The sequence below is a fragment of the Clarias gariepinus genome, chromosome 26 (genome assembly GCF_024256425.1).
Source record: "Clarias gariepinus isolate MV-2021 ecotype Netherlands chromosome 26, CGAR_prim_01v2, whole genome shotgun sequence".
Classification (NCBI taxonomy): Eukaryota; Metazoa; Chordata; class Actinopteri; order Siluriformes; family Clariidae; genus Clarias; species Clarias gariepinus.
Window position 1 is genome coordinate 3,808,166 of NC_071125.1, and position 270,634 is coordinate 4,078,799.

Sequence of the window (270,634 nt, forward strand, 5' to 3'; positions counted from 1 at the left end):
TTTTGGAGGATTTGTGTCCTTGAATTTGAACCTACAACCTTCTAGCATAGAGTCAATGTGTTGCCATGTGTGCTTAAGTGTGTGTTATTGTGCTTTCATGTGTTCTATAACTGTCACTGTTACCACATGTTGATGTGTCACAATAGGTCAGTGTGTTACAATGTGTCAGGACAACATATCAGTGTTACTGTAGATGGCAACATTCTGACACAGTGTCAGTGTCACAGTGCTACCATGTGTAACTGTCAGTGCTGCCAAATGCTAGTGTGTTCCAATGTGTCAGCGCGTTACTGTGTGTAACTGTGTGTTACACTGTATCGGTGTTATTATCTCTTAGTGCTATCCTGTATTGATGTCATTCTGTGTCAGTCTGATACCCTAAATGTTTTTGTATATCAATGAATTAACATGTATCTTTGTGTGCATTAATAACATTATTAACTTAACATGTGAGTCAGTGTTTAAGCCTGTGTCAGTGTGTTACCCTCCATCAATGTTGTGTGTTAGTGGGTTATCATGTGTCAAAGTCATTGTGTTTCAGCGCATTATCACGTGTCAAAGTCATTGTGTTTCAGTGCATTATCACGTGTCAAAGTCATTGTGTTTCAGCGCATTATCACGTGTCAAAGGCATTGTGTTTCAGCACAATATCACGTGTCAAAGTCATTGTGTTTCAGCGCATTATCACGTGTCAAAGTCATTGTGTTTCAGTGCATTATCACGTGTCAAAGTCATTGTGTTTCAGCGCATAATCACGTGTCAAAGTCATTGTGTTTCAGCGCATTATCACGTGTCAAAGTCATTGTGTTTCAGCGCAATATCACGTGTCAAAGTCATTGTGTTTCAGCGCATTATCACGTGTCAAAGTCATTGTGTTTCAGTGCATTATCACGTGTCAAAGTCATTGTGTTTCAGTGCATTATCACGTGTCAAAGTCATTGTGTTTCAGTGCATTATCACGTGTCAAAGTTATTGTGTTTCAGTGCATTATCACGTGTCATAGTCATTGTGTTTCAGTGCATTATCACGTGTCAAAGTCATTGTGTTTCAGTGCATTATCACGTGTCAAAGTTATTGTGTTTCAGTGCATTATAACGTCTCAAAGTCATTGTGTTTCAGTGCATTATCACGTGTCAAAGTCATTGTGTTTCAGCGCAATATCACGTGTCAAAGTCATTGTGTTTCAGCGCATTATCACGTGTCAAAGTCATTGTGTTTCAGTGCATTATCACGTGTTAAAGTTATTGTGTTTCAGTGCATTATAACGTCTCAAAGTCATTGTGTTTCAGTGCATTATCACGTGTCAAAGTCATTGTGTTTCAGCGCAATATCACGTGTCAAAGTCATTGTGTTTCAGTGCATTATAACGTGTCAAAGTCATTGTGTTTCAGTGCATTATTGTGTCAGTGTTACCAAGTATCACTGTTGTGTGTCAGTGTGTTACCCAGTACCAATGTCATTGAGTTACAGTGTATCATCGTGTGTCAGTGTGTTACTCAGCATCACTGTCATTGAGTTTCAGTGTAGCATTGTGGGTCAGTGCGTTACCTTGTATCAATGTCATTGTGTTTCATTGTATTATTGTGTTAGTGTGTTGCCCTGTATTAATGCCATTGTGTTCCAGTGGATTATTGTTAGTGTTACCCAGTATCACTGTTGTGTGTCAGTGTGTTATCCAGTAGCAATGTCATTATTTCAGTGTATTATTGTGTGTTAGTGTGTTACTCAGTACCAATGTCATTGTGTTTCAGTCTATTATTATATTATATAATGTATTAGCATGTTAGCCGAATTTAATGTTTTTGTGTATCAGCGTGTAACCCTGTAACAATGTTATTGTCTGTCAGTGGTTTTGTTTGTCTGCATTTACAGTATTATTCACATTGTGCGTCTGTGTCAGCATTTTTCAGCGTGATACTGTGTGTCAGTCTTTGTGAGTCAGCATGTTAGCCCCGTGTCAGCCCCCGTTACCTGTCAGTGTGTTATTGTATGTCAGTATGTCACCCTGTATCAATGTCATAACCTGTATTATTGTGTCAGTGTGTTACCCTGTATAAGTGTCATTGTGCGTCACTGTGTTATTGTATGTCAGTGTGTCACCCTGTATTAATGTCATCATGTACTAATGTGTCAGTGCCATTGTACAGCAAGTCAGTGTATTACTGTTGAGTCACGGTGTTACCCTGTATCAATGTCATTGTGGTTCAGTGTGTTACCCTGTATCAGTGTTGTGTATCTGCATGCTAACCTCTATCAATGTTGTTGTGTGTCAGTATTGTTGTCAGTACAGTGTCAGTGTTCTCCTATTGTCCTTTAACCCCTGTGTGTCAGCATTACAGTGTGATGGCGTGTACCCGTGTGTAATCTACAGTATGTGTCGGCATGTTCCCATGTGTCCCTGTGACTCCAACATATCATCACGTCCTCATGTCTCCAAGTGTGTCAGTGTGTTCTTCTGTAACCGCGTGTACTTGGCTCCAGTTTACGTATTAAAGGTGTATTTCCGTGTATTCCCAGTTCTTTTCCAGCCCACACGTGTTAAGTGTGCCAGCCTTTTGTATCAGCAATTTTTCTTTTTTCCCCGGTTCACTCCTAAACCCCCGTGTGTGGAATTTTTCCTGCCTTGTATTTTCAGGGTTATTCAAACAGCGGCCCGAGCAACACCTCGGCACAGGTGTAGGCAGGTGAACAGCGGCGCGCGTTCGTCTCCCAGCTGCAGCGTTCAGCCGGGGTTCAGCGAGAGGTCACAGCACCTGCATCTCTTTACACCTCCTCTCCCCAAAGACGGGCTCATTAACACGGCATTAACGCCAGACGCTTATTTATCCTGTCACGTGCTCGCAATTGGAAACAAACAGAAGCGAGAATGTAATGGAAAGGAGCGGGGAGGCGGGAGTTCACGTGGAAAAAAAAAAAAAAAGGTCAGGAGAGACATCTTATATAATAAACTAAAAATAATGAAATAAAGAAACATAATAGGAAAAGTAGGACATCTCAATCCTAAGATGTTATATCAATGTATACGGACAAAATTAAAGATGGAGTGCAATTTATATTCGTTCTGTTTACTTGAAAAAAAGAAAGAGAGCGGGGTTCGATTTTTATGTATCGGTTCCATTAATGCAAAGATTCTGGGGTGCAATACAAACAGTTTAATTGTGTCATTAACAATCAAGAACCACTCCTAGTTAGAACAGTTTTCGCTCGAGGAAGAAATCCGAGAAACACTTATAAAACAGTCAGTCGTAACAAAATAACCGGAGTTCTCCTTGCGATAAACTCATAAAAAAAACAAACGCTCCTTTTTATACAGAATATTTTATACAGGAATAGCTTTGAGTTGTATCGTTAACCAAAGGAAGACACATCGCAAACATCGAATTCCACACAAATTGCATGTTTTTTTTTTTTTAAAGTTTTTTTTTTTTTTATCTCTAAGGTGGTCTATAGGTTAATCGATCTCCTAAGCTTATTTGCATGAGAGGAAAAATTGCATACAACATTTAAATCGTGAAGCTCGTAGCATGAGTCGCTTGACGTACAGCACTGTTGTTTTTCTTTTTTTTTCTTTCTGTTTTTTTTTCTTAAAGCACATTGTCCATTTAAAACGTTTAAGACACTTTTTCGATTTTACCTGCCCGTCAAACTTACATTTATAAATAGTCAAATAAAGAAAAACGGGCTGTGACAGAAATGACGGAATTACATCACAGGAATAATAATAAAAATAATAATAATAATAAAATACGGCGTGGACTGCAAATAAATAAGGTGGGATGATGAGGAATAAGTTGTGATTCACATTTTTTTTTTCTTTTCAACCTGTGTGAAAATCCTGAAAATTACAGTGACAAAGGTTTCGCAAAATAATCTAACATCGGCAGTGCCATATAGTACAAGGCATTTGTTGGCATAGTTTCTTTAAGACTGTATATATCTTTTTACAGTTAATATATATCTATATATTTATATATATATATTTATATTTCTTCCAAACAAATTAGATTGAACATCTCATCCAGTCTGCCTGCAGGTCTTAGGGGCGCCAGATCCTGCGTGATCCTTTGTTTCGAAAAGAAAACGCTGTGCTGTCCGACAGTTTGTCACCGTTTAAGGCCCCTGTTTTTTTATTTCATTATATTATCAGTTGCATTAAAATAAAACAAAATAAATCCAGTTAACACCACGTACGTAAACATCAATCAAAGTCAATCAAACTTCGACTGAGACGAATTTTTCTTTTCAAATCAGTAGTTTGGAAGTTCAGTGTAAAAACAACATACATCAAGTGCAGTCAGCAAACATCCACAGCAACAGAGTTAAGAGTTTGTTTTTGTTTTTTTTTTGTTTGTTTTTTTTTTACATTTTTTTGTTTCATTGTGCAGGTTATTTAATGATGCGGAAATCTTTACAATGGAATAATAATAATACAAGGCTTTTACAAAAAGGTAATACTTCGGTATTACGCAGTCCCGGGTTGAGATTCTTACAGTTCTACCGCTGGAGGAGATCAGAGTCTGAGCTCGAGGTTTATTCTTTCACTTCCTGTTCGGCCTGACACTGTCCCTCGGGGCCGACGTGCTCCTCGATCTTGATGGTGAAGATGCTAGTAGTCTGCGTGCTCTCGTCCAGCTCTTTAAGCAGCTCGCCTTCTTTGAAGTCCATCATGCCTACCTTGTCCTGCTCGTTGGCTGCGGGTAGGGCGATTCCCGATGCCGCTTCTTTGGGCCGCACGCAGAAACGCTGGTTCTGGAAGAACTTGATGATTGTATCCCGGGGCAGGTCGAGCTGGGCGGAGAGCGTGTGCACGGCCTCGTCGTCCGGGTACGGCCCTACGTCCTGCACGAAGCTCTGGAGGATTCCTAGCGCTTCGATGGAGATCCGGGAGCCGGTGCGACCTTTAGCCTGACGCGATTCGTCCTCTGCCTCGGCGGGCGCCGCGGTGGAGGGCTGACGAGGCGGAAGGCGGGGTCCTGTTTGCTGCTGAGGCTGAGGCTGCTGGGAAACTAGCGGCTGTGACGGGTGGGGTAGCGCCAACGCAGGCTGGAGCTGGGCTGCAGGTAGAGGGTGGCTCTGAGGCTGAAATCAGACAGAAATAATATTAAGCTTCTGCAAGTTGATCGCATTGTAGCTACACCTACAGTTCGGTTTATCATCTACACCTGCGTACAGGTCACCTTGTAGGTGGATAATCACCCACTCGACCATCTGTAACATCTGCACGACGTGACAGCAGACCGGCGGGGGATTATTGATATTATTTAGGATCACTGTTTAGATAATGTGTGGTGCAGTGCTACACTTAAAACACACCGCTAAAAAAAACACAAAGTGTACCCATAACATTAAAATAACCGAATTAAAAAAAGTATTTATAGACGGCACTGATCAAATTACCAGTATCGATACTGGGTTGATACCAGGGAAAAAATGTTGGCTCAGACAAAATAGATCAGATATCGCATCCTGTAACAACAAGCAAAGACAGGAATTGGATTTTGGAAAAGAAGAGGACGGGTTTTGATAGATTTTTATTATGTTATGAGTTTAATTATGAATTGCTTTACCTAAAAACATATGAAAGCTTATCCATATCAGCTTTCAGATTAAAAAAAAAAAAAAAATGTGGTGCTGTCATCTCTTATTGCTTTATACACTCACTGGCCACTTTATTAGGTACACCTGTTTAATTAACTGCTCTTCAACACAAATATCTCATCCGCCAATCACATGAAAGCAACTCAGAGCGTTTACCGTAGATATGTTGACATGTACGATTGAATCGATCTACTGATGTTGAATCCGAGCATCAGGATGGGGAAGAAAGGAAGAAAAAAATGATTCAAGTGACATTGGTTGTTGGTGCCAGACACCAGATGGGCTGGTCTGAGCTACTGGGATTTTCATGCATAACCGGCTCTAGGGGTTTTAGAGGAAATATCCAGTGCACATCAGCAGTTCTCTGGGCAAAAAATGCCTTGTTTATGCCAGAGGTCAGAGAAGAATGGCCGGACTGGTTCGAGCTGATAGGAAGGCAACAGTAACTCAAATAGCATCATGTCACAACCGAAACCGGGTAAAACTCCAGTCAGTTAAGAACAGGAAAATAAGGCTATAATTCGCATTAAACAACTGAAGATTGCAATGTCGAAGCTGCGACGTTCGGACGTGAGTGTCAGAATCCGGCTCCATCCTGCGTGTATAAATCTTTTCGGCTGCTGGTGGTGTCGAGGATATTTCCTCGGCACACTTCGGGCCCCTTAGTACCAACTCAGCATCATGTTAATACCACAGCCTGCCTGAGTATTGTTGCTGACAATGTTCGTCCCCCCTTTATGACCGCTGTATAACACGCCATGTCACAAAGTTCAAATCATATCAAACTGGTCTCTTGAACATGACAATGAGTTCACTGGACTTAAACGGCCTCCAGAGTCTCCAGATCTCAATCCAATAGAGCACCTTCGGGATGCGGCGGAACGGGAGACGTGCAGCCGACAAATCTGCAGCGACTGCGTGATGCTATCGTGTCAATACGGATAAAAATCTCTAAGGGACGTTTCAGGCACCTTGTTGAAGGCTAAAAGTGGGACTAGCCTGCTGTACCTAATAAAGCGGCCGGTGAGTGCATAAAGTACGAATTCTGCATTTTCCTCGAACACTGTGCTCTTTCTGAATAGAAGAAGTATTAAACAGTGTGAGGTTAGTGTTGGTTACTAAGAGGCAAAAAACTGCAAACTGGATGAGCACACGTTTTTTTTTTCTGTCATTTACGTCATTCCTGCTTAATACAGTAGCTGTCAGTCTAGGCAAGTATTTGTTCTTTATAACGTATGTAATAAAGATTTTACAACATAAAGAAGGAAATGGACCGGTGCTGGACTCGGAGTCCGGCTTGTCATCGAGCGCATTGTTCAGAGCAGGTCAGAATCAGGCTACGCAACCTTTCTGTCAATGTAATCAGATCTAGGAAATTTTTCTTTTACCTTTATCTCTTTCATCAGCCTATTAGCACGAAGGCCTTTTTACATGCAAAAATGCTCACACAAAATTCTGCGTGGCTGTTGATTGCTTATCAAGCACTATTCAAAAAGCTGGGCCTTCACACAACAAGAGGAGGAAAAAAGAAAAAAGAAAAAAAAAAAGGCCAGATCTGCAAAGATTCAATCATGTGGCTGGCTGGGAGGGATTGACATAGTGTGCATGTGTTTGTGTGTGTTTGTGTGTGTGTGTGTGGTTGGAAAGCCACACGTTAGGGTGAGAGACATGACACATTGGCTTTGAAATGCAGCATTGTTCTAGGTTGTGGCCACTAAAGGGGCAACTGTCGCTTAACAGCGTTTACAATAAACTGTTTTTATTTCCTTCTTGGGAAAAAACCCGAACTCGGAGTAGAGTTTTAGGGCACGAACATTCTGAGATAATATTAAAGAAACAATGTGGCCGCATTCGTGGTTCTGTTTTACTGGCCGGAAGGTTGCAAGTTCAAATTCCATGACTTCTGCTAAGGTTGTTTGGAATTAAGCCGTGCCATAGTATTATGTTTTTTTAATTTTATATGTTTTTTTATATATATATATATATATAAAAAAAAGTTCAATGAAACTAAGCACTGATTTTCTTCTGTCATTTCTCTTTTTTTTTATAAATAGGTCACTTTATTGTTTAATAACATTACTCAGTATATATATATATATATATATATATATATATATATATATATATATAAAAGCACACTAAATGCCATTTACCTATTTTCTTCGTCTTCCTGCTTGTCATGTTCTGCGTCACACTTTGCTCTTTAATCTACACCTGATCTACACCACATCCTACCAGATCATGGCAGAGGTTGAAGGAAGTTCAGCCATTTTTTTTTCTCCATACTGTTTTTTTTTTTTTTTTTTGTTCTTATTGTCAACACTTAACAATAGAAACTTTCAGCAACTTTCTTACTGGTTCATAAGCTGCTTCAGTGCTCACTTTACACACTGTGAAAAAAGGCGAACAAAAGAAATAAAACTTGCTAGTGATGCAATAATATCACTGAGTTACAGATAAAAATACCACGACACGTCCAGGAGGACGCTTTTAGTTTTAGATTTACTCCGAGCGGTTTAATGACGTTAAAGAGTGAAAATCTGTACAAAGTGAAAGAATAACTCAAAACAGTCTGGCCTTTTACTTGAAAGGCTCATTTCACGAGAATTGCCTCAAGGCCACCTGCATCCTTACATCTTGTTTACTTGTATGAAAAAAAAAAATGATTTATTCACTATAACTCACTTGGACTGGATTTCTGCTCAAAATAGCACATGATACATGATGGAGAACGTGACAAAGTGATCGTTTTGGTGATTTTTTTTCTTTTTCAACATTTCAGAAGAACACAAACACTAACACTAAATTTTGCTTTTAAAATGTCCTGAAAGTTAAAATCTACATGATTCTATTGTTTTAATCTCAATCGTTCAACTCAAAAATAAATAAACACTACTATGTTACGGATGAAGAAATAATTGTATTTAAAATTTGAATGCAAAATGAGATAAATCCATTAGTCAAGAAGTATCGCTATCTACAGTAATTTGAATATTTTCTGCATGCTTTCTGCGAGTCACAAGGTTGGTTAAAAGCACACAAATGCCACAACATCATATTTTGCCCCAATTGCTCTGGTTATACAAGTGTGAATTTTGCATGATTTCGCAAAACGCTGTAACTCCCACAGTTTTGCCACAATGGATAAATCAGTCTGCAGTTATGTGTGTAGTTATTTAAGTATGCACTTCAGAATGAATAATATGTTGGTTGAGGCTTTAATAAAAAATACAGCAAACATGAGTCATGCTTTGTGTTTTTGTAGTGAGTCAAACTGAAACTAGTGGCAGCAAATTTGATCAAGGAAAAAAAAAATGTTGAGTTTTGCTGAACACAAAACCTTTTTAATTAGATTGATGAAGATGAGGACTGTTGAAGATCTGAGAGCTACGGGTTATGCTTTGCTTAAAGCCTGGAAGATTAAAGCTTTTTTTATTTTATTATTATTTTTTTTTTTAAAAAAAAGGTTATATAGACAACCTTATGTGTGTAAGAAGATAATTTGCCCAAATGAGTAAAAGTGCAATGAAATATAAGGTGTTTATGGAGTTATATATTAACACATACTCTATATATTTATATTTAGACTACTTTGCAAAGAAATGCTTTTAAGCAAAAACACCTTCTAACATATGGACACTCCCTGACTACCTGATGGTTCGACAGTTTTCGACTTTGCGATGGTGTGAAAGTGATACGCGTTCAATAGAAACCATGCACGAATAAAAAAAAAGATCTTTTTTTCAGGTTCGCGATGGTATACTCTTGCACATCTGTAGGCTAACAGTATGTAAGGCTCATGTTCTAGGTTAAACTGTGAGGTTCACTAGGTCGGGTGTAGAAGTAATACATTTTTAACTTGCTATCTTTTGATGCAGCCTGGTTGTAAGTTTAAGGGCAAAAGCTACGACATCCAGGAGCAGTAAATGGTAAAAAACGTGTGTGCAGTTTTCTAAGGAGGCTACCTGAAAGGTTTCCTGAGAATCGGCCACAGTTCTACCGAAAACTCATAGTCGCAATCACTTGCTTTTTTTTTTTTTTTTTGCAAACAAAGTCAGCAGTTTTCATTACGGGGTTTTCTTATTTTGCTTTTTTATTCGGCTGAAAGTGTTTGGTTATATAATATGTAACAATTCTTTCTTCCTTTAGTGACAGACACATTTTTCTCTATCATAAATGTTTTATACTGTTTGGAATTCAAAACAGCTATATTAAATGTGTTGACCAAATTGTGTCCAAGTCAACGAATAAACATATATAGTGTATATACCGTTTGCACCTAAGATGCCAAAGGCTCTTGCACAGATCTGTATATAGGTCACATGCACTATGTAGGGCATCGCGTACTGTTGGGTCCAAACCTCTCAAGCAACTACTCCAAAAACAATAACATAATTACTCGAGCTGAAACAATTACAGTTTTATAAGGACGCACTGATCCCATTTTGTCAATTATTTAAAAAACATTTTTCTTTTCTTAAATAACTATACTGGCCCCTTTTTTTTTTCTTTGAAAAAAAAAAAAAATAGATCTTGGAAAATACATCCAAATGACTTTTGATATGTGTGTGTGAGAGAGAGTGTGTGTATACCTGCAGTGGCTCAGTGGGCATGTGCAGCAGGTGAGTGGGTCTCTCAGGGTGGTGTTGCTGCCCTCCGTTGCTCTCCTGCTCGTAGATGGCGTCCCTCTCCGACTGCGAGAGGCTCAGAAAGCGCCGGATCATGGACAGGTTCTCCCACAGTGTGCGGTTCTCCGGGGACGGGTCCTCCTTCCAGCGCAGCAGCTCGCACAGCCAACCCTGCTCACACACACACACACATGCAGAAACACATACGTATGAACTCAGGGTCACATTAACACCTCGACACACACCTTGCAGTATGTGGAAACACTTTGACTAGATTTCATATAGAATTTAGATCTATAATATACAATATATGAAAATGTTTTTATTATGGATGAACCAGTATGTGTGTGAGAGAGTGTGTGTGTGAAAGCCTGTACGATCTTTATTTTCAGACGGTATCTGCATAATATAATATTATATGTTAAGGGTTCCAGAATGTATAATTCTTTAAAGTTTATTTGAAAAAAAAAGAAAAAATGTTTTATTTCACTTCTATTTTTTCTTCATTAACTTTTATATTATATTATATTATATTATATTATATTATATTATATTATATTATATTATATTATATTATATTATATTATATTATATTATATTTTTAAGTGTGTTGAGGGTTTTGTTTCTGTTTTTTTTTTCTTCTTTTTATCTAATTATTTATTTATTTGCTGCTTTGTTTCTCCGTGTATTCATTTAAGAAAAATAAACAATTAAAATAAAATCAGTATATTTTAAGTAGAGTATTGATTAATTAGTCTTTTTTAGAATTATTTTAATCAAAAACATGTTAAGTACAGTATTAATTTATTTTATTGAATCAGTTTTTTACATAACATTAAATCCATATTTATTTATTTAGTTTTGAATTTTATTTATATTCACATTTACAACGATAAACAATTCTATTTATTAATTCGATCATTCATGTAATAACGTCATCCTTTAGCTTGAAATCAATTTACTTTAATATTACTATTATTCGTCTATTAGCCGTTCTCTTACAGTTGCTAATGGACCTAAATTATGCTCTAAATATTTGTTAGAAAGCACGATTTCAGTCGCTGGCCATCTTTTCCACTGGCCTGTGATCAGATCAGCCATCTTAAACTGTGCATCACTGTGCAGAACCACACACACACACACACACACACACACTGCACAGAAGGTGTTCCTCTCCACCACTGCACAGAAAGCAACAGAAGGGGTGGAGAGATGTGTGTGTGTGTGTGTGTGTGTGTGTGTGTGTTGCACTGTGTCCTGGCAGCGTTACAAAAATGACACTGTAATCTCCAGACCAGTGTGCGGCAGCACCTTTCATTTCCACAGGATTACCTAGCACTCAGTCCCACACACACACACACTCACACACACTCACACACACACTCAGAGGTTGGAGCCAGAGCCGGAGCCACACAGGCGCGCTGCACGGCTGAGATAACTCAGCACTTCTGTTGTCCCCGGTTCCAACTCCTCCCAAAGCCACATCAAACCCGAGAGAGCGAGAGACACAGCGATAGAGAGAGAGAGAGAGAGAGAGCGAGAGACATAAAGACTGTAAATCCCACACTGTTTCTCTGCCACCTTTTTATTAAGATGCCACACACTAGCATAGCAAACACACACTGATGTCTCTGCGTCGTTTCTGCCGACACACGGGTGCAATCAATCAGAACCACTAAACCCCTTCATAAAATACTGCTACATGCAGGAAGCCCAGATCAAAATACCCCTCTCCATCAAACGATACCATTACACACACACACACACACACACACTCACACACACAGTTCAAAAGAAATCAAACTGTGTCAATAATCTAGCCAGCATGTTCTTCCACATGTAGGAAACATGACATGTGAAGACCGGGCCTCATCGATTCGAGCGGCTCTGCGGGGTTTACACACTCCAACGTCTGCTTGTGTTTGTCCAATTGCATTTCTTCCACTGCCTTACCAAACACAGAGAGCGTGAGAGGCGCATGCTGTGTGTGTGTGTGTGTGCTCGTCTTTTTTGCCTACAAATTTTTTTTTCTACTTTTGCTCCAGATATGGATCCTGTTTTTTTTTTTTGTTTGTTTGTTTTTTTAACCACTAGGTTGTTTAAATCGTTCTACATGGCGGCCGTATCACAGACAGGGTTTATTTAGAATTTGTTCTCAGAGACTTTCACAGGGGAAAAACCAGTCAGGAACATTTCGAGCTTCATACAATGTTACAAATAGAATGGGTAAGTGGGTAACTCTACAGCTATAGGTGATGCTACAGAAAACATTGTAGCTACTGTAGTGATAACATTACAGATAATGTAAGTCTCTAGGTACTTAAGTAATGTTACAGATACTTTGGGCAACTCACTAGCTACAGGGAATGTGACATGTTACATGGATAACGCTAGCTAAAGATAAAATTACAGGTCACAAAGGTAACTTTCTAACTATAGGTAATGTTACAGATTACAAAGGTAACTCTAGCTACAGGTAATGTTACAGAGTACAAAGGTAACTTTCTAACTATAGGTAATGTTACAGATTACAAAGGTAACTCTAGCTACAGGTAATGTTACAGATTACAAAGGTAACTCTAGCTACAGGTAATGTTACAGAGTACAAAGGTAACTTTCTAACTATAGGTAATGTTACAGATTACAAAGGTAACTCTAGCTACAGGTAATGTTACAGATTACAAAGGTAACTCTAGCTACAGGTAATGTTACAGAGTACAAAGGTAACTTTCTAACTATAGGTAATGTTACAGATTACAAAGGTAACTTTCTAACTACAGGTAATGTTACAAATTACAAAAGTAACTCTAGCTACAGGTTTTGTTACAAATGATGTACATAACTTTGTACTTTTTAACATGGATAACTTTCTAAATTACAGGTAATGTTCCAGATTACAAAGGTAACGTTCGAGCTACAGTACAGGTAATGTTACAGATTACAAAAGTAACTCTAGCTACAGGGAATGTTACAGATTAGATTAGATGGGTAACTTTAGCTACTGGTCATGTTAAAAGTTACACATATAACTCTACCTAGAGGTAATGTTTCAGATTATATATGTAACATTTCCTGCTACAGATAATGTAACAGATTTATATAGGTAACCCCTTTCCTACAGGAACTGTTACAGATTACAAAAGTAACTCTACCTAGAAGTAATGTTACATTACCAAGTTAACTCTTGCTACAGGTGATGTTAAAAGTTGATAACTCTACTTAGAGGTAATCTTTCAGATTGTATAAAAAACCTTTTAGCTACAGGTAATGTTACAGATTACAAAGGTAACTTTCTAACTACAAGTAATGTTAAAGATTATGTACATTAATTTCTAGGTACAGGTAATGATCCAGATAACAAAGGTAACTTTTGAGCTACAGTACAGGTAATGTTACAGATTACAAAAGTAACTCTAGCTACAGGTTTTGTTACAAATGATGTACATAACTTTGTACTTTTTAACATGGATAACTTTCTAAATTACAGGTAATGTTACAGATTACAAAAGTAACTCTAGCTACAGGTGATGTTACAGATTAGATGGGTAACTCTAGCTACAGGTGATGTTAAAAGTAACACAGATAACTCTACTTATAGGTAATCTTTCAGATTGTATAAATAACCTTTTAGCTACAGGTAATGTTACTGATTACAAAAGTAACTCTAGCTACAGGTAATGTTTCAGATTAGATGGGTAACTTTAGCTACTGGTCATGTTAAAAGTTACACAGATAACTCTACCTAGAGGTAATGTTCCAGATTATATACAGTATGTAATAGATAATGTAACAGATTTATATAGGCAACTCTAGTTATGTCACAGGTTTATATAGGTAACCTGTTTCCTACAGGAACTGTTACAGATTACAAAAGTAACTCTACCTAGAGGTAATGTTACATTGCAAAGGTAACTTTAGTTACAGGCAAAGTCACATTAACTCTCTAGCTAAAGATAACATTACACATTATGTAGGTAACTCTAGCTACAGTTAATGTTTACATCGGTAACTTTAGCAATAAGTAATGTTACAGATATTGCATGGAACTGTCTAGCAAAATGTGATGCGAAAGATAACATGGATAACTTTCTAAGCTACAGGTAATGTTACAGATTAGATGGGTAACTCTAACTACAGTTAACTTTACAGATTACAAAGATAACTTTATGGTAACGTTTTAGATATGAATGGAACTGTCTAGCTAGAGGTAACACTACAGATTATAGCGTTACAGATTACACAGATAACTCTACTTAGAAGTGATGTTACTGATTACATAGGTAACTCCAGTTACAGGTAAAATTTGAGATAAGGTAGGTAACTGTTTAGCTACAGATGATGTTCTAGATAACGAAGGTTTATGCTTTATGCCATCAAGGATATATAAGCGTAGTATATTATGAGAATGTAGACACAGAATAGTATCTAAATACAAATTTAGGGAAAACAATAGATATGGACAATAATATATTAAAAAGATCCGCTCTTTACTGACATTTGCTGCTACTTCACAAACTAGATGAAGTTTCCTATTTTTAACAAGTCTAAAGCTGCCTCACAGACCTGAGTCCCTGGTCCTATCCACCTGTCTGGAAGGTTTTCCCATGTTAGTGCAGGTTTTTCAGTAGGTGGATTGGCTATGCTAAATTAGCCCTGGTTACGCAGGAGTATTTGAACATGTGTGTGTGTGTGTGTGTAGTCTGATTTGTAATTGTATTCTGGGACGGGCTCAGGATTTTTTTTTTCATTCCTTTAAAATTCAAATGAGACACGGGTTCAATGCTGCACCCATCACATGACCGGCTCTGACATTTATTATTGTAATCGTTTGACACTTACGTCTCTGAATCGATGATGTGTCCGGTATTATAGTGGTTTAACGATATACCTAAAGAGTGTACGTGTATTACTTAGGGAGACTGTTTAGTATGATGTCATACGTTTGTTATGTTGGTCGTGACATTTCCTGTTTGCCTTTGAATTTTGTCAAATTAAGTAACGGTAGCTGATTTGATGGAAACTTTAATTCAGAACAGTGGCAAAATTTAGGAACCTAAATGCAAACAAAGTCCATGGTGTAGCCAGGGTATTAATTGTAGATTCTAATAAAAAAAATTATATACATATATATATATATATATATATATATATATATATATATATATATATATATATATATACACACACACACATATATATATCAAAATATAATGGCTGATTTTCATGCGCGAGATTAGGCAGCTATGCGATGAAAAAGAGAAAGAGAATGCAAAACGTTGTGTGTGTGTGTGTGTGTATGTGGGTAGTCACATGTTGGCAATAACTGGTGCACAGGGCTTCTGTGTAAGCGAACAGCACTGTATTCACCTCCGATCAGCACGCTGATAAACATAACACCTTTATATTATCTCATTTAGCATATGGCGTTAGCAGTGTGGTGTTAGCGGTGTCACAGTGAGAGCCGTGTCCTCCGTAACCCTGTTGAGACTTCCATAAGTCGGGAAAAAGCTGCGCCGCATGGCTGATATGGGGAAAAAAGAAGAGAGAGAGAAAGAGAGCAGAGATTCCTAAAAGATGTTATTATAACGCCGCTAATCCAGGCGCATTACGACGTCATTCCTTTTTTTTTTTCCCGCTCAGAGTAATCCACTGTTATGGCCTACTTCTTCTGTGCTGATAGAGGAAGGAGAAAGAAGAGACAAACATTATGATGTGAAGCAGAGGGGCTACAGACAAAGCGTTATTATCCCGACCAACACACACACACACACACACACACACACACACACACCTCCTCTTCTCCTCCTCCTTCTATTTCCAGCCCCCCCTGTTTCCCTACGCTGGCACGGGCCCAGCTCTGGCACGCAGCACTGTGCAGAGAAATCCGAAGGCCAGCACCGGGCGCCTGAACCTGTACAGCCACACGTTTATGTACGTGATGCGAACCTCGGCCGTGAACGCGTCCCATCTGAGAAATTTAAACGGTGTCACGCAGCATGTGTGGGGGGAGAAAAAAGAAACGCAGGTCGACAGTGAACGAGGACGCAGAGCCTTGTTGTGTGTTTGGCAGAAAAAGAGGGCAGGGAAGCCTAAAAAAAAAAAAAAACCTTTTTTTTTTTTAGCCACATGAGCACATAAAAGCTGCACCGCAGAAAAGGACTACAAGTCCCAGAATGCAGTGGTCCATAATGAGTCGGTAATGAGGGGGTTATTTAAGTGAATGAGGCCAGAGAAATAGAGAGAGAGAGAGAGACAGAATAAGAAAAAGAAGCAGAGAGACAGTGAAATGAAAGTGAGACATACGGATCGAGATGATGAATTGGAAATTATAAAATAATAAGTGTATAACAAACCATGACAGTATAAATAAATGTTTTAACCAAAAATAAATAAATAAATCTAAATTCCTGAATATGAATTATTAACTGAATATTTACAACCCGTCTGCCAATCTTGGTGAAATCATCCACGGGTCAAAACTAACCATGTTAATAATAATAAAAAAAAAAACAATACTTTATTAAATTGCATCTAATTTTATCTCATAAACTAATAAATCTCTACGTCGTCTTGTACTCGTCACATATTTCATACTGCTTTATCGATCGGATTTTCCTGAAAATGTTTTTTCTTCCTTTTCTGCACCAGTGTCATATCATATTACTGAAGTTGAAATCATTATAAACGCTCTGCGTTATGAAAACAGGAGTGTAAACTGTAAAAGCTCGACTTTCGACAGCCCAAGTCAGATAGTCACAGTCTTTTCAAACAGCCTCTCTTGTTCTTCTGCAAAACTTCCTGCAACAGCAGCGATTCATTCCACAAATCTGCTCATTTCTTCTGAAGGCCCACAAAAGAAAGAAAAGGAGACGGGGAGGATGTTACACGTGACCGAAGATTCGGATGCAACTCGTACGAGCAGAGAGAGAGAGAGAGAGAGAGAGAAACTCATGAAGCGCCTCCGAGTCGTGCTAGTCCATCAATTATAAGCGCCTGATTGAGATTTAATTCAAAGCTGGAGTTTAATTGCTAATATCAGTGCGTAATTAAGCAGATAAATCACCGAGATCTTATTGCATTATAGATTAAAATTGCATAAAACCTGCAAATTGTATATGTCAGCTAAATCAGCATCCTTAATTGGCAGACAGGTTTGCCTTTGAAAAAAAGAAGAAAAAAACAGACGAAGCATTCAAAAAGAATAAAAAAGCTTAGTTAGTACACTTGGACTTTCGACTGATACTTCTTGTTGCTCGACTCCTGTGAGCATGTGACTACATCAGCTGACGGATCTCAGCCAATAGGGAGGGACTGAATCCTGATCCAATTAAAAATGGCCGAGTTGTTACAGGAGCAGCAGGCGAGATGATGAGAGAGGAAGAATTTAAACGGGTGGATGAAGGAAGAGGGAGAAGGAGCGCGTGTCCGCCGCTCGTACCTCATACGCGTATGAGCGGCGCGCTGGGCGGACACGTGAGGCGCCGGGAGCGAGCGGTGAAATTGAAATATTTCTCGGCGTGTGTCACAGGCATGGCGAGCGGTAATTATGACAGATCTGATTAAGCGGGCGAGGCAGGGGCCGGCTCCGGGCTGCAGGTGCGACCTTGCGCATTCCTGCGTGTGTAAATAAAATTAATTACAAGCGAGGGGGTGCGCGGCGCGTGACATCGCCACGCACCGAGAGTCACACGGAGTGGGGGTGGGACTGGTGATTGGGGGGAGGAGGAGGGGGGGGGGGTTCTAATGGAATATTTTCCCGGAGTCTAATAATACAGTTGGTATTGACTTGGGGTAATTAGGGGGATCATTAAAGCCGCTTTTCCCGGCGTATTTGCCTGCCTGATCAGATTAGGAGGAATGGGCCTCGGAACGAGGCCTGTGTGGTCTGACGAGGAAGGGCTCGAGATCAGGAAGCGACATATCTGCTGTGAAACGGGGCTTGAGACAACTGGTGTTCCTATAGTCAGTGAATTATCTCCTGTATAATAAAGCGGGCCAAGTATTGAGAAAAATAAAACAGACAAAAAGGAGAGTGGCATGTGATGGAAGACGGTATAAAGTCATATAAAGTAATAAAGAGGAGGGATTCAAAGAGCTGAACACGGTGCAGAGAGAAAGAATGATGTAAAAACACAGAGAGAGAGAGAAGAAAGGGAACAATCTCTGAGCAAGTGAGGCTGTTGCCAGAGGTGAAGGTGAGCTCTGGATGGTGAGAGAAATCCTAAAAAAAACTGCTACATTCTCTATCTGTTCTGCAATAAGAGAGAGAGAGAGAGAAAAAACAGCTTCATTGCAAGGCGAGGCTTTGCCTTTTTGGGCCATAATTCAGCCCTAAATCAATTATTCAGACATCTGGGGCCTCCAGTTCAAGAAAATTGCGTCTTTAATAATAGAGGGAACCGCAGCCGTTTCCCAGGCAACCTAATAACCAGGCAGCCAGATAAATAAATAAATCAATTAATAAAGAGGCGCGGGCGCGCTCCCCCTCTCCGTTCCCATCTGCCTGCTTCTGCTTCCCTCCATCCCCCACGGGAAGAGGATGAATTCATAATGGTAAACAAACCACTTCTCAAAATGCAGCCGCCACACTACGCCAAATAATGAAGGAAATAATGCAGGGATATATATGTATATATGTATATACATAATACACACACACACACACAATCTTTTTTTCCCTATAGGAATGAATAATAATGCTTTCTTAGACAGCATGCAATGCAGATCTAAAAAGTCAAAGATAAGCTAAACACAGGACTTGAGGCTGAAGATGTTCGGCGATCCCGTAAGCCCCGCCCATGAGAGCAGGAAAAGGATGCATGTGCAGATACGGTATGTGTGGACAATATGAGCAAAAGAGAAAGCAGAGATCCTATAACTTTATATAATATCTTATAAACTTAAAAAGATGTCGTCAGTTTGGTCCTTTCGTGCGTCTTTTTTTGGCTCAGTTCGCTCACTGTCTGTGCTAAAACCCTGCGACTGACGGTTCCTCTTCGGGAAAAGGCTCCAAGTATTGTAGATCTTAGGAAGAAAGCGAGCTTGCTTAAGCAGACGGGATCTTCAAGGAACCTAGTGTCTTTCATCTGGATGCTTGAGGAAAAATCATCCATGACTGCAACTGTAGCGAAAAATCATCACCCCGATCCTAACCAAACAGCCCCTCCTGCAGAAAGGCTCAGCCATGTCTCCTGAAGAAAGTCCAGGTCTGATTTCTCAAAGCTTTTAAAGTATACAGGATGGATATGATAACGATTATGATCGAGTCCTACTGGAAGAGGAGAAGAAAACAAGAAGGTTTGATAACCTCCTTTAAGAACCTGGAGAAACAACAACACTAGCTACTGTAGGTACACCAGAACTACTCTTTATTGTCTGCTCCATCAATCATGGTCTGAGGCACGAGCTTGAGATGAGTTCCTGAAGAGAGCAGACGCCAACCAACAAGGATTGGATTTTAAACTTGTTTGCACGAGAGCACGATTTGGATCTCGAGCAGTGATCTCAGGTACAGTACATCTAACACTTTGACACATTCTGCGTTTTTCTTTGCAGCCTACAGTGTCGCTTCTCTAGAGAGTGGTGAACCGGGCCCTTGGTGACAGATGGCACACCCTCTGCAATCCCCCAACCCACACACACACACACACACACAGACACACACAGACACAGATATGCGAACACGCACACATAAGAGCCCCACACCTGCCCCCCTGTACTGCAGCAACGCACCATATCCCTGACATTCTGTCTCATTAGAGCACTGCTAATTACCCCTGCCTCTTCCAGGAGAGGAACAGAAAGCGCGAGAAGGGTCATTCTGACGGAATGGGACTCAGATCTGAAGATACTTCTCATCCAAGAACAGAGACTGCACTTGTTCCCACTTGAGCTCGGAGATATGCAAGGAATTAAACGCTTCGCAGCAAGTTAATATTTATTTATTTTTTCCCCCCTTTTGTTCCTCCTAAACCACGCTGATTATTTTATTCTTTAAAGAGCGACACGTGGCTTTTTTATCCGTTTATCGTTACCTTTAATGTTGCGGAGCGTTCTCGGAATAAGTTAACGCTTCCATTAAAGCAGCTTCGGCAGCTGTTCCCTCGCCAGCCGCGATTTGTTCCCTATCTGTTACAAAGCGCTCGCACTGGAGACTCCTTCCAAATATCCTCACAGAAACCATGATACTCGTCAATACCTTCTGACCAATCGGATTCGGGAGTTCGACACGAATGCCACGCTATAACAGCGAAACAACCAGCCTGATCCAGGACATGGTAGCCCTTGTGCGTTCTGTAGATGTTACGCGTGCGCTAATCCGTAAGAGAACTGAGCAAAATGGTGCAGCGGGAAACCGGGAGCGTGAAGCGGCACCAGACAGAGGGGCTGCGTGGAGCCGAGCCCAGAGAGAGGGACGGTGTGGCACGCGTTCAACACCCATCCCCCCACCACACACACACACACACACACACACACACACAAACGGACATGACTATGTTGACACGATATTATCCATAGACACAAAAAATGACATCCATGCATCGATTTTATTTCTGTAATAATAAACAAAATCACTTTTGATTATGAGAGAAATTTGGGATTGGGGATTTTTTCTTTTTTTTTTATAGATCAGATAGAATTCACACGAACATGAGCCCAAAGTCAAATGTTCTCTCACACTCACACACACTTGTACTTGTTCTGAAGTGAGATTTACAGCTCCCGTGTCTCTTTCCTCGTCTCTGTGCTCTGCGATTCGAGTAAATCGTACGCCATCGCCTTTTTTTTTAAAACTCCATCCTCCGTACTCGGAGACCCCACAGGCCCTTTTTCGGCCCGATAACGAAGGTATAAAAAAAAAAGACCGACAACCTCCCATCCCCCATGTTTTACAAACACACGCCGCTTTGACTGACCGCCATGACGTGAGTTACCGCCACCAGAGATACCGATACCAGCTCTGGCTGGACGTTAAGCCTGTGAGCCTGATGGAGGGATGGAGGGATAGAAGGAAAGCAGGATGGATGGAAGTAGCAAAGGAAGGGAGGGTGGTGGTGGTGGTGGTGGTGCTGCTGGTTGGAAGGGGGGGAGGGAGGGAGGGAGGGGGGGGGGGGGGACGACCAGCTGCCCAGGGAGCGCACATTACGAGATGGAGCCGGAGATAAGTGCTCTCCCCGGCCCCTTTTTCAGCTGCGTAATTAGCACAGTTCTTATCTGCCGCTTAATTCACATTCACACCAGCCATGAATGGGGAGTGCAGGCGCATGCAAAGAGGGGGGGGGGACGAGCGAATGCATGCACGCACATCCACACAGTCACACTTATACACATATACACATAATCACTCATAGACACACACACATATATATATATATACATATATATATATATACACTACACACACTTACAGACGTATTCTGCCTCGTTTTCTTAATAACACGACCACACACCCTGTATATTCTCTTTAAGATCTTTCTCTCTCTTTCCTTTTCTCTCTCTAACAGGCATATCCATTCCTCTCCAGTGACTACTTTCTCCTGGTGCTTATACATGAAATAAAACACTCTTTCTAAAGACGTTATAGAAAACTAATCAACGTCGAAGAACTGGAGTTCCTGTTAATATATTAAAGTTGATTCTTTTCCAATACCTTAAAGTGTTTTATTCCTGTTTTACGCCCGCAGGAGTTTGTCACTTACTCTGCATTTTTCTGTTTTTATTATTTATTTACAGAAGAACATGTTGCACATTTTTCTCCCTTTATCACTAAATCTCTGACAACAAGTTAGCTCGTGTTATCGCAGTCATTCCCCCATAATCAGTTCGACGTTGTTAAACAGAAGTTTTATCGATCCATCTTCTTTCGGGAGTTTGGTTTCATGGAAAGTCGGCGAAACAAATTCCTGTGAATCAGCTGTTACCATAGAAACCATGACGTATCCCATTAACGAGTACGTGAATATAAAGTACAGAAATAGTTATCGAAAATGACTCGATGCTGCCTTACCAATCAGAAAGCGCTATATATTTACTGTATGTAGAAACGACTATATAACAGACCGCAACCGAACTGCGTTATTTTTTTGTTGTTGTTGTTTTTTTTCCTCCCATAATTCCCAAAAAGCGAGATGTTCTCAGGAAAAAAAACACGCTGCCTGGGTTACTCTTTCTGCGCCATGCTGCCCCTCCCTTCATTTCTCAGCTTTGAACTCCCCTGAACAAAAACAGTGGTTTGTGCATCAAACTGTAATTTGGTAAAAGAAAGGTATCTGGCACTGTGATCAGCGCAATCAGCGGGAAAAAAAAGGGGGCCTCCGATATTTCCAGATAATTTAGGGCTTTTCATTCATTTTTTATTTTTTTCTCCCCTTCTTTCGGCATCAAACGCGATCCTGCGAAATCTTCGACTTGCGCACGCAGATATTCCAAACCTTTAATAACGGGGCTCGGCTGCCGTTTCTTTAATTAGTTTTAATAGAGAGAATCAGGCGGTAATTTGGTACACACAAGCCTGTATTCAGCTGTAGCTTGTTCTCTGGGTGAGATAATGGCGTGGGCTTAGCACAGACGGGACAATATAAACACGTTTGTTTAACGTTGAAACATCGTCTGCTGTTCGCGAGGCCACAATAAAGCCTGCGCCATTATGGCTGTAAATTACCAGGCTGTGTTTTGGGGTGAGCGTGATTCTCGTGAGTCTTTTCTTTCATCTCACTTGCTAAGGAGACGCTCTTAAGCCTCTTTGTAGTTGCAGGATGATGTTGATGTTCGTTTTTTGTGAGACGTTTCGAGTCAAAACTGACCTCTGAGAAGTCGGTCCTGCTTTGGACGGTTGAAGCTTATGTGTGCCACATACCCTGAGTCTTACCGGTGTGTGCAATGGACTAGCAATGTGTGTAATTACTGTCCACACGGAACTCAGCTCTAAAGTATACAATAACAAAACTACTTCTATAGCAACGGTATTAAACGATCCCAGCTCCATCCATTCAAATCAACACGGCTGACTTGGAAACCTTTCAATCGACAATAGCGAAGGCAGTCAGTGCAAAAAAATCTGAATGTCTGACCAACTGGTGGCGGGGTTACACGGAAAAGTGTTTTCTTTTAATGATGAATTATTTAGCTTAGCATATCAATGCTACCAATATTAACATAAACGTGTGCTTGTTTCTTTTACACAAATCAGATCATCACCCAAAAACATTTTGTACGAATTCTTCAAACCCTTGTTATAGTTTAATGACACAATAACATCCGACTAACGTTGGACCGTCAACACCCAGGCCGTGTATGGCGTTCACACGATAATACTTGAAGCGTGAAGGTGCGGTGTTAAAGCGGCTCGGCTATTCCGTACCTGGCTCTTGGAAGCGGCGACCTTGGCGAACATGGCCTGTGACACTTTGGCCCTCTTCATCTCCTGCTGGATCTCGTCGTAGATGGACGAGCTGATGTTGAGGACGGAGCTCTCCTGCTTGCCGTTCCACTCGGAGGCCAAGGGCAGGGGCTTCACCTGGGAGGGGAGCCGGGACGCCTTCTCAATCCAGCATAGAGGGGGGCGGAGGGTTAGTTACATTTCCAACAAGTGCATCATACGATCAAGAACCGTCAGTAGTAAAGAGTACAAATCTAATGATGCCAGGCAAATCCTGGATTACATGTTCCTGAAATACCATGCAGGAACAAATCAAGGTAAGTGGACTTTAAATAATTCTAATAAACTTAATAAAGACTTTTTTTGTCCTAATTTGGGACATTTATAAAAAATAGGATAACAAGAAGCCAATTTGCTTTGATTTACTCCTGCTAAATATTTCATATTGCATTTTATAGCTTCGTAGACTGAGTTCATTTGCATGTTCAATATTTAAAAATAAATAAATAAATAGATAGATAAATAAATAAATAATCCAGATTATTTTAATTTTATCCCAAATACAGTTAATTAGGCAAGACATATGGCAAGACAACTGGGAAGAAAAGAAAAAAGAAATGAAGTGTTGCTTTAAAAAGAAAAGAAATAAACACTATAACATCATTATAAATTAAATGATTATTAAAAATTAGGCATGAATTATTATTATTTTTTTTTATCAAGACATCAATATTATATTATAGAAAATGTATCGTCCAGCCTCATTATAGCCTCAGGAAATAAAAATGTCCTTTCATGCCCAAATTATTCCATGCACAGAAATTAATATTTCCTACATGTATTTTTTTCCTCTCCAATCCAGTGTGTGTGTGTGTGTGTGTGTGTTTAATGTGTGAATTGAAAGAGTACTCACAGGAGATATTCCAACAGGAATCCTAGGGTTCCAGTCCTCCGGTCTGATGTTGTTACATTCTTCTCTTCTGGGCTGCACACACACACACACACACACACACACACACATATTTAAATGCATTTAACTCCTCCGGACCGTGCGACTTTAATCAAAACTAATCTAATATTCACGACACTCTACATTTAAAATGAAGAGCCACCCTTCCTGATTAATCGGCTTAATGTCTCTTTAGAGGACAAGGACTCTGCTGAACATTATCACCACTCCTATCTTTTAAATGCGCTCGCTTGTTTGAAGACTTTCGTAATGTAAATCGAGGTTGAGCCATGTCTTTCGATCGTGTGATAGCATCGGTGGCAGAAACTTGCACGGACTCGCTTAGCATGATCATCTATTAAAATACACTGTACATGGGCGTTTTAATGATAGTTTCAAAAACAAACAAACAAAAAAAAAACAGCCAAAGCATTCGCCTTGGTGATATGAAAGGACTGAGTCGCTGATGTGTACGCGTCAGGTTGGTATGCCTTACTACGGGTACGCTCTTGGCACACGGAACCTCGACAGCCGGAGAGATAACTGGTAGCACATCAGGCAATATGTTTGAGACATACTGTTTGCAGCGCCGTAAACACATGGGTGTGTGTGTGTGTGTACAATATATGCCATGCTTTTTTTTCTTTCTTTTTTTTTTTCCAAGAATGATTAAACATCAGATTTTCTGTTACGCATTCACATTTCATATAGTGGACATACCTAAAACAACAACATGACTCATAAACACAGTAGAACGTCTCTAAAAGTAGGCTGTGCAGGATCTCACATGCCTGATGAACCAAATAAACAAGAGTAACGGCTGAACTAACCGAGTCGGAGTAGCAGCTGATTCTGGGATCTGAACTGGAAAGCAGCATCTGGTTCACTCCTACACTCTGGTTTGAGCACACACATTCACACAAACACACACACACATACACATACACACTTGAGCAAACACCAATGGCGTCCCAGCCTCTGCTACTGTGCAAAATCTCAGTGTTGAATGAGCAGGAGAGGGGAGAGGGGGGGGGGGGGGGGGGATTTTGTCCTGAATTTAAAAAGAAAAATGGGTTTGGTTGTGTCCACTACGCACATTTAAGTGCACTAAGAGTATGTAGTATGTAGTGAGGTTGTTTTGACACGTCGCTAGTACTAGTACTACCGTATATACAGTGCGGTGTATATAAATATGGCAAATTTAATGCCAAACTGCAAAGAGCATTTCTATAGTGATAGGATGACTTTAAGCTGGATCGAAAGGAATTTGTTCTTTTGACTTTTTTCATTTTAACAAGAAATCTATTCACAAAACTTCTTAAGCCTAAAAGTTGCTCCTAGGGATAAAATTCTTAGAAAATTCCTAGAATTATGACATTTTCTTAGTTTCCCCTTGAATTTAGGACTAAATCTTAGTAAAAAATGAAAAATGATTCACGAAACATCTTACATAACATCCTAAGGTAAAGAGTAGAGAGGAGGACTGTTGGGAGGCTGAAGAGTTGAAGGACAAAATGGTGGAAAGAAGAAATATTCTCCAAACACTGAACGTGAAGCTAAAAGTAAACACTGCCCTTCTGTCCAATTTGTTTTTCTTGTTGTTTTACTTCCTTCCATCTCTCCTGGATTGTTGACTACAAACCATCCAAAAGTACAACTTTAAATAAACTGTCCTGTGATCATGTAAACTGGTAAAACCTGAGCCATTTTGCTCCCATCAATCTAAAATGGATCACAAGTCATAAAATCAGTTTAGTAAATAAATGTAAGAACTTTAATATAGTAACTCCTGTATGGAAATTGGTTGCTTCAATTTTCAACATGTGGCTGTTTGAATTAACTTTAAGATATTAGACCACACCCCCTGACTAAGATGTACTTTGTGTACTCTCCTAACTCAGAGTTGGTCTGAAAAGTCTCCTAAAGTCTAAGATTTTCAGCTAGAACTTTTTAAGCTAAGATAGGAGCTCTCGGAGAGAATTCTAAGAAGCTTTGTGAATACGGGCCCTGGTTTTCTGTTTGGTAAACGTACTGTATAACGACTCTCGCTATGAGAGCTGACCAGCTACCTACAAATATAGTAAAGTATAACTGGTGCAAGGTTTGTTTTTTTATCTTCAGATTATGTCGTCAAGTACAATGCTGCACAATTACGCACATAAAAATCAAAATCTTAATATGGGCCTGTGCAATTATTTAATCGCAAATGTGTGCAATTTATTACAGATGATATAGTCGGGTATTTATATAGAGTTTGTCAATACGTATATAATTTTGGGTTGATGAAAAAATATTCTTCTGAATAAAAAAACTTTGTCTTATTTTTGGTTAGCATAAATAAATACAATTGAATATAAAATCTGACATATAATAGTTGCAAAATTTTGCAGTTTAAACTGTTTTTTTTTATCAAATTGTACAGCTCTAATAGTATTTAACATGGTCTTGTGCTTTGTTAAACTAAAAGCACTTCAGTCGGCTATTGAAACGTATGTCTGGGTCCTGGGAAGTTTTTCATATATCTATGTTTTCTAAGAAGAATTATGACAGATGGATCCACCTATACACGGCACCGTATACAGTACCGCCGACTGCTGAGTCATCAGTGCTGTGCGGCTTGAGCTCGCCACGATTAAATGAATGTGAGTGAAATTTCCAACAGTGAGAAAAAAACATTAAATAGTGAAAAACTTGTAATGACTGTTTTATCTCTGTGCTACATCAAGAGATTATTCTTGCACAAATCAGACTAGTTACCTGGACAGGGCGTGTCGGAGGTGTGTTAATAAGCGGCGCGGGACCCATGGAGGATGCCGCCGTTAAACTCCTCTCCCTCTCTTCCTGATAAATACGGTCTCTTTCAGCCTCGGGTAACTGCAGGAAGTTCTGCATGGCCCTCAGGTTCACCAGCAGGGACTGAGACGCCGTTTTGGGGTCTTCCTCTTTTCTCAGGATCTCCGACAGTAATCCCTGCGCGAGACAGCGACCGAAGATTAACTCTCAGAAAAAAAAAGCGCCATTGGGCTCGGGGTTAAACACTCCAGCACGTGTACTGCAAACAATTAGTTGGAAACGTTACGTAATTTAATACGACTGTTATGAACCGTGCTGCGCTCCATCACTTCCCTACTCTTTTTCTGGAAGCTCTACAGACTCAGACGCTGTGATGTACCACAAGCAGTGTTCATTAAACAGCTGTCAAAGAGTCTACGATAAATATTACAAGAGCTCTGTGGAAGGAAGAAAAGGCACCTCCCTTCAAAATCTCGTATAGTGGAGAATAATAACCGAGGCTGACAGTTTGCGTGAAAAAAAGAGAGAGAAAAAAACATGACTTTATGTTCACGCTCCACAATTTCCAGTTGATTCTTATCACTTTCACGCGACTTCAAAGCTTCATGGAGCTGTAATGAACTTTTCCCCGAGCTATGCAGAACATCTTCCTGACATTATCTCTGATGCAGGTGCAAGGGGAAACAAAAAAAATCAGTGACCAGGTGCAGGCTCCCCGTGCACTGCTGGAGAGCCAGGTTAGGAGCGGACATATCATACACATTTAAACTTTTTTTTTGTTTATGTAAAAACTCCAGTATGTTTCCCGGTGCCTCGTTTTAGTTTCCTGAGAACATTATTGACTGGACTAAAAAGCTGCACCTAATGTTATGTAAAAAATGTATCTAAAGCTATTTAGCTAGCTAAGTGCTTTAATATAGACCAAGTGATGTTCATGAAATAAAGTCAGTGGGTCTGTGGTGTTTGCATAATGGTGGAACCTACATACTAACGTTCTAATATTCGGGGGTCCAAGCACCAAAGCCTGATCTAATGTGTTCTATTGGTAGAAACTATTATTTAAATATTTATAATGATGTCCATGAAATAAACTTTTTTGTTATTAAAGTTTTTTTATTGTAAGCCAGACGTAGTGTTTTTTGTCATTTGTAAAAATTCAAATACATTTCTAGTGTGTCTATACAAAATTACAAATAAAAAACATTTAAACAACAAACATTTTGTCCATTTTTTCCATTTGTGTATTGTTCGGAATGTAAACGAGCCAATTAGAAGTTTCCTAGTGTGACCTCACATGAGAAGACCTCCCTCCCCGGCTCGTTGCTCAGTGACTTACTAGCGCAGAAGCTCATTTACATAAACACCAAAGCGGAACATTCGGACGAGGAGTGAAACAGAGAGAGTCTGAGGTATAAAAATACATTATCTGATTATTTGAATACTTAAAAAAAAAATTTAAAATATGGAACCTTAAAAACAAAAAATAAAGCTAAACGATAAATTGAAAACTTTTGTTTTGTGAATGCGAATACAGAGCAGGGTCTTGTTGTTGGGCTAAGAAGCTGATCCACCAGTTTGGCGTACATGGAATTGTTCGGTACCTCATAAAGACTTGATTATATGTTGTCCATATACGCTCCATCTTGAAGCTGGAATTTCTTCCTCAGCACATAGTTTGGTTGAATTAATCAGGCAACACGCATCAGCAAACAACACAATCAATTGTCTTTGCTAGTCATCAAATTATCTATGCTGTTATATCCTTTGAAGACAACCAGCCGTCTCTGCTAAACCTGAGACGCAGGACAGTGAGAGCTAATACGAGTCTCGCTGCAAATCTACGCACGATCTATGCAAATCTATGCATCTCTCATTCCATCTCCGTGACAGCAGTCTAGCCTTGTCTGTTTATTCCCACAACAGCGAGCATGGAGCTTCCATCTCCGAGAGCATTCCATCGCTTGTTACCAGAGAACAGTGATTAGCGTAATATGGCCTACTTGTAGTGACACGCATCAGGCAAACGTGTCATAGCTGATGTGTGGCGCTCCGCTCGTGAGGGAATGATTCAGCGTTCTGGATGTCGAAAAAGCAGTTTCATGGTCGACAAAAGAAACCTGGAATTAACGCGCTTGATACGTCTACGTACTGTACATACGTACGTACGTGTGCGCTGTATCAAACTGAGAGCAGAGAAAAAGTTGCTGGTTTGATTATGAGATGAATATATTTACAGGAATGATCGACAGGAATTTCCAGAGTGTAAATGTGATTCATCGATGTAAATTAGCAAGTTTTTGCAAATCCTTTAAAACCACACGATTCGTCTGTCGGCGAAACTTCCGTTCTCAGAGAACGCCTTCGCAAATAATTCTAGGTTAAAGTTTACAAGGATGAGGACAAAAATTATAAGCCATAATTGTCATGATTAACGACCTGTGACAAAATCCTGTCGGGAAAACCTAATAAGGAGCAAAGAATGACTCGGCAATTATTCAGATAATTCATCTAAAACAGATTCTAGCCAGCTACTGAGGAATAGCCAGCTAGCCAGGTCCATTAGCTAACATTTAGCTTCACTTCATCTTAACCTTTAGCATTTCAATAAAACAATATGAATATCTTTACTGATATCTAAAGTGTCTGAATTTGAAAAGCATGAATTGGGAAAAAACAAGGATATATATATATTTTTTTCATTTTAAGTCTTAATCTTTTGGCATAGCGTGTGCAATCGAATAACAAGCTAATCAAAGCAAACAAGATCCTGAACCTAAAAATAGCAAGCTTTAGGGAAATACTTCCCTCTCAACCATATATGTTGTATATCAGGGATCACCAGGCGCCGCCCGATCCCAAAATTATCACGATATCTAGGTGCTAATTCAATTTGCATTGCCATTCAGTAATTATTACAAATTTAAAAATCCCACTCCTAAACAATTTTTTTTCTCAGTTCCACCATAGACGGAGTCAGCTGTGACTCGTGAGCTTCATAATCAAGACGGTTGTTGTACCTGAGTCCTGTTGAAGGCGACGCGAGCGAACACGGCCTGCGAGATTCCGGCTCTCTTCAGCTCGTCCCTCACCCACTGGTAGATCTCGGAGGAGACTTCTGTATTGGAGGACACCTGCGAATCCATGGGTTTGCTGAGCGCCCGGCTGACTGGCGGGTGGTTCAGGTACTGCTGGTTCAAGGACTGCTGCGCCAGGAGCCTGTTCACGGCATACTGCTGGTTCAGGATCTGCGCCATGACGATCTGTTGGTTGACCAGCTGAGGACTGATGGGGCTGGACACCAGGCCGGGGTGAAGACCGGGAAGCTGGGCACGGCCTGGGGCCTGACCGCTGTGGGCAAGAGGCACCGGGGACGGAGGCTGCTCGGCCGTGCTGCCCGGGATGGGCTGCTGACTGAAGCTTATGTGGTTGGTGCCGGGCGGCGAGAGCTCTGACAAGCCATCCATTTCGGCTGGAAGACACAAAGAAAAAAAGAGCGAGAAGTGTTAAAGCTAATAGTTAAATCTGTTATACAGAATAAAAAAATAATGCATCGTAATCGCTTTATAGCTAAGCTGGTGTGGCATTCATATGTGGAAAAACAAGCTGAAGTTTTCCCTAATAGTCGAGAATGTGAAAAAAAGAAGCACTTCACTTATTAGTTGAAGAGTGATTGGGAAAAAGCAGCTATTGAGACAGACTTTACAAACCGCAAGGAGGACAAGGAGAAGACACGAAGCTGCCTAACGGCTTTTAATGGACAAGTCTGCATTGGTTTGCGTTGATGCTTTAGTTGCTTGTTTCAGCCATGTATTGAATACAGCAAAGCTCCAGAAGGTGGGATAAACCAACTTGGGACTAAAGACATCACCACTTTTGCTAAATACATCTTAACAGCAGTTAAAGCTGCTAATCTGTCCAAGGCACACATGTTGATCGAGTGCCGGACCCACGAGAATCATCAAAAAGAGCTCATGACCTGCAAGTTGGCGGCGTCCCAAATTAGTTTAAAATGTCCATGACCCGATCATGTGAGCAATAACAACAGGCCTCGCGTGTGTGCGGCCAAAGAGCAGAATGCCTGAATCGCCCTTTATTTTCAAGAACGCGAGCTGGCCGGCATGAAATTTTCCGGATAAATATAGCTGGAGGAGGGGCTCGGTGGAGCTGGAGTCTCACGGACCAGCTCCTCGCGCCTGGGCTAGCCTCGACATGACCGGGAGAATGAGGCATCTATTTGGTACTGTTGATGGTATTTACTGTTATAAATATCTCAGCCCTTTTTAATTGACGTGCGCGAGCCCGCAAAACAACGGGCTGGAAAATCCGAAAATGAAAAGGTCTGTTGTGAGAGTGGAGGTTTATGCGCGAGGCCATGGCGTCACGGCTCCTTCAGACGTTCGGGGCAAATTAGTTTAAAAGGATTTGTTTAAATCAGGAGAAATTAAAGAGGTTTCGACGCCTACGCGTATAGATGCGAGGCAAAATTCAGGCAAATCTTTTCAAAGATTTATTTTATTTTAATTTTTTTAGGGGAAGAAAAGTGCATTACGGCAACTTGTCAAAATTTCAATGAGAGATCAACAACAGATTAAAAGCATGGAATCTGTCCAGATACCTAGACAATAATCACAGGAACACAAGCTCGGGTCTTTAGTGACGGCAAACACAAAGGGAGCCACTGCTGTTCCTTTCAGTACGGGCGAAAAAAAAGTGAGGGGGCTCAATAATAATCAAAGGCTCCTGATAATCCCCCTCATTCCGGCAGTCTGATGTTACGGTGCGCCTTTGCGTTCGCGTTTGCATTCTCAAAGTGCTGGGGGCAAACACACACACACACACACATACGCACATCATACACACACAAATCACACACATATAATATGTAAATGCAAATTGACAGGAAGGAGCAAAATGTTTGAAGGCCCTGCTGAAGGAGACACAGAACGAGAGTTCCTTCTGTGGAATCTGGCGCTCAGTGAGTTGGGATTAGCGGTACAATAGTAGAGGGAATGTGGGAGAAAGAGAGAGAGAGAGAGAGAGAGAGAGAGAGAGAGAAAGAGGGGGGGACCCTGAGAGAGGCCCAAGAGAACAGCAGGACTCCATCTCACTTCATTGCTGCGCAGTCGGACATCTTTCACACACACACACACACACACACACACACACACACACACACATCCCCCACACTCGACACAACCTTAAAGAGCCCTGGCTCACACTGCTCTCATCTAAACCGAATCTCAAAAACAACTCTGTGACCGCGCACGCTAGTTCTGCTAATTGTGGCACCCCGGGTTAAACGTATCGCGTGCCTCCCGAGCATCATTATGGCACGCTGAGCGCCGCTCGGAGGCACCCGGCATCACGAACCATGATTAAGTCGTAAGGGGAGTGGCCGGCTGTGTCACATGACCTACCTACTGCGGTGGCACGTGGGCTGTCATGGAGGACGCACGTCCCCAGGTAGCCCTCCAGCTGGGAGGGTTGGCGCACAACTGCGCATGTCGGCACACACACACACACAAATATACAGACAAACACACAGGTGTAGAAAGAAATAGAAAGTGTTAGTGTGGAGGCACAAGCACGTGTGCACAAGGGGGGTTGGGGAGGGCAGGCGTTGCATCAAGTGGCCCGGCAGGATATTAAATGTGTCAGTGTGACTCACTTCGAGAGGTGTTTGTGGGGTTTTTGGGGTGTGTAACAAACGATAACTTCAGTTATGCACACGGGATGTGAAACATTAAAAAGTTTTTAAGTTTATCTCGTTAATTGCAAACTTTATGTTAAATCTAATCAAAAAATCTTAATATTAACATCAATATCAATATCAATATGAGTAAATACTAAGTTTTTTTTTTTAAATAACAGTTACAGTTTTAAAAACAATTACAACCTTCAACTGAAAGCAGGTAACTTTAAGGTAAAAATTTATGCAGAATCTTTTTATTGTAAAATGCAAACATTACTGATCTTTTTTGATAATAAGTATCTGTTTTTTTATATTTTGAAAAAAATAATAAATAAAAACATATACAATATACACAATATATAGAAATAAAAAAAAAATTAGCTCAATATTTTTTATCATGATTAGGGAGGGACTTTGTATTGACTTTGTGTATAGTGTACATGTACATTTAGTCATAAAAAAACTGACTAAATACCAGCTGATTTGGAATTTTATACTTAATCTAAAAATTTTAATTGTATTTAAACATTTAAAATTTAAATCTTTCAAACTTAAAAAAAAAATGGTTTTCTTTTTCAATAATACATATTTTTTTTTAATATAAATAGAAAAAAAAAGACTTTGGCTAATGGAATTTTTTACATTGCAGTTAAAATAAAATACATAATATTTTATTTAAGGGTTCCCACGCTTGGGAGTGCTCTGAGATCACGACAGGCTTTGCTATATTAAAAACAAACCAAAAAAACAATTGTCCATTATGTTTTGAGGGTAATTAATGCTTGTTAATTTATTTGTATATTTGGCTTATGTATTTATTTATCTGTTAAAACTTTCAGAAATACAGAAATTTTAAACTATAGAACTTTAGAACTACAGAAATGTAGAACTATACACATTTACAACTATAGAATTGGACAAGTTTAGAAATTTAGAACTATAGAAATTTAAAACTAGAAAACTTTAGCACTACTGTGTGAATATTTAGAACTTTAAAACTGTAGAAATAAAAAAAAATGAAAAATTACAGACATTTAGAATTATAAAACTTTAGAATTACTGAGCTCACTACTAGTTCAGTAGTTCTACACTTAAAAACTTTGTAACTACAGAAACTATAGAACTACAGAAATTTAGAACTAAATTTAGAAATTTAGAACTATAGATATTTAGAAATTTATAACTACAGATATTTTTTCTGTATTTTTTTCAAGGTGCATATGTAGACTATTTTTTTTATTATTATTTACACTACATGCTAATTCCTAGGTAAAACATACCATATGCACAAAAAAAAGTTTAATAGGCAACTTAAAATCAGTCACCTCAGAGATGAGCAAAAGTATATTTTAGTCCCTTTTTATTCCTTCAAATTTGATTAAGGCTGCCATGTACAATTTCCAGGACTGTGTCATGGTAGCAAACAAAAGAAGTTTAAATAGCATCCAATTTGCTGTCATCGATCTCCACAAATACATGCTTAATTATTTCCAGTCTTAATCAACTGGCATCATACCGTAACCCATCGAGCCCTTTATCATGAGTGCCAATTCTGTTTAATGCCAAAATATTCAACAGAGTGGGTACAGTACGACACTCTCATGCTGAGATGTTCATCTTCAAGTTGTGTTTCGTCTCTCAAACCTCCCCATCTGACACAATGTTTTTTAAGGTAATAAAAACAAATGAAAAAGATAATATTTTACCATCAATATACTATAATAATTCAACACGTGCTGTAAATGTAGTAGCCGTATCCGATGTAGCCATGCCGAGTATTAACCTGGTAAACTGTGGACTTTGTTTTGTGTAATTGTTGTAATAAATTGGTATTTTTATTTCCAGGACGTCATTATTACCATTGTAACGTAACATATAAAGTGTAGGTTAAATAATGTGTTAGAGTTAAAAAAAATAATAATAAAAAGGGGGACATGAATGGCAGATGTAATGAGACAGAGTAACAACACGCGTAACACGACGCTGCGGACGTTCGGCTTACCCATCATATCTTTTGTCTTCTTGAAATGTTTATACCAACGCCCAAATTCCTGACACTTCGCCGCAGACACATTTGCATAGTAAGTGCTGTTCACGATGGAAGATATCATGCTCTGCAGAAAGAGAGAGAGAGAGAGAGAGAGAGAGAGGTGGGGAGGGGTGGACATGGTGTTAAGTTTCCGTTTGGTTTAAAGTGTAACACCTTACCGTTTTCAACATGACACTGTTTAACACGCGCTACATTTGACTTTATATCTGCACTGGCTCTTTTTTTTTTTTTTTTTGGAGCACGATATTTGCATAAAAGTTTGTCGTGGTTTAAAAAAGAAACCATATTTCTAAACATGACAGCTCAGGAGAAATGAATCATGTCCGCCATTTGGTCTAAAAATGAAAATGCGAGGAACGATATTTTAAAAATGCTAGTTAACTTCAGTACAGAATCACAATCAATCAACTCTTGCTGTGCATATAACCACCACAACCACGGTGGATTGTTTTCCTACACCGACACACCCTGAAAACTTTCACACCCCATCAATTTTCCAATGCTTAAAATATATATATGTATATATATAAAAAAAAAAAACTAAAATCGACTATACTCTATGTAAACGTTTATAGCTACGTTTAAAGTTCCATTAATCTCACTTACGTTATAGCAGCTATAAACAGCCGTTCCCTCACCAGCTTTGCCTTTTTCTCTCTCCTGAAGATAATACAACAAAAAAATAAAGCAGTTATATGACTAAAAAAAAAAAAAAAAAAAAACGCAAATTTTAAAACCCTGATGACGCTGCAGACTCTTTAATAAGTTGTTACTACAGAAACAATGGCGTATTAATACAAGCGCATTAATATATTAATAACTCCAGGAATGAAAGTTGCTTATAAGTAAAAACAAAACAAAAGACAACCAAAAAACAACCAATCAGAATCGAGCGTTCGAGACCACTTTGATACAATGTGATATAACGTAGCACTGATTATCAACATGTCTGTTTAAAACACATGGAATTTCTTCTCAGAGGTTAAGAGGCAGCCTGCCAGGTAAGACGAGCTTGAGGAGTGAGATAAAAAAAAAAAAAAAAAGAAAGAAAAAAAAACAACCACGGCAGCCTTGTATGCAGGAAGATTTACTATCCAGATAGCTGAACAGATGACGCTTTGGGGATTTCTTGTCTGCGCTAATGCGAGTCGCACTGGCAAGCTGCTTTAAAAGCCAGTGTCGGTTCGAGAGGCCACACAGCGAGAGCTTCTCCTCTCACCCGTTGTTCAGTGGTGTTCCTTTTCATTCTGACGCATTCCTTACAAATTCTGTTTCATTAAGCCGCAACACTTAACACCTTAATGGCCCCGGGCTCAGTCCCACACACAGATATGAGAAGCTGCCCTGATTGTTATAAATATTCAAAGGACGAAACCATCTGTTTTGAAATTACAGGTCTAGCGACTTTATCATTGCGTATAATACGAGCGCCCAGGGACAGTCACGCCTCTTCCTTCGCGGACCATCGACTCGATCTGCTCTTACGCCGCAGGTTTTTAGGAACGCGGCGCGGTCATGGGGCAGGGGTCATCGCGAGACGCTAATCGCACAAATTTAGTCTGTTATGAACCCGGAAAAAAAATAATAATACTCCGGATGTTCTCCGAGCTGAAGTGTGGCACATGAACAGCAGAAAAACGGGGCAGGATGGCGGTGTAACGGCTCAGTAAAGACCGAGGCTGCTGTGTATGCTCGAGAAGGACGATTAACCTTTATTGCTAGTGTGCGCACAGCTGGGGAGATGAAGAGAACGAGGAAAAGGTGCAGTCGAAAAATAAAAAGGAGAGTCTCCTCCTTCTCCTCCTCCACTTTAACTTATCAGATGCTCTTATATTTTTCGAAACGAAGACGGCAAATTCCTGCGGCGCTGATAACGAATGAAGCCAGAAAGGGAGGGGCCGGAATGAAGATTTATGCGTCGACTGATTGAAAAAGGTGTGCAAATAATTACGCTAAAAATGCGTCGAATCTTTCATTCGGCTGACAGCCGGGCCTGTTGTGTGGGCCGCTGTGACGCATCCATCTCTCCCCTCCCTTTGCAGCCCTCTGCTTTTGACACAGATGTTAGAATAAATGCCGTTCATTAATCACGCTTCTTGTGCACCCGAGCACGTGGCCACTGAGCGCGTGGCTGACGCGGAGCTGGGCTGCACTGGCGCTCGGGTTGAGAGTGACCTTCGTCCGCAGGTAATTGGGAAAAGGCCGAGGCCCTTTAAATGATAAGCATCTTCAGGCGTTATCAGCCAGGACAGGAAGACTCGCTAGGGCGCTATCGCGCTCAGCGATCTGCTTGGAACGAAAATATGTGGCGTCCTGCTCTGCCGCTTTCTGCCGTCTCTCTTTTTCGCTTTCTTTCTGCCGTTTCCTTTTGTTTTGTGTAGGAGGCCTCGGTTCTCCTTTTCCCACCACGTCTTAATTACAGCTTCTTCAACACCAATAGAAGTGGGGTTGGAATACCTGCATGCTGACGGCAGGCTCGCTCACGCACGATTAAATGACGCTTAGAATCGTGTTGAAAAAGTCTCGATGTGCGGAGCTGACCTAAAGGTGGGACATTCATCTCGCATCTAATCATCTTCGAACAACCTGGATACTCGAAACATTCTCGAGCTTTCCTTTCTTTCTCAATGGAGTCTCAGGCATTCGAAGGCCAGACGCATTGAGAAAAAGAAAAGGAAAAAAAAAAAAGAGTATGGCTGCTGGGGAATAAAATCGAGACGCTCGACAACACGGTGGACAAAGGCGCTCTTTTTAAGCCTCTCGCTCCCCCGGCTCCAGCACCGCTTAATTCTCCAGATACTCTGTTTGTTAACCTTCCTCGTTGTGTGCGAGGATTAACATCCTGAATATCAAGGACAAGTTAATCCTATAAAAGTTGCCAATCATGTGCCGTAAATATGCTGAGCTCTGGTGGATCAGCCGCTGAGGTTCCGCGCAAGGAGGTTGTGAGCTCGAATCTCACACTTGAGAAGCACTTTTGGGTAAGGCTGTTAAGGAAATTTAAAAACGTGAAACCTTCCAACAAAATCTGATGTTTTTAGTTGAAGACGTCTAAACAAGAACAGAAACCTTTTACCTACACTCTTGTAAATTCCTTATAGCTTCATATAGCAGAAACATTCGCCACTACGATATAGAGAACAGTCAGAGCTTACGGAAAACAATTTTACACCCCCCCAAAAAAAAAAAAAAAAACTTTTTTGATTTAATTTCAAAACATATAATCAGTGATCTTGAGAATTCCTAATCTTCATTTCTATTCTAACAAAATACTTTCATTAAACAGCTTGCGACCGTGCTAGATTTTTACCGCGGGAAAGAAATGCAATTTGCATGTTCGTTATGTCTTGTATATCAACACACAAAGAGGAACCATGTGGCTTCATGACGTCATCTCGTGACATCATCTGCTTCGAGATCTCCGACTCTCAACAATGTCTTTCTATGTGCATGTACATCAGTGGTCTGGCGCTGGTTTTAGAAACGAGCCGCGGCAGTTAGATTTACCGCTCCCCCAGCCGCCTGCCGCTATCTAATCCGTCTGCACGGTTTTATTAGATACGTTTAATATCGGTGCGCTCACCAGGACAAATTCCTGACAACAAAGCTGGACAATAAAGCGCATCGGTAAATGAATCGTTCTTGATTAGTGGCGCGGAATCGACCGGCTCTGTCAGGTGTGGAGTCGAAGTTAAAATATCTGGCAACCAAAAGAGGGATGCTAGAAAGCAGACTTCAAAAGAAAAGAAAAAAAAAACAGAAACATAAATCCTGGGTGTGAGGTTTCACCAGAGAAATTGGTGAATGTTTGGCAGAGTACCACATCTAGGTTTGAGTGTGCGTGCATGTGTAAGTGTGTGTGTGTGTGTGTGTGTGTGTGTGTGTGTGTGTGTGTGTGGGCACCCTGGCTGACTGCACGCAGGCTGTAATTCATGCTGAAGTGTCAGTCACTCAGACGTGGAGGAAATGAGTGATTTGAGACTTAGATGTTCCCCTTAAGATAGGCTTCGAAAACCGGACATTGTCACCACAAACACACCCAAACACACGAGCTCGCTCACACACTCACACACTCACACAAACGATCAGGTAGGAAAAGAATTGCTCTCTCAGCTGATAAAAACACCTCTCTCCGTTATAAACCGTTTCAACGTCGGTTCGCTTCCTACAGAAGATGAGGAGTGAAGGGCGAATGTGGTACTTATTGAAACTTAATAATAAAAAAAGACGAGTGCAACCCTTCTGCCCTGAACGTGCAACAAAGACTCTTCCTGTCTCTTCCGCTATTGTTTTTCCCTAACAATCACTTGCATTCATCATGACTGTAACTGGCCCAGAAGGCGGGGCTGTGTGAGAGGGCCGTACGGTTTACCGTGATTTCTAAACTTAAAGACGCAGTTTCTTGCCCCGTAGCTGTTGCTGCGACTTACAGAACTGGGATTCTTTTAAACTCCACAGCGCTCACGAAAAAAAATCTCTGTTCTGATTGGTCGGAGAGTGTTAAGTATTAACGAGGAAACGACTGCTTATAGCTGCGGGTCATAACAAAAGCGAATCGTTTTGAAGCGTTTACCGAAATCGAAAGGGATAAAAATTCAAAAAAAAAAATTTAAGTGCATCCACTTATTTAATTCCATGCTTGTGTTTGCTTGAGCTGACAGCTGAGCGTTTAGATGTCAAACACCTCAATACAGCAGCTTTTGATCTGAATCTCTCTTAATCTTAAATTCAGTTCTATTTGAAGAAGCCAAGATTATATATACATACAGAGTCAGCCAAAAAAATATATTCACACTTTAGAAAAAGAAAAATAGTATGATGTATATTATCATGTTGTTGTTGTTATTATTATTATTATTATTATTATTATTATTATTATTAAATGAAGGCATATATCAATGTATAACATCGAGCAATAAATTTATTATTAAAATATTTATACAAGTTTTTCTTTTCCTGGTGTGTGTATAAATTTTTTTGACCCGTATATACGCTATTAGTCATAAGTTTGGACCCCCCATAAATCCAAACTTGTGTCCAAACTTTTGACTGGTACTGTAGATTTTATATCACTATCAAAAACAACACTAAAAGTGCCATCTGTGACTTTTTTTTCATGTTTTTCCACCTGTTTTAATTATATCAGATTATATGAAAAGCTACCACATGTACACTAATCGCTGTCAAGTTCAAGAAATTCTAATTTGATTTGTCACGTACACAACATACACAGTATGATATGTAGCAAAATGCTAAATGACTGTCCGTGACCTACAAATACAAACAAAAAAAGTTAACACTACAAATAAAAATATTGCACTAGAAAATATGATTAAACTAAAGATAAAATTTGCAATAAAAATAAAAATGACGCTGGACACAATTCAAATAGAATTAAGACAGAAATTTAGTATAGTATAGTAAAGATGGGAATCACTAGGGATCACCTGATACGATATTATCACCATACCTGGGTGCGAATCGCGGTCACCATTTAAAAATATTATGTTTGTTTAGAATTTTTTTACAATTATAAACAAACGTAGTAACTTAGCAATGTGTAAATAGTTTAGAGTGCACCACCTGAAGAATTATAGAGGACTGGTAACATTTTTACCACCTCAACTGCAAACATCAGGCAATATATTCAACAAAATAAAAAACTGTAGTCAGTGTAGCCAGACATGAATTGCCACATAAATTGAGAATCGAGATACATCACTAAATCGATTATTTCCGTCATCTCTAATGTACAGATTTAAACAGTACAGATTTAAAATATTTGCAGGATGGAAATTCGCTCCGCCCCCAAACCTCCCAGCTGAAGGCCAACCTTTAAAAAAGGGGTGGAGTCATGTTTGGGGTCTGTCTGATGTTGCATTGTTGAAGGTGTCAAAGTCATCAAAAAAAATAAATCTTTTCAGTGGTTTCTGTAATTTTTCAAAACATATTTTCAGACGTATAATTAGTAGATTTTTTTTAAAGATTCCTTAAAAACTAAATAACAAGCAACATAATTTAATTGATCTTTGTTCCTCCTGTGCTGTCGAGCACATCGGTTACCGGGTTCCTTCTTCGCTAAAATACACTCAAACCTTCTCCTTCCTTATCCGGGTTTTGGAACAGTGGACTGATTCTGCATGGGCATAAAGTTAACGGCGGGACTCGAACCCCTGACCTTCCGATAAGGAACCCGGAGCCTTGACTCCATAGAGTTCCAACCAGTTCAGTTGTTTTCTTAACATTTTCCCCCAAGATAAAAACTAGCTCCGCCTTTAGCTACAGCACAGTTTTAATACCGTTTTGTTTTAAAAAATGGGCGGAGTCAGCTTATGATGCAAGGCAAGAGCTGACTATTTTCTCTACGATCATAACCGCAGGACTAATAATTGCAGACTCGGGCTTTAAAACCCGAGTTTTAAATGATATGAAACACGAGACGAAAGACATCGAGGTGAGCAGGAATCACGAGCTCTAGCCGAATGGAAATTCGAGTCTCAACCAAGCAAGAAATTAGAAACTGCGTACGATATGGTGAGCGTTTTATTATTATCATAATAATAACGATAATAATAACTGATCTTCCACGCTGCGTCTGGATGCTTGCCACGAAATGTGCCGCGGGGCCGGAGAGAAGGAGATGCTGGAGGGTTCCTGTACCTGTGATAAAGGACATTCTTTAGCCAGAGAGCTCTGGTTCATGTCTTTGAGTAACTCCTTGAGGGCGTTTCGCACCGTCGAGTGGGTCCACTGCTCGGGAGGCAAGTCTTCCAGTTTAGGACAACTGCATGGAGGGACAGATGGAGGTAGAGAGAGAAAGAGAGAGAGTGATTCAGGGTGGCTGAAAGAAACAAAGAGAGTCATAAAGAGAGGGAGAGAGAAGGAGAGAGAAAGAGAGAGTGAGAGAGAACAGGCCTGCTGCAAGCACCCCTCCAAGACAGACAGATTTCATTTGGCGCATCAAGCAGATGCATCTGGAGATTGCTGTCCCTCTCTCTCTCTCTCTCGCTCTGTCTCTCTTTCTCTCTCTCCTGATTGTTCTGATTAGTTAATTACTTTATACAACACATCTGCTGTATTGATGCATGAATTATACATCAGCTGCATGTGGCGACTAATATTTCACGTTACTTCTACCTTTGCGGCTCGCCCTGCCTGCTCAACATATCCGTCCTGTTAGAGCTGCGAAATAAAGGAAATACATTCCGGGGTATGATAGAAAACAAACCGTGTGGGAAAAAAAAAAAAAAACACCTAAAAAAAAAAAAAAAAACGCTACATGCATACGGTTAATAAAAACGAGCTTCTCTGCCAGGGATGATTGGCGACGTCGCAGCTGTGCTATATGCATCTTTTATAACGCCTATTGAATGGGATTGAAAACAATATTAGGCGAGAGTGCGGCATGAAGGACGCCGCCGAGCCCCGTCGAAAAACCAACCCTTTCATTACGGCCCGTGTACGCCGGTGTGAAGCTAGAGGCGAGCTTTGTATGTGGGTCTTTATATACGCTGCCTGCGGATGTAAATATACTTACAAACACAAACACGCGTATACACACACAGGCGCACGCATTTACACACACGCGCAGTAAAGCGGAATAGCAGCAGGAGGACCTTAACGTGCTGAGCAGCCGCAGACCCTCTGGGGAGGAGAGCGAGAAAGAGGGGGCGAGAGAACGAGAGAGACGAGCAGAGCCGAGCGACAGACAAGCGCAGACGGCTTGAACTAGCATGCTAGAAATAAACGCAACCTTCTGCGTCCTAGCCAAAAAAACAAACAAAAAAAAAAAACCCGACAAAGTGCTCGCGCTGAGGGATTATGGGTAGAGCGCTAAATTCCCGGGCCGCACCTGTGCAGCTGGATCTTCAGCGTGATGACGTGGTAGACGTCCTGGAGCATGTCGGCGACGGTAGCGTCGGGGGCGTCGGTCACGTACGACAAGGGAACGGGGTTCCACTTGCCTACCTGAATCATACCTGCAAATGAATAAATAGAAAAACACACAACCGTTACAGATAAACAAACACTCACACACACACACACTGAACTCAAATTCGCATGACTAATCTGACAAGAAAAATCCGGCACTAAGGAAAAAGCTAAGTTCTGAGATAATTGATGTCAAATCTTCCGGTAATTATAAATAATGGTTAACCAAAGGAACCTGTCTGGCAAACGATTTGTTCTCGTAAACAATTTGCTCTCATTAGCAGGCTGTCATATTTTTTTTATTTATTTATTTATTTATTTCGTTTTGTGTTTCGTTTCGCTTCCAACCAACACGTACAGTAAAAGGTGCTACATCACACGATCTATTTATATGCGGCTTAGGAAGTGTACATGAGTTTCCACGCTGCTGCCTAACACGTCGGTTTAAATGTTTCGCAAAAACACTGGATAATGTGGGTAGCTTTTATTTACTGCTAGCTAGGCTGTCAGCTTCCACACCTGAGAAGAAGAAGGAGAAGAAGAAGACGGGCGGTTGCGCTACCCACGCTGGTGACGGATGTTAACTGCGAAGGAGGTGGTTTTCCCCGAGGAAACCCGGCGTCATGATCAGAGTGGCGTGAACATGAAAGAGTCGGGTCCTGTCAATCACCGCAGAACAAAAATGTGGCCGGGTAAAGACCTGACCCCCAGCCGGTACGGCGAATGGGACAGTAAGTGTTTGGTTGAAAACGTCCCATTGGACTTTTGGTCCGGCTGAGTGAACTATCTTTCAAGTTTCGTGTGGATGTCTCTCTTAGATCAGGTTGTTGTGAAGAAGCTACTGTTCAGGTTATAATCAGATAAAATGAAATCTTTAAATCTTTCTAACAAAAAAAAAAAAAAAAATACGTCCTTGCTTTGCACTCAAGGTATGCCGAGTTTGGAATGCTACGTCTTTTCTCAGCTTCTCTATACAGAAATGTATAGCTTCTGTGTGGCTCAAATGTTTAAGACTGATCGGAAGGTTAGGGGTTCAAGCCCAGCACCACTAAAGGTAATGCCCCCTGAGCATGCCCTTTAACCCGGCCTGCTCCAGGGGTGCTGCATCCTGCTCTGACATCAGCTTCCTAACTGCGACATATAACTAAGTCTGATTATTATATAACCGCTCTATAAGTATAGATACCATGACGAAACTGAAATGTCTTGTATTTACACAGGATGCGCTTTAAAGGCTTTCCGTGCATGCGTTTGCCAAAACAAGAAACATCCTGTATGAGAGGTTATAACAGGTTAAAAGTGTCATGTCTTCACCTTTCGCTTGCGCGGCGGAGCTGTGCGAGTAGCCGAGGGACAGGAGCGCCATCTCGATCAGCTGGTTGAACAGCATGTCCTTCCTGACCAGCACGAACTCGGCGTGCTCTTCCCTGCTGTCGAAGTCGATCGGGTTCTCGTAGTGCTCGACCACGCAGAACACGGGCAGCATGTTACCTGGGAAGCGTGACAACACAGCAGCGAGAGGTACCGTTATTTCGGAGTGCTTCGTTCCTTTTTCCAATGATCAACCTACTTTCTTTAATTTAAACAACAACACACTGTAAATCTTTTCTATGTTATGGAACCCCAAGCATGTTACTGCGACCACAGAAACAATGACGCATCAGGACGAGGACGAAAACCCGCCATGTGCGACTGCGCTACAGTCAGAGCTGCTCTTATAGGAAATGAATCCACACTTTCTGACTGATTGTTATTGTAATACATAAAACCGAGCGCTTTTTACGTTTTTTTTTTTTACCCTATGCAAAATATTATAGCGGGATCGTAAAACGATGTTATAACATCGCAATACTGCACATTTATTCCTGTATATTGTTTAATTGACTCCTGTCAGCTTCTGAAAATCTTCCCAAAATGCTTTGCGGCGCCTCTCGACAAACCATACAGCCTGAAGGCTTATGAGTCTGTGTAAACACTCCTGTGCTGTTAAAGGCAAAAAAAAAAGAAGAAGAAGAAGAAGAAAAAGAACGATTCCCTGTCCAAAGCCGTCATGTGTTTGGGTTTACTCTGCAAATATCACTTAATGCCAGCCAGCTGAAACACTTCGGCGCTGAAATTTGGAGAAACTTGGGCTAATATTAAAGCAGCGCATCGTAACGAAGTTTTTCGGAAGACTAAAAACTTGAAGCCTGAAGCCCGACCTCCCTGAGGATCCAGACGTCCTCTGGCAAACAAGCAACAAATCGGTTAGCGCGCCGATCCCGGAACAATGTGCTGAAGCGTGCGTTTTTAAAAGATAAAGATCTAACAATAAAGAATGCTGTGTAGGTTCGTTTCGGGATCAATCCCAGCTTTGTTTTCCGCCGGCCAACGTTACAGCCCGTGCTAAATATTATCCAGGAGGGGGAACAATGCCCGCAACGGCGGCCAAGTTCAGCCAACTTTTGTCGAAAGAAGTGTTCGTAAATGAGCACGAGGACAATTATGTCACTGGTTATGAGTGCGAATGTGTAGGCGACGCTTCCTCTTGTAGAATTCTCCAATTCTTTTATTCACGCACTCCCCCTTTTATTACGTCATCGTTTCTATAGGAACAGCTAAATCTCCCTACGCTTCTCCGCGGTTAATCTATAATTCGTAAACAGATTTTGTTATTCAAGAAAGGAAAACGTATCAATCGACATATAATTGTTTTACTGATGTCAACAAAAGGAGGAAACAATTATATAATGCTTAAACCGGCTATAACGTGGCATTAGCACAGGAGATCAAGTCCAAGTCCCTTTTTCTCAGATTTTCCACCACATTAAATGTAATTTTGTAAAGAAATAAATAAAAAAGTTATAAAAGTATGAAAGAAAACTTTATAAAATGCTTTACGATAGAATGAACTAAGAAAATTATATTTCCTGTAACAAAAAGCTCTGTTATTTTTTATTTTATTCCCCAAACAAATTATTAAACGTCAAAATTGATAGAAATTCAGGTCAAAGGCTCTGAAGGTTAAAGCAAGTTCTGAAAGATAAGGTTGTTACTTGTCTTGCGGTGTTTCTAACGAATTCAGAGTTAACCATATTTAAGACTTTTCTGTAATATTTAACATGGTCGACATCAATGCTTCAAAATCCGCTCTCAGCCTGTAACACACTGAAGCAATATACGACTAACATCTCTACCAGCTTCCAGACTTTGCTCCCGTGTTACTCAGAAGTGTGACTCTTAGCGACACTCACCCCTCCTGTGCGAGGTCTTGAGCAGGTGTGGCGAGGGCTTGAAGGCCACTCCGGAGAGCTTGGCGCCGGTGCTGCCCAGACGCGAGCGCCCCTGAGGGCTGCCGTTCTGTTCCAGTCTGGCTATCTTGGCCGGAGGACCCTTGGCGTCATTCAAGCCGCCCACCAGCTCGCAGTTCTCCTTCCCCAGGCACGCCTCGCTGAGATGGTCCATCATGACTCAGCCCCACTGCTCACAGTCACCTGGAGATACAACGAGTTTAGAGCATTTGGTTCTGATTGTTCAGGTTTCAGCTCTCTTATACGATTTCATATGTGCGAGTTGTGAGCAATGCTGCAACGGATATGGTTGTGTTTAAGGGTGTGAGTGTGTGTGTGAGACCAAAAATGTATTTAATCACCTGAAAATGATTTTATGATACACGATATTTACCTACTTTTTTTTTTTTTTACTTCCAGGCAGAAAGGTAATGCGTTAAAAAAAATTGTGCAAAGCTAAAACAGTGAGATAAATCAATTGAAGTCGCGGAAGCACTGATCATATTCATAACGCTCAGAAAAGTGTAGTTAATCCACGGATTACGCTGCTAATGTCACTAAACCCGCTCTTACATACAGTCCGGAGGTATATGCCGCGTTTGCTTGTTTCCAAATGACAGCAAATATTAAAAAGCTTTCCCCTTATATGTGTGCATTTAAAAAATACTCTTTTATATAAATGATATTAAAAGTGTAAAATTATTTTTAATTAATAATAAAGTGTACTGAATGACACGAAAGGGGTTTTAGTCACTTCTTTTTGTCTTCCTGTAAATGAAACCAAATATTAAATTTATAAAACAAAAAAAAAAAAAAAATGCAGAAGAGCTGAGTTAGATCAGAGCGTGATCAAGGTTCATCCCTGTATCACTCTTAAATCTTACACTGAAGATATGATGGATTAAGATTTTATTTTTGATAAGACGAGATTCCTTCGCATATATAACTCACATATATATGATCGTCATAGATAAAGCCTTACACACTTTCTCTATATGTCCACCATCACATCCTGACCCACACTTTGTCTGGAAACTCAAAAAACGCTTCGACCCAGACATGCTTTTTTTTTCCTGGACACGTTCTCTTTGATCCTCTCTAACATTTCCTGACATTTATGATTCTTCTTGCTCTTCATCTTGCTTTTTTAGACCATGTATTATGTATGGACCATCCCGCCGCTGAATCCCATGCGGAGAGGGAGAGAGAGGGAGAGCAAACAAGCCAGGGTTTTGGGGTTGTGGTAAAGGTTTTTTTTTTTTGCTGAGGATTCCACCGCTCTGTGCAGCAAAGCTGTTCTAAGAGCAATGCGCAAAAGCATGAGGAAGGAAACTAAAAAAACACAGCGGGGTGATCGGCGAGTACTTTTTAGCAGGTCTTTGCTCTCTTTTTTGCTCTAAGATGAGCTTCAGCAATTATTTGATTGTGTTTTTTTTCTCATATACATATAACGTATATATATTTTTTGCTCTGAAAGTTGAAGGCACGAAGCGTGAAGCGTGACGCTACGTTAGGTGTCAACTTTTTGCATTTCTTAAATAACCCCACCGCAAAATGTGGTGGTAATCAGAGGCACCCAGATGTCTCAAAAAGATTACCTTGATAGAAAACCCACCTCACACAAAAAATTTAAAATAATAATAACAATAAAAGAATAATAAATAAATAAATAAATAAATGCAGGGTTTATTAACAAGCCTGAGCCAAATATTACAAGCCATATATTAAAGCAATAAATTCCAGTGAGCTCATACTGCGCATGAATGCATTAATAACCTACTTCAGGTTTAAAACAACAGCAACACAAAAGGGTGCACACTTCTCCAGGGGTGTGGGTGTGTGTGTTAACAAACTGCATTAGATCTAACACCACTGTATTGTAGGTTGCATAAAATCCTATAGTCTGGTATGTAGCTCCTCTACCTGATGATGTGTTTTCTTTCTTTCTTTTTTTTTTTTTTTTTTGAGGTTATAAATATGCAACAAGGTCATGCATACAATAATGCAAGATATTAAATTAAGTAACAGATCATGAATGCAAAATAAATTTAAGAGCTTGAACTAAACTTTGCACAAGTGCAAACACACACCAATCACCTGAAAAGTGCTTTCATTTCAGAATAAACAAAACAATCATAATATTGATAATAATAATAATCAGCAGCAATAAATCAAGCACCATTATTTGTTGTTACTAGTGTTGAAAAGGCAATGCAGAAGGGATGCAAACACACCTGCGAGTCACCACGTCCAACCTGCAAAGCTCATAAAGGGACAGGAGTTTGGTGAGTCCAAAGGAAAACTTTGCTCTCTCTCTCTCTCCTCTTCCTTTCTTTCTACGAGAATTAATAATCAATCCGCTTCGCACGAGCGCGTCAACACTGACATTGTGTTGAAGAGGAAAATAAATAAAAACAACAAAAACAAAAAAGGATAATAAAAAAAAACAGACACGAAGAAGAGGTTGAAGAAGAAGTTAAAGTGCTGGAATACGAATGGTGTGGAGGAGAGAGAAAGATGGAAAGAAAGAGAAATAGAAAGAGAAAGAGGGAGAGCGGCGCGAGCTTTGTGTGCTCTGCCCCCCGAGTTCAGGCGAGTTTTACGGGCTGCGCGTGCCGGTGCTGCTCGAGCTGCTCGCTACCACCAAGCGACGGAGAGCGCGAGCGCGGCGCCCGGGTGAACGAATTCGGAATCGGAGTGCACGCGGAGGGCATGGCGCGTCACGGAGCCGCAGACAGCCTCGTAAACCGGGAGAGACGACGCGGAACAGCGGGCGGCGCTTCGCCTCTCCTCCTCTCCCCTCTTCCTATCCTCTCTCCTCTCCCTCTCTCTCTCCCCGGTCCGGCTGGAAAAGCGGCGAAGCGGACAAAACCGGAGGCTTCTTCTTCCTCTTCTTCTTCTTGTTTTTTGCATCCGACACCGCGGCGCGTGCGTGCCCGTGCGCGTACAGTATATGTGTGTCTATATTTATATATATATTTATATATGTGCGCGTGTGTGTGTATGTATATGTGTGTGTGTGTGTGTGTGCGCGCGCGCTCGGATATACACTTGCGATTCACTTTCCGGCGTCGAATGAAACAGGCGCGCGCGCTACAGACGCATGACAGCTTCCCCTTTTTTCCGCGAGCTCCCCCCTTTTCGCTCTCTCTCTCTCTCTCTCTCTCTATCTCTCTTTCACGCGCGCGCGCGCTCGCTCGCTCGCTCTCTCTCTCTCTCTCTCACTCCCCATTAAACCCTGAGTTGCATTGACTCATCACTCCCCCCTTCGCTCGGTGCTGCACGCGCTGCTCGCCTTCTTCCTCCTCATGGCAGAAAGAAAATAAACCAAACACACACACTACAATCCCCCCCCCGCCCTCCCCTCGCGTGCTTCCATAAACGGGCCGGGATTTCGCAGGTAAGACGGCTTTACACAGTGTGGGAAATTAAAAAAAGTATTTAAGGAGGGGGAAAAAATCTAAAGATACTAAATCATAATTATATCAATTAATACCGAACAAGGCGCACGATTTCCAGGGCTTGCTTTCGAATCAGCTTTAATGCACGTGAGAGTCGATTTTATATTATTATCATGACTATTATTATTATTATATTAACACCACTGGAGCGCGCGTGCACGCACGCGGGCATACAGGCTCGGGGCGCGTGCACGCGCGCGCGCGCTCCCGAGTGCTAATTGGCCGGACCGCATTCGGATAGAAGGAGTAAAGACATGCAGGTGAATAACGCACACATAAATAAATAAATAAACAAACAAACAAACAAATAAATAAATGGTTATTGAAAGAAGAGAATGAAGGCATGAATGAATGAGGCGAGTGCAGCGGTGCTACCGGGCTCGCTGTTGCAGTTGCTGTTGTAGGCCACTTCTACCCCACACCGTTCCTCCCTGAACATGAGCTAATGACCTATTGTCTGCAGCAGCTGCTGATTTTAATATCCATGCAGTGTGCTGTAGTGTCAACCCTGTAACCCTAAGTTTATCTGCAAATCCGAGCATCACCTTTTGCATGGGAATATTTCCTTATGCAAAAAAAAGAAAGAGGGATAGATATGGAGATAAAGATATAGACATGTGCATGCATGTGAATGTGTGTATCTATCTATCTAAGTATCTATTTGTGTGCGTGTGTATATATATATATATATATATATATAGATAGATAGATAGATAGATAGATAGATAGACAGATAGAAAGAGTGCATCATGTATATTAATATATATGCAAAATACCTGTTATTGTTCTGTTTATTGCAGGCTGTGCAACTTTTCCTGTAATAACACTGTAATTAACACATATTACATACGTCATCTTACATTATCTCCCTTGTGAAAGTTCCATTATTGCTAAACTAATATTGCTGTTTTGAAGACAAAAAAGTTTAGCTGTACTATGCAACCTGGCAAGGCAGGAAACTTGTAAGCTTGTAAGCTACGCTGATATTCTGCAAAAGCTGGTCAGTTTCTTATGAAATCGCAATCAGTAAACCGCAGTGCTGGTGTGAAGTGTGAAGAGCGACGCGCTAAACGCAGAAGAGCAGCTCTCGCTTGCGTGATGTAACAATTCCTAGCCACAGTTCTTCTCTCTCCCTCTTTCTCTTTATCTCTTTCTCTCTCTCTCTTTCTCTCTTGTGCTTGACCTTTTTCGCTGCTGAAAATAAGAGGCCTTTCCGGCGCTGACAAATATGCACGGAGCTCACGCTGGCTCTCTGGGGATGCCAGAGCTCTTGTAAAGACCGCCGCGTGGGTGGTGTAGCCGAACTAGCTCACAGAGAGAGAAAGAGAGAGAGAGAGAAAGAAAAAGAGAGAGAGAAAGTAGCAGCAGCAACAACACCAGCTAGGTGGTAGAGTAAACATTCAGAGCCAGTCAGGCTACCAGGCCACGGTGCAAAGAGGCCCAGAGGAACCCGAGCAAGGGATCATCATTAGCACCAGACAACCTTTCTAATTCCTAGCGTTTTCTCCCCGAGACGTCGTTTTAACATTTTGCAAAAGCAAACAGACTCGACTTAAAAGCTCATCTCTCTCTCTCTCTCTCTCTCTCAGCATCCTTTAAGCTCTTTTTCTCCAAGCTGTCAGTTTCATTTGCTCGGACGTCATATGCAGGATGTAAAGTCATGATTTAACGCTCCTGCAATTGTGTGCATTAAGCATATTTTATACATACTCCAAGAATGTTTTTTTTTTTCTTTTTCTCTTCCCTGAGAACCAAATGCATGCAAGATAGGAAAGAAAAACAGCAAGAGGAGATCAATCATGTTTCGCGAAATAGATTTCTTTAGTAGGGTAAAAAAAAAGAATGATCTAATTTTTGGTTTGTACTGTATAGAGTATACGTGCGCATTTTGTGTGGGTAAATGTAAAAGTTGCAGAATTTTCCAGACGTTACGACGGTTATAAAATTTTCTTTTGAGTGACGCAGACTTGTAACAAGGTGTAATACATTAAATCCTTAAAAAGTTAAAGTGTTGTGGATGTAGTGTCCTGCAATATGTAGCACTCAACACAATCCCTGTTGTTGAATGCAGATTTTTATGTATCATAGACAGTACTGTGCAAACGTTTGTGTGTATTTTTTAGTACAAACTTTATTATTGAGTCGGTACAAAAAAAATGTCATTATTCATTATTCCATCACAAAAAAATTAAAAGTTAAAAAGAAAGCTGCTTATTAAATCAGCGAGCGCTTTTTAGGCGAGAAAAAACAAAAACAAAATGGAAGCTTTCAGATTTTGCATGTAAGAAAGAAGCAGGTGCGACAGTTAGAGTCAGATTTTGTTTAATTCTTTTAGTTTTTTTTTTTTTGACATTTGTGCTCCACAGCATTTCTTTGCATGTGATAGACCATGATATTTGCACCATACTGTATGTCTTGTGGTGGGAAAAACCAGTCATTTCAAACAGACACTCTGAGACATGTTGTTCATTCATATCTTCCTCTAATCTCTCATATATACTGTAAGCGAAGCCCATGAGGGGACTTTAAAGGGGACGGCGGCCATCTTGAAATGCACCATGGACGCTTTAACGTCCGCCGTGGCCGCCTGAGAGAGCGGCTCTGCCAAGAGGGACCCGGCTTTGCCAACAGGTGCTGACAATGCCAAGCACTCTGGCACTCACACACACACATCAGCAGTGCCCTTTCTAACATCCGGGAAGGGCACAGAGCCTCAGGTTTTTGATTTGATCAGGTAAGATTATTATGAAACATTCGATTATGTGTTAGATGGTGTAAAAATGTCGCGACAGGGCCGAAGGAGGCAAGTACTGCGGTTGTCACCTGGGTGCAGAAGGTTTTTGGTGTCGTTTCAGGGTTCTTGTAGACGCGGTCTGTGTTTACAGGAAGCTCAGCCTGACGTGGACGTGAAAATTTCCAATTTGTTTTTCTCGTTGCCTACCTCATTAGATTTTTTTTGTGCGTTTACAAGTAGCGTTAGCGATGGTGTTGTTTAGCCTAAGCCCGAAATGAAATAAGAAATCTCAGGTGGTTAATGCAAGCACTGTGCACTAGGTCGTATAACGTGTAACGTCATCAGGGAAAGTTCTAAATCTTCCCCGAAAGTTTGACAAAATGCGCCTCAGTGACGGAAAGCATTTCTTTTTTTTTTTCCCTTTCCTTTTTTTTTCACTCCTCTCCTCCAGACCCTGCTCTCACCAACGCTCTCCCGATCGCAACACGGCGTGGGCGTTGTTTTGTCTTGGCGGCCGCCGGTTCTGCGACGGTAGCTGTGCATTAACGTGATTATTGAAGCTCGCGTTATAAATCAGGGCCAAGTGGATCTTGGCAGTTTGATAATGCAGCCAGCATGGGGTAGAGTCATCACTGCCCACTTCGCTCGCTCACTCGCTCTCTTACTCGCTCGGGGAGAGGACTCAACACGCCGCCGCTGCCGAAGGGAAAAAGAAATGTTTGAAAAAACGAAAAAGGCAGCTCGCGACGCTGTTCAGCTTCCTTCACGACGTGCTATCAGTTAGGTTATTAATACCAGGATTAGGATTTGGTTAAGCGCGACATGTTGTGTGTAAGATGTTTGAGGGAATCACACAGATGCATTACGTGAAATCTCAGGTATGGAGTTGTGTAATGATAAAAGATGTTAATTAGGCTGTATGCAGTACATCGAGAATGGAGTTGGAGCTCAGTCTCTCTGTTTCTCCTTCTGAGTGTGTGTGTGTCTTAGATGTCTCTTTTCAAACACATTCCCTGGTTAAGCCTGTGATGAGATGTGTACTGTAAAAAATCCCCCTGTGGCTTTTTACGGCCTAAACATGTGCCAGTATATATGTGTGTGTGTGTGTATGTGTGTGTGTGGTGAGTAGGTTAAGGCAGAGCACTGTCCCGAGGTCTGGCCGCAGCGGTGATGTCTCCATGCCTGAATATCTTAACCACAAAAAAAAAAAAAAACAGCACACTGTCCTTCCCCTGTGAGAATAAAGGCAAAGGTATAAAATCTCCCCCCTCCTCCTCCTGCTCGGCACGCGGTGAGAGACGGGAAAGAGCGAGAGAGAAGATGACGGCCTTGTTTATTCTTCCTGCCTTTATCAAATTACCAAACGAATTAGTCAGAGAACGATCGTCCAGCGCCACACTCCAGCCCTCGGAAATGACTTTCCTGTCACTGCTGCGGTCGGCTATCACATGCTCGCATCGTTAGGCGTCTAATTCCTGCCTCGTGGATCGCGACACATCTACGATTAATAGAGGAAAGCAGACAAGGCTGCGTCTGTGTGTGTGTGTGTGTTAAAGTGCAAGAAGCGTAAACTCTCAGGCCTTAGTGTTTTTATCAACACTACCTTCTTTTGTCATTCTTTTTTTCCACTCATCAAAGCAGATAAGATCTGAATTAGCTAATCTGAGTCTCTCTCTCTCTCTCTCTCTAAATCTGCCTTCCAGTGTGTGTGTGTGTGTGTGAGTGTGTGAGCGAGTGAGTGTCTGCTGTAAAAGCCAATATTGTTCTAAATTGTTTCTTTGGAGTACGTGGGTGGGTATTAACAACCTGATCTTTTTCAGCACGCGCATCCGTCACTCCTTTTCCTTTCTGACGCTACACCAGAACAAAGGATCTGAGAAAACCTACACAGATCGCATAACGACAAGCATAAAAAGAAATAATATGTAAATAAGAGACAACTGTACAAGCAGGACTAAATTTAGGTTACAAGGAGTTGAGGGTTCTCACAGAGCCGAGCGTGCGCTCCAAATTCTATTAGGGACGCTGCTGTGTGCCGTGATAACGTCGCCGCTCGGATTTCGCACACGCTCCGTCGAGTCAGACCATGGCGAAATCGACATGACGCAGGTTGGTTGCTGGGTTTTTTTTTTTTTTTTTGGTTTGTTTTGTTTTTTTTTGCTGTCCCGGACCGAGCCATTCTGCATATGAAAAGGGATGTGGATTTCAAAAGAGAAGCCGTGGCTCCAAAAAAAAAAAAAAAAACCCAAGCTGGAGACAAGTTCTGGCAAGGAGGAAAGTTGGGAACCGCACGCCCGAGAAGCCGCGCACATGAAAACGCGCCCCGTGTCTGTAATTGCCAGGTTTTTTTTTTTTTTTACATTTTTGACTCCGAGCCCAGGAATGCACCAACAATCTCTATTAAGACACCATTCATTATTATCTCCCTCTCCCCCCCCCAACCTGTCATCATAATGTCTGAACCGTTATTAAGTCTCATCTATATTAAGAAATGTATGAGTGCAGTTTTGAGTCGAAGAAGGGAAAAAAAAAGCACACACACAAAAAAAAAAAGTGGAATCTGTAAACAGCCACAACAGTCGAGAAAAAAGAGAGAGACAGGCACCTAACTGGCGACAGCCTAATAAACACATGCGCTGGCAGCTAAACAGGTATTTACCGAGGCTCTGACCGCAAGTATAATTTCACTCGGTGCTGAGGTGTTATTTCGCTCCAGCGTTCATTATGGGTTTTTTTTTTTTGATGCCTTCACAAGCCCTGAACACGTAGACCAACCGGGACGACTGCGAGGGGGAAATTTCTGCGCTCTTGACACTAAACCGAGGCCTGTTTGACACTTTTATGTCAATTTGTAAAACGACAAATCGGGTGTGACGGGACAGAAATAATTCATCGACGATGGGCCGCGTTGATTATGCTCAGAGGTGCTTTCTCAACCCGCTGAAGCGACGTGCAGGTTAATTGGTCTCAGAGGGTCGGAGAGTAAATGTTGTTCCTCTTTCCTTTTTTTTTCTCCTCTCCCCCTCTCTCTCTGTCTCTCATTTCTCTCTCGTTCCTCGTGCTAAGATGTCTCGACCCCGAGCTCTTGTCCTTAAATGGGAGTGTGCCACAAAAATAAATAAAAACCAAAAGCTCGTCTCTGAAGTGTTCCTGACTTCCTGCGGATACTAGCGAGGCTTTGACTTGCACTACTTTCACTTCACTTCTCAGTGACCTACATGTGCCCCAAGCATGCACACACATCCTGCTGGCCGAAGCCTTAATAATACTAATAATAGTAATAATATTATTAATAATACAACTCAAATGAAAAATACTCAACAGTATAAACAAATATCAGCGCTTGACTAAAATCATCCTGTTTCAGGCCTTGAACAGAATCGCGACAGTTTATCCAGACTTTAGGGGCGAAGCCTGAATCTGTAACACACACTCTCCGCCGTTCGAGCCTCCTTCATTAGAACAAGCCTTTTAACAAGTGACTCAATGAGATGGCTACCTCGTTGAGTCACTGCACCGATTACATGGCGAGTGTGAAAACAAGGTTAAGTTGCTCAGATAAAAAGCCTTAACCTTGTGATGGAGCCCAGCCAGCCAGCCAGCCAGCCAGTTTCACATGAACAAATATAATAGACACGGGCTCGCGAAAGAGCAGTTGAGGGGAATTAACGTTCAGAATAAGAGTCTTTGATCTTAAACCCGCATTTACAAGAACTGGCAGTGAGAGTGACAGGAAAAGCACTGTGGCTCTGTTCTGCGAAATAGTGACCAGATAAGCCACAATCATTACAAGAGAGCGCTGCAAAGGAGAGCAAAATACTCCTCAGAGCAACTGCTATAAAAAGACAAAGAAAAGATGTCAAAGGCTAAGCTGTAAGACTGAGGTGAAGTGACATGAGCCACAAGTCCTGCTCTCGTCGCTACGAGGAAGGATGTGTGCTCGATTTAGTTTGACGCGCAAGAGACTGATCTATGAACAGCCCACATGTTCAGATGTTTATTGTTATTACGTAAAAAAAAAAAAAAAAAAAAGTGTGTGTGTGACAAGACGAACTTCGGTTATTAAAACTTTGTAGTCTAAAAGGCAAAGTTACTGCATGAGCTGTAAGTGCTGTAAAAGAGCCTGTAGCAGGACTGAAAGTGTGAGTGTCTCAGAGTGTGTGTGAGTGTGAGAAGCACAGCAAGGAGCTTAAGTCATGACAGTCATTTCCAGTCCAACATCAAAATCATGAGATCTCTTATCACACTTTTCACAATCCAGAATCAAGTCAAACCATGCTTTTTTTCTTGCTCTCTTTTTTTGTTAGGTTTTTTTTTCACAGAAGCAGTGCATTTTGGAAAATCACATGGTTTTTGATGCCTGAGCGTGATTAGATCTAATTTAGAGTGAATAAAGATCTTGTTAACAAGCAGGACGGTGCATCTGGATGCTGACAGTCCCAAAAGTGATTCAGGTTTCTGAGACAAAAATAGCCTGCTGTCTCTGTGCTGGGCTAAACCTTGGATTAAAAAAAATAAATAAATAAAAAAAAATGACAAGACGTTCACCTTAAAAAATAGGGAATGTCGCCTTTATGCATATATGTGCAAATACTCATCAATCACAAAAAGTGTAGGCGCAAGTTATTGAAATGATGAGTGATTATTGTGAATATGGATAGGTTGGATAGGATGCTTCATTTTCATCCTTGGTTATAAGAATTAGAAAATGCTTTAACATTTTAGCACAAGCTTTAAAAAAAAAAGTGTGGAACAATTTGTTTGTGTTATTTACAGTAGTGCTTATTTGGTATTATTGTTGGTATTAGTATTATTATTAACGCGTGCCATCTGCGTAATCTTGTGCGCATTGGGATTCTTTAGAGATTTCTTTTAAAAAGATGACAGCAAACTAGTTGTAAATGATCAATGAAGTAATAAACCATGTGATGTTGCTGAGAAAGAATAATAATCATAATAATAATAACAATAATAATAATAAAGAAGAGAGAAACCCATACCTTTAGTCAGCGATCCCTGGTGAGCCGCGCGTTTCCCATCCAAAGTTGAGAAAGAGCTCTGAGAGACCTGGAGGGATCCGGAGTCACAGAAAGATGTCAAACACTCTCACACTCTCTCCCTCTCACACACACACACTCTCTCACACACTCAGACTTAAACACAGACGCGTTGTTGGAGTCGGGAGCGCACGGCGCGACGCAGAGAGAGAGAGAGAGAGAGAAAGCGCACGGCGCAACGCGAAGCCGGGATGGAGCTGTGAGGCGGAGGACGGGACCGTATGAGAGAGATTAAGTGAAAGAGAGAGAGAGAGAGAGAGTGAGAGGAGGAGGAGGTGGTGGTGGATGAGGGAGGCAGGTAAACGGATCCGCCCCTTGTTGCCTCTCGGATGATTCGCCAAGCGAGTTTTGGGGCTCGCACCCTCTCCTGATTCTCCTCTTCTCTTCACTTCTCTTCTCTCATACTCAGTTTTCTCTCCAGGGGAAAAAAAAAGCATCATTCACACCCCTCCTTCCTTCCTTCCTTCCTTCTTTCTATCTCTCCCTTTATCTTTTACACATTCTGAGAAATGAAGAAAAAAAAATTAAAAGCCTGCAATCAACAACTTTCACACTGTCCCATATGGACATGAAAGGAAAAAATGTACATTTATTTATTTATTTATTGATATGTGTATATTTATTTTCACACAGCATGACAGATGTGAGATACAGTACGAGTTGCTCTCCAAAGCAGGTAAATGTGATAAATGTCACGTTTTATATATAATAGAAAAAAAAACGTGTATGGTCTTTGAGTTAATATAAAATTATTATTATTATTATTATTATTATTATTATTATTATTATTAATGCGCACTATTGTGATCCTCCCAATTCATGACTTTCTACAGGTTTATCATTTAACGCATTCCAGATGTTCTATTTTCTTTCATTCCTTTTGATCTCATTTAAAAAAAATACTGTTGGAATAATTTGGAAAAAAAAAATTCTACCGTTTTTTTTTTATTATTATTTAAATAAACGGTCGTGATATTTAATACACTTGATGTAAAGGATCTGTTTAAACACGCTTTTGGAGACAAACCAACCCGACAATGGTTAAACTCAATCATTGGTCATATTTGTGGCGGGAAAAAAAAAAAAAAAAAACGAACATCACTTAGGACGCTATAGGAAGTTTGATTTTAGGATTTGAACGCAATTAAGAGTCTGATGTGAGCTGATTAGAAATGATGCAGCGGTGTTTGGTGTAAAGCTGCGACACCTTGGAGCCGTTTCCTGTGCGCCACGCCGCCGCAGCGCGACTTTAAAGCAGAGGCATTCCGATTTCTCAAGGCAAATCAACTCGTGGAGAGAAATCTTGGAGATCACGCTGCACCTGAGGATGAGATGACTTCGTGGTGGATGGATATAAATGCGCAATTACGCATGGAGAAAAATATATATATAAAATACTAATAATTGAAAGCAGAAATATATATATGTGTATGTTTGCTGTCTGTACTGCAGCATGACGGGCTGCTTGTTTGTTTGTTTTTCTTCCCATATTGTGCATGATTTTCCATCATCGTATATATTTTAAAATGTAATTCTAAATTTAAATGTTTTATATCTAATTTTTTTTCAGTGAAATGTTCCTGTTTTCTTTATGCATCATTTGCACTGCACATGCAAGCAGCAATGGCGTTTTCCTTTAACTCTGAAAAGCAGAACAACACCGTGGCAGGATCATCTCTGAGCAATTCTACCATGCACAAACATTTCCTCTATGTTCAGTCTTCTTCTTCCTTTCCATAATTACGCCCCACTGTCGCTTCATTCTTTCTTCTTCTTCGCCTTCTTATAAATTAGCTTCAATATTTCTAGACATCTTCAGAACAAATCATTCAATAGACATGAATAAATATTCACCTTCACCCTCATCATGATTGTTTTAAAAGTATTGGATTGCAGGGTGTTAATGATGTCTGAGACAAGTGAGACAAGAGATGATTTGAATCAGCTGGACGTGATATGAGTCAAAGCTATTGCACTTGTTGCTCTTGATCTATGAATAAAATAGTATAATATAAACTTAATTTAATTCAGTTTAATTAAGCAGGCTAGGTAAAAAATTTAAAAAATGCAATACACGGTCTTTAAGTGCATGTTATGTTTATTTAGCAGGCTTGTATAAGAGCGATCGCTGATGTGAAGTGATTTGAGCCACTGTTTTGTACAGTGGTGTAAGGTAAGAGCCAAGAGGGTCTCTGGAGAGTTTTTTTTTTTTTTCTAATCAATTTCCAGTAACTGTAGCATGGGCTTTCGCAACCTAAAGGCTTGGGTTCATCCTGCGGAAACAAACTGTATATGAAGGTGAGAAACATGCCCGCCAAATAACAATGCAAGAAACTGTCCAGCTATCTAGGTCACTACTTGTTTTTTCTTCTTCTTCTTTTTTTACTCCTTTTTTTCAATTTAATGATGACATAAATTTTTTTTTCTTTTTGGAAATATCGCACGCGTATTTGGTTTCACAACGCATTGCGATAAATATCTTCATGCTAATCGTGCTCTGATAATTAATGCATATCTGACGGCGTGTCGTTAGTTGTTCTCGTCAAGTCGCAGTCGTTTCTCAGAAAAAGTCGTGGTTTTGGGGCTCCACAAAAGCCAACGAGGTTTCATTCGGCGTGGGCTGTTTTTTTTCTCGATTTGCATGAATCACTGCGTTGTGTTAATTTCAGTTCATGTGTCAAGGTGTGAGTGCTAATAATAAAGAAGGAAAGGAAGGAGGTCAGTTAGTTTAAAGTAAAAAAAAGAAGTTAGGCACAACAAGATCCATGTTAGCTTTGAGCTTTGCTGGGTTTGGATCGTTGTGTGTTGAGTTGGAGGTGCGATTCCGGTTGTAGCCACAAGAGGGCGGCGTGTGAGCGTTTACATAAGGGGCTCTCAAAGTGGGGTCTTGGAGGTACAGTTAAGGGGGAATGTGGGGACCTGGGGTTTTGTCTGTTTTTTCCCTACCTTAATTCAGTTTATTACTGCTGCAGCATTGAAACTACAAGTTGTGTTAATTAATTAATATTTTCAGAAATATCTAAAAATCTTTGGCTTGCTAGCTTTACTATATATTTTTATTACTATATATCTTTATTAAAATAATGTGTTAAATTTAAAGTTAAATTTAAAGTTTTTTTTTTATTTGCTCATTAAAAAAAATGCTACACATTACTAGCTAAAACATATAATTAATGTACTAACTGATCACTGATCAAACAGGTTTAATTTAAAGCAAATAATAATAATAATAATAATAATAATAATAATAATAATGTTTGAATAGCATCAGTGAACATCTTCTGTACTTAAACTACTGTACTTATTTAAATAACCAGCCACATATTTTAAAAAAAATAATAATAATCTGCACTGTGGGGTCTCTGGGGTTTTTTTTTATGTTTTTTTTTTTTTTTTACAGTTAAAGGTCACAGACTGCAGAAAGTTTCCTAACCCCCTCATGTACACCAGAATTTCTAAGGTTTCTTTTGTTTGTTTGTTTTGTCTGAGACATTTTACATATCCTGTTGTCTTACTTGAATCCTTAATTAAAAACAAATACTGGTTAAACTGGAAACCCAAGATACAGAGCTTTTTCATGTTCAAAATACAAAGCTTCATGGGGGAAAAATAAATTTTCAGTTTAATAGATAGGTAAATAAATAAACACATAGATAGATGGATAGATGGATACGGCATGATTAGATGTGGATAAGGAAGTGCAAGTGCGTAGTGTTAATATATTTTATAGTAATTATTACTAATATTACTAATTATTTGTATTATTAAATTATTTTTTATGCACAAATTACTAAAATAGTTCCACATGCTGCTCCTGATTAATTCATTAAAAGTATTAATTTATATTGTTGCAGTTTTGCAGTTTAATTAATATTTAATTTACTTTAATGTGTTATTTTTAATTGATATATATATATATATACACTACACACTTCCTTATCTACATATAATTATGCAATATCTATTAATTTATATCTCATATATATAATTCTTTATTTATTTTAAACTTACATTGAAGGTGGCTTTAGAATTTATTTATTTGTTTATTTATTTATTTCTCATCAGGACCCTTTTTATATTGTGTAAAGCTGCTTTGCGACAATATTAATTGTTAAAAGTGCTATACAAATAAATTTGAATAAAAATTCTAAAATTGAATTAAATCGAATTGAATATTATTCGCCATCGCTCATCTTACAGCTTGGTAGAATATCTGATCTGAGAACATGTGGTGAAACCTGGAATTTTGTAACAACTCACACTACTCAAAATCTTAATGTCAGGGTTATGTTCGTGGTTAACCCTCATATGACATGGTTTATGTGAAATCGAACAAAAATTCTACTCAGAGAACTCAAAAAAAGGAAAAAAAGCTCAAGAAGGGAAACTCCGGTCTTGGTGGCATCCCAGACTCTTCAACTGGGATTTTAATAAAAGTCTGTTAGGTCGGCCAATTTTAGCGTGGCTTTCAGGAAAGACGTGTATTTGTAATGTTTACCTTCAATGTGCATTAAACCTCAGGTTTAGTTTAACTATAAACTGTTATATATGAATACAGAATAAATTCATGCATTATTATAATAATAATAATTATTATTATTATTATTATTAATGCTATCATTGCCCTTATTATTACTATTGCCATATTCTGATCTAATAAACTCTATTTAACAATAACACACTGGAGATAAACAGGCAGTGAGAGCGAGAGAGCATTAGCAACACGAGAGTGACGCATCTTGTTGTTGTTGTTGTAGTATTTGAGTAGTCCGTTGTGGGTGTCAAAGTGCTCGTGTGGGTGTCTGAGACAGGAAGTATGCTTAATCATGTCGACAGCGTTGCACTTTCCCCGATGCAAATGACACGTGCACCGGGAGCAAAACAGCTAAGTTTGTGGAAACCAATAGCGGTGAAGAACGGAGGGCAAAACCAGATCCATGGCACCGAGGCATAACTTTCATCCCAGACTTTTTTCTTTTTTTTTCTTTTCTTTTTTTTTTTTTTGATCTCCTGGCAACGAGAGCAGATTAAAAAGAGAAAAAGCACCCTGAAATTAATGTTTACAATGTAGAGCAACGAGACACAACTCTACTTGTTCTCATCAAGCTGGGCCTGTTTTAATTACAGGCCTTATTTACAATATTGGGCAATTTGTCTAAAAAAGGGAGCCTCTGGCGATGAGCTGGGCATGGCGTGTATTAATGGAATGCGTATTTACGATCTGGTTATGAATTAGTGCGTGAGTTATTGCATGTGTGTAAGTGTGTGTGTGTGTGCCTACACACTCCCAGCATACTCATAAAGAGTCAAACCAAAGTTTGTCACTGGCCACAGGTTGTGTGTGAATCATTTTATGCAGGGCTTCCTTTCCCTCTCTCTCTCTCTCTCTCTCTCTCTTCCTTGCACGCTCTCTTGTCTTCACGCTCTCCTATCTCCTGGCCCATACCCCCCACAGGTATATTCGTGCTAACAGAGAGGCCTTTGAGTACGTTCCGGTGTATTAAGCACACTCGCTGTCCAGCCGAGGCGCCATTAATCCTCCTTTATCATCTCCCCGAGGAGCCGGCGCTTTGTTAGAGAGCGAATAAAGTGACCCTGAGAGCGTTCCGCGAAAAGAGACGGCCATCACCGTGCGTGCCGAGTGCGCCTGAAAAATGTATTTATCAAGTCTGGGCCGACTGCGAGCTTGACAATTACACACTTTGGAGCCCTCAGGCTTCAGAGCGCAAGCACTTTGGCTAATTAGAGCAGAGCGGAGCGGAGAGAGAGAGATGCCACCCAAGTTCTGCCTCGAGAGGATGTTGACGGAGGAATGTGTTTTCAATGAAGAAGAGGATCGAAAATTGTTTTGTAAAAGCAGCTCTTTTTTTTGTTGCTGTTGCAATATTTATTTATTTAGTTTTTTTATGTATATATAATGATATAATGATTAGAGATGTAAAAATATCAATATAATTTTAAATAAATTATATACAGTATATACAGTAGGGTTCAGGATTGTGCAGTTCAGAGTGACATATCCTTTCTTTTCAGCCTTAAATAGGCAATATGATCAACTGAATTTTATTTCATTTTAACCGACTAACCAAAAAACATGACTCAGCAAAAAATAAAAAAATGGGTCACATGGGCAGCTTATTCACATGATCCCGTGTTCTTATGGATGTTTTCGCTTGTTTTAATGACCAAAATACAAAAGGTAATAATATGTCCATTATAAGTGTAATTCTTGTTTTTGCGCCATCACTGACATATTTCGGTCATGTGAAAATATACGTTATAAAAGTGATGATTTTTTTTCAAGGCTTTCATATAGGCATATATATATATATAGACCAAGTAGGTCAATGGTGACCATTGTATTCATTCCCATTACCTGCAGCCAACATTCACACACTACAGGCAATTTGGAAATGCCAATCAACTTAATGTGCATGTCTTCGGACTGTTGGAGGAAACTGGAGAACCTGGAGAAAACCCACCAAGCCTGAGGAGAACATTCAAACTCTGTGCATACAGACTGGCACACGAATCGAACCCAGGTCCTGGAGGTGTAAGGCATCATTGCTAACCACTAAGCCACCCTGCCGCAATACACACACACACACACACACACACACACAGTATATTTATTTATTTATTTACTTACTGTTGATCTTCATTGGCTGATGCTTTCTTGCCGGCACAGATTTGTGCCGCTTGGGTTTTGAAGGATTTATTTAAAAAAGGGAAAAAAAAGGAAACTTTTAATAAGGAAGCCGTCTTATTCTTAAAATGAAATAAAGATGCTGTTTACATACGCTAAGCAGATTTGCACGTGAAAACCACAACACAGCTATCAGATTTCAGTCTGTCTGACCAGAAAAGGTATTTGATTTACACGTGTAACTGCGTGTGGTTAAAACACGATCAGATACAAGATGCATGAAAAGTGCAGCTGGAAACATCCAGACGTCCGTCTTCTATCATGCTTAAAAAAACAAAACAAACAAACAAACAAAAAAAAAAAACACAGTAATAACGGATATGCAGACTTAGCTATTAGGGCAGAAAGAATCGCCGCGTTTGAAGCCTGGGTGCTTGCGATCCCCTTTCAAATCACTGACATGCGCCTTGACACAATGTTCGAATCGTAGCAAGACATGATATTTTCTCAAAGTCCATTACACCCGTCGCTTAATTAAATGTGCAGATGTGATTAGACAGATCTGAAGTCGAGTGTGATAAGGATTCCTCCGCGAGAGGACTCTGTCTCGCCCGGCTGGCCGTCATTAACAGATCCTGCTAAAAAGGGCTTCGGCACTACAGAAGAGGGGGGAAGCAATAATAATAATAATAGGTATTGCAACATATCGAAATAACTCTTTCAATGTAAGCCTCTTAGTCATGTAATGTGTGTGTGTGTTTTTTTAATTAATTATCAGAAAACCCTCTGTAACTAATGCGCACGCCGTCCCCACCCTAACAAAGTTCCTTTCATCCTTTTTTTTTTCATTCCACAGGGATTTTCCTGACTCTTTTCCACCTTCCCTTTTTATTGAGCTTATACTAGATTTATGACCTGATCCAAACAGATCCTAGATAAAGGGTAGTCACAGATAATGAAAGCGCCCTAAAACCGCAGAATAATTCCTAAAATTCCAGCACTGGGTTTCAACAAACCAGTGAGAAAATTGCCTGCCATTAAAACACACACACACACACACAAACACATAAATGCAAGATCTATAAGCATGGACGAATCACGCAGACTCGTCTTTCTGTCTCTTACAAAAAAGAAAAAATTAGAAATACTTTAGCGAGGATAGACGTGTACACAGTATTTTTACCCTTTGTTGAGAAACCAAGTTCAGCTGTTCTGGATAATTACACAGAAAGGTAACCATGGCAACATCTGTAGGCATCAGGGCACACCTGTGTTAGTCAAGTTTGGAGGAGGAAGACGAGGAGGATGGAGAGGAAAGAGCTTCATTAAGTCCATCAAAATACTTAAGCGTAGCGTTTAAGGCCTGACTCGGTAATTAACAATTGTCCAAGAAAAGCGCTTTAAAAGAAAAAAAAAAAAGAGAGAACAAATGAGACGTCTCTGTCTGGGTTGACAGCGGAGCGTCTCGGAACGTTCGAAATGTACGTTTCACTTTGTTCCACAGCGCATCCTCGAGCATCTTAGAGATTTTTCCTGTTGCTCAGGACAAGAAAAAGAAGTGACCCGGCGTGGTCCGATTTCTCTAGTGCCCACTTAAGACTGAAGCGGCAATTTTTTTGGGGGGTTTTAAAAAAAATGTAACGAGAATGAGAAAGAGGAACCAATATTTTTACAGTAGTGGGTAATTAGTGGGCTTCTCTTCAAATTCATCTGGGTGAAATTTTTAAAGTGAGGACGAGTAGCCCTTGGAAAAGTGCGGCAGCGGTGGAGGAGGGCTCTTCTTTCTGGGAAATTGGAACGTATGCACGCTTAAATATTGTGTCAAAACGGAACACGCTTAAATATTGTGTCAAATCGAATTAGCTATCCGAGTCATGATGACTAAGGTTTGCTTAGTCATGGGTTGCGTTATTGTTAGTATTTGCACTGATTATGTGTTGTGTGTATATTCCTTAGTAATGCTTTTGGGAAACTTTTGATAATGATATGAATAATGTTCAGCCTTTATTCGTCACAAATACATTAATGCACAGTGAAATTTTTTATTCTTTGGTTTGCAAATCCCAGCTTCTAGTTAGTGGGCTGGGGTGAGCCATTTTACGGCACCCCTGGAGCAGACAGTGTTAAGGGCCTTGCTCAAGGACTCCATGGCAGCAACTGACGGATCTACTGTAGGGCTCGAACCGCCGAGCCTCTGATCAGTAACTCAAAGCCATACCATACCGCGCCAGCACCGCCTCTCACCGAGCCACCACTGGTCAGGTTGAAAGATTAGATTGGGTTGAGGAGTTAGGTTGGATTTTTTTTTTGCATATTCCAGCTCTGAAGATGGGATCGGAGTGTATGGTCCGCAAGAATACAGCGCCCCTCTATAGGATCAGGTAGGGTCCATGCTCAAGGGCCCAACAGTATTGGTGCTGTGGCTTGAACCGTTGATCCTTCAGATCAGCCACCCTCAAGCTCAACCATCTGAGCCACCACTACCCTGAGTGCAGACACTCTTGGAAAAAAATAAAACAGATTGCTTATTTTACATGAAAGCTGGAACAGAAATGGAAATCTTTTGTTGTCGTGTTCTTTATACCACCTTCATGCTGAGCCATAATTTCAAAACGATTTTTCCATAATGCCTGAAATGACAGGGAACTTAACCTGGCACTGGTCTGCTGTAAAAAAAAAAAAAAAAAAAAAAGTAGGCGTAGATCTGAGTACAGAAAGAAATTCCACGGGTTTCAATTATGCTGTCTGGTTAAAGACTTCGTCCCACCTCCCTCACTCCGAACCATTAATCCTCTCATATTCCATGTTGCTTTTGACAAGTGCACTCCACCGAAAGCGACGGGGTAGCTCCTCTTTTTCCGACGCAGAGCGCGAGCCCCTGTTCTGTTTCTCCTTCTCCACAGGACAGTGACAGAAGTCAGTACCGCGCTGGACAACTTCATCACCGTCGGTACTAGTAGCGCGAGCAGCTTCGAAGCTCTTTCTTTAGCGTCTGACAGGTGGGCACTGCGCCCTCTGAGGCTACGAGGCCCAGCCTTCTCGAGGACTCGCCAGATCATCAGTCATTTCACTGTCGTTAGCTGGTAATGATTTGATTATTTTGCAGATGCACCGGGGTATAAATCTCTTTCAGAAGCATTTCCTTCACATATTAATCAAAAGCGATAGAGCGGAGCAGCCAGAGATTGAGAGAAACGAACGATCCTTCCTCGTTCAGAATACGCCGTAATGGTTTTGAACAACGTTTGGAGATGGAAAAACTTTTTCTTTTTTTTTTTCTCTCTTTTTTTATCAAGGCTTGAAGTTGTTGAAGAATGTGATACGAGACGGGAAATTGTGCCGCCATGAGTTTCAGGAGGCAGGAAAACTTTTTGCAAAGTTCATGTGTACAGTATATCAGCTCACAAAAATGACAAATGAGGCGCAAAGTGGGCAGTTGGACCAGTTTGTAACCTATAGATTAGTCGTTAGTCAAATATGTCTAAAACACAATAACATCTACAGTATCAACAGCTTCAGATCCAAAATCTGTCACTTTATGCTCATTAAAGGACATACATATGGCGAGCCTGGCCCTGGTTAAGGGACATAAAACTTTCACTTTCTGACAGTAAAGCTGCATTCACTGAGCCTTTTATGTTTCCTCTGTATTTATCTGCATGGTATGAAACATGAATCTGGGCTCCACCTCCACAAAACATTCCTTTCATGTGTCCCAGAATGCACCGTGACGCAAAATAGCCCTTCTGTGAATGCGTATCGAACCCGGCCACCGCTCCGGGAGCCATCCTGCCGATGCCAGGCGCTCTGCATTGGCCGAGGTTCCCGTGAGGATATAGGGAGGAGGGGGTGTTTTTTTTTTTTTAAACGTCTCGACAGGCCAGCAAGCCTCGAGGCTCCTGAGCCCTGAGAATCGTAGCGAATTGTGGGCACCTTGGCAGCAGTTCGCTGTTCGCCTTAGGTCTGTCACAGCTCAAAGAGACAGTCGGCGCTTTCCCAGATACTCAGCGGGCAGAGCCCAGGAATGCCGGGGAAAGCGTTTCTTTCGGGTTCATCTGGACCGGTGTCGATAAGCAGTGGTGGGCATCTCCTCTGCGTATCGCTGCCTCGCACCCCTGTGACGACTCGAGTGCCACGGGCTGGGGCATCGGAGGCGGAGTTCCTGGATACCGCCACTGGACACCGCCATACCAGCACAGCATGGCATTCATCTAGCGCTATTCCTCACCACGCTCAATGCCCTCGGCTCTCGGCAGCGCCTGGTGCCAAACGCTGACTTGAACCGCGCTATCGAGTAAAACACAAGGTCTGAATTTGGTGCGCTTTAATGTTTTCACAGGTTGTGCAGTCTCTTTATTGTGCATCTGTGCGTGTATTCATTCATATAATAAACAGTGGCTCAGATTTTTTTAGTGCAATTTCAAATCAACTGGAAATGATTTCTGATATATGAATAAGCATTTAACATTTTCACTTACAGTACTTGTTGTTTTCGTGCTCACAGACTTCGTCACCTCCAGTGACATATTTAGCAAATGATAAATGTTCCATATGTGATATCACCTGTGCACACGACGTCAACTGTTTCAAGTACAAAATCTCTTCCACCTTTTAAAGTAAAGTAGGAAATACCCTGAAATCTATAAGGGGAGGGGCACTACAACCACAAAGAGAAGTGTGGCAAAACTACAGATAAGGTCAAATACTTCCTGTCAATACATGATTCTTATAAACGAGTGGTTTAAGGTAAAGGTTAACAAGGGCAGCTATTTTGTCTCATGAGAGCCTGATTCCCAGAATTTAACATTTTCCATCATTACTACTGAGTCATATACAAAACGATGACAATAAGTAATTAAACACATGTAAAAAAAATAATAATAAAAAATACACGCTAACAACACGATTTAACGTCACAATGAAATGTCTTCACATAAACGCTGTAATGGTAAAAAACAAAACAAACAAAAAAAACACGACAGCGATTTCTTCTGGAACAATTTTGAGCGGTGCTTTATGAGTCTTAAGGAAGATTTTATTTAATGTTGTTGAAACAAGATTTTATTCATACAGAGTCGGTCCAAAACATGTATACACACTTCAGGAAAAGAAATTCTTTTAATATTTTAGGACCAAATTTATTCCTATACGTTATATATTGACACAGTATATAATAGTATTATGATAATAATAATAATAATACTGTAATTTTATTAATATTATATTAATATAATATACATCATACTATTTTTCTTTTTCTGAAGTGTGTATACATTTATTTGGCTGACTTCTAGCTGAATATATATATATATATATATTGCATTTGCGAAACCTATTAAGCATGATGAATGCCCGTCCCAGGAAATCGAGACCAAACCTTACTTCTGCTGCTTCTTTATTTAGAGTCACCAGCCTCAGAAATCACCAACTAACAACCAGCACCTCGGATTAGATACGTTATAAAGGATTTACAGAGCAGAAGTATCAGATACATCTCAATATCACCTGTTCAAAAAGAATTATTGCAGGTGTTCAAGTCAAACCAGGACTTTTGATTGTGCAGAATAACCGAACGCAGTTACGAGAGTAAAACCTCCCTGTATTTCTCTATATAATCCCCTGCTACACTAATGCACTTATCCCTAGTGCTTGGATACCACCAGAGTTTTCTCAGTACACCGGATTTATTATCAAACTGCCTGCATTATGTTTGGAACCCTGGCCCCCCAGGAACTCCTTCAATGGCCCAAACATGTGGAAATGTCTTGGAGCGAGAATGACTGAAGCTCATTACCGAAGTATTCTGTAAATGTCAATCAGTTTTATGCTTGCAATCACCAGAAGTGTTTTCACAAGTCCCGGTTTGAACACTCCTTGCATGTTTTTTTCTTTTTCTTTCCATCATAAAAATCTAATACTTTGTGATTAAGGTTTACCTTTTGTTTACAATTAGTTGAGGCATTAAAGTATGTAACAAACTAATAATAAAAAAAAGTGGTTGAATTTATAATATACCGTTATAAGAATGTTTTCGTACAATGCACTGCTGCTTACATCAGCTTTAAGGGGATATATTAGGACTTAAACAAAGACATTCACAAGCCAGCAAGTGCTATTGTTGAAATGTTTCCATGATCGTGTCAATTCAGCTACTGAAAATGAAAGTCTCACTTCTGCTGAGGTTTTTCAGGAAGGCACTGCAGCACTAACATCCTCTAGCAGTGTTGTGTCTTAATCGTAGTGGAAAAAAAAAAAAAAAAACAGGCGTGACTGACTTCAGGTAAGCTGTAGGAGGATAGAAACGCGAGCCGCCACATCACAGGGCAAAAACATCAGACATGTTTCAATACAGTGAGACTGGTGAGTAATATTTACACTGCAGGACTCATTGTAGTGGTACGAAAATTCGATATGACACCAAGAGGATTCCCCTGATTACAGTAAATTAATCGTGGCTGTACGTTCTCACGTTTTTCAGCCTGCTGTGGGAATCGGGTGCGACGACAAGGTCTTGTCAGACACTCGGTTTCAGGAACTGTGATTCAGTGTTTTGCTTATATGTTATTTTTTTGTTTTTTGTTTTTTGGGACAGTGGATTGTTGTCCGGCGACGACGTCTGCATTTCCGAGTGGAAACTCTGAAGAGTACTGATCGTCAGGTATCCGTGACGTCGGCTGTGCTTGACGCTCACACTGATATTCCGATCGTCATTCCTAATGCTGAAAAAGTTAATCCAATACGCAAATTTTTGATTTTTTTCCGATCATGGGTAAACAACACAAGCAACACAGTAAACCCCATGTTCCTTTATTTAGCCTGCACTAACACAAATTAGGGTGTCAAAAAAGTGGAGTGTTCCTGAAAATGACAGCAATATCAAATTCATGACCGCCAAAACATAAAAAAATACGTACTGTCTATATTTAGCTTTAAAAATAAAAAGATCGTTCAATAATCATCCTTGCTCTACTTGAGCCTTGAAAATAATCACTACTTCTACTATAAGAGTCAACAAGCAGTTAAAAGTATTTAAGCATGAATATTCGAGCTAACCACACAGACACGAATAGGAAGTGTTTATTCATTTCAGTGAAATATCAACAGTCTGTTCTGAACCTCGACGTGGCTGAAACAAACCAACCCTGTTCTTGAGAAAGTGACACAGTCGTACAGTATGGTGAAAAATAATACACATGTGGCATTTCTCTAAGAGTGATCCTTCCACATTTTAATGTGGAAGTCATATTAGGGGCAGAAGAGTAACACGTTTAATGACGTACTGTTTTAGGAAAAATAATCAACAACACAGTAATGTAGCTGGTAATGCAGCCTGGTGGGAAGTTTCTTTTTTTTTTTCCTTTTTTTTTCTTTTTTTTGTATAACAGAAGGGGCCAAAGTGGTTTATTCCCTTGTGTTGAAATTTCTCATGAATAAAGGCATAAAACCGGTTGACATTTACACAAGACTTCAAGAACATTACCGTCATGAGACTCTTAGCTGCGGTAAACCATTCCATTTTAAAGAACTCCATACAGTACGTTCGGGCCGAGGTGGCTCGGAGCCCACCGCAGTCATTCCTGTGAACATTCCATTAATGGAACGCCTGATCCTTGCAGGACAGACGCAACTGTCTGTGAGAAGTGTACACACAATCTATCACCAGCACATTACAGGAAATCAGCTGGAAGTTATTGCCGCGTCCCCCCACGGTATGCAGTCCTGATCTTGCCCCGAAAAATTTCCATGGACATGTTTTGGCCATTAAAGCAGTTCCTGGGAGGCCAGGGTTTCAGACATGAAGCAGGCAGTCCGATTATGGCTTTGGTGTACTTAGAAAACTTTCTACCTTGATGGAATCTAAGAACTAGTGGAACGTTGGCTTAAGTGCATTAGTGCCATTACCACATGTTTAAGGAGTTCCTGGGAGGCCAGGGTTTTAGATGTGAAGCCGGCAGTCCGATCATGTATCTCTACCTTGATGGTGTCCAAGAACTAGTGGAACGTTGGGATAAGTGCATTAGAGATATTTCCATGTTTAAGGAGTTCCTGGGAGGCCAGGGTTTCAGATGTGAAGCAGGCAGTCTGATAATGTATTTCAATCTGGATGGTATCCAAGAGCTACTAAAACATTGAGATTAGGTGTAGCAGGGGATTATATAGAGAAACTAAGTGATTTTTTTTACTCTCATAAACGTTGTCTGTGCAATCAAAAAATCCCGGTTTGACACGAACATTCTGTCATATTTACAAATCTGTTTATGTGTACGGTACGTTATTATACACTGATTCATGTTTTAGTTAGAACTAACCCCCCCCCTCCCTTAAAAAAAAAAAAATACTGTTATAAAACATTCATCAATACTAATCAGATTAAAGAATTCAATATTCTTATCAGCCTCTACGCTTCAACACATCACTACTATGTAGATAAACTTATATTTCCGTGGTCTTTGTTAAGTGTGGTTTGGTATTGGTCTAATGTCGGTCGGGGAGTCTGATGCACGCTAGATGAGTTACGCAAACTTGAAAGTTCAATCTTGGTGATACTGTATGTTGTTGCTGATAAACAAGTCATGTTTGCACATACTGAGCATCAAAGGTAAACCGTCGATTCAGAGCGATAGTCTGCAGAATTTCCATTTAACTATTTCACTCCGTGTTAATACGAGGCACGTTCACGTCAAACCGGGACTTTTGATTGTGTCGGATAATGGAACAGTTACGAGCATAATAAAAACTACCTTTTGTTTCTCTGTGGAATCCCCAGGAGTTCTGTGGAAGTCAGCATTTTGGCAGTGACGTCGATGTGAAGTAGGCAGTCTGATACGGCTCCAAGGAAAACGTTCTACCTCGATGGTATCCGGGAGTCAGTGATACTCTGGAAAAAGTGCAGAGTGTAGTGTGGACAGGAAATATACAGAAAAATAAAAAGGGATTTTTTTTTACTCTTGCGCAATAAAAAAAAGAAAAGGAAACGTCCCGGTTTGATTTGAACAGCCCCTGGTGCATACGTGTTAAAAACTACAGTGTATTAAGAAGTTGATTCTAATAATCTTTTCCACTGGTGATATTTAACTACACAAGGCTCGCACTCAAGTAAGACCTTATGATACAGTACCTTTAATATACAGTAGAGTGTAAAATGGCTTGAATGTATCCACAGTGTCTGATGCGTTTTTTTCCCCTCCTCTCTAGAGTACAATTTTTATCATTTTTCTTTTTTTTTTTTCCCGAATCGTTTTTTAGTAGCTTCCACGCTTCCTGAAAGTAAAAGTGACCAATTATTCATCCTCTCCTTGTTCAGAACAGCCACCAGGGAGGAGCAATTACACATTCCCACTGCAAACATGGCAGGTCTAATAAGGCACGCAAGTAGAGAAAGAATCAATTAAAGCGTCTCGGACCCTCGGTGGACGCGGCCCTGCTTGTACAACACAGAGAGTTCAATGCCTGCCCGCGGGCCGTGTTCAATTTTACCAAACGAGGGGAAGCAGCTTGTGCAATTTGTCATGTATAACGCTGCCTAATACACTCCACATCTTGTTTTTGTTTAGCTTTTTTCTTTTCTCTTTTTTTTTTTTACCCCTTTCTCAAAAATGTGCAGTCTGAATTCGTTCTCAGCACACGTCAGTCTGTTAGGGTGAACGAGAAAGCTGCGAGCGATTTTAAGAAAAGTCTTCGTTTCTTGGTTCAAAGATGAGTAAGAGCAGTTCAGAGGGTTCCTGCAAATGAGAAAGACGGAGGAGGAAAAATGCAGGTTGCTTTGCAAAACCCGAAAGTAACATGAATCAGCGGCGATACCTAAATATAACGTTAGGCCTCGTCCAATTTCACTGCAATTTTCACTTGTTTTTTTGTTTGTTTTTTGTTTTTGTTTTTTAATTGAAACGATATGAAGGAATCCGGGAACGTTCGGCGAGGAACCAGGAAAGCTCTTCTGTCAGCTGAGGGAGTGTCGTGCCTAATTGGACGGGTTTGTTTTTGCCATCTTTCGCATGCTCAGAGAGCCTAGGAGTGACAAACTTACCGGCGGAGAATTCCACACGGAGTGGTAACGTTACGCCGCGTAAACTCCCCTGCTTTCATGTAAAACGGTGTAGCGGCGTCAAACGTGCGAGTAGGAACAGGGAGGAAGTGCGCACGCGGTGTGAAAGCAGAGCAAGCCAAGGAAAAGTTTGCTCGTCTCAGTTGTGCCGGAGACATTTAACAACAATTCGTACGTGGAACTGCGGAAAGGTGCATATCTTTGAATTTGACTTCGATTAAAAAAGTTTAATGCAAATGTCAGTGAGATGATAAAACATACACCAAAACATATATATATATATATATATTAGTAATAAAACGATGCAGTTTATCGTAGGATTTTGATGCTTTTCCCTCTGTCTCTCTCTCTCTCTCTCTCTCTCTCTCCAGTTATTAACCTGAGAATAAAATTATTATCTGCAGCTCAAAAGCTGATGTTAATTACTCCTAAGCCTAAAACCTAACATGGCGCATTTCAATCATTCTGTTGTTCGCTGAGAAAGAAAGAACGAAAGAAAAAACCTCAAGAAGCGTTTCTAATAAACCACCGAGAGGATGGACAGAGGCATCTAAATAAAAGCTTTTGCACATTTTCATCAAACATGCATTTGTTTAGAAGACATACCGCCGTCTGAATGCGATACGTTCAATTAGCGAGCGACTATTAATTTGCTGCTAATATCACAGCGCGCCCTGGTTTTTAATTGAGCAGCCTGTGGAACCATGTGCTTCGGAGAGGAGGTGGCGCAAGAGAGCGTGCGCGCTCATTTAGGCAGCCGAGCTCTCCACCTGGGTTTCTTCCACGTCCGGGGTCAAAGGCCCGGCAAATCTGTGTCATAATTATTGACAGGCAGATGGTATAGAATCATTTATGATAATGCAATCACAACAAACTCGGGAAAGAGGCGCCGCGTTCGGTCCAATCCGGAAGCCGCTCATCAGGACGTGCGTTCGCAGGGTGAATTCAGGATGATGAAAAACCAAACCTCGCTGCCTTTCTCGGCGGCCCGTGTTCACCGCTGAGCATTCGCGATGTGAAAACAGGGGCATCTTTGTCACAGCTGAGCTTTAAGATGCCTAATATCAGATGCTATAATAAGTCCGATCCATTTATAGTTATTGTCTGCAGCTGTAAGACTCTCCATATCTGTCTCTTGAAATGCATCAGGAATTATAGCAGATTCCAAAAACATGCATTAACTCCCTCCTTAGGTACTGCTGCTTTTTTTTTTCCCCCCCTTTTTGCTCGAGCGCTAAAATATCGCAGTGGAACACGGCTGTTCGGAACGCATCAACCTGGCAGCCGGACGAGAACAGCGCCGGCGCCGGGAAGAAAGCATGCGTGTTATCAAGCGCGCACATGCGGCCCGTGTAAAGATTAAGCCGTATTCATCCCTGGCTGCCTCCACTCCCTGCCTTAGTCCATCATGAGATATGGCACCGATTCAGCCGAGCGCACAGGAAAGGTGCCACCGATTTCACACGCTCCCCCAAATTGAGATCCTGACGTGTAGTCTCCCTCTTATTAACCATCAACCCCCTAAAAAAATATTTGAAAAAACTACCCAGAAAGCCCTTAATACATACACACACCATCAGAAAAAACAAAAACAACAACGCTTCCAGGCTGCGATGACAACTTTTCATGTTCTCAAGAATGATAATCCATGGTTCATTTCTTCCAGGGAAGCTCGGAGAGATTGTGTTTCTGTCGTCTTACTCGATAAATTAGTGGCACCAGGTGACACATCGGACTCGGGGAAGAGACTCTGGGGTGCCCTGGGTGTTTAAAACCTCAAAACGTTCCTGCAGCTCGCTCGCACAAAGAGTGCAGAAAGTCATTGTTGGTAATAGTCATCCTAGGCAGGACAATGGACAGCGGGGCAAGACAAAGACACTTCACCACTGGGAGACGCTATTAGTCGGCGTGAGACGTCTTCTGGGACCCAAACTGGTACACGGAGCCAAGCTTAACAGGAACGATATGGTATCATTTGTACACAAAAAAAAAAACAGGGACGCGATCTAAAATGTCCTGTTCTTCGCTCGTTCGCACCTCGAGTTCATAAATATTAAAAACGCACGCGTTGCTGAAACATGTTGTTACTGGAGGGGCTTTTGCACCAGCTCCGACACATGGTTCAGTGCATTTCAATTTGAGCGTTCTGGAGAAAAAGTGACAAAACATGCCAGTGAAACTGGCACAAAACAGTACTGGATTTGTTTGTAATTCTTATGTACGGAACATTTATGTGTGCCTCACTGCAGGCCTCGCAAACACGTCCGTATCTAACTGCTTTACCTGTAAGGTCTGATCTTCAAATCTGCACAAAGTCACATTCAAGAGTTTTTGGAAAATGGGACGCTTTTGTAAATGGACGAGGTTGTGACGTAGCTTAGAGATATAATTTCAATGAGGACGGCACCACAGCGGGACAGACATATCGTTTTCTCTTTTTCCACCTGAGTGTCAGTCATGTGGAATCCATCGATAAGAAGAAAAATAATTAATCATTTAATCGTTATCACGTTTTAGACAAATTCTTTGGAACAAACAAAAACCCTGAGCTTTAGTGGCTACTTAGATTGAAGTAGAGTTTTTTAAATGAATTAATTAATTTTTTTAATGCAAAAAAAAAAAGTTTTTTATGGGGTGCAAACACTGACAAATTATATAAGGCACAAAATAGCTGACAACAAAATATTAATACAAATTATAAAATAATGAAGGTTGTACTTGGTTTCATCACCGTTTCAAATTCTACATTCAAACAACATTTTTTACTTTCTAAAAAAATAAAAAATACAAATTTTTGTTTAATGTAATAAACAAAAAAAAATAGTAGTGAAGTCGAAATTAAAAAGATCCGATAATATAACTCATGTATCACCACACTGTCACCAAAATCCATTTTTATCAATTCATTTTTAATTCGTATTTATTTGCATTTGAGGTGGTAAAAAAAAATGCTGCAGTCCCCTTATGGTCCTACAGGTGGCGCACTCTAAACTATTCACATAACACAGTGTCGTCAGTAAATTAATTGTGTAGAATTTGTGTAGAAACTAAATAATAATTTTAATAATTTTAATAATTTTAATTGCATTAAGATATTTATAAAATCACCATATCTACAGAATTGGGATACAAATAGAATCGGTATCTAGGTATCGCGATGATATCGTATCGGGTGGTCCCTGGTGATTCCCGTCCTTATTTAATGCATTTTAGTAATAAAAAAAAAATGCTACTAATAATTTTTTTGATACTGCATTTGTTTTAAAAGCTCAACGTTTAAATTATGTTTTTTTAATTGTTTAAATGTATGTATGTATATAATTATCACATGGACACAGTATTAAGGAATTCTCCTCTCTTCTCTCTCTTGTCTAATCCACATTTATATACTTCACTACACTCAGAATCATAGATTATACACATCTTGTCTCGATATAATCGATCCAACTTTAAATAAAGCTGCAATCGTCTGTTTTGTTTAGTTTTTTATAATGAAAATGACTTAAAAAGTACATTTTAGAGCATATCATCTCCATGCTGTATGGTTTGTTATATTCGATATATATTTATATATAATTAATCTCCGTATGGTAATTGGTGCATGTCCTTCCTGACGTGCGTCACATTAGGAAGTTAACAACCGCGCTCGGGTCGCTGTAAACACACGGGTGAAGCCAGGTGACTCCTAATGATTCGCACAGACTGTCCAGGTTTCTTTGTGTACGTGGAAAGAAGAAGACAGTTAATACACCCACCTACAGTATATAAAACAAATATTGTTTTTTGTTTTTCTGCTTTTTTTTTTTTTCAGCTGGCTCCAAGACGCCGCCGCAGAAGGCCTGTGAAAAGCGGCTTGTGCGTCTGCCTTTCCTGAAGTGTGTGTGAAGGTGGACTAAAATTTAATTACAGCCTCAGAAATGCGTTTGGCATACGTTTCAAGGTGCAACACAAGCCCAGAAATGGCAAACAGGACTGGCAGAGACACACAGCGGCGGCTGGAGCTGCTCAGTAATCCGCAGAGAGAGAAAGAGAGAAAGAGAGAGAGAGAGAAACCAAATTACTGTAACGCATGCTCTCTCGGCCTGCATCTGTTTGTTCTGACATATTTACAAAAAGAGAAAAAGGAAAAAACAACAACGCACATCTGTTCGACAAATATTTCAAATAAAGTCTTCCCTTTATTTTTGTCTGTTTTTTTTTTTTTAAGAACTGAAAACCAGAGAGCTCCAAAACACATATGTTTAATCCTGTCTGTTTATGGGATTTAATGAAGTCATTTTATTTCTAATAAAAATGAATCCTTTTTTTTTTTCCTGTGGAATCATTTCATCCGGTAACTTCTTTCACAGTGTTGTTATTAAAATGAATTAGCTTCTGCTGCCGAGACAGATATAGACACAGATTAGCTTCTGTTGAGCAAAACTGTTTTTATCACACGTTCGGTGTAAAAAATCACACGCGCTGTCATGTTCCTGTGCTTAAAGCACACCTGAGCCAGATGTGCACCTTCTTTCATACCGACCGTGATGTCGGATCACAAAGGCACCTCGTGAAGGGGGTAAGGGCACGAGCGCGTGCCTCCTGTACCCTTTCTCACACATCAGAGCGTGGCCTAGATTCAGAGGACGCCGCATTGCATCTACCTAGCAGATGTAATCTCGACGCGGAGGCTGCCTGTTCTTCGGCGCTGCAGCAGCAGGACCACACAGAAGAGCGCTGCGAGATTACATCTCCTCACCCACGCGTCCCCGGTGCCAACCCTGCTGAGCCCCTAAAAAACTCGGGAGCAGAGCTAAAGGGGCTTTGGCTCAGGCTCAGCTAGGAGTGTTGTGCTGCATGTCAGAAGCTATTATTAAACTAAGGCATATACAGGAAACGCACTACACGCATGCAGGTCTCTTGACCTATATCACACATGTGCGGATGCCACAAAACAGATGCTTCTGGTACTCGTCTTTTGTTTTACCTGTTCCTAGTTCGCTTTGTTTCTCTTAAACGACGGCGTTCGTCCCCGAACCTGAGCCGGCATCAAACACGAAAGTATTTAAAATAGAATGAAAAGAAAGACTGATACAGGAAGGCGAAATCCATCCTGTTTAAAACCTTGCGAAAAAGTCTCCCATCTCTTTCGATCGAAAGTAAATCGTTAAAAGGTCCGGATAACAAGCAAACCCGTAAGATTACCAGTCGGCATAAGGTTTTTATTATTTTATATATTTTTTTTCAGATTTACCTCCCCAGAGCATTATAGACGAGGTATAGACGGGCGCTAGTGGGAGGGCGTATTGTCTGCCGTGGCCGTGTGTTATGGGATTGAGCTCAAGTTTCCTTTGTGTGGCGATTTTTGTTCAAGGATTATGTTCTTTGAGAGAGTTGTGCACAAGGTGGAGGCGGCGATGAGCGAGATGTGCGATGTCTTTGTTCTGAGCACACGGAGACAACGAGAAGAACTAAAAGAGGAAAAGCAAAGGGGAAGAATTTCGAAGAACTTCACAGACCAATTAGGCAGCGTGGAGTGAAGTACAGTAGTAGTAGTACGAGCTTAGAGAGATGAAAAACATACAGAGAAGAAATAGAGCGAGAGAGAGAGAGAAACAGCACAGCTGGATGATACGACCATAAAATATTATTCATTATAACTTCACCATACACTTTTTACTTGTTTATCCTTCTTCGATGTATAGCTCTTGACCCTATATAAAGCTTTTATGATATTTATGATTTCAGGATATACTTGACTACCGTGCATCCTCAGTCACCCCAACTAAAAAAAAATTAACAACAAAAGAAAGAAAGAAGCAATGCAAAAAGAAGAAAAACAGAGCCGGATGAATAAAAGTGAAAAGTGGATGTTGCTTTTTTTTTCTTTTTTTTTAGTTTTATTTTTGTTTGTTTCACACACGAGTGAAGAGGCAAGACAGAAAAGAAATGCATTTGTAAGAGCAAAAGAGAAAGACAGAATGACAGAAAGGCAAAAAAAAAGTGAGAAGTAAGAATGAAGAAGCGAAAATGAGAAAGTAGAAGAGAAATAATAACGAGGGCGTAGAAGCAAGAAAGAGACAAAAAAGGAGCGTGGGAAAGAAGAGAAAATACTGTCATGGAGAGAAAGAGACCGTGTGGAGAAACGCTGAAAGGAAGGTGGAGCGAGTGGCTCAGGGGTCGCACCTCCGATGTCGGTGTCAATGAGCTCGGCGTCGGGTCTTGTAACCAGCCGTGTAACAATTTAAAATCAATTTAGGCTCCCGAGAAGCAGCTGATCTCCAAGCACTCATAGACCATGACGGCTCGCTCTCTCGCCGCCTAAATCGTCCCTAATCAACGCTGTGCGTGTGTGAATACACAGGCTTTACAGTAAGTAGTGACAGAGGAAAGGCCTTTCTGGGAAAAACTTTCTGGGAAAGTTGGCATTTTTGCAGCGTGCACACACGTGAACGGTGCCAATCCGGGACTCTATACATCCATCAAAGCCTGGCGCGCTGCTGTTAGGTGTTTCCAAGTTGTGCAAAGCAGCACATGGTGCATTTGCATAGGATAACCGACATATAGCGGATCATTTGCATGCCGGAAAGTACACTTGAGTCACCGTAATTACACGTGACACCAATTACTCTGTTACTTTGTATTAAATTATAATGAAAAATTCCACTGGAGAATTGGAGCCTAATTGCATCTTAATTTGCATAATTTTGCATATTAATCACATCTCTGATGAATAATAAATTTCAGCAGATTTTTTAATTTATGCATGGATGAAAAAAAACACAATTTGAAAAAAAAAAAAAAGAAGAAGAAATATTTTCCTGGGGGAAAAAAATTTTAAACTATTACTTCGAGCATTTGCACTAATTTTTCTCATTAGCTACTGTTTTAAAAAGTTAGAGCTGAGATATCAGAGATATCTAAATTTGTTCAAGTGTGTATAATGTGTGTGTGCGCGCGCATGCACTATAGTTGGATAAACCGTTTAAAATAAAATCTTAAAAGGTCTATTTTAGGAGAAAACACATCAAGCAAGCGGACCGGCTACGCGAGCGACAGGATTAAGATTTCTTTTTTTTTTGCTCACGGAATTCATTTGCTTTATTTCGTGCTGATAACAGGCCTGTTGACTACATTTGTATGATTAGCAAAGAAGAGCGTAAGGAGAGGAAAAAAAAAAAAAAAAGGCTTGCCAAATTTGAGGAGGAGGATATCGAATGAAAAATATGGCCCAAAAACTAATTAATTGAAGAATGAAATTTGTGCAGCACTCGTCTCTATTATTCATTTCCGTTCAACCCACAGCTGTAAAGGCATTTCGGACTGATGGAAATAATTACTGTAATATATCTTAAAAGGGTTTCAATAGCAGGGCTCGGTTTCAATAATCAAGAGCCTGCTGCTAATTATTTATCCAATCTTTGACCACATTGTGATAGTAGTGTCACTGAAACACAAAAGCTATAAACAGCAAACACAACGAAACCAGTGTGATTGCAACATTATAACCTCAAACAACCATTAAGTAGAACATGCGGCTTAATACGCGTTTCCTGGCGCTGTATTGGTTAGCCAATGGAATTAAATTAGCCTTTGTGGTAAATATTAATGGCTTTACAATTGGTGTGGACTTTTTAAGCATGGTTTCTCGAGTGCATTGCTGTTCTGGTACAATGGCATAAAACCAATTATGCTGGGAAAGTGTGTGTGTGTATATATATATATATATATATATATATATATATATATATATATTATCTTTGTCTTGAATTAGTTTTATATGTTTATTTATTAAATAGCTTAAAAGCAGCCATTTTGAATTTGGGCCCTCAGCAAATTGACTTTTAGTACTGTCTAGTTTAAATATACACCAGCTAATGCTAACCGCTTCTTAAAAATATCCATTAAAAGGCAAATGTCTGGGCTGTAACTGTGGAACTACATGCGTAGCCATGTGCTGTGAATTTGCTTAATGATAAAACAACTAATTTAAAGCAAATGAATAAGGTGTGGCACGCTCCTAATTATGTACAAAAACGAACACTTAATGAAAATCTTTTTTAGCTATATTGTAAAATCTGAACACTAAAATAAAGCTTACTGAATTTACTTAATTCAACTTAATTGTTGAACATTAACCTGATTGTCCCTGAATAAGCCTTAAGTATCAAGCTCAAGCCCAGGTCACTAGCATTGTTAGAAAGCAACATTTCCCTCTTTTTGGTGTTGTTTGCTATTACATCACGCTCAGTTTGTTTATTTTACTTTTAATATTACAGTCTTTCTTCATCAACATTCACTGAAAACTGAAATACGCAACTACAAACTTGTTTGAATTCAAAAAGTAAAGGCAACTTTATAGAAGCTCGATGAGAAACTTCAATTAGAACTTTGCTAACACCTAGCTAGCAACAGGCACCTAGAGAGAACTAGCGTATTCAGGATTTTCCTTTGCATAAACTGTCAATAATTTCTGCCAAACAAAAATAAAAAGTACGTAAGCAAGAAATACATCTGGAAGTTAATTCTGTTACCTTATATCATGTTAACATCTATGGAGTATTAGAAAGTAAAAATAAACTAGCTAATGCGAATGTCTCTGTAAACAAACACAATAAAAATACTTAACTTAAAAATAACTTTAAAAAAGTTCTCTATTAAAAATGTAAGCAAATAATAAATAATTTTTATAGGTAACCTAATTATATTATTTGTTTTTAGTATCATGCTAACGTTTACTGTAACTAGCAACCAACAGCTAACAATTTTTATTAATAATAATACAGAAAGTTAAATCTGTCATTTACTTTATGTATTTTTATTAGTTTTTAGTATCATCATGTCAACATCTACAGCAGCTAGATATAGGGAACGGAATGAAATTAGCTAAGTCTCTAAAGAAAAAGAATGACAACTATGATATGGAGTGCTAATACGCTTCCTACAAAGATACTATATAAGAATACATTTAATTGTGTTACTTCTGTTCTTTTTTTTATCAGTATCATTAGTCTCATGCTAACATAATGTATAACATATAAAAGATAGTTATTAAATATATACTAGCTACAGAAAAAAAAGATAATCACCAGGAAGTAAAAATAAACTAGCTTATGTGTATGCATCTTTGAACAAACACAACAAAAACCCTATACTTTAAAATAAAATGTCCAGTTTATCGTTAAAAATCTAAATAAATAAGATAGGTAGCCCAATCTTATTATTTGTTTTTAGTATCATGCTAACATTTACTGCTTAACTAGCAACTAGTGCAGCTAGCAGCTAGTGTTTGTGTAGCTGCCTTTTGCTAGTTTTTTAAATAAAAATATATATAGTACAGAAAGTTAATTTATTCATTTATTGTTTGTATTTTTATTAGTTTTATAAGTCAACATCTACAGCAGCTAAAAATAGGGAAATTAACAAAATTAGCTTAGTTTGTGAAGAAAAAGAATGACATCTATGATATGGCATGCCAATACGTTTCCTACAAAATTATATAAGAATATTTCTAATCGTGTATCATTGGTTCCATGCTAACATATACCATATAAAAGATTACCATAGTTATTAAATATGTACTAGCTACTGAACAAAAAAATTCATTAGTGTCATGCTAACAGGCAGCTAAAATAAACTTGCTAATGAATGGTTCTTTGAGGAAGGAAATAAAACTATGATATACACTGAAACGCTTTCTATGCTACAGAAAGCAATTTTTTTTTTCAAACAAAAAGATATAAATGTTAAACAATATTAGTTAACTTTATTGGTATAATGATTAACATGCTGGAGGTGTTGATATCTTTAGATTCAGAGGTGCTAATTAAGCTAGCGTTCAAAAATAGTTTTGAACAAAAGTGACCGTTATTTCCAGAGCACTCAGGGGGCGGGGCTTACAGCACGTGCGCAGCAGTGATAGGTTAATTGTTAATGACTCATTAATGTTAACCTTTGATGGCAAAACGAGAAAAATAGAGTGCACGTGCAGCAGGCAGCAGAAGCACGTGACTTGTAATCACCAGGAGGAGTGTGAAGGGGGTGTTGATGTTTTATTCTGATGATCGAATGTAAGACAATGACAGTTTTTGCACCTGTGTGGTGAAAGAAATTTGCCTGTCATTTCCCTTTTCATCCCCAGATGCTTATTTTTTTCATGCATATCATTTAACATTATCATTAATGCATGCAAGGCAGCGCTGTAGCGTAGAGATTAGAACTGTTGGATGCCACCTACAAGGTCGAGGGTTCGATTCCCGAATCGGGGTCTGTGTGTGTGGAGGTTGCATGTTCTCCTCAACCTATGTGGGTTCCCTCTCGGTACTCTGGTTTCCTCCCACAGTCTAAAGACATGCAAATTAGGATAGGTGGCAATCCCAAATTGCCCTGAATCAGTGTGTGTGTATGATGTATTGGCCCCCCATCCAATGTGTACCATGCCTTGTTCTTACTGGGATAGACTTTCAGGCCCTCGCCACCCTGTATACAGGTTAAAGTAGTATAGACGATGAGTAAGTGATTAATGCATGTGGAAAAAATATATATAATGTCATAGTTTATTATTTTTCTTTTTTATTTTAGGCTGGTACACAACGTTAAGTGATTGTGTTTTGGTAATAAACTAAATATTACTTTAATTCAGTAATTAATCAATCAATAATAAAGATATTCTGGTTTATTTTAAGCAAATGAGAGCTAAGATATTGTGAGATTTTATTAATTTCTGTGGCTGGACAGTTACAATGTTTTTATTAATATGAAGTTCTTTTTAATGAAGCAGTGTATGTGAAACCCTGGCAAAGAATTAACTCGTTTAAATGGTGAAGTGAAACTTTTCAGCAGATGCACCAGCACTACTGAACTGAAAGCCTGGAAATCCTGAGAAATGCAGGCTTTTGGCTCCACCTAGTGGAGAAAACAAAGTATAGCAAACATCCAGATATTGTTTACGGCTCGTGAGCTTCCGCCAAGTTTCCGGGAAGTGACGTAATTGCAGGGCAAAACAAACAACATATCAGATATAACCAAAAGAACATAATGCAAAGGGATCACACTGTGGTTAGAGTTATTCAGAGTTAAATATTTGTTGTTAAAAAAAAAAAGTTGGGTATTATAAAACCTGACTAGAGGATATTAAAAATATTTAAAACAACAACAACAACAACAACAATAATAATAATAATAATAATACTTGCTACCCTTCCACCAGACATTTACATTTTTTTGCCAAGTTTTAATTCAACTGTTCTAAGGTTTTTAATGCAATTTTATCAGCGACTTGATATGTATGATATGACTTGATATTAATGTACAGAGTAATTGTAAATTTACAGATATGTCTAAATATAAATTTATTCCACATATGTACATTTAGACATATCTGTAAATTTATAATTGCTCTGTACATTAATTTATCCATCTGTGCTCACTTTACACTGTTTATATACGTATATATATTTTCCCTGTAAATCCTATTCATCCATAGCCTTTATATATGAAGATAGATAGATAGATAGATAGATAGATAGATAGAGTCTTATAGATCTGTATATATGTTTATATTGCACTGCTTGCATTTCTGGTTAGATGCAATTTCGTTGCCTTGTAACTATGTTCAATGACAATAAAGTTAAATTAAATCTAATTATATGCGCTTTTGTTAAATATTAATACACTTTTGCCTTGGTTTAATCCTTTGTTTTTTTCAAATCTTACTTTTACCAGCTTCCAAGCAATAAAACAAGAGTAGAAATCAGCTCTGTGTTTAATGGTAAAAGTAAGAGCATTTACACACACACACACACACACACACACACACACACACACACACGTGACCATAACCCCCAGGATTGGAACTAAACAGCTATGTGACCAAAAGAAAACCAGTTCTATAGAGCAATGGAAAAAGGTCATGTGATCAGATTGACACTATTCCAGCGCGATGGGCGTGTCAGGGTAATGCGATGCAGTGCTTACTGTAGTGTCCACTGTACAAGCCTCTGGAGACAGTGTTATGATCTGGGGTTGATCAGTTGCTCAGGTTTAGACTCAGCAACGTTATGGGGCAATAAAATAAAGTCAGCTGACGACCTGAATGTACTGAATGACCAGGTTATCACATCTATGGAGTTTTTCTTCCCTCAGATTATAAAAGAGATTTTTTGGGAACATGAGGCATGCTTTTCACACAAGAATTTTCACCACATTGCATGCTGTAATCAAAACTAAAGGCGATCGAATGAAAATTTAGAGCTCTATGTATTTGAAAAAAAAATCATAAATATAAAAACTGTTCTCCAACAATTGTGTGGGAACATGTGTCTTTTGCTTCTTTTTATTCATATTTTTACATTAAAAAGATATGTAACTTGACACTGCTGTTAATATTCTAAAATAATTGTTTACGATTAGCAAAATGATCTGCCAACAGATGTAAAAATATAAAATATTAAAACTAGTTGCTTAATGGTTGTATATTAGTGTGATTAAATATGTATACTTGTGTTTATTTTCAGATGTAGTATTTTGACCTTTTTTGTTGTTAATACATTATAAAATAAATCCAGATTTTTTATTTTTTACTTTTAAGAACGGAATATTGAACGATGGGTTCTGCAGACATCTGCATTTCCTCTATGAATAAAATAATAATAAAATGAATCTGATGTATATTATTAGTAATAAGGTGATAAAGTATTGCTTTCTGTGTATGCACTAAAAAACTGTTTCTTCAAATTTGAACAAAGAATACAACTTAACTGAAGCAGAGAACAACTGCTGAAGAACATCATGATATCATTTACGTACTGTATACACACACACGTGCGAGAGGCCTGACGTGAAGTGTTGCTGATTTGATTGCGAGAGACTTGATGATGCTTTCTTCTTTACATTCCATGTTTCTACACGTTTCCTCGTGGACATTTTGACAGTAATGTTCAAAGTTGCGAGCTTGTCTTTTTTTTTCCTTTTTTTTTTTTTTTGCATTAAACACTAAACACGAATTAACAGCCATGATGGCGGCTCAGTCGCATGCAAAGAACATGCGCGGGAATGTGCCAGAAGTGCATCGGAGCACGACTAAAAGACTTAGCTCTACATAATCTGCTGCAGTTTATCACATGACGTGATGTTTTATATGACTTTCCTCAGAATTTATAGCGTTTAAATCACAGCGCCCAAACTTTCTGACTTTTCTCGCGCTTTTTTAATGAAGTGCGCATGCAAACCACTTGACACCACACGACTGACTGATGATGGTCGGCGAGCTGTAGATGAGTTTAAATGTAGTTAATGGGTTTCTGCTCTTATGACAGACATTTGTTTTCTGTGCTCCTCTGACAGATATACAGTTGCTAATAGGTTTGCTCTCAGCTATTTGCACACTTCAGGCTCATGTCTGCAAAATCGCACCATCTGCCACATTAACACTTCGACTTTCTGCACTTTACGCACATGCAAACTGTCACTCGGAGTAAACTTTAAGGAAATTCTTCCTGGATTTGCATGCGTGTGATTTATTTCCCTTTGGATTATATGAATACTCAATGGTCACCGTGCCTTTTGTCACATACAGTGTCAGAAATGCTGAAATATGTGACACAATTTACCTGGCTTCATTTTGTTCTTAATAATAACCAGAGTTAGTATATATCTATATATAAAACCAGGGTTATTAGATATACAACAAAAGCAGCTTCTAAGAAAGAGAAAGAAAAAAAGGCAAAAAAAAAAAACACCTCAAAAGCAACATCTTACTACGACTGAAATGATATATTAAATATAGGTAAATGTATTTCTGATCATACCAAAAATACATAAGAAGCCAATTATAATACAATGCCTATATTAATCCTATTTGTATTTTAAGCATTTCATTTTGGCAAGAAGCCAAAAGTAATTCTTTGATTATAAGAGAAAATATCCTAAATCTAATGAAATGTGTACAGTATATCTAAGATTTCTTAATATAGGAGTACAATAAACCAAATCCAAGAATATTTAACCAATTTCTAGTCATGTTAGGGGTGTTCGAGTCAAACCGGGACTTGTGAGGAACATTTCTAGGGTAGAATCGATTAACATCACAGAAGACTTCAAGCACAGTGCGGTGATGAGACTCTTAACCACAGTAAAACATCTGAATGATGCAAACGTTTTAAAGAAGGCCGTACATCCACGAATAGCGATCCTGTGTGAACTGTACACACAATCATTCACCAACACCACTTGCAAAGTGTTGGCTGGGTGTTATTGTCACATCCCCCGTACAATCCTGACCTCGCTCCAAGCCATTTCCACATGTGTGAGCCATTAAAGGAGTTCCTGGGAGGCCGGGATTTCGGATCATGACTCTTAAAAAATAGAAAATTTTTTACCTTGATGGTGTCCAAGCACTATGGGAGAAGTGCAATAGTGTTGAGGGGGATTATATAGAGAAATAAAGCTACTAAGTTTTTACTCTCACAACTGTGTTCTATTATTCTGCACAATCAAAAGGAAGAATGAAAACGATCTGCCAATGGCGTAAATAAATTCAGAGTTTAAAGGTTCCATATTTTACTTTAAAGTAAAAAAAAATGAAAGTAATGAAAGTTTTGGTCACAAATGCATTAGGCATCCGGTAGTAGATATCCAGTAGATGTGTATGCATGATGATTGATAACCTACAAAGGCACCATTTTTCACTGAGGGAAAAAAAGGTCACGAGCGTGCTTTGCACACATATTTATTCTCATCATTTTATTCTATTAATCCGCTTCTCAGTTACACCGCCTTAAATCCGCGGCTGTGTGAAATTAATGACGCACACACTCGAGGATTTTTGTCCAATGGCGTTATTATTACATGTATGCGGAAATTATTTAGCTTTTTTTTTTATACATTTAGCAGATTAATAAAATAAAAATGCACCCTAATCCATAAGGGTGTAAAATGGGGTATTTACTGCGCATCGGCAGCAGCGTGGCCCTCATTTTCTTGCGGATTGTTCTCTTATTCGATGCTTGCGTGATTAATTCGCTAATAAGGTATTAACATGTTCATTTCTACTGAAATGATCTCCACTCTGGTAATCATATTAAAACCTGTTTGCACACACACATGACGGAAATCCCCACACAAACTCCATTACTGCCGAAAGAAAAATAAATAATCGTAATCCTGCTAACATATTTAAAATAAGTTAATGAATTCTGCTCAGTCTTTTTTTCTTTTTTTTTCAATTCAATTGCTTCAAGACTGGATAAAGAATGAAACGTTATAAAGGGTTTTATATTCAGTAATTAGGATTACATGCATGAAATCATGTAATTGATTTTACAAAGGATGGATTTGAAAAAACAAACAAACAAAAAAATACATTTTAATTAGCCAGAATGATGCATGTATTTTTTTATTTTATTTGTTTAATTATTTTTTAGCAGGCCAACCAGTAAATGCACAAAGTGATGCACAATGCAATTCCACCTTTATTTTATTCTTTGGGTGACGCCGATGAGTTAAAACGAGTACCATGATGTTCATTTCCATCAGATAAAATTTTCTGCCATTTTGAATTTATTTTCAATTAATGTTCCCTGTGTGGAGAAATATATTTTTTTCCAATTAGGTTTGAAACCTGATGTGAATCAGAAAAACATGCACAACAAACTAACCTCTCTGATTTGTGTTTTTGACATTTGGCATTCATTTAAAAATTTTAACCTAAATGTGTGATTGGGTTTTAATGTGTAGCCAAGCACAAAACACATTCAGTGTATATCCATTAAATATGTTTTTTTTTTTTTTTAAACAATTGATGTCTCAATGGGTGCCCTGTGATGGATTGGCGCCCTGTCCAGGGTGTACTGGTTCCCTCCTCGTGCCCTAAGTCTCCTGGGATAGGCTCCAGGCCCCCGCGACCCTAAATACAGGATAAAGCGCTGTAGAAGATGAGTGAGAGAGATGTCGCAATGGATGTTTAGGTTTCTGAATACAGAAAAGCCACTTAGCACTTAATGGTTACTAAAAAAAAGCCAGTGTTGTTTTTTGTATTGTAAATGTGTACATATTGTACCATAGGACTTAGTTCCCACTTTCACGATTTTTGTTATGGATTGCAATAAATTTATACATTTTCATTTTGCTATTTGGCAGCCGCCCTTATCCAGAGCGACTCACATTGACAGTACATTTCATCCCATTATTCACAGTACATACTGTATGAGCAGGTAAGGGTTAAGGGCCTTGCTTAAGGGACCATCAGTGGTAACTTGCTGGTGTGTGATGCTGGGGTTTGAAGCTGGGACTTTCAAATCAGTAGTTCAACACCTTATGCCACTGAGCTTACCCATCGCCCCCTTCCTTATGATGAGCCAGGGTCAGTTACAGTATTTGGTCTTACTCGAGTGTGCCAAAGTGACGGGTAGTGATTCGCAGCTTGCTGACATGATCTTATTTTAACTATAAAAAAATGTGCAGTACAGCTTTTTACGTTCATATACAGTAGTACGCCTTGAAGGTCCTCATATGAGCCTATCTGTGACCTTCTGTATTCAATAATCAGGGTGCCATGTCATGTGAGTTTTAAGCAAGTGCCAGGATGGTATCATTAGTAAGTATTTTTTGATAACTGTGATAGATTGCATGAGTTAAAATCAGTACCATATCTACAAGATAATGAACAGTATGGATAATGACTTTACAGTAAGAACACTTCATGTACCACCCGTAGCACTTCATCAGGTATCGCTGGTCTCTCCGTAGGGATCCGTAGCACGCCGCTGAGCTATTTTTAAATAATCATAGTGATCCATGGGCTTACTGAACCAAACTGTCAGCTTTTAATTATTTTTTTTCTTTAAATCACGCCACCATATTTTGCCTTATCACTTTGTTGCTACATCAGAGCTAATTATGTCAAAGCAGGTCAAAGCTACAGCAAGCCACTTTTGTACTGACCAAAAAAATCGTAAAAATTGCCGAACTGAGTTAAACACTTTAGCAGAGCGATACGTCAAATACCAATATGTAATATTACTACATAATACGAACAAGAATTAGATTAATGTAATATTTTAACTTAGTTAATCATTGCATTCCCATTTCATTTAATTTCAAATATATAAAAGTGAACAAAACACATCGATTTCTAATTTGCCTGAAGGTCACTGAGGACTTTCCGAAAACTCTCCACACACACTTCCCCGGTTGGGTGACTCCGGGAAGCCGAGCTCCAAGCCTCTTCAAACGTCTGATCGGGAATACGTGGGCCGGCGTTCCGGAAAATCTGCTTCATCTGAAACAGGAAAAGGAAATGGATCATGTTGAAACATAAACAGAAATTTAAATGTATTATTATTATTATTATTATTATAACCCTAAGCTCATAGATCAGCCTGATGCTTGGTGTGTGTTAAATATGAAGAGAAGCAACTTTAAAATTACCCACACATTTTGACTGAACATTAAATTTTTATACATTTTTAAAAAATTATTTGATAGTGAATCAATTATTGTTCATAAAATATAATTAAACAGTAGCATTCCACAGCTTTACCATCAACACAAAAGCCAGAATTTGTGAATTTACACAAACGTGCATTTCCAAATTCTTGAAGCTGATTTTGTTACATCACAAATCACTCATATATAAATAATGCTTATGCTTCCTGATTTTATTTTTTTTTACAAAATCTTTTGCCTTGTGCTAACAAATCTCTCCGTTACACCGATTTCCATATGTACTGTATATTTGAGAAGAATAAAGCATTTATGTATCTTATATAATTATGTGTTCACTTAATAACCCCTGTCGTCCCACCTCGTCCTTGGTGCGAGGGCAGAAGAAATGTCTCTCGTGCACCCCGAACAGCGAGTACAGCGTGGGACACAGCAGTTCATACGCTGTGCCCTCTTCACCATAGTTTGTTCGGTCACTGATGCGTTTGATACGCGGGGCAGCTAAATCTGTACGCACTGACGGAACGCCATATATCCGATAATCTGCAGAACACAAAAAAAGAAAAAAGATAAAAACATTATAGACGTGTATCTCTTTTATACATCAGAAACATTGTTACAGTTTTCCGCAGCTGTACTGCATAAGGCTCGGGTTTGTGTGTGTGGGGTTTGCATGCTCTCCCTGTGCTAGAAGGTTTCCTCTGGGTACTCTGGTTTCCTCCCACAGACCAAAGACATGCAGATTAGGCTTATTGGTGTTTCTAAATTAACTGTAGTGTATGAATGTGTGTATGCGTGTGTGCCCTGCAGTAGATTGGCACCGCACCCAGCATGAGCTCCAGGCCTCCCGTGACCCTGTACAGGATAAGTGGTATAGAGAATAAGAGTGTTTTGGGATGAATTTTCTATGTATATCTCAATAATCTACTGTTTTCATGTAATCCTAAATGGTCTTCTCCTGTTATAGCTCAACATATTGTTTGTTTCCGAGATGCTTTTCTGCTCACCTTGCTTGAGAGACATTATTAAAGTTACCAGTCTTGCCATTCCTCTCTCTCAATAACAAGGCTTCTCTGCCTGTAGAACTGCTGCTTACTGCATGTTTTTCCTCCTCTGTGCCATGCTGTGAGTCTGTGTACTGGATATAAAAATCTGTTTTTGAAATACTCGGACAGGGTCACTGGGCACCGACAGCTACGCCACAGTCGAAGACACTGAGGTCACATCTTTCTCCATTCTGATGTCTGATGGCACATGATGGCAGATTTAATAACTGCATGGATGTGCAACTGTCTAGGTGTCCCTAATAAAGTGGCCAGTGAGGTTATCTATTTAAATAGTATAACAATAAAATGTTTATATAACTTAATGATACTAACCATATTAAAGATATATTTATGCATACACACTAAATATTGTAATTTTAAAACTTTTGCACTGTAATGTAATGTAATGTACAGTATGTCTGCCCTTGGAGCCTTATGAGCCTGTTAATTACTAATGTTGCTGGTATACGCTGCACTTGTAAATGTGAGTTAATAATTAACTCAGTTTATCGGTTTACCCGTGACTCTAAACGTTTGACCCGCAGGTTTGAGATGCTGGTTGTAATATGACTCACCATTAGCACCACGCTCACCCACGACACTGCAGTTGACAGACGAAGAGGTGATGAAGCGCCCTGGTTCTGCCCGGGTTCTGCACAGCGTTTTCGGGGTTTTCAGTGTGCTCCCCACCCTTATAGGTTCCAGGTCTTCATTCTTGACCAGAGTTTCACTTTCAGCTGGCACCTCTGTGTCTGCTTCTTGCACCTCAGCTCTCACGCTGACAGCCGGGGCCGTGCTGGGTTTCTGCTCTGAAAGATCGGACGAAAGCTTAAACCCTCAGGTTCTGTTCAGGTCAAAAGAACCTGAATGTTTTGACCTTTAAAAAAACTTAAAATTTTATTGATAAAAGCTGTACTACATATACGCACACATACAGTATACACACTGTATAGCCAAATCTTGCATTCTTTAAAATGAGTTTACCACAAACCAAATATAAGATTATTAATTATATTTTCTACCAAAATTTTATTGTTCTATTGGCAGGGACTTTAGCTTCCTTCAGGAAAGAAATTCCTAAAAACTATTCAAATTATCTGCCAATAGAAAAAAAAATTGTTTGTTTGAAATTTTTGTAAAATCTAATTATTAATAAGCATCATAATTGTAATGCTATAAAATCCTATTTTATGAAAGTGTCGATAAATTTAACTATATTTAAGATATTTTTACTTGTTAAGATACAATTTAACAAATCCCAGTATATCCCTCATCCAAATGGTTGAGATGTCGCTTCATGGTAAAAGTACAAATAAAAATAAGCAAAAATTAATATATGATGCACAACAGCATAAATGATCCTGGGCATTACATCCATTAGGATGCTACAAAAAAAAAAAAAAAGTTGGAAATTAATACTACTTAAAGACACAGTGACATCTAATGTATTTTTAAAGCATTGCATGCCTCAACCGAACAGTAGAAATGGCACAATCAGGGTAAGTTGGATACATATTTTAATAAGCTATAGTGTTTTAAAATGTGCTTTGCCAGAAAGCTGAGCAGAAGATTAAAGGCATAATAAAATATTTATTTTACAGATTTTGAATAGCTTTTAATAGTTTGCAAATAAAAATATTAGGGTTATATCTACATACAGTACAAGATCTCATTGATGATATAATAATAGTGAATCGAGTTTGTCATGTCCAACTTGACAACACAACAAGAGATACCGAACTTCCATCATCTGTCAAATGTACGGTCATCAGCACTCCAATATAATCAGTGCTTCTAATTATGTACTTAGAAGTTTATAGTTATATCTAAACTATAAACTGTATTAACTCTAAAACAGCCATTGATCTCACCTCTTGTTAAAATTCTTTGCTCTGCTCGACTGATTGGCATTTTATCCTTCCAATTAAGGAAATTTGCAAATTCCAGAAAGTTGATTAACCCGTCTTTATCAGTGTCGCAGTAGTCCATGAGGTCATCCAGAATGTCTGTGCTAAGGTCGAGGTTAAACTCGCGGCACACATCCCGCAGGTCTTCTTTATCGATACTTCCCTGGCGTTTCTACACCAGGAACAAAGGAGGATATTCAAGAAAATTGAAACATTAATTATTAAAAGGCAGCAAAGCTGTGCTTAGCTTAAAACCGCAGCATTGGGATAATGCTTAAAAACACCACTAATGCTAATGCGAATGCGAAAGTAAAGCTAGTTAGCAAGTTAGTGATCATTAAAATGCTAGTAACAATGCTAGTTAAGAAATAATGGCAAACGGGGGATGGTTTCAGATTGTAGTATAATCTTAAACATGCAAGTGTGTGTATACGAATAAAGTGGTTATGCTAATAGCTAATAGCAATGAAACTGACATTCTAACACAGTACAACACGAACTTCCATTTTTTACATAATACACTAGAATTTCTATGTATTGTAAGTAATTCTGTTTTTGCTTTTGATGTTTAACATCTGGATGGGTTTCTCTAGCATGCTATATACACTGGACAGTTTCTTAGGCACGTTTGAAGCTCTGCGTAACCAGTAAATTTATAATAATAAGCTTTTGACCTTATCGTAGTGTCTGAATGCTTGCAGCAAAGAGGGGAAGTTGTGGAAGTTGGCCTTCTTCAGGTGCTGTCGTATGACGTTGACCTTAGCTTGACATCTGTCCTGTCCTTTCCTTTGTTCTGAAGGTGGTGTGGCATGCAGGATGTCTGCTGCACCTAGGGGACGCAAGGAATCCATTCCTGATATGGAGAATGCTCTGACAATATCTAGTTCACTCTCTTTAAAACACGAGCATTTTATCTTTTTACTCCAGGTGCCTGAGGGATGGGCTCAACCCAAAGCCCTGGATAAAGACGTCCATTATCTACCCCTCTATTCAAATTCTGTTCAAATTACCAAAGTCATCACGATGGAGCAACACTCCGAATGTGTGATCAGCCGGAACCCTCAAGGTGTCTGCGATTCTAAAACAGATCAAAACAGATTAACGTTTGTCCTTCAACTGAGGATAATGTATGCAGCATCTACAGCAATTAGGACTTACGGGTCATGGACTTTGCCGATTTGCGACTGCGTCCTCTCTCTGAAGTCGTCACATCGCTTCGAGACAAATTTTGCACTGTAGTTCCTTCGGTTTAAGAAGTTTGTTTTTATTTTCTGGTTATTTTTAATATGTCTGGTAAATGCATCATTAGTAAATAGAATATTATATGAATAATAATTACCCATGACTCCTTGTAGAAAAAAAAATGACTGCTATAACAGGTACATCTTATTTGTATACAATATGACAACCTCCATCCATCTAGGAACCTCTGTAGTCCAACTAGGGCTCCTCTTTTAAAACCGTGGTAGGACCTCCGGTCAGTATTCACATGCGCGTTCACACACTACGAGCAATTTTGGAACGCCAATTAGCCTAATCTGCATGTCTTTGGAATGTGGGAGCAAACCAGAGTAATTGGAGGAAACCCACCAAACACAACATGCAAACTCCATGCACACAGACCCTGAGGCGGAAATCGCACCCGGACCCTGGATGTGGAAGACAACAGTGCTAACCACTGAGCGACTGGGCTGCTATATGCAATATTATTATTATTATCATTATTATTATAGTGTAACTGTAATATGACCAACCCTGGTCCTGGACGACCTCGCCCCTACACACTTTCCCTGCTCTACCTTATTCAGTTCTATTCAGTGAAGTCTAATAATCACCTAATTAGTTAAATCAGTCGTGCTGCGAACTGAGAAAACACTAAAATATGCAGAGCAGGGGGTCCTTTAGAAAAAGAGTTAGGAACCACTGACTTATACTTTAAAAAAGAAATTTTATGCAATCATAAAATTTGCACAATTTTCTTTTTACCTCACATGTACCCAATTAGATTTTAAGTTTCTTTGCTTCTCTTTGGTTTTGTAATGCCAATGCTACAACACTCTGTGCAGAATAATCTAAATCAGGCTTACGCTTGTGTATCGCCGAGCCATTGGAGAGACTTTCTGGCATTGTGTCCGTCACTGCGATGTGGAGTGGCCACACCAAACGTGCTGTCCTTTCTGTAGCTCCTCGAGTCGTACTTTCTGTTCACACGCTCACCTGAGATAGCAAGTAAGACGTAAGGGATAAAGTCACTCCAGTCACCAGTTGTGTACCATTACCATTACCATTGCACATATGACGACATGGATATACATCATACTTTTTAACTTACTTACCAACAAAGTAGGAACTGTGTGAACGGATGTATTGCTCATGTCTGCGCTGCGCTTCTTGTTCCACCTGCTCTGCAGTTTTTGGTGGATTGATGATATCGCCAGCATTTAAAGCTGCCCAAATTAAAAGTAATAATAAGAACAGCCAGTGAAATTAGTCATCTTTTTCAATTATTTATTAGTATCCATTTCAATTCTATAACTGTTTTTATTAAATGCCTATCTTAGTAAAAATATACATACTGTATAAATGAAATCTCAAAAACCCAAATCTAAGTTAAAATGCTCAACATCCAGTGATTTTATAACATGTTTATTTCTCTCTTTTATCTCCCTCACTCTATACTGTACTTTTGGTCAGTGGTCACCCAATAGCTGGTTGCAACCAGGCAGAGCGAGAGGTCATCTCACAAGCAGGCCTCAAGCTTTTGCTAGTGCAGGGGTGTCCTACCATTTGGATGATGCTTTTATCCGAAGCAGCTTACAAACGAGACAGATTATGACTTTGAAATTTGAACTCACCACCTTCTAGGACAATGGTGTCAAATCTTATCCAGAATGTGCCAGTGAAAGGTTTCATTCCAACTAAGCAGAAGCCACACCTGATAGTGTGTTGAACGCCAAGACCAACTAATTAAACATTTGTAATCAGGAGTATCTTCTGCTTGGTTGGAATGGTAACCTGCAATGGGCTCATTCTGCATAAGATTTGTGGCATACTGTGGCTTGTGAGACATGTACTCGTTCTGCCTGATTGCTACCAGCTATTGGGTGACCACTGACTAAAAATGGTTGAAAAGGTAATAATAAACCAAACAAAATATTAAATGTTTTTTTGTGGATCTTACAATGAAGTACTTTAACACCAAAAGTTGTTTTTTCAGGATCAAGACCATTTGGAAGTCCAGGACCCATAACTTGAGACCTTCCAAATGGAGCTTTCTGTCTGCTGCCATAAATGGCCTCATTAAGCTCTCGCAGCTTCTCTTGGTAGCGGGTCTTAGGTGGCGGATTGATCACAGATCCAGCCTATAAAAAAAAGCAAAATAATCAGAAACACGTTTAATAAACAAATCATTCTCAGAGCTATTACTGATACAATTAGGGCATATGGAAATATTTACATCGATAGACGTCCTAGTGGTTATTCCATGCACCAGAGTGCCGGCAACATCAGGGTCGTTTGCTTTCCCGAAGAACACACGGATGCTCCCCGGCTCAGGATACGAACTCCTGAGGAACTTCCTAACCACAGGGGGCGTCTCAGGCTACAGAGACACAGATGATTAGGAGTCCGGTTGTTCACAAGGATTTCAAATCACACTACTATTCTGCTCTGTGTCACCTTAAAGAAAAGCTTTTTAGAACATGCGCACAAGGATCTCCCTTTGAGGATTCTCGTGGGGCTGATACAATTCAGAAAAACATTTCTTAACCATGTGTGAAGACATGTAGCCTTCCAACTGAGGGACTGCTACTGACAGTTTGACTGAATGGGGGAAATTCCCCAGCATTTTCTCACTGTGCCTCTTCACACGGATGATGTTGTGAGGTTGGCGTGACTTTGAGGTCTGGAGGTGTGAATTGCCATAAAACCACTAAACATAACTCTGCCAGGAAGAGACCGCAGTGGGTGCACCAAGATGGAAGGACTGTTCACACCAATACCAACTCACAATATTGATTGACGCATCGTTTTAAGTCCGGTAGAGTAACATCAACGTTTTAAAACCACAAAGTGGAATAAATGAGTGGTGAAATGTCACTTCAACACCTTCAGTATCAGCTATGATAACTAAGTAATGCTGCAGTGATATACTGGATGTAGGACTAGATGTGCCTGCGACTTCGTCCTAGTGGAATTTAATAGCACACTCATAAGTGCATTTTAAAAAAATGTACATCATCATCTGTTGAATTTTGGAATGAACTAAAATTTGTATGTGTTACCGTGAAGTGCGGTATATGTATAGCTATACAAACTCTCTGTAGTGATATGGATATAATGATATTAAATATATCTATTTTGTCTTGTATCATATCAAACTTTAGCATGTGCGTTTAACTATTTCCTCATCTACGGCCAGGATGACATGAAGGCTATAAAACCACAAAGCAAGCAAACTATTTAAAACTCACCGCTGGTGTTACTTCCTGCAGACATGCCCCTGCCTTGTCTCCTTGTGGTAGAACTTTCCCTGCCTTTTCCCAGGGAAGAAATACACATACTGTACAGTATGTCACATGGAATTTTAATTGCTTAATATCCTACAGAACATGATCAAGCTTATAAAACACATTATTTCTACCAGGTCACAATAGAAGTTATCCGAAACCTCTCTGATAAAAAATTACCGCTTTAATATTTGGGAAAGTGTCCCTTCGTCTCCAGGCCCTCGTTGTCCTCTCGAAGACCGGCATTGTGTACATGGGTATCCCTGGATAACGCTGACTTTCTTGTTTTTCACTCTGAACGTTTACCTGCTGTTTCTTAGCGACGGATGCAGAAGAAAAGAAGGTCATGAATATTAATAAGGCAGCATGAATAGTAATGAGGATGTTTAGAAAGTGTAGTGTGATTGGCTGACGGCAAAGGCTGCTAAGATAAAGCTCAGGCTATTCAATTGTGAATAAAAAATCCGTGAACATTATTTCTCTCAAATCTTTTTTTTTTTTTGCATGGAATATTTTGTGCGGAATGAAAAAAAATTTATATGTATAATTAAAAATGTAATATGCCAAAGAAATGAATCCAAATATATTACATAAAATGGATATAAAATATACAATTCAATTATTTAATGTACTACTTTTTATTATTGTTTTTAACTGTTTAAAATAAAATGCATTGTGTTTTTTTCTATATTCTTATATTTACAGAACATTTCTGTTAATTAAGTAAACTAGCCTACATTATGCTATACAGTAACCAACAGTTTTATATATTGTATTATTATATTTTTTTTTTACAATGGGCGTTCAAGTCAAACTGGGACTTTCGATTGCACACAGTAACAGAACACAGCTATGAGAGTAAAAAATAATTTTATTTGTCTATATAATCCCCTGCTACATTAATGCAGTTATCCCAGTGTTTCACTAGTGCTGGGATACCATCGAGGTGGAATGTTTTCCCAGTACTGCCTGTTACATGTCTGAAACGCTGGACTCCCAGGAACTCCTTTAATGGCCCAAAAATGTGCGAATGTCATGGACTGCATACATTGCTGCACCAATTAATTTCAGTAATTATCTAAATGTTATACCCCAGAGTAGCGTACATGATGTCCTGTGAGGAGCTGATGTCCCAGTCCAGGATCTATTCCCGGCTTGTTCACAGTGTCACTTAGCTGGACATGAATTACTGCATGTACATTAAAAAAAAGCTTCAAAATACATGAAAAAGCTTTATACTTTTATTATATGGCCAAAGGTCGTTAGACGCCATGTCCTCCTTGAACATCCCTTTCCAGATTTATTCCCCTTAGGGTAAACGATCTCCATTCTTCTGGAAAGGCTTTTTACTAGCTCTTAACGCATGTCTGTGGGGATTTGTGTTTATTCAGCATTAGGGAGGTCAGGGACTGTGATCGAAGCTTTGTGCAGGAGTTTTTTTTTCACTACAAACTTCACAGAGCTAGCCTTGTGCACAAAGGGGCTATCATGCTAATACTGTCATGGGTTGGGCTTCTTAGTTTCATTGAAGAGACCTTGTACTGTACATCTACATCATATAATGACTTTCTATATTATTGTGCACTTAATGTGGACGCATCATACATGTTAAAATCTATACGTCTAAAAAAAATCGATATGTCTTGCTCACACTACCGTATGTGGCCTAAAACATGACATGAGTTTGTGACCACTCATTCATTTCAAAAAATGGTTGTGTTCTCATCCAAGTCATATGATCGCTAATCAGATATGTATCTGATCTAGGGCTACATATGAAAAGCTGCGTCCACATTACCATTAGGGAGTGAAATGTCACTTCAACACCTTTATTGACCCTGTATACGGGTGACGCAGAATAAACGATGAGTGAGAGTGAGTCAGATCTGTGCTACAAGTCACTTCAGGCTGGTAATAGTTTGACTGTGGTGAGCGGGGGTGGTACGGTGGTTTAGTGGTTACGACTGTTGCCTTGCTCCTTTAGGGTCCGGGTTCGATTGCCACCTCTGGTCTGTGTGCATGGGATTTGCATTTTCTCTCTGTGCTTTGTTCATTTTCTCCCACACTCCAAGACATGCAGTTTGGTGTGAGTGTGTGGGATAAAGCGGTATGGACAATGAGCGAGGGTGATGATATGGTCATTCCACAAACTTTTAGTTATCATATATATCAGCAATGTCTAAGAAAAAGCCTATTATACTTTTTGTTCATAATGGGCGGGTCAAAAAAAGTTATAAGCCAATTAAAAAAAAGGCTGAGAGGCTGTGTTTTGATTGGCTGATGGTCTCTACTACGTCACACAGTGTCAGTTCCAGTCATCCGAGCTGTCAGGCAGATCTGCGGGGGAAGTTGCGCAAAAAAAAGGAAAAAGAAAGAAACGAGGAAGGAATTTTACACTTGTTTTCTGTTTCTCGCTATAACGTGATCCTGAAGCGCCGGTGAAACACACTCCTGCTGTTTGGGTTTAGAAACCAGGTACTTCATGCGGTGAGCTCTTTCTTATATGTACGTGTGTGGTGTCATGTTTTTAGCTTCATCATGGCTCAGCTTGGAGCTTTCGCTTTTTTTAACTAGCCGGCAGCTAGTTAGCATGATTAGCATTACTAGCATGTCGTCGCCTAAAAAAAACACAATATTGGGGGCTGTCGCGTATTTTATCTACTTGTATTTAGTTAAACTTTCTGGATGTGAGAGAAAAAAATTCTAGGTGGAATTATTTCTAAATGTCTAACGCGAATTTCGGGCAAAATTTGTCGCCAGGAAGCTTACGCAGCTAGCATTGATGCTAGCTCTTGTTTGCTAGCTAGGAAAGTCAACAAACTGTATTTCATCCAGGTATTCGGGATTATTTTAAATATAAACCCACATCTACGAGTATAAACGCATAATGCTGACACAATGCGCTGTTTTATTTGTTGACAAGTTGACCAGTGTTAGCTAGTTAGCTAGCTCGATAGTTAGCTAGTATGCTAATGATGACATCAAAACAAACGCTGGCCTGAGGAAAACAACGGCGAGCTAGCACTGATATAATCACCACTGAATGTAAATAAACACCTATTGTATGCAAATATATCAGGTGTTTAGTCGTTATATAATGTTATTTTACGTTATATATCCAAAAAAAATAAAATAAAACTACGTAATTATGAGCGCGTGCGTCTTCTATTTGCAACCGAATCTCTCTCTCTCACTTTCTCTCCCACACACACACACACACACACACACACACATCACTGTTTCCATCATAAATAAACTTAACCCTAAATAAACCTTTTTTTTAACCCTAAATAAACCTGACTAGCTGAAGTTGAAGAGCTACTACGTCACCACGGAAGTGACACGTATTTCACCCCTGTTACGTCATTAGAAATCTTCCCATACGAAGCTGAATGACGTCATAAGGCGTTTTAGCTATATTACATGAGACGTCGTGGTTATTATGTGCGTATCACACAATCTGGTAGGTGAAAGGATGATATTATTTTAAAGGCACGAATAAAAATGGAGTTTTACTGGTATACCAAATTACATCTTGTTAGTTGTTGTTTTGGTCCTGATTTATTATTTCTTTCTACATTGTAAAACAACACCATAGGCATCCAAAATATGCTGTAATCTCATTTAAACAATTAGATATTATATATTGAGATGTGTCTGCTATTGATGCTCTGTAAAGCCTTCATAATGACTTTAATCTGAGGTGCTGGTTGGTAATAGGTGATTTCTGAGACCGGTAACTCTAAATGAACTCCTGCCTTTTACAAAAACTGTTCCAGAACAGCTGACCTTTGTTTCTTACAATAACAACTGACTGTTGTTGATGTTAATTATTTAGTGCCCTATGTGTCTTATCGTAGTTTTGATATTTACAGTATTGTTCTACAATGAAAATAGAAAATAGATTGCAAAATAAAAACATTGAATTTGAAGGTTCGTCCAATCTTGCCACAATTACTCTATGTATCATGTAGATATTATTAAAATGATGACTAAAGTGATAGGCCGGTTTGGAACAATGATTGGTTATTCATTGTGATTGATAGTTTAAAACAGTAGTGATGCGTGATTGATTGAAACAGTGATGATCTGAGTGCCTGATTGTTATAAACAGTGATTGGTTGTTTGGAACAGTGGTCATTAGTGATTGGACGTTTTTAACATTTATTGGTTGCTTAAAAAGTTACCTTGCTTGCCACAAGGGTCTTTTTTTCATAAAAAGAAATCCATTAAAATGGTCTAAAATACAAAACTAATTAGTATAAAATATCAAACCTTGGGACCTTCAGATGCAAGCCTTACATACACAACACCTTAGTGTTTTCAGCTGGTGATTTGTCACTAGATCTGTTTTTTACTCTATTTATTTATTTATTTAGTTGCTAAAAGCAGTCTAAAATCTGCCAGAACGAGTGTCAACGTCTCTTTTAAAAGGGTAATTATTGTTATTAATGACTAATTTAGGCTCAGATACACTATTAAAGCATATAGACATATGGTGGATAGACCAGTTCCTCTGGTCCTTATTACTTCTTGTTGGCAAGTAATTAATAACACAATCTGTGTGTCTGTGTGAGTGTCACAGTAGCGCCAGTTTATTAGGTAACAGACAGGGTGTACATGATAGTCAGGTATGCAGCGGGCTCCGAGTACTCAGTAATACATAATATACATACCCCAATCAGTGTTGAAGCCGTCTTTTTTTCTAAGAACCACGATAACATCCTGCAGTATGATATACTATACCAAGATATGAGAATAGCAAAACATTGAGTTGCACTGAGAGTGCCTTTTGTTTTAAAAGTGCACAGAATGCTTCATATTTATTACAATAATCTAATATTTAACAAATGAAAGGAGATAAAATAGGACAGAGTAGATACATAATTAAACAAATGTTCCGTGAGTAATAATGAGTCACATATCTGCAATACTTTAAAAAAATATTTTTAATAAAAAAAACATTGTGATTATTCACAGTTATAAAAATTCTTGAGGAACAGAGACGTTTGAGGATTTAAGATTATGTGAAACAAAATTGACAAACTTATCTAAAAGCAGTATAGTATTAATGTTGACATAAAGCAATAAAACAATTGCTCTTGATTATTGATGTAACTTATGTTATTGATGTAACTTATGTTATAGCTGTGACAACACTGTTATGATCAACTCTAAGCTTCGTCCTCCCTTTTCTTCAGAGTTAAAGAGCTCCAACTCAAGTCCATAACAGGTGACTGGTGACTGGGTCATGGCAGGAAGAGGCGGTGCTACAAGACCTAATGGGCCGAATGCAGCCAGCAACAAAATCTGTCAGTTCAAACTGGTGCTGCTGGGCGAGTCTGCAGTCGGCAAGTCCAGCCTGGTGCTGCGCTTCGTCAAAGGCCAGTTCCATGAGTTTCAGGAGAGCACGATAGGAGGTAAGAGCACTCCTACATGAGAAATGAGGAAGTAACACTTGTTTGTTTTTGAGTCACAGAGGTAAACCTTTCTCTTGAGTACTCTCAGCTTCTGGTTGACGACACACTCATGGAGCAAAATAATAAAAAAAAAAAAACAGGGTCATGGATAGAGGTGTTCGATGCCAAATATGCCTTCTCACCTTTTACACCGAGGCATGCGTGAGAGCTGTGTGCTAGACTGCAAATCCCCATGATCCTTGAACAAACAGGGATGTAGGAGGTGTAACCGGTGTTTAACATATATCAGTTCCTCCATTTTTTTTCTTAAAAGGACCACAGATTCTCTTCTTTTTAACATCAGCCCACAAAGTGAAAATCACTGCTTCCTTTTCCATTTCCTGTTGAAGTGTATTGGCTTTTTCACCAAATGTTACACTGAAATGCTGAAAAGATGTTAAAGACACAAGTGCATTTAAAACACACGAGTGAGTTTTTGTGAAAATGTCACAACATACCAACATGCACAGGCCTCATGTTTTGTACATATTGTATAGTTTTTCTTTGCCTATTTTGCTCAAAATCTTTGCTTAAAATGTCCCTAGTGGTTTTTCAGACACACAAAGTATTTAGTTTTTTTTAATTGAGCCCTATTGTATTTTTTCACTTTTATCCATGCTTTGGTACAGAACGAGCAAGTCACTTCCAGGAGAACTCCAGGTGCCCTTTTTTTTTTTTTTTTTTTACATTAGGGCCCTGGGATCATTTCCAAGAACATTCGACCCCAAAGCCTGATTCATTTTGATCCGTGAGAACTCAAGCGTTTTTGCGCTGTGGCCAAGTCTGATGGAAAACTTTCAGGCAGAGATCGAATCAGATATGAAAGCAAACCATACGTGAAAACGGAAGTGAACCACTGTTTAGAGTGTGACATCATCAATTTTCAAAAATCATCCTCTGACCTACAAAGGCATGGCTGATAAAGTAGGAAGGCACTCAAGAACATTGGTCTTTACATTTTTTTCCCAAAATATCAATATTAGGCGTAGCGTGAAGACCAACGTCCTCATTCTCTTCTTCTCTTTGGCAGCTTACAAACCAACTAGGTGCACACTGCCACTTGCCGAATCGGAGAGTGAAAGTACGCATGGATACGTATGGATAATAATAGTAATAATAATAATAGAAATTTGATTGCTGGCCAGTCTGGGAGTGGGAAGGAAGGAGCAATCATTCCTGAGCATGGTAAAAATCATCCGTGCCTAGTGTGAAAGCGCCGTAGGGCTGTTTGATTGCTGTGAGACAGCAGTACGACTGTTCATTCGACATTCTGATATCCGATATTTTGTGTTGCAGCATGTTGTTTTGTTTTTTTGATATTAGCAAGCTGGTAAATTGAGCCAAATTACAGAACAGCTTTGCTGTGGAATCGTAAGGTACTATGGATATTTGCACCAACAAACAATTATTGACAATAAATGCCGCATGTTATAAACTAGTTAGTAATTTATTTATCGTCCATGCTTGGGTCACCATTTTTTTTTTCCATCTGTCTGCTGTGCTTTTGAATAATGACCACATAACCAGGATGTTTTTGGCTGCACACGTTGACTAGCGAGCATTTTTGTTTGCTTTGTGGTTTGTGTAATTGTGTACCTATACCAAGCCAAGTAAAACAGCTACCTGTGAATTAACTAATAGATATGAACGTAGATAACAGTGCAGGGGTATAAAATGTAGAGGGTATAAATATAAATATAAGCAGTGGGACTGTACTAACTCACATGTCGTTGTTATCTCTAGGTGTAGCAGTGCTTAAACATTGATTTTTGCACCGGAGTGCAATATTGTGCTAAAAAATAAGTTAATAGGATTAACAACAGCGAGCAATAATTTTTCATACTTCCAGTCAGTGCATGCCTAAGAAAAGTTATTATTATTATTAGTTTTTCTTTACTACACATGAGGTGGATAATTATGGAGTACTAGGATTACAATAAGTACCAGTTATACTGTTTTTGAGGCTCAACACCATCAGGTAAATATTTATAAGAAAACACACGATGCTGTCTGTGTGTGGCCTGTAGGTGCTCATATACTGGGAAAATATCCACAGGAATCTGACTCTACCTCTTTTTTAATTTATTATATATTTTTTTCTTCCTCCCCAGCTGCATTCCTGACTCAGACGGTATGTTTGGACGACACGACAGTGAAGTTCGAGATCTGGGACACAGCCGGTCAGGAGCGCTACCACAGTTTGGCTCCGATGTATTACAGAGGGGCGCAGGCAGCCATCGTGGTGTACGACATCACAAATGAAGTGAGTCAGTGCTTGAACATACCTAGAGGTCGTTCCACCCTCCTTTTTTTCCCCCAAAATCACTCACACATCACACTATTATGTAATTGACTGGCTCAGAGGCATAAAGTGCACTCCAGAATGCACAAGTAATGGATAGAAATGTAGCATGATTGTTCAGGAAATACTATCTCATGTCATCTTCTTTTTTCATTTTATTTATTTTTCTTTTTTTGCAGGAATCATTTGCACGTGCAAAGAATTGGGTTAAAGAGCTTCAGCGGCAAGCCAGTCCTAATATTGTAATAGCTCTGGCTGGAAACAAAGCAGATCTTGCCAACAAGAGAGCACTGGACTTTGAGGTTTGAAGTTTTTTTTCCCTCCACTTGCGTACTTACCATAATTTTTGGCTTTATTAATTACACTACCGTTCAAACGTTTGGGATCACTTTCTAACACCATGGTCGTTCCTGATTTTTATTTCTTTCTACACTGTAAAACAATGCTGTAGCCGTCCAAAATATACACTTAACTCCTCTGAACAGTTAATATTGAGATGTATCTGCTACTTCTGCTCTGTAAATCCTTTATAGTGGCTCTAATCTGAGTTTGTTGATTAGTGATTTCTGAGGCAGGTAACTCTAACTTCTCCTCTGCAGCAGAGGTAAGATTTGGTCTTGCTTTTCAGCGAAGGTCTTCATGAGCACCAGTTTCATCATGGATTTGCAAATGTATTGCAAAGACATTAGTGTTCCTGCAAAAACTGATCCAGAATCAGCTGACCTTTATGTCTTAAAATAACATCTGACTGTTGTTTTTGGTCGTGTTACACAATTACCTAATTCCATATGTGTTATTTCATAGTTTTGAAACCCCCAGTATTGTTGGAGAATGTAGAAACTAAATAATTAAACAAAAACAGACATTTGCAAGCGATCCCAAACTTTTGAGCAGGATTGTAATTTTTTTTTCTTCCTTTTGTTAGATTTACCTGTTAGACATACAAATTAGAATTAAAAAAAAAATTTTTTTTTCCTTCCACATAGCTGATTCATCACATAGTTAACACAATATCATTATGACTTTTTTATTAATATTTCACTTTGTTCTAATTAAAAATCTTAATTTAAGCGTACTGTATGGCTAGGATTTGATGACTAAAGTATATACAGGGTGGAATTAAGAGCATCGATTTGTTTAATGTGTATGTACAGTAGTATGATGTTTTTTTTGTACTTGTGCTTGCAGGATGCACAGTCTTACGCAGATGACAACAGTTTGCTTTTCATGGAAACGTCAGCAAAGACGTCAATGAACGTGAACGAGATTTTTATGGCCATCGGTATGTACAGTTATCTGCAGGTTCTTAACAGCACACGCTATCAAATGTGGAATAGCACACCGGGGTGTGTGCTGCAGTGCAGGCAGATCAAATGACTTTGCACTTTCTAGTACTTTTGTAGTTCCATTTCTGCTGTGGAGTACCCATGACAGTTCCTGTTATCACTTGCATTGTTGCAATTATAGTCATTTCCTCACCAGCTTTTTTTTTTTTTTACCTTTCCATTTACGTGATGTTACCAAGAGAAAAAAAAAAAACAATCCCAAAGCTCTTGCTTGATATTACAGAGAAACAAGAAATTGTAAACTTTACTGTTATGAAAGACATTCAGCTCATTTGCTTAAAGCTTATATAATATACTTTCTAAAATTATTAAATAATTGTTAGATGTACACAGATCAGACATAACATTAAAAGCACTAACAGGTGAAGTGAATAACATTGATTATCTTTATATATTGAAACATGTCAACTGAAAAAGTTACTTCTGGCTATAATTGGGGGTGCGTGTGCCTCACGTACCTAAACAATAGTTGGCACAAGACAACATTCTGCTTAAAAAACCCTTAGTCCTGCCATAAAAGCGGTTGTTACTGTGATACCTAACACCTACCAAGAAGTCCAACTATTCCCTAGTGTCAGTGGCCACTTTAGAATAATTTAGGAATAGTTTAAGGAACGTGACAAAGAGTTTGAGATGTTGCCTCGAACTCCAAATTCCCTAGTCTGATCTAGGATCTCTAGGATCCTCCTTGACTATCAGGTCTAATCCATAAATCACCTCCAATTTGCAGCTTCCAACAGGACGTAAAGGATCTGCTGCCAGATACCACAGCACACCTTTAGAGGTCTCATGGGGTTGTATTGGTGACACAAGAATGACCTACAGGATATTAAGCTAGTGATTTTATTTTTATGGCTGATCAGAGTATGTACACTATATTGCCAAAGCATATTCGCTCTTGAGTGACATCCAATTCTTAATCTGTAGGTTGTAATATGTTTTGGTGATGATGTTGTCAGGTCACTGCTCGACTGTGCAGGACAGTCAAGTTCTTCCACACCAAACTCATGTGCATGGTGAAACAAGTAGGGGTCGTCCCCAAACTGTTCCCACAAAGTTGGGAGCATTAAATTTTCCAAAACGTCTTTGGATGCTGAATGCCATATGCTGATGCGTGAAGAGGTTCCTTTCATTGGAAGTAAGGGGCCAAGCCCAGCTCCTGAAAAAACAACCTTACACCAGTTCCGATATGACGATCGGAACCCAGAAGATCTGAAGCTGTTATAGCTGCAAAGGGGCGGGGCCAACATCATATTAAACCCTATGGATTAAGAATTGTTTGTATGTAAGTCAAGTTCATATGCATGTGAAGGCAGGCGAGCGAATACTTTTGGCGATACAGCATAAAAAAAAGAACTGAACCTGCATTAAGCTGCACATGATCAAGATCTATAAATTTTAGGTATGCTTATACTATAGGATCTTTTTTTTTCCTTAACTTTTTTTCTCTCTATTGCAGCGAAGAAACTCCCCAAGAACGAGCCACAGGCGGCCGGAACGAACGCAGGACGAAATCGAGGCGTGGACCTGGCAGAGACAGCGCAGCCTGCCAAAGGGCCATGCTGCAGCAACTAACCACCAAACTCACACATTCTCACCTCCCAACTAACTCTGCATCACTTCTGGACATGGGGCGCATCCTTCCAAACCTCGCTCCCTGTAACTGCTAAAGACTCTGTATAGCTCTGTTTCTAATACTTTTTGTTTTTCCTTTTTTTTTTTTTTTAAAGCAAATATAAGTACTTCAGTATAATGGATGCATGTATCACTACAAAGCCTAAATACACATTTTTAACTTAACACAGGGGGACAGTTAATTAGGTCGAATGAGAAAGAAAGATTGTGAGCTTAATCGTGCGTGTGTGCGTGCGTGCGTGCGTGCGTGTGGTTATAGTGTAGTATTAAGGATGTGGAAGCACAGTAGCATGTCCTGGCTGGGTTTGGTGGCTGTTGGATGCTTGTATTTGCAGCTGAGTTGAGCTGTACGTGCAACTTTCAGTGTGTTTGGGTGCCATAGTGGGGGAAATAAAGAAATCAATCAACTGTGGAGGTCTGACCAGTCGGAAACAAATGATCACCGTAATACATGTGAATGGTGAAAAGAAGCTGATGTATTTTGCATGTTTTGACTGTCGATCTGGTAAAAAAAAAAAAAAAAAAACTTTCCATCTTAAAAAAAAAAAAAAAAGAACTCGATAACTAGTAAAGCATCCAAGAGTTTGTGAATCTACCTACTTGTAATATAGACTCTTTTTTTTTTTTTGGTGTCTAAGCAAAGTTTGTCAATGGGAAGTTAATTCCCAAACATCTTTGCTGACTTTTAGTTAAAATTCAGCTCAGATATATATAAAAAAAAAAATGTAAAATGAAGGTAAAATCAAACCTCTGCTTGTCCAAGCAATTTGTTGTGTAGAGAATGATGATCATTCTACTTAAGCGCTCATGGATGAGTCTAAGAATCCACTTCCACCTTGTCTCTTCTTTGAAACGATTAAAGTATTTGTGGCTGACGGCAGCCTCAGTGAATCTGTTACTGTTGTGTATGGGCAGCCCAGTCTGATCTCATCGTCGGACCTGATTCGATGAACAAATGGGGTAGCGATTGCGTTCTATCCTCCTGTGTGGACTACTGTTGATGGAGTTGGTGTTACTTCCGTTAACACTAAAGAACAGTAGTGAAAGCCTCCGTTCCCTCAGTCTCTCTTTCAGTACACGTCACAAATGATTCTTCATAGCGCATGGCTGACGTGCATTATTGTGATGCAGTTTAGTACAGCTACAAAAACACAAGCTTTGAAGACTCTTTAATGATTTATCTTTGGAATATATTCTGGTCAATGAAGGCATTAGTGCCCAGTAGTAGAAAAATTTCGACGTCAAGGTAGAAACCCGGTATATCTTGCTATCTCCATTTTAAATACTACTATATGAACTGTTTGCCATGATGGACCGTATGTATGCACTTTTTTTTTTGTACAGTTCCCTTTACGTAATAGTTTTCTTTTCACAAATTGGCCAAATAATAATGTCTTGATGGTTGTCTTATTTTTCCTTGTATGTAGTGTTATTAACAAATCAACTTTACATTTAACCCATGGTCTGTCTAGTGCTTCTTTTGAGATGCTAAATGTTTTTTTTTTTTTTTTTTCTATTGAAATACTATCAAGTTGCACAAAGTATAAGTTGTATTTTTAAATAAGTCATTATGAGATGATGCCTACCTGGTGTCTCTGCAGTGTGATCGAGCTGAAATGGACCACAGTGGGCTTGATTAGCAGCGCTGCTAAATTGCCGCAGGTAGCTGAGGTAATATATATTGGCAGCCAGTTGAGAGCCGAAAACGATTGAGTGATGTAACAGCATTAACACTGAGGGACTGACTGTTTTTTTTAAATGTCCAGGTACTAGTTAATATTTCCAATAAAGGGGGTGAATTGTATATTGTTTATGTGGTGTGGATATTTTCTTCGGATCACCTCTCACTTGGATTTGTCTGCTTATTTAAAGTAAAAATGGACAGTGCCGTTGCAACAAAACTAAACAATTCTTTTGATCCGACAACCACAGGGGCTGAGGATACAAGTTTTTCATAGATGCCCTCTGCATGGGCGCAGTCTTCTTTAAAATTGGGCAAACACTTGACGTCTCATTCCACAGATCTTTTTGCTAAGAAGGGGCTTCTCGTATATCTCATGAGGTAGGACTTACAGTAGGAAGGATAGTTTCTCACTTTTAGATACCACTCTAGAGCACATGGATCACATGCCACTGAAGTCCAGACTTTAGAGAAATGGTTTCTTACTTGGACTTGAGGTTGTAGGGCAAAGGGATCACTTGCCATTGGAGGACAGATTATAGGGGGATGTTTTCTAACTGTAGATCTGCCTTTGTAGGGCACAAGCACCGCATGCCACTAAAGGCCAGGCTCCAGAGATATGGTCTCTCTCTTGGAGATACCGTTCTAAGGCACAGGGATCACATGCCGCTGGAGTCGAAGCTCTGGAAGGATGGATTCTCACTTGGAAATGCCATTCTAGAGCATGTGGATCATGTGCCACTTGGGTGATGGTGTTTCTGGTTTTCCCTTTGTGATTCTCAGTTATGACCATGGCCATTTTCTGTTAACTTTTTTTTTTTTTTTTGACATGCAATCAAGATGTTGCTGTCTTCTTGCTGGACGCCTCAATGAGCTGCTTTCCTAGATTGATGTAAATGCTTTCCAGGTGACACTTTCAGAGAAGGGATTGCAAATCTGACAATTTCTTTTTAGTCCAAGAGTATAAAGAGCTATTCATATATACAATACGTATATAGCAAAAGCAAAGCAATTGTGTTGCGGAAGCTCCATACAAGCCCGAGGTCCTGGTGTGTCGCATATGTTCTCGGAAGTTAAGGATAGCAAAAGTGCATCAAAGTTATAATCAAAGAAAATGACACAATCCCCACTTTGTTTTACAAACCGAAGTCCATTAGAAATACTTCAGAAATCAAGTCCAAGCCAAGAACTGGTCCAGTGAACAAAGAGCCTGCTATCCTCCTTCAGAGAAGCCACCATTCATTTCAGACTTCAACAGGCCTGTGATTCAGGCGGGCCATGTTTTCCTTCTGCTTTTGAAGTCCTCAAGTGCCACTTGGATGGTTGTTGGCTGTTTACTCAACTCCCCTTAGCAACTGGTCTCCTTAGCAACTATGACAAATATGGGAACTGGGACAAAAGCTCTGCAGCTGGTTAACCAAAGCCGGCCAAAATCTAGCAGTGCAGACAAATCAAATGCTTTTGAGTGCTTTTAGGCATGATCAAGTATGAAATGCAATATTTCTTCCTTTTTTTTTCTTTCTTTGTCCTCTGTCTATTTTTCCTGTTTGGTGATTTCGGTCAGGTATATATCCAGTTGTAGTTGCATTAAGTTTTGATGGTGTTCAGATCATAACCCAAAACAGTAGTATATTCAGTTCATTTTCATAGGGGGGAGGGGGGGGGGGAGAATTAAGGCAAATGCATCAGCAGTGAAATAATTGAAATGTATAACCTGGACACATTAAAATAGTTTGATGTGTGTTTGTGCATGTTGACCACTAGATGGCAGCCCTAGTTCATGAAGACCTGTCTTGCACCAACTACATACACATCCACTGATTTCTTTTTTTCTGTATCACTTATTCCTTGTAAGGGGTGCAGGAGCAGGGGACCTGGGGTACAAGGCTTCCCCGCCATGGATGGGGTTGAAAATCGCAGGGTACAAGTATATGATGTACCATAACACTCTACTTGTTTCCAGATGCATTATCTATTTATTTATTTTATAATATAATTGTGTCCCATCAGGACTTTTGCATGCACAGGTTCCTCTGAGGGTTTGATTTTGCGTGATTTTGCAGGACAGGTTCGACCCGATTTCCATCATTTGATACACCATCAGGTTGTGCTGGTGATAATTTTGCATCTTTTACCTGATCAGAACAACAAAGTGACGACTTGAATCGTGTCCTCTTATCTGTGAGGATCTGATGAGGCCCGGGCACGCTTCACTTGTCCCACCTGTCACCTGGAGTACCAAGATGATGCGTCACTGACAGTCCCATTAAGGCGATAACTGGGCTGCTGCATTCGTTACTGTCAATCGTCTCTACTCTAGAAGAAGGAAAACCTGTACGGGGATCGTGGTGGTTGTGTGGACCTTTGTGTATTCCTTATACCAGGCAAGATGCAGTGAAATTTACCACACACTGCTATCACATTGCTTGAACTCTCTCATCTCCCCATCTGTATGCTCTGCTCAAACATCTCAACCTCTAAGGCTCTATGTTATACCGCCATCCATGTTCCCAGATTAATGAGAACCAGATCAGAACTGTGGATCCTGAGCCTTGCCTGGAGAACATAGGGTACAAAGCATGGAGACAAATGTCATTTAATCCAGTTCAGTCTTAATTGTAGAGTTCTAGAGTTTTATAGACTTTAGAATAAGCAAAGTAAGGGAAAATCTATTGCCTAAACAATGTGGACTTCGCGGTAATCGTTAAACAGTTGCACTTTTGACCTTATGGCAAAGTTACAGAACGGCTTTGTGTAAAGTCGCTCTATCCCCCTTGACTCTGGCTCCTCAAGGTTTCTACCTCGTGTCATCTCGAGGAGTTCAGCATGGTCGTTAGGGACAACTTTATAAAGCTGGGATATTGAAATTTACATCCAGAATTTTTATTGCTGTAAAGCTCCTATACAATTACAATTAAACTAAATTGAATCATCATTTAAATACAGTTAACCTTAAACTTTATTATAAACCCCTAGTGCTAATAAAAAAAAAAAAGGCGTCATCAAGTTTATTTAAGTGCCTGAAGTATTTATACAGTGTTATATGCAGGCGAATCTGCGTTTCTGTATCTCGTACGTCTACGTACCCTTACTAGATGGTTTATTAGAAACACTTGTAGACGTTCATTCATGCAGTTAAAGGTTACAGGGAGCACAGGTTCACGGAACGTCTAAGTGAATAAAGCACTGCCAGTTTCATTTCTTTAGTATTGTCTTGCAAATTCGCAAAGATCGTCAAAGATTGCACATTCGAGGACACAGTAAACTTACATTATGATAAATCCAATGGTGTACTGAACCACATCGATGTTAGCCTGTGGTACGATGCTGAAAAACAGGATGCTGAAAAACTTCGAGAAGTTTATAAGAAAGATTTTGCTGAGAGATTTCAGTTATTTGATAAAGCTCCAGTGCCAAAAGTTAGAACACCAAATACGTCTGAGCTGATTGAGTACTTCTGAGGTGAAGGGGACGTTTTATTTATTTATCTTCCATACTCCTTATCCTACACCAGGGTTACAGGAAACCTGGAGCCTATCAAAGGAATCTTCGGACACAAGGCGGTGTACACCCTGGACAGGGTGCCAATCCCTTGCTGCACACACCACACACTCATTCACACACTCATTGGTAACACCAGTTAGCCCATTCTGCATGTCTTTGGACTGTTGGAGGAAACTGGAGTACCTGGAGGAAACCCACCAAGCATGGGGAGAAAAGACCTGTGGTGGGAATTGAACCTGGACCCTGGAGGTGCTGTGTTAACCAGTATGACACTGTGAAGCCTTGGGAAGCTTTTAAAACTTTTAGAGGTATCTTTTGGTCATGCTTTTTTGGAAAGGTCTTCATGAGAACCAGTTACATCATGGTGCTTGATGGGTTTTTGCCCATGATCTCGTCTGTATTCATAGAGCAAGTGCTGTATATGAATTCAGATTTAAAATTAAATTCAGGATTTGCACTTTCAGACATATGGGTACCAAACTTCATGACTAGGACCTTGTTGTCTAGGGGGTACTGTCAAGGGTACATCTGTCCTCCACAGAAGAATTAGTGAGGTCAGGCAAGGAAGTCTGAGAGCAGTCAGGGTTTTAGTGCGGGATTTAAGGTCAAGACTCGAAGGTTCTACAACTCCAATCCTAACACTTGGCTATTCTTGTCTTTATAGACCTCGCTTTGTAAACAGAAGCACTGGCATGCTGGAACATACAGATACTTGGAGAAAGCAAAAGACATTCTATACAAATTTTGTGATGGGTGATGCAGAGGTTCCCACGGAGTCCACCTTTAATATTTGTGCATGTGCTGTACTGTTACATAATGATCGAATAAAAAATTTAACTATTGTAAGAAGTATAAATCCTAAACATCTACAGTTGACATAACAACCCCAACCATGATGCAGTTTAGTAGCTTTATTTCTCTTAGTGTATGGTCAGAACCCATACAGGTCTTACTGTACACCAAGAACTTTCAACAAGTGAAAAAAGAATGGGTTTCTTGCATGAAAATACACCTCCGAACCCTGTGCTGGATTAAATGAATTCTAAGAAAGGCTCATTTTTCAGAGGTAATAGATATGAGTGGTCTTAATAATACCGAAGCCCGACTTTAGTTTGCTGAATGCAATGCTACATTACCTCCAAGTCAACCTGAAATTAAATCCTTTTGCGCTGTTATTAATTACCTTCCACTGAGCGTAGTCAATTCCCACCAGACTCGATCCATGACTCCTCTGAGTCAACAGCACAGATCATCTCTATTTTTCTTGCTTAAAAGTAAACTTGGCCTCCCATATTAGCTCTCATAATTGTCTTTGAACACGTCACATACTGTGTGTCATCTTTTGAATAACGACAGCCATTAGCTGCCAGAACAGCAATATTTCAAATCCTTACCGAGACTCCCGTGGAAAAATCCCAGGAGGACCCTTTGTGTCTTATATTCTATACTGTGCTCTACAAAAAGCCTCCATTTAATGGTTATCTTTAAACGGTTAATTGTTTAAATGTTCCTTAAGAGCTCTACTTGGATTCTTTTATACGAAAGTGACGCCTTCTTTTGTCTTCTTTTGTCGGGTTCTACATGAAAACGGACAAACAAAGCCTTTTAGATAATGGTCTCGAGCAATTTTAGGGTCTTTGCAATGTAAGGGATCTATGTAGACTGCTGTAGTAGAAACCATTTACGATGCTATAAAACTTTTAATTAAAGAGGCTTTTGGATCATCAAATGTTCTTAGAAGGTTCTAGATCATCTTTCTACTTACAGGACCAGTCAAAAGTTTCGGAACACATTTATGCTGTATACAGGGTCACAGCAGGGCCTGGAGCCTATCCCAGGAGACTTAGGGCACGAGGCGGAGAACATCCTGAACGGGGTGCCAATTCATCACAGGGTACACACATTCACACACTATGGGTAACACCAAGTATGCCTAAACTGCATTTCTTTGGACTGTGAGAAGATTTGGGATTTGTTTTTGTTTTTAACTATAAAATAACACACATGGCATTAGGTAATTACGTAACAACAACTACAACAGTCAGTTGTTATTTTAAGACACAACGCTCAGCTGTTCTGGACTAGTTCTTGCAAGAACTGTATTGTGTCAAGTGTATTTGCAAAACCCATCAAGCTCCATGATGAACCTGCTCGCATAAAGACCTTTCTTGAAAAGAAAGACCAAAACTTACCTCTTAAGTGCTAGAACAATGTTTTTTTGGTCTGTCGACTGGGGTTCACCAGGGGTTTACCCGGGGATATGAGTGGATTTCTTAGTTAGGTGGTCCCTCAACCACTACTCATCCTCGGTTATACATGTTGCTCTTGTTCATAACAGACTCACTGTCCACAGTCATATTTATTTATCTACCCATCATGTACCCTTATCTGCATTGACTTTCATTCCACCTCAGTCATGCACCACCTATTTTTGCACTGCTGCCATTTTCAATGGCTATAACTCAAAACATAAATTTGCACTAGACTATCCACCAATATTCATCCTCATTCAACCATATTATATATACTGTATGGTGGCGCAGTGATGTGTTTGAGGTTCGGTTCTCACCTCGGGTCTGTGTGCATGGAGTTCGCATGTTCTCCCTATGCTTGGTGGGTTTCCTCCGGATACTCCAGTTTCCTCCCACCATCCAATGACATGCAGATTAAATTACTGAAATGCTGACTCCAATGGGTTCACCTTCTGTTATAGAGCTTTATGTAAAGCCTTTACATAACACTACATATGCTCTTCAGTCCCAATGAGAGAACATGAGATCTAGCACTTTAATACAGTACATGGAGCTATTTCTAAAAGGAAACAAGGAAAAAAACGTCAGATGCCTTTAGGTTACTAGTATGAACATATGATTTTAGGGTCTTTTAATGTGAATTACTCTTGTTCTATCTAGAACCATACAAGTTTTCCTACCAGAAAGGGTTCCAAGTGGAACCTATGAGGCTAAGAGTCTTTATTGATAGTGTAACCATTAAATCATTCATTTCAATTAGTGTAGTTCTCTTAGTTTCATGAAACTTTACCTCATATATTTCCATTGGAGAATCAGAAACATATGTATGCTCAAACCGTTCTAGAGATAATTACCAGTTCTACCTTTCTATAGGGATCCTACAAGGGTTCTTCAATGGTCTCAACCAGAGCAACACAAGACAAACCAAATTGAAAGTGAAAATCTGGTCATTTTTAGATTCTTTCAATTTTGTTCACTCTAATAGAATGTGTCTCTCAAATGGAAGTTCTATGTAAAACCCTATAACAGCGTGCTTTCCTACAAGAACAGGTGCATCTCCGTACGCACTTATGATGGTCCCACCATGCCAACTCTTCCCTAGAGCGCAGAATGACAAGCACCAATTGGGTTCCCGTTTGTACAAGTTCTGCAGGTATTCTGTTGACGTCAGATGTGAGAAGTTTTTCCCGAAGTGTTTGAGTGTTGCAGTCTATGGAGTCACCTTTATAATCAGGTCATTCACATTCCTTCAGCAGATAGTAACTCCCTCCCAAGAGAACTGTGGGGTCAAATTGAGACTGCAACCCTCTGTCAGCATGATCCATGAAATTGCTCCATTTCCTGCAGGAGATTCGTGTGATGCATCGCACGCCGTAGGCTTTCACAGCTCCAGGCTATCTAGCACAGAGAGTGCAATATGAGCAAAGAAAAAGCCAATCCTCCTGTGACAGAATGCTAATTACTAACTAAACTCCTCCTGATCAGAACCTCGGGAATGACCGAACCATCCATCCGTTTACTGGGAGGAATTTCTGCCGGCCTGTGTACTTCCATTACAGTATATGCTGTATATTTTATTTCTTCCCCCCCCCCCCCCTACATTCTCTCCCTCTTTCAAGCACTTGAAAAGAAAGGTTTTCAAGCTCATCCGTTGTAGGTTGCGTTGAGAGAAAATGTGCCGCAATGCACTCTCAAAGATAGAATTCTTTGCACTCAAGTGTGTCATTATGCAGCGCCGAGTCTGAAATGGTGACTAGTTGAGAAAGCTTTTAAAGTCAGAATTAATATAACAGAAGGCTGGAGGAATTTTCCATTGTTCAATTGCATTTCTTACCATTCAGAGGATACAGGTTCGAAATCATTAAGAAGAGATCTTTACACAGCAAATGATCTTTACACATTTTGGTCAATATTTTAGTTCATTTTTGGTCAAAAACTGGAGGAAAAAAAAGCACTGAACATTTTTTTGTTCTTTTTCCCATTGGATTGTCCAAGGTTTAAACAAGACAATTAGATATTCCCCCTAATGTGACATCATATAGGAAGATACAGGTACCCTCCCCCAGCATGTTACTCAGTCCTGTTGTTCTTTTAAGGGGGTGTGGTCTAATCTGTGCTTATTTACATAGACACTAAAATAACACATGAATCAAAAAATTAAAGCAGACTGAGTTTTAGGTCTGTATTATATTTCAACTGGAGCATGAACACACAGAGACCCTTTTTTGTTAACTTAACAAAAATAGTAAAATATGGGACCTTGAAGGGCTAACAATACTGATCAACCTCTCATTTCTCCATTTTCTGCTTCTAAGGAACCAGACTTTCCTGTATTTTTAATATATTTTTGGGGAATAGGTCTCCGGGCTTCCGGGAGGACATTTTTGTCTCTCGCTTTCAGTCCAATCAAACCTGAGAAGATTGAGATGAACGTTTTTTGTTACGTCAGGTGCAGAAGAATCAGGCGCAGATGATGACCTATGATCAGGCCGCTGGGATGTTGGAACAGACGAGGGGGGAAATGAGGTTGCTGCTGAGGGTGTTATATAAACAAAGAATTTTGAAACTGATTGCACTTTCCAGCTTGGTGCATTAAAGCATTTGTTCCCATTTTTTTTAAATTAGTCTAATACAAAGAAATGCTAAAAGAAAATATAAAGACCTTTTTTTTTTTGGCGCAGCACTGTGTGCATATCCTGCAACATAAATCTGAATGACACTGTGCTTGGTGATATTTAGTTGGTTACTAATAAATAGACAACACAGATGGCCATTGTTACTGTATCCCCATGGCGGTTTTTAGACATTGTTTAATACCAGAAAATAAAATAAAAAAATAATAATACTCAACCATAAGGGGTAATGATCAAGTTTCAGTGTTAGCAAGAGAACTTCTCCCCTGGCTTACCTTCTGAATACGAATTAATGGAGACATTTGGTGCAAAAGTTCTAGAATGCAGTAGAGCAGACACACTTGAGCTGATTAGTGATTTATGAGACGACGAGCAGGATTCCAGTGATGGCCAGATCAGCATGAGCTTTGAAGCTTTGGAAGTTGAGTGGGCAGATAAGGAGGTAAGAGAGCCGGACAGTTAAAAAGGGCTTTGAGATTGATTGTAATGAAGCAAGGTTTTATTCTTCCCATCAAGCAGGCAAGTAAGGTAGAAAACCATTAACCAAGAGTTTCATTGGGATGCATCTTTTTTTTATATACGACTAAAGATGATACATGGATTATATACATACAGATCAGAAGGTTGGTGGTTCGAGCCCCAGCTTTGCAAGGTTACCAATGTTGGGCCCTTAAGCAAGGCACTTAACCCTGTTTGCTTCATGGATGCCATAAAATGGCTGATCCTGCGCTCTGACCCCAGCCTACTTTAAAAAAAAAAAAAAAAAAAAAGGGAAGTATATTCAAAGAAAAAAATGATTTAAATCATGCATGGTGGATTTTTTTCATAGGTTGCATTTAGCGGTCGCTGCAGCACTACAAATATACTTTCCATAAGTTGAAGTGAACATTTTCTTGGTTAAGTGTGCATGTCGTATGAGAAGCTTTTTCTTTCGCATCAACAAAGAAGGCGCTGAGGATTTAAGGCCGGAACTGGAAAATCGCGAAAATTGGATTTCTGAGCGCCCAAAACCAGTAGAAGCTCGCTATCTGTAAAAGCTCAGGTCAGAGCTCTTAATTCAATTTGGTCTACCTAAAATGTTGCTTCCTCAGCTGGATAGGATCCAATTCAGAAATGTGTGCATATGTGTGTGTGCTTGTGTGTGTACACTGACAGCTTCCTGGAACTGCAAAAAAAAAAAAGAAAAGAAAAAAAATGAGAGCCCATCCCATATACAGATGTTGGTCATTATTAGTTCATAAATAAGTTATGGCCACATGACGGCGCCAGCAATCCCATTCAGCAACTCCCGCTCTATCTGCTTACCAGACTAACGTCTCGGCTATGCTTGGAGCGTGCACTTGCGAGACTTTCCCCCTCAGTCTCCTTCAGGCAGGGATAAGTCATAGTGGGAAATTTATACAAGACAAGGGAGAGAGTTCAAGTGTAGGTCCGTGGAGGGAACAGCTGAGTTCATTCAACACCTGGAGATTTTGACAACGAGCCTCACACTCGCTCCACTCAGACTCCAGAGACCCAGTGGAGCGTCAGGGTTTTAAAGGGTACACGTGGCATTGTTTTGGCTTGAATTATGGAATGCATGTTTATTATCCTCGCACGTTTCATAATTAGGCAGAATTGATTCGCTGCTCATTTGCTCCTCATTTTCGATGGTTTTTTGTTTTTCTGCACCAGAATAAACAGAGCTGCTCTAATGTGGAAACTGGACACGTGGGGAGAGTTCCTAGCCGTCATTCATCAGTGAGGTTAATCAAAACATGATGTGAGTGTCTGTGTGTGTGTGTGTATGTTAATTTGTATAAAGTATTATTTCAGCATACACAAGTTAGCAAAGTAAGATTTTATTTGAAATCCTGTGTTTTTTTTTTTCACATTTGTTTGATGAGATAGATGAGCTTTACCGTCCTTTTGACCTGTGTAGATTTTTGCATGGGTAGCTTTAAGGGATGTACAAACATGTACACACACACACACACACACTTTACTTAGCAGGTAATAAATCAGCAGTAATTCACTTTTCACTCCATCGTCCATTCACACAACATCAAATGCACGTGCGTACAAATAAATCACAACATACAGGAAGGAATAAACCAGGTTCTACTGATCTAAAGCACTGAAGACATCCACAGAAGGAAGGGCTTAAAGTGCAAACAGCTGAGCAGTAGAACTTATTTTCCCATACTTTCTCCTCTCTCTTCTCATACATAAAAATCTTTTAATATATTTTTTGGACATGACAAAACCCAAAAAAAGAAAACAGAAAAAAGATTCCTCCAACAATAAACCCCTAAATCCATTTCGAGCTTTGAATCAGTGTGTCATATGGTAATGACAATGCATAGTTACCTGGTTTGTCTTTTTCATTATTGCGGTATACTATCACACATCAGATCCGTACCGGATTATTTGTGTGATGATGGACAGAAAAAGGCAATAATCCACACTGGACCGGACCACAATTAAATTAACGCTGAGATGGTGTGTCAGATTTAATCCGAAGTCACAGTTCGGAGGTCAGTAGGGAGCGAACAGTACCGGCGTATGGCTGGTCCTAATAGGCCCAGGTGCAGGGCGAAGAAGTGTTGTGGGGAGAGATTGAGTCTGGAAAAGGGATGGGTTATGGCTGGCACGAAGCGGGAACCCGGCGGCTGCTGCGGCAACGGCTGCCAAGTGAGAGGGTACTATTGCGGCGGTCAGCGTTTGGCCCATGTCCTTACTTAGAGGCAGCTTCACCGGCTGGGTAGAGAGAGAGAGAAAGATTTTTGTTAAATTTAAAGTTTTGTTTGCAATATAAGGCAAGAATAAGGGGGGAAAAAAACGGTCACAGAATTGGCCTTTGTGGCACACCATCAACTTCCATTACTAACCAGTGTTGTTAGTGCCTCCTGAAAAATTCGTCCTAAGAGACATCATTGTCTAATTTGCACATTTAATAAATTGCCATGATCGTTTTCACATCAAATCGTGTTACATAAAGAAAGATTTAAGGAATACTTTAGATCTAAACTCAGATCTAAACAAAGTTGTATTAAGAAATAAAGAAATATTTAAAATTTTTCCGAAAGGAAGAAGTCATCTTTGTGTATTTACTATATAATTAGAATACTGGTAATGGGAATAATGATCTGTGACTGGTTGTTGGGAAACCATAGTAATTTATGATTAATTATTAGGACACAACAGCAATCCATGACTGGTTATTGGGAAACAATGATCATTTGTGATTTGATATTGGGAAACAATGCCAATCTGTGAGTGGCTATTGGGAAAAATTTGGATTTTGTGATTGGGTGTTAGGAATAATGATCTGTGATCGGTTGCTGGAAAACGATGGTAAGCCATGATTGATTATTGGGAACAATGGTAATCAGTGATTGGTTACTGGGAAATAATAATATTCGGTGATTGGCTGCTGGGAAATGATGGTGGTCCATGATTGGTTAATGGGAAATAATGCAATCTGTAACTAGTTACAGTGGTCAGTTATTGGGAAACAATGGTAATCCATGACTGGTTACTGGGAACAAGTCTCTAAAGAGTTACCAGATCTAATGACAAATACACTAAGATGGCAACAAAACATTAACATGCTCTATTTTGCTTTTGTTGAAATGGGAAATTCTTTAATGTTCGAACGTACAAAGTTGTATTTACTAAATAAAGTGACCATTCCAAAGCATCTTTGTGACCATTTGTGCTGCGGGACTAAATCAGGCAATTCTAATATCATTCATGCAAATAAATACAGGTGCATCCCAGTATATATAAATATATATCCCTAATAAACATATAGTCGCTGAAACATAAAAACGTGTTTATGAACCTAAGTGCTGTTTTGTAAATGTCTTCCTGTCAGCAAATAAACAAGCACTTCCATGTTTTATAGCCGCAGTGTTTGTTACTGGGAGTCTTTTGGATCCCCCGTGCTGGTGGGATTAACCGAAATCTGAGTCCATTAGGAAACTATGCTGAAAAACTTCATGGTTAATTTCATTACGTGCATCCTGGTCATTTGGGAACTGTATGTTTTCTAAACTCAGTGCAGAAATACAGTTGGTGTGGCAGAGTGTTAGCAGCTGAGAACACAGTATGCTGGGGAAAAAAAAAAACCTGAGGCCAGAAAGCAACGGATGGCCAAGCACTCCGTTCAGTTTGGGGCTCCAAACTCGTGTTTAATTTCTTCCAATAAATTCATATTAATGTAAATTGGCAGGCGAAATGTTGGCACAATAGTTTCATCGGTTATTAAGTATAAATGATGTCTGTTTGAAAAGTCTGTCTCTCTAGCTAGCAATACTTTAGTCACGTGTGTGCCAAAAATAACAAAATCCCGTAACAGTCAGGATCAACAATTAGTCCTGACACATCAAAACGGTTAATTCATTATAGTAATCTGAACTCCAAAAGGAAACTGCAGTAGAAAATCCAACATAAAGTGTAGTAGTAAGGTGTTCCCCCATTACATGCGTCTTGGCACTGATTCTCTGAGAGACGGAGCAGTCATTTTTCCAGAGGATATTCCTTTATATGATGGTTTGATGATGGTGGTGAAGAACGTGTCTAATAACTAGCTTTGAAATCTCTCACTGGGTTGAGATCTGGTCAGCGTGAAGGCCATAGCATATGATTTTAATGCAAGTCAATGGAAAAAAAAAGGATAGAAAAGGATGGCCTCAGCACTACCAAGCTTCTACAGGAGCTAAGCAGTGACCACTAGATTGATCTTGTAATTGGTGCCAAAACCTTGATGCGTGTTCATAATTAACAGTGCATGCATAACGTCTGTTGTAGTCTTACTGTTTTTCCTGTTTGCTGTTTGGTCTGTCCTTTTGGGGTCTTAGTGTAGGGGCTGTACTTGGGCTTGGCCGGTTTTCCAGCCGCTCTGTCTTTATGGCGCCGGCTGCTGATGTGCTGAAAGTTGAGATATGCACGGTTACTGGGTTTGAGGAACACAGTTTTAGTCGATCAGTCATGGTTTTTCGTGTCTAACGTTTGCCCTGGAGCTACCGTCTTAGCTAATGTAGCTAAGTAATGGAGTAAGTAAAACTGCATCCAGTTCCTTTGTAATGCAGTCAAGCACATTTGCTGATTGCACCTTGGACAGACATACTAGATTTCAGACCAGAAGAAACAATCAGGAAATTAGACGACTAGTACTTTATGTTTAATCATAATACACTTCATTGTGATGCGACACTTAGCGCCAATCCTGCAAGCTACAGTGATGTGCTGCAATAACCTAAAAGTAACAATAATCAGATTTTTTAAAGTCTGAAAAAGTTTTAAAAAAGAAAAAAAAAAAAATTGACAGTACAGGGACGTTTTCTAAAAGGACATGTTGAAGAATCATGGAAGGAGTCTCCAGTTACAGGGCTTTGTAATGAGGTTGGAGCTGAAAGGTCTATTTGTCCAAGTTATAACACTTTCACAAATAATAAAAGTTAGAATAAATGGGAAAAGTACATCATTACTTAACAATTAATATATTATCTAGATCATATGTATTGAATTACTTTACAATGTGCTCTTATAGAAAACTGAATCTTTAGATATTTAACTGTCTCACATTAACCTACTGTATTGTTGATGTTTTATCCCCCATATAACAGCATGCATTAGATCGAGTGTTTTGTTCTTCACTTGTTGTTTCATGCATTCATGGATTAAATTTTGTAAATACAGATGATGCTGTTTTAATAATGAATCAGATTATGTATCCTAATAAAAGGCATTCAAACTTCATTTGGGGTGCTAATCAGAAGGTCAGGGGTTCAAGGCCCTGCTCTGCCAAGTTGGACCCTTAAGCGAGGCCCTTAACATTTCCCGAGCAAGAAAATAATGTTTCTATATAGTAATGTGTCTGTAACAAATAAATGCATATCAAAATCCATATTAATAATCACATATTTTAAACAACTTCTCTAATTTCTCCTTTTCCATCACAGGGATCTTCTGACCTGTTTGAGCTGCGTCTCGGAGTTGACACGGACGTCACATGTTTCACAGTGGAATGTCTTGTTCTGCAGGCCCGTCGATGCAGCACTAGGCGACAGTAGCTTGTTTTTCACCCCTGGCCTGGGGAAGGACTTGATGGAGCCGTTCCCGTTCCGCGCTTCCAGCATGGTCTTGTGCTTTGTGCCTGAGGAACGAATACAAAAACAGCACTGTTGCGTTATATGAAACACTACAGGACCATAAAGATGACATTCAAGAATCAGCTCTGAATTTTTGGAAACGATTCTCTTTTTTTTTCTTTTCATGCATATTGGGACTTTGGCTATTTTGCTGCAGTGCGGTTCTCTCGGTAGAGCTATTGTGCTCAGATGCTACTGTTAGGTGGTGAAATCTCATTGGTGATTTAATACTATAAAGATGTGCGAAGACAGCTGCTGAGTGTTCATGTTATGGACGAATATTTCTACTAGATGACTCCATTCTGGCGCGGATTGTAGCTGTTCGTCTTTACAGAGTATCCTGCTTATCGCCTCGGCAGCAGTCTGGAGAATATTGAGATGGAATATGTTTTCGTGCTTTGCTTTTTACATTACTGTCTTTGTGTCATAACGCACTGAGGAAATCATGACGCGGCTTTTAACCCAAAATAATCAGATACCCTTCAGACAAAAAAGAAACTCTGGAAGTCAAAATAAAAACTCTTTTAATCCTGGATATCTTGCATCAGCTGCATCAATCTTAAACCACTTTCTGTTCACGTCCAAGATATCCTTTCACGCCGAACTTGATTTGCTGTAAATCATCTTATCTTACAGGATGACCTTTGGGATGAAAAGTAGAGAAACCTCTCTTTCTCTCTCTCTCTTACCGCTATTGTGAGCCTCGAGCTGGGACGCTGAGTTGACGGCGACTTTGCAAAGCGAGCAGTAAAGGAGACGCAAGGCTTTCTCCTCCTCCGTCTCCTTCTCGGCTTCGGGGTCCTGGGCTGCTCCAGGAGGGAGGTCCGGACTCTGTCCTTCTGTTGAGGTAAACTCGGCCTCGGGGGAGGCCATGCTGGACCCGCATTTTGCTGGAGATGGAGAAATCGCCGGCTGTAATGGATCAGGGATGGCTTCTGAAAACGGGATAGAGAGCAAGTTCAAGGTTACCTTCCTGAACATCAACAAACCTTTGACGGTTTCAGATTTCGTCTGTTACCTCATTTTGCAGTGTTTTCGAATTGGTACTAGAAGATTTGGGTTGCAGGAACTTTGGTGTACCATTAAAGGAATATAATTAACAATGTGCTGATGTGCTGCTGATGTGGTGTTAATGATGTGTCATTACTACTGCTCTAGCTGAGGAGCTAGAAAATCCTTGACCCATTTGGTAAAAGTCTCTCTGTTAGTGTACATAAGCTGCCTTGAACAGTTCCCATTATTATTTATAACGCTGAAAACACATGGTCACATCATGAACACAGCTGCACACAACTGGCATGCGAACAGCACCACAGCTGAGGTTCCTATCACTTCCCAAGAGAGTGGGCGAAACGCAACTTTTGTTATTTTGTTATTTTAACATTTTTCCAAGTCACATATCGTCCAACTCACGGAATGTATCCAGAGACGCCCGGGACCTTTTAGAAAAAGCTTATAAATTATTGCACGGCGGTGACCAGTGTGTTGGAATGCAAACATGAGGCCTCATCTAGATCACGTTCAGGTTTATTATTCTGAATTTAAATTTGGATAACTGATATACTTGGTCAATCAATTGATCTTACATCACGAATTTCCTCTCTCAGCATGCACTACAGTTAAGCCATTCATGTTTTGTTTGGTTTCACATCATATGCTTTGGATGGAATGCTTTCGTTTCTGTTCTAGTTCGGTCTCTGCCCACCGTCTCCGTCCTTCTCTTGTCATTTGTATATACTTTAAATATCATATACCAAATCTGTTTTCCACTTTACTGTAAAGAAAATGTACCAAACAGCGATTTTTGCCTACAAATACACCCCTTATAATAATAATAATAATCTTATACTGGGTTTATTGTGATCTTATAAGGGCGGCACAGTGGTGTAGTGATTAGCACTGTCGCCTTGCACCTCCAGGGTCCGGGTTCAGGCTCAATTCCCATTTCTGTGTGCATGGAGTTTGCATGTTCTCCCCGTGTTTGGTGGGTTTCCTCCCACAGTCCAAAAACATGCAGATTACGCAAATTGGCATTCTCAAATTGCCCGTAGTGTATGTGTGTGTGCCCTGCTATGGATTGGCACCCTGTCCAGGGTTTACACCGCCTCGTGCCCTAAGTCTCCTGGGATAGGCTCCAGGCCCCCCGCGACCCTTAATACAAGATAAAGCGGTATAGATGGTGAGTGAGTTTCATTATTTACTCGAATTTGCAGAAACACTGTAAGCTATGCAAACAGTAATACACTTTATAAATAAAGTATTCTTGTACATTATAGTATTATGTATTATGTAACACCATGTCATTGTAGATAATTATATAAAGATTGATCTTTTGGTGGAATTATTTTTGGGCGAGATGAAGGTGAGGCCAGACACTTTCATTTTTACCAGGGTTTTTACAAATCAATTCCCTTTAGAAATCTTTAGGCTAAATGCTGAACTCTGTAAATTAACCAAATGCTAATACGGCTGATATTAACTGAAAGTAAACCTCTGACACAGTTACTGTTTTTTTTTTTTTTTTTTTTTTGCATAATGCATCTGTGATTGCTGCCTCAGGCTACGGCAAATTACAAATGCTTTTAACGCATGCTGGGACACGCAGTAGTCTGACCTCTCCAACAACGCTGAAACTGTTCTAATTTACAGAACAAATTTCATATTATAGAGTTATTAAATATGAAACCTTGAATGGCCTTGTTCCCGTTCCAGGGTTATGGGAGGAAATATATGAATAAATGAAAAGTTTGACAGCAAAATGAGATGTGCATTTTGGCAGTATTGAGCTTTTTTTTTTTTTTTTATGAAAAAAAAGCTATAAGTATTACAAGTATATTTTGTGCATGGGTTCACAAGGGTGTCACAAGGGTGTTAGAAATGCCCAGGCACTAAAATCTTATGTCAAATTAGTTTAGGTTATTTCAGTGTGATTTTGCAAAACGCTCTAACTCCACCTGCCACAGTTTTGTCCCGGTGGAGAAATCAGCCTGCAGTTGTGCTCGTGGCCATGTGCAGTTTATCGTCAATAGTAGTGTGGGTTGAGTTTTTAATAACATAAGAATAGAGCAAACTCATGCTTGGATTCTGATATTATAGTGGGTCTCTGGCGGCAATGCGGAACTAGTGTTAGGTTTTGTCACACAAACACTTTTCGATTATAAAGTTGGTTGAAGATTACAAGTAACAATACAAAAACTTTACAGTATCATCAGCCTCTCTTTTTTCTCTCCTCTGCTTTTAAAAATAGCATCTTACCATAGTTACAGATATACAGTAGATATGTGCCGTATAAGGTCCGAGCCGACATCAACCAAGTGGCAGACGCCCTAATTCAGAGCAACTTAGATTTTAACTTCTTTATACATTTGACCAGGTCAGGGTTGAGGATTGAAGGCCTTGCTCAAGAGTCCAACTGTTGAACCTGGAAGCTTCCAAACTGTATTCTAATGCTTTAACCACTGGGCTCCCCCTGACCCCAATATATGTCTGTGGTCCCACAAGGTTATAATAACCCGTAAGAATGTTAGCTATCACGTGCACTATAATGTTAAACTGGTACTTTAGACACAATCCTGGTAAAATGGTTCCATTCCATATAAATATTACCATTATGGTACATGTATAACATATTTTTTTAGTATCCTTGTATGTATTCCATAGTACCATACTACCAACATATATACCAACTTATCAGTTAAAAGTTTGGACACCCCTTCTAACTTCATGGTCTTTTCAAATGTTTACATCTTTCTACACTGTAAACCAACGCTGAAGGCGTCCAAAATATACAATAATCTCCTTTGAACAGTTGATATTGAGTGTCTTCGTGAGAGCCAGTTTCATCACGGTATTTAATGGGTTTTGCAAATACACTTGATAATACTGTTTTTGCACAAACAGTTCCAGAACAGCTGACCTACATGTGTTAAAATAACAACTGACTGTTGTTGCTGTTGTTGTAACTTCATTACCTAATGCCATATGTGTTATTTCATAGTTGTGAAATCGCCAGTATTGTTCTAAAATGTAGAAATGAAATTATTAAACCAAAAAACACTGAATTAGATAGTGTGTCCAAACTTATGACTGGTACTATACAGTATGTACCATGGTCGAACCATTTACCATAGTGTGTTACATAAATTATATCCCATAAAATTTCTAATGGGAACGGAGAATTCTTGATCAATGATCGCAGCGTATACTCAGGCATACCAAAGACGACAGCATAAAGGGCACATCTGATGTCTTTTGCACTTCCTGCTCAATTTTCTTTAATAAGTATTACTTTTAGTAAACATTTAGTGCATCATGGCCCCCAAATGCAGCAAAACCAGTGCTAATGACAGTTCAAAGCTTCTAAAAAAATATACAGTGATTTTCAACAAAAATGTTTTGTTAAAGACAGCAATGTGTCCCTGTGGACAATAATTTGTCACTAATAATGGTAAGAGCTGTCGCCTTGCACCGCCAGGGTCCGGGTTCGATTCCCACTCTGTGTGTGTCTGAAGTTTGCATGTTCTCCCCGTGCTCGGTGGGTTTCCTCTGGGTACTCTGGTTTCCTCCCATAGTTGAAAGATTAGACTAATATTTTAATCCAGTTCATTCCATAAACTCCAATATTTCATCATCAAGTTTTCCCACATTATTGTTTTAACTTCTAAGTTTACACTTCTCCCTGCCTTTCTCTTGATTACGGGATAATCACTCACAGAGCCAGTGCTCTGAAAGCGGTCGTGTCAAATGTCAAGCCTGACGGCGCTGGCCGTCAATATAACCTAATGAGGCTGACAGGGCAATTAATTGCAGCTAAGATAAACCGCCATTGGTTCCTTTCTCCCAGAACGCACTGTAGCGGTGATCGATATCCCGCGAGACCCTGCACACCTTTTGTGCAGACATAACACAGAGGCAGGATCCACTCTCTCCATCTCAGGATTCAATCGATACTGAATTATGTCTTTCTATTTTGGCGAGCCATTAAGTGGCTCTCTTATTTATCTTTCAGCTCTTCTGGGTGATGTTTAAGAGAAGCGGTGCAAGGATGCTCGTCCATATTCGTCATATTCGTGACTAAAAAAATATCAGCATCTGTACACGGATAAATGAGCGACTAACAATAGAAATGTCTTGCAATGGAGGGTGTTTGAACCTGCATGCTTTTTTTTTATGTTACTTTTAAATTAATGTGCTTTAATCACTTCGGGAACGCAAGATAGCTTATGGAATGTGGTTACATTAGTAGAGAACATTACATTACTCATTTAGAAAACTAATGAACTTCAAAGGGGGAACATGTCTTGCTTGGGTGAAGGACGAGAATCGCGCAATTTTTGTACAAACCGATAAAGAATATCGTCCTTGTTCAAGTCAACCCATGCGCAATTTGTTCACCCGAAAGAGTAATCTAAGAAGGCCAAATCAATCTCATAGTATGCATCGCTAACCTTGAGTGTTCCCCCAGCCCAGTTAGTAACACTACCTTAGCCACAGGTGATTAGCTGGACAATTTGTCAGCAGTAACTGGAACTTCTGCTCTGCTGTTAAACCACATCATTGACTCGGACTATAAAAAGCACAGGTGTTCTTGTGCCTCTTCGCTGACTACCGGACACCACATGCTCATTTCTACCCTAAAATACATACTGACTAAGACTCATATGAGATTTGGACTCCAGGAGGCTTGCTAGAACTCAGCGAAAAACCTGTTTTTTCTCCATGGCTTTGTTTCCTGACAGAAAGTAAGACTCGAGTGGGAACAGCTGATGGAGCTCTTTCATCAATGCCAAGGGATTCAGCTAAGAACAAGCATGCAGTCGCAGCACTCTGCAGCCTCTGCTACTGTAGGCTGGGATGGGGTTTACAGCTCTATTACACTACGTACTGTATATTTGACGGACATAGAGTTTGGTATTAAACGGTCACAACGCAAGTTGAGAAAAAACACGTCAGCAAAGCTTTTAGACACTTAATTCAGCAGTTTGGTTATGAAGTTTGGTTAGGAGAAGTCACTAGTCATACTAGTCACAAAGAGGTCAATTTTTACTTAGTGAGGTCAGGCGGGAACAACCCTTTTAAAGGGCCAAAATTCAGTAGAAATAATGTATGTATTTTGACAAGAGAGAAACGATTAGATCAAGTGTTTTTACGTGGCTAATATTTACCTCCATCCATCCGTCTAGGAGCCTCTGTAGTCCAACTAAGGACCGTGGAGGACAATGGTGATTATCATCCGTGGTGGGACCTCCGGCCAACATTCACACATGCACTCACACACTAGAGGCAATTTGAAAACGTCAAATCTGCATGTCTTTGGATTGTGAAAGGAAACTGGAGTGCCCAGAGGAAACCCAACAAGTAAAGGAGGAGAACATGAAAACTTCATGCACACAGATCTAACACGGGAATAGAAACAGAACCCTGGGGTGCAAGGTGACAGTGTTATAAATTGTGCACTAAGCCACCTTGCCAACAATATTTCAGATCCAGTCTTCAGATTCAGCCAGACTTTTCTGGAATGTCATAAACCCCAAGATCAGATCATAATGCTGTGTGAATAATACACAATGGTACACACTTAAAGCATAGACCAGGCATCACTAAATGAGGGCTCGTGGTCTGGATCCCAACCGAGTAACAGTTCTATCTGAGCCTGTGATGCTTTTCTGATAAATGAGAGAAATCAATAAAACCAATCAACGTATTTTGACAGAGTGAGTGGAAGAACCAGAACCAAAAGCATGACATACTGAAGCATAGCAATTGGCTACCACTAAAGTAGGGAGAAAAGTGGGGAAAAATCCAAAAAACTTCAGACCTTGACCTCAAAGAAAATTTCACTGACCGGACCTTTTTTAATTTTACCCCTGGCATAGAACTTGGGTTTTCGTACTTACACAAACGTATTAGAAAAGGCTAGCAATTCTTACTCATAAAAAGTCAGCTGATTGAACAAGTCAGCAGATGAAATGGAGACAGAATCCAGGCAAAATTGCTTCCAATGTTTTTTTTTCCAAATTCCACTGTTCCAATAATTTTTTTTTTATAGTTGACATGAATGACTTGTTGAATGTCTGATCAGGGGATCTCGATCCAGGAACACTACGCTTGCCTAGAATTTCCCTGGTTGCTGTTTTATGGTGTTTTGTGTTCTGTAGTTATGGAGCCCTTTTTGGTTTTTATGACACATAAAGCTTTGTTACGTGTTTCCCTTTACTTTTTTATTTTGGAAAATTTTGGTTTTACCAGCTTTGGAAAAAAAAAAAAAAACTTGACGTTTTGTCAATTGTTTTCTTACGTCTTTTGTTTTCATTTACGCAATTGGAATGTCAATCTGAGCCAACTTTCAGGCCTGGTTTTTCCCCCCCATCAATGTGAGGAGTTAGGTTTCAAGACATTATAATTTGTTGTAGTGAGGCTTATTTGTGAATTATAGTCAAGCATTGTCAGGAATTGTAAATCTGAAATGCAAAAACAAAGAGTCATGGAAATCTAGAACTTCACCTCGTTTTTGTGAAGTTCTATATGAAGAACACATAGACATTGACTATAAAAAGTCTCCGTTTAAAATGCCAGGTTTTAAGCAATTAAGCAACTGCCAGAATTAAGCAATCACATTAATACTTGTTAAATAGAAGTCAGTACACACCTGCCAACATTTAAAGTGCCTTTGATTAACCTCAAATAAAGCTCAGCTGTTCTAGTAGGCTTTTCCTGACATTTTCCTAGTCACATCTTACAGCAAAAGCCAAGTTCTGCAAAGAGCTTCCAAGAAAATCGAAGGGATCCAACTGTTAAAAGGTATCAGTCAGGAGAATGCTGCAAAAGAATTTCCAAGATATAGATATATCATGGAACACAGTGAAGACAGTCATCATCAAGTGGAGAAAATATGGCCCAACAGTGACATTACCAAGAACTGGACGTCCCTCCAAAATTGATGAAAACGTGAGAAGAAAACTGGTCAGGGAGGCTGCAGCAACAACAACGGAGATGCAGGAATTTCTGGCAAGTACTGGCTGTGTAGTACATGTGACAACAATCTGTAGTATTCTTCATATGTCTGGACCATGAGGTAGGGTGAAGAAAAACATCCAAGCCCGGCAAAATTTTTGCAAACACACATTTGAAGTCTCTCAAAAGCATGTGAGAAATGTGTAATGGTCTGATGAAAACAAGGTTAAACTTTTTGTCCATAATTCTAAATAGGTATGTTTGGCGCAAAAATCAATACAGCAACACCAGAACAACAGAACACCATTCCCACAGTGAAGCATGGTGGTGGAGGCATCACCCCAGGTTTGGAGCGTTTTTGGAAAAAAAAGAACACCCTAAAATGTGCTAATGCGATAGACTCCTACCCCAAAAGATGGGTGTTGTAAATACAATTAAAAGGTGCTTCAAGAAGAAAATATTAGTTTAAAAGTGTGCGTATTCAAAATCAATAAACAGTTTTTTCACTTCCATAAAAGATTTGAGTTTATTGTTCAATTAAGCTGTACAGGTTATAAGTCAAAAGGTGGAAAAACAAAAATCCTGGGGGCGATTTGCGTAGAAAAAGAAAAATCCTGGGGGCTTGTTCACGATTTCGAATGTTTTAAATAATTTCAGTCTTAATGTTGGAGGAAAAAAAAAAAGTCAAGAAAGCAGTGTTACATAAATGTTCGACCCGAATTTATCCCAATTATCTACAGCATCCACAGTTCCACAGAAGACAGACTGACACAGACTGACCTAATTAGCTTAAGAAAAAAAAAAAAGAAAAAAGGCATAATCGCAGGTGTTCTTGCATAAGACTGGCTCGACATGAGCTCGCTTCCTCTATAAATCAATTAGCGAGCCATTCTGCCTTTGAAAACAAGTGATTAAGGGCTGCGCGGCGAAGGACGAGGGCAGCTTTGATTCTCTGTCACTCAGACGCTAATCCATAATCCGCAGATCCACACTGACCTGCAACAGCACGGAACGGAAGGGAGAAGGCGAACGAGAGAGTGAAAGAACTCGCTCCTCCTCATTAATGTCCATAATGACTGTGATCAATCTTCCAGTCATCTCGAGAACACACACACACACAGGATGAAGGACGGAGCTAAATGAGACAGTGAGACACACCGGTCCTCTGCCCTGCTTCATTTACAAGTTTATCCTCACTGTCCTTTCTGGGGAAAAAAAAAAGGGGCAAGCTGTCAGTCTCATCGCTTTAATTACAGTACGTCGAATTAAAATCTCCTCTGTCTTCGTTAGTATGCGCGGTACTCCACAATTCCCTCGAGTTCTGATTATGTTTCCTCCGTGATGCTGGATTAATACATTTAATTAAAATGATTAGGGCCCAATATGTGTTGCCGTGAAGACAGGCCCAGGAAGTCCTCCTTCCTTTCAAATAAGTGTCGAAAAAGGAGATTTGATCGCTTTTTTCTATTCCCTTAATTTCTGATGTAGATGTCCGTGTGGGTTTAGATACTTATTTAAGCATGTCTGTTCATACAGCTCACCATAAATTCTAGTGATGGAATGACCAGGGGTTACGCGATACGATATTATCACGGTGCCGATTCCAGTTGTATTGCGATTCTGGGAGCATCACAATTTTATTAATATCACGATTTAATGTCCAAATTTTTTTTCTTAGATTTTGTCCCAATCCTAAGCAAACTTTGCAAATAATTTGCTCCTACCACATGGGACTCAGTGCTGCCTGCTAATCTGTGAATAATTCAGAACACAAGCTGTAGGATTATAGAAGAATAAAAAAACATTCAGATTTTTTTACGTAAAATGCAAAAATATCTAGTTTATGGCGAATATAAAGTTTTGGCGATAAGATCTGTTCTGTAAAAGCCGACGTTAGGCAGCTTGGACGCTGTGCGAACACTAGGGATGGGAATCGAAAACCGGTTCTTGTTGAGAACCGGTTCCCAGTGTTTCAATTCCTCAGAATTCCCTTAACGATTCCAGTGGGCACGAATGACGTCATCACGCACATTGCCTAACTTACGCACATTGCGTAGCTTACGCTCAGTCAATAGTAAGCATGGCGCCTAAGCGGAACAAACGCTCAAAAATCTGGTTGTATTTCACCCACAAACATGAAAATAGGGCAACTTGCAATACTTGCAAGTATTACAATACTAGCGTAGATATTTCCTCAAAGGGAGGAAATACCACTAACATGCTAAAACATTTGCACACACAGCATGCAATAACTATAAAAGAATGTTAAGGGAATCGATAAAGAATCGAATCGTTAAGCAGAATCGAAAATGGAATTGGAATCGTAAAAATCGTATCAATTCCCATCCCTAGCGAACACTATACTGCAGTACAGTAAATTGGGTGCTCAGATGCAGCTTGTGCATCCATGTCTCTTTCTTTATTTCTTTATATACTCCCCTGCTACATTAATCCAGTGCTTCATTAGTGTTGGATATTATGCTGCACAATCAAAGCAGAAAGTTCTCTCAGGACGCCAGAGCTACCTGCTTCACCTCTAAAACCCCGGCCTCCCAGGAACTCCTTTAAAATGGCTTGAAGCGAGGTCAGGGCTGTCAGGAAGGGTGCGTCTTTTCTGCAAGCTGGCGACAAAGTTATCTGCCGCGCGTTCCACTCGCTGAATGTTCACGGGAAGGACTGCAGCGGGCTCCGAGCCACCTCGGCCACGGATCGTCATTCACAGATGTTGTAAGGCATTCTTCAAAACGTTCGCACTGTTCAAATGTTTTACTGCGGCCTCATCACCGTACTGTGCTTAAAAGTCTTCTGTAAATGTCAATCAGATATACGCCTTCTTTCAAGAGAGATTTCTTCTTTACACACAAGTCCGCGTTCACTCAAATGCCCCTCATATATTACAACATTCGTCCAATAAAGGATTCCTTGACCAGAACTGGAACAGAACTGGAGAGCTAAATTTCCTGTCAGAGCTTTGCTTTTGCTGCTGACTGTGCAACATTCATTTGTCTAAAATATTTACCAGATGTACATCTTTGAAGAAAAAGAAGCTGTCAAATGAACTGCACAGTTTCAACACCAAACCCTCCAAATCAGCCAAGACATGTTTGATTACTGGAGCTACAGAAGGAATATATAATCATCAAGATTCAGGCCATACCTCCAAACTCAGTAAGACTGAAACTATGACCATTGCTGTAAAGTTTCAACTTTATTATGCTGCACAATGATGCAAAGAAGCGCAATTTAGACCCCAAATATGTCAAAATTAAATCCAACTATCCATCCATTTTCAGTACTGCTTGTCCGTTGTGGAGTTGTCGGGGTCCTGGGGCTTATCCCAGGGATGACGCCACGTCATCAGAGACTCACACACACACGAAACGCAGTCTGGAAATGACAGGGCATGTCTTTGGACTGTCGGAGGAAACCAGAGTACCCGGAGGAAACCCACAGAGCATGGGGAGAAGATGAAAACTCGGGGGATGAGATTCTAACCCCCAACCCTGGAGGTATAAGGTAAGATATTGTGAACAGAAATGTGGCACTAGGACCAACTTACAACTGTTGAACAACAAGCTGAAAGTTGTCTCACGTGTCTTCGCTCGCTCTCAATCGAAACCCCTTTCTATCTTACTCATTATTCTCCATCTCTCTCTCTCTCTCTCTCTCTCTCACTTTCCCTCTGTATTGTACAGCTGTCAGAGCTGGCGTTGCTCCCTTGACAATCTGCTCTTTAATAGCTAATATCAGGGTACATTTCCTGCGGCACTGGAGTGGAACTGAGGGATGGCGACAGGGCTGTGGGCACATCTCTCTGACACACACTCACATACTCACAGAGAGAGAGAGAGAGAGAGAGAGAGAGAGAGAGGAAGCACAGACGGCTGCTGACTCATCTTCTAATCTATAGCAACAACCTTGCTGTCCTCTGTGCATCGCACTGGAACTGGAAGGCACACACACATACACACACAAACACATATATACACACACACACACACACACACACACACACACATTTTGCTTATACGCACCTTCGCACTCCGTTTATGTGTTTAAAAGTCGGAGCTCCCGCAGCAATAACTGTTTTCGTTTCCTCGGTGAGAAAATAAGAGCGGAGCGTTTGGCTCGGGTTTGAACGAAGTGATCTTAAATAACAACAATAAAAAAGAATCGTATTCTAATCGCATTCGTATTCTTTTAATTAAATGGGTTTTGCACCTGGCGGCTCATTTAGAGAACATCCATAAATTATCTTTATTTCACGCAGATGCGAATGGAAAGGTATTTATATACTTGGCATGGGTACTGCCCATGTTAACATTGTACTCAAACATTTCTACACTTTGTAGTTTATTACACAAAGAAACAACATACTTTCTGACATTGGTCATTGGTAGGTCAGTGATGGGACACTGGTACGTCTTGGGTCGAGGCCGGACATTGGTTCCCTGCCAATACACCAAAACCCAACACAAGTCAGTGCTGGTCCCTAGAGCTGGATGTGCCAAATCAAAATTACACAGAAAACATTTTTTCCCCCCCAAAGGAGAGCAGCAAGAAGAAGAACCTTTTAGAACTTCACAGACTTGGCTCGGAAACACGATCTTCCGATCGTCCAGAGGAAGCAAGTTTGATCCCGACTGATGCCACAGCCATCTGTAGCTGGGAGTCTAGGGAGCAGATTGGCAGTGCTCTCAGGGAGAGAAGAGGCCTGGCATACCCACACTCTCACATCAATCATAGCAACATTAGTGGATCGTGGGTGTCACACGGCCTGACCATGTGAAAGTCTTTGCCCTCCCTGGGTGCCTTAAGGGCTACGACCAAATTAGAGAGCAAATCAGGCAAAACTGCCCTCTAACAAATAAAAAAATATATATTAATATACAATATTAGATATTTCCATCCATCCATGGACCCCTATAGTCCAACTAGGGACTGTGGAGGCCAATGTATTTCTTCCCATTTTGTATGACCGTGGCAGGACCTCCGCTCAACATTTACACTCGCACACATTTGGAAACACCAATTAGCCTGAACTGGATGTCTTTCGATGTGGGAGGAAACCAGAGAACCTGGAGGAAACCCACCAAACATGGGGAGAAGATGCAAACTCCATGCACAACCAAGGCAGGAATCGAACCCAGGACCTGGAGGTGTAAAGGGACGGTGCTAACCACTAAGCCATTATAGGTATTAGATATAAGATGTTTATAGTATTAGACATTTAAAATAATAGTGTCTTTTTTCTTTCCATAATTTTTCTTTTTTTTCCCTTTTTTTGGTCAAACTCATACAGCATGATGTATCTAGTTAAAAAAAAAATAATAATAAATGAAAACATTATGCCATCAAAAAGTGTGTTAAGTGACGATTTATAGCAATTTTTTGTTAGTATTTTTATTTTCATTATCATCTTTATCTAATCTAGTTTAATAAATAGGATAGGGCGGAATAGTGGTGTAGTTGTTAGCACTGTGGCCTTGCACCTCCAGGGTCGGGGTTTGATTTGAGTTTGCATGTTCTCTCCGTGCTTGGTGGGTTCCCTCCAGGTTGTCCGGTTTCCAAACTGATGTTCCCCAAATTGTCTGTAGTGTGTGAATGACAATCGGGCGTCGAGCTAGCAACCCAAACCCTTAAATAACTGCCATAGAACGGACGGCTATATCTCCAGGGTGGGGAGGATCTCTCTTGCACCATGCGCCCGATTTAAGTCCTGTTTTCATGGCTTAATCATTACAAATGGACTATAAAACATTAGTGACCAGCAATGTTTGTCTAAGAATATTTTCCTTATGCCTGTGCTTAAAAGTACTATAAAGGGCATAAACACTGCACTTCGGGTTTGACATGTATACACAAATTTTTGGAAAACACAAGGATGCGTTTTTTTCAGGAGATGGTGCTTGCATCATTATAAAGGAACACGGTCTTGTTGTTTGGTTTGGTTTTGGAGAAGACAGAAGGATTTCAGCCACTGCAGAAAATGAGCCAAGAAACTGTTAAAATGTTTTAGAGCTGATTCACCCAATCACAGTCTGTGCTCATGCATTAAGTTTGACATTTTCATGAGAACTCTTTGTACGGAATCTGCTATAAATGAAACGATTTTAAATATTTAATCAAAGCCTTTGATTTATGCTTGTTTTGCTTTTTTCGTCTCGCCTAAATTTTTACTGCTTTATTTCTCTAAACACGCTGCATGTTTCACGCTGGTAATGACCTACGCTTTCTCTTCCAGAGAACAAAACGTAAACTCAAGGAGGTTTTTCAAAACCATTAAAAAAGATTGGAAAAGGGCTTGAGTACAAGCTGGTGTAGAACTCAGGCCACGTGTAGTGTGCCTCCACAGCGACCCTCTAGTAGTGATCTATAACAGAGAAGAACCTGGAAGGAACTTTAACTGTGCTGCTGTGATGAAAGCAACGTGATTAAGAAGAGGTGTAAAGATCATCGGTCTTCCTCGTTTGCATGGAAGACTATCCATGTGTGCTTCCTGTTATTTAAATAGACAAAACGGCAATACCATTAGTAGCACTTTTTGTTTCTGCACAGGTTCACCTGTTTGATGAACAGTCTACAGGCAGATCAGAATTGTCTCTCGGAGTTCTGTTTAGCCATCGTTTCCTAAGCCAATCGAGTACTGGTGATCCCCAGCCGGAGGTCTAGAGAGAGCTGATTGGCCGAGCTCTCTCAGAGGGGAGGGATGAGAGGTACTCGGTGCTCCCACATTAATCACGGCTCTACAGCCAATCAGGGGTGTCTGTGAGCTCACGCAAGCGGAAGAAGCGGATAGCGCTGTCCTCCGAGTGTGTTACGCCACTCCCGATGGTGCGCGAGAAAAGCAAGGTTGTTATTATTACTATTATGCAAATTACCTCAAAATTGAAAAGGGCGGCGCTGGATGACCCTACACCCAATATCCAATGACCTAGGTCTCGGTCTGTAAGGTCATTTTAGAGAAGAAAAAGAAAAAGAAAAGGCCAACCCGAAACAATAAACCTCCGGCGCTTTGTTCACGCACCGTGAAACCCCCTAAATATAAATGTTAGCCCTGCACCGGTGACCTCTGACCCTGTCTACTCTCTGCTTTTTATTCCTGTCCCTGGCCAAGTGCCAATCTGACTTCAGCTAATTCGCCTTTCTGCCGCCACCGCTATTCATCTCTGTCACCTCTGCGCATTAATATTCATCAGCGACTGGCATTCTGACAAACAAATGTGTGCGCCGCTGAGGCTGGAGAGGAGAGAAGTGGGGGATCATCTGGCTTGAGGCACGCCTGCTTTTCCCTGCCAGCTGTGTGCCATCCTGTACACCGTGCGATTTCGAGCTGTGTGCCCTCTTTTGTTTAGAGCTCTTATTAACAGGAGCGCCAGCGACGACTGCAGGTGATAAATGGAGAGACGCTTTCGCTTCGCATGCTGGGAGAACGGTGTTCAGCATATCAAATATATTACAGAGAAGGGAAGAGAAAGCCAGGAAAAGATAAGACAAGATAGAAGAAACAATAAGAAAAACAAGAAGAGAAGAGAGGAGAAGTGAGGAGAAAATAAGAGATGGGAACAAGAAATGAGAAAAGAGGAGAAAAGATGAGAATGGAAAAGAAGAGAAGAAATGAGATGAGAACAATTAAGAGAGAGGACAAGAGACGAGAAGAAATGAAAAAAGAGGAGAAAAGGACAAGAAAGAGATAATAGATTAAATGAGAAGAGAAGTGATGCAAAGAGAACAGAACGAGAAACAGATAAGTAGGGATGAGAAGGGATACGAAAATAAGAAATAAGATGAGAAGAGAACACAAGAGAAGAACACAAAGGACATGAGTTGAGTAGAGAGGAAAAGGGATGAAATGAGAAGGGAACAGAACAGAAGCGAAACGATGTAAAAAGAAAAGAGAAGGGATGAGAAGGGAAGAGCGAAGAGAGGACAAAAGAGGAGAACATGAGATACAAGAACAACTTAAAAGGAAAAAAGGGGGCGTAAAGTACAGTAATTGTTGGCATACAGTAGGATATGTGGTAGAAGAAGAAGTTGTCTTATTGCCCGCTCATGGAGAGGAACCTGAGGAACTTCAGATGATCCTAACTGATACTCCACTCCTTCACACTTCTGCTGCTGTCTCTCCTCTTCGTCTTCTTCTGATCCAAACTGCATCAGATTAAACTTCCAGTTTGGACTCGAGTTCTGACGAGCAGGATGTTGTTAACGCAAACTAATTTACGACCTCGAGTAGATTTTATCCAGAAACTGCAGCCTAACACCTCTCCCATAAAAAGCGCCATCAAACTGTTGCAGGTGTTCGAGTAGAAATAGACGTCGTCAGAGTACGAGATGGAGCTCTTAAGCCTGAACGGGCAGATCAAAAAAACACAACGCGCAGTAAATTACGGCTCCAGAACCAGTTCCAGACACATGCTGTGTGTTGCAAAGTTCCCGAAAAGTGCTTACGTACACAGTTTCAGTCCAGGGAGCTTAGCGTGATCCAGCTGGGGCACAACGCCAACCTGAGATTTATGAATAAACCCCCGATGTAAAGAGGCCGTCTGGGTACAGTTAAAAAAAATATATGGAATTCGGCATAATTGCATGAAGAAGCTGGTTGGCCCAGTGTGTGAGGAGCGTGTTTATATAGAGAGTATTATTAAATATAGACATTGTTTTACTTAAAATCCTGTTTCTACTGTAACAGCAAATGGAATCGTAAGCCATTTCAAAAAGCACAAAGGATTATGTGGGATTTATCACAAGGAACGCCAACTCTGCCCCACACATTACCACCGAATTACATTACATAAGCACTGGCTTGTGAAGTGTGTCAGGTTTGATTCTAAATAATAGTAAAAAATAGAACAACGACCTAATGACCTCATTAACAAGACCAGATGGGTGTAATTATGATCAGATGATGTCACTATTAAAATGTGTGGTCCTGCACCAGATATAAAGAAAATGAATCATCTATCTAAACAAATCTGGTTTCTTTCCCAAATTTTGGGCAAGAATCAATCAGGGTTTGGTTCTTAAAAAGAAAAAAATTAAAAGAATATGGCGTAACAAGACGCACAGAGAACGAGGCAGTGTGTGAAAATCAGTAATGCTCACCATGACACTAACAGATACCAGGAGATGAAGCAAATGAAGAAAGCGCATAAGGGTGGTAAAAGGCACAATTTCGTCAAAATTGTTTGGGTGATTTCAGTGTAATTTTGCAAAAGTTTTTTGTATTTTGTATTTTTTTGGCAAAAAGCAACAAATCCATTTTCCGCATGGACAAAATCAGCCTGCAGTTGTGTTTATAGTTATTTAAGTATGCGGTTTAATATTGCTAATATGATGATGTATTATAGTCCATGCTCAATGCTGAGCGGTCGGAACAGACGAGAGGGAAAATGAGGTTGCTGCTGAGGTTGTTACGTACATAAACAACCAAATCTTTTAACTGTATCTTTAGGCACTTTGCAGCCCGTCATAGTAAAACATTCCTGTTCCTATTTCTTCAATTAAATGCGATTAAATTTAATTTAATATGAAAAAATGAGGGGGCTCAGCAGTAACCCTACTGGTGGTTTTGCTTGATGATGCTTATTGCTTTGGGATACAAAGTCAAGAAAAATCAATCACACTCTCTAAATCCTCTTTCAAACCACATCGGTTCATCACCACTTTCAACATACAAACATACTATTTTCATTTCCAAGCTGTTGTTGTTTTAAAGATGAAGGAAGGTGGTCTACAATGATGAAAGAAATGCTTCATTATGTAGCAAAATGTCCCTGATGCTAAACTAAAAAAACCCTTCATCTGCTTCCAGCACCTAGACAAAAGAGTGAGATGGAAAAGTCCTTGCAGCTGGATGGATTTCATGCACATGTTCTTTTCGCTACTTATCCAGGAATATTCCATTCAACCCTTTTCGTGGCTTATTTGGTTTACTTTTGTTTTACGACTTCTAAATTATGTCATTTGTCAGTTTGTATTCCAATAAACAATAAAATAATAAAGCCCCAAAACCCTTCCTAGGCTTGTGGCTCCTCCTATGTACATGAGTTTAAATCTCACCCAGCCTATAACGTTTCCTTTTCATTTCAGATTCATTTAAATTTTACACCTTTTTTCATTTGAACACTTATTGCTTAGTCTCGGACCAATCCCTACCTCTGTCATTTACATATTGTTCTTGAACACCATCATTTTATCTTAATTTTATTTATTACTAAGCAGGAGGTCTAATTTGCTTGTTGGCCTTGGATATTGACAAACAAAGTAATAAACGCTAACAAGAAATTAAAACTTACTGCAGAACATTACACAAGGAAATGATCGTGAATAATGGAATCCATTAAAATTAAATAACGCATATGCAGACTTTAATGAATGGTTATAAATAAAGGATATAAAAGCTATAGCCGGTCGTGAAATCCCTTAACCAACCCGTATAATACAATATGAAATGATAAAATATTTATAATATGGTGATAAATTAAAATAACATTCTCGGTTTTAAAAAGAAATAAAATCCACGGACCACCAACGACCCAGAGTCCGGCCCATAATCCTCAAGTGCTTAATCATTTCATCTTTCAACTGTAGGTCACTTTAAATTAAAGCAGTGGATTCATCAGACCAGGCCATCTTTTATTGCTCCAGGGTCAAGTTCTGATTCTCTGTTGCACCCTCTGTTGTAGGAGCTTTCTCCTGGGGGATTGGGACTGAGGTCAGCATAAGCACTCTGACCGGTCTGCAGCTACCCATAAGACCCATAAAACGGCAAGCTGCATGTGTGTTCTGACACCTTTCCATCAGAAAGTCTTACAGTAGCTCTTCTGTGGGATCGGACCAGACGGGCTAGCCTTTACTGACCTCAAGGCATCAGCAAGCCTTGGCTACTCTTGACCCTAAAACCCATTTATCAATTGTTCATCCTTGGGCCACTTTTGGCAGCCATTGGCTTAGTGGTTAGCATTGTTGCTTTGCACCTCTGTTGCCTTGCATCTCTAGGTCCTTGGTTCAATTCCTGCCGCTGGGTCTGTGTGCATGGAGTTTGCATATTCCCTCCGTGCTTGGTGGATTTTCTCTGGGATGTCCTTTTTCCACCCACAGTCCAAAGACAAGCAGATTAAACTAATTAGCATTCCCAACCAGCCCTTAGTGTGTGTGAATGCTTGTGGAAATGTTGTACGGAGGTCACACCATGGTCATAAAATTTGAAGACAATGGTAATCACCACTGGCCACCATTGGACCAGTTGGACTACAGAGGTTCCTAGATGGATGGATGGGCAACTTTAAGTAGGTATGAACAGTGTATACCAGGAACAGGCCTCGAAGAGCTGAGTCAAAATGTCAAAATCACTTAGATCCTTATGGTTGCCCATTTCTTTTCTGCTTGCACCACATCCACTTTGAGAACTGACTGCCTACTTTCAGCCTAACCCTTGACAGGTGCGAATGTTGCACAGTTTGTGTACAGGGTTAGGGCACGGGGAAAGCCATGAAATGGCTGGTACAAACAGGGTTAAGGGACTTGATTAAGAGTTCAACAGTAACTGCTTGGTGGACCCGAAGTTTAAACTGCCAAGCTTCTGATCAGTAACTCAGATCTCTAACCCCTCTTATCACCTGTACATAATCAATAATCAATATTTTTCCTTTTCCCTTGCAGTGGTTTTAATATTAGGTCTTTTAATATTAAGTTATAACATATAAAATTTTCTCTCTTGACATTACCAAGACCAAAAAATGAAGCTGGTTGGAAAAATCATAGTTCTCCATCCTTTCCATAAGGGAAAACTGTTACAAAGTGCTGGAACTGGAGCGTCATTCCAAAAATACTAAACATCTCCTCAAAGCCAACTTCAGTGTCTCAGTGACACCGTGTTGGCGCTCACCATTGAAGTCCCTGTGTAAGATATTACTGTAGAAATGACAGAACGAAACCTTGCTGGAAAACTAATCGACACCTTCTGGTCAATCAGACGCAAATGTTCAACAGATGTGCAGATGTGTTAAAGTTGCTAACTGGCACCAAAATGTGAGGTTTTAATGGATTCTTCATGTCGTTTAAGTGTTGGGAGTTAAAGCAGTGTAGTTTCAATACATATTTGTGTACGGAAAGATCGCTTATTCGCAAAATCTCATGCAATATTTATTATTATTATTAAGTTCTAACCCAAAGGGAACCTGATGGTTAAGGCAGTTATTTGCTTGCAAACATATCAAACTCCTACCTTTTATCTCTGTGGTGCTCAGGGGAGCAGAAGGTGAGAGGTTCTTTTCAGGCTCCTTCCTGTTTTCCCTCATTACCGCAGAGCTTTTCTGCTTGCACTTGGGTACTTCTAGAGATTTAAGCTTCTTGGCATGCTTGGTGCCTTTGTAGTGGGACAGCGCTTGGCTCTGAGAAAGAAACAGAACCAAGATAGAGACAGAAATGGAAAGACAAAAAGTTAGCCATATAAAGTGGTGGTAAAAAAAAAACATCTCAGAACCACAAACCAACTGTAAGAGTCATGGATGGGAAATCTGGACTCGGTCAGATCCTGATCCCATCAAAAGAAACAAACAACTTCGTTTTGCCTAGAGGAACTGAGGAACCGAGGACGACAGGAAACCCTCTCTAAGCTGGGATGTCATTTCAAGTCAGTCCAAATCTGCCTTCAAAAGGTTTCACTAGGCTTTCTCAAACTCGTAAATCTCTCTCGGAATTGTCTGAATGATTTTCAGGTTACAGAAAGGGTCGCATTTGAGTGAATGCTGAAAAAAAAAAAGGGTATAAGGCAAGGGAAGAAAGAAAGTGCAGCTGTGCTGGAGGGGATTGTGTTCACAACGTCTTACTTTCAAATAGTGCATTATAACAAGTCAGCAAAAGCCATATGCACATGGGTTACATTCTAAACCCATAGTGCACATGAGTTACATTCTAAACGCATGTGGAGTTTTGTTCCAGTAGTTACATCAACCGACATAGACAACTCACGTCAAGTAAATATTATCATAATTAGTTTTAGATAGATCCATTATCAGATTATCAGTGTACTCAATACTCTTCAATCTCATTGACTTTACACAACTGCATATACCTATATATCAGCATATATTTATATTTGAGGACATAAGGACAATCAAAATAGATAAAGAAAATGGATTAAGAACTGTCCAACAAGAATGGTGCTGAACCATGAACTTCATGGAATGCTTGGTGAAGTTGTTTTGTAAAAAAATGGACAGAAGGAATCAGAGCTACAGTATGTTTAACAGTGTAAGTAAGAGAATTTCCTCGATGAGAATTCACAGGAATGTACTGTATGTTTGTAAGAAAACCACTTATTAGTGACACTAAATAGAAAAAAAGGCATCAGGTTGCTAGATTGGACTTTGTAGCAATGGAAAAAGGTCATGTGGTCTGCTGAGTCCAGGTTGACCCTACTCCAGAGGGATGGGCGCGTCAGGGGAAGTTGGGAAGCGCATGAAGCGATGCTTCCATCATTCATAGTGGCCACTGTACAAGCCTCTGGAGGTAGTGTTGCTTCAGTGGGTCATGTCTCGGCTCAGCAAGGTTATGTGGCAATAAAAAAATTCAGCTGACGACCTTACTGTTCTGAATCACCAGGTTATCACATATATGGAGTTTTTCTTTCCTTAAGAATTGGGTATATTTCAAAACTCAAATTGTGAAAGGTTGGTTCTGGGGGCAAGGGGAATCATTTTCACACATGACTTAACCACCAAAGTGTGCACCATAATAAAAGGTAAAATAGTAAGTAACTGCAATGAATACAAAGTAATGTGCATTTCCAGAACCATTTTTGCATTTTCCGCCTTGGGAATATTTAGTAATAAATTTATTTATGCATTGTACTTGACACCGTCATGCATAACTCAGGGAATTAAATATAAAATCCAAGGCAGGATCATGCAAAAAAATAATGACATTTTCATTATTAAAAGTCAAGTCCAATTTGTTTTCCTAAATTGATCCTGTTATAGTTTTTTTCCTTTGTTCGTTGTACAAACCTTTAGACAAATACATGAGGTTTATTCCCTATCTACACAGCAAGGACCCAGGATTATTATTAATGCAGTATCACTGGCACTGTCAGTGCCTCCTAACAACAAGTGACATCCGAATTCACCTTTAGAGCCAGGATTATTATGATTCGCTTGGACAGGGACTCAGAGAGAAACAGTCGTCTGCCCTTGTTTACTTGAATGTGTTTGCCCATCCCACTGTCTGTCATTGCCTGCGGTGGAAAATAAGGATAAATAAGACCTCTGTCAGTTCGCTGACAAGCCGAGACAGGAGTGTGAGGAGCGCTCTCCCTTACTGACTGGCATGCGGATGTCTAAACATGCACTCGCATAAATATTTCACTTACTTCTTCTATCTTCTTCTGACAACCAGTATTCACATGGCCTCTAACTATAGTTTAGTTTTTGTATCCTGTTTTATGTTCGATTTCATAAGTGCTTATAAAAACAGTCTGGGTTTTGAACCCGAATGAGTCAATGAACTCCACGGTTCTTGAACTTCACTCGGATGAAACGTTGGAACGACAAATACACAAACCTGAATCTCATTTATTATTACTGTGAGAATTTTATTTTTTTTGCAATTGCTTAAATGTAGTGGTGTGGTTTTTAATCGAGGCAGCACAGTGGTATAATGGTAAGCACTGAGGCCTCGCACCTCCAGGGTTTAGAGTCCGATTGTGCCTCAGGTGGTTCTCCCCAGGTACTTTGGTTACCTCTGACAAATAAGCAGGGTAGGCTAATTGGCATTTCTAAGTTGCTTTTGTGCCCTGTGATGGACTGGCACCCCATACAGGGTGTACCCCGGTTAGTGCCCTGGCATAGGCTCCGGGTCAACCACAACCCTTACAGGATAAGCAGTACAGAGAATGAGTAAGTAAGTGGTTTAATTGCATTTAGGGCTGCAACTAAGGATTATTTTGATAATCGATTAGTTGGCCGATTATGTTTTCGATTAATCGATTAATCGAATAAAACCTAACCGCTTCTTTAATTTGATATTTCGCTTATAACTATTTTTAAAAAAAATCTGGGTATTATTTATGTATAAAAATAAAAATTTTAAAATGCAAAATCCTCATATAGAGTTTAATAATCTTTGATTTTGACATTTTAAACCTTAAATGAAATGTAATATATAATATATACAGTATACATATAGTGTGGCGTGGGCGGGGCGGCGGCTGACGACCAGCATGCCTTGCGGGAATGTCGGTGTGTTCAACGTGATGGGGAAAGGTGTTTGGGTAAGTGGCTTTGGCCCTGTTGTGTTTGAGGGGGTGCCGCTGCGCGAGGCCGAGCGCGCTGAGCCCATAATGGCGGCACATCGCGGCGAAAGAGCCGAGCGACCGCCCGCAGTTCAGTGGCGCTTGGTAGGTGAACCTAGCCGGGGACAGGGCTACCCGTCGCGGCTAGGCCTCGACACCGCTTCCGAGATTCCGCGACAACGCCGAGGCCAGGGACCGCCGGACTACCGCTTCAACGTTCTCAGGCCTGAGGGACAGCGTACACCAGCAGCCGCTAAACTAGTGCCGGGTGGACGGTGGGGGAGCCCCGCGGGGCTTTACATCGACTGTGTGCCGGACGGCGTCTTACTGCGGGCGCTCGTGGACACCGGCTCCACTGTTTCCCACGGGTTGTGGAAATGTGAACCGCTCATCGCCAGACAGAAGGGCCCCACCCAGCGCTCGCGGGCACCGCTGCAAGACTTTTGGGTGGGGGCACCTATGGGGCGAATGGGCGTGGACACTCAGCCAGCTCGGCTCTCCGATGTCATCTACCGGGTGCGGTTGGCAGGGCGGGCACGAGTTTTGCTCCACCGGGACCGTCTTGCGTCTTACCAGCCGCACGCCGGCGAGACATCGAACTCTGTGGAGGCCGGACCGCCTTAGGACTATTCGCGTTCATCCCTCACCTGCCAAAGGACGCCGGCGTTCCCACCGCCAGCGCCGACCGAATGTCGGTGTGTTCACCGTGATGGGGAAAGGTGTTTGGGTAAGTGGCTTCGGCCCTGTTGTGTTTGAGGGGGTGTGTGACGTGTGAAATGTGCTCCAGTTCAAGCTGACGCTGAAATGGATGTAGGCTCCTGAGTGAAGGTGCTGCTCATGCCTTACATGCTGTGTGCTTAATAAAGTACTCCCAGCCATTGCATTGGGTAGCAAATAAGCTCACTCGTCTCTCCACCATCCTTCCCGGCGTAGAAACGCTACAATATATATATATATATATATATATATATATATATATATATATATATATATATATATAGTTTAAAAAATACACTGATATATTCATTGGTTAGGTGTAAACAGCTAAAATAATGTAATTTTGTATAATAAAACTATGTATGCATAAGTAAAACCACAGTAAATTACAAGTTAACTTTGTAGTGGACTATAAAAAAAACTGTAGAAATGCAAAAAGCTAATAGTCACAAATATACTGTTATTTGCATTCGCTGAAAACCACAACAATCACTAAATGTAATATTCTACTGTTATTCGCACCGTGTAATTTAAGCTAATCTAAAGTAGAGCCATTTAACTAATCACTATTGCTCATGAGGTGATTGCGCAATGTGATGTTAGCGAGTAGCACGTGAACAGATCTAGCGCGACTGTCCCGAAGTTAGCAAACAGTTTAAACTAAAAGCACTTCAACTTTTACACGATGGAGATACAGTTTTTACTGACCCTGCTGACGTTTTGCCATCCGTAACACCAACATGTTTTCTTTTTAAGCCCTAATTGCATTACTACATTATATCACTACAACAAAACCTAATATGATCATCCAAACTTGTCATTATCACCTCTTTAGGTCTTCACAACCTATGAGCTGTTGAGTATAATAACATCGTAATTTTAGTCGAACTAAATCCTTTTCCAGGTAATCACTGTTGCCACACATACAGTATCTACAGTAGCTTGTGAAATCTTCTCCATGATGCACTACCAGAATCACTAGCATAAAAATTTATGGCAAACACATTGTGGAATTTTTTTTTTTTTAACCAACACAATGGGAAAAATCTTGGGATTCCCAAGTCATTATGGCCTTTCAATCTGGAGCCTGTCCCAGGGAACTGGAGTCTATCCCAGTGTACAAGGCGAAGTAGATGGTTTGCCAACACATCACTCGGCACAAGCACACACACTCGGACACTCAATCGTAAAGTACGAGCAAACACCAATCAGCCTACACCGCATGTCTTTGGAGTGTGTAGCCGGAGACAACCCACTGAGCACAGAGAAGGCATGCAAACTCCATGCACATAGACGGGAGGCGAGATTCAAACCCCCAACCCTCGACACCATTTTGTTTATGGTTTTTATGTTGTTCGTGTCTACAAATAACTGATTTGTGTTGTGGTTCAAACCCTCTTTGCTAGTAAACTTTGTCTCAGAAACCGCTGCAGACCTCAAACCAAGTTCTGCCTCATGGTTGTTGTAAAATCACCCACCGCACCTTTAATTTCATTCCATCACATACATACGGAGAAAGAAATAAACGTCTGTGAAATGTGAAATGGATGTCCCGGTGTACACAATAAGCTCACACTAAAATGAAAAATGCTCTGAAATCGAGATGGAAGCGATGGACCTTACAGATTTATGCCTTTTGGATTTGCAAGTACGTCTTCTTAGTTGCATATTGTTATGAGAACGCTGATAACGGCGAGACAAACGCGGTGTCATATGCCTCCATCCATCCATTTATAGCAGTCGACTGCGAAGACAGAGCGCGGCGTGATGCGAATAGATGTTTGGTGTAATTTCAACTGCCATCAATCTTTCATTAAGAGACCCATATGGAAGAATTGGCTTCGCTGAAGAAGAGATTCTTCTTCAGCAAGTCTTTATAAAGTTAAATAATGTCATCAATCAATCAAACGAGCGCTACGGCCCCTGAGGATTTGCATTCAGCAACTACCAGACAGCACATTCAAATTCTCTAACCTGATTTCGTGTTGCATTTTTAATCTGATTGGTCAGAAGGTGTTAACTGATTTGCTATATCAGCACAGCTCCGACAGTTTCTGCCAACTATATTTAATTGCGACAGCAGATTTTTTTTTTTTTACATGTCAGCTTTTTAAAAGCAACACCTCACTCATGGGAACATGGGAACTCATAATGAACAGATAAAAACGTGCTCTTATTTAATAAAGAAAAAAACGTTTAATTACAGTTTAGTGAGTTTTACTATAAGAAGGTGTTTACTCACTCACTCATTCTCTATACCGCTTATCCTGGAAGCCTGAAGCGTATCCCATGGGACTCGGGCGCAAGGTCGGGTACATCCTGGATGGGGTCCCAAACCGCGATGGATCGGGACCTTGTCCAGGATGTACCCCACCTCATGGCCCAAGTCCCATAAGATAGTCTTCAAGCTTCCCATGACCGCGTATAGGGAGAAGTGACTATATGTCAAGGTGTATCATACAGTATCACTTCATAGTTGATTATTACTTAACCCACAGCACTGGTAAATTGTCTAATCTGATTGGTCAGAAGGTGTTGATTAATCGATGATAAAAGTGTCCCAGAAAGTTCTCAACTACATCTTCGCTCAGAACATTCTGAATCAATGAATGTCATGAAAGTCAAATATCATTTCCAAATAAATTGAAATGAGACCGTGCCCAACATCTATCCCTGAGCCAAAGCACTCAGGTGCCTATTAAAATTTTGGAAAAATATAAGAGGAGAAAAAAGGTAAAAAAGACGGATTGGGGGTTGAGTGGGGGGGCAGGCTTCCCCGCCGTTGCGCTGCGATTAAAATGCAAAATTTCTTCGAGGCTTTTCCGAGCTGCAATGTCATGAATGATGGAAAAGCAGAACCGACTCTGACAATCCCTGATCAGGCTCTGATAGATATAATAACGCAAATATAATAACTCGGTGAGTCACAATAGATAACGGTCTTAATGGATGATGGAAATGGTGTTTTTCTGGATTAAATACTGAAGTGATGTCTGACAGAAGGAATCGCTCAGGAATTAAAAGTTCTAAAAACAAAAACGCATGCATATACAGTATCTGTGGGAAGTTTGAGTTTTTGCCACGGCGCCGTTTCTCATTTTCAGCAGACCCTGCCTTTTTTGGTAATACCTTCTCTGAAGGAGCGCGCAAACATCAGTGCGTTTTACAGCACCCCTAATAATAGCTTGATGTATGATGTTAAAGCCCGGGGGGAAAAGGTGGAATTAGCTACAATGTGTGTGCTGTGCGCTCATCGGTTATGCATGCCAACCCTGCCAGACTTTTTTCGCATCTATTTATTTGGCAAATGCTTCCATCCAAGGCAGCTAACAGGTTGGATATGATCTGATCCAACTGAGTAGCTGTGAGTTAAAGAAATATCCAGAAAAAAAAAAAAAAATCGTTTCACATATTTTCTCTATTTCCAAGGACATCTGGTTTGCTTCTGTAGTTAACACTGAAGGTATAAGACTAATGGTAAAAAGATCAATTGTCGCCACATTCAGTACCACACAAGACACTGTGGCATAATTTCAACTTTAAACATGAACAAAACTTTAGTGACTTAAGTTAAGTAAGGAATTAAATTACATGGGAACGTGCCGTTGTAAGAAAATAATCAATGACGGACTAACGGTATGCAGCACCAGGCATTGAGAACCTACTTCTAGTACATCATCTCAATTTATTTCAATTTGTTTTTCATCTGCAGTACAGATTACTGTAGTTCCTGTATTCGCTTATGTCATAGCAGCTGTAAACAGCCATTCTCATACAAACCTCTTTTATTCATTTTTCTCACCTAAGCAGCGGTTATACTTTTTTGTTGTTGTTAAAAAACAAATTTTTGTTTAAACTGTTTATTGTCAGACTTAAATTATATGAAGCCATACACGTCCCTGTGAGCGAGCTGTTACTATAGAAACAGGTTTTATCTCAAAGCAATGACATTGGAGACTCATAAACGCTAAACAGATAACGTTGAATGCAGTTCTTACGAGTACATAAATATAAAACTGTGTTTTTTGCACCACCGTTTTAGCATTTTGTAAGATGGGACATTTTCACATGGCCATGGGTATAGCTAAGAAATGAAAGCAATAGAAAAAGCATTTTCTATCCCTAGGGGAATAGATGTACTGTATAGTATATGCGATCACCCATAACATTAAAATCATATTAATGTAAAACCGACCTAGGTTTTGGGTTCCCCTTGTGCCACCAGGGCAGTTGTAGCCCCTTGGGGCATGGCTCGGCTGCGTCTCTGGCTAGTGTGCTGGGGTGACCGGCACCAAAACACTGGCAGCATATCCTTTAAGTGCTGCGGGTCAATGAGTGACGCCCCATGGATCAGACTTGGTTTTCTGGGGAATCCCATGGGAGCTCATTTAAATTGGAACCTGGGTAATTTGAAGATCAGGTAGGTGGCCTTGTGTTTTTTGCCTGGTGGGTCTTGTGTGTGGTGCGCTGTGGTGGGCTTGGCAGTCTTGTGCCATTATATCATAGGCAGCAATAACTTATTTTTGCGTTTTGTTCTGCATTGACGGACCAGACGGACTTGCCTTTGGTCCCCCTGGGTATGGGTGAGCCTTGGGTGCCAATGACCCTGTTATCAAGTTACTGGTATGTTATAATATTAATAATAACAAAAAACCGGTGATATAAAATTGTCTTTACAAAGTACTTATATTTCAATTAGTCCATAAAAAGAGCAAATCTGAGCTACAGTACCTGACAATTCATATGTGTGCCATTAAAAAAAATGAAGAACTTGAAGTATTAAACACGATGCTGTACAATCTGCTGATGCACATTAATACTTCAAATTCACACCTGCTGAATATTTTCCCCCAAAGTACAAAGTCTATCTGCATCTTAGGGCGAGAGAAATCTAATACGGTCACGACAGCCGGACATCATTTTCAAAGTCAGCGCTTACCGTCTGTCCCTGAACTAAAGCACTCAGCAGAGGCCCGTTTCATTTTGGAGGAATGTGAGGAATAAAAATTTTGCTGAGTTCAGACCCCCTTCAAACAAGTGAAGGAAACTATTTTCTTAAACTGTTTGGATGCCATCTTATTCCCATTGGCGCTTCAAGCAGTGGGTTTACTCACAGGTAATAAACTTGTTTGGGGCCATTCCGTTGAGTTAGTATAAGGGCCTGGGGCCTGCCAGGCTTTCAGCCATGTTTACATCCATCTTGAAAACTTAGGCCTGACTTTTTTTTAACGAGGTCTGTACTAAAAGTAATGCATAAGTGGGCAGGTGACATAAGTGGGTGACCTACATATTAACTGATATACAGGAGTTTCTTCAAATTGCATATGTTGGTAGAGTAACTCTTCCTCTATAGCAGCTCTTCTGCCTTCTCTTCCAATATTGAGTTATTCATGAAGGTTAGGTGCAGGCTGTCCAACATCCACAGTAGGCTACAGGATGTTTACAGTGGTGACACCATAGATAAGAGCAATGTGTCCATATGGATGAAGAAGTTTAAAAAGGGGAACCAGTCTTGAAAATAACCAACTCAGTGGGAGACTATCACCAGTGGCATTCTCAAATGCTGGGTTCAAAAGGTTGTGTTCAACAATAGTGCGAACGCATTAAATGTCATGGAGACTATGTTGAGTAATACCTTTTTTTTTTTACAGACAGAGTTACTACCAATGTGTGCAATTTGTACAACCTATGTAGTACCTTTTGGTACTACCCTTGTAAAAAAAAATGCAGTTTTGCCAAGGTTAGCCCGTTTCCACAGGAAAGCCAAAGTTGTAGAACTAAAGTGCAATACACATCCAAAGTACACAGATGATGGGCCAACATCAGATCGGTACATGGGCTGTAATACATTAAAAAATAGTGGAAAAACTGACTGGTCAACCACTGTTCTAGCTGCACCCTCACCGGCATCACCTATCTAATATTGTCTAGCAATGTGCAGCAAGAGGCAGATCTCAAGCAATGCAAGTAGGCAGACATGTCCCATCTTCATTCGCCAAGAACACAGGAGTCCCCAGGGTTGTATATTGGGTCCCCTGCTATACTTACTGTGCACATGACTCACACATCTGGCCACTTCCAAAACCTAGAGAACCGCTGTCAGGCGAACAAACTCCTCCAGAGAAGTTGACACTGGACTTCAGAACAAGGCAGAAGAGAAGCTACCACCCCAACCTCCCCCCCGCCCTTTTAAATCATCAGAGCCCCAGTGGAGAGAGTGAACAGTTTCCGCTTTCTTGGTGTTCAGGTCACGTAGGACCTGTCATGGTCTTGTCACAATAACACCGTGGTAAAGAAGGCCAGTTTTAACTGCCCTCTAAAATGCTAGGGAACATTTAGACCAATATCCTGGTACAGTACTACTATTATATATTAGCATTTTCATTTCACTACAATTACCTCAGCCTGATTTCGCACTGAACATTTTATTTGGCTTTAATGGGGATTAGATTCATGGGTCCCGTTAGATTACTTAGGGATTATATTAGGGATTTTTGAATCCTCTATAACAACACTCGAACCTGATAGATTCAGAGATATCTGCCGTCCATCAGGAACAACACGTTTAATATTATACACCCCTGCAAAATTTGTACTGGATCACTATGATTTACTTCCCTGAAAGCAAGAGCCAAAGAAATATTTTTGTCAAATGTAAAGAATAAAAAAAAAAAACAATGTTACTTGTGAACGAGCAAAAAAATTAAATAAAAGAGCATTGACTCAGGCATTTTGGCCCTTACTGAATGAGAGTCTGGTGGATAGTCTCTTTCTGTGTCTTTGTTACCTGTGAATTAAATCGCAGTTGGCACACGTTGCAGGAGACGTGTTTCCTTTTAGACAAAGGAGAAATGCCAAGTGTGTGATGCAGGACTGCTTTCTGAACCGGGTCCATCTGCAGGAGCAACAGGAAGAGACAGACAGAGACACAGGGAGAGACAGAGAGACAGAAAGAGAGTCTAATTAACATCACAGCAGTGGATAGTCATCCAGCAAAGAGATAAAAATGAGCTCGGGGGTTTCTTGACAGAAAAACAGCTGTGCGGAGTGTGAAAATATATTCGGCTGGAGAACATTACGTGTCCCGGCGCCACCTTATACTGTAGCTGGCTGTGCATTAGTTGCAGTGAGTCGAAAATCTAAATTTTACACCCTGACCCTGATTCAAGATTGTTGTGTAAAACTAAATGTACTAACTTAATAACACCAACAAGAGACAAAAAAAAGTCACTTCTTGTTTATGTTCCTAACTAACTAAGGAAAGCACCAAATTGTTCATAGAAGTTTTAACGTATTTAATATTTAACCTTTTAAGGTTATTTAACAGGGTGGAACGGTGGTGTAGTGGTTGGCACTGTCGCCTTGCACCTCCAGGGTCCGGGTTTGATTCCCGTCTCTGTGTGCATGGAGTTTGCATGTTCTCCCCGTGTGTGCTTTGTGGGTTTCCTGTAGGTACTCTGGTTTCCTCCCACAGCCCAAAGACTTTCAGATATGGCTAATTGTGTGTGTCGTTTTGTGTGTGTGTGCCCTGCGATGGATTGGCACCCTGTCCAGGGTTTACCCAGCCTCATGCCCTTAGTCTCCTGGGATAGGCTCCAGGCCCTACATGACCCTAAATACAGGATAAAGTGGTACAGATGAGAGGTGAAAGGTTATTTGACCTTCTTTAGGTTTTTCTAACAGTGTAAAAGCTTTCTGCATGAAATAGTCATCAGTATAGTAGACCTTTCTGGTTTCTCAGGTAACACGAGAACCTTTATATATGTTTTTCTTTTTAACTTCTTTTATCGTCATAACTTTGAAAGCGCAGGTTACGAACAAGATCCGTTCCAAAGTCTTCTCTTTTTAGGATGCATATGGTTCATATTTAACATCGGTTAGTTAAACGTCTAGCATGGCCCAGCATATGGTCCACATTTTACGTTTTAAATTTCAATATAAAACATTTAAGAAACACTTTCAAACATCTTAAACGTAATAATACAGTACATAATAACAATCATAACTTTTCCAATGACCGATTGCGTTTCATGTCTTTCCAATCTCCTTATTATTCATACTTTTTTTTCAATCATGTTTTGCTACAATCTGTAAATAAATGTGACGACATTCAATGTATTTTCACTTGCTAAGATTACATTTTTTACACTGTACACTTCCCAACATTGAATGGAACTATAAATGGTTAAACAAAGTGGATGGATGAAGAAAAATTATATTGCTGGCAAAGCCAAATGTTATAAGAGCAAATGGACGGAAATACATCAGGATTTGCGGCTCTACAATAGCACACTAAGCAAATAAATACCCAGGAATTTTTTTTTTTTTTTTTTTTGTAATTAAGTAAGAGTACAAATAATAAATTTGTCAAATAAAAGTCAAAGAAGGTCAATTCCTCAAGTATCCCAACCCACACCCACCCCCGGATGACATTAAGTCGCTAAACTCCATCATCAAGTTCACGCATGCAGATTGAAACAGATATTTACAAAGAGGATTCCTGGACTGTGAGATAAGACTTTCACAGTATCATTAGCTTCATAGCTTCAGTCCAAAACTAAAGTGAAGTGAATATCAAATACCAGACATGTCTTGCTTGATCCACTACATTTGGCTTAAAGAGAAAATTAGATGAATTCGATTCGTCATTACGGCATTTCTTTATCCATGTCCCTCGGCTTGTTATTTGATTCTCTTCCGCTCTGGGTAAAAGTGTCTGCTGAATGAATAAATGCGAAACATCATCATGTACTGCAGGCATATTCCATTTCATAAGTAATATAGAATCATTTATTCGTTTCATATCACGTCTCATCCTGAATGAGAGTGCACCTGGCCACTCAGCGAGAGCCGTTCGGGTTTTAATGGGAAACCGAAACACTCCGCAGGTGCCTGTTTGCGGTGATAAGCTTCCGTCGTGCGAGACGAAATGGTGGTGATGTTCTCACTCATTGCTCCCACTGCTGCCAAACTGCAATCGTCCTGCTCGTAATTTTGGCCTCTAACAGCCGTCAGCCTCCTTCTTTAATCTTGTCAGATGCGATCAGTGTGTGGACAGGAGGTCGAGCATGTCCTGTCCTAATGTGAACACGACGGATTTGGGGATTGATCATTTTACAGCGTTAAAGGAATAACCCACCCTGAACAAATCGCATGCTAATATTTAGGTTAAACATAAGCTTTGATGGAATATAAGATCCATGAGCTTTAATGGAATGTACATAAGATCCAATTTAGGGTCGATATAAATGTTTTAAACTTCTTTCAGCTAACCATCAATGCATCATCACCGCTTTTCCGGTGACGGGTTCCAGTCTTAGCCAGGCAACTTGGGGTACAAGGTGCGGTACGTATGTCCTGGGTGGGGTCCATTACAGTGCACAAGTACACACACACATACACCCAATCATAAACTACGGGGAAATATGGAAATTAGCTCACTCCACATGTCTTTGTGCCGGAACTTGGAAAAAAATCCACCAACGGCTTTCTACATCTCCCATAATACCAATCTATTCACCTGCTAAAGCCTTCACTTCTTTTGTTATTTACGCTGTCCAACTTCCAAAAGATGCACTTTACACGCTCCGCCAATGTCAGAGTCAGAGTCCAACGTCTGCACTACTTCTATATTCGTTTTCTCGTTTACATGATTTGAACGTCGCTGGAAAACGGTAAATGAGACGATAAGATATTTCTTTAAAACCCAACTGTTTGCTGCGTTTCAGGTTCAACTCGTCCTTCATCTTCATTTAGTTCCACCTTAAAATCGCACCCTTTAGCACACCAGCTAGAGCGGATACCATGTGGATCACTATCGAATTGATTAATCAGTTTCAGTCGGGGAGCAGCGTTAATAGGATGCTAAAAGCAGCTCATATTGGAACCATATGGCTTTCTGTGGAACGAGCTACAGACTCTTAAAGAAAAAAAGGGTTACATGATATAAGAGCCACATAAATCCCCAGCATGGCTTCAAACGATTCAGAGACAGAATGGTAAATCTGTGGAGGAGCATAAGGAAGCAGCACGGGCCAGACGCATTCTGAGGAACGGGAATTATCTTAAAAAGGGGGGATTAATATAGATGGAGTGAGTAAGAGAAAAAAAAAATAGAGATAAAGAGAAAGGGAGGGAGAAATGGATAGAGTGACTGTGTGAGGAAAAAAAGAAACATCTGTAAGGAGCAAGAGCGTGAGAATGCCTCCTGACGTTTACCCCAAACACGTCGTTTTTCTTCTTTTTTTGCGAGTAAACAGATAAATTCCAATTTGTATCTTGATCGTCGGGATTTTGCTAGCTAGTCTGGTGTACAGTTTTTTTAAGTTTTAAGTCTGTGATAAAGCCAAAGCTAAGAAGCCAACTAGGAAATGTAAAGGCAGCGCAAGCTAGCAACTTTAGTGGCGTAATGGATCGGAGTTGATCTGTGATCTGTATTGATTGGTTCGGCTCATGTGAACCATGGATTAATTGCAAAGTTTATCCATCATAGTGTAAAACAAAATTAAAAAAAGGTTCCTTAAGATATTATATTTGGGCCCATTCATGAACGGAAAAAAAAAAAAAAAGGGGTCCTGCAGACCATGGTTGCCAGATAATACTGAATAAATCCCCCTACTACTGAAAAATTATAATTTTAGTGAGTTAAAATATCTTTAGTCAAATTTATCTCAAATTTTTCAATATTAAATTATCAGCGCCCAAAGACAAGATAATTAAAAAAAAATTATTGTTTGTTTGATTGTTCGCGGTGCAAAAAACTCTCAGCACCTTAGCAAGTAAAATATTCCTAAAGCTAGCCTAATCTATTTATATATATTTTTTTAAATAATCCAATACAAGAATAAAAATCTTATTTCTTGAGAAATGTTACCAAAATTGCAAGCGAACTTGACGGCACGTTGGTTAAGTTAAGTTGGTTAACTTATAGATAGGTTTGGGTAGATTTTTGAGGTTTTGGCTCGAGAATATTTCACTTGTTAAGATGCCATTTTTTGCAGTGCTATTGGCAGTTCATTGGACTTCTTTAAACAAATAAAGGCTTAAAAATGACCTGCAAATGTAACATTTTTCTAGACATAAGCTCAATAATCTGTGCACAGGTTGATATTATAAAAATTTTTTTTTAACCTTTTCTTTCTTTTGTTAGCCCAAAAGATGATCCGATCCTTGACCAAAAATCCTGATACGATCCAAGGCGTGAGATTTGTGATCCAATGCAGCTCGACTATTGCAAACGAGGCTGCATTCTTAATTCCTTATATGGGCGATGGAAAAGTGTAGCGCCCCTTTGCAAAACTAGATAAATCCATCAAATAAATCTTGAGTAAATCAATTAAGAACCTTTGTACTTAAAATTTTAGAGTTGAGCAAAAACTGTGCTTGCACGGGTCCTATCATGTAAACACACAAATGTTGCAGCACAATTTGTAAACTTGAATTGGTTATTCAAATGGGAGCACGCAAATTGATGTCATCCAAAAAAAGCAGAAATCAGACATAAATAAAAAGCAGAAATCATGCCAAGACTGAGCTCTCATGCTCGCACCTGCAATTACATTGAAAAAAAAAATAGCCAGAAGCTCTAGTGTAAATATAACAACGTCAATATGTTCTTTGGTTGGAAAGATCAGCAACCAATCCAACAAAAAGCTGAAATGTTACTGTACATATTTAAGTAACCAGGCGAAATTAGAATGTTAATAAAATTAAACCGTTTTTTTTTTTTTTTGTACTAAATAGAGTGATCCACGGCTGCAAAGAGCTCCAGGAGACCACATTTTAAAAATGCATGAGCTGTAAATATTGCAAATTAAGGTTAAACAAACTTCGTGCGAGCACTAGATGTGCAATTAACTCTTTTTAATAGATGTGAGTAATAAAAGCACCCTGCCTCAGGCATCTCTGAGTTTTTTATTCCTGCCACTGAAAGTGAAGGCCGTCTTTTCAGGTATGAATGAAGCGGAGCTGAAGCACGAGGGACGGCATTAATCAGCGTTAACCTTCTAATGTAACAGAGGTGAATTGCAGAGATAGTTTAAGGTAATATGGCATTAAAAATGTACCGGTGAAAGTCTTGGTTCTTTTTTCTGCAGAGAAATACAGTGATAAGTATTTATTACCCCGCATTTGGTATAAAACAAAAACGCTGACAGATAAACAGCATCCCTGAAGGTTGTATCTTTATAATTAAGAACTGAGAATAATGAAAAGTATCATGATTACCCTTTATAAACAGTTATCCTACGGCTATGCAACACATTCGGTACGTTTTTATGCAAGTTGAGTTATAGTTATAGTAACACTAGGACATTTAATTGGACTACTGTCCTTGTTCCATTATACAAGCACAGCATGGGAACCAATTTAATAGCTGGAGTTGTACATTTGATAGGTGCTTTACACTTTACTTTTTGTACAATTGCTCGCAATCCCTCATGATTGAGGGCCCTTGGTGGTTTAAACGGTTAAAGCTGTGGGTTACTGATTGGAAGGTCAGAGGGTTAAGGCCCCCACTGTTGAGCCCTTGAGCAAGGCCTTTAACCCCATCTGCTCCTGGAGTGCTATATCCTGGCTGACCCGGCGCTCTGACCCCAGCTTCCTAACTGGGATAAGTGGAAAAAACATAATTCCACTGTGCTCCAAGGTACACGTGACAAATAATTGAATCGTGATATACAAAGACAAATGACACCACCTTTAATCTCTATGCCTGACTTCTGGGTCAAAGCCCATCACAAGAGCTGCAGAACACCTAGGCCACTTTCTGTTATATGTTCAAGTAGTTGACCCCTGTACAGTAGTTCCCATTTGAGGTAGTTCAACTTTGATATTAAGAAGTTAGATTTAGTACGATTTCAGTCTGACTACAGTCGCTGAAAATCAAGAAGGTCATGTTCCTAGCGCACCTGCAAATTGTGAAAAACAGAAAATTTTGTATGCGGTCAAAAAATGCCTGTTTTTATAGTTTAAACCCTTAATATGCTCCCAAAACACTTAAATATGATTGCTTTGTTCTCTCTACAGTACTTAAAAATGTATACAATATTATATTTTATATCAGAATTTGTCAAAATTTACATAAATATTTGTTACAAAATTTGTAAATTATATTGGTCTTAATAGTTTAGCACTAAACACATGATTATATTATATATATTATATTATATTATATTATATTATATTATATTATATTATATTATACTTTACATATTATATATGTCACGAAAAAAAGGCATTAAAAATTTGCAGAGTGAAAAAATGTACGAGGCTGCATTCTTAATTCCTTATATGGGCGATGGAAAAGTGTAGCACCACTTTGCAAAACAAGATAAATGTTGTTTATCTTGAATAGCACTTTGCATTTTTATGCAAAATCGGGGTTTGCGTGAGCAATTATTAGTTAGGTTCTAAAAAAAAAAAAATCTGCTGACTTTGCGGGATCGACTTGTTTTGTGCAGACTGACAGTCGATTACCTGTCATTGTTTCCTTCAAATAGCAATTTGCAGAAAACATGAACATCTACTTTTCATTCATAAGTAGTCTCGATCAGATACAGTATAGAACCTTTTAACATGCTTTCTTTCTGATGTGAGTAAGATCCAGTGGAATCAAAAATGTCATTCATCAACAAGAAACTACAATAACAATAGCCACCTCAAAATATTTATCTGCCATTTGCTATTTTCGATGCGGCATGGTGACTTAGGAGTTAGCACTGTTGCCTTGCACCTCCAGGGTAAGGGTTCGAATCTTACCTCTGGCCTGTGCGCTTAAAGTTTGCATGTTGTCCAAAGTGGCTGAGTGGAGTTTCCAACATTGCCCATTGGGTAAATGGACTGTATGCGCTTGTGCCGCCTTGTGATGCCTTGTGCCCTCGGATTTGCCACACTGGACACAAAATGTAGAATCTACGATACTGCTGCATTATAGTGCAGACAAGATTTAAAATGCAGTTATATAGTGTTTTAATCAGCATTACATAATTTGCCATTACATTTTAATTCCCATATAAAGTTCATTTAGATTTGCTTCTAAAAATTTTAAAGAATGTGCCATGAATGTATAAGAACACAGCAGAGAAACTGTACGCTGCTCTATGCACCGCATGTGGTCTACGTGGCATACAGTACATGAAGCTTCAGGTCTATAAATAAAAGCAAACTGTACTGTTTAACAGCAAAATGAGATAACATCAAAAAAAAAAAAATCCAAATAAAACAAGAAGTATTGCAAAATGATACAGAAAATTTTGTGCATGTTTTCTTTATGTCACATGGGTGTAAAAAGCACAAATGGCAAAATGTTTTATCAAAATTGTTTCGGTTATATTTGTGTGATTTTGCAAAACGCTATAACTCCACCTCCCGTAGTTTTATCATAATGTATAAGTCAGGTTTTAAGGTCATGCTTTGATATACAAGGTCATGCTTTGATATACAAGGTCATGTTTTGATAGTGATTTTTTTTATGAGTCAAACAACAAGTAGTTGCATCAAAGTAAAAACATTTTGTTGCACATAACATCTTTTTTTAATGGCAAAGATTGCAGACGAACTATGTAAACAATACAAAAAACTTTAGTTTACAGCATCATCAGCCTCCTTCTCTACCGGTTTAAGCTTTTATTTCGGGACGAGCTCCTAATTGTTTAACCCACACACAGCTGCTGTGGTGCACAGGAAGTATCATTGTTTTTAAAACTTCTAAAATAAAGTCATATAGCTATTTTCAAAGTAAGTCCGAAAATGGCTTTTATCTCGTTTCGCTGTCAAACTTTTCATATTTCTTTTGTGATTTTCAGGCCAAATTGTATTGAAATGTGTTAAAATATAGTTTCATTTAACAGCTTAGACCAGCCTATTAGAGCAAACACAATTTACTTAATGTGCATGCCTACAAAACCAAAAAGGTAAAACAAACTAGTCATCTGCTATTAAATTTAATATAGTGTCACATCTTCTATTATAACTATTAAAGCGGGCCATTAAGAGAAGATAAATATCCATCATCATTAAAGGCTCAGTGGAATTCTAGGGTATTTTTGAAGTTTAACTAAACCATTTCCCCAAGTCTGGACATGGAAATGATTTCCTTTCCTAAATTCTCCTATCTTCAACCATTGCTTTATTGCTACTTCAAAGCTGAACTAAATGAATAGCATGTTTTACAGATCTCCCCTACCGAGGCGCCGTAATGCCGACGCTTTACGACACTGACGCTTCTCAGCAGGACAACTGCGGAAACGCCGTCAATTTGGTTCGCGACTGAAGCCCCGTTCCCCTCTGTCAGACTGCTGGTGAAAAATAATCAGCCTCCCCGCTGATCCCAGTCATCAGAACCGGAGAGCATCTTGACACATGGTTTCTTTATCCAAAGTAAACGAGTCTATCTTTACCAATGTGAACTTTCCTCGACTCTTTAGAAGGATTAGAAGTCTTGTCTCATCTCATCTGGAGTAACGGGGTCGTTCTTTATCCTGTCAGAAAGACGCTGCTGCGCGACAGAGTGGATCAGAAATGACAGGAGAGTTCATCAATCGTCCCGTCCACGGTGAGAAGGGAGGATGGGAGCTGGACAGAAATCAAACTGGAAGTGGACAATGACGGCAAGGACGGGGGCATAATATGTAAATGACAAAACCTGCTACTGTGCCATTCAGCGTGACGCGTCCTCTTAGGCATGTCCCTGATTGCCCCCTAAATGCAAAATAAAAGAAAAAAGAAAAAAATTCAACAAAAACCTTCGGTTCTAGATCTGGATTATTTTCTACACTTTGAAAAGAATTACAAAACTTCTTAAATGGTGTTGCATTTACATAAGACCCAAAGGAAGTAGGTCAACCCCACAAACACTCTGAAGGCTGAATACAGCAGGGTTCAACAACAAGCACACTTATTACTGACCAAAGTGGAATAAATGACCTGTCACATGTAATACAGGCGCTGTGTTTTGTACAGTTCCGTAGCTCGCATGCATGGGATGAAAGCAGCACACCTATTGATTTTGAACAACCAAAATCTGAATTTCAGATCCACAAAGAAGCATTTGCACAGACAGAATGATGAAGAGCATCAGTTCAAGCAGGGCTGCGTGATCACTGAGGTTTAATTCCTGGCAATGTATGTAAAATGGACTATTTATGTTGCGCTTTTAGTGTATTTTATTCCTGATAAACAACAGCAAAATATGCATCAAACCACACTTGGGATAACAATAACAGACAGGCTACAAATTCGATTCCCAGCTTCGGTGCTTTTTTATGCTACACTGTTAACAACAAAGATAAATCAGTGCAATAAATTTGTGAAATCTTTTGCACTGCCCAGCCAAAGAAAATAAATAAAAACCCACAAAGAGTTTAACTTAGATTATATAACAGTGGTCAATTCATGCTTGAAAATGTTTCCTTATGCTCCCAAAACCACATCTTAACAATCTGAGTCCTGGAATATACCCCGTGCCATCAGGGAAGATAAACACCATGGATGTGATAACCTGGTCATTCAGTACATTCAGGTCGTCAGCTGACTTCATTTTATTGCAACATAACGTTGCTGAGTCTAGACCTGAGCTACTCATCAACACCAGGTCATAACACTGTCTCCATGTACACTACGCATGATGGGTGCATCCCTTCATTCGCTTTCCTTCTTACCCTGACACACCCACCGCTCTGGAATAGGGTCAGTCTGGACTAATCAGATCACATGACCTTTATTCATTGCTCCAAAAGTCCAATCTTTATGCTCCCTAGCAAACTAAAGTCTTTTGTCTGATGAGTCTCACGAACAAGTGGTTTTCTTATGGACACACAGCTGTTTAGTCCCAATCCTGTACTATCCTCCCAGGTATTAATTATGTGTTGGTAATTTCTTAACCCACTTTCAGTCATTTCACATCTCCTTAGTTGTTATCGTTGCTTGATGTAGGCCAATAATTTGACCGCCTCCAGTTTGCATGCTCTTCCTGAGCTTGGTGGGTTTCCTCCATGTACTCTGGTTTCCTTGCAGCTCTGTGGTGGATTGGCACCTTCTCCAGGGGACCCTGCCTAATCCCCAAAATATTCTGGTTTCGGCTCTGAGTACACTCGTTCACACTCTAATACTAGGCCAGGAACAGAGACAGGACTAAAGCAAAGCCGTAGGCATGTGGCATAATAAACAAAAGCACACAGGGAACCCGGAAAACAAAACACATGAGCAGCGACCGTCATGCTGGTAACAGTGACATGTGCCAATTAGGGTAATTCATTCCAGTAACCATAAGCAACGCTGAATAAACACAATGGCATTTAGACCCAGACCCCTGCACAGACTATTTTCTGAGACGATGCCCCTTCTCTCTTTCTTAGCACTGTTATTTGAAGTCTAGTGATTTCTTTCCATCTCAACATGGCAACCTTCGACAAGCCTCAATTTTCCTCCGGGTGCCTCTGTACATGAAAGTAGTTCTGTTACGAAGGCTCGTAAACTTCAAAACAACACCTCTCACCCTGCAAACTACCTCTTTATAGCGCTCCCTCAAGCCAAAGACTGATGAACATTTAATGTCATGCCTTTGGTATATGCAGGATCTATACTTTAACCCAGTGGGAACGCAGCAAGAGCATAAAACGCTGGATGTCTGAGAAGCATCGAGGACTGGCTCAGGGAATAAAAAAAGAGTCAATATCATAAAGATGTGTTTGCTTTTTAAGGATTATGTTTTAAGATCTTAGCTTTTCTTCTTTTCCTTTTCCATTTTTAGCTTTTCCTAGAGATGGTAATAATTAATCATCCACTCGTCAAAATGTATCAACTGATAATGTTTGTTTTGAATAATAATTCTCCTTAACTCAAAAATCTATACATTTTTACCCCTCAAAAGAAAGCAGCTGCAGTTCAAAATTCGAAAGGAAGAATGTAGTGACTTTTAACAAATCTGTCTATGTTTTATCCTATTTTTATTTATTTTCAGTTTCTCATATAATGAAGTGCATCAAGGCAACCAAATGTGCAAAAAACAGTGAAGGGTACGGTTCGTGATTTAAAAATGACAACCTCAAACACCTCAAACAATGCATAAGGTTTTCTTTTACAAATCATTAAGTGTTTTTTTTTTACCATCTGCATCTTGAATTAATGATTTGGTAAATTCCATGTATCTTGTTCCTTTTTTTTGTGCCGCTCATTGTTTCACAAAGCAGGTACTGTAGCAGCACCCTGTGCCCTTGCTGTCGAGACAGGGGTCCAAGAGCCCCTCAGGGCGTTGGCTTAGTTGCAGGAGAAAAAGGGGGGGGGGGGGGGGGGACACAACCGTAATCAGTATGAGCCTATCGAGGATGTATTTAAGTTGAGAGGTGAAAAAGTTGTATTTCTAACACTGTATTAGTGTCATTTATTCAACATCTGCCAACGTCATGTAGTCAATGTTGGTCCAACACCATTTCATCAAAGTAGTTCTAACATTTGGGGGGGAAAAAACATCAACAATATCCAAACTTGAAAAAAAAAAAAAAAAAAAAGAAGCAATTTCCCTCTGGGATTAATAAAGTTATTTGAATCTTGAATCTTGAAATATCTGTGGACAATTTTACAGTTTTACCAAGCACTGACACTGGAGACTGCTTCCATATTTGATCCATAACAAAATTTCATCTCAATACATTGTTATATACTGTACCCTTTGTGGGCGATGACAAAGGTCATTGACCAAACACTTATTTTTTCATCAACACCTTCTGACCAATCAGGATTAATAACTATGATTGAACAGCGTTGTAGTATAAAGCCTAATATATAGTAAGGTGTTAAATAATGCAGGTTGGAATTTTGTGTAAATAGCCTGCATACTGTTTTATACTCTTCTAGCTTTACACGTTTACCCTTTCATTTCGTGTTTTTCAAATCTCTTCTTTAATTAGATATTTAATATTCATTGCATAGCAGCAGTTCAATCAAACTACTTTAGACATCCAGCTGCCTTTTACGTAATCGCACTAAAAGCCTAGCAAAAGTTCATCAAGTTCACAAGTTCATATTTCACGAACCAGACGCCAAAGTGTGTTGCAGTCAAAACAAGCGTGTGTTTGTTTTGGCTGGAATTCTAAACGATGATAGCGCAGAAATGGAGAAGTGTATTAGCTGAAATGATATCAGGTGTTAGTGGATGAGATGGAAAAAGGGTCTGGTTAAAATATTGCATTCTTCAATAATGAGCATTAGCCTTTCGATAGAAAAAAAAAACGAAAAAAGATAAAAAGATATACTATATATATATAATCTTTTTTCGCTTTTTTTCTTATATATATAAGTTATACCAAAGGCAGGTATGTGTGTGTGAGGGGGAGGGGTTACATCTTGGCTGGGGGAAAAAAATGACGGGAATATGGAACAGTTTTGAGGATATTTGGCAGAAAATCTCTCTTTTTTTCATTTAAACTGCAGCTTTTGTTTAAAAAATTGAAGCGCAATAAAGGTTTGTACCCGAGGTAAGGTTTAAATCAGATTTAAGTGGGAGGAATAGCATTTATGGGGTAGTGGTTAGCACTGTCGCCTCGCGCCTCCAGGGTCTGGGTTCGATTCCAGCCTCGGGTCTGTGTGCATGGAGTTTGGATGCGCTTGGTGGGTTTCCTCCGGGTACTCCAGTTTCCTCCCACAGTCTAAAAACATGCAGGCTAATTGGTAGTAATTGACCAGAAGTCCTACCACGGTTGTAAAAATAGTAATGAATACAGTGGTCACCATTGGCCTTCATGTAGTTGGACTACAGTGGCTCCTACATGGATGAATCAATGGATAGCAATTATTAGCCATAGAATGTCCTTGAAATGATGGTTATGTGTTTGTGTGTAACAGCGATTGTTCAGCGCTATCAGGTAACTACTTTTCCTCTCTGGACCCCACTACAGTGAGGGAGCACAAAGTCTTAGGGCTGATGGGTAAATGGGCATCTCAGCAGTGGTTCTATTCAGATACTCAGGCTCACTCATGTCTCTTTCCGGACACACACACTCATTCAAACACACAGTGGCGTGTCTGAAAAACCCAGATACCACACACTGGGTCACTCACCCAGCAGCCCCTCTTATGCCATAGAGAAAATGCATTTCTCTGAGCATACCCACCATAGTGGTCTTTTTTTTCCCTTTTTCTTTTAGTTTTCTTTCTTTTCTGTCTCTGCATGATTGCGATAGGATACACTGCCAACCTCTGTCTGTCTCCGCCTTACTCTGAACGCAGTGTGTTCGGTTGCTTCTAAAAGCCCTTTGCAGAAAGAATTCAGCTAGTTTGGTCGAGTGTTAAAAGCCGTCAAGCGCAGGGGAGCGATCCAAGCAGCCAATCTGTGTTCCACCCAGAAACTGATATTCTGTGTCCTGCACTATTACTACACACACACACACACACACACACTGCATAGGGATGGGATCGCCACAAAGAGTTTGTGATGCATGTTTCTTCATTTACACCACCACATTTACATAAACACTGAAACAGCATGTTTAGAGGAGGAGTGAAATAAAGGAAAGAAGCAGTGTGGGCTATCATGGCTGACTGTGCGCTCCGACCCCAGTTGCACTGGTATATGCAAAGAAGGAATTTCTCTGTGCTGTAATGTATATGTGACAAATAAAGGCTCAGCTTAACTTAATCTAATCAGGGAAATCAAACCAAAAGTTATAGCAAACAACCCAAAACTTTTTATTTAGCTCTGATTTATACGTGATCAAATGGGTGTGAAAGTTGCAAAAAAAACTCTTACGGTCTTTTAAGGACAATTTAACCTATTTGAATGGTTACTTCAAAATGGTTCGCACATTATGACCAAGTTAGTGCTGCACAATAAATTGTATAAAAATTTTAAATGGCAATATAGACCTGTTCAACAAATTCATCATAAATTATTACAGGTAATATACACATAGTCGAAAAAAAAATTATGTAGTGTTTGTAACTATTTATTTTTTTGTGCATAACAATAAGAGGTTGTTTGCCAATATATATTTATCATTTGTGCCCTGATTTGCTGTTAACTTGATAAATATGTTCGGTACATTTAATAGTTACATATCGCATATCGTTTATGTGTCACAATTATTGCAAGGTGATTTATGGATCATGCAGCCCTAGGTTAAGTGTCGATCTTTTTTTTTTTTTTTGATCCAAGTCTTTGTACTCGCACTGTATTCCTACAGCTCCGTTCTTTGGCTCAAAACATGCTTCAACCCAGGATTCATGGCGTGCTTGATTCCGTGTCTGCTCCCGGGGTCAATTCATAGTTGAAACACTTTCACTGCAATCATAATCACATATTTATAAAAATTCAAAAGCTGTTCCATTACACCGTTCCTAAAGTACAGGGAAAAAATTCTTACCCATCACACACATACAGTACTAGAGAGAGAGGAGATGGATAATGATCAGGTTTATAAAACACTAAAGTATGCCTTTAACCTGTAACCTTATAGTGAACAACAATACACCGATCAGCCTCTTTTACCACCAGGGCACCTTTGGCCCCTCGGGGGATGACCCAACAAAACCTTTGGGGTATGTTGTGATGACTGGAATCAGGAAGTTAAAGGCAGGTTCTATGGAGTGATGTGTTGTTGGGTGGGGCCTCAGTGGATCAACCTATGGATGCGTAGTCGGAGTGAGATCTGGACGTTGAACTCAGCAACCTTGAACTCTTGAGCAGACTTTGGTGTGCTGGGTGTTCTGATACAGTACCTTTCTATTGTGGCCAGATTCTTTTCTTGTGCTAGATTGGCTTTTCTGTGGGATCGGAATTGATGGACTGGGTTTTTGGTCCCCACAGGCATAGATGGAGACGTAGGTGGCCATGGTTCCGTCACCAGTTTCCTGCTACATAAGTAATAATCAGTGTTATTCAATTTACCCAGTGGTGGTGTTAGTGATGTGGCTGATCGGTGTACATCAACTGAAGGCTGTGTTCGGAACCGCTCTTGAAACACAGACCAATTTGTTTGTTGATTTGCTTTTCGATCTTCAAAAGTAGTCATTAAAGCCCCCAACACATCAGAAATACACAAGGCAAGCTAATCAACAACCCTCCCTGATTCGGTGTGCAACCTGATTAAACACACTCCATGACCTCACAAACCTGACCCTGAATAATGCCCTATAATTTCACGACAATACATTTCTAATTGTGTTAGAGCAGAAATGCCGGCGTTTTGTAACGATGCATATGAACTGTATGTCTGTATCCATTTGCCGAGCTCTTCGTGATTATTCATCCGTGCTGCGCAAATTCCCTCTCCACTTGTCGGCTCTGTGTGAGAATTTCCACGTATAATCATAATCATACTAATCATGCTGCAGCCTCCCACACACACACCCACAACTGAGACATACCGCAGCTTTGAAGTAAGCCCATCTAATAACGCTAGCATGGCTAACAGTTAATGAACACTAATCTGTACCAGTTACCATGATTTCATTTCTGCTGATTATGTAACCCACTTGCATGAGACACCCTACGAGCTCGGAGTCATTAGGAACAATGTAGGGGCCCACATGTGTTCTGTCTTTTAACAAAGTGATGACACTGTATGTGAAATAGAAGAAACCGCTGGTTGTAATGATCCATATAATCACCCTCATATGAAACACTGATGTCTATTTTGCACACTTAACTTAGAACATGATGCATTTTAAAACAAAATGATCTTACCTCTTATTTGTGTGGTTTTCTATTCATTCGTGTTATTTAGAATGATTATATAAAAGTTCACAATAAAGAACCTTTCAGTCCATGATTCTTCTCCAAAATACCTTTCAGAGTCCAGAATTTTTCTGTAAAGAACCTTCAAGTCCATAAATCTTTTCTGAACAACTGTTCGTTCCAGGGTTGTACCCAACAAATATCTTTCATTTGACAATTTCTTCCTAAAGAACCTAGTGTTCCTTTTTTTTTGAGTCCATAATTCATCTCGAAGATATGTTTACTCCATAATTTTTTTTAAAGAATCTTTTATTTCATGATTTGTCTCAGAAGAATTTCCGTCAATAACGCTTTTCAGTCCATTATTCTTCCACTCCATGAGTTGTCTCTTAAGAGCCTTTCAGTTAATGATTCTTGTCTATAGAACCTTTGAGTCCATGAGTCTTTGCTAAAGAACCTCTCACCCAACAATTCTTCTCCAAAACATCTTACTTTCCAGCTCAATAACATTTTAGTCCATTGCTTTTTCCATAAAGAACCTTTCACACAATTATTTTTCTCTAAAAAACCATCAAGTCCATTCTTTTTTCTAAGGAACCATTCAGTCCACAGTTGTTTTTTCTACAAATTAATGGGGCTAAAAATCTACACTAACAAACATTCAAGGCATTCAATATTATTTTCCTAAAGAGGCTTCCAGTCCATGACTTTATTGTAAAGAACCTTTGATTTCCGTGCAAACTTTTGGGTCTACGAATCTACATTAAAGAACATGTTCGTCCATGATTCTTCCCTAAAGAGCCTTGCAGTCCATGACTTTTTCTTGATGAACCTTCCAAGCCATGACAATTCCATTAAGAAATTCCTTTGTGATTGACATTGCTCCAAAGAACCTTTAGAACTGCAATACTACTTCGAATGAAGCCCCAGGTCCATGTTTCTGCCCTAAAGAACATTCCATTTAATGACTTGTGTGTAAAGAACCTTCAATAACATGATTCTTTACTAAAAAAACCTTTCACTCAATAATTCTACTTTAAAACACCTTACACTAAAGTTTCTACCCTAAAGAAAATATCAGTCCATTTCCTTTCCTATATAAAAAAAAAATGTAAGTAAACTGTTTTTCCCCAAAGAACCTTCCAGTCAATAATTTTCCTTTGTTCTTCTTTTACAAATCTTTGGGTCCACGGATTTAAATTTCCATAAATGATTCAGTCCATGGATTTCTTGTAAAGACAGTTTTAGTCCATCCACTCCAATTTGAAATCCTTAATTCATTGACACTTCTCTAAAGGACCTTAAAGCCTAAAATACTTCTTGAATGAACATCAAGGTTTTTTTGTTTCTGCCCTAAAAAACCTTCCAATCCAGGTCTTTTCTTAAGTCTATTACAGTCCACGACTTTATTGTAAAGAACTGACGCTTCTCAAAAGTACTAGTAAGTTCACAAGGCTTTAAGTCTATTATTAGAACAATAACGTCCATGATTCTTCTCTTGAAGACCTTTAAGTCTACAATTGTTCTTTTAAGATCCTTTTGATTTAGGTTTCTACCCTAAAGAACCTTCTGCTCCATGACACTTCCATTGGGAACCATGCAATCAACACTTCTCTAAACAACCTTTCAGTCCACAATACTTTTAGTCCAATATTTATTTCTATTGAACCTTTGCATTCGTGAATCTTCTCTAAAGAATATTTAACTCCATAATTTCCCTATAAATAACCTTTTAGCCAATTTATCTTTCCTAACAAACCCTTTGTGGCCAAAATAGTTCCCTAAAAACATTTTGGCTGTATGTTTTTTTTCCCCAATTACCATAATAAACTGAACACTACCCCCCCACCCCCCAAAAAACCTTTCACTTAGTATTAATATTTGTGGTCGTATTTTTTTCTTTGGCGCATCCATTTATCACAAGGTTCTTAAGGAAACCAAAAATGTTCTTTCTATGACATCACTCTAAAATGTTGGCGCCTTTATGTTTAAGTGCATATTTGCCTTGGAAATATGCTAAAGAAAATATATAGAGGAGTTTTGTCCTGTCTTGGTTTCCACTGCCCAGTTTTCCTTTACATTTTTTAAAACTTTGATGAGCTGTTAGATGGCATAATGACTTCACTAAGATCACAGATGAGGCTATTTGTCTTCGCCAGAACGTCCTTTGGCGCCCGCTGAGCAAGATCGATCATTGTAAAATGAAGAACTGACAAAAAGCCAGTATGATTATACAGCCAAGCTGAAGAACGGAGAACGAAACAGTTACTTTTACCAATTACACTGCCGGCACAATTTCTACATTTATTATATCCGTGTTCATAAAAATGGCAGCTGTTCATAGCAAAGATGGGCCGAAGGGCAGATTACCTCGCTCAACCCTGATGTCGTGGAGTAACTATTGGCTGTATTTCATCGAAAGAAGAATATTCATGCACTATGGGATACGATCAAGCAGTAAGTATTAGTGATTAGCTAGGATGAGCATGGCCTCGGGCTAAGCATTTTAACCATGACACCATACTGGAAATCGTAAATTCTGCGTTTGAAGATGTGAGCCTTTTTTTCCGGTGGGTTGGTGGGGTGTAGTGGCAGGATTTAGGGAGCATTGCTCCGAGACATGCCGCAGGTGCAAAGGCTTGGTTTGGCAGACCAGATGTCACTTGCTCAGATGTCACCACAGTAAATGCACACACATGAAAGCCAGATCTTGCAGAGTGACAGTAGCTGAGCCAAAAATAAAATACTGGGTTTAATTATACACCGTGATATATTAGCAACGTCTGGTATATAACAATCATCATGTAGCTCAACTAGTTTTACATTTCCGCAAGACAGCTAGAAGAGATACGCTGCTTTCATTTGGAACAAAATGAGATTTTCCTGTGATTTCTGGAACAAGTTCAGAAATTTGGAGAAATTTGCCAATGTACTACAACATACTCATCTGTAAGTAGGGTCGGCTCAAAGGTTAGGGCTCTGGGTACTGAACGTCAGTAGTTCTGTACATCTGTACTACTGCCCTTGAGAAAGGCACTTAACCCTTAGTGATCCATGGGTGTTGTATTATGGCGGACACCCTGCTCTAACCTCAGAATTATTAATTATATGCAGGTAAACTGGTGACAAGATCATGGGCAACCAAGAATGACTCGTTTTCCACAGGAAAACCCATTTAGAACAATCCCACAGAAAAGTCAATGCTGGCTGTGATAGAAAGGTACCAGAACACTTAGTGCATCACAGCCTGCCGCGTATAAGGCTTAGCATGCAACGAATTCAAGGTTGTTGATCTGGCCTCCAAACTCCCCAAATCCCCCATTAGATGCCCCAGACCTCCTGACTCTCATCCTCTATACCGTTTTTCTCCTGTATACAGGGTTACGTTGGGCCTGGAGCCTATCCATCACATGGGACACACTCATTCACACAATATGGGCAATTTGGGAAAGACAATTAGTCTAATTTGCATGTCTTTGGACTGTGGGAGAAAACCGGAGTACTTGGAGGAAACCCGCCGAGTAAAGGGAGAACATGCAAACTCCATGCACACAGACCAAGGGCGGGAATCGAACCCAGAACCTGAAGGTGTAAGAGGACAGGGTTGACCACCAAGCTAACCAGCTGGCATGCACCGACCTAACCACGTCCCAAGTCCAACTGACACAAGGGAAACACAAAACCAAGGTGGTTTTAACGTTAACGATTTTAATTGTTAAGGTGATCAGTGTATATGTAACAAACAAAGCCTTCTTTTTTATATAACCTCAAACACCATTAACCCCGAAATCCAAGCATTAAAGAAGCCAGACTATATAATGACTGACAGGAGCATCAGTCATCAATCTTGCTTTCATTCAATGTTTCATGTATAAGTCATTCGAAAAAATACATAAGCTCCTCCCTTTTGATCTACAACTATTTGTGATGCGACAAAATCTCGACGTCCTTTCTTTTTACTTTGTCGAACTCCCCTCTTAAGACAGAAATCCACATTTAGCAGCCTGGACTTATTGTGCAGCCAGTGTTGCTGTGTGATTTGTTGTGAAATTACACCCAAAGGTTGAGTCGCTGAACGATGCCACAATCATCGCCTGCCACCGGTGCCCGCGTCGCTTTCTTTATTAATATGGCGAAAAACAACGCTCCGTATGATTTGCACGGCATGCCCGAGGAAGTGGAAATCATTCCTCCTTTTCCACCGCGCTTTTAGTCTGAGACGTATTTAATGCCGGGGCACGTGAAGGGTTTTAATTAAAACTCGGTGTATTATCGGAGTGCCGTCTCGCACGGTCCGACCGGTGCAAATTGTCCTCATAAAAATCAGCGCTCGCTTTGGGGCTTTAGCTCTGCATTGTATTAGGAAAAGGCCACCGGGAGACACGTCTACATGTGGCTTAGGATGAAATGTCATTCTGGGAGCTAGTAGAAAGTGAGAGAAAAACAGTGCGAGAGAGAGAGAGAGAGAAAGAGAGAGAGAGAGAATATTAGAGTTTGCTGTGTTACTATGATGATATCTAAACCAATAACTCTTCCAAAAATGGGGCTCTGTGTCTGTGTGCATGTCAAATTTGTTATTGTAGAAAGTGGATCTCACACTCTTTCCAGAAATGACATGCATCCAAAAACATGTGTAACCAAACCCATACACACACACACTTTTATTAAAGTTCTTCACACACTCATTTGCATACTACCCAATCCAACTGGAATCATTTAACACCAACAACAGCAAAGCAGTTGGGATTCATCAAACCAGCTTAAAATTTCGGTAATTCGTTAGCAGAAATATGACCATATCTGGCCATGCAGTACGACACCTCTCCTGACTTTGCACACACGGGGAAGCACACACTGCCAGCTAATGTCTGCAAACTGTTAAACACGGTGCATCCCTCTGCCTTGAGGTTCATCCCGTGTGTCCTTAAATGTTTCATTAGGTTTGACGCGTTTCCCCTTTAATCCTTGAAAGAAATTTCCTGGACATCGTTGTGTCGGAATCCTTTGTTCTGAAATACAGCCATGTAGCTTTAGGCATTTTAATTTAAGCATGTTTAGGTTAGCGAGCTAATGCTACCGGATGTCTTCAGAGCAAGTGTAATTACTGCATTCACCAGTCTGTCTCAGAATGTTGGAATGTATAAACAACATGGACACTCAAGTTACTATAAAGATTAGTTGGATTGATATTATTAGAACCTGCATAATAATAATAATAATAATAATATAAATTATATAATAAAACGTGCATTTTCTCAGTCGGGAAATGATTTTTTTTTTAAAGCGGTGATGGTGATGATGCTTCTCACGTTTGTTTCGGAGAACCAAAGGGCAGATATTTCAATCGATGGCCCAGCCCTTTAAGTGGCACCGAAGTAAGCCACCGAAATCTGATTCGGTTCTAGTTTATACCGGTTATATACTGTAGATATGATTTCGGTACCCAACCGTAGTTGTAAATAGTAATTATTTCAGTCTGTTATCTCAAACCAATCTCGCCAATCTACTTTAAACCTCTATTGTAAACCTCTCTGTTTTTTTCCCTCACAGCATCCTGTATTCTCCAGCTCCTGATCTTCACTGTATGGCTAACTGCACGAATGTACATGAGGTGTAAAGATGTTCCTCATAAAGTAGCTAACGAGTACACATTGCAAAAGCTTTTACATCAATGTTTAGTGCTGCTTAGAGTTGAAAGTAAGTTTGTAACAGGATTCGTCTGGTCCTAAACAGCACACTTTTGAATAATAACTAAAACATCCTATTAGTTTTTGATGAATGATTCAAATTAAATCACTCCTCGGTAGCGGAGTCTGACCAGCAGGCCGTCAGCTGAAGCCCGAGGCCCGAGCCGTTCCTCCTGCCGTTCCACTCTGAAGCAATTTTGCGCGGCGCAGCTGGGCGAGAAATCGATAGCTCCCACGGCTGATTGCTCTACACTGGAAATAGAGTTTGTATTGCTTCTCGAAGACAAATGTAGGCTCCAGGCGAGATAAATGGTATTTTTTCTGGAGCAAGGGGGTGGTAGGGAGAAAAAAAAAAAAATCCCTAACTGAAAACTTCTCAACTTCATTCGTTCGAGCTTCTCTTTTTCACCACGTCGTCCCTCCTTAACCTTCATCTTCTATCCTGGTCCGGAATTTAACTCTGAGCTTGATTCCAATCATATTTGTATTACAGAGCGTATTCCCGTTACCTCGGTATAAGAAAATAACAGCAGGACAGGGATAAGATCTCGTGACACATGCTTACTGACTATTGTGTTTGGGTAAACATGTACTGTACACCTGCATTATTCAATCAGACAATCCAAATGTGGCAGTGCATATACAGTGCTGTGATTTTAAATTAAAAAATCATTTCCGTCCATTTATGATTAAGCAAGGGGGGGCAATTACATTTTCACATAGGGCCAGGTAGATTTGGACAGATTTTTTTTTTTTCACTTAATATATTAAATCGTCATTTACATCGTGCATTTTGTATTTACTCAGGTTGTCTTTATGTAATATTAAAATCTCTTCATTTAAGTGTGACAAATATACAATAACAAAAATCAGGAAGGGGCAAATACTTTTTCACGGCACTGTACTCTTTGCAAAATCTTAAGTTAATGTTAAGGTTGAGGTTACACTACATGACTACATAATTTCCGATTCCGTCCTCATCTGCACAAGGTGGCAAACTGGCACGTAGTCTGTAAGTGCACGAGGGGTGCAGACTCGAATCGGCAGGTGTGTGAGGGGGAACAGATTGAGAACAGACTCCTTCTGACTTAAGTCGAGGTATATCAGGCGTGTTCGATTCAGAACGCTGCCGCGTAGCGTACACTGGTCACTGATCCGGCCAGGGAATGAGTACCGCCAATAAACATAAAGGAGGCGGGATCGTGCTTGGGTCCCCATTTATTTATTTATTTATTTATCTATTTACTGTACTTATTCATTCATTCAGTTATTTAATTATTAATGTTTGTTTTCCTTATCTACTTCTTCTATTGATAAGTCGTGTCCTCTTTTATGAACTCTTATCGTGCACAATCATTAACTGTATGATTCGCTGTTTTTTTTTTTGATTCGTCATAAAAAGTCTGAACAGGATTTTGAACAAAGTATTTAGTGTACACTAGTAGGGGGTAAAGATTACATTTAAACCTGCAGCATCATTTCCGAGAACACTTGACCCCAAAATCTGGTTCATTTTGATCAGTGAGAACACAATCGTTCCAGACTCAGGAACCATGCCCAGGTTCTCTTAAAGAGATGATGCAGAGTACAGTTAACTTTTTTAAACCTCTCAAGGTTTCTTCCTATTGCCATTTTAGGGAGTTTTTCCTTGCCATTGTCGCCCTCGGCTTGCTCATCAGGGACTATCTGAGGATTTTGATTCATACACATTCCATACAAACTTAAATAATTCTTTTGATTGTGTAAAGCTGCTTTGCGACAATGACAATTGTTAAAAGTGCTATGCAAATAAAATAGAATTGAATTGAAATTGAATTGTGTTAAATCGGAGCTCACAAATCATATAAGCGCTGCTTGGGCTTGCCTGACACCCCTTAGAATTGTCTCAGAATGGTGCGAAATAGAAAAACCTCCAGAGTTTAAACTTCTCTGGATGGAAGAAAAGTCAAATAACAATGGAGAGACTGGTTTGAGCTAATGGACATCCTACGGTTAACTGAAATATCCACTTTTTAGAGCCGTGGTAGGCAGAAAAGCATGGCAAAACACATTAAACCTTAAGTTTGACAGACTACCACAGCAGAACGCTGCTTCGGATTGCACTCCGGTCAGCCCAGAACCTAAAGTGGACACGTGGTTTATGAAACTGGACAAAAACAAGTAAAGGTCTTTGTGTAAAAAAAATAAATAAAAGCACTGATATGACAGCTTCACATAAGGCGGACGCAGCACCTTGGCACTCAGGAACACCTCTGTTATTACCCACAATCCTGAGTGGCGGTGAGGCGAGCGCTCACACTTACAGCCACAATATTTACCTTACACATCAGATGGAGCAATAACAGTGCATGTCAGTACTTCGGCGGAGACATCGCAATGCTTTACAGAGGTTTTAAAGGGGGCTTTTATTTGGACGTCGGAGGCCTCCGGCGTCGATTTACTCTTCGGAAAGGATAAACTGACCCGCGTTTGCACTTAGTAACGTGCGGAGATGCTCGGTACGCGCATTAGCGGCTATTCCCTGAACAATGCAGAGTCTCGTTACGTCAACACCCGCGAAACAAACCGCTGTCACGTTTGCTCTGATCCTCCTGTTCCTTTACGAGTTAAAACAGGACGAGTGAGAGGCTTAATGTGCCTTGGGGGCAACGACGGTGGACCTGACCTCAGTGCTTCCAAATACACATACACACAGTACAGTAAGTAAGTAAGTAGGACTATGGGCATACGAAGATGCTGAAGACAAAGAAACATGCAACAAAAGCACATCTGTAAGGACATAAGTGAGAGACAAATAAAGCAAAAGAGAGACCTACTGTAAAGAGACAGACAGATTGAGACGAAGAGATACAGACAGCAAGAGAGAGACAGGGTTTTAAGACAGAGTAAGAGACAAACAGAGAAAAAGAAAAATGAAAGGACAGATAGAGAAAGACAGCAGGAAACAGAGAGACTAAGAAAACGAATAGAGAGAAAAAGGTTATTTGAAGACAGACAGACAAAGTGAGACAGTGTCGGCGAGTAAAAGGGTACGGAAAGAAAGAAGCAGAGAGACCTATGAAGACGAAGAGAAAGATTGAAAACACGAAAGATAAAGAGCAGACAGAGTAAAATAATGAAAATAAAGAAGGAGAGAGAAACAAAAGACAGAGTTGAAAAAGAGACATGAAAGGAGAAAAAATAAGGAAAGGAAAGATAGAAGACAGGAAAAGTGATGTGGGAGAAAAAGGGAAGTGAGAGAAAATGTAAATATATAGAAAAAAAGTGAGGAGGACAAAAGGAAGGGAGAGACAGAGAGAGAGAGAGAGAGAGAGAGAGAGAGAGACGTTCTGCTTTGAGTAATGATAAGAGGAGGAAAGAGTGTGATTGTAGTCTGAGTGCTCTGGAACACAACTCAGCTGGCACTGATACAATTTCAGCTCTGTCTCACACTGTGTGTGTGTGTGTGTGTGTGTGTGTGAGCAGACATAACACCACAGTCGAAGCTACATAAAATATTATCATCATCATCAATGTTGCGCTTAATTCGGTGGCTTCATTATAAATTTAAAGAGACATAATTCTTTCTTTATTAATTTATTAGTTAGAATTAATCTCATTTTGGAATGAACTTAAATTGTTACGTGTTGATGTGAAGTGCGCGGAATGAAGGCGTGGGATCGCGTTTATTAAGTAGATTTCAATTGCACGTTTTTAAAAAAATGGACAGCGCCATCTGTTGAATTTTGAGATGAATTAATGATTATTTTCATAATAATTTTTTTTTTATGATATAAGGGGTATTTCCACTTAAATTTCATATTAGCATATCTTCTCTTCCCGTGGGTCAATTGGGATGAAACAAAGCCTATATGTTACCTCAAGCTCGGCCAAATAAACCTTTGAAAACCACATTAAAATTTGTTAAGTAGTTTTTACGGGACGCATGCACAAACAAACAGACAAACAGACTAAAATTCCAAAAAGCATCCTGATGTGTTCTATTACACGTCTTACGTCCCCCTAAATAAATTTTGTTCTTAAATAAATCACTGAAGCGTCTATTTTTCGTGTATTGGCAACAAGACACGACCAGTCAAAGAATGGTGCTGGAATAAATCCTCGTCTTCACTACCACCAACACTTTTCAGTGTTTCAGGTAAGCTCTGCTCCCAGTTTTTTTTACTTTTTGTCTCAATACACACACACACACACACACGTCACTTGTACTGTATGTTTTCCAATGCAACCTGGATTTTATTAATCACGTCGCGAGTTTTTTAAAAAACATTTAGGGCGTCTGGCTCCGACGTGCATCTTTGAGACCGCATGTTATGTTTGTTGTTGGTGGTGCGGTTATTGTGTCTGTACAGGCGGCATGAATTCACACTAGCACACACCTTCCTCAATTCTCCCCACCAGAAATCATGACAAAATCTTGATTTAAAACTACAGAAACAGCTACACAGGACGGCATACTAATGATATCAGTGTGTCTGTGTATGCGCTCGTGTGTGAGACTCACAGAGGCGAACGTGGGCAGCAGGTTGAGGGCGGGGCTCGTCTCCAGCGAGAAGGGAAGGAAGTGCTTCAGGCCCACAGACGAGTGAACCTGTGGGAGGGGAGCTCGAACCAGAGCGGGCACCAAGCCACCCTGACACACACTACCTACAGTACAGAGAGAGAGAAAAAGAGGATAAAATGTATGCAGGTAAAACAAAGAGCGAAGATCTTCTAGAGACGAAAAATCCAGGGACAAACAGATGTTGAGATAAAGAGATAGATGGAATGAAAGAGGGAAAGAATAATAAAGGATAAGGTCAAAAATATAAGGAAACCCGAAATTAAGAACAGGATAAAAGAAAAGACGAAAAGTGTAAAAAAAAAATTAAAAAAAAAGGCAGAAAAAATAAAACCAAATAAGTAAATGGAGTGGGAATGGGAAGAAAGACAGGATGATAATGTAAAAAGAACATCAAATAGAAGCGGCAGAGATAAAGATGGAGAGAAAGGAGGACAGACAGAGAAGAGAGAAAAAAAAAGACACCACCAAGGGAATAAGGAGTAAAGAGAGAAAGAGGAAGACCGGTTGTGATGGAAAGAGAAAAAAGAAACAGACAGAAGATGAGAGTGGGCGAGAGACAATAAGAATGTGAGAGAGAGAGAGAGAGAGAGAGAATAAAAGTGAGAGAGAGAGAGACAATAAAAGTGAGAGAGAGAGACAATAAAAGTGAGAGAGAGAGAGAGAGAGAGGAGGACAGAGTGAAACAAAGAAACAAAGACAGATGAAAAGACACAAATACATTTAAAGAGTTAAAGAAAAAGACAAAATTCTTTGTCAATGTAATAAACATCATAGAGTCACACCAGGACTTTCGAATGCGCAGAATAACAAAATACACTTATGAGAGCAAAACCTCCCTTTATTTCTCTATATAATCCTGTGCTACACTAATGCACTCATCCCAGCGATTCACTAGTGCTTGAATATCATCAAGGTAGAACGTTTTCTCAGACCGCCTGCTTCACATCAAAAATGCTGGCCTCCCAGGAACTCCTTTAATGCCGCAAAAATGTGAAAAAGGCTTAGAGCGAGGTCAGGATCTGGCAATAACTTCCAGCCAGTAATGTGTAAGTGGTGGTGGTGAATGATTGTGTGTATAGTTGCCACAGACACATGCGTCTAATCGGCAACTTGGTGACAAGTTATCCATCGATTTTCCAAAATCAGAAATGTTTACATGAACGACTGCAGAGGCTCTGAGCCGCCTCGGCCAGGAGTTTACCACTGACGGAACATTTTGAAATCATCCCATATCACAATGCATTTTGGCACTTAATCCAATCAGTCACAGTAGGAGCACAATAGAACACAATAGGCCAACTAATTTTAACGTTTTTGTACCAAGATTTTTTTTTTAATGAGCTGCTTAACACCAACTTATTTTCTATTTCACTGGAGTGTGTAACAATAGCCAGGGGACCAACAACTATTAACAGCAGACCACTGGTAAGGTATATTGTAGATGGATGTAACCCAGGTATTTTTATTTGGCAGTCAAACTTTGGTTGGCAAATAGGGAACATTAGTGCTTGTAACAAACCCAGAACACTTCACTATTCCACCTATTAAATTTGCATTAATCATAATTAACAAAGGATTCTAGGCAGCATACAGGTATCTTAAACCAAAATGCTCATATACCAACCTGGGGTATTGGGTCTGTCCATGTGCCATCCAGTACATCGGGCAACAAATACTCCCCACCATATCGTTTCTATGGCAGTACTTAAGGGCTCAGGTTGCCAGCTTGATGCCGATTGTCATTCACACACATAAGGTACACCAATTGGCCTAACCTCCATGTCTTCGGAATGTAGGAGAAAACCAGAGAATCCGGAGGAAACTCGCCAAGCATGAGGAGAACAAGCAAACTCCATGCACAGAGACCTGGGGTGGGAATCGGACCCTTGAGGTGCAAGGCAACAGGGTTAAACCACTAAGCCCTCGCTCACTCCAAAAGCTCCCTTTGCAGTGGTGCCCTTTACTAGGGCAGTGGGAGCTCAAAGGTCTAAGGCACTAAGTAAACGATTGGTTTGATCCCCAGCTCCGCCAGGTTGCCATTGTTGAGCCCTTGAGCAAGGCCCTTAACCCTATCTGCTCCAGAGACGCTGCATCATGGGTGACCCTGCGCTCTGACCCCAGTTACGCTGGGATATGCGAAGAAAGAAATTTACTGTGCTGTAATGTACATGTGACAAATAAAGGCTAAACTTAGGTTAAACTGCAGGTGTGAGAGGCTGGTGCAGGATGAGCCTAACGGATCTTGGGCTCATGGCGTTTTATAAAGGCAAGGTGGGGAGCTCAGCTCGGGGACCAGAATTCATGAGTCCAGAGATCAAGGTTCAGAGTTGTGGGGTGAATGCTAAAGGCAAGGGTGGCATGCGAGAGTGGTGATGCCACATGCCCCAAGGACTTCAAAGGAGGATGGATAAAATACCGCTGTTTGATCCCCGACCAAAGGACTGCGTGAGCGCCCATGGCCCTTTCGTCTTTGCCGAAAGAAAGCCTGCCTGATGCAGCCCCCGAAAAGGAAAAGGCCACTATGTTTGTTGTTAGGGCCCCCATTCCAAGCCTGGGTAAGCCAATGGATGGCCGGATGGGGCCGTAGTTGCGATAGCCGCGTAGAAAAGCCTGTAAGGGCTGCTGCTTACGAAGAGCCACTCTGCCACTCTATAGCCGCCAACCTTCACCAGCCTGAAAACATGAGTGGCATGTGAGCCTTGGCACTTGCCAAAGGCTGGTGAACTGAATATCGACGTTTCACCAGCCTGAGCACGCTACAGAGGCAAGCAAACTGAATACCGCTGTTTTACCAGCCTGGGCATGCTTTAGAGGCGGGTGGGCTGAATACTGCCAGTTTACCAGCCTAAGCAGGTGAGAGCCATGTGAGCAGGGCGACGCCTAGCACCCTGGGGACTTCAAGGGCGGGTGGACTGAATACCGGCGCTTAATTGCTGCATAAGAGAAAGCAGTAAAAAGGCCTGCACGAGCCCCCGCAGCACTTTTACTCCTGGCGAGCATCAGCCTGAGCGATTCAGCCACCGGGTGGAAAAAACTGCAACATTTGCTGCTAAGGCCCCAGGAAAGACTCTGATGTTAGACGTCGCAAGGACTCGCACCTGAGGCCATGCCAATGGATGGTCGCAAGGACTCGCAACTGAGGCCATGCCAATGGATGGCAGGTCAGGGACAGCTAACTGTGAAATCTACGTCGGAGGGCTGACAGGAACCACTGTGCCACTTGGTCACCGCTAACACTCACCAGCCGCAACCCCTCGACCAGCTGGCCACTGCAAATCCACACCCTTACTACTTTTCTCACTTGCTTTCCTTCCTCCCTCCTTAAATCCCTACCATTTTCTATTATTCCTAATTAAAACTATAAATTTTCCGCAAGATCTCACCTCGTGTCTGTGGTGCGCCCCAGGTCAAAGATCTTACACACTCCACACTCTGTGCTCAAGTAGTGTCTTGTTTCATTCAGAATGCCTATAAAAGTAATCCTGAGATACACCTTTTGTTCATTTTCAATAACCAGGGGAGCTCAGGGCACAAGGTGGATGACATTCTAGACGAGCGTCAACTCATTACAGGGCAAAATCACACACACTTACACACCCAATCATGTACAGTACTTCGAGAAATCTGAAGACACCAATAAGCCTCTATGTCTTTGTACTGCGGCAGAAAACGAGAGTAACAAAAACTTTTTGGGGCTCTCAAAAGATTTCTATGGGTGTCTGGGTCAGTGCAAAGTTTTGGCAAGTTATTGCCAGGAGGGATTTGTCCAGTTTGAGTTTTAAGAATTAACCTTATTGAGATTTTTAAGAAGAGCCCGTTCACTGTGCGAAACTGTATTTTTCTGCAGAGCATGCACAACCATCAGTACGACCTTCCCATTCGCTTTACGGCAGCTGGCATCCGCTGCATTTACTGTCTCTCAGTACACTGCTCTCACGGTAGCTAAATAAACAGATGCGGTAGTGCGGGAGGCAACTGTCAGCTACAAGTTAATCGATCGTGGACAGATTCCGGAGAGATTTCTAAAATGGGTGGGCAGTTATCTTTATCAGAAATGAATCTTTGTCTTCATACTGTAGTGCTGCTTACATGGGAAAAAACAGATGAAAGTCCGATGGAACAAGATCAGGACTGTAGGGAGTATGCTTTAATATCTCTAAACTACGTTTTTGAAGAGTTTCGACAGTGTGGGCAAAAGTGTGCGGACTTGCATCGTTGTGCAAGATCACAACACCCTTGGATAGCAAGTTTTGGCTTCAGCTCTTCAATAAGCGTCTCACTGTAATGATAATGTTTCAATACTGGCTCTTGAGAATCCCAGAATCTTTTAAGCACTAATGAATTTTCCAGCTGATGGTTGACTTTTGAACTTGATCGCAGTCGTCGATTGAGGATGTTTTCGTTCCATACTGTCGTTTACTCTCAGGCTCGTAGTGATGGATCCGTGTCTCATCACAAGTAATGATTCTCTTCAAGAAACTTTCACCTTCCTTAGAGAATTTTGGTCCAAATTTTGTTCGCAGATATCCCAACACTCTCTATTCATACAAATCACAAATGGGGCAGCAATTTTTGCTCGCACTGCGGTTACAAATGACCCGATGTAACAAGTTCACACCTGCACAGAAGTGACTGGAGAGGCAGTAACCTTGAACGGAAAGTGCTGATAAGACAGTGCAGCCAACAGAAGTTTTAATATAACTGGAGTGCGGAACATCTTTGACTTACAATCGTACCCAGATACTAAAATTGAGAAGTGAAATAAAGGGACTGTATAAAAAATGCATTATGTGAGAGGTATTTCAGCTGAAGCATTGACACACACTTTGGGGGAGCTGTATTAACTTGTAAAAGAAATAGTAATACATGGGACCTTTAAATGCAATAAAGTTTAGGAATAATCTAAGGAATCATTGCAGTCCATCTCTATTTAACAATACTTCTTTCTTCTTTACCACATAACTAGTTTGTGAGAATAATGCATCCATTTCATGCATCCACCTTGTGCACTTTGCCTTTCTCCTCGGCCTCAATCCGACCCGAGACAGCGAGACACAACATATTTGTGTTTATTTTTGATTCCTCATGTTTGTTTAATGATTATCGTTACCCTTCTTGCTTTAGATACAGGACACACAGTCATAACATTGTCTAACTCTGAAATTCTCCATTTGCACCAGGCACCAGTCAAAATTTGACTTTCTTTTAGACTTTCCTTTATTTCTGAATGTTTAAATACACCACACTGCCTATAAAACGCTCCCTTTATAGTGGTTAGCCATCACAAACGGCTGGTAAATTAAAGAAGTTTCCTTGCTGTGCCAGATTTGTACCCGCTTTTGGCAGGTGGGCGGGTTTTCATTTCAAGCTCTGCTGCCAGTGCTATTAAAAGTGACATGCGGTGCTGGAATCACTGAGAATAGTTATTATTGGATATTAATAGTAATATATATTATTCATACACACTCCAAATGTCTCTCTTGGAATAAAAAAAGTGTTTATAAGTATCAGTTATATGAATAAACTACAAGGGGCGTTCAAGTTAAACCATGGCTTGTGATGATATTTCTCGTGAAGGCGTACAACCTGTGGACATTTGCAGAAGCACAGTATGGCGATTGATGAGACTTTTAGATGCAGTTAAACATTTGAATGGTGCGATCATTTTAAAGAAGCCCGTACATAAGGCCCCCGAGGGGCGCAGTGGTAACAGGTCTGCTCTCTCAGGGGAGGAATGGACGGATGAGAGGCACTCTAGCACGCTTACATCAATTACAGCCCAAGCCAATCCTGTGCTTCTGTGAGCTCATGCAGGCGGAAGGAGTGAATAGCACTATCCTCCGAGGGTGTTACGCAGTTCAAAAAAGCCTTCGCCCTCCCGGGTTGGTAGTTGTAGCCTTGATGGGGAGAGTGCCCTAATGACCGGTAGGAATTAGCTACAACTATACTAGGAAAAAAACTGATAAAAAAAAGAAGGCTGTACATCCATAAATAAGGATCCCGGCCTGGATGGGAGCCCGCTGCAGTGATTTCTTGAAAATCAACAGGTAACTTGTGGCCAACTTGCAGGAAAGACGCATCTGTCTGTGGGAACACATTCACCAACATCACTTGCACATGACTTATTTCCACATCCCCGTACAGTCCTGACCTCGCTCCAAGCCATTTCCACATATTAGCGCTATTGAAGGAGAACCTGGGAGGCCAACAATTCAGAAGTGAAGGAGGCAGTCAACGTACATCTTGTATATTGCAACTAAGATCTTGAAAAAATTCACTCTAACAGATCCGACTATTTTCAACCTTCACCAACGTTGTAACTATACATTAGAAAATTCATTGCTATCTCCGTGTCCTTGTTACTACAGTAAGTGTGAAGCCTCATGAATCATGTTTGAGTGGAAAGGTTATCTTTTCACCCACATTCCATTATTCCAGACTGTAATGTCAGCGTACGGGTAAGAGTGTTCACCAAAATTCCCCTCTTCTTGAATTTTACCCTCTCGTCAGGCTTTGACTGCAGTTTTTCACAGAGTCACCCTGCATGAGTAACAACAGACGCAGAATAACAACGAGAGAATGACTTGTTGCTTGTGAATGTAAACACGAGGTGAGAGACAGGAAGGAAAGAGAGTCATATTCGTATTAGCAGTATTGCAGCATAGTCTAGTAACCTGCATATAAGTCAACGAAGGAAATCAAAGCAATGGGAAAAGGTGAGATGAAGACTAAACACGTCAAGGATGAGGAAATTTATTACAACACACCTTTTCTAAAATCCAGGCGAAGACACAGGAGGAGAGACGAATTGACATTACTCGATGGTATCATCTCATTCGAGTCAGGTGGGGTACTCTAGGGCCCTTTAGTTTTTTTTCTCGCCTTGGACATTTAGATTAGTGTTCGTAAACAAGAATTCTGGCACTCAATAACCAGTATGAGTACATTTCAATAGCAATAACGTCCCGCGCATGATCCATGTGCATTATACTCTAAACAACATGTCATGTGTGTCAGATGGTTCATGACTACAGCTGAAATGAAATGAACAAACCGGAGGCACGGCTATTTATTGCCTGAGATGATTAGCTCTGTAGGTCGGCTGCAGATCCTCTGATCGTGATCAAGATGATAAATAATAAAGACCAAATGCGGCGCAATTTTTTTTTTTTTCGTGTGTGGGAGAGAATTCAGCCACGCAGCGATGTTTAATATTAGGACCAACTGATATCTTTAAATAAATATCACTTTCTTTTATTGATTTCAGTAAAAGTACAAATTCCAGTATCTCCCCTTCATTTTCCCTGATGTTAAGAAAAATGAAGGCGAAATTAATCACAGCTGACAGTTCTCATTACGATACAGACAAAAACAATAATGTTTTTAAATACCATGATGCCAACTGAATATAGTTTGACTGGTTGTGTAGGAAAATACTACAGAGACATAAAAGAAAAAGAATACATTAATTCTACTTTTTAAAAAAGTGTTATTTATATATATATACTGTATATATACTGTATATATATATATATATATATTATATTATATTATATATATATTATTTTTATATATACAATTTTGTTTATTATGTCTGAATAATTATGTACAAAATCATTCAGTATTTCCATATATCACTTAAAAATGTATAAATAAATAACATTACAGGAGAAGATATGCATGGCTGTAAAGAAAGAAATATAGTACAAGACAGACCAGTTGTTAACAAAACACCTAATGTACGCTCCTGGGATTTCCCAGGGAGGAGAGAGTGTGACAAAGTTACCATATAAACTCATATTCTTCAGCAAACTCCTAATTTTAAGCAATGAGTTTTTACTCCAAATATTGACTGTTTATTTTATTACTCTTTATTGCTCTTTATAGAAGTTTCTTTTATGCAAAAATGTGGTCAAAAGCATCTTTTGCTGATGCCATATTTTGGTATGTGCCCAAGACTTTTACACAGTACTATAAGTAAAACAGCTGTTAGGTTTTACTGACCTTGCTGGAGAATATGGTAACTTTGTCACACTCGCTCCTTTATATTTTTATGCAAATCCCAGTTATATATCGAAATACTGAATGATTTTATAACAAATTTGGTACAGCATTAACTATGGTGTCCAAGACTTTTGCACATAGCTGTATATATAGAAAAATCTATATATGACCTGGGTACTTCCAGGTATTTTAAACCCTACGTTTATTCCCTAGGTTTCTATACAATCATGAACGAAATTGAATTCTTGTAATCAATCATAATGTAGAAGACGGATATTCTTATTCTCACACAAGCTTGCTATAAGAAGCTAACTACAAAGTTTGCACCTCTTTTAATTATGTTTTCTTCTCATTTAATTATAATTGTCTTCTCAACAATTAATTATACATAAACATGATTTAGACTGATGCTAAAATTTAACAATTAACAAAAGTTAAGGTAAAATGGGTCAAAAACAGCAATTACTGCATGGCCACCATTCGAAGTATCCTTTAAACTGAACATTTTCGCCCCCTGCAGTTTGTGAACACCTTGTGAAGTGTACTTCCCAGGGTACTTCAGGCCGATCTAAATGCACCTTAGACTTCTGCTGAGATGAAACAATTAACAAAAATTGAGGTAAATGGGCTAAAAACACAACAATTAGAGTCCCAGCGTCATGGTGTACACTTTTAACCAATCACTGATGAGCCTGAATTCTTGTAACCAATCATGACACAGAAGGCGGAATTTCTTAAACTCACACAAATGCTGGCCAACAGTTGCACAATCGTGTTTTGTTAAATCGTTTTGTCATTTACTAAAAAAGGGTGTTCCCGTAAACCACAGACGCTTACAGCATGATTTTTGTGTGTGTGTGCAATAATTACCTGGACGATTCCATGATAACGTCAAAGCAAATTTTTTTATTTGATTACGTCACTTCAGAATAGCTATAGTAGTTAAGTTTTCTTAATAGCTTGTAATGTACTGTTCCGATTGGTAGTTTACTTATAGCTTACCATGAGTAACACGTGACACTATTTTGTCCACTTTTTTACATAGCAATGTGTCATACAGTGTTACTAACTGCAACCGAGCAAGCAAAAGCCCACATGGTACTGTAGATTTCCCTTGGCTAATGGGCTACACTTAAGGTTACAGTGGAACCTTAGATCACAAGCATAATTCGTTCTGGAAGTGGGCTCATATTCCAAAACACTCGTAAATCAAAGCAAATATTCCCATGAAAAATAATGGAAATTTAAATTTTTCGTTCCACAGTCCAAAAAAATAATTAATATAAAATATAAAGTAAAAATAAAACATATTAACATGCATTTTACCTTTAAAGAAAAAAAAATTGTGACATAAGTGTTTCTGTTTATACGCACAATCAGCCTCCCCCTTCTTATCTTACACAGTAAACCTTTCTCCTCTCTTATTTGAATTTCACACAAACACACAAATAAAAGGAAAGTGTGTTGTCGGAAAAATTAGTAAGGTGTAAGTGTGTGTGTGAAGGGGCACGGTGTTAGATTACGCACGTGCACACACATAACAATGGAGAAAATGGATCTTTAACCTTTCTAATGAGACTTTCTTTTGCTTTACACACGCACTTGCCAACACAAAATAAAATATGTTTTACGTGCACACACTTGGTCAGTGTCATAGTAAAAAGTACACGCGTGCATGGATGTTGATTATACCAGTAAGAGACGCGCACTAAGACCCAGCAGTGGAGACAATTATCCACAATTCCACAGCACAGGAAGCACAGAGAGAAAAACCATTGGCTCAGTTGTGATCACATGACGCTCGGCGTCAAAACAAAAAGCGCATGCGTGATACATGATACCTGGTACTCGTAAGCCAAGACTTGCTCGTTTTTCAAGTCAAAATTGATAAATCTTTGCTCGTCTTGTGGAACACTCGCAAACTGTGTTACTCTCAATCCGAGGTTTCACTGTACAGAACACACCTTTGTGAGATTAAATCTCCTCAAGATAACATTTTTATTATAATATATTTCCAGATGCCTCCACTATCCAGTGCACTTCATAACGCAGTGCTTAATGTCAGACGGCGAGACTGATGCCTGCGTCCTTATTAAGTGCACCAGACAAAAGCCGGTGCATTAAGCAGGCCGACGCTGCAGGAGGGACATATAGAGGGAGATGGAAAATAAAAGTCAATGCTTTGGTTTTATTATTTGTAGGAGGGAGAGGCATCGGAGTGGAGAATTATAAAACCACCACCCGAGGTTTGTGTGTCCAGAATTAAAAGCTCGCTGCCTCAGGATAAGCACGTTTCAGATCGTTTTTTCTGAACAACTGAGACCAATAACAACGGGCACTAAAAGCAGCATATATCCTGTATTAAAATCCACCAGTCTGAGATGGATTTAAAACACAACACTTGAAGTCCTGCAAGCTATTAATGATGCGAAATAAAAAGAAAAAAAAGAAAAAGAAAAGGTTGTAAAAAATTAATGGCCTCGGCTTTGTTGGCCAAGCTGCATGCCTACACGCGAGCAGAGAGGCCTGAAACACACCCGTTTCACACCAGGTTCACATGATGCTGCGTCAGGAAACATGTCTTTGGAACACACACCTCGAGTATTCCCGTAGGATATAAAACCAAAAACGAGGCCAGTATTCTTCTCCAGGGAAACGGCACGAGGTTTGGAGCAATTTATTTTAACTTCCATTAATTCTGGACATTGTTGATTAAAACCTCAGGGAACCGAAATCAGCGTTCTAATGATGCTGGCGTGGTCTCATGGAACAGGAAACGGGGTATAAAGTATAAATATGTGTTGAGTTTCCAGCATCAGCATGAGCGTTTTCCAATCAGAAAGGTGCCTAAGATATTCCTTGTTGAAAGCCATGTATAATTGATTATTGTAGATTTTCATTTGGAAAAATTCATTCATTTATTAAAAAAATGTTGAACCCTTAAGGTTTCTTTGCTCGTCCCATTGGCGAAACCCTTATTGGTTCTATGTAAAACCCATGATATAGTCTTTTCTAATCAGAAATGGTTCCTTGTAGAACCTCAATAAACTAAAAACGTTTAATCATCTTTAAGATCTTTAAGAATTATTTTTCTGAAGATTAATTAGTAAATGTTAACTAAAATGGGTTCATTTATGCTCAGTTGAAAGGGAACCCCTTTTTAGTAGCTAAAAACTCTTGAACCCCTTTTCCACCAAAGTGAACCAGATGCTAGTTCACGTCTGGTTCTAGTGTCGGTTCATAGCCGGTGAAATGTGAACCTCCTAAAAACTGGCTTTGTTTTTCCATGGGCTAAAAAGTAAAATTAAGGTATTGTACATGTCCATGTACATCTCTACTTTCCCAGCAATGCTAATGACAAAAGAAAAATGTTAGCGGCAAGCACAACAACAACAATGGCGAACTTCAACATGCCTTTTGGAGAAGTTCTCCTGGCTTTATCATTTGTGCTGCCCATTTGTGCATGCCCCCAGCCCCTGACGTGAGCAGTTCTTTGTGCTAGTCCAGCAAAGCGTTGGTACGGAACCGTTTTGTTTCTGTCTGAGGGCAAATCGAGCACCAGTTAGGTTTCGAGAAGGAAACTAGAAAAATCTAATTACTTAGTGAAAACCTAAAGAACCGTTGAAGACCCCATCTGTCTGTTTGTGTAAGATTGTAGAATTTTTAAAAATTCATAAATGGTTCTTTGAAAGGCTTGCAACAATTTTGGGGGGGCTAAGAACTCATGAGTATCCAATTAACCTTGAAGGAACTACTGAAGAACTATTTCTTTCTAAGACTACAGGTGGGTAAAAAAGTCCACTTTTAGGAAATAGGGTTCCTATGGCTTCTTCCTCTGGGGGAACCCTTGCAGATCCTATAACAGAGTGTAAACTTTTATTTTATTCCTTCATCATCTATACCGCTTATCCTGTACAGGGTTACGTAAGAGCCTGAAGCCTATTCCAGGAGATTTTGGGCGAGGTGTGGTACAACATGGACAGGGTTCTAATCTATCACCTGGCGCACACACCTACACAAACACACTACACACACACACCATTTGGAAATGTCAGTTACACTGTCTTTAGACTGTGAGAGAAAACAGACCCAAGGCTAGAATTGAACCTTTGACCCTGTGGCCTGCTAATCACTACGCCACCGTGCTGCAGTGTGCGATACTTATATGGAATATTTCTGTAAGTGAGACTAGAACACCAGAAATCAAAAGTACAGAGTTCTTTTATAAGCCTTTTACACAAACATACTTTAGATATGGTTTCTAACATTCCCATAATCAACAGGGCGTGCTATATTGGAGAACTGTGTGCGTGTGCGTGTGTGGTTGTGTGTTGCAACCCCTGTTTTATAAACTCCAACATGGCTGTTGGAAGAGAGCCATTTGGATTAAGGGCTGCATGGCTTATTAACTCGAGCAGAAGGCCGGGTCGTTATGGTGGGATTCTGACACCGTGCCCATCGCATGAGCCTGTCTTTTACAACATTGTTTTTTTTTTCCCACCGAGCCATACTGTGGAAAACGTCCGGCCGGCTTTAGCCGCGCAGTAAATCTGCACTTCTATTGCGTGCCTCTCTCAGGACGAGTACACTAAACCCTGAGGAGCTTGTCGCCAAGGAACGAATGCTGTCCAAAAAACACATTTCATCCTGATCAGCTTAACTTCAGGACGTGGCTAATAGCACACTCAGGATTCCCCTGCACTTCGGAGACAGTGGGTTTGAACCTGATCGGTGCTGGTGTTTAAAGTGAGGTGGACGTGGTGTGGCCTGGGTGAGTAATGACGGACCACACAGCCGATGTGCTCATGTGACTAACAACGACTGGAAACTAGGGCAGAGCAATTAGCACGGGTACATTTATATAATGTTTATATAAGTCCTGATAATCTTTAAACAGCTGTGGTTAGCAGCATTATCATGTGTGACTCAGTTTGTAAAACGATGCAGTGCAAGGAATAGATTTTGAAAACACTGCATGGTTGCCATGGTTCCCTTGATAACATTTATGTAGCGTGATATCGTCATGCAAACTACATGGCTAACCATAGGATATATGTAACGTCAATTAGTCTGATGGCTTCTCGCTGTCTTGATGACTTTATGCCAATCAACATGCACAAAGGCTACACTAACAGGAATACAGGCCACGCCTTCTTTATGACAATCGGCAGATTGTCCAACAACAATACGGACCATTTCAGGCAAGTGATACGCTCAGTGGCCACACCTCTTTACTAGAACACGCCTCCTTTACAATAATTAACTGGCTTAGAGGTCACACCTCTTCAGTGGGAAGGATGAAACTACAAAACTGGAAAATAATAATAATAATAAACGCTTTGTTATTTTAAATCAGTGAATCACAAAATCAAAGTCAAATTAAGGAATCGTGACTTGTCTTGCACAAACATCGCCTCATGTTAGAAATGATTTGATAATGTTGCAGGAATTCATAAAAGTGTTTTTCTTTCAAACTGAGTCCCCTCCCTCGTTTCTTATTTAATTTTTTACAGATGATGTGTGCACTCAAACCCCAGTGGGATTGAACCAAATCCAGATGTGATTGCAGAACTCATGGTACCGGAGGGAGGGAGGGAGGGAGGGGCGGGGGAGTTCACGCAGGCTTAACACACACCCTGACTATCTGCCTCTGGGAAACAGACGCTCCATCCATCACTAAAACCCTGCTCACTGTCACAGCTCCTGCCATGACCTTGATGCATTAGTGTAATGTGCGTTTTTGGCTGAGAGAAAGAAAGAAGAAAGCGAGAAAGAAATCCCGCTCTCGCTCAAACTCCCATCTCGTCTCTCTGATGTGCCCATCATAACAAGACGCGATAGGAACGGAGGGACGATCTGCAGGGACGGAGATGTCACCTCCGTAATCGATGCACAGCGATAACCGCGTAGCCTTACCCTTACACGCGTGGAGACTACGCGCGCACTCTGTGGATCCAAGCGGAGCAGGGAAAAACAAGTGTTAGTCTCCCAGCTAGCATTAGCATAACATGACACATTACAGACTTTTAGTAATTGCATTCTGAAGCGCTCTCCATTTTACAAGTCCACGCAATTAAGGTTTTAGGTTTATGTGCTGCTCAAAGAGTTTATCTGAGACTTCAGGATTTTGAATTTTAAAGTAGTAAAACTTGGATTTCTCAATTTTCCTCTATTTTCTAAAATACTTTACAGTGAACTTAACCTTTTAAAATCCCCATCAGAAACTTGGCCTTCTTCAGCTTTTAGTTGTGTTTTAATTTTGATCTCGCTTAGCAATAAGGATGTCATCACAAATAAAGTCTGAGATATACATCCGGTAGATGGGATGCGACCAAACATTTTTTTCCTCCTGATTATTTGATTATTTTGTTTGTCAAAAACATATGTGGAGAAAGCATGAAAATGATTAAGATATGCCTGACCGGTCAAACATGAGCGGGTTAAAAAAGGGTTTCCAGATCGTAAGTTTGAATCCCAGGTAATACCGGAGCCTCTCGCAGCCGGGCGCCTAGAGGGCTCCACGGCCAATCACAGACGTTTGCAAGCTCACGCAAAAAGAGGATATCGTCCCCTACTAGTTTCCAATAAGTGCATTTGATTGGCTAGAAAAATGCACTTGGTCAAAGGGCCAGTTTATTTAAAGCTACAGTTTGAGAGCCCTTTAAGACTCACGTTTACTTTTTACATAATAGGTCCACTTTACATAAATGTACTGTACATGCGCTGTGAAAAACTGGGAAAATTCCTGCACCGCTATAATGTAGAATTGGAAAGGAAACCATTGTTATACACACACACACACACACACCATTAAACACAGGAGTGAAACCTCACATTTTCTCCGCCACACGTGAAATTCGTCCACACGTCTCACTTCATTTTCATTTTTAAAAAATCAGATGTCTAGACATTTCACTGCTTGCTTTTCGCTCATTACAGAACCTGCATTAAACAATCGTGAATACGCAAAACTGGTGCATCTGTGTTACAGGACTTCAAAAGAAGTAAAAAGTGCCTTTTTAGGCTCGCGCTTAAAAGAACCGAATTAAAGAGTCAACTCCTTTCCAAATGAATCAGAGTCCCATCTCCAAAGAATCAGAGTTGACTCCTTTGCAAAAGACGCAAATTTCGAATTTTTTCACTATATAAAATACTATACATTTAAAAACAAAGCAGCAGTGACTCTTACAACCTGACTCAAACTATCTCATTTCAGATTTACACACACACACACACACACGAGAGAGATGAGCACCTTGTAGCTGCCTGCAGGTGTTCACATTACTCCATGCTCTGTGCTTAGTAATCAGAGGAAAACCACAGCTACGTTTAAACACCATTAGCATCAACCACAAAGTCCCACAGGGAACCGGTTCGAACACGCCCTTAGCCCGTGACTGAGCTCCCAGCCCTGAGCGCTGATCCAGATAACCCGACCGTGCCCGCAGCATGAGATCATTTCTGCACGGATCGTTTCTTGTACAGGATTATTTGTAAGAGCCTGCAGGCAATCTTTTTTTTTTTTTTTTTGTTGCTTGTTTTCAACTATAACAGAGATGGGAGGCCTTTCAAGGAACGACCGCATGTTACAAAACACGATTCAACATTTTTTCGTAGAAGTACAGCTGTGTGATGAGTGTGTACTAAAAACATCATGCTCTTTCCTAAATTATCAGGAAGAAAAGAGCGATATGGTTCTTAATATTTAATAATGCATTTAGAGGAACAGGTAGAGGGGAAAGGTAATTCTTGAGGAGATATTTGTATGAAAGAATTTTTTCCCCATGTATGTGATTAATACAGAAAAAATAAATAAATAGGTTTATATGAACTGAGAAAAGAACCAAAAAAAATTCGTGTATTTATATGGAATAAATTTTTCTATGCAAAGTCGGTAAAATTTGTCATAAATGTCATAAAAATTTGCTATTATACATAATCCAAAGCTACAGTATAACTATAATAATTTTCTGAGGACCTTTCCCTAACGTTCTAATAATTTTATTTTTAAGTTGCAGAAACAAGCTTTCTGGGAAACTTCAATGTGCAATGTTTATGGGAAATATTTTAAGGATAAACAATAAAGATGGTGGAAAAAAAATTATTTGTTACAAATCACAAGTTTTTGTGATAAATATTTTTTTTTAACTTTGACATTTATTTTCTTACATTTTTTATTTACATATCTTTGCATTTGAGGCAGTCAAATGTTGCTGTTCCTCTATAATCCTTCAGGTGGCGTGATCTAAAAAATTAGCAAATTATTTAACAGATGCTGAAAAGTTTAATATAGAATCAAGCATCTGGGTATCGTGATATCGTTTCTGGTTATCCCTGATGATTCACATCCTTAATAAATCAATATAACATTAACATCAATAGTAAAATTTTTGAGTTTTATTATCATTACAGAAATATTCAATCTTTGTGATTAAGTCAATGGGTCAGTTTTTAAAAGGTCAAAATGGTTTTACAATTTTTTTACTTCATTTATTTATTATTATTAAACGATATGGGTATATACCACAGCTTTAGCAAAAAGTCCAGCTCACGTCCAACTCCCGGCATGTCTAACTTTTCTTTAGAAATAAAGGTGAAAAAAAGTTATAAAAATGTCATCTGTGATTATTTGCTGTACAGCAGCGGATATTATGTGGAGCATAAGGTGTAGAAATTCTTTTGAATGAGTTGTACTGTATCTAAAATCTAGACACCATATTGTATAACTGACATTAGAAAATGTTACCTGACAAAATGAATTTTATTGTAATAAGTGCCCTTGAACTTCCTTTAAAGTAAAAATACTCCTCTAATTGTTGTCTGTGGTAATCATATATATGCTACAACTAAATTTGAATGTTAAAATTATGAAACACTAAGCAGTTGTCTTGGTGTATGAGCTACACAGAAACATGAGAAAAGGGTTTAAACAAGGTTTAAAAAAAAACTAAATAGGTCGAAAAGGTTAGTAAAAAAAATGGCTATGTAAAAAAATAAGCAGAGCAAAGTGGACAAAAATTAAGGCAAATGAAATATATTAAAATAAAAAGTGTAAAAAAAATTCTTGAAACTGAAGAAAAAACAGCAACCCTAGCCAATCACAGACATCCTTGAGGTGAAGTATGCATAAGAGGGCAGATAGAGCCTTCTCGCAGATTGCGTGGCTCAGCACGAGCAGCGGCTTGATAACGATCACGATCGCTCGACGCATGCTAGATGGCCTGGGGATTGGCAAATGACCAGGGCAGAATTGTGTTATATTTATGCAAATATTGCTCTTATACACACAAGATTATTCGATGTAAAGGACAACAAAGGATCGACCTGAACAACCTTGACAGCGATGATATTTGCAACGTTTCGGACACCACGTAAACAACCATGAGTCTATAACTCCTCCTTAAAACTCTCAGCAAGCCACACCCCCTGAATCTAATGCTCACATGCTCATGTGTTATGGGCTTGCAGGTTTTTATCAGAGATAGGTCTGATACACTGAACAAGTTTGCAATATTGAACAGGAGGCTTTATGACTACAGTAACATGAGGTTAAGAATGAAAGAAGCAATCTTGAGACTCCAGACATGTTTCGGCTGATTGGACTTTTTTTTTTTTTTTAGTTTTTGTCTGTAGACCTTACCTGGTCATCCCTGGCACTTTCATGGCACTTGCACAAAAGTCTTGATATTATCTTGATATTAAAATCAATCAAAATGCATGCATAAAATAATTGATTTTGTGTGTAATAATACAAAAAAAAATATTATTGTTAATAATAATAATAATAATAATAATAATCTGAAGCACCATGCATGCACACACATCTCCAGATGTCTCTGTCCATTAAAGAGTCCTACCTGTCTCTTAGCACTAAAGTGATGGACAGGACTGCGTGTGTGTTCTTACTTACTCAGAAACATGCTGCTCTCCATAATCCTTTAGGCGCGCGGCTCTCCGACTTGGTCGCGTGCTGGAGACGCTGACGGATACTCCATGCTTCTCGATGCGCGTGAGCGTGTAAGAGAGAGCCCGTGCTCTGTAGAAAAGAGCTCGCGCGTGCGCGCGTGTATGTGTGTGGTTTAACCGCTGCACGCGCTGCCACAACACTGTCTTGTCCCTCCTCCGTCAATCTCTCTCTCTCTCGTCCCAGGGTTCCCTGTGTGTGTGTGTGTGTGTGTGTGTGGAGTGCACCTCTCGTCCAAACTCCACTTTTTCTCCTCCTGTCTCACTGTCTCTCTCTCTCTCTCTCTCTCTTTCAGTCTCGTTCTCTCACTCACCCATGTTCTGCATCTGCTGTCCTCGGCTTTATATGTCTCTCTCTCTCTCTCTCTCCATGTGTTCCTTTCTGAACACTCGTCTCCCTCTCTTTGTCTATTTCTCATTTTCTTTTCCATATCTCTCTCTCTTTCTCTCTCCTATTCAATATCTCTTTCTCCACTTTTCTCTTTTAATCTTTTTTTCATTCTTTCTCCTTAAAAATAAAAAATGTAAATTTGAAATTAACTTTGTGTTAGTAAGTTGTTGCCAATGGCAATAAAAGGGACCTGTTTCTCTCCTCCAGTCACTCTTCTTCTTTCAGTCTCTCTCTCTCTCTCTTAGTTCTCTCCCCTGTTCTGGTGTTCCATCTGCTGCTTTATCTCTCTACCTTTCTCTTTCTCTCTCATCACTTTAGTTTTTTTTCTATCTGGGTCTTTATTTTGTTTTGTCTCTCACTTTTTCTGCCTCTCTTCCTATGTGTCTTTTCTCTTCTGCATTTCTACTTTTTATCCAATCTCTCTCTCTCTCTCTCTCTCTCTCTCTCTCTCTCTACGTGTTCCTTTCTGGGTACCCGTCTCTTTCTCTTTCTGTCTGTGCCTTTTTTTGTCATTCAGTTCACTACAGAAGGTCATTATTGGCATGAATGTATACAAAAAATTGCTTCTCCTTCTTATTCACACTCTTTATAATTGTTTTTTTTTATATTAATCAAACTTTTCAAAATTTCCTTTTAAAAAGTAATAAAAAAATTTGTGAAATGAGACGTCTTTGTATTAGCAATTTTTTAATATTTGACAATGGCGATATAAAGGATCTCTCACTCTCTCTCTCTCTGTTTATTCTCGCCGCTACGGCTCTTTTGTTGTCTGTCTTTCATTTTTCTCTCCGAGCTTGTATGTCATGTCTCTGTTTACGACTCCTTCTCTCATCTTCTCCCTTGTTCCCTTGTTCTCTCCCCCCTCCCTTTTTTTCTACTCTTTCCCTATCTTTCCTTTCTTCTTTCTCTGTTGTTCAGGCTTTATCTGTTAGTGCTCATTACCATTTCTTGTTCCTTATCTCTTCACTCTCTCCCTTCCTCCTTATCTCTTTCTCTCTCACTTTTCCTCTATCCTTATTTTTCTCTACACACTTTTCCTCTTATGCCTCATGCACTGGTCTGGCTTTATTTGTATAATGTTTCCATTTTCCTTTTCCACACTCCCCTATCATCTACTCATTCCTTCTTTACTGCTGTGTCTGTCTCTCCTTCTGCCCTGAGTGATACGAGTGTTTACGCCGTCTCGGCCGTCCTTGATTAATTGACAGAAATGGGTTATGTCGATTAATCACAGGAGGAAAGACGCAGGAAGGGAAGCTGAGCTGAATTTGTCAATCGAGCGACGAGACTGTAGATATTAAATAAATCAGAACCGAGGAGAAGATCTGTGTTACAACAACGACAGGAGTTTAAATCTTACATTATTCTCACATTTTTGTAATAAAAGCAAACATCTATGCTATAAGATTAACAGTTGAATAACACTTTAAATAATTCTTTTATCTTCTCTAAGTGCTTTATCCTGGTCAGGCTCTCTGTGGGTGACTGGATACGAGGCAGGAATACACACTGGATGCAATTCACACATACTTATTCTGATTAGTGTTAATTTAGTACATCAGTCTATGTAATTCACATGACAGGATAAGATATTTATTCTAACTTTCTTTCGTGTTTGTGCATCAAACTGTAAATAGGAACTAAGGCTACTTTAACGTTACAAGCCACATGGGTCAATTCCCTTTTTTTTTTGTTGGTCAGATCAGATTTGCATGTATTGGCAGTTCACATTCATATTTAAAAGTGACTTTTATGTAAGTCTAATGCGGTTTAATGTTCTCTAAAAATGTCTTTTAGCAACTTTTGTTCCTATCTGCAGTTAGGCCACGCCGATGCTACATCTTTATCTGGGTTAAAACACATCATAATTGTGCAACCGCTCATCTGTTTTAAACAACGGACACAATATAATTTGGCTTTTTGCTCTGGAAGAAGGATAGCAGTTAGAAAAAAGCCAGATGCAAACAGATCACTTTAGCTGTTTTATCAGCTGTTGCTAGCACTTCTACAAAATCTCTGTGCTGAGGAGTGATGACATCAGCGAGTAACCTACGCATGCTTAGAGGCACCAAGAAAAAATAATAATAAATAAACAGCATGCATTCCGATTTGACGTTTTATATATATAATATCAGATTTGTGTCACGTTAGGGTAAGAAAAAAATATCACTTCAAGCTGGTAATGTAAACGCAGCACAACTGCAGGTAGGATCTGAGTTTGCTAAATGGGGAACCGAAGCAAAATCAGACCACATGCATCACAGCAAAGTCTCCATAATATTTTAGCCAATCAGTTGATCAGATATCTCTCTGCAATGCTGTTACTTATTCACCGAAAAAACTAATAATCTAACTGGATGAGAGCCTATTACTCTATACACTGTGCATGAATAAGAGTGTAAGCGGGTTAGTTTTGCATGCAAAAATGTATCTACAATGCCCCAACAATGCCCCAATGCCTTACAGTATTGAAAAGACATTACATGCATTAATACATTTATACAATTAAGCAGTTTAGTGTTAAAGAGCCTTGCTCAGTGGGGACGAAGGACGACATTTGGTAACTTCCATGAAATAAATACTCTAGACGGGTGAGGAAACATACATGGTATCTTTACTGACCTTGCAAAAACAGAAAAAAGGTTTTAGTTTCCTAAAGAGCATAAAGATTAGACTTTGAAACAATGGACGAAGGTCATGTGGTCTGATGAGTTCAGATTGACCCTATTCCAAAGGAATAAGAGCATCTCGGTAAGGAGGAAACCGCGTGAAGCGATGCACCCACAATGCATGGAGTCCACTGTACAAGCCTATGGAGGCAGTGTTATGATCTGGGGTTGCTTTGGTTGCTCAGATCTAGGTGCAGCAACATTATGTGGCAATAAAATTAAGTAGGATGATAACCTGAATGTACTGAATGATCAGGCCTTGGAAATCATTTCACACATGAACTGGCCACCACACTGCAGGCCATAATTATAATCATCAATTAAAAATGGTGATCAAATTAAATCTTAGAGTGTGCGACTTGCGAGTTTATATGTAGTTCTAAATGTTTACCTTTATACCTTCTTCAGAGAGCCAGATATTATGTACCCCAATAACAAATGTGTGTGCTTCTTATATTTTCAAACACCACCAGCTGCTACTAATGTCAAAAATTTAGATTTGTCACTTGAACACTTCATACCTAATCTGGTTGGAATTCAGCAATTCACTTTGCCTATAAAACCATGGGCCTGTCTCGCACTCATACAAAAAAGTGAGTCCTCACCTTTTCCGTTGTTGCACTTTAAAGCAGTAATGTAGTAACAGATTGAGGTAGGAGGTGTGATCTAAAGTCTGTCAGTGGATTAAGTACACAGCTTAACTGATGTTTTTGACTTTGATTGTTTTTTTTCCTTAACTGGCAGCCATAAGATTTCATTACCTGCTGGCATAATTAGCATTGTAGTTCCAGTAACAAGACACCAAAATTGTCTTGGCAAGGCAAAGGGAAACTTGTGGAAACTTTATGTCACAACTTTAACCTCCATCACATTAACCACAAACCAACAAATCTCTACAACATCGTCAAACACCCCAAATAGGTACTGCAGACTTGTGTGTGCATGCGCGTGCATGTGTGTGTGTGTGTGTGTGTGTGTCCGTCCAGACTCCACTTGACCGCCTGCTTGTCTCCGCTTAGATCTCCTCGATAGCTTCAACATAATACAGCTGAAGGTCAGGAGGAATTGACCGCTACAAAGCTGGCCCACACCTATTGACTGCAAATGAGAGGCTTAGCCAAAGGAGAAGTTGGCTACACAACATGTGCGAGAACGGACACACGCACACACACACCAACAAAGTGACAGATGGAAACAGAAAAGTGCATTTCACCTATGATTGTAATAATAACCAAAAGAGAAAAAAAAATTCTCATCGTCTCTGAGGATTGTGATTTTTGGATGCGTTCGGATCACATTTTCCAATTCAAATCAACAGACACACACGTGGTGATTGACACAATACAGATCTCACATAAACACTAGACACACACTGAACTAAGCCCTATGCTCTAAAACCGCTATTTTGTATGTGATGTTATTTTTGGAACGTTACAGCGTAATCCTCTTAGAACCATTTGAATATTTATTGAAAGTTCCAATAACATTCTTTGTTAGCTAGGTATTTGTTTGAATCCAACTTTTATGATTATGAGTAAATATTCAGCAGGTTCCAAAAAGATCAAGCTGTACCTCTCTGGTAACATTATGAAGCAAATCGCTATTTCAGCAGAGGTTTTTAGAACGTTGCTGGGACATTACTATAGGAACGTTAAATTTCTAAAAATCATAGGATCTACAGTAGTTACTGTTCATTTCATGTTATCGGTTAGCTAAGTATTTGCTTATGATGACAAATATTAGTTTGATTAGTGGATAAAACTGTCGCCTTGCACCTCCAGGGTCCGTGTTCGATTCCTGTCTCAGGTTTGTCTGCATGGAGTTTGCATGTTCTCCATGTGCTTGGTGGGTTTCCTCATGGTGGCTCCCAAATAACAATGTTATATCATTGGTTAAATTGTGATGTTGTGTTGCACTGATTTACAAATCAACACATCTCAGCGACATCATAAAAGAACTGAAGTTTGATCCAGATATTTAGATCAATTCAGTGAGGTGGACCTCCATGATTTGTTACCTACTATAGCCCTAAAGTTGGACATCAAACCAGTCTTGGATGATTGACTCAAATTGAGGTAAAGGGTTCGTGTGATCATAAGTATACTCCTGTTTCCAGTTAACCCTGATTCCTTTAGCGTTTTTCCCACAATCCCCTGCTCCTCCATCACCAGAAGCTCTTTGAGTAAATCTATTCATTCCATATCTGCAGTAGCAGAGGCTCTCGGAGCGGACGGCGCTCCTCTCCTGCTGGCCAAATGTGTTTTTTAACCTTGACTCAGAGGTGTCAGCGCTTAGAAGGTGCATTATTTGTCACCGCGGATAACGTTTAACGCGCCGCCATCCCCGCAGGAGTGCGGCCTGGGAAACTTCATTAATCTTTCTGTCACTTCCACGGCACTTTTCATTAGTTATGGCGGCTATCTGATCAACAGGCTATGACTGCGTGTGTGTGAGCGTGTGTTTGTGTGAGGTTAGGGAAAGATGCACAACTTTTCTACAATGCCTGTGTTTTTATAATGGAATATGCAAAGAGGTAACACACATGCACACTCACACTGACACCTTGATCTTGTCAGGCCTTTTGATTTACTCAGTTCCCCCAGTTTCTCTTCAATCTTTAATGTCAACATGCTGACACACAAAAGCATTTTAATAACTTTAATATCTGAATCCATTTTAAATTGCTTTTATATGTTCCCAATAGAATCAATTTTAGCTGCAGTTCCTCAAACTGATGATGTGGAATGCAAGGCACCAAGGGCAAAAAAAAAAATCATTCCCAACAGCCAATGTACGTCATTTCAGAAATTTTTATAATTGCCTACTTGAAATGAAACATCATATGGTGGATTTTGACTGACCAAGCAACTAACTGTAGCATTAACAGGACCTTAAGTTAATATTAGTTAGCATGCTAATCATAGTTTGTATTGGTAGCTAGTAAGCTACTATTTGAGTCCTAAATTATTCAACAACATCAAATTGTTTATTAAAAATTTGCACCAGTTCATGTTCACTACCAAATCTTTCCCTACTAATAAATTATTTCAATGAACTTAGCTTAAGTTAGCCTACAACTACAAATGCATTCAGTGAATATTATTTAGCATGGACCTACAGTACCTAGTTAGTGGTCTGTGTTCAGCTAGCAAACAGTTTACATTACTCAGTTTTATGTAATAAAAAAAAAAGTATAGTATTATGTAAGAACAGTCTACAACATGTAAGTTTTTACATACACCTACCTTATTAAATAACTTAACTAAGTACAAATTTGGGTCTTGGACAGTGGTTGGTAGAGTTAGCTACTGGTTTGTGTTAGCTAGACATTTAGCTAACAGTTAAAGTTAAGTTCACATAAATAATCCAATAACATTAAAGCCTGAATAATGTTTCAGTTATTTTCACCTGATGGTAACATTAACCTATTTACTGATTAATTTAGCTGACATTACCTAACTACAAGTTGGAGTCTAAGATAGCTACACACTCACCTAAAGGATTATTAGGAACACCATACTAATATGTTTGACCCCCTTTTGCCTTTGGAACTGCCTTAATTCTACGTGGCATTGATTCAACAAGGTGCTGAAAGGATTCTTTAGAAATGTTGGCCCATATTGATAGAATAGCATCTTGCAGTTGATGGAGATTTGTGGGATGCACATCCAGGGCACGAAGCTCCCGTTTCATCACATCCCAAAGATGCTCTATGGGGTTGAGATCTGGTGACTGTGGGGGCCATTTTAGTACAGTGACCTCATTGTCATGTTCAAGAAACCAATTTAAAATGATTCGAGCTTTGTGACATTGTGCATTATCCTGCTGGAAGTAGCCATCAGAGGATGGGTACATGGTGGTCATAAAGGGATGGACATGGTCAGAAACAATGCTCAGGTAGCCCGTGGAATTTAAACGATGCCCAATTGGCACTAAGGGGCCTAAAGTGTGCCAAGAAAACATCCCCCACACCATTACATCACCACCACCACCAGCCTGCACAGTGGTAACAAGGCATGATGAATCCATGTTCTCATTCTGTTTACGCCAAATTCTGACTCTACCATTTGAATGTCTCAACAGAAATCGAGACTCATCAGACCAGGCAACATTTTTCCAGTCTTCAACTGTCCAATTTTGGTGACCTCGTGCAAATTGTAGCCTCTTTTTTCTATTTGTAGTGGAGATGAGTGGTACACGGTGGGGTCTTCTGCTGTTGTAGCCCATCCGCCTCAAGGTTGTGCATGTTGCGGCTTCACAAATGCTTTGCTGCATACCTCGGTTGTAACAAGTGGTTATCTCAGTTAGAGTTGCTTTTCTATCAGGTTGAATCAGTCGGCCCATTCTCCTCTGACCTCTAGCATCAACAAGGCATTTTCGCCCACAGGACTGTCGCATACTGGATGTTTTTCCCTTTTCACACCATTCTTTGTAAACCCTAGAAATGGTTGTGCGTGAAAATCCCAGTAACTGAGCAGATTGTGAAATACTCAGACCGGCCCGTCCGGCACCAACAACCATGCCACGCCTAAAATTGCCTAAATCACCTTTCTTTCCCATTCTGACATTCAGTTTGGAGTTCAGGAGATTGTCTTGACCAGGACCACACCCGTAAATGCATTGAAGCAACTGCCATGTGATTGGTTGATTAGACAATTGCATTAATGAGAAATTAAACAAGTGTTCCTAATAATCCTTTAGGTGAGTATATATATAAAACATAAAATATAAAACTTAAGTAAAAAATAAATAAATGAATTATATACAGTATGTATATAAAAATACTATTATAAATACTGTTAGTTATTGATGTTAACTAACAATAAACGATTGTTTAGCTAGTGATTTATGTTAGTCAGCTAGCAAACAGTTAACATTTGTAAAGTTATGAGAAAATGAGGAAATATTGATGAAATAATTATGTAGCCACAGTAAACTTTTACCTTAAGATAAAGTTGACTACTTCACTAATTAACTTGGTGATACTAGTTAAATGGTGGTACAAATTAGGCTCCAGAGTGGCACAGGAGTAAAGTGCTTACCCTATCATCCAAAGAACGCAAGTTTGGATTTCCGGTAATACTGTAGCCTCTCGCAGCTGGGGGCGAGAGTTGATTGGGCCAAGCTCTATTAGGGGGTAAGGATGGGCGGCAGTTAGCTCTTTCACATTAATCATGGGCATCGGTAAGTTCACTGGTTAACTAGGGACGTTACGCATGCTGGCAAGCCAATAAAAAAACACTAGCTTGTAGTTAGCAGATAGCGCTGTCCTCTGAGTGTGTTGCATCACGTAGCCCGGAGGAAGCATGTGACAGCCTTCACCCTCCCTGCTTGGCATTTGTAGCCTTAATGTGGGAGTTGTAGCCTGATGACAAGTGGTAATTGGCTACGACTAAACTAGGGAGAAAATCTGAAAAATCTAAAAAGGTATTTAATACCATAAATTTCTTTATAGCCGGTACCATGGTATACCTATTTGCTGATATATGTACTATGGTACATGGTTCTACTTGGTGAAGTTTGGTGGCCACTGTGGTTATCCAATAAGCACCATGGTATTCACCAAAGGATTGTGGTACATGCCATTATACTACCATGGTACCCACTAAAGTGTCACAGTAATACTATGGTATATTATTGTATGTAATATAGATTATAATCGTAATCTATGTTTTATACCATAGTAAATTTTTTATGGGCCTTCAAACCGTTACTGCTGAATTTGTTCGGCCACTATCTTTACAGAAGAACCTCATAATTTCTTTCCCCTCTCTCTCTGTTCCACACATATATACATCAAAGCAAGAAGATTATGTTTACTATTGCTTGAAAATAAACAGAAATAAACACAACATCATAGAGAAAAATTCCCCATTCTGTTACGTTGTGGGACATTAGCATGCGAGTTAAAATAAAAAAAAAAAATAAAAAATGGGTGTGTGTGTGCATAAAAACAAAGACCGTGTGTTTTGTTTTTGGAGCGTGTACTAGCCCATATTATGATTATGGTTCACTTGGTATTCAGATTCCCATTTGTTCTAAGTAGTAGTTGTTCCCAAACAAGGTTCATTATCATTCACACATACACTGAACAGCCAGTTTATTAGCTATATTGATCTAGCATCTAATAAACTGGCAACTCAGTGTACACCAAAAGGATAAATAAAGGCAGAACCAGTTTCGGAAAAGGAACTAAAGCACTAGAGTGATTCCAACCAGCGCGGAGAAGAGAAAAGCAATTTTCCAGCTCATGACTCCCCGTGTAACACGCTGCACACCTACTGCCATTAGAAATACTAATTTTCTATAATGCAGCGTCTCACTATTATAATGCCATACTCTGTAAATGTTACCTTTTCCATTTCATATAATTTAATACATCTATTCATTATGCAGCCTTCATTCAACCCTGATGCACTTTTGACATTTTATAACAATTGCACAATTGCTAGATCAGCTGCGTTTTAGACTACATTTTATACTGAGTGCAAATTTAACTATTTAATACTAATACTGTTACAATATTCAATAGTCAAATTTCACTATAGCTATATTAATGAATTACTATATTCACTATCTTAGGAATAGAACATAGGGAACCTACTGTAAGTATTATATTTATTATTATTAAAAACAATTATTATTATTATTTTTAAGTGTATTTAAAAAAAAAAAAAAAAATCCCTTACCATTCTTGTTTTTTTTTATTTGAGAGGAAAAGCCATTTTGGGCAAATTAAACAAAATATTTTAATTGAAAACTACTACATATCCCTTTTTAAAAATAATTTTTATGAACTGCAACAATGTAGGCAATCCATAGCATGTCCTGAAAAGCCACTTCTGTCACAGTATCAGTAAAGCACTACTAGCTTTTCAAATCATTGATGGCCATAAATAGACTAATTGTGTTCAGTAGAATTTAAGAATGGTGAACCCAAGAAAAATGACAAACGCTTTTTTTTTTTGCCATCTTCGTTACCCCAGCATTTATGGACTTCAGGTATGCATCACTTAAAATAAGTGCTGTGCGAACACCATTTTATATAGTTAACAATGCTGTGCGGGTAACTGTAGTGTAACCTTCTGTTTCACATCCAAATAAATACTTCTCTTTCTTCCTCTTGCTCCTGCCATCACTAGAACTGGTTTTGCTGCATTTAGGGAAGCAGTTGTTTTGCTACAATAAAATCGGTAGAGGAGGAACTGATGATACTTGTTTTATTTTTAATGTTGCTAATGATCTTAAATAATCTTTGTAATTAAAACCTTAAAAATTTAAAAATAAAAATTATTCCTTGTTGCTGCCAGTGACTATTATTAAAACCTATTATTATTATTATTATTATTATTATTATTATCATCATCATCATCATCATCATCATCATCATCAACATATCCCTGATATTAATTAAATACTTAAATGAACACAAACACGACTGAAGGGTCATTTTTTCATTATGACAACTGTAGGAGGTACACTGTTATAACTTAAAAAAAATTTGGCAGTTGAAAAAAAGAAAAAAGAACATCATGTTTTATAGTAGCTACGTGGGTAGAACTTGAGTGAAGCAAAACTTTATATATTTCCTCTTTTTAAAGATGCTCATGTTAATATATGCACTTAAAAAATTCCAAATGAGCGACTTGCTTTTGGCCAGTTAGCCAAGGTCAGTTAGTTCCCAATGCTTGGTGTAGTGCAATTTAGCCATAGCGAGTCTATTCTTAGTAAATTACCACCACATCTGAGGTCAATTTTGATGTTCTGAATGGTTTTGTGTTGTTTCTATGGTCACTTTACTTTGACTCTCTTTATATAAAAGACTTAATGGCTTGTGATAGCTAGCTAAATTGTACCGCAGTCATTAGCTGATGCTCGGCGTTGATGTTTCCCAGTCTCCTAGCGACAGTTATGGAGCACTTTTAGTCTGTTTAAAAGATAGGCCTATTACACGTGCAATTTCTAACACATACTATATAGTGTTCCATATATTATCCTTGTCATTTTCACCTACCCTTCCTAATATTTTTAGCCAACATACATCCAGATCTGTGGTCTTTTTGTGTCTGACTACAAAGAAGCTGATTTTCACATGTCTGAGAGTTCACCGGGGTTGATCGCCTCTCAATTGATTACAGAGATAATAACTCAAAAGTAAAGCTACGTCACGTTATGCGCAATCAACTGCAATGGTGCGTCCAAGAGCTTTTAATAAAAACACACTTTGTTTCCCTCTGTGCCACTGGAGATCTTTGATGGATTAAGTTTCTGTTTGTGAAGCTTCTTCCCAAGCACTTTCTTTGCAGCTATCAGTGCGCTAATGCAGCGCAGGCCTGTCAGGCTCCAGCAATCAAACCGCTTTTTCCAGCCTGGGACCTAATGCGCTTTTTCTACGTCTTTCTCTCTGCTTCTCCCTCCCACACACCGAAACACAAACACATTTGCTCCATCTCTCAGTCTCTCACTCACAGTTTTATCTGCTTGAACAGCTTGTAAAGAAAAGCAGTGGTGGGAAAACAGGGATGTTATTGATCCCTGGTCTGAGGCAGATTTCACTTAAAAGGCAGAGTCTATGATTTTATCGCGTTTGAAGCCTGAAGTCTCTGACGTACAGTATAAAAACTGAAAAACCCGGGTCAGGTCAAGTAGTGTACCTTCTCCAGCTTTTAGGTCTGAGGTGTAATCAATCTCTGTTTTGTTGCGATCTAAAGCAGGCAATCTATATGTATCTAATTTACTTAATCCAGTCTACTGGTGTGTTTTCAGTAACTGGGTAATCGATAGCTATACTATTTTTGCATGGTCATTGATTGGTTTCCTCGCCTCTGAGGTTGGAGTTGGTGATTTAGGAATCAATATGCTTAGTGAATATTTGCCATATTGTGAACTGAAAACTAAAGATGGCTGAGAGATTTTAATTGATGCATCTTGATGCATCAAAATTTGATGTGAATACAAAACTTTTTATTTCTAAACATGATAAAGTCAAAATCGTATAGTTCAGAACTTCTATGCATCTCAAAATATTTGTGGATTTTGTGCCTGCAAGCTAATTTTAGTGCAGGAGGTCACTGGTGTTTTTAGTCGGTCCTAGTGAAGGGAGTGAAGGAGGCTTGGCCTCCTTCAGATCCAGTGGATCAAATGTAGCCTTTTTCAGATCCCGTGGCTCAGGTGTGGTCTCATTCCGTTCCAGGCCCCTTTCAGATCTAGTGGAGGTGGTGTGGCCTTTGTCACTTTTTAATAGACAAGGTGTGGCCTCTTTCAGATCCAGTAGAGGAGTTGTGGCCACTTTCAGATCCAGTAGAATCGGTGGTAGCCTTAGTGGAGAAGGTGTGGCCTTTGTCAGTTTCAATGGATCAGGTGTGGCCTAGTTCAGTTCCAGTGGATCAGGTGTGGTCGTTGTGTCTATTCATTTCACTAAAACAGGTGTGGCATCTGTAGTGTTCAGTCAAACAGTATAAGGTGTGGATTATTTTGCTTTGCCCTAGTGAGGAGGTGTGGCCTCTGCATCTGTCAGTCCCAATAAAAAAAATGCATGGTCTCCGTGTTTGCCTTGTGTGTACATCAGTCTTACATAATGAGAAAAATTATTCATGTTCAAATAGATCATATGCAGTAATAGATGGGAAATATTAAAATGGCATACAAATTTTAAGCTGGATCCTCAGTAACAGATGCCCGTGGTGTACTAAAGTACAAATATTTAGAAGCACTACCTAAGTACAGTAGTATGAGACATGCATTGTGTTCCACTTTATGGCTGGACTGAACTGAATCCCAGCTGTGTGAAGACTGCTGCTAACCAACACACACAGCTGGAACATGCCTTTGTCATTAGTCACTGTTACACAAATAGTTGGCTGTGTTTTTTTTTTTTTTTTTGCCGACAGAATCTGTTCTCAACAATCAGCTTGGAGAACTTGAAAATGTGGCCCCATAAATCTCTGTCTTATACAACATTCTAGAGATAATAAGAAGGGACATAATTTTATTCAAAGGGGAAAAAAGGAAAGGAAAAAAAAGAAAGAAAGGAAAATCCAATGGGCACAACAGAGGCAGTCATGCAATAGAAGAACATAAACTAGTGTCTGAAATTTTTTTTTTTTTTCTTTTTTTAAATAGTTTGCTTAAATCCTACTTGTATTAATCTAAGGGCAGTAGAACTTTTATGCAAACACACATTTTGTTAAATAGTTTTTAACGAGAATTTTAGCAAGAGTAATTTGGAAGCGTATCAGCTTTAAATGTGCAGTAATCAGTGATATTATAGTTTATTAGTTTATTTTAAAAGTAGATTATTAAATCCTGCACATAACTGTTCATAACATCACTTTTTACTCGACATTTTGATTTTACTTATGGTGCAGGTTAAACTTTAGCCATATATCCAAGAACTGTAACAGTTCCATAAAATTCCATCCAGCGGTTGATTTAAGACGCGCCCACAGTTTGGCTCATGCGCAGTACGCCGTCAAAACTTCTGTTTTCTAATCTGGCACTTGACCTCTACATTTTGATTTAATTTATGGTGCAGGTTTAACTTCAGGCAAATTTTAGGAGACGCAAATTGGTTTCAGGTCCTTAGATATATGAAACGTTAAAAGATATTACTGAAAGATCAAGTTCTGAACAATGTACAGTACAGACAAAACATCTCATTTGTTTATATACTGTAGATATTGTTTTTTAATTTGAGTTATTGTTATATAATACCATTTTATAAACTTTATATATTTGTATTCAGTAATGGCCCTTAGTGAAATTCAAAGGAAAGTTTTCTTGCAAGGTTTTCTTTTCTGTCTCAGTAGATGGAATTGTTTATTATTATTGTAATCCCACATACACTTCAGATTCGCTGTATAAAGATCAGGGTGAGACATTCAGCAGTACTCCAGTAATCAAATCTAACCCTTAAACCAAGGAATAAAGCCTGTCTAGATGTTAATTGCGTTTTGTTTTTTTTAACCACAACTGATGTGACGGACAGCAAGGCAATGCCAAGTCCCATCTCAGCTGTAGCACACTATTGATTTCTGGCAGCATCTCAGCACAACCAGCTCAATAGGCTTTTGATTTGTAAGACTTTGGAAAAAGAGCTCTGCCGAAGACGTCCTGCCGTATTCCAAGGCCGGACATGTCACCGAGTAAGTGGGATGCTAATTAAAATGACAAAAGTGGTGTGGAGTTGGGCCTCGATGAGTGTTTTGGCTAAACTCAGCCTTCCCGATATTTTCCATAGAGGAGGAAAAACATCAGCTCGGAAAGAAGCAGGACCAAAACATTGACTGTGATGACATTTCTCGGGAGCGGGTGAGAGGTGAAGCTTCAGTGAGATGGAAGAATGCCCCTAAGCCTTATGTTCCGTGGCCCATTTTAAAGTGAAGTCAATGAAAGTGAATTATTGTTATTCAACATGACACTTTCGGGGCTTGGCTCGACCTCTTGGGAAGAAAAAGATCGACCTGTTATTTATTCATTTTCTTTGAAAATCACATTTATTTCAGACATGATGTTTAGGCTTTTTGACCTGAGCCTGACAAGGTGAAATAAAAAGGTATGAAAAATTTCTTGGTGGCTAAATTCAATCCGTTTCTCCATTTCTCCACTCTATTGCTTCATCAGCCATAACATTAAAAACGTTAACATTTAAACCACCTAGGTTTTTAGTTCCCCTTGTACCACTGAGGTGGTTCTGGCCCCTCAGTTTTCCAAAGGGCATCTGTTGGTGTGCTGTGGTGTCTGGCACCAGGTTGGCAGTGGATCCAGTGGAACTGTGAGTTGCGGAGTGGGCCATCCATGTATCGGACTTGTTTGTCTGATGCATCCCAAGAGTGCTTGTTTAGTTTTCGAATGCGGGGTGTTTGGAGGCCACATGCAGGGCAGCTGTGGTGCACTGGTGCCTTTCTTTTATAGTCAATTTTTTTTTTGGCGGATGGTCTGGCCATTGGTCCCAGTAGACATAGGTGAGTCTTGGGTGCCCATTATTCGGGTCATCCGTTTGCTGGTGATTAATGTAGATTTATCACAACCTTTTTTTTCTTGCTGGTACCTGACCCAAGTCAACAAAATATAATATTACATTATAAAAAAGTCCTTTAATAGTTGTTCTGAATTTGAAAAAAGTGAACTTTAGCTGACTCTCAAGAACATGAACAACTAGAGACAGGAGACTTGTGCTTTGCGTAGAATGTTCTTGCCAAGTTAGCTTGTAACAAACTAATTTATAAAGACATCTCAGACTGGCTGCACTTCCAGGATGTAATAAGACCAGTTTATTTCGAGACTTTTACCACTGCGGCTCCAGTCAAATTTACAACCAGACTGGTCAATGATAGCCCTTTTAACTTCATGTAATTCATGCTAGCACTAATTTGATAACAAAATTTGCCAAAAGATAATTTTTTTGGAATTAGACTCTCTGCAAAAAGAAAGCTCAACATACACACAAACAGTCATGGATGGCTAATTACTTTGCATAAACGCTGGTTCTACAGAAAGGTTTTTTTTTTGCACACACACTGTACATAATATTTATTTTACTTTAGTCCAATGAATTACATTCTTGGGTCGGCAAACTAACTACATTGTGTTAAACAAAGACCCCTATTGTACTGTAGGCTAAAGTCTAGTTCAAGGAAAGAAATGAAGTATCACTCTAGAGAAACCTAATCCAATCAAAGCAGGAGTGGCTTCTGAAGTGCTGAGCTGTAATAGGATAATCTTCAGAAGGAGTGATTTTTTTGTTGATCGCTTAAGTTCAGAGGCCTACTAAATATAAATTTGAGACATCAGACATCTCTACCAGGTGGCTTGGTCGCTTAGTGGACAGCACTTAGGCTTAGTTACATCGCAACTTCAGGGTTTGTGTGCACGGAGTGTGTGTTTTTCCCCTTGCTTAATGGGTTCCTTCAGGGTTCTGTAATTTCCTCCAACAGTCCAAAAGACCACTGCACATGACTGCCATTTCAATGAGTTGCCTGTAGACTGGGTGTGTGAGGGTCTGTGCTTGTGCCCTGTGATGGATTGGCACCCCATCCAGCATATACCCCAAGTTCCCTGGGATAAGCTAAGCTCCAACGCCCCAGTGACCCTACACAGGAAAGATGATGGATGGATGGATGGATGGATGGATTTACTACTTAAATCTTTGGGAAAAATCCATTTGACTGTCACTGAATCTTAATTTCATGAATGTACAGTCTGAGCTAGAAAGAAATCATCCTTTGATCCATTACCAGTCTCTTAGCATGTGCAATGCAAAAACTCCATTAGTCCATTTTACATCGGCTGTCCCTCCAGTATATGATACACATAAAAGAGCTAACTTTCCTATTCACACAGTAAAACCACATACAATTTTTTTTCCTTTTTTAAGATAAAATTCCTGTATTTAAAACATTTTTTAAAATGACTCATATTGCAGGAAGACTAGACACAAATTCAAGCATCTGTTACCGAGGAAAAGTTTGAAATGTCAGCGTCTGGATGATGAAGTACAAGAAGACGGCTGTCGCTGCAGGCTCTTTGCTCTCGCGAACACTGCAGCGGCATGTGTCTGGCTGATCAGCATCCGCAATGAGAATTATGCCATGCTAATGTATTAATGTATTCGCTGTGTATTTAGCTCATAGCTCATTAACAATGCTGTCACATTCAGAGCTGGGGCTCAGGGGCGCACGCCTCCCCACCTTATCACGGCTCTCTGGGCGCATGCATGAGCGCTTGTATACTCGTGCATTAGCATAACGCTGACTGTTAGTCAGACCACCGTGTGAGTTAACAGTTTCCTGAGTCATTATGCACCATTAACCCTGCAAGCTGCAAGCTTTAAAATAGTGATATAGTATAACATAATGAGGAAATGGAATTATGACTATGATACTCCAGAATAGGTTATGATTTTACTAGGACCATTATTTTAAATGCTCAGAAAATAAAGTAGAAGCTTTCGGAATTTTTTTTCTTTATAATATGTAATATTTAACATGATGTACAGTTTTTGCTATAAAAATAGAGGCACAATATCATTGTCAGGTTGCTGTGGTATAAGAGAAATACAATACCCTTCAGGATGTGCTTTTGGAAAAATAAGTCAATGGATGGAATTATGTGGATCAGATGGCTAAAGGTCAAGGTTGTTGATTTGAGGATCTGGGGATCGAGCCCTTCTATCGGTAGGTTGCTGCACACATACTACCCTGCTGGTTCCAAGCCTAGATAAAATGGGAAGGTTGCATTGGGAAGGGCATCCGGGGTAAAAACCAGTAGCACGTTGTGTGTGGATTGGATAGTCCACTGTTTCGACCCCTCGGCAGAGGAAAGAAAGCAGAACTGTAATACAGTACAGTATGCACCAGGATATAGAGTACAGAAACTTGTGCATCTTGACGGGGCATAAGACGAATCACGTGGTACTGACTTCCTATACCCGTCTTATTCCCCCGATCTTATATCACCTGATACCTACTTGTTGGGGATGTCAAAGGAGAGTGTGTTCAACTGTGAAGATCCACCAAGAATTGCGCTTAAGTTACGCAAGCAAATCATTTCCTTTTGCAGGAGTCTGCAGCAACCTTTGTCCCACGATTTTGAAAATCAAATCTGCGTGAACGATATGAACACTTCAAAGACTTTACGCATACCTTGGGAAATCAACACGCTAATGCTGACCCCATCTGGTCCGGATCTCAATGGGAGAGTGGTGTAAACTAGAGACCTGCACTCCCGCGGGAGTACCGCGGCGCCCAGCGCACGAAGTTTATCTACTGCCCAAAAGCAACAAGAATGACTAAATTAAAATAAAAACTATTTACAGGCGCAAGGTCAGAACTTATTTTTGTTAATTGAGAAATAAGGACAACTTGTATGTTCAATGTTTGGACATTGCTGAAGGCAAAAAAAAAAAATGCTGAAAAATCCGTCCCGCGCAGGTCTCTAGTGTTAATCTTTAATAATTTGTTTGGTAGGTAAATATTAGTATTTAGTAGGTAAATATTTATCATGGAAACACTGTGGTTGGAATATAACCTTTCATGATGCATGTTTCTCCCAAATAGGACGGAAACATATTCTGATATGATCATGATGAGTTTCCATGAGGGAAATTTTGCTTTGACTAAGAGGAATTGGCTACGACTAAATTAGGGGAGAAAATTGGAAAAATCCAAAAAAAAAGAATCTAACCAATCATACATGGGATAGAATTCTTGTAACCATAAGTCATAATGCAGAAGATGAGATGTTGGAAATGATGGGAAGAATAACTGATAGTTTTAAAAAGAGTGCACCAATTGTCAACTTTTAAGAGGAAATTAAAAGAATAAGAATTATCGCTTGTTGTGTCCGCCGCACTTCGATACAGCCGAGCATGGAAGTGAGAGAGTACTCATGCACACCCCCATGATGTCTTAAGATCCCTGTTTATTAAAAGGTGCCCTGTACATCCCATACATCAAAAGAACCAGTCATTATCATGCAAGTCATAAAGAGACCCAGAGACAGACAGATGATAGGAAATGCGTTTACATTTTCCAGTTCAACAAGGTCATAGAGATCATAGAAGCATGGGAAAATTCGCATCATCATGTGACCCTACACTAATCTAATTTTAAAGGGAAAAAAAAAAACTTCTGTTAGATTTGATTAAATGCTTCACAACGGGCAGAACCCAAAAATGGAATAGGTTAGATTCTGATTTAAAATGTACTGTATTGCATCAGATTAGTGTCCATGTAATCAGTTCAACTGGAATCTTGAATCAGTATGATTTCATTCCAATTATAGAAATATAGTCCATGTAAACGTACAGTAGCTACTGAGAAATTGATGTAAGGGGTGTTACTACCCCCCCCCCTCAAAAAAACATGCTTGTTTGTGTTGTATTCCTTAGATATTGCTCTTTAGAAACCATGCAATGAACTGTGATAATCATCATTGTAATTTTTATTTAATTAAGAATCTTGCAGGCTTCATTTAATCTACTGTATAAATTATACAAGCATGCTACTTTTTAATTTTTGTTCATTAAACCAAGGAGGAGATTCCGAGGGAGTTTTTCTTCCATTTCAACACTATTGCAGTTGAACGCAGGAAATGAAGTTAAGAGAATAGAGAATTGAAGAGAGGCCAGAACCCCACTGTGTAAAACTGATCCAGAACTACGCGAGTCCATCATTTGCAGTAGCTAATTAGCATAAAAGTAAGAACACAATGTAATTCAAATGTTGCTTGGATGTCCTTGTTTTGGAAATGAATGATGTTACTTGTGAGTGTAAATGTTTTAATATCCACTGCTGGAGAGTCATTATATCATGGATTTGTCACAACAACCACAGCATGTGAGGCTAACCAAGCTGATCAGTACTTTCATTCTTGAAGCTGTTCCAGTATCATGGCTCTCTTGGCAATAATTCTAGCAAACATAAATCTACAGCATTGTATCCCCCACCAGAGCGCTCATCCGCTGGTTTATTTACAGTCTTTCAACAGCCATCACGCGGCAGGGAAGGTCTGGAGAGAGTGCGTCCTCCTAGTCACTGAAAGTCCAGTAAATCCTCAAACGGCCTCAGAAGCCAAGATGGATGCTCCGATCCGCACTGCTACTGTCAAGGACGGAGATAAAGGCTTTTATACACTCTCCATTCTTGCTCGAAGCCCACACAGAAATACACAATCCACTCGGAATGAACAGGTCCATTATTTCCAAAGTGACAGTACTGTTATGTGAGGTTGGTTGAGTAGACATGGACATTTCAAGCTTTCCAATTCAAGCTGACCTTAAAGTGAACTGTGGTAGACACCAAAGGCCTGAGTCCACAAGCAATGAGATTAAAAAATCTTGATAGCACTACAGTAGATCAGACCCACTTTTGCCTTTAGAACTGCATTGATTCTTAATGGTACGGATTTAACAAGGTGATGGAAACATTCCTCATAGATTCTTATCCATATTGACATGATAGCATCACACAGTTGGTGCAGATTTGTTGGCTGCACAGTTATGATGCCACATCCCAAAAGTGCTCTAATGGATTGAGATCTGGTGACTGTGAAGGCTGTTTAAGTACAGTGAACTCATTGTCATGTTCAAGAAACCAATCGGAGATGATTATAGTTTTGAGACATGGTCATAAAGGGATGGAGATCAGCAACTATACTCAGATAGGCTGTAGCATTTAAACCATGCTGAATTGGTACTAAGAGTGTGCCAAGAAAATCTCCCCCCACACAATTACACCATCAGCAGCAGCCTGAACCATTGATACAAGGCAGAATATGATTTATGCCCTATCCTGACCCTACCATCTAAATGTTGCAGCAAAAATCCATACTCATCAGATTAGGCTATGTTTTTCCAATCTTCCAATTGTAGCGAGCCTATGCAATTTGAAGCCTTAGTTTCCTGTTCTTACCTGCCTGGAGTGGCACCCAGTGTGGTCTTCTGCTCCTGTAGCCCACCATGTTATGCATTCAGAGATGTTCTTCAGCATACCTCAATTGTAACAAGATGTTATTTGATGCCTTTCTATTAGCTGGAACCAGTCTTGCCATTCTCTTCTAACTCAGAATGCATTGAGTTGCTGCCATGTGATTGACTAATTAGATATTTCTGTTAATGAGAAATTGAACAGCTGCAGATTATTTCTCTAAAGTTTAATGTGTTTGGTTTTATACATTGATGATTCACATTAAACGGCAAAGTTCTATGTGAAAATTTATTAACTAAATATGGAAGAAGTCTCCAGTGTCAGAGAAACAAGATAAAGTCTTAAGGATAGAAGGATAGGATTTTCAGAAGGTTTTGCTTAATAAATTCCATGTTTTTACATTTAAATTTGTCCTACTTGTCAAATAGCGATCTCTCTCAAGTATCAGGAATTTAAGAAAAATATAAACCAACTTGATTTCCATGCATTTAGCTTTAAAGAACTTTTTATAAAGAAAACTGCATCATTAATAGTCCCTGACATCTGGACGCTGCTGTTTATTCAGCGTTTTTTTTTTTCTTCTTCTTCTTTAAGAATGCAACTGCTGCATTGAAAAACAATATTGACTGGACGTCACTTTCGCCTAAAAGCGTCTGCAGTTTGAAGTCTGCAGTTTAAAAAGCAAGGAATAAGGAGCAGGTGGAGAAAATGTTCGAGATTGACACATGAGTAATGGTGAGCGCGGGGTCTGTCTGTTGCGTGCGTTAGTCCTTGAAAATTTCCAACGAGCTGTTTATTAGGCAGACACACATCAGTGGCTGTAATTACCATTCAGCGCTGAATGGGATGACCGTGAATGATGGACGATATGAATGATGCTCCCAGAGCCTGAAAAACAATGCCCTCACCTCGACCTTCAGGTTATAGGCGAGTAGGAGTGTGCGGCCAAACCAATAAATCCTGTTTCCTGTGGAACCATTAAAGCCAGTGAGAGAAAACCTGAGTTGCTGAGCCATTTGTTATGCTTTGTACCAAACTATAAAAGGTGTCATAATTAATAAATGGATAATGTAATGCAGATTGCTGTTTATGCAGATGGATGACACAAAGTTTCAGTATTTGTGTTTATTACATTCAATAAAGAGAGGAGGAAAGAACAGAGCAAAAGAAAAACAGAGGTTGGGAAAGCATGGAGCATGCACTTTTTCAGAATTACGATGATGATTTGAGTCAATAGAGTAAATCAAGAAAGGGCACTACATTCTTACCCGCTCCATGGTATAGTGTCAACCTTGTTTTTAAACACAAAAAAATAGATCAACACGACATAATTTCCTCCAAACAATTGAGACATTGCAGTGAAAAATTCTGCGTTCATCTGACAGCGCCTGAGATCGACAGGAAATGAAGCCATACTTTCTATGAGCGACTCTAGGGGATTCTTTTACATTCACCAGCTCTTTTTCCTCGAACCTTAACACGAGATTTATAGTAGGTTTATCCTAGCGCAGTGCATGATCCACCAGCGCAAAGCTGTCAAGACAAAATTTAGCTTTAGCGATAGTAAAGAAAGAGTCTCAAATCGCATACTTACCAACTCTTCTAGAAGATATTTGCTCAATAATGATAAATGTAGTACAATAAAAAGGAGTATAGGATAGATGATACTTATAGAGAAAATGAGGTTTGCAGCAGAAACATTCCTTTTTTTTTCTGTCTCTCATGAGCACATTAAGCAAGACTGATTTTGGCCCTAAACCAGAACTGAGAAGAGAAGAGGGGCGTCTTAAGGACTGACCTTTTTAGATGTGCTTAGATACAAATCAAGCTTTAATGTCAAGGTGGGCAACTGGGGACGTTGTCGTAGGCTGAGTTAGGGTAAGAGCCTAGGGGATCCACTGACATACACATAAAACCTGTATGTGTGGTCTCTAGCTGCAATATGACAATAGCAAAAAGAAAAAAAAAATTCTTGTAACATACACTGCAAGTAACCCTCTCTAAGATTTAATTTAACTTCTGGAATGTGCCTGTGCCAGCAGCTGAGCGGGGCTGGTAATCTGGCATACCGGGCATTTTCCCAGTGGATTGATGTACTTTGGGGCTGATAAAGTGTAATATTGATTGAATGATTGAATGCTAAGGATTGCAGGGACAGTGGTCCCCTGACAGCTTAACCCCAATCATATGGTGCCATGAACAGGGTGATGAGGTATCCTTCTCCACCTACATAAAATCTTTTAGTGCTATCGTATTCCCTATTTTTCATCTCTGCCCATTTTTCCATGTCAAATGAACAGACCTAAGCGGAAAAGTAGTGCAGAAAAGCTATGTGAGCTTTTAAAAGTTTAAAGGTAGATAGATTTTTTTTTTATTATCTTATGAATATTTAGAGATACTGGATTTTAAGATACTGTAAGGCATAATCATTAAAATTAAAACAAACAAAGAAATCCACTTTGAATGAATCTAGAATATAAAAATTTCATTTGTCTGAATATAAAAAAAGAAAAGAAAAAAAAAATGCACTTTTTATGTCTTTTTAGATGCACCGAATGGGCCACCTGGGCCAAAAATGCCAGGGCTAGTTTTTGTTGTTGTTGTCCCAGTCCAGCCCCAGCCAACAGGCAAGAAAAGCCTCCATAGATTTGATAACCTGGGTCATTAAATGCACTCAGGTCATCACCTGACTTATTTCCACATAATGTTTCGGAGCCTACCTGACCATTTGAAGCAACCCCAGATCATAACATTGTCTCCAGAGGTTTGTACAGTGGCCGGAAAGGTTTGTTCATAAAACCGACACTGCAAGAGATTTCATAATGATATGAAATAATCGTATAATAATAAATAATAATAATTACTACTTCCCTTTTCCACATCACAGCCACCGAGTAACTTTTGGCTAATTGTAATTCACACGTTCTGCTCCAATCAGCAGGTGCAGCTTGTTTATAAGTACCTAGAATAATGTAATCTTCAGCAGACGGCTGAAATTTTTCCTACAAACTCTAAAAACATTACTGGAATCATACATAACTTTAATCTTGAAGTCTTTTTTTTTTTATTCTGTTAAGTCAAACATTTTTTTTAAATATGCATTCTCTTAGGTAAAGGGTAAAGGTGATTTACCCAAGGTGCACCTTTGATAAAAGTAGATTTGTCTCTATAAATGCATATGGCAGACAGTGTGGTCCAGATCCAGAATCAGTTTCATCCACACCCTGATGCTTTTCTAACAAATGAAAATAATTAATATACCCGTAATCTAGCCCTCGAGGTGGACGTTGCTATACACATCCAATTTATGGAACTCCAAAGTGTTCAAAATTTAATAAATAAATAAGACATGATGAAATAAATAACTATGAATAAATAAGACACAGATATGTAATATGAGTATGATATAGTAAAATAATGGAACACACTTTGAAAAAAAGTTTCTTATTGTAAAATATATTGCTCTTTGCTATATAAATGTATTTATTATTATGAAATAATATTTCATTGTCATTATTTTCCCAATAACAGAGATTATTACAGAGGTATTTTATTTAATTTCAGCTGTTTTTATTCCAAAATGTAATTTTTCAAAGTCAGTCCTTATTTCACAGCCCCATTTTTCTCAATAGTCTATTTATTTCATAATGCGACTTTTCAGCAGAATGACTTTGTCTGTCAATTAAGAGTGATAGGAGGAAGCCAGCTGTGTGATTGGTTGCTCCTTTATTCAGACATAAGTATTATAACATGATGGTTATACCAGACAGCACTAAAGTCCTAATTGATGCAGCCGGCATTTCAATACGTGGACGACCAACATATAAAGACAGTTCTTCCTCGGCATATTCCAAACAAACACGGTGCTGAATTTTAAATCTGCAACCTTCGACAACGTTGTTGGCGATGCTAACATCTTATAGAGCAATTATCATCCCAAGCATTTCAGAAACATCGTCTAAGCGACTCAGAACAGTGTCTACTGGTAAATTATCCCTCTCTATCTGATTTGCTAAAATAAGCAGAACTGACTGAAGTTCACACCAGTCCGCCATCTTCCGTAACTTTTGACCTGGCACGTTGTTGCTAGCTGTAGCGGCGTTCCGCAGAGCAGGTATTTAGGGAAACTAATTGATGTTAAAGGATCAGCCAATGGGCGCGCAGGTCCAACCCACTGGCGCTGATTGACAGAACGACTCATTCTGCTGAAATGCTTTATTTTGAAATAAAGACTGACTTCGAAAAAAGGACATTTTGGAATAAAAACAGCAAGAATTAAACAAAATGCCTCTGCAATAATCTCTGTTATTGGGAAAAATAATGACAATGAAATATTATTTTATAATAATAAGTAAATGTATATAGCAGAATGCAATATATTTCACAATAAGCTTTTTTTCAAAATGTGTTCCATTATTTCACAATATCATTCTCATATTACATATCTGTATCTTATTTATTCATAGAGTTATTTATTTAATCATGTCCTATTTACTTATTTAATTTTGAACACTTTGGAGCTCCATACCAATTAACCCTATAGTTTACAGTGTATGAAAAGAATCTGGAGAAGAAACAGAACCAACATTGCAACAGAGCATGGCTTACTCTGTAAAGTGATTAAAGATTAATCAATACAGTGGTGTGAAAAACTATTTGCCCCCTTCCTGATTTCTTATTCTTTTGCATGTTTGTCACACAAAATGTTTCTGATCATCAAACACATTTAACTATTAGTCAAAGATAACACAAGTAAACACAAAATGCAGTTTTTAAATGATGGTTTTTATTATTTAGGGAGAAAAAAAATCCAAACCTACATGGCCCTGTGTGAAAAAAGTAATTGCCCCCTGTGTGTTACTTTTACGACAGATGTAACGGGACACGCACCTTCCAAAAAGTTCAACTTTTGTCTCGTCAGTCCACAAGGTATTTTCCCAAAAGTCTTGGCAATCATTGAGATGTTTTTTAGCAAAATTGAGACGAGCCTTAATGTTCTTTTTGCTTAAAAGTGGTTTGCGCCTTGGAAATCTGCCATGCAGGCCGTTTTTGCCCAGTCTCTTTCTTATGGTGGAGTCGTGAACACTGACCTTAATTGAGGCATGTGAGGCCTGCAGTTCTTTAGATGTTGTCCTGGGGTCTTTTGTGGCCTCTCGGATGAGTTGTCTCTGCGCTCCTGGGGTAATTTAGGTCGGCCGGCCACTCCTGGGAAGGTTCACCACTGTTCCATGTTTTTGCCATTTGTGGATAATGGCTCTCACTGTGGTTCGCTGGAGTCCCAAAGCTTTAAAAATGGCTTTATAACCTTTACCAGACTGATAGATCTCAATTACTTTTGTTCTCATTTGTTCCTGAATTTCTTTCGATCTTGGCATGATGTCTAGCTTTTGAGGTGCTTTTGGTCTACTTCTCTGTGTCAGGTACATGTAGCTCCTATTTAAGTGATTTCTTGATTGAAACAGGTGTGGCAGTAATCAGGCCTGGGGGTGACTACAGAAATTGAACTCAGATGTGATAAACCACAGTTAAGTTATTTTTTAACAAGGGGGGGCAATCACTTTTTCACACAGGGCCATGTAGATTTGGAGGTTTTTTTTCTCCCTTAATAACGTAAACCTTCATTTAAAAACTGCATTTTGTGTTCAATTATGTTATCTTTGACTAATAGTTAACGGTTTTTGATGAGCAGAAACATTTAAGTGTGACAAACATGCAAAAGAATAAGAAATCAGTAAGGGGGCAAATAGTTTTTTACACCACTGTATATGTTGATTTTTGCTGCTGGAAGTTTTAAACCAGTTTGTCTCATATATGTTGAAAAACTGCAACGATAATTAAAAGCATTAAATGTGACGCACCACAATGAGATAAAATACGGGTCGTTAGAGTAAACATATCTGCAGCGGTCCAAGATGAGGACTTGAAAAATATCCGAACTGAAAGCCTGGTATGACAGATCCACCAGAGTCCTTTACAACCCAGCAGCATGAAAATAAAGATTCACTAAAGATTTATTCAAAATTGATGTTTATGTTCTATACAAATACAAAGCTATCAAAGATCAAACCGTCCACATGTTTAAAAATGTTACTGAAAATTGACAACTATTATTGAAATTCCATTAATTTTTAATTGCTTATTTTTTTTTAATAGACTTACAAGGACTGCATTTATAGACATCTGAATCCTAATGATGAAATTTGAACCTCGTCTAGAAGGAAATCTTATCGACTGTGATGTTTTGGTACAGGTTGAAGATTTAAAATGGCCACCATTTTATTGATATACCCTGGGGTTATGTTCATTTAAAGTGCTTCTCTTAGCAACATGTGGAACAGTTTGTCCTTTTGTGAAGCTCTTTTTTTTTTAGTGCATGCATGCATTGGCATTGTGCACTCTTCGGCATGAAGATTTTTTTCTTAGGGTTTTTTTTTTTTTTTTTTTTAATAAGAATCAGGAGCTCTGGATGGTTAACTGGGGTTACTTCAGACGGTTAAAACGTTAAATGATATGTGTAGAAAGCAAAACCATGCAGATCTGAGCTCTAGGAGATTGTATAAAATATTGGTGAGGCTCCTTAAAAAAAAAAAAAAAAAGACGAGCGAAATCTAAAGCCTAAATCTAGCCTCTCACAGTGGTGATTATCCAATTAAATTTTTATGCTCAATTCCCAGCACTTATTGTACAAAAACCCTCTTTTGAGCCTTCAAGCGAGTACCTTACCCCTTATTTGCTCAGCTCTAGGAATGGATTGGCCTCCTTTGTAAGTAAGAGGATTTTCCAAAAGTACAAAAATAAATTTTGTAGATTAGCTACTACACGTTAGCACTTGTCTAGCCCTCGGCAGAGAGCATGAAAAAGAACAGATATTATTAGAGCTTACTGCAAAACTGTCTTGAATGATTTATGCACTAAAAAATGTAAAACACAAATGCCCATACATCACAGTATATATATTCAGGAACGGAATCCATTACATACCTTGTAATGTACGTGTCATTTCTTAGAGCGCCGGAAAAGTCACTTAATGCCTACTTAGAAGGACTGGAGCAACTTCTTTGCATGCTTTAGTTGCATGATAAGTGATGGAAGCTGTTAAAATGGCGCAAGTATAGACGCATTTCTCCCTCCTTTAATTCATGTTGTTGGTATGAACAGAATCAGAAAATATAAAACATGTTAGTGTGTGTGTGTGAGCACAATAATGCTCTGGAGTATGTAAAAAAAATTAAGTACGCTTGAAATAAGAACAAGAGCAAAGGCTTATATTATATTATTTATTATTTATAGCACTCTGCTTTTAAGGTCTTTATTCTGATTGGCCAGAAGGTATTGATTGATTGATTTACTCGATTATGATTTTTTTTACATTTTCTCAAAATGAGCTCTGGATAAGATTTACAGTCATGTTTGAAAGTTAGTACCCCCTCTTTTAATTCAAATTCATTTTTGTAAAATAAAATTGAGAGAATTACTGAGAAAAACAATGACAAGGACTTTTTCACCGTTCCATTACTTATTTAACAAAAAAGAAACCTAAAAAAAAAAAAAAAATAATAATAATAATAATAATCATGGTACCCCAATAATTCAATAGCTTGTGGATCCACTTTTAGCAGCAATAATTTGAAGCAATCGTTTCCTGCATGACTTTCTGTCTCACACATTGTTTTGTACATTATTCTTTACATTATCCATTCTTCTTGACATTGCTTCAGTTCATTGAGGTTTTTGGGGTATTCACTCATGCACAGCTCTGTTAAGGTCCCGTCTCTACATTTCAGTTGGGTTAAGGTCGGAACTTGACCTAGGCCATTTACTGACATGCTTCAGATTTTTGTCCTGTCGCATGACTGAATTTCGACCAAGCTTTAGCTGTCGGACAGATGGCATCACATTTGCCTCTAGAATATTCGGGTATACAGATCCTGTGGCTGCAAAGTAAGTCTAAATCATCACTCCTTCATCACTGCCTTGCTTGACAGTGGGTATGAGGTGTTTCTCCTCAAATGCTGTGTGGTTTTTGCCAAACATCGCACTAGTCATTAAAGCCAAACAGATCCACTTTGGTTTCATTTTTCCGCAGGACATCGTTCCAGAACTCTTGTAGTTTGTTCTGGTGCAGGTTTACCCAGTTGTTTTTAGAGTTCTTTTCAGACAAAAGAGCCTTTCTCCTGGCATCCCTTCCTTGTTCAGTCTTCTTCTAATTGTGCTGTCATGGTCCTTAACTTTTAACATGCTTATTGAGGCCGGTACAGTCTTGTTTTTTTTTTTTTATATATCTCTGAGCATTGCACACTGGATGTGATGAGACATCCACTCCTGGTAAAATTGGAAACAGTTTTAAATGCTTTTCACTTGTGAGTAATCACCGTAGATTGTTGAACTGCAAATTGTTTGGCAATGGTTTTATAACCCTTTCCAGATTGATGTGCAGCAACAATTGCTTCTCTAAGACCATTGTTTATGTGTTTCCCTCTAGGCCTTGTAGCAACACACATCTGAATGCACCAGACTTCAGACTTCAGCTTTTATAGAGGTCTGCACACCTGATCATGATCAATTAATCAAGGGCATATGATTAGCAACACCTACAGTACAACTTACTCTCTTAAATTCTTTGGAAGCAAACAGGGTACTTTTTTTTTAAATTTATTATAATAAATGCACAAATTAATTTAAACATTGTTTGTGTGAGGTTGTATTTTCCTAATCCTGGGACCTGTTACAGTATAATCAGATGGTATTTAAAAGAGATACCTGATATACAGTGAGTTGTATAGTTACAAAAAAGGATTAAGTAAAAAACAATAAAATAAAAACAATAAGTTAGGACTTTTATTTCAGAATTCTGAATTTAATCTCAGAAGATTTAAGGCAGACTTCTAAGAAAAAAAAACAATATTTTTTTGCTGATGGCTCTAATACTCTTAGGCGCTATTTTTCACTTGATTCCTCAGTGAGCTGTATACAGTATAGTATCTAGCTATGGTGTGTGTATGTTCTTAGCTAGCTAATGAACATCTTAATGCATTTGATAACATATTCATCTTAATATAAATAGAATGTTCATAAAATGTTTTTAAAATTATTCGGACATGGCTTATACAGTACGTCTAGTAATGGGCTGGTGGATGTCTAAAAAACAAAGTCCAGCAAGGACTAGAAATGTAGGAACTGCTCTCACAAGCACATGCATGGAAATATATATGTCTTTTTTCTTTTTAAACCAGTTGGTCACAATGACCTATTACTTTACACCAACAGTCCCCAACCCCAAGCACACACACTTACACTCTATGGCCAATTTGCAAACACCAATTATCCTACAAGCCAGTTTTAGAACCTAGCACCAGGAGGACATGCAAACTACACACACACACACACACACACACAGACCAGAGGTAAGAAACCCACATTACTACTTTAATTTATGCTTTTTATTTGTTATACCTTTGTGACCAAACCAAAGCTCTCCAAGATCTCTCGATAGCATGGCGACTGATGCTAATGTGATGCCAACATTATTCACTACACAATGCCCCCCTAAAAAAAAAAAAAAAAAAACTCTTGTAAACTAACCCTAACCACCACGCTGAGACATTCAGGGACCTGTGTGGTTGTCCTTGTTTTGGGAACCAATGGAACACCATGAAATCGGGACCTCTCACAGTTTAGGAAACAGTGAGAAAGCTGGGTGCCAGCTCAGGCCGGATATTGGATAAGAAACAATACAAATTGCAGAGCCAAAATCACACTTCCTGCTGAGATACATTGAGGCCCAATGCACAATATGGCTCCAATTGGAAAGACTGGTTCGGGCATGCTAATTCTCCCTGAAATTTTCTTATTTCACTTGAGCAATTACCCTGTTAAAGGTTTTAAGAGGCTTGTGTTCGCCTCAGGCCTGCACAACAAAGAGACCTCTGAGAATTAAAGAACCTCATTTGAACACACTACAGAGAAGCGGAAAGGGCTTCCCACTGAAACAGATGTGTTAGGATTTGGATTTACGACATAATATAGTATTCATGAGACTAATGATTTCAAATTGACTGACTGAAGTCGCTAAGTTGATTCCTCAGTGAGTTGGTGTTCATTACGCTGTCACTAATGGCCTATTTCATGCCATGTTTTAAACCAAATTAGTGCTTTTAAACAATCCATACAAGCCTTACTTTTGCTTCCAACTAAAACTGACCAGTGTACATTTAAGGCTAATCTACTCCGTTCAGGCTAGTTCAGGCTTTTGTAAACAATAAAGTTACAATTTGCTGACTGGCAAAAGCTCTAGTTGCCACAAATTAAGCAACCAAAGTCCTTACTAAAACCAGAAAGTTTTGATCATATCACTTACACTATAAGGGATTTTCATGAGGTTTCACAATATTATTAAAGATTATTTCACAAAGATTATAAATAACTAATACTTTCCATTAAAAGGACTGAAAGGTCCCACCTTTCTGCACCTCAGTAAATTCTGGAATATTATGATACACATGGCTTTTATTCAACAGGTGCAGGATCTTTATCAGTACCTAGAATAATGATGTCTTCAGCCGGGGGGTGATTTTTTTTCTTTCTACAAACTCTATAAACAACCTTCCGATTAGTGTCAATCTCAATCTCTTGACAAACATTTTGTTAAATAGACGTCCTCTTCCTGAAAAGTCACAAATCTTTGGGTTTTGTGAATAGAGGCTTATAGTAATTTGGGTTATTTATAATTAATTAATTAATTAATTATGGATTATATTTTGATATTAATATATCTATAAAGCAATGGTTGATTGAAGTGACTCTTTTTACAACATGTGGAACAATGTGTTGCAATGAATCGCAGGCCTTACTCTGTCTTTACAGTATATTAACACTGACAAACACAAGAATACACTTAAGTGTATATTTTAAAAAGGTATGTTTTTAGCTCTTGCTATACAACATTGTGGCAGCATTTGGCAAAGTAAAGCTTCTTATAATATTGCTGCCAAAGTTGCCAGGTGTTGGCAAAGCAACCTGCCAGTGCTGACCCAGTTAAAGTTGACCATAAATTGATGAGGTGGATTTAAAGTTGGCAGAAAGTCCGTTGGCTCAACGGACAAGATTTATTTGGACCAGACAATGTTCATCTGACGGAATGACTGCCCAAAATTACATTCTTTTTTTTCAACCATAATTGTTCTTTATTTTAATTGCCCATACATGATATCATTCAACTGTCTCTTCCGATATAAAATCTGTATATATTAGAATATATTCTGATGTGTTTTCTAAAATTCACCTAGCATCTTGTCTATATAAACTTCAAACTTTGTGGTAAACTTTCATTAGGGTTGCCATGCTTCACAGACATTTAAACATTTAAGACTCTTCTTTAAAAAACGGCGCAATATTTTTAGTAACAGGACCAAGTGTATCATACCTGCTGATGTGTTTTATTCGAGCATAAGAACATTTCAATGTGATTCACGCCCTACTCGACCCAAAGTGAACAAGCGTGCCAGAATTCTTTTCTTTTTTATAATCCTGTTTAGAGTGCTACAGTATTTGCTTGTGCAAACGCCTCTCGAGCAAAAGTCACCCATCATCTATCACGTTACTAGGCTTGGCTTTTTTTTTTTTTTTTTTGTTAATCTGTGCTCTGTGTCCTCCGGCGCTTCAGAAATACAATAAACTCTGTTATAAAAGCAGCCTGGGGTCGAATAGCGGAAGTGTGTGAGTGTGTGTGAGCTATCAGACATCCTGCAGTGAAGCAGCTGGCAAGGATTTCCAGAATCAGAGGGGCGCTCTGATCGTGCAGTATTGGAGAAGAAAAAAAAAACTTAATTTCCTGTCTACGTTCGATTGTTCAGCGTTAACGAATGAGCGAATGCAGCTAGCGACTAAACGAGCGCGTCTGGTGCTCAGCAGGTGTTGACGAAATAGTGGTGTTTTGTAGAGCTCGTGCTTGTGTGATTACTTCACCATATATTTCGACGCACAACAAAGAGTGAGCTGAAGGTAAACAACTTTACAGACCAGACCTTCAGACTTGTGGAAAGTGTCTAGTGCACCTGTTTTGTGTTTTCGGGATTGAAATATTTTGCCATGAAAGAAAGAAAGCTGTTCTGAGGGTTAAGATGGATGGACATACACCCTCCTCCTTCTCCTCCCCCTTTCCTCATCAGGCTTTGACGGTGTACCGGTTGAATTCCAGAAGACTGCCGCCCCTTGGATATTTGTCATCCGTCATCTCTGCTTTGATCCCCTTGCAAATCTAGGGCCTTCCAAAGCTCCCTTTCCCATCAGCCTTTTTTAATTAAGACCAGGCTCTCTCCATGCACTCAACCACTCGTTTTCAGGTCAACTCCTTAAACCCGGCTGCCTTAAAGCCTCTGCACATAAATTAAAGCGTGTGTGTATTCAAGTGAATGGAGAGGGACTTTATTTATATTTCCATACATTCTTCTGGAAGAACGGTCTGGACCCTCAGGTGGGTTTATCGGCATTAAGAAATGCAACATGTTTGGCAAACACGCAACTTGACGTCATTTAGTATTCTCTCAGTAATGCTTAACATTGCAGTTCTTAGTGACTTAGCATTGCTTCTCAGGATGTATTTGTGGTGTTTGGATAAACTGTGCATTGTCCTAATTTGCTTTCATTCCGGATACTTCAGTCTGACTGGTACAGTATATGTTCAGTATAAGTATGTTCAATATGTACACCGACTGGTCAAAAAAAAAAGGCACACGTTTTGATATCTTATTAGACCGCCTTTTAAATTGGTTACGGCTAAGCTTATGCAATGTCGCAACATTCATTTCCGCATTAATTTCTCTCCATCCTCTTATATTGATGATGGGAGAGTTGGACCGCTGCACAAAGACTGCTTCAGCAGATCCAAAAGACTCTCAATGGAATTCAGGTCTGGACTCTGTGTTGGCCAATCCATATGTGAAAATGATGTCTCATGCTTCCGGAATCTCTCTTTCACAATTTGCCCATGCCATCAGTAAATAAAAATCAATTGATGAAAAAACCTGGTCATTCAGTATATTCAGGTCATCAGCTGACCCAAAGAAGCAACCCTAGATCATAACATCACCCCCACAGATCACCCCCACAGTACGGTAGGCACTAGGCGTGATGGGTGCATCGCTTTGCATCTTACCTTGATGCACCCATCACTCAGGAACAGGGTAAATCAGGACTCATCAGATCACATGACCTTATTTCCAATGCTCCATAGTCCATTCTTTATGCTTTCTAGCAAACCGAAGCCTTTATTCCGATTAGTCTCATTAACAAGTGGTTTTCTTAGGGATACACAGCTGTTTAATCCCAATCCGTTCAGTTCTTTTTGCATTGTAAGTGTGGAAATGCTCTAACTTTCACTATTAAACATAGCTATGTATTGTAATGTTGTTGTTTTTTAATGATTTGATTTTACTAAGTGTAACATCTTCGCCATGACAACAGGATATGTCTTCTGACAAGGTTGTTTCAAGAAATTTACATTTACATTTACATTTAGGCATTTGGCAGATGCTCTTATCCAGAGCGACTTACATTTTTATCTCATTATACACCTGAGCAGTTAAGGGTTTAGGGCCTTGCTCAAGGGCCCAACAGTGGCAACTCAGTGGTTGTGGGGTTTGAACCTGGGATCTTCCGAACCGTAGTCCAATGCCTTAACCACTGAGCTATCCCTGACCCCGAAATGAGAAGCTACTCAATGTATCAGTTATGTTTAATAACTTGTTGGCATATTAACCATATTAATCGCTGCAGTAATTATCCAGTGGAAGGATCTTAACTATTTGCTTAGTTAAATCCAGGTGGCGACTTTATTACTTCGCCCGGCCAAATAAAAAAGTGTGTTGCTTTCATAGTAAATACTAACTCACTTGTACAGCAAGTACCGTTTTTTAATAGTAGTTCATGATATGGTGAAACTTTCCTTGTAGTCACTTTTAAGTACTCTCCAGTTCTTTATACCAGCCAGGCGTATAGGTATTGAAGTTTCAACATGGAAAAGTGTTCAGGATGTGTGTGTGTGGGGGGGGATGAATATAATAAAAAAGCTTAAATATATGTATTTTAAAAAGCTTCCTTGAAGCATAATGCATTATTAGACACATTAGAACCCGCAACATTTATGGGAGTCATTTAATGCCAATTCAGCTGCACAGACCACAGCGCCTAACATTATGACCTTTAGAATGAGTTGTGACTGAGTTAGCGCTACATCACCTCTAAGTCATTGTCCTAACATCCAGCGAGACGACGTGCGGCCATTCGTCACGTGCCATCACTTCCACCGTGGCATCTCATTCTCTTTTCTCTCCACTCCGCTGCCTATGACCTTCCCAGAACAGCTGAGCTGCTGAATTAAAGGTTTACAGGCTACACATGGTCTGGCTAATGTTCAGTCTATCTCTGTGATTCAGGTACATTGATACCCATGGTTCTTTAATATATATGTATATATTTATATATATATTTTTAGATTATTATATATGCTTCATTATGGAATCTATTGATCCATTATGTTTTAATTATCTTTGCTATTAAACAGCACAAATAAGAAAAAATGAAACAAAGGCTACAACAAGGTTTCAAATAACTTCCTAGCTCATGGCCTTCATTTGCATAATGGAACATGATTGGCTCTTAAATTTTATGATGCAATAATGCTAGCCACGTTATTTACATTTAATACTCACTCTTTTTTAAGCTATTTTCAAATTTAAAGTTATTATAGGCACAAATTAAAAGCAAAACCATGCTTATCTGTCCTTGCATTGACTAAAACTTGGATATTTTTTTTCCAAATTAGTGGAAAAAAATTTTTTATTTAAATTATCATTTAAGAACTCCCACTCACTATCTCACCGTCTGTACCGCTTTATCCTGTATTTAGGGTCGTTGGAGGGTATTGCAGGTCTCACACACACATACTCCAGGCAATTTGGGAATGCCAATTAGCCTAACCTGTATGTCTTTGAACTGTTGGAGGAAACCCACCAAGCATAGGGAGAACATGCAAACTCCATGCACACAGACATGGGAATTGAACCCAGACCGTGGAAGTGCGAGGCAACAGTGCTAACCACTACACCACCATGCCTCCTCATTTAAGAACTGTTCATGTATTGTTCATTAAATTTACCTACTAAAGCCTGTTTTAGGTGACATTCTCTCTAGAGAATGAAAATCCAATTTTTTGGATTGATTTTAAAATATTTCTGAAAAATAAAGTTTTATGGCTTGTGAAGTTAAAACTGCTCAGAGCTTAACTGCTTAGCTTAAGCTCTTACCCAGTTCTCCCCCAAATTTTATTATTCATTACAGAACCTCACTTCAAGATAACACACAATCTCAAATGTTCTAATACAGTTCCTTTTTTGCAACAATTTACAAGATTTGATAAAAAAAAATAGCAAAAAAGCTAAATATGTGTTTTTACCATTAGGCATTCCTTTGCCTAATATTAAAAACACAAGCAATCCTATAAATGCATGCACAATTTGAAAAACACAAAAAAAAATCCATGTTTTAAATTTTGATTTAGATCCACAACTAGAGAAGATTTATATAAAACAAAAAGTGAATTCAGTCATTATTTATTCATTTTCTATAGCTCTTGGTGGCAATCCATTGCAGAGTGTACACACACTATTGGAATGGCAATTAACTTAATCTGCATGTCCTTGAAGTGTGTAAGGAAACTGAAGTACCCAGAGGAAACCAAGCAAGTACAAGAAGAACTTGCAAACTCCATGGTTGCAGATTCAAGATGGGAATCGAACCCTCGACCCAGAAGGCCAAAGTGCTAACCACTACGCTACTATGCCACCCTATAGTCAAATAAATAAAATATATGAAATAAGAAGCTGTGATAAGTATTGAATCATATTTGTCTTTATATCAATAATAGGTGTCATTCTAAAATTCTAACAAATACAGACTAAAAATTAAATTTGGGTAAATTTAAATGTACTGTACACAATCCTCCAGCCTACCAAATCTATAAAGAGATTTTTTTAACCACACCAGTGAAAATTATGTGGATTATAGTAATTCCATTTTAAACTTTAATTTGCAATAATAAAAAAACAGGCTCTTTAATGTTGTTAAAATGTAAAATATACTTAAGCAGTATCACACGAGAGGGAGTGCTGTTGTGCTGAATATCAGCACAGCTTTGATATATACTATACTCAGGCTGTGCCCTCGCGCCTATGACTATCTATCTATCTATCTATCTATCTATCTATCTATCTATCTATCTATCTATCTATCAGTTTCATAATAAAAATTTAACGGCATGCCTTAGCAGTTGATAAATCCAGTATATTAACATTTGGACCTGTACTGTATTTGTGGGAAAAAATTAGGCGAGATAATTCCATTAGATTCATGGTTCTAGTGCAAAACTAAAAAAAAAAAAAAAAAAAAAGTAGAAGCATTAAACGTGCTCAGACAAAGATATCAGACATAAGCCATGTCTTTGGCTGATCAACTAAACATTAAGTCTTTGGAAAATTGTGTTGCTTTTTTCCTCCTGAACAATTCCACAAAGACTTCGCTATCAATTGTAGAAAGGCTGTGCGTGATTCGTCCCGACACAGAACCCTGTTGCCGATCTGCATTTCCGAAGCAACAACGAAAATAATGTCAGTGGTATTTATTATTAGTGGTGATATTATTGTAGCCAGACAAGGAACAGTGGAAAAAATTCAATAGTGATAGTGTAATAAAGAGGAAGAAAAATCTCAGGTCTGAAATGAGAGCTTGGCAAAAATCGCTGTAAATCATGAACAGCGAAATATTAAGCAATAAAGATAAGCAGTGTGATGTATTTGACATGAGGCTACATGTATTCTTCATTCCCTGTGGCAGAAAGAATGTTGATGAGAGAGAGAGAGAGAGAGAGAGAGAGAGAGAGAGGTGCTGCCGTTTGATAAAAGAACATTCCAGAACCTGTCAGATCCTCGCTAGGTAAACACACACACACATACACACTTGTTTTTTCTGCCCCTGCAGGTACCAAATGATCTCATACGCTCATATATGTACATCCATTTATTTTACGAGGGGCGTTCGAGTCAAACTGGGACTTGTGAGGAAATTTTGCGTAAAGTCCATTGACATTTATAAAAGATTTCAAGCACAGTACCCCAATAAGACTCTTAACCGCAGTAAACCATTTAAATGGTGCCAACGTTTTTAAAGAGTGCTGCAGATCCATGAATGATGCCCAACGAGTGGAACGCCTGATCCTTGAACATCTATCGATGACTGATTTGTCACCAACTTGCGGAAGAGACGCTTCTGTCTGTGGGATATCGGCTGGGAGTTATTGCCACATCCCCCTCACAGTCCTGACCTCGCTCCAAGCTATTTTCACATGTCTGTGCCATTAAAGGAATTCCTGGGAGGCCAGCGTTTCAGACATGAAGCAGGCAGTCTGATCACTGAGAAAACATTCTAACTTGGTGGTATTCAAGTACTAGTGAAATGCTGGGATAAGTGTATTAGTGTAGCAGGGGATTATATAGAGGAATAAAGGGAGTTTTTATTCTTATAACTGTGTTCGGTTATTCTGCACAATCAAAAGTCCCAGTTTGATTTGAACACCCCTTAAATTATCACTTATTAGTGAATTTGCAGGAGCATAAACACCAAGACCTTGCATGATCTTGTGACACTGAAGTCCACAGAAGCTTTTATTTGCCTTAGATTTTGAAGTATGAGCAGCTAGGGAGTATAATAGCGTGATAAGATCGTGCCGGAGTTGTCAGAATTATAAACATTACAGAATGTAAATCTGAAAGTCAGAAAGCTTACACTATAGAAAACATACTATGGGAAATATTTGATGAATGTGTACAGACTTAAATCCACATCATGTCACCTTTTCCCAGGAAAAACTACCTCCACTTATGTGATAATTTTTGTTGATAACGTGATATCAAAAAAGTATAAAAAGCAGAAAAAAGTATAAATTAATCAAACCTTACAGCCTGGATGGAAACTATGCAAGTATAAGTTACTCCACTGAAGGGGGTTGGTCTACGCATATATATATATATATATATATATATATATATATATATATATATATATATATAGTCTATCTGTCTGTGTGTATGTGTGTACTGTATGTCTATCCAGCCAGATAGATTTGGTCACAGCATCACGCAAAACTTGGTGGAGATTATTTAATGAAACTTTGCCAGTCCTTTGGTATTTGCCTGAAGTTAAACCTGCACCATAAATCGAATCAAAATGTTGCCAGATTTTAAACTGCAAGTTTGAACAGAGTACTGCACCTGCGTCAAAGCGTGGGCGCGTCTTAAATCGACTGTTGGACAGAATTTAATAAATCTGTTACAGTACTTAGATATCTGCCTAAAGTTTAACCTGCACCATAAGTGAAATCAAAATGTTGAGTAAAAGCGATGTTATGAACAGTTATGTGTTAGATTTAATAATCTACTTTAAAATAGTTTACTAATGCGCTACTGTCTTAATGTAAACAAACACCTGCACCAATAGATATTAATTAGAAAAGATAAACTGAATATTTTTACTGGGATTAGTTCATATTTTTACTTTGGCTGAAATAACAGCGCTGAAGTGGTATAAGTAAATTTTAACGCGCTGGAGTCGTACAAAACTTCATCTTTATAAATAGACTTCAACCAGAAGTAATATTAATAATAATAATAATAATAATAATAATAATAATAATAATAATATCACTGATTACATTAAAGCTGATGAGCTTATTTTTAGCTTTACCCCCCTTTTTTTTTTTTACAAACTCTTTTCCCATCAAACGACAGGTACTTCCACTATTATAGTCATAATCATGTATGTTTGAACACCAACCAGCCATTGGGTACCTGCCTAATATTGTGAAGGGCTGAACTCCACAATAGCTCTGAGGATCTGCCTTGGTGTCTGGCACCAAGGTGTTGCAAGGTTGTGCCTCCAAGGATCTGGCATGTTTAGTGCAGCATATACAACTGATCCTCAGTCAGATTGAAATCTGGGGAATTTGGAGGCCACGTCAACATCTCGACCTCTTTGTCATAACCCTCAAAGCAGAGCTTGACCTTTTTGTTTTGTTTTTCAGTGTATCAGGGTGCATTATCCACATAAACTAAACTGTAGTGAAGAGGTGGTGTACAGTAAGGTCAAGCATGAAGGGTTTCTCAGAACAGAATGAGCTGTTACAATAAAATCATAACATAATACCGTCATTTACTATAAGCTTAGAAGACCAGATACTGTGTGTATATTAAGTTCAGTAAAGTGTTTTGTTATTTACAGTACTGTGCAAGTCTTAGGCACCTTACATTTTTTTTTTGTTATTATTTAAATGTGATATTATACATGTTTATTTTATGACAAAGTACAAAAATATCATTTCAAAATATTCCAATAATAATAATAATAATAATAATAATAATCACTAAATCGTGCACAAAATGCAAAAAAGTTAATAATAATAATAATAATAATAATAATTATTATTATTATTATTATTATTATTATGGGTCCCAAGAATGTTAACAAGGACGGCATCAAGAAGTAAAAGGAGCCACTTTCAGTTTTGTTTTTAAAGCAGCCAGTGCCAAAAGAAATCATAAATTAAGGTTAAGTAAGGTTTAATATCTATTTATTTCATATTTTACTTCATTTACATGTCTTTTCTAAATGCTTTGATTGTTTATATGCAAAAATATGACTATAGTGTTGGACATTGGTTATTTTTTTTGGGTGTCTGGAATAGATTATCTGCCTTTACATTATTTCTTTCCATTGTTTCGCAATACGAAATTTCACCTTAAGAACTCGCCTTAAATTCGGATGCTGAGGTACTGCTGTATTATATAACAGAGCAATTTTCAGACAAAAAAAAAAAAAAAAAAAAGAAAGCTTCTCGGTTTTGCATGCTCGAAAAAGCAGCAGGTGCGACAAAGTCCTCAGAAGGACTGTAGCTGGTTCTGTATGTTGTTTAGTAAAACAGTTTAGTTTCCTTTTTTTAAAAGTGCACTTATTGTCCCTGAGACTGTATTTTAAGCAAAGGCTCGTCACACCAATTATTGACTTTGTTTCGTTAATCACGGCAAACGGTTATTTGCATGTTTAGCTACGTAAGTGACGAGCAAATGTGTCAATAATGCTTGTAAATGTCAATTATTCACAGTTATAATTTGTGCAAGGAAAACTTCTTTAGCTGTGTTAATTTTACAAAAAAAAATTTATAGCACATATGAAAGAAAACACAGGAATTCTTCATTTTAACTGGGTACAGCCGCAGAATTTATATCCATTGTTTCTTTTTCTGACCTGACAATAAATTATTCCATAAAATAAATATGCAGTTTGATATTACAATTCGGTCAGGAAGCTGGAGTAGATTAGATCATATAATCCAAAAGTATTTAACTATTGTATTTTCTTTTTCAACTTATGCCAGTGACTTGACTCGAATACTGTATACGGCCTCAATATACGGCCACACCTACAGTACATTCCCGTATATGGGCATGACGACACGCCCACTCACATCTGCTCTTGTTTTTATATGGAAGGTCAAAGACACACCTTCAGCCCTTATTGTTTCAATCTGGTGCATAAGTTTAAAGGCTGTATGATTTACTATGATGTGCTTTAAAGAATTGTGTTTTTTCTTAGGTGAATTCCGGTTTATGATTTCAGAGAGGACACGCTACCCTTCATGCATTTTAACAATAACAATACCAGCCTTTCCTTGTTCTGTTGATCTTCCTAGGCACTATACCTCATCATGTGTAATCAGGACGATCTCAGCAGCTATATGCATGTATCAGTTTGGGGGGAGGGGGGAGGTGATCACGCCAGATGTTTTCTCTCCGTATGCGTGGCACATTATCCATTTTTGGCAATTACACACATTCTTCTTTTTCCGGATTTCAAAAGGACCTTACATTTCTTTCTCTCATGGCCAAGCCTACACTTATGATTCATAATTGGTCATAAAAAGGGTCATGGAGTCTCTTGGTTCTAAAAAAACAAAAAAAACAAAAAAACTTGTGGCTTCTGAAATATTTATGTTTTTTTATCTTTGTCCAGCTGAGGATGGTCCTCTTCTGCATATTTTTCGCTCTGCAGATTATGGTGTGTACAGGCTGATGAATGGGCCTAGTCTTTGGCCTGACACTAAAGCACACGTGCTCTTTAAGAGCGCGCACACACATGTACACACACACACACACACACACACACACATACACACAGGAATGACTATTCATCACCCTAAACTTTTCTGTGCATCTGGAGACACGCAAGCACCGACCTAAAAAAGTTTTGTGTGTGTGTGTGTGTGTGTGTGTGTGTTGTGTACAGTACAGTATGTGTGGATAAGTGTGGGAAAGTTTAAAAATGAAAACGACCCAGGTTGGCCAAACTCTCCACAGCTGGAATGTTAATCCTGGCCAGTTTTTACCTTACATTTGATTAAAAGTGAGGTCATGTGGCCAGGAAAGTGTAAGAGAATTCTAATATTTATTTCATCTCCCTGTGTTGCATTTTGCAGCTCGGCTTAGGACGCGTCCATTTTTTTGCATCTACCGCATATACACCTGATCACTTCATTTGTACCCATTTAAGTGTTATAAATTTTTGTTTGTCTTATTACATAAGCCATGTGGATGTGGACAAGGTTTATGTAGGGGGATCTCACTGACTGGTCCAAACACTAATTAGTCAACACGTGTTGCATAAAGACAGTTATGCCTCCAGACTGGTAAAGAAGAGACTCGGTCAGGAGTAAGCAGGTGGGAATGAGCCGAAGGGGGAAAATCTAGTTAAGAAGAACAGCTGTAAAATAGCAAACGGTTTGTAATTTGTCCAACAGTAGACTTGCTGTGTCATAACGATTGTATCAGTTACAAAAATATGAAGGGATAATCACTACAGCTGTTCTTAAGGCTCAGCCAAGCACGAATGTGAAAAGAAATACTTTTATGTGGTACTTAATGGTGTTTGGTTCGAAAATCTTTCCACACTCTAACCCCGTTTACACAGTCTATTCAGTGTGGGAATTCCGTGGCCTTATTGCGCCTCTGTGTTCTGTATGAAAGGAACGGGTGTGGAACCGGGGGTCATTGTTGTTCCGCCTTGACCCAGGGAGAAGAAGTACTGTAGTGACTGGGAGAGACGAGATCTATGTGAGAAGGGAAGAATCCCCCATCGTGAAACGGGGTGTGGCGTTTCGAGTGGTCGGATGTGTGTGACAGACTGTCGGGAGGTTTAAACAACAATAGGCATATAGAGCATATAGAGTGGTTCTAACCAGATATTTACAGCCCACACATATCTTCCATCAAGTAGATCAGAACACATATCTTATACAGAGTAGATGAGCCATCAGATATCTTATATGGAATAGATCAGACCACTGATATCTTATATAGAGTAGATAAAAGCACAGATATCTTATCTAGAGAAGGTCAAACCACAGATATCAGATATGGAGTAGATCAGACCAAGGACATCTTATACAGAGAAGATCAGACCATTGATAGATGAAAACTGGGAGCCATTCTTCTCTGTCATACACTGTACTGTTTGTTGGGTTTTAAGACAACTGATTTCTTACTGTATATATAATAGATCAGACCACTGACATCTTATACAAATCAGATCACTGATAATTAGAGAAGATCAAACCATTTATTTCTTATATAGAACAAATCAGACCACAGATATCATATATAGAGTGCATCAGACAAATTATATCTTATATAGAATGGATCAGACTACTAATTTCTTTTATAGAACAGATCAGTCCACAAGTATCTTATACATAATAGATCAGACCACTAATTTCCTCTATAGATGAGACCACAGATACCGTATATAGAGTAGGTCAGATCACATATATCAATATAGAATAGATCCGACTACTGATATTGATATTGTAGAACAGATAGATCAGACCCCAGATATCTTACATACTGTAGAAAGGATCAGTCCACAGGTACCTTATAATAAACAGATCAGCCCCCATATATCTAATATAGAATAGATCAGCTCCCAGATATCGTATGTAGATCAAACCATAGATTCTCTATATAGAGTAGATCAGACCACTGATTTCTTATATAGACCACAAACAGCATATATAGAGTAGGTCAGACATATATCTGTTTATAAAATTGTTCAGACTACTGATATCTTGTATAGAACAGATAGATCAGACCCTGGATATCCTTATATAGAGTAGATCAGCCCACAGATATTTTATACAGAGTAGATCAGACCCTGGATATTTTATATAGAATAGATCAAACCCCAGATATCTTATATGAAGTAGATTGGCCCACAGATATCTTCAAATCAGATTCCATATATCTTATGTAGAGTAGATCAGACTCCATATATTTTATATAGAGTAAATCAGACCCTAGATATCTTATAAGGAGTAGATCAGTCCACAGATATTTAATACAGAGTAGATCAGACCCTGCATATCTTATATAAAGTAGATCAAACCCCAGATATTTTATATGGAGTAGATTGGTGCACATCTATCTTATGTAGAGTAGATTAGACCCCATATATCTTATGTAGAGTAGATCAGACCCCATATATCCTATATAGAGTAAATAAGACCCCATATATCTTATGTAGAGTAGATCAGACCCCAGATAGCCTATGTAGAGTAGATCAGGCCCCATATATCTTATGTAGAGTAGATCAGACCCCATATATCTTATGTAGAGTCGATCAGACCCCAGATAGCCTATGTAGAGTAGATCAGACCCCATATATCCTATATAGAGTAGATCAGACCCCATTTATCCTATATAGAGTAGATAGGACCCCATATATCTTATGTAGAGTGGATAAGACCCCATATATCTTATGTAGAGTCAATCAGACCCCAGATAGCCTATGTAGAGTAGATCAGACCCCATATATCCTATATAGAGTAGATAAGACCCCATATATCTTATGTAGAGATAAGATATCAGACCCATATATCCTATATAGAGTAGATCAGACCCCATATATCCTATGTAGAGTAGATAGGACCCTATATATCTTATGTAGAGTGGATAAGACCCCATATATCTTATGTAGAGTCAATCAGACCCCAGATAGCCTATGTAGAGTAGATCAGACCCCATATATTTTATATAGAGTAGATAAGACCCCATATATCTTATAAGGAGTAAATCAGCCCACAGATATTTTACAGCCCAGAATGGAATCCTAGAATAGATCATGTATCTTATTATTAACAGATCAGACCAGAGGTATCTTATACAGTATACAGTAGTTTTTTGTTGTTTTTTTTACTGGAAAAACAAAACAGCGACAAAAAAAGTAAACAAAGCTTTGGTAATTGTGCATGAAAAAAAAAATCATGAAGCAGTTATCTAAATAATGTGGATTTTTGCTCCTGCGGGCAGGAACGGGTAGATATCAAGCTCACGGAACGAAGATAAGCCATGTTCATTAACTCGGGAGCTTTTTGGAAATGTGTACGTATGCATGTGCGCTTGTAACTTCTTTATCCTGACCAGGGTTGCTGGTCCAGGTCCAGGAGTAGGATTAAACAAATAAGCCAGAAACCTTTACGATCCTGAAGCTTGTGGCCAGCAAAGTGTAGAAACAATTTTTGGGGGTTTGTATCCTGTGGGTGGAGCATCCGAGCCCGAGACAGGGCCATTCAGAGTGTTTAAAACAGATTAGAGTTCAATTGGATGAAGGAAGAGAGAAAGGAAGGGGGGAATTTTAACCAATTTGGACACACAGCAACATGTGTTTGGAGCAGGGAGGAAAAAGACAAGTAGATAGATAGGGAAAGGAGAGAGAGAGGGGGGGGGAGAAGGAAAGAGGGGGGTCTGCAGACAATTTAGTGAGTGTCAGTTCCTCCTATAGAAGGTGACAGCTTGACACTGGCATGCCTGAGGATGATACGATTTTGTTTGAAGAGCTAAACGAGAATGTCTGTGTGTGTCTGTGTGTATCTGAGTCTGTGTGTGTTTGGAACACATTATGCTGCCTGACTCCACTGTACCTGGCCAAGAAGCTTCACGGAGGAACGACAGAATGGAGGAGGGTGGGGATTCACCATTCATTACATGCACCGCCACCTCCAGCAAAGCCTTGTCTCCGAGACACAGCCGTCACCCACGTATACATCCCCCTCTGGTCCTCCAGACATGGACCATTTCTCATCCAGAGGTCTATGGGCTCAATTGTGATGTTAACACACATACACACACACACACAACCACACATAAAGAAACCATCCTAATCATTTTGACCAGCTGTTTTATTCCACGCTTATCAAATTAAATTGAAGTGTGTATTCATTCGCAAATCACAGAAGGACACATCGGCTGTCAATACCACATCCGTCGATCGCGCCAATCAATAGCGGATTAACATGAGTGTCTTGCCTCTCAGAGGTGAAAGGTCACATTACTTGTTGTTAGTCAATCTTTTATTAACCTCAGTAGGTTTATTTCTACATTATTCTTATTGACAAAGTCTACAGTGCTGCACGGTGAAGCAACAAACAGGCCGCGCTGAGGTTGCAGAGGCTTGGGCTTTTTCCAAGCTATTGACTCACTGCAGGATAGTGGACTAGGGATTAGTCCATTTACAAACACACACACACACATGTAACAGGATTTTACCTTCTTTGTTAAAAAAAATCTATATAAAAAGAAAGTAAGATAGAAACGCAGTAAACATGTTGTCCAAGCATGGCATCCCAAGAGGTGCTGATATAAACCTTACGTTAAAGCCATGCTGGCCAATCAGAAGCATGAAAAAGTTCTCTTTGAATGAGTCACGCACAGAACATACGCTTCTTTTCCAAACCAAAAACAGTGTTTCTCTTGTTTGCACATCAGTTTTCACTTTGTTTTAAAAAAAAAACGTGTAGACGGTCACGAACACGACGAGATCAGCCTTTGATCTAAACACACAGGACACAAACATGGACGCTGAGACGTATAGCTACAGTACAAACACAGACACGCTTCAACTCCACACATACTGTAAGCTCGCTTACATGCTTTCACAAGCACACACACAGTGTAAAAGGACTTCCAGTTCACCCACCTGATGTAAAGTAAAGGCTGTGTTCCTTTGTTACAAGTCGTATATGGTATTTTGACCCTCTGCCTGTTTATCCATACTCCGTCCTAGTTTATAGGACGGCACGGGGGTGTAGTGGTTAGGGCTGTCGCCTTGCACCTCCAGGGTGCGGGATCGGTTCCTGCCTTGGGTCTGTGTGCATGGAGTTAGCATGTTCTCCCTGAGCTTGGTGGGTTTCGTCTGGGTTCTCCGGTTTCCTCCCACAGTCCAAAGACTGTGCAGATTAGGCTTATTGGTGTTCCCAAATTGCCCGTAGTGTGTGTGTGTGAATGTATAGTGTATAGTTTGTTCATCACCTGATGGAATTTAGACATCCTTAGTTGTGCTGTTTGTCTAGAATTCATTTAACTCAGTCGACCTGCACTTGCGTCTATCTGTCATTAAAGATATTCTGCATATAAGTAGCTTTGGCTTAGATTATCATAGCAACCCTGTTAATTATATCAAGGTTTTCTGATATAGTGTGAATTTTCCCATGCCTTTTATGTCTATAAAACACTCACCTAGTAACTCTTCCATATTCTATCTATGATAATCCTTCCCATAGCCCATGTCCAGACAAATGTACTGAACATACAGTACAAATAGCTCGCTGGAACACTTTTGCCTGACCGGACAATGCTAATGTGTTTCCTATCTGTATGTCTCCAGGTCTCCATATGTCTTCCATCTTAATGGATTTAGTTCTTTTGATGTACAGGACATATGTGATACAGGGCACCTGGCCAAAAGACCTAAACATGCTGATAATAAACAGGGAACTTTAGACGCATCATGTGGTTTTTTGGGTTTTGTTCCTCTCTCCCGGTTCAGAAAACCATACATCAAGGGTAACGAGGTGCGGCGGACATATCAAGCAATCATTCTTCCTTTCGTTAATTTCAAACGTAACAACTTGCACGCCTGGTTTCAAGTATTTGCCGAGGAGTCTGGTATGTTTAGTTAAAAAGCATTGCCGTGAACCAAATACTTTAACCGAAAGCGGCAATTTGTTTGACATGACAAATGATAAACCACAACCCTTTTCATGTAGTCGCTTGTTTAAAAGTTTTAAAACATAAAAAGGGATTCAGTTCTGCACTCTGAAATGCTGAAATCCGGCCTTTAAAATTGTGAAGCTTGTGAAAAGTAGAGTGTACAAAACTCGCTGCATTAGATGCTACAGTATATATATATATATATATATATATATATATATATATATATATATATATATATACTACCATCCATTTTGGGGTATTTGGTTATACACTAGGACTGCTTTCCTTCTATCTAATCGATGTTCAGACAAATCAAATTCCCAGGCAGATATGGATGACGGAGCTTGATGAATAGCCAAGGGACCTGGATGGATTTTTGCGCACGTTGCGTTGTCTTCATCATCAATTATGGCTCTGTTATCAATATGCAATTATCTCCAGTGTATGATGATGTGTGCGCGAGGTGGGGGGTTAATTAATTTTAAGAGAGAGTGCGTCTGGAGTGGTTGATTCTCAGCTATTATAAAAGCTTGATGCCAGGTTAAACGAGGCAGCCGTGTCTCTGAACAAAAGCACTTAAGACGAATTGCCTCTTCGAATATCAATCCCGGGTTGGATATGGGAGCCAGGAGATAGAATTCTGTAAGGCTGCAACGTCAAAGGTCACATTTTTAAGTGAGGGTGAGGGTGCGCCTGGAGATACGCTGCACCGCTGAAGTGGAATTCGAATCACGCTGCTGTCTCGGGTGTCCTCGCTTACATCGCGCTTCAAAGAAGCCAACGATTCTCCAGCTTGGGTAGTACAACAGGGCAAATCGGATTTATCACCTACATTTGCATATACCAGTGTGCTTTTAAAGTCTTGAATCTGATTGGTCAGGAGGTGTTGATTAATTATTGGGTTATAGATTTATAGAAATGATCTCACTTCTATATAATAACAAATTACACTGGGACTTCGTATGAAGGATGCTCCACATGAACTAGTTACACGATATAAGAAAAATCCAGCGCTCTCTGGAATAGGTAACTTTGATTATTGATTATTTTCCTATAACAGCACAAACAGTGAAACACTGTAATGAGTACATTAGTAACTACAGAAATAAAGTTCTGTTATTCTGCACGAATAAAACTCCCAGTTTGACTTGACTTGAACCCATCGTACTATCCATTTACATTGTTTTGTTTATGTAATTTTTACTATATTGAATATTTATATTTGTGCTGTTGAGTAACGTCACTTAAGATAGCTGTCTTTAGGATTACGTAAATCCTGTAAAGGCAGGGACTGGTGTGAGTGTTTCCTATCTGCTTTTATTTACTGAAAATCTGTTGAAATTTTCTCATGAAATTTAATTTACTGCGTGACTCACAAACCCCTACACCCACCCCCCACACCCCCTTTTTTTGGAGGAAACTAAGAGCTTAGAGCCATATTCCAAATAATTCTGTTCCACAAAACATGGGTCACATGCTTGGCTGATTCTCTACACTTTAAAGGATTGGGCACAGATAACTGATAATATTTTTCAAGCTGTGCATGAAAATGGGAGAGGTTTCTGAAACACTGAGAGTTTAAGAGTATGACGTCGGGAGCTGGTGACATGCTAACTGCATGGGTGTCTTAATATGTTTGTTAGGGATTCCCTGAGTTGCTTTATGAGACTATCCTGTATCCGTTTTTTTTCCTCTCTGCATTTGCTGAAATTATACGGGTTTAACTCGACTAACAGACACCAAGGCCACACCTCCTTCAATTTGACCAAGACACCAAGGCCACACCTCCTTCAGTTTGTCTAACAGACACCAAGGCCACACCCCCTTCCAATAAGCCTGCTGCTCACAAAGACCACTTTGTTGATTTATTTGTTATTGAATTAAAATCTTTGATGTTCCTTGCATGACATCGTCTAGGGTTCCTCTGGACAAAACAATGAAATGCCAAGATGCTCAAAAAGAGTTCTTTATTTTTATTCTGTTTAAAATGTAAGACGTTCTCCAGAGTTATCTTTTCCTCAGCGACTGAGGTGCATTATCTCTGTCAGACTTGGAGAGCACGGAGCTGAGATTCTGAGTTAGATGGGCTGTGAGACAGCTAATCAATGTAGCCTCCTGTCGCCCTGCCACTATCTGCACAGGAAGCTTCGGCCACCAGGAGAGCTTTTTTTCCACTGATAGCTGATTGCAGATGAGTGAAGAAGTTCCTGAAACCTGTTTCCCTACTCACTCTCACTCTCACTCACACTCATACTTACTGTAGCTTTCACATGCCAGTGTTGATATTATTCATTTAGAACTGTTTCTACACTGTTTTCTTAACTATTTTATTTCTTAGATTGAATTTCAAGCACCAATTTTTAGCAAAACATTTTCACATGCCACTTGTTTTTTCGATCCCAAACTTTTTTTGTTAATATGGCATAAATAAACTGAAATAAATAATATTTAATGTATTCCTAATTTAAAGTTTTGTTCAATTTAAATTAGGTTAAACAAAATTAATTTCTTTCATTTGCCAAAACAATTGTTAAAAAAAAGATTCTGTACCACAATTGATCATTTATTGTTATTATTATTATTGTTGTTGTTGTTGTTGTTTCAAATCTTTTATGTCAATGTAATCTGTTATATTTTTGTATTTTTTACTTTTTAATACATTTTAATATTTAGTACTTTTATGTAATATTATCATTAGATGTATTTAATCACTACCACAGTAACTTCTATATTTTACAATAGATTAGTGTTGTTCTTTTATTATTATCGTTATTATTGTTTTTGTTGTTTTAGCTTAAACTAACTTTCTTTAAAGGGACCCTTTATGCAAAATGCACTTTTTTGTTATTTTAGACTCCAGGCCTTTCCAATGTGTGCATGTACAAATAACGAACATAAGAAAAAAACATTTCCTGTTTTTGTCCTTTTTTCATTTTTGTATTGGCTTTAGATTTTTCTCCTATTGCAACCTCATAAGAGAAAAGCCCCTATCCTAACCCTCTGAGTTTGCATGTTCTCTCTGTGCTTGATGGGTTTCCTCCCGGTACTCCGGTTAGGCTAATTGGTGTTCACAAATTGCCCGTGGTGTGTGAGTGTATGTGTGTGTCCTGCGATGGATTGGCACCCTGTCCAGGATGTGCCCTAAGTCTCCTGGGATAGGCTCCAGGTCCCTGCGACCCTGAATACAGGATAAGGCAATATAGAAGGTGAGTGATGTGTTCGTGTATTGTTATTTTATTCAATATAGTAGAATATAACAACACTCTTGACCTCCTTTGACTCTCCTTTGATCTACAGACTTTTATTTATTATTTCACCAGCTTTTAAACAGCACATTCTTTATTACATTTTATAATTGTATGCTATATTTATTGCATATGTTTATTGAATGTATTGTACCTGTCCCTGGATACTGACGCGTCTCTGCTATCCGTCTCATCAGATAGCGGCGTGATCTGATTATCCTCCTCAGATCAAGGCAAGGTCAAAGTCAGATTGCTTCACATTTGAGATGAGGCGTGAGATAATGCTGCTGTCATCTGCACTTGTCTCTGCCAGTTCAATCCAGCAGATGTACAGAACTGGCATCACACACCTCCTGTCTTACTTCATGTCTCACTTTCTGAACTCTCCCCAGTTGCCACTAATATATATTCATCCAGTTTATTCTTTTTATGTCTTAGTAATTGTGTGTTTTTAAAGCGCTAAGAAAATGTAGTTTAGTTTCTGACTGTAAATTACCTTAATAACCATATATTCAATACTTTAATGATTTATATTACTAAAAATGTGCAAGGTAAACTGATGATTTGTTTGGAATAGAATAATCTTGTCTGGCTTGTGCGAGATCACTAACCACCAAGCCATGGTGGCCTCGCACCTTCAGGGTCCTGGTTCAATTCTCACCTCTGGTCTGTATGCATGGAGTTTGCATGTTCTCCCCATGGGTTTGATCTGGGTACTCCGGTTTCGTCCCACAATCCAGAAATATGCAGATTAGGCTAATTGGTGTTCCCAAATTGCACATAGTGTGTGAAAGAGCGTGTGAGAGTACTGTGTCTCCTGGATCCCTGTACTATATACAGTATGGTATATAATTGAGAGTCTTTTGATTGTATAAAAAACATGTACCGTTACTTGAAAAATATTATTTCATAATTATTTTTCAATAAACCAAAAATCTTGGTGAAAGTATAATAAATTAATAGAACACCAATCAGTCATTGGTGGTTCAATTTAAGTTAATGAGGCACTACTTTTTAATTTCGTACTAATTTTTTTCTTAATCACATTTTTTATTACATTTACATTCATATAAAATCTCTATATTTTTTAGTTTTTATAACGACTTAAAACAGCATTTTTATGTATTTTATTTAATTTTTCAATATATGTGATATAAGGACATGGGCTCATTATCAGAACCTATAATAATTAAGGGCTGTTCAGGTCAGACCGGGACTTTTGATTGCACAAAATAACAAAACACAGTTCCGAGAGTAAAAACTCCATTTATTTCTCTATATAATCCCCTGCCACACTAATGCACTTATCCCAGTGTTCCACTAATACTTGGATACCATCAAGGTAGAAAGTTTTATTAGTACCCCGGAGCCATGATTTAACTGCTTGCACGCTGAAACGCAGGCCTCCCAGGAACTCCTTTAATGGCCCAAACATGTGTAAATGGCTTGGAGTGAGATCATGACTGTACGGGGGATGTGGCGATAACTCGCAGCTGAGCTTTTGTAATGTGCAAGTGGTGTTGGTGAATGGTTGTGTGTGTTCCCACAGACAGAAGTGTCTCTTCCACTAGCTAGAGACAAGTTATCCATCCATTTTGAAGGATCAGGGATTTCACTCGCTGAATATTCCTGGGAACGACTGCAGTGGGCTCTGAGCCACCTCGGCCTGGTGGTCTAATACTGTATACACTGTATAAAATAAACACTTTACAAATCAGTTATTTGACAGTTTTGCAAAGAAAAACAATAAGACTTAAATTTCTGTTCCCACTGTAGGAACTTTTCAAGACCTTGAAACCCTATTTTTCCCCAATAACAGGATTTCCCTGGCAGGTAGTGTTTGTGACTCATAGCTCCAGAGTCCATGGTTCAGGCATGTCAGAATAATTGGCACCCCAATGCATAAATTTAAAAAATAAAGTCCAACAATTTGTCATGCTTTAAAAAGAGAACAGTCCAAAGAAACATGTTGGTTTTGGCAAAACGTTAAGTCACACAGATGCAAAATTCATCCATCTCCAAGAAGAAAACCAAAAACTCAGCCATTGTTGTTGCTGCTGTTGTGAGGACAATTTATTCAGTTTACCTGCAGTACATTATGCATAGATATAATCATATGACTATGATTTTTAAAAATCTAATCTAGATTATGTCTGTACTCTTTCATACGTGCTTTGTCAAGTCTTTTTCACTTAGTTCTTTAGTTTGCTAAAGTTCTGAATCACGACTGTATTATTTTCTCCCGTTGACCCTCTTGGCCTGGTTGATTTGCATGGTTATGGATTTGTCTCTTTACTGTGTCTGTCAGTGATCTGACCTCCTTATGACCATAAATATTGGATGAACCCTAATGAATAGCCTGTGCTTACGTCCAACAGCAATGCATTCAGCATTAAGACATAAAACAAAGCAAACAGCTGAATGTCAATGCTCATTTGTACTCTGTATACTCATTTGTACTTCTATATACAGGCCTCTGTTTAAAGCCTGGTGTCTGCAAATGCAATTTATTTATGCAGGACCACAAAGCTTTTTTATTTATTCATTATTATTTATTCATTTTATATCCAGAATCTGCATTAATGAATATTGATTTGTATATTTTGGTTGGGTAAATATAGAAATATGCCAATTTCAGTTTACAATTGTACAGTGCAATAAAATTGGTCAAATTGTGCACATGTTAAATGTGGTAAGTAGAAACATGTATGCTATATACTGTATACTGTATAGCCTCCTATGTAACATCATGTAAACCTACTCCCCAAATGTAATTACATTTGTTCTGTTAAAGAAAGAAAGAAAGAAAGAAAGAAATTATGAATAGAATTACTAATAATTTGCATTTTTATTCTGCACATCAATGTAGTTTTGACTACTAAGGGTGCCAATAATTTTTAAGTTGATTGTAGTTTTAGGTTTATTTCTGGAACTGACTGTATTATTGATAAAGAAAACCAATAATTTTAAACAACAGGTTTACTTTTAATTATAAAGTGAATTGTGTGGATTTTTTAAAAAATATTATTATTATTATTTTTATTATTATTTTTAAGGGTGCCAATAATTTTGGAGATTACTATAGTTTTGTTTATTTTTATTTATTCTTCTTTTACAATCATATAGGCAATTATGACTATATTCAAGCTACAGGCAGAGCTACAGACATCTAACTGCAGTCAGCTCCAAAATTATTGGCACCGTTACACATCTTTTTTTATATGTAAAAAAAAAACTGTGTTAATATAAAACTGTGCAGCATTCACATATGCCGAAGCTTTAATATCACTCATGCTTTATTGTATATGTAATTTATATTCATGAGGAGTGTTCGAGTCAAACCGGGATTTGTGGTAAAGGCGTAAAACTGGTTGACATTTCCAGAAGATTTCCAGCATTGATGAAACTCTTGGCCGCAATAAAATATGTGAATGGTGCAAACGTTTTAAAGGAGCCTGTATGTCCGTGAATGATGATCCTGGCCTAGATAGCTTGGCTTGGATAAATGCAATAATAAAACAAGGAATTATATAGAGAAACAAGTGCATTTTCCTCTGATAACAAAAATACTGGGTTGACTTGATCGCCCCGCGTATGTATGCATATATTTATTTTTGTGGCAGTGATTCTGGAGTTGACTGTATTTTGCAACGAGAGTTATTATTATTATTATTATTATTATTATTTATTTATTCTGTATGTGAATTCCCACTAGCAATAATGTTCCATGTAAATAAAAATGGTCACTGGACATGAATAATTACTTAGACTCTGATTATAGGTGTTGACCTCTTAATAAAATCTGCAATAAAGTGGATTTCATTAGCTAAAAAAACAACACAATTATTGCTATTTTACATAATAAACCATGCACCTATTATGGTAATGAATGCTAATACTGGCCCTTGACAGTGGCCCACATTAACTCACGGTGATATAATATTTAACATGGCTCATAAAAAAAGGCTCTTTATTTAAACACAACTGAATATTAAATGCTAAGCACTTATTTACTTCAGAAAAGGTTTGGTAACATGTCTTTAGTCATAATGTTCAGACCTGCTAAAAGCTAGCTCATTTGCACGAGCATAAAAACAATAATTATCAGGGGAAGCAGAAGCCGCTCAAAGTTGCCTCTCAACAGATATGACATTCTGAAATTGAATATAAGTGTGTATCAAAAATGAAGCATCGAAATCTAGCAATTACTACGGATTTAAATTTAAATGAGCTTTATCAGCATGTCTATAGGCAAAGAAATTAGTCTAAATCATAGAAACACACAGATAAAAGAGACACAAAAGTCTGTGTTGCCAGGTTTGTGAATTTTACTCCGGAATGTGTACTGTGGATCTACTTTTGACTTTTTCCCCGTGTTGATGTTTTGCGGTGGTGTGTTGGTGTTTAAATGCTTCACATTCATAATATTCATTTAAGGTGACTGGGGTGTGTGTTTTCCCATTTACAAAATGAGATTTCATAGAAATAAAGTACAGTAACTATAGCAAATACAATAGAATTAAGAAAAGCATCAGGGGAGAAATTAAAACAGGGTTGAATTCTCAATTCTCACTTGTTAGGATATGTTTATTAAACTTTAATTTTAATAACCAAAGCTTTGATAGTAGTTCATTTTTTTTCTATTTTAATCATCCATTCATAAATTGTCTCACTCACTCTTACTCCTCGTCTATACCACTTTATCCTGTATACAGGGTCGGGGGGCTTGGAGTCTAACCCAAGAGACTTAGGTTACAGGCAAGGGACACACATCGCAGGGCATTAACACACACACACACACACACACACACACACAATACAAGCAATTTGGGAATGCCAATTATCCTAATCTGCATGTCTTTGGACTGTGGGAGGAAACCCCCAAGCATGTGCAACTTCATGCACACAGAAGCGGGAAACAAACCTGGATCCTGGAGGTGCAAGGTAACAGTGCTGACTACTAAGCCACCATACTGCCTCCATCCATTGTCTATATGGCTTAACACAGGAGGCCTGGAGACTATCCCAGGGATCAAAGGGCACAAGATGTGGTACACCTTGGATGGGGTGACATCCCACCACAGAGCACAAGCGCACGCACACACACACACACACACACACACACCACACACACACACACACACACACACACACACACATTATACACTGTGGACAATTTGGAAATGTCGCTTAGCCTACATTGCATGTCTTTGGACTGTGGGAGCAAACGACAAAAGCACACACAATTTTTAAAAGAAAATTGGACTAATTTGTGATTTTTGGACTATGGGAGAAAATGGGAGGACCTGAAGACAACCCACCAAGCATGGGGTGAACATGCAAATTTCACACACATAGATGTGAGGAAGGAATCGACCCATCATTCCTGAAGTTGCAAGGACATAGTGCTAACCACTACACCACAGTGATGCCCAATTCATTACAGTTTTAACTTAAAATTTATTTTATTGAAGTTATCGCATATTAACAGTAACAGTGACTTCAGGACATCTGTTTATAGAGACTAGCCTGTTTAAATACATGTGACTTACAGTATTTGCATTAATAATGTGCAGGGTGTACAAGGTGTGATTATAGCCCAAATTTGAATTAAACAACATTTTCATAACCAAAGAATTGAACCCTTGCCCTGCCACTGCAGTGTTATACACCATTTAATGCTGTTCTCTTTGAGGATGTGAAGTTGTAAGCAGATACTGTGATGTTCTAAAAAACCAGAGCCCCATCCAGAGCTTGTGTTAATTATTTACAGCTCACAGGCTGAGTCTGGGCCAGATAAGTGTGTGTTTGAAACCCTGCTGTGCTCTCTAGGCCGTTTAGTCTGAGCGGAGTGCACCATTGCTCCAGTTATCAGCCACTTTATCTCACAGAAGAAAAAAAAAATCACATTTCTATCCAGACAGCCCCAATTTCTGTTAATAAACACGGACTCTCTGTGTGTGATAAGCTGTATATGATTGCAAATTCAAAAGAATTCACACAAGCCCGCATTTTCATTCTCTTTCTTTCTTTCTTTCTTTCTTTCTTTCTTTCTTTTAAAATAGTTTTTAAATAACAATTAAGAATAGATAAAATAATTAACCTGAAATCTGATTTATTTAGTCAGGTCAAGAGATAACTATAGTTATAAGATTGAATATTAATAAATATCCTTTTTAAAAATCCGCTCAGAAATCCTGTCAGTTTAGCATATGCTAGCAAAATAAAAAACTTTTAGCTGTGAAGAAACATTCTTTTAGAGATCATGTGAAGTTATAGTGCAATGTAGCCAGCTAGCAGCCCATTTCAACAATGTTCAGGAACATTTAAGAATATCCCCTAAAAACACCCTCAGAAACACCTCAGAAATCCTGTCAGGTTAGCATATGTTAGCAAAATAAACACTGTCAGCTGTAAAGTTTTACATTTTAAATATACATTTAAAATCTTTTTTTTTTTTTTTTTTATCCTGTCAGGTTGGTGGACATGTAGACTATTTATGAATAATTTTACCTAAAATAGAATTTTATCAAAATCTTTCAAATTGAATGAACTTTAAAAATAAAAATCCCAATTGATTTGGGATATTTCTAAAATCACGTTACTAACAGAACCGCAATATAAACCGAATTGGCACGTAGGTATCATGATAACATTGTATCGGTTGATGATTTCCGCCCAAATTATTTATCTATGTTAGCTAGCAATAAAAGTAAAAATTATAAGAGATTAGGAATAACATAATAATATTAATAAAAAAACAAACAAATAAAAATCCCTTCAGAAATCCTGTCAGCTAGCAAGTGTTAGCCATGACAGACTTGCAATATTTTATGCAATTACCAATGTTGTCAGGGTAACTTATATTAAACCAGTCAGCAGTTAGTCAGCGAATATTTATGCAAAAAAAAAAAAAAAAAAAAAATTAATCTCCTTAGAAAATAACTTTAGACCTAAGAAGATATTCTAGGTTAGCTTCAATTTAGCTAGTCGGCTAGCAATAACATTTAATCCTACAGTATAATTTTATTCCAGTGAGCCTGATATGGCCATTTTGAACATTTATATATGATAGGACTTTTAATATTCCTATCAGGTCAAAGCAAGTTTTTGATGCTGTTCTTTTCCTATTTGAAAAGAAAAAATAAATATATGTTTTTAAATATATGTTTTCTAATTTGGTATCCAAATCCTTTCTGTCCAACATGTATTCAAGGTTTATCAACATGTTTTCATTGAATTTTCATTCTTTCTTAAAAATCTCCCAAATCTGGTGTAACTATTTATTTCTTGGTTCGATCTCCTGTTTAATTTAAACTGATTTATCACTGGTGTCCAAGCGATCTAGCCACCACGCTGTGCTTGTCTTTGGGCTCCTGCTGTTACATCTTCATCACACAGTGTCCTTGAGTGTTATACTGTACGAAGGAAAGTTATGATTATTACCGCTGGCTATTTTGAACTCCATAATACAAAAAGGCAGATAGTGAAAGGGGTGGCAAAACATTCCTAAAACTAACAACTCATTTCGCTTTGGAGATCTTGTACAGCAGTTCTAAAAGAAATGCCCAGTGTCTTTAAAGAAAATTGGAGATTGGGCTTATCTTTTTGTTGTTGATGTGGTTAAATCCATTTTTCACGGCGGCACATATCTGATGATGGGTTACTTTTGCTCAGATGTTTTCCTTGGAGGAAGGAAAGGAATCAGAAACAGCAAGAGAGAGAGAGGGGGACTATGTGCAGAAATCTTTGCTCTCTGCAAGACCGCCATCATGCCGCGGCTCTGAACCATGACCGACGTTGTTGTGTCGTGCTGCTGCAGTGCTGCAATGAACAAATTCATTCCTGCAAACTCAAATCTGTGTACCGTACCCATAGTTTCATTCTACATACTGAACAAAAAAGAGCCAGTTTCTGTATACATACCCAATATTACTCTTTTTACAGAAATATTAGATAATGAGCAAAGGTCACTCAGGGAATTATCCATATACAGTAGTTAGAGAATAACAGTAATGGAAATCACTAAAGCCAGACTTCTCCACAGTGGTTGTAAACACAATCTCTTTCGTTGCCTGTCAAGAGAGGGCAATAATAGTGCTGAATAAGTTCAGTTATTTTGATGTATATTTATGGAAGAAAAGTCTGTCCACCAGTACACTACTACCCTCTGCTGTATGAACTTTGCAATGCACAAACATTCACATCCTATTCCAATATCTTTTCATTTCTCAACCAGGGGTCCCTGTGTTCTGTGGAAAGGTTACACTAGTGCCAGATCGTTTATCTTATATCTTATATTATATTTTAAATATAGGTGTAGGGCCAATAAATCTCACAAAAACTTTCTGCAGGAACATTCATAACGCAACTGTAAAATTCGTAAAAATTTTAAATCAGTTATAAACTTCATACAGGGGCACCGAGATTGAAAATTAAGTTTCTCACGTTCCTCTTCTCGACACAGTGGCTTAGTGGTTAGAACTGTTGAGTGGCAGCTTCATCTAGGGTTGGGGGTTTAAATCTTGCCTCCGGTCTGTGTGTGTGGAGTTCACATGTCTCTTCCAGGCTCTCCAGTTTCCCCCTACAGTCTAAAAAATATGCATTATTGACATTTCTAATTTTCCCTGAGTGTATGACTGTGTGTTTAAGTGTGTGTATGCCTGTAGGTTGCAAGAAGGCTGGGATCCTCAAAATAGCAAAATTGCGTCTTTTTGCAGTAATGACCAATAGCATGGAATAATAAGGTATGAATAAAAGTGCAGACAACCAGGTGAATGAATGAATGAATGAAAGGAGGGTATCACCTCTAGACATGAAAGGATCAGGCAGTTATAAAAGATTAATGAACAAATAAATGTATGTATTTGTGAATAATGGTTTGTCAAAAATGTCTTCTGTGAACCAAAAAAGACACAAATGCACCTAAGCACCTACCCTCATCCAGATGTTACCAGAACAGCCCCATCCCTTTTCCCAGTTAATTTGACATAACATATGCCGATACTGTAGATATATGTAGTGGGTCTAAGTATTAGGCAACCACAGCCTCAGATGAACAACAACATATAACTATTTTTTCAATTTAATGAAAATAATTCCAAAAGGAAAAATTATAAATAATAATACATATATTACTACATATAATAATACTAAGACCTGCTATGACCAGATTCATATTTTATGTTTTCACACACACAAAAAAGCATTTAATTAGAAGAGGGTGCACTGACTTTTACACATGATTGTATGTACTGTACATGTACAGTGTCAATCAAAAGTTTGAAAACAAGTTCTAGAACAATACTAGAGATTTCAAAACTATAAAACAACACATATGGCATTAGGCAACTAAGTAAAAGCAACAACAGAAGTCAGTTATTTTAAGACTACAAATGTCATCTGTTGTGGAACATTTCTTGCAAGAACAGTATTGTGTCAAGTGCATTCGCAAAACCCATCAAGCACCATGATGAAACTGTCTCTTATGAAGACCATCCCAGGAAAGCAAGACCAAAACGTACCTCTGCTGCAGTTCAAATAGAGTTACCAGCCTCTAAAATGCAGACATAAAATTATTTCTACACTTTATTAATAGTTCTATGCTTAAATATTAATTAGCGACCAATTTTGGAGAAATCTTCTACACAATATTTAAACTTTAAATTAATTTTAAACTAACCTTGTACAGTATTATGCAAAAGTCTTGAACCACGCCTTACTCGTATTAAATAACAATAATAATTTCGGGTAAATTAAACAAATGGGAACATACTGTAGGTTTTACTGCAACATGCTGATAAGTGCCAAAAACACTGGTGGTTTATGTAACAACTTCAGCAGCAACCTCATTTTCCCTCTCGTCTGTTCCAACCACTCAGCATTTAGCATCACCAGTATACTCATCACCAGCATGATCATTTGTCATCATCTGCATCATGGCAAATTAGCATCAATGGTCAAGCAAAATATGAAGCGATGAGGGGTGGCTCATGATTTTGCACAGTACTGTACAGTATATTTGTTAGTAATGATCTTGTAATAGGATACAGTATATTACAGTATATCGACTTTTTTCATATTCAACAGCATTTTAAAGTACATACAGCAAAATAACTGAAATTACATATACAACCATACTAGGTGAAATGTCCTAGAACTACATTTAAAACACTTCCATTTAAACAGACACATTGTTTCTGCCTGTTAAGTAATAAACTATAGACTATACATTGCCTCGTGTATATTTGCATGCTATCATGAGCTAATCTCTTCTAAATGTCATCAGTGTCCCTGTGAACACATAATTACGGCTGATAAGAGTTTCCTGTTCTAATACAAGCCATAAAAGCTAGGGCCAGGGTGGTTTACTCAGTCACGACCCCTATCATTTAAAGCCCTTGGAACTGGTCCTAAATAAACAAACCATCCATGCTAATTTGCAGAGTCTGCAAAGGCTGTGGAAGAAATGCAGGTCCACAAACAGCAGTTTTGTCTGCAGCACTTTTCCTAAAGCCTGTCTAAGGTGTCTCAGAGTTGTGAATAAGCATCGTAGACACGCATTAAAGCAACCAACAAAGCTCATCTTCATGCTTCTGGCACTGTCACAAAAAAATGTAATATTAGTGTAAAACCAGATTTTTAAATCTGCACACTGTTCTGCGTTCACTTCAGCTCCTGTGAGGCTCACTAGTTAGCCTAGCATGTGCAATTCCACAGAGAATAAGCTGTTTCTCTCTCACAAAACAAAACCCAAGCGTGTAAATCCCGAAAGACAAAACAGATCTTGTTTCAAACTATTATTGACATTGTGTCTTAATGGGTATTATGTTTAGCCAGCTAGCTAGACAATAACAATTAGCATGCTAGTTACTTAGCATGTTGTATATAACTAACTAAATACTATTTACAATAAAAACTAACATGGATAATTTATAAATTAATAAATTAATATATCTTAAAATAAATTAATAAATAAATAATCAAGAAAATAAATGTTTACTCATACTAGTCACCTAGCTAGCATACTAGACATTGCTAACACAGGAACTAGCCTATACAAATGTACTTCAGCTAGTTACTACACTAGTGGATTATTTAAAAAAAAAATTTAAGAATGAGGCTGAAACTTTTTTATTAATAAAAAAAAAGCCAAATACTTATATTTATTTAAATAAACTCCTTGCTTTTCAGTACAGTTTGTCCATCTGTCAATGAGTGTTCGTATTCCCTCATTAAAAAATGTTTTAGGCTGAGCTGCGAACCACAAATGCAGGGTTGTCTTCACTTCTTCATCAGGACTGAATCTTCATCCTTGTAGGGCTGCTTTCAAGGAACCAAACTGGTGAAAGTCTAATGGATCTAGATCAGGACTATAGGGAGGATGGCAATATGGGAAGAAGCATGCAGACGTGCAGTGTTATGCAAAATCACAATGCCCTTGAATCGCAGTTTAAGCTTCAGCTCTTTAAGTGTCTCACTGTAACAAGCACTGGTCATTGTTGAACCTTTTGTCCTAATAATAAGAATCCCGGAAAACCGTGAGCATTTGTAAATTTTCCAGCTGATGGTTGACATTTAAACTTTTTCTTAGTCTGCAGTTACCCTGCCGTTAAACGCGCATCCTTCCTAATGGTTAGCATTCCTCCAAATTCTTTATGCATTTATACTGTACACACTCCTTCAAAACAAAACATTTTCTCCATACTGCGCACAACCACATCCACACTGCATGCTGCTTTTCTTTCATGTAAATCACAAATGGGGCATCCATCTTTGCTCAGACCACAGTTAGAAATAAACTGATGTCACAGTTTTCAACCCGCACAGCAGTGACTGGGGAGACAATAGCCTTGAACGGAAAGCGATGATAAGACAGTGTGTCCAACAAAAGATTTAATACTGAGTGCGGATAATTTTTGACTCACCCTTTTACCCCCTTAAAATGACAAACTTTATGTAAACTTCACAGTAGCTTGCAGTGCAACTTTTCTGCACACTGTACATGCTTGTTCACAAAATAATGAGAGGTTGAGTTAAAAAAAAAATCTACAGTACAAAGTAGTTCAGCTGGGGGACTGACAAACACACACACACACACACACACACACACACACCTTGTATTAGCTTGTCAACTTGTTTTTTTAAAAATTGTAAAGTAATTTTCTTTTTAATGTAACCTTTAAATCAATTTTAAGAGAGACAAAGTCAAGATGTCTCGAGGACATACGACAATACTTTGCTAAATACCATGGTACATAATAAGTACAAGGGTTTTCACCAAAGTATTGTCTATTCATCTTTGTGGGTACCATAACAAGTAAAATGGCACTTTAGAGGTTACCGCTGTACATGTTTTAGGCATATGGTAGTGTGTGTGTGTGTGTGTGTGTGTGTGTGTGTGTGTGTGTGTGTGTGTTTTGTGCTGTCAGGTCAGACAAACACTGAGCAGTATGAACAAGACCCCTGATCTCTCACATGTCTCTGTACACATGCTGACAGCACTGACAATGCGCTGACTGACAGAACACACAATCACACACTGACTGCTGCAGTGTAAACCCACATGCTGTCTCTGACTGACACCACAAGATACACAAACATACACACTAATAGAACATGTTCTGGGTTTAGCTGCATAGTGAACTAATACAGATTATATAATTATTACAGATCATAATTATATAACATTAATATAATCTATCTATCTAGGAACTTCTGTAGTACAACAAGGCACCATGGAGGCCATGATTACTGTTGTATTTATTCCCATTTTTACGACTGTGGTAGGTCAACATCTAAACGTGCATTCACACACTGAACAGGGAATGCCAATTAGCCTAATCTGCATGTCTTTGGACTGTGGTAGGAAATCGTGGGAGTATTGTGGGAGTACCCGGAGCTAACCCACCAAGCATGACCAAGAAAACATGCAAACCTCATGCACACAGACCCCGAGATGGGAATCGAACCCGGACCCCGGAGGTGCAAGGCGACAGTGCTAACCACTAAGCCACTGACACTTAGTCTAATACATAATATTAATGTCATCTCAAGGTACTATTACTATATACACACACAACACACAACTAGTGGTTTGTGGTTAGCATTGTTGCCTTGCACCTCCAGGTTTGGGGTTTGATTCCTGCCTCCATGCATTTGTATGAATTTTGCATGTTCTCCTTGTGCTTGTTGGGTTTCCTCCGGGTACTCCGGTACAGTTTTCAGCCACAGTATACCACAAAGTGGTATAGAGATGATGATACCCGGCTTGGTTGTCAGCTCTGTTGTTCTCAACTTGTTACAAATATGGAACAAATTTTAAAAGAGAGAAAATCAAGAGGCAGGGAAGGAAATGCCTCGAGGACATTCTACAACAATTACATACAACTCTAAAAGGATAAAAATGCATTTTTATTGTAATTATTTAAATATATATAAACCTGCAGTTTTATATGAACACTTTGTAATAGACACTTTGTGATAAGTAAAAAGTATTAAATTATTAAGTTAAATATATTAGACTTTAAAACTAATTAAACACACTTTCTTTTCTTTCTGTTCTAGCAAACTTAAAATATCAATAGGTAGTGTATTAATTATTGAATTACTATTAGTGTATTTTTATCATTCTGTATATAGAGTTAAATATGTTTAATGCTTTATGTAAATGCTTAAAGGACTCTAAGATCCTTTATGTCTACTGAGTAACAATGAATTCCCCTGTAATGGAATGTATGAATAATATATAATGCAGATGCTTTTAATATTAATATACTGATTGTGCATCATTATTTCTTGTGATTAATTTTGTGATTTATTAATTTAAGGATATATATATATATGTGTGTGTGTGTGTGTGTGTGTGTGTGTGTGTGTGTGTCAAACGATAATCTTTTTCTTTCTGCTGAAACATGTACATATAAAGTTTGTTCAGTTTATTTTATGCCATCTAGTGGACATGTTCACATTCATGCCATGTCCAAATATAATGGCACCCATGTGTCCAGGCCAGATAAAAGGTTTGTTATGCATCTGTAAGGTAAAGTACCACTAAACATGGGAGGTACAGGAAAGATTATTTTACTGCAAGAAAGAATATGTAACTTCCAATGATTAATCCAATGATCTTCCAAAAACAGCAGATCCTGCACTTTACAGTACTTCTTTTTCATTAACAATAATGAACGAGGTTCGTATTGCTCACATTCGATCATGTGCAATTCCCAAGGTGCTGTTTTTCAATATAAGCGGTTGTTCCATCACAGACATTAAATAATCCTTCCAAAAATGTTAAATACACATATATTTAACATAAAACTTCACCGGCATGTTTTACACACATTTCTTTATTAAATTTAATAAAGCAAGCATCATACAAGTGCCTTTAAATGAATAGTTAATACATAAACTCTATTGCCATACCTCTATTCCTGTTAACCCTTGATTTGCTTCACAGTGGAAACTAACACCAGAGCTGCTGGTATAGAAAATTAATCTCCACCTGCTCACCGGACATAATCGAGAATTCAACAGTGTGTACATTTTAATTTCAGCTTCACTATATCTTTAATCTGCTGCTACTCGTTAATGCCAAGATGATTTAAAGCATGTGATAATTCACTCTCCTTGTTAGAGCAAGTTTAAAGAATAGGACGTTCCCATGTCCTCAGGCTCTAGAACCTTTTAAAGTGAGCGTGTAAAGTTCAAGTTGCCCCGGGAGAATGTGGAGACATACGGCCCTGGAGATTTATGCGTTCAGGTTTTTAATCTGGCACCGTTTCTTTTTTAACTTGCTCAGAGGGTGTCTTAAAAGGAAACCAAGACCCTGTTTGGGGAGAAAATAAGCTTCAGGAGTCGTGCTTTAAGAGGGAAAGCATTCTACAGGTATTCATGAGAAAAATTAAAACAGACAAAACGCATCAATGAAGCAGTGATAAATTGGTGTATTTTGGAATTTATTTTCTTTCTTTCTTTCTTTCTGGCTTCCTTCTCTGTTTTGGCTGTCTGTTCCATTTTTCCCTCTTTCAACCTGCCACCCCACCCTGCAGAGTGTGTGTTGTTGGTGCTTGCAGACTTGCTAGGTCTCTGACTCAATGCTGACACTGACATCACGGCTGAAAATGTGTGTCAGACTTATCAGATAAATATAGAGACGGCATCACTGAACCCTTAAAAAGAGAGTACTTCTGTCTTTCCCCCCTTTTTTTAGATGCATTATTCCAGTGACTAGGCTTCTTCTAATATCTCAGATCAGGACACCGATTACTCATGACATTTTAAATACTTACAGATAACCTAACAACATTTATGACCAAATATACACTAGCATAAAGGTGACAGGAAAATGGGCATCCAAGGCTCACCCATGCCCATGGAGACCAAAGGCCAGACTCTCCATCCCACAGAAAAGCTAATGCAGCACAAACTGTGGAAAAAAAGTCAATGTTGGCCAAGATAGAAAAACGCCAGAACACCCAGTGTACCACAACATGAATCGTATGGGGCTTAGCAGGCAACAAGTTCAAGGTTGTTGATCTGGTTGCCAAATTTCATGGATCCCAATCCAAGCACCCATGGGATGCACCGGACAAACAAGTCTGATCAACAGATGCCCCACCCAAGAACCCACAACCCAAAGGATCTTCTGCCAACGTCCTGGTGCCAGACACCACAGCACACCCCTAGAAGTCTTGAGGATCCCAAGGGGCCAGAACCATGCCAGAAGCACAAGGCACACCTTGTTTATGGGTAAAATATTATGTCTGATTAGTGTATATGAACTGTGACATTCCATCTGTGCCAAAATGGACAATTTTCTTTCAGTGCCAAAATTGATGACGTTTATGCTGAGAATTATGAGGTTCCGCCAAAATAAATCTCACTCTACCATCTGTTAAAAACTGATGCCATTTTATTTCTGCCAGAAATAATGAGGTTCCAACGGGGTCAAAAAGGCTAATTTTGTACAGAAAATCATGATATTCTTGCCAAAAAAATACTTCCTTCAGTTCATCCATCATGCAAACATTATGCCTCTGGGACAACACTGAAGGCGCTCCTAGTCACTATAGTTTTCACAAACGACAAGTTCAAACGGTCAGTTTAAACGATTCCTCGGATCAATCCTACTGAGCGTCTGGTCTGACCTTGCTTCAGATCTCTGCTCTGAAGTTTAGCGCCTACCTGCACTTAGTTCCTCTTTGCTGTTTGATTAAGCAGAATGGAAGAAAAAATGGCATTGGTTTAATCTTGTTCTGACATATATAAACTGATTAAATGAGTGTGTTATTTATCTTGCGTTTAGATTTATTTAAATATTATAGGTACTCCCATTATTAATCCGAACTTTTCATCAGTGTTTTATTCCTTAAATGTTCAAGGGAGTGACTGCAGTGGGCTCTGAGCCACCTCGTCTGGGATCATCATTCACGGACGTACTTCCTTCTTTAAAACATTTGCACCTTAGGGGGAATTTTTTTCCCCGATTTTCTCCCTAATTTAGTTGTGTCCAATTCCTCCCTGTCACTAGGGGTCTCCCACATTAAGGCTACTACTACCACTCAGTCGAGAGGGCCGAAGACTGTCATGGTTTCCTCTGAACCACTTGACGCCAGACCGCATCTTTTCGAACTGCTCACGCACTGTTGGGAGCTGTGTAACACACTGGGAGGACTTGTATAAATATATTCTCATTTACTGGAAATTTCATCACAAGTCCCGTTTAACTTGAATGTCCCATGTAATCGAGAGACTGTAGCATAATGAGACACTGTGTCCCCTACTGACTAAACAAATTAACCATTATCGGTGTCTCAAACTGCTTACTTAAGGAATATTCCAGACAGTTATTGATTAATGGGTTTCCATTTACAGTATGTGTCTGCATTCTAAGAACCTCTTAGATCTCCTGACAGGCTTGTTTTGAGTGGTGTTCTTCTGGATTTTCTTGATAAGCAAGTACTTTTAAATATTAGATCAGGGTTTTTAATCTGACATACAGTTTGTGACAACCCATCACGATGACAGCAGAAAATTTTAAAGAGAAACACGGCTCTCCTGTGTGTTTAACACCACTGTGCATGAAATTGCTAAACATTACAGGTGAACAGATGTTTTGGCTCTGATGTGCTGTTTGGTAGATGCTGCATGTAATCCTCCAGATGTGCACAGACATGAAAGAGAAAAAAAAAACTATGGTTTTTGATGAGAAAATAAATGCACAAAAAGTTGGTACTTTTACTATGACCTGTAATTGTTTACATGTTTAGGCATTCCATGTTTAGGCAATTTTTACACTTCAAGAAAAGAAAAACTTTTCTTTTTTTTTTAGATATTCTTGTGAAAATATTTTTTTTAACAAAATGTATTACTATACATGCTATATATCACCTGTATCCTGTGTACAGTCAATGTCACTCAAATCCTTATGCTACCCATTTTTTTCTGCTTACAACTCATCGATACATCGGAAAAAAGGTTCACGACCCACTTCCAGCCGCCATTGTACCGAGATATTGAAAATGTAGCTACTATGTGTAGGGGCCAAACTGTGAGGGTTAGACAACTTGGTCAGAGCAACTCCAAAATTTTAGCAGTTGTGGGATGTTCCTGGTCCGCAGTGGTCAGAACATACAGTACAGTACAAAAAGTGCTCCAAGAAATGAAAACCGCTAAACTGGTGACGAGCCATGGGTGGTCAAGGCTCACTGACGCACATGGGGAGTGAAGGCTGGCCCATGTAGTCCAATGTAATAAAAGCTCTACTGTGGATTAAATTGGGGAAAATGTTAATTTTGGTTGTAACAGATAGGTGTCGGAACACACAGTGCATCACTGTTACAGTGGCAAAAGGGGACCTACTCAATATTAGGCAGGTGGTCATAATGTTATGGCTGATCGGTAAAAGAAAGGTTTTGTGTATACATTAGACAAAACTCACTCATTCAATGAGATCTTTATGGTTCATACTGTACATTGGAGGACTAGTCTCAGAAAAATTTCTGGCATTGGCCATAAGTGAAATCTGTGCTACAAATGTAATCATAATTTTGCGTAGAACTGAAGTTATGAGCAGTTATGTGCCAGATTATGTCACGGCATCTAGGATTTTTTTTTTTTTTACTAATTTAGCGGTATATGAGTGCCAGAGTGAGTGAGAGTAATTTAGCGGTTTTCCCCCCGGGGGGGGTGGGGGCTATACGCATCACTCAACAGAGCCAATCAGCACAATAGTTTACTGTGTATAGACAGAGTTTGCGAAAGACACAGAAACAGCAGCAATGCAAGTAGACTATGAAAACTGAACCTTTGAAGATGAAAGGACAGATCAACGTATGTCCATTCTTTCTGCAGGAAGTTCAAACCCAGTTTATCTCATATGTTCTGAACCGTGGCGCTAATAAAAAAGCAGTAATGTGAAGCGCGGTTATGAGATAAAACACAGGTCGTTAGAGGAAACATATCCACAGCGGTTCGAGGTGAGGGTGTAAAGTGTCACCAGTGTTATGCTCTAAAATCCCCCAATTCGATTTCTTGTTATTAATTAAGTTAGGCAGAGAGTTCTGTCATACAGAAAGACAGACATGTATGTGGGCTTCAACGTAAAATAATAATATCACTGATTACATTAAAGCTGATCAGCTTATTTTAAACGTCAATAATACTTTTAAATATTTCTACACACTGTTTACCCATCAACGGCAGGTACTTACACTAGTACAGTATGTACACCACCGTTCAAAAGTTTGGGGTCACTTGCAATTTTCATTGTTTTTGTTTAGTGATTTATTTTTCTACATTCTACAACAATACTGGGGATTTCAAAACTATAAAATAACACATGG

At 39.2% G+C, this 270,634-nt stretch overlaps 4 protein-coding genes and 1 long non-coding RNA gene across 13 annotated transcripts; 2 read left to right on the top strand and 3 right to left on the bottom strand.

Annotated features, from left to right (window-relative positions):
• Positions 1 to 3,137: 3,137 nt before the first annotated feature.
• Positions 3,138 to 57,936, bottom strand: LOC128514062 (DNA-binding protein SATB1). 8 transcript variants are annotated; one of them, XM_053487714.1, is made up of 15 exons: positions 57,485 to 57,936; positions 46,254 to 46,493; positions 44,335 to 44,511; positions 42,941 to 43,067; positions 41,749 to 41,929; positions 35,695 to 35,748; positions 35,041 to 35,152; positions 32,764 to 32,841; positions 30,364 to 30,815; positions 27,311 to 27,523; positions 25,384 to 25,449; positions 24,518 to 24,589; positions 23,587 to 23,763; positions 10,191 to 10,397; positions 3,138 to 5,079 (listed from the first exon to the last, which is right to left on the bottom strand). In XM_053487714.1, exons 2-15 carry the CDS (start codon positions 46,465 to 46,467, stop codon positions 4,531 to 4,533), a joined length of 2,679 nt encoding a protein of 892 aa, XP_053343689.1. In that variant the 5' UTR covers positions 46,468 to 46,493; positions 57,485 to 57,936; the 3' UTR covers positions 3,138 to 4,530. The 8 variants fall into 8 exon arrangements, with proteins under 8 accessions (XP_053343689.1, XP_053343688.1, XP_053343692.1 ...); XM_053487713.1 differs by lacking the exon at positions 57,485 to 57,936 and adding an exon at positions 48,524 to 49,426; XM_053487717.1 differs by lacking the exon at positions 57,485 to 57,936 and adding an exon at positions 48,524 to 49,424 and having other exon boundaries at positions 41,749 to 41,872.
• A 12,505-nt stretch (positions 57,937 to 70,441) lies between these two features.
• LOC128513928 (uncharacterized) lies at positions 70,442 to 78,350 on the top strand. Its single transcript, XR_008356421.1, has 3 exons — positions 70,442 to 70,547; positions 70,780 to 70,845; positions 78,044 to 78,350. It is a non-coding gene; the product is annotated as an uncharacterized LOC128513928 (long non-coding RNA).
• Positions 78,351 to 91,342: 12,992 nt separating this feature from the next.
• efhb (EF-hand domain family, member B) lies at positions 91,343 to 99,360 on the bottom strand. The gene is made up of 13 exons (XM_053488260.1): positions 99,295 to 99,360; positions 99,079 to 99,141; positions 98,064 to 98,207; positions 97,788 to 97,968; positions 96,943 to 97,053; positions 96,694 to 96,823; positions 95,765 to 95,848; positions 95,617 to 95,684; positions 95,281 to 95,435; positions 94,571 to 94,778; positions 93,275 to 93,508; positions 92,015 to 92,196; positions 91,343 to 91,489 (listed from the first exon to the last, which is right to left on the bottom strand). Exons 1-13 carry the CDS (start codon positions 99,358 to 99,360, stop codon positions 91,343 to 91,345), a joined length of 1,773 nt encoding a protein of 590 aa, XP_053344235.1.
• A 2,070-nt stretch (positions 99,361 to 101,430) lies between these two features.
• On the top strand, positions 101,431 to 111,660 carry rab5ab (RAB5A, member RAS oncogene family, b). 2 transcript variants are annotated; one of them, XM_053487832.1, is made up of 6 exons: positions 101,431 to 101,601; positions 104,316 to 104,534; positions 106,685 to 106,836; positions 107,055 to 107,177; positions 108,064 to 108,157; positions 109,681 to 111,660. In XM_053487832.1, exons 2-6 carry the CDS (start codon positions 104,366 to 104,368, stop codon positions 109,794 to 109,796), a joined length of 654 nt encoding a protein of 217 aa, XP_053343807.1. In that variant the 5' UTR covers positions 101,431 to 101,601; positions 104,316 to 104,365; the 3' UTR covers positions 109,797 to 111,660. The 2 variants fall into 2 exon arrangements, with proteins under 2 accessions (XP_053343807.1, XP_053343805.1); XM_053487830.1 differs by having other exon boundaries at positions 101,431 to 101,589.
• A 10,091-nt stretch (positions 111,661 to 121,751) lies between these two features.
• znf385d (zinc finger protein 385D) lies at positions 121,752 to 201,093 on the bottom strand. Its single transcript, XM_053487492.1, has 8 exons — positions 200,863 to 201,093; positions 182,889 to 183,031; positions 156,816 to 156,923; positions 146,246 to 146,411; positions 126,753 to 126,998; positions 125,887 to 126,068; positions 124,727 to 124,840; positions 121,752 to 122,665 (listed from the first exon to the last, which is right to left on the bottom strand). Exons 1-8 carry the CDS (start codon positions 200,882 to 200,884, stop codon positions 122,444 to 122,446), a joined length of 1,203 nt encoding a protein of 400 aa, XP_053343467.1. The 5' UTR covers positions 200,885 to 201,093; the 3' UTR covers positions 121,752 to 122,443.
• Positions 201,094 to 270,634: the final 69,541 nt, after the last annotated feature.

What these genes read in the sequence shown, in the direction of transcription:
- LOC128514062 (XM_053487714.1), bottom strand. Translation starts at nt 46,467, where the DNA reads ATGATGGACCATCTCAGCGAGGCGTGCCTGGGGAAGGAGAACTGCGAG. An exon ending in TCAGCTGCTACTCCGACTCG is followed by an intron (nt 24,590 to 25,383) that starts GTTAGTTCAGCC and finishes GTGTGTGTGCAG; the next exon opens with CCCAGAAGAGAAGAATGTAA. An exon ending in TGCCCACTGAGCCACTGCAG is followed by an intron (nt 5,080 to 10,190) that starts GTATACACACAC and finishes GTCTGATTTCAG; the next exon opens with CCTCAGAGCCACCCTCTACC.
- efhb (XM_053488260.1), bottom strand. Translation starts at nt 99,360, where the DNA reads ATGCCGGTCTTCGAGAGGACAACGAGGGCCTGGAGACGAAGGGACACT. An exon ending in CATTCAGACACTACGATAAG is followed by an intron (nt 94,779 to 95,280) that starts GTCAAAAGCTTA and finishes TTCCTGGTGTAG; the next exon opens with AAACGCCAGGGAAGTATCGA. An exon ending in GGGTGAGCGTGGTGCTAATG is followed by an intron (nt 92,197 to 93,274) that starts GTGAGTCATATT and finishes TGTGTTCTGCAG; the next exon opens with ATTATCGGATATATGGCGTT.
- rab5ab (XM_053487832.1), top strand. Translation starts at nt 104,366, where the DNA reads ATGGCAGGAAGAGGCGGTGCTACAAGACCTAATGGGCCGAATGCAGCC. An exon ending in TCAGGAGAGCACGATAGGAG is followed by an intron (nt 104,535 to 106,684) that starts GTAAGAGCACTC and finishes CTTCCTCCCCAG; the next exon opens with CTGCATTCCTGACTCAGACG. An exon ending in CGAGATTTTTATGGCCATCG is followed by an intron (nt 108,158 to 109,680) that starts GTATGTACAGTT and finishes TCTCTATTGCAG; the next exon opens with CGAAGAAACTCCCCAAGAAC.
- znf385d (XM_053487492.1), bottom strand. Translation starts at nt 200,884, where the DNA reads ATGGAGAGCAGCATGTTTCTGA. An exon ending in TGCTGCCCACGTTCGCCTCT is followed by an intron (nt 156,924 to 182,888) that starts GTGAGTCTCACA and finishes TTGCTCCTGCAG; the next exon opens with ATGGACCCGGTTCAGAAAGC. An exon ending in AACAGCAAACAGGAAAAACA is followed by an intron (nt 122,666 to 124,726) that starts GTAAGACTACAA and finishes CTCTCTACCCAG; the next exon opens with CCGGTGAAGCTGCCTCTAAG.